Source organism: Chrysemys picta, chromosome 1 (genome assembly GCF_011386835.1).
Source record: "Chrysemys picta bellii isolate R12L10 chromosome 1, ASM1138683v2, whole genome shotgun sequence".
In the NCBI taxonomy this organism is placed as follows: domain Eukaryota; kingdom Metazoa; phylum Chordata; order Testudines; family Emydidae; genus Chrysemys; species Chrysemys picta.
The window spans coordinates 121,615,457-121,870,476 of record NC_088791.1 but is presented as its reverse complement, the minus strand read 5'-3'; the positions used below and the strand labels follow the sequence as shown (position 1 = coordinate 121,870,476).

The window sequence follows — 255,020 nt, the reverse complement described above, 5'->3', positions numbered from 1 at the left end:
CCAGCCGAAGTCCTCACTCCAACCTCCTGTCCTAGCCTGGAGCCTCCTCCTGCAATCTCAACTCCTCATTTCTGGCTCCATACAGAACCTGCACCCCCCGCATCCCAGAGCCCTCACCCCCTCCTGCATCCCAACCCCTTACCCCAGCCCGGAGCCCTCTCCCACACCCCAAAACCCTCATCCCTGGCCCCATCCCAGAGCCCACACCTGCAGACGAAGCTCTCACCCCCACACACCCCCAACCCTCTGCCCCAGCTCAGTGAAAGTGAGTGAGGGGCGGGGCAGGGGTAGCGAGCGACGGAGGCAGGGGGGATGGAGCGAGCAAGGGCGGAGCCTCAGAGAAGGGGTGGGGCAGGGCCTTGGGGCAGGGCAGGGGTGTTTGGTTTTGTGCCATTAGAAAGTTGGCAACCCTATTTACACAAGAGAGAGACAAGGTGAGTGAGGTAATATCTTTTAGTGGCCCAACTCCTGTTGGTGAGAGACCCACGGTTTTGAGCTACACAGAGCTCTTCTTCAGTCCCTGACCTGAGAAGAGCTCTGTGTAGCTCAAAAGCTGGTCTCTCTCACAAACAGAAGTTGGGCCACTAAAAGCTATTACCTCACCCACCTCATCTCTCTGGTATTCTGGGACTGACCTGGCTACAACAACATTGCATACGACAATATCATGGTTTACACTCGGCTGTTTTGTCCCCTGATCAGACCAGAATCCCACTAGCTGTGTGCTCTGGCTTAAAGCTGCCTTTGCCCTGAGCCGTGCCTGTGTTTCTTGCGCCACCTGGAGGCGTGCAAAATATAGCCTCAATCTTTGGCTTTGAGGGGATTTCTCCAGCCTCTGGACTGCCTCCAAAATGTCAGGACTTTTGGCTGTGGATACCCCAATGCTGGCAGGTGCCGGCATGTTGACCATGAATGTGGCATTGACTAGAACAGAAGAGCACTAAAGAGATGGAGCCTGTCCAGGCAGGCCCCAAAGAAGATAATTCTTGAGCTCATTGTTTCAGTTCACTTTAAATTTGGGGCCTGTCCTAATTAAAAGCTGTTTCGTGTCTTTTTTTTCCCCTCTCTCGTGGTTGAGATAGTAGGTGGGAACAGGGGCTGGTGTCAGCCAAGAGGATGCTGTCAGCCAAGCTTTTCAGTAGTGTAGGCAGTTGCGCAGCTCCCACCAGTTCCCATTGCCACATGGAGGAACAAGGGGAAGAAAACCAGCTTCCCTCTGTGCCTGGAAGGGTGAAGAGGAAGAAGAATATGCCTGTGAGCCTGACTGAGGGAAAATGAAGAAGACAAGCAATGAGCTGAGGGGGAAAAAGGAATGATAAAGGGGGAAAGGACAGACAGGGAACAAGGGTGGGGTGGGATGGGGAAGGAGATGGAGAAGAGGTTACCAGAGCAAGTGAGACTGAGAGTGTTGCACCAAAGGACGGTGGGACTGGGAAGTTGCAGGGGATGGTAGTACCATAGTAGGGTAAAGAGAGAAACATGGGGGTGAGCAGGGATTGAGACACATGCAAAAGGATGGGGAGCCCTGGTGAAAGGGGGAATGGAAAGTGATTGGGGATAAACAGAAAAAGAAATGAGGGGAGCCAAAGAGTGGGAAGAAACAGAGATGGTGAAAAATGGAAGAGAAAATTAAAGGGAGAAAAGGAATTAACAGAGAAGATGAAATGTGGAGACCAAAGGCAAAAATAAACTTGGTGGGGGGATGAGGTGGGGGGGGGGGGGCAAGAAAAGCCATATGTGACCTGCAGGTTTGTACATTGTATTTCGTGGCTTCATGTTGACACTTCCATTATATTTCCTTGTCAGAAAGAAGGAACTGAAAGGAGCAGGGGAATCTAGAATCTATGGACCTATTGACTCCCTGCAAGTGGAGGCAGGCGGGGAGAATCTTTGGGGCATTTGTGGGATTGGGCCCTGGGATGGAGACTGGGACGTGGGGCGGGGGTTGTACTAGCCCGTTTTCCTTGCTCTCTCCTCAGTTTCCCTGCCCACCCCTCAGTGAGAATCATTGCCAGTTCATTTGCTTTACATCATTTCACTGGCAACAGTGCACTCTTGTGGCCAAGTAAGGATGTGTCAGAAGTAAGAGCAATATTTAAATGTGTGATGCCGCACTCCAGTTTCAGTGACATCTGTTAGTTCATCTCTTTCATTTTCATAAAGATGTGAAATTTCACGCTGCCAGCTTGCGACTGGGTTTATAATTTGGCAAAGAATTTTTTTTAAATCGTGTCATTACGAAGCATTACCGCCCATACATTAGCACGTTAGTACAAAGCCTCGCTGAGAGCCAACTTTCCAGTGTAATTTTCCTGCATGTCTGCCAAACAGTCCATGGAAAGAACCATCTGTGATGTCTTATGGGGGCATTTCTCGGTCATAGCTTCCAAAGGGTAACTAAAAACTCTGCTGTAAAACATAAGCCATCAGCACACATGGCATGGGTTTTCACATAAGAGTTTCTAGAACAAATGATAACATCCACTCTTTGGTCTTATACTTTTAGATTCCATCTGCATCTTGAGCTAATCAGACCCCCCTGACAAAATTAAGTTCTGATATGAATTATGTCTCTCACGATCCAATTTATACTTCAAGACTATTCTTTGTGAAGGAACTTTGCTGCTTTACAGAACATCGGATAGGAACAATCTATTAAAGTTTGTCTAGTGGATAAGGCAACATCTTGGGTAAACAAGTTCCTGACTACATTATAATTTTTAAAAGTGAGGGTAATTAACCATTGGAATACCCTACCAAGGGACGTGGTGGGTTCTCCATCTTTTCATGTCAACACATCAAACCTGGATGCCCTTCTGGAAGACACGCATTAGCCAAACACAAATTATTGAGCTCAGTACAGGAGTATGCGTATGTCTACACTACGAAATTAGGTTGAATTTATAGAAGCTGGTTTTATAGAAATCAATTTTATACAGTCGATTGTGTGTGTGTCCACATAAAATGCTCTAAGTGCGTTAAGTCGGCGGACCGCGTCCACAGTACCGAGGCTAGCGTCGACTTCCGGAGCGTTGCACTGTGGGTAGCTATCCCACAGTTCCCGCAGTCTCTGCCACCCATTGGAATTCTGGGTTGAGATCCCAATGCCTGATCATGCAAAACAGTGTCGCGGGGGGTTCTGGGTACATGTCGTCAGGCCCCTCCCCCTCCATCAGAGCAATGGCAGACTATCGATTCACACCTTTTTACCTGGGTTACCTGTGCAGACAACATACCACAGCAAGCATGGAGCCCACTCAGCTCAGCTCAGCTCACCATTACCATATGTCATCTGGGTGCCGGCAGACATGGTACTGCATTGCTACACAGCAGCAGCTAATTGCCTTTTGGCAGTGGATGGTGTATTACGATTGGTATCCGTCGTCGTCGTACTCCTCAGTGAGTTCAATCAGAGGCACCCGGGAAAGTTCTTCAGCAGATTCCTCTAAGGAATACTGCACCAAACTTTCCACTCTGGGCATCTGATTCTTGACGATGATGGCTATCAATCGTAGTACATCATTTTCTGCCAAGCACCCAGAAGATGCCGATGGCTATCAGTCATGCTGCACCGTCTGCTGCCAGCTTAAGATGTAAAAAATAGATGGACCAAATTTGTTCTGTATTCATTTGCTTCCCCCTCCCTCCGTGAAATCAACGGCCTGCTAAACCCAGGGTTTTGAGTTCAATCTTTGGGGGGGCCATTCTGTGTGACAGTTGTTTGTGTTTCTCCCTGATGCACAGCCAACTTTTGTTGATTTTAATTCCCTATACCCGAACGCCAAGTCGTCAGTCGCCCCTCCCTCCCTCCATCAGTTTCGCGCCTTTTTTCAGACCAGACACCATAGCACTGGGATCATGGAGCCCGCTCAGATCACTGCGGCAATTATGAACACTATGAACACCACACGCATTGTCCTGGAGTATATGCAGAGCCAGAACATGCCAAAGCAAAACCAGGACCAGCCGAGGAGGTGATTGCAGTGCAGTGACGAGAGTGATGAGGCAATTGACATGGATATAGACCTCTCACAAAGTACAGGCCCCAGCAATGTGGAAATCATGGTGTTACTGGGGCAGGTTCATGGCGTGGAACGCCGATTCTGGACCCGGGAAACAAGCACAGACTGGTGGGACCGCATCGTGTTGCAGGTGTGGGACGATTCCCAGTGGCTGCGAAACTTTCGCATGCGTAAGGGCACTTTCATGGAACTTTGTGACTTGCTTTCCCCTGCCCGGAAGCGCCAGAATACCAGGATGAGAGCAGCCCTCACAGTTGAGAAGCGAGTGACGATAGCCCTGTGGAAGCTTGCAACGCCAGACAGCTACCGGTCAGTCGGGAATCAATTTGGAGTGGGCAAAGCAGTGGGGGCTGCTGTGATCCAAGTTGCCAGGGCAATCAAAGACCTGGTGATATCAAGGGTAGTGACTCTGGGAAACGTGCAGGTCATAGTGGATGGCTTTGCTGCAATGGGATTCCCAAACTGTGGTGGGGCGATAGACGGAACCCATATCCCTATCTTGGCACCGGAGCACCAAGCCACCGAGTACATAAACTGCAAGGGGTACTTTTCAATGCTGCTGCAAGTCCTGGTGGATCACAAGGGACATTTCACCAACATCAACGTGGGATGGCCGGGAAAGGTACATGATGCTCGCGTCTTCAGGCACTCTGGTCTGTTTCGAAAGCTGGAGGAAGGGACTTTCTTCCCGGACCAGAAAATAACCGTTGGGGATGTTGAAATGCCTATCGTTATCCTTGGGGACCCAGCCTACCCCTTAATGCCATGGCTCATGAAACCGTACACAGGCAGCCTGGACAGTAGTCAGGACCTGTTCAACTATAGGCTGAGCAAGTGCCGAATGGTGGTGGAATGTGCATTTGGACGTTTAAAAGCGCGCTGGCGCAGCTTACTGACTCGGATAGACCTCAGTGAAACCAATATCCCCATTGTTATTGCTGCTTGCTGTGCGCTCCACAATATCTGTGAGAGTAAGGGGGAGACATTTATGGCGGGGTGGGAGGTTGAGGCAAATCGCGTGGCCGCTGATTACGCGCAGCCAGACACCAGGGCGGTTAGAAGAGTACAGCAGGGCGTGGTGCGCATCAGAGAAGCTTTGAAAACCAGTTTTGTGACTGGCCAGGCTACGGTGTGAAACTTCTGTTTGTTTCTCCTTGATGAACCCTCCGCCCCTCCTCACCCGGTTCACTCTACTTCCCTGTAAACCACCCACCCACCCTCCCCTCCCCACTTCGAGCACCGCTTGCAGAGGCAATAAAGTCATTGTTACTTCACATTCATGCATTCTTTATTAATTCATCACACAACTAGGGGGATAATTGCCAAGGTAGCCCGAGAGGGGTGGGAGGAGGAGGAAAGGAAAAGGACACACTGCAGTTTAAAACTTTAAAACTTTAACACTTATTGAAGGCCAGCCTTCCGATGCTCGGGCAATCATCTGGGGCGGAGTGACTGGGTGGCCGGAGGCCCCCCCACCATGTTCTTGGGCATCTGGGTGAGGAGGCAATGGGACTTGGGGAGGAGGGCTGTTGGTTACACAGGGGCTGTAGCGGCAGTCTCTGCTCCTGCTGCCTTTCCTGCAGCTCAACCATACGCTGGAGCATATCAATTTGATGCTCCAGCAGCCGGAGCATCAACTCTTGTCTTCTGTCTGCAAGCTGATGCCCACCTATCATTTTCAGCCCGCCACTTGCTCTGTTCATCCCGCGATTCAGCCCGCCACCTCTCCTCTGATTCATATTGTGCTTTTTTGTAGTCTGACATTGACTGCCTCCATGCATTCTGCTGTGCTCTTTCAGCATGGGAGGACATCTGGAGTTCCGTGAACATATCATCCCGAGTCTGCCATTTTCTCCTTCTAATCTTTGCTAGCCTCTGTGAAGGAGAAACATTTGCAGCTGGTGGAGGACAAGGGAGAGGAGGTTAAAAAAGACACATTTTAGAGAACAATGGGTACACTCTTTCATGTTAAATTTTGCTGTTCACATTACACAGCACATGTGCTTTCGTTACAAGGTTGCATTTTTCCTCTTATATTGAGGGCCTGCCAGTTTGGTGTGAGAGATCACTCACGCGGTGCCAGGCAACAGAATTCGGCTTGCAGGCAGCCATGGTAAGCCACAGTGTTTTGGCTTTTTTAACCTTCATAACGTGTGGGAATGGTTTCAAACAGCAGTGCCCTCATTTCCCATACCAAGGACCCATTGGGTTGGCCATTTAAAATGGGTTTGCAATGTAAAAGGAGGGGCTGGGGTTTCCGGGTTAACATGCAGCACAAACCCAACTACCCCCCCGCACACACACACACCCAATTCTGTGGGATGATCACTTCAACCCCTCCCCCGCACACCGTGTGGCTAATAGCAGGGAACATTTCTGTTCAGCCGAGCAGGAACGAGCACCTCTGAATGTCCCCTTAATAAAATCACCCCATTTCAACCAGGTGACCGTGAATGATATCACTCTCCTGAGGATAACAAAGAGAGATAAGGAATGGATGTTGTCTGCATGCCAGCAAACACCGGGACCATACGCTGCCATGCTTTGTTATGCAATGATTCCAGACTACGTGCTACTGGCCTGGCGTGGTAAAGTGTCCTACCATGGTGGACGGGATAAGGCAGCCCTCCCCAGAAACCTTTTGCAAAGGCTTTGGGAGTACATGAAGGAGAGCTTTCTGGAGATGTCCCTGGGGGATTTCCGCTACATCCCCATACACGTTAACAGACTTTTCCAGTAGCTGTACTGGCCGTGATTGCCTGGGCAAATTAATCATTAATCATTAAACACGCTTGCTTTTAAACCATGTGTAATATTTACAAAGGTACACTCACCAGAGGTCCCTTGTGTGCCCTCCGAGTCTGGGAGCACGCCTTGGGTGAGTTCGGGGGTTACTGGTTCCAGGTCCAGGGTGATAAACATATCCTGGCTGTTGGGGAAACCGGTTTCTCCGCTTCCTTGCTGTGAGCTATCTTCACTGTCTTCATCATCATCATCTTCCGTGTACCCCGAACCCGCTTCCCTGTTGTGTGTTTCTCCATTGACAGAGTCAAAGCACACGGTTGGGGTAGTGGTGGCTGCACCCCCTAGAATGGCATGGAGCTCCATGTAGAAGCGGCATGTTTGCGGCTCTGCCCCAGACCTTCCGTTTGCCTCTCTGGCTTTGTGGTAGGCTTGCCTTAGCTCCTTAATTTTCACGCGGCACTGCTGTGCATCCCTGTTATGGCCTCTGTCCTTCATGGCCTTTGAGACTTTTTCTAATATTTTGCCATTTCGTTTACTGCTACGGAGTTCAGCTAGCACTGATTCGTCTCCCCATATGGCGAGCAGATCCCGTACCTCCCGTTCTGTCCATGCTGGAGCTCTTTTGCGATCCTGGGACTCCATCCTGGTTACCTGTGCTGATGAGCTCTGCGTGGTCACCTGTGCTCTCCACGCTGGGCAAACAGGAAATGAAATTCAAACGTTCGCGGGGCTTTTCTTGTCTACCTGGTCAGTGCATCTGAGTTGAGAATGCTGTCCAGAGCGGTCACAATGAAGCACTGTGGGATAGCTCCCGGAGGCCAATAACATCGAATTCTGTCCACACTACCCCAAATCTGACCCGCAAAAGCCGATTTTAGCACTAATCCCCTCGTCGGAGGTGGAGTAAAGAAACCGGTTTAAAGGGCCCTTTAAGTCGAAAAAAAGGGCTTCGTCATGTGGACGTGTCCAGGCTTAATTCGATTTAACGCTGCTAAAGTCGATCTAAACTCATAGTGTAGACCAGGCCTAAGTGGCTGAAAGTCTATGGCCTGTGTCAGACAACAGGTCAGACTAGATCATCTAATGGTCCCTTCTGGCCTCAAAAATCTATGAAAAATTCCCCCAAGTGCAGGAGTATTATGGGAAAATTCCAAGTAGGTCCATTATCCTTTGATTACTTAAACTCCCCCTACGGCTATAAGCAGATGTGATATTCCTCACTTTCTGTCCTAAATTCATGTGCAGAGTTTCTTGAATAGCTGCATTTTATTTTCTTGGGGCCTTTCTAAAAAAGAGATCCTCTAGCTATTGGGCTTGATGCAGGAAGCACTAAGAGAAATGCTCTATTCTGCGTTATGTCATGGTCCCTTCCAGCCTTTAAATCTGTGAATCTATGATTCCAGTGGTCTTCTCAATGTGTGCGCAATGTGCCTCAGGTAGCACGTGACCAGGATACATCACCAAATTTGATCCAGTGGCTGGATCATTAGCTTGCTCAGGCCAGGTACTGACGGGGAGCACAACATCAATGCAAAGCCATGCCCCCGATTCCAGTGGTGAGCAAGGTAATCCCATGGCCCAGATTCTGCCACTCTTATGCATGTTGGATAATCTCTTACTCGGTGAATCACATGGGCCTATTGAAATCAATGGGGCTATTTGCAGAGCAAGGTCTTACTTAATGTAAGCAGGGGTACCAGAATTTGGCCCTATCTATTTTTTATTTCCCACTAGTAACAAAATCTATAGTTCCAGTTGGGTTACACTGCCAATTTTAACCTCACATTTTTGGGGGTTCTAACTTTCTGACTCATGTTCTGTTTTGGATTGAGATTTGCCTGCTTGGGCTCAGCACAAAAGTTCATTTTGGGTAGAAGGAAATTTAAGAAAATTCAGTTCAGGTGGTTTGGGTTTTTTTTTCTTGAACCCTTGTGGTGAAGCAGAGAAATCATCCACCAGTACTGAAGGGGTTAAAGAGAGCCTTTGGGCCCAGCTAGCCCCACCCTGTAATACTTGCAGTCAGTGCCAGGACTGGAGGGGAGAGAAAAGGTCTGGCTAGATGAGCATGGGAGCTGTGGCGGAAGCCCTCTTTAGCTGGTCAAAGGTGGATTGAGTCTCAGGAGACCAGACAAATCGGACTTCCAGAGGAGCACCATCATAGGGGCTACCAGGTGGGAAAACCCCTTGATAAAATGCTAGTAAAAGTTGGCAAAATCAAGTAATCATTCTACTCGTCACACATCCCTCAGGAGTGCCCACTTGGCGATGGCAGGTAACTTATGTGGCGTCACTGTCAGCCCTTCAGGGAAAATGATGTACCTCAGGAACTCAGTTGTGCTCTGGTCAAATTTACACTTCTCCAATGTAGCATAAAGGTGGTTCTAGGAGCCTCTCCAAGACACGGCACACATGCTGGTTGTGGAGGACCTGGTCCTCAGAGAAGATGAGGATATTGTCGAGGTAGATCAGGATGAACTGATCCAACATGTCTCTAAAAGTATCACTGATGAAATGTTGCAACATCACAGGGGCATTATACAATCTGAAGAGCATTATCAAATACTCAGAGTGCCCTATCAGGTATGGATAGCAGTCTTCCACTCATCACATTCCTGAATATGGACCACATTATAAGCACCATGGAGGCCCAGCTTGATAAAGATCTTATCAGCATGAAGTCTCTCAAAGAGCTCAGTGATGAGTGGCGGAGGGTATTGATTCAAGATGTTTACCTTATTCGAGGCTCGATAGTCTATGCAGGGGTACAGGAAACTGTCTTTTTTTTTGGTCACAAAGAAAATTGGAGCTCCTGCCAGAGACATGGATGGGCAGAGGAACATTTCCAGATTCTCTTGGAGGTATTCTTGAACTGCCTGCAGCTCAAGCTCTGGTAGGGATTAGATATGTCCGAAACGAACCTTGGCTCCTGGCTGGCGGTCAATGGGGTATTGTAGCAGTGATGTGGCAGCAATATATCATCCTTCTTATTGACCACATCTGCCAGATCCCTTTACTTCATTGGTACAGCCTGAGCTACTGGGGGAACTGTGGATGCTGACAGAGGTTCGCCTGATCTGATCCCCGCTGTTCCAGAATTCCCCGGGTGCTAGGGTTCCTCGGGTTTAAACTACTGATGGCCTCTGGCATGGAACTGGGTTTGGGGAGACAAGACTGACAGCAAAATGATGAGCAAAACCAGGCTTTGCCCTCCCCCAGTGAACATGCAGATCATGTGTAGCAAGCCAGGAGATGCCAAGAATGACCAGAAAAGGTGGGGAGCGAACCAGGCCTAACTGCAGGGTTTTGCAATGGCTCTGACAGTTGTGACTTCCAAGGGTGCTGTCTCTCATGTCACTGGGCCCGATGAGAGGAGGGACCCGTCAATGGAGTCCACAAAATCAGGAATGGCGCTATGTCGGAATCCCATGTGCCCGGGTAAACTTCAAGTCCATAAAGTTACTAGAGGTGCCAGAATTGATCAGCACTTCTAGACTGACCTTCTGCATGCAGGCTGTGCAGATAAAGCAGAACATGGAGAGGGGCCAGTGGTTGGACTCCACAAGAGGCCCTGTGGAGAGGTGCAGGCTCTGCATGCCAAAATGAAGGGAGGAAAATCCACCCATCCCAGACGTTTCTCTCATGGCTGGAGCATTGCCCAATCGAGGTGTAGGTCGGGCCTTCCACAGCAGGGCAGCCCAGAGGATTCAGGGGGCCTTGGGCACAGCAATTTTGGGGGCCCCTTCCATAAAAAGAGGTTGCAATACTATAGAATACTATATTCTCGTGGAGGCCCCTGCACGGCCCGGGGCCTGGGGCAAATTGCCCCACTTGCCCCCCCTCTGGGCGGCCCTGTTCCACAGGCAGGACAAAGCAAAATGCTCAGGTTGTCCATAATACAGACAGAGACCCCTGCCTGGCGTCGAGCTTTCTCTCCTTTGGCATTCCAGCTCATGTCAACCTGCGGTGTGGGGGCAGGACATTTATTGGTTGGGGCTGTCAAAACTGGCATGGTTTGGCGTGTCACCCTCCTTTCTTGGCAGCATTCAGCTAGGTGGCTGTCAAGTTTAATGTACAGATTGATAAAAGTATCCAGGCTAGCCGGGGGCTTTTCCTGAGCCAGCTAATCCTTAATGTGATCATTAAGTCTGTGCCGAAAATTATGGCACAGAGCAACTTCATTCCAGTCTGTGTCGACTACGAGGTGCTGGAAGTCAGCATCCTTCCCTCAGGGTATGTCTACATGACAATTGAAAACCTGTGGCTGGCCTGGGCCAGCTGACTTGGGCTCATGGGGCTTGGGCTGAGGCTGTTTAATTGTGGTATAGACGTGCAGGCTTGGGCTGGAGCCCAGGTCCTAGGACTTTGTAAGATAGGAGGGTCCCAGTGTTCAGGCTGCAGCCTGAGCTGGAATGTCTATGTCACAATTACACAGCCACACAGCCCAAGCCCCACAAGCCTGAGTCAGCTGGCACAGGCCAGCCACAGGTGTCTATTTGCAGTGTAGACATACACTTAGGGTCTGGAGCACAGCATGTACAGTCTGAGTCACCAATGTAGCTTGGACAAATTATTGAAACCAGATCAAGAGGGGGCTGGACTTTTCAAGAACATCAAAATGGCCATATTGGGTCAGACCAATGGTCCATCTAGCCAAGTGTCCTATCTTTGACAGTGGCCAGTGCCAGGTGCTTCAGAGGGACTGAACAGAACAGGGCAATTATCAAGTTATCCATCCTCTGTCATCCAGCCCAACTTTTGGCAGCTAGCGGTTTAGGGACATCTAGGGCATGAGGTTGTGTCCCTGACCATTTTGGCTAATAGCCATTGATGGACCTAACCTCCATGAACTTATCTAATTCTTTTCTGAACCCAGTTATATTTTTGGCCTTCACAACATTCCCTGGCAACAAGTTCCATGGGTTGACTGTGTGTTGTGTCAAGAAGTACTTACTTATGTTTGTTTTAAACCTGCTGCCTATTAATTTCATTGGGTGACCCCTAGTTCTTGTGTTATGCGAAGAGATAAATAACACTGCCTTATTCACTTTCTCCTCACCAGTCATGATTTTATAGACCTCTATCATACACCCTGTTACTCTTCTCTTTTCTAAGCTGCACAGTCCCGGTCTTTTTAATTTCTCCTCATATGGAAGCTGTTCCACACCTATACTCATTTTTGTTGCCCTTCTCCGTACCTTTTCCACTTCTAATATGCCTTTTTTGAGCTGGGGCAATCAGAACTGCATGCAGTATACAAGGTGTGGATGTACTATGGGTTTATATGGTGACATTATATGTTTTATTAGCTATCCCTTTCCTAATGGTTCCTAACATTCTGTTAGCTTTTTTGACTCCCACTGCACATTGAGCAGATGTTTTCAGAGAATTATCCATGATAATGATGCTAAGATCTCTTTCAGGAATGGAAACGGCTAATTTAGAGCCTGTCATTTTGTATGCATAGTTGGACTTCATAGACGAGCAAAATATTATCAGTTCAGCTGATGGTGTTAACAAAAATACAGAGAGACACAGAGGCACGTAATAGCTTGTAATTATTATCTGAGGGCTGGGTGGAGTGCTTATTGTAGAAGGAGCAGCTGAGAGCACGCATATGTGGATTGGAAAAGCTGACAATATAGAATGCCTTTCTATATTAGAGAAAATGACTTTAGTTTACTCTGATTCACCTTAATTTCCCAGCAGGTGCACAGCTGTACAACCTGCAAACTTCCAGGATTAGCAATCCTAGGTTTGCAATCAAGGACCACAGGGCAACAACAAGAGTAGAGAGAGAGGCAAATGCATTTTAAAGGTACATTTATTGAATTATTAATGTTTATATATTTCCATATTGTTTATCACCACACTAGCTGCAACAAGCACTCCGACTACAAATATTTTAAACCCACAAATTACATTTGCCACACACATAAATGGTGTAAAATTTGAAAATATTGGTACTATAATTGTTGCCAAGAAACATTAATTCGCCACCTGTTAGGTGAGACACAAAGCAACTATAAAAAAGCAACAAATTAACTGAATGCTGGAGAAAAGAAACAAGCCTGGAACCTTTCCCTCAGGCTCGGTCTGTATGGTACATACATACACACCAAAACATGCTCAACTGTAGAATTGACAGTCCAAACACTACACCTTTGATTCACCAAGATACCTTAAGAGGCCAACATGAGAGCAATCTATGGAAGACGCTTGTTGATGCTCAATTTGTGGTATGCAAGCAGCACCTGGCTCTTCACAGCCTTGCTGTGATGGGGCATGCTTGCCCCACACTGATTCTGCAGGGGTTAACTCCACCCTATAGGCCGAAGAGGCCATGCCCCCTCAGCCCTGCTGGGCATGCTCCGGCTGGAAACCAGGTATAAAAGGGAGCAGCTCAGCTCAGTCAGGGCTGACTGCGGAGGAGGGAGGATTCATGTCGCAGGCTCCAGCTAGGGAGCTGCTGAAGCCCCAGACCGCGAAAGCCAGAGGCGCCACATCCCAGGCAGATGCTGAAGGAGGGTTGGAACTGCTGGGAGCTGCACAGGCTGAGGAGCCCAGAGACACCCAGACCACTGCATCAGGGAACAGGATAGGAAGTAGCCCAAGGGGACTAGTCATTGTGCTGGGTGGCATCAGTGTGTTTTGGTTGGATCCCCATTGACTCAGTGTTGAGCATGCTTGCTGCTGCTAGGACCATAGGCTGGGACCCCCTATCCCAGCTCCCACCCATCCCTAGGTGGCAGCTCATTTCCCTGAATATGGCCATTGGGGCCCCCCAGCCCTGCTAAGGAGGGCAGCCATATTTGACTCTGGCCGTTGGGCCACATGGCCCTCAGGGAGAGGGCAGCCATATTGACTTTGTCCTCTAGGCTGCACTATCCCAAGACAAAGGGTGATCATGCAGACTTAGCTGTGGGGCTATAACAACCCTTACCCCACCCAAACAGGGGATGGGGCGCACTTGCCCCATGACACTTGCACATAGCTCCTTCTCGGGTTTGAGAGAGGCCTGGCGCACCATCCTAACTACAGTGCATTGGTGGCCCTTGGGGAAAAATGCCAATACAGAATGTAACCAAAGACATGCAGGCTCCATGGGAGGCAGCGATGTTGACAGAAGCAGCCTTCTCAAAATGTGACAGATGTCAAATGTCCGGTGTTTTACTGAGCCCTAAATAATACTGCTTGGATTGCAGCCTTTACCAAGCTGCTTTGATGGTTGTATTTCCTAATAAATGGTATTTGTATTCCAAAAATGTGATCCTGGTGTGGCTGATTGGAGCTACTACCTTCAACTGACCACTTAGCTCTTGTAACTCATCATGAAGGGCCTGGATTGACAGACAATAAGCAGTCACTTTCTCATCCTCTACTTCCAGATCATCTACAGTAGCAAAATGTTCATACTGGGAGAAATTCACATCAGTGCAGGAGGCCCACGCAAGACCTGTTCTCGGCTTAAATTCCACTTTAAGCTTATTTTGAGGCTTAAATGGTGCATATACTTTGTGCAGGGTACAGGAATGAATTGTACTCTTCCCGTATAGGCAACAGAGGCTAGTAAGGGGTAGACATTTTTGGTTAGTCAAAGGCAGCACACCTCTAGAGAGAGACTTGAAACTGGGATGTACAAAGGGTTTGTTGGGTATGGTACCTGTTGCCAAGCTAGTGTTTGGACAATAAGCTGTTTGGCAGAGGTGTCCCATGGCCAGTATTGGGTCTGTCAGATAGGAATTTGCAATTAAAAAGTTTCTAAAACCTTTTTCTGAAGATGACATTTGTGTTTTCTAGGTGGCTTTGTGAATATGCCATTGGGATGATGCAAAAATCTCCTGAGTATACTAAGCAACCACAAGCATTTTAAAGCTTTTTGCAGACCTGTATTAGTATTTCAGGCAGGTGAAGTTGCAGATGGTTTACCTACTGCAGTCTCTCAGGGCTTGTCTTCACTACCGCACTAAATCCGCGCTGCTGCGATTGATGCATCAGCGCCAATTTAGCAGGTCTGGTGAAGACTCGATAAATCAATGGGAGAGCACTCTCCCCTTGACTTCATTAATGCATCTCAAGAGAGGCAGAAGCTATGTCGATGGGAGAGAGTCTCCTGCTGCCGTAGCGCGGTGTAGACACCGCGTTACCTCGATGTAAGTTACGTCGCTCAGGGGGATGGTGTTTTACATCCCTGAGCAACATAACTTATGTCGATTTAAGCGGTAATGTAGACAAGGCCTCAGTCTCCAGCACATGCTCTGCCTCTATCATCTAGAAATTTGCAGCATTGGAACTTGCCTCCAGAAGTTACTTCAGACACAGTTTTGTTGTCCCCTGCTTCTCCCAAAAAAGGGTTTTGTTGCTTTGGAAGAATGCACTGATGCTAAATGGACGTGTAAGCACCAGGTGTTTGCCAATGTGGAGGTCAAGGTTGCTGCTTTAAAAGAAAACCTCTGAACTGTGAGTGACGCAGGCTGGAGATGACTCGGAAGTGAGAATGACAGTGTCAAACTATCTGCTGCTCCAGTTAAATACAAGACTACCTTGAACAGAAAAATAGAGGATGGGGGTTGAAACTGTTAAGAACAGTATGACTACCAGGAGGTGTAGCTTAAACAGTACGCTACTGTTTCACCATCCAGGTTAAAGCGCATATGTATTAATGTATCCAGGCACTACAAGGTTTTTCTTTTGAACCTTTGAAATGAAGGCAAGTGTGCAATTACAAGGTGGTCCGAAGTGGTGGTGTTTGTATTCATGCTAGTGCACCAGGATGGTTATTGCGATATTATGTCAGTTTAACTTGTACTGGGGGAGTAGGGGGTTTGATACTGTATCATATTTTTATCCTTTGCTCACAGCAGTTAGACAAAGTTTGAGGCCTTGCAGGATTGTTTCCATTTGGATGAGAAGTCAGTCAGTTATATTCTTGGTGCAACCTTATTTATTTGCAAAAAATGAACACAAAGGCCTGTTTCCCTGAACACAGCATAACCAAGTGACAGCATGCAGTTTCTTTGCTTAGAAATGCCCAAGTGTGCTCCTGCAGCAAGCTCTGTGCGCAAGACACTGCTATGACATAGCATCTCTGCTATGGCTAATGCTCAAAACTCCTCCTCCTCCTCCTCCTCCTCCTCCTGGCTTTCTGCTGCCTCCCACCCACACAGCCTACAGCCAATCTCCTAGCCCTCTGTCCGTAACCAAGGAACCCCGCCTCAGCCCACAGGGCTTAGCTCTCACCTGTCATGCAGCCTATTGCCTTGGCAGGCCCCACATTGTCTGCAGTTGTTTTTGCTACATAAGGGGGCTTGATTTCTCCTTCTATGGAGCCTGAAAGAGTACTTGGAACATCCATTGGGTTTTCTGAGGTCTGTGATTGTCTTTAGATCCAAGACTCAGCTGATGCAACCGTTCGCACCTTCCAGCATTGCAATATATTTAAATCAATGTGTTTGTCTTTAGGGTCATTTATTGTTTATTATCTATTTTAATTATGATAAAGCTTATGATAGACACTGGATGAAACTGATTAGTTAATAAATAAATGCATTCAGTGACTGAGGTAGCAGTATGGATGCATGAATTAGGCCTTGTCTCCATTTGGAAATAGCTCCAATTCAGCAGTTGTTGGATGGTAATTGAAGCATCTGCACCAGTGCTGACTCCTTAGAGTAAATAACCGGACACACAGGAACGTATACTAATTAAGATGACATTTAGTCCTTTTTTTCAAGTGGGGTAATCCCTCATTAGCTCCCACAGCGCAAGCCCAGCTTGCAGTTGTCTACACTTAGCTGCATCTGTGGTGATCCTAATGTTCAACTTGGCTCTTCCTGTGTGTGAACCAGGTCTAAGATGGTGTAGGAAGCTGAGGCAATTCAGTCATTCTCTCTTCTTATCTACCCTGCTGCAGCCCTACGATGGAGGACAAATTGGGACCCTAAAAATGTAAGACTAACTACTCAGGGTTAATTTTTTAGTGTGCCAGGTTTTGAGTCAGAGTTGTGTCTGGTTAACACCAGTGAGGGTTCCTCAGTGAGAATGTGACATTCTAAAATGTTCAAAACTGTACGTAAATTAATTGGACTACTTTGGCATACCAGAGAGAGTGGAAAATAGTATAGACGCTCCAGAAGCAATGTGGGGTTTGACAGAACTTGGCTAAGAGCATGGTATAAATATTTAAAGATCATAGACCTGATTCTCCATTGCCCTGCACCCTGGGTAGTCATTTATACCTGTGCAAAGTAAGTATAAAATGCCACCAGTCTGATTTTAGTAGCAGTTGACACCCACTTTATGCGAGAGTGAATGACTGCACAATGGAGAATCAGGCTCGTATAACTTTGCCATTCCATAAGGCTAATCATGATAAAAGGTCTTACCACCTGATTGATTGTATGGCTCACTAAGAGGTTTCAATAATACCTACAGCATTCTTGGAGAAGATGGGAGATCACGTGTAACATCCTTGTATGCAGAGACTAATGAGTTAAACTTAAATCCAGGAATGTTTTAATACAATTGGATTTAGACTAGAATGCATCACGCACATGCAGGAGTGTTTTTCCATGTAAACCCACACTTGTCCTGATAGAAATGCAAAGCAGACTTATAACTTAAACAAATTCAAGGCTGTAGGACAGAATTTTACAATTCCTGTGGCTGGTGGTTATTCTTGGGTAAAATTGGCTGAAGTGTTTTGAATTTTGATGAAATATTTGGGAAGGGAGGGGTGAGAAAGTTGACATTACCTAAAATTAGTTTTTCCCTTTTTGACCAGCTCTTTATTGGGAATTGAGCAAAATACCTTTGACCTCTAGTTTGCTGGGTCAAGTTAAGCGTATGACAGTAAAGATGAAAATTATTACCATTTAATGACCGTTTAGTGGGTGTGTGAATGAGTTTGAGACCCTTGCTCCACTCCTGGGAGACAAGTGTTTGTAAAATAAACTACCAAAAAATGGCACTGATAAGTAACTTTGTTGGCAGCTTCAGCAGAGATGCCAAGAAATGAATGGGCTTGGAGACTGCCTGAGAGACCCTGTAACCCTCTGAGAAAATCCCTCCCAGAAAAGGTTAAAGCACTTCAGGGAGGGGAGTGTGTGGGAAGTTGTCCTGCTGCTGTCCATGCTGTACCGACGGCTTCAGTCTCCAGGGCTGTTAACCCAGTACCTTTCACAAACCCAACGTCCACACACACAACTATAACTTTAAAGCTGTAATAACCTACTACCACCAATCATTAACTTCATGGTATTCCTAGTGTTTGCAACAGGACCTCACTGGCAGGAAGGGAGTGTTTACATTTAGTTAAATGTTCACATCAAAATTAGACACCTCATCCCAAGACATTTTAAAGGAAACAGGCAGCCAGACTTGTATTGTTTTCTAATCGGTCATAATTTTAATGTTTTCAGGGATGAGTAAGAAATCCTCTCACAGGTAGGGGGCACTCTGCCACTAAAATTCAAAGTCCTTTCAAAAGTTGTGAGAGAGCATAATTGTACTAGTTACTAATCAGTCATTCTGAACAATCTGATGCTGATTTTTGGCTTGCACTGTTTTTTGGAGAAGTTATTTAATGCCAAAAATAGGGCAATGTCAGATCTCTAGGCATTTACGAAGTCCAATTTACTGAGATCATTATTTCTGGCTTACCTAGCATATGAGTAGCCTCTGATGAATAGATACTATTTCTTCAGGATATAAAGCCAGAAATAATAATTTGCTGTTGCAGACTGAAAATTTGGGATGTTAAAGTCTGCTCTGGGCTCCTTTTTCCTCACCATTTCCCCATACCAATACTGAAACAAAGATTCAAAAAGAATTCTATGCAAAGGAAGATCTTAACTTTTGGAGTTTATCATAAGAATACAGCCTTATGCTCAATGGTGAGTACAATTTCTTTTTCTGGGCATGCAAATAAAACGGTTCCCCAACACAGAGCCATTAAGCGTCACTTCTGATTAGCATTAAAACCTGTCTGTTTATTTCATTTGCATCTCCCTCACATCCCCTCTGAGAACAAACCATTCGACAGCTTGTCAAGTTGCCGTGGTTGCAGTTAAATTATTGCTTCCAAGCATATAAACTCTAGCAAGATCTCTCCATTACAATCCTAGATAATGTACTGACTTATAGTAATGGCCAACATTTTAATCTCTATATAAGATAACTGGAAAAGAACTATTGAAAATATTCTTCCCCACCCAGGTCTCACGCATTCACTTAGGGTTTTTTCCACTGCTTTTGGCCCGAATGTATAACCATATGTGGGCTTATGATTTGGGTTCACGATTTGTCCTATAGAAAGCTGATCAGCGCAGTTCTGTATGGCCTTATTTTAAAACCCTTTGAAGTTTTGCAAAAATGTATTTAAAACATTCTTGGAAAGAGTTGCAATAGGGTCATTGGATGTATTTTCTGTATTTCCTCACTTCAGTCTTTATTACAAAAAATATTGTACGAAAGCAAATGTAGTGAGACTTTGGCTCTCACTGCTTATTCATCCCCTGAAGTAGTAATTCCCATAAGGAGCTCACAATCAAATTTTTACAAATCTGTTGTAAGGCTTGACCTTGCATTCCCTGTGTATACCAAACTCTCACTTTTGTTAGCTGAGTTTGGGGTACTCTGTAAAAGCAGAGTCAGGCCCATTCTGTAAACAAATGAAAGGATAATTGCTGAGTGTGTGGCCAGATCCAGCCTGAAACAATACATTGACAGCCACTCCCAGCAACAAAAGTGAAGGAAAACAAAAAAGAAGAGATGGTAGCAGCAGCTCTTTCTAACTGAATCTGCTGTGTGCGCACAGATGTGTATTTATATAAACTGGCCGGCTATCTTCCTCACACTTCAGAACAAAAGCAGGACAGCTAATATTTTTAAAATAAGCTGTTTTCAATTAGAGCAGGCTATACAAGTCAAAAGGTGCAAAAATATAGTTTACAGTAGCTTGCATTTTCAGGCCAGATCCTCTGCTGGCATAAATCAGTGTAGCTCCACTGAAGTCCAGTGGGCATTGGACCAGGACCTTTCCCCCATCCTATAGCAGAATATACAAATTTTCTAATGGTTGACATTGCTATTCTATTTGACTGTTCTTTGCCATCATGACCCGACACCAGGGGCGGGCAAACTTTTTGGCCTGAGGGCCACATTGGGTTTCAGAAATTGTATGGAGGGCCGGTTAGGGGAGGCTGTGCCTCCCCAAACAGCCAGGCGTGGCCTGGCCCCACCCCCCCGCTTCTTGTCCCTGATGGCCCCCTCTGGACTCCTGCCCCATCCAACCCCCCTGTTCCCTGTCCCCTGACTGCCTCTCGCCCCCCATTCAACCCCCCTCTCCTTCCTGACTGCCCCCCCGGGACCCCTGCCCCCATTCAACCCCTGTTCCCTGCCCTCTGACCACCCCAACCCACACCCCCACCCCTTGACTACCATCCCGAACTCCCCTGCCCTCTATCCAACCCGCCTGCTCCCTGCCCCCTTACCGCACTGCCTGGAGCACCAGTGGCTGGCGGTGCTACAGCCGCACTGCCCAGCTGGAGCCAGCCACACCACCGTGCAGCACAGAGTACTGGGTCAGGCCCCAGCTCTGCAGCTGCACTGCCCCAGGAGCTCGCAGCCCTATCGCCCAGAGCATTGTGCCGGTGGTGCAATGAGCTGAGGCTGCAGGAAAGGGGGAACAGCAGGGGAGGGCTGGGGCCTAGTCTGCCAGGCTAGGAGCTCAGGGGCCAAGCAGGAGGGTCCCGTGAGCCAGATGTGGCCCACGGGCCGTAGTTTGCCCACCTCTGCCCTACAGTAAGGCAGTACTGCCAACCCCCAGAATTCAGAAATTGTGAGTCAGGCCACAAAAAGTCATGAATGGATTAAAATTAATCTTACTTTGCTTTCTGTGTGTATTAAAGTTCATGTCTTCCAGTATTTCTCAACAGCTATGCAAGCTAGGAATTTATTATTTTTTTTAATTGAAAGCTGAGATTTTCATAATTTCATGATTTTTAGGATTTGGGACTTTATTAAAAACACCAAACAGTGCAAGACTCCTGTGTGTTGGTGACACTCTTGAAGAATTTCATTCCTCGTGTACATCATGTGACGGTTATATGCTTGAGCCTGATTGTCCCTCCAGTCAGCACTGGGAGTAGATGGAAACTGGACAGATTACAGCTGGATCATCTTTTATGTAGCCTTATCCTCTGGAGGTCCTAGGAGAAACTATGGCCAGCGGGAAAATCCTGGCTAGTACAATTCCAAGGGAATTCTAGGGATGTGGAGGGTCCAGAGACGAGAGCAGCTGTAGAAGCCCTAGGCCTCTGAATGAATAGCCGCATCCTTGGGAATCTGTCAGGTGTGGGGGCAGGCCTAGTGGCTTATTCTGCAGGGATAGGGATCATGCACTCCCTTACAACAGGGAAGGAACTCTGCAAGAGGATTCTCTCAGAGATTTCCCCCTCCAGAGCCACACCTGGGGAGAGATGATCCAGGCTGTTGTAAGGAACCAGGATAACAGTGTTACTACTAGAGCTGGTCAATATTGGAATTTCTGCCCCATGGGAAATTCCAAGATTTTAAAATTCAGTCTCACTTCAGGATGAAACAAAATTGAAATTTCAGAATTTTTCATGAATCAAAATATTTTGAAAATACTTCTAGACCTTATTGAAATGGCTCAATAGGGCTGAAATTTTTTGTTTTGATAAGGTTTTGACTCAGACCTGTCCTTTTAATTTGTATTCCATTATATTACAACAAAAGTCAAAATGATAATGTCCAAAGAAAAGATTTTAGTGGGAAATTAGCAAAATCTCTATGTTCACAGGAAATGTTTCAATTTAATCCAATCAGCATTCTGTTGGGAAAGTGTTCAATCAGGTCTAGTAAATGCTCTTACACCAATTTTTGGAGAGATTATTAGACTTGGAAATATTAGATTTTTATCAGTAAATGTCAATTTCATTATTCACACACAACCCAGTGAAAAAAATATTTCCATTGATAAGAATCAAAATTTATAGTTAGGCAAAGTAAGGGAAAATGCTTTCTGAAAACTTCATTAAAGTTTGATTTAAGGCAAAAAATGTTGGCATTTGATGTTGATAGTTTGTATTTCAACAGTCACAAAGCTTTAACGTTTTGAATCACATCTAGTGTTGTTAAATAAGTATCACCTCCCCCCCATTTCCTGCAGCTGTGAAAATGTAAATCAATTTTTAAAAGGGCTTAAAAATAAACTATTTGCCCTCAATTATAAAAAAAAAGATTAAAATTGAATTCTGCCAAGCCTAACTCTAATTAAAGTAGGATGTTTCTTAACCCCTTGCTGTAGTAGCAGGGCTGGTCACAAGGACACTAATTGTTTTAACATTCTCTGAAAGGAACCAAGTAGGGAGTGAGGCGCTCAGAGAATTCACTTTCTTCTCCACTAAACTGTCTGCTTATCATCTGGCATTAAATATGCAGTAGTTTCCAGCTTGGGGATCTATTTCTTGCCTTCAACTCTCAAACTCCCCTGTATCTGTCTGTGGTTTGCATTGTCATTTACTGAACATATTACAACACTCTATTGACGTCCACAGTTTGGAAATCTTTGTTTGTCTTTCCCACCCCACCCCTGAGGAATTCCAAAAATACATCACTGAGCATGTGTGAAGTCAAGTCATTCATTACAGCGATGATGGACCTGACTCTCACGAAGTCTGGTGCTGGAGCTGAGCTCTCCAAAAGTTTTCAGATCTTGCAGATTTGGTTCTGGCCTGCTACAGAGACAAGTGCAGAGCTGCTCTAGTTCCCCCCTTAATGGAGAAATGGGCATTTACCCCAGTCGAGGATCTGGCCCTAAGTTTGGCCCCTAACTTCTCCAGAGAAGGGGGTGGGTGGGTAAAAGGGAGTGTTTGCAACTTGGGTTCAGGTTCAGGCTCCCTTTCTCAGTGGTTTGGGTTTTTAACTCGCTGTCTCCCTCTCCTTCATGCCTTTCACCCCGTGTTTGTGTACTCGTGCACTGCTGAGTGCAGCAGGCAAAGGCGCACACGCATTCTTTTGGCTGAGTCCAGGTCCACCCGAACTTGCAAAACTGGCTGTTGCTGGGACCCAACCGGGGAAAAATGGCTCCCTGTGACTACAGAGTTCCACAGTTCAAACGCGACCCGGCCCCTGCAGCGGAGTCACACGCGCGGCCCCTGCCGCGAACCCGGGCACTGGGCGCTCTACCGGCTGCGGCTGCTACGGCAGCCAGGGCGGCGGCTCCAGCTGTGCGGCTGGGGGAGGGGGAGGAAGGAGGGGGGAAGGTTCCATCGCCGCCCAGTTGTGCGAGGTCTGTATGCAAAGCAGCCGGGAAGTGGCGACCAATCAGGAGCGAGCCTCCGCCGTAGTATTTATAGACCGTATTTAAAGAGCCCTTGGGAGTCTCCGCTTTGCTCAGCTGGGCGGTGGCGGTGGCACAGCCGGAGCTCTCTGACAGGCACACGTGCTGCTGGGCTGGTGCAGCTGGGGGAGGGGTGGTGCGGTTACTGCCTTTGGTCTGAACCCTGGCTCTTCCCACCCACGCCAAAGTGCTGGGAGAAAGAAGCAATTCCAAGGCTGCTCCTGTAACCATTTCCTCGCTGGAAACCACAGCGTGGACAGTAAAAAAAAACAAAAAAAAACCCACCCTTTAAATCTTCCAAAAGAAATGCACGTAAAATCTAACCCTAGACTGCTTCCCCTGGGGTTTTTCCAGCCTCTTTGAAACAGGATTCGGGGTGGGGTGGTAGCACCGGGTGCCACTTATTTACTGACACAACTCTTTTGTCAACATGTTACTTAGCGTCTGTCAGACGCTGCCGATGTGCTCAGTGGTGTACAAAACTCCGAGGATGATGGAGATCCTTCCTACGGAGTTTAAAATCTACGGGTTTAAATTCCCTCTGCACCCATAACGCTTCCCAATTGAAGTAGGATCCAATCATGAAAGGCGTTGTATATTCCAGCCCTTTGCCTACAAATAAAGAAGCGATACAAATTTCCCTGAGTGAGCAGAGGAAGATGATTTTAGAGCAGTGTGCTTTTTTTGTAATGGCCGTAAACCAGCCCTTCTGATTGAGAAGGGTTATATCTGCAGGCTTGGTACAAGAAGTAGGTATTAAGAATATTTGAATGAGGAGGGGTGACGGTCACCATTAGCACAGGGGAGGGACAAGAGATTCAGGCGAAAGGGGAAATCTTTTGAATGAAACTGCTGGATGATTAGATTAAATCCCATCAGTAGAGTTGGCAACGTCATGATGACACATATTTGTGCAGTGAAACTTTAAAAGCACACATTGGCCAGAGGAGTCAGCACAGTGAATAAACCAGACTTGAAGTTGCTAGTGCTGCTGCCAAGAACTAATGTGTCATGCTTTATTACATATTTTAAATAAGAAACTGTTGCACAGTTGTACAATTCCTGATTTGGGGAAGTGCACAAAAAGAAGTCCAGGCTGCAAACTAAGATACATGGGGCCTAACTGTAGGCACCCAGAAGGGAAATATCTTGGCCATAACCCCTCCCTCCTCCCCGCATGTTATTAATTCTTTACCTTTCTCTCTGGAGAATGTACCTTTCTCACAGGAATTAGAAGAGGTAGTGGCTCTGGCACTCACATATTGCTAGAGAAATCACTAATGCAAAATTGTATGACAACAATTTTAATTCACTGTCAGCCCAATCCCGTGAGTTGCTCTGCCACTGGCTTCGGTGAGAACTGGGAGTGATTTGCACCGGTGCGGACGTGCTCTGCACTTTGCAGGATCAGGCCCCAGCATCCTCCTCCTGACGGGCATGACTACTTGCAATTGCCTTTGACATCCATGATCAGGCATTAAAGGCTGATTCTCCATTGCCTTCCCCTTGTGTAGTCACTGACACATGTGCAAAATAGCTGGGAAATGCTACCTTTTCACATGCCTGCTCAAATTGTAAGAGAGTGGAGAATCAGGCCCTAAACCTTCATTTTACGGTAAACTGATGTTCAGTTGGAGGAATGTTAATTTCTCCTGTGAACCTGAGTTTCTTCTCATGGAGTATACTTCTTAAAGTAGTGGAAAATAATTCTAATAGTAACAAAGGGTGCATGATTTCTGAATCCAATAGCAGGCCATTAGGACCACTGCATTTCATACAGTATGTTGTGTTTTGTCAGTAAGGATCAGACCCAGCTCCCATTGAAGTCAATAGCAAAATTCTCTTCGACCTCTTTGGATGCAGTATTGTCCCTGAACACTTCGTAATAAATAAAGTAACCTTTATGGATGGTTGAACTACAATGAATAATCACTAGAAATTTGTTATTTTAATAGACGTTGTAGCAGCATGTACAAGTGATTTTAAAATATTTAATGGATGATGCCATAACCAGTGGTGAGCTGGAGCTGGTTCGCACCGGTTCGCAAGAACCGGTTGTTAAATTTAGAAGCTGGTGTAGAACCGGTTGTAAAGGGGCCGGCGGGTGGGCAAACTCCGGTCCGTGGGCCACAACCGGCCTGCAGGACCAACCTGTCCGGCCCGCCTGAGCTCCCAGCTGGGGAGGCTCCCCCGCTTCCTCCCCCTCTCACAGAGCCTCAGCGCGCCGCACCCAGGGCCGGCTCCAGGCACCAGCTTGGCAAGCTGGTGCTTGGGGCGGCCACTCCGGACAGGGGCAGTAGGTCCAGCTAATCGGCGGCAATTCGGCGGACGGTCCCTCACTCCTGCTAGGAGCGAAGGACCTACCGCCGAATTGCTGCCGCAGATCGTGATTGCTTTTTTTTTTTTGTGTGTGTGGCTGCTTGGGGCAGCCAAAACCCTGGAGCCGGCCCTGGCCGTTGGGCAGCTCTGCAGCTCCTGCCACTTTGAGCAGCGCATGGTAAGAGGGCCGGGCCGGGGCTGGGGGGAGGGGTTGGATAAGGGGCAGGGAGCAGTTGGAGGGGGCGGAGGTTCTGGGGGGCGGTCAGGGGACGGGGAACAGGGGGGTTGGGTAGGTGTGGGAATTCCGGGGGTCTATCGGGGTCGTGGTGGATGGGGTCGGGGCAGTCAGGGGACAGGGAGCAGGGTGAGTTGGGTAGGGGGTGAGGTCCTGGGGAGCAGTTAGGATGGGGGGGTCTCGGGAGGGGGTAGTCAGGGGACAAGGAGTGGGGGAGGTTGATGGGTTGCGGATTCTGAGGGGGGCAGTCAGGGCAGGAAGTGGGTTGGGGTCGGATGGGTGTGGGGGGGAGAGACAGGCACGTGGGGCTTGTACTCAGTGCGTGGTTCCCTACTGGGTCTTCGGCAGCACTTCGGCGGTGGAGGTCTTCACTCGCTCCGGGTGAAGGACCCGCCGCCAAAATGCCGCCGAAAACCCGGAGCCAGTGAAGACCCCACCGCCGAAGTGCCATCGAGGACCCTGCAGGGAACTGGTTATTAGGATTTTGGGAGCTCATCACTGGCCATAACAGCCTGTTGCCATACAAAGCATGGTAAGAACTGTGGTACAGTAGAGTGCAAACCAGGGCTTCTCTCCCTCCCAGGCTTGCTGCGTCAAACAGCTGATTGGAGCTGCAAGCCTGGGAGGCGGGAGAAGTGGAGCAGCAACGGGGTGCTCGGGGAGGAGGCAGAGCAGAGGTGAGCTAGGGTGGGGAGCTGCCGTACGGCTCCCTGGGACGGGGGGGGCACCTCAGGGCGGAGGCCGGGGGAGGGGAGCTGCTTTGGGCGGGGTGGGGAGTGCCTCAGGGCGGAGGGCGGGTGGGGAGTTGCCACAGGGCTTGGGGAGGGGGCGGAGCAGCGGTGAGCTGGGGTGGGGAGCTGCTGCACGGCTCCCCGGGCGGGGGGTGAGGAGGGGAGCTTCTGCGGGGGGGGGGCATCTCAGGGCAGAAGGGGGTGGGGACCTGCCACGGGGGGGCGCCTCAGGGCGGAGGGGGGTGGGGAGCTGCCGCAGGGGGGGCACCTCAGGGCGGGGAACTGCTGCAGGGTTCGGGGAGGGGGGAGGGTGCAAGGTGGAAGTTTCGCCTAGGGCCCGAAACATCCTTGCACCGGCCCTGACTAGGAGGGTGGTGAAGCACTGGAATGGGTTACCTAGGGAGGTGGTGGAATCTCCACCCTTAGAGGTTTTTAAGGCCTGGCTTGACAAAGGCCTGGCTGGGATGTTTTAGCTGGGGATTGGTCCTGCTTTGAGCAGGAGGTTGGACTATAGGACCTCCTGAGGTCTCTTCCAACTCTAATCGTCTATGATTCTATGTGCTCCTTCTGGGAAGTCTCCATTGTAAACAATTCCTGAGATAGTCCCTGGGACTGTGGATTCCCTTTAATGGGGCCATTAGCACTGTCTAGCTTCTTCATTGTTAGACCTGTGGGTGTTTCCAACCAGGGCCGCCCAGAGGGGGGAGCAAGTGGGGCAATTTGCCCCGGGCCCCGCCTCTGCCTTCGCCTTCCTCCATTCCCCGGCACCTCAGCGCGCCGCGTCCAGGAGTGGCCCTGGACAGCGCTGCAGCGGCGTGGCTCGGGCAGGGCCTGAGGTCCTTCCGCTCGGAGCCGTGTGGTAAGGGAGCGGGGCTGCGAGCTCCAGTGGGCTGAGCGGCAGAAGCTCCTGGACGCAGCTCGCTGAGGCTCTGGGGAAGGTGGGGGTAAGCGACATGGTAAGCCCCTCTGAGCCAGGCACCCCCCAATCCCATCTCCCCACAGCCCTGACCCCCACTTCCAAGCCCAACCCCTCTGAGCCGGGCACCTCCTGACCCAGAGCCCAGCTCCCCACCCAGCCCTGGGCAACAGTAGCGCCACCCCAGGCAGCGACAGCCCATTGGCACCAACCATCACCCAGCAACAGCCCATTATGTAATTGCAAATGTATACATACCATTAAAGCATTTAATGTTTTTAAATAATGTATTTTGTGTATTTTCAAATTATTAAAAATTAATTTTTGAATGTATTTCACTAGTTATTTTTTACATTTCCAAATACATGTTACTATAGTATTGCAACTTTTTTTATGGAAGGGGCCCCTGAAATTGCTTTGCCCCAGGCCCCCTGAATCTTCTGGGTGGCCCTGTTTCCAACTTCACAACATATTTCAGTAACCCACACATAGCAAAACTTCATAACTTCACATACAATGACAGCACATACAATCCAACAGGATATTAATGTTCAACAGATCAAGACTTTTACAATGATACCTCACAAGGCACACTTCATACAAAACATATCCTAATTATATGACAGTGGTGACTATGGGGGTGCTTTGGGGCACAGAGTGTCACAGCTAGGTCGATGGAAGAATTAGTTGGAGGCATTGTTCTTCATTCTGCCTAGTAATCTGTGCATTGAGAAATCCTTTTTGCCTGCCACTCAATAAGTGAGTGTTGAAGTCACTGTGAAAAATGTCATACCCTGAATGCAGTAACCAGAGAAATCTAATTTTTAAGTGTAGACCAGGCCTCAGGCTAAGTCTACGCTACAGATCTATATCGGTATAACAACGTTGCTTAGGAGTGTAAAAGATCCATATCCCTGAGCGACGTACTGTAGTTATACCGATCTAACCCCTATGTAGATGGTGTTACTGCCTCTTGGGGAGGTGGATTAACTACACTGATGGGAGATGCTCTCCTGTTAATGTAGGAGCATCTTCACTAAAGAGCTACAGCAGTGCAGCAGCTGCATGGGTGCTGCTGTAGCACTGTACGTGAAGACAAGCCCTCAGTCTTTTCAAACCTGTACAGCTGCTTGAACATTGGCTGAAGGACTGATGTCACATTCATCAGCAGAAAGATGATTTTGGCTGCAGAAACATTGTTCATGAAATCAGAGTTCTACTGTATATAGTTTATTGGTACTTGTAGATCGCGTTTTATCATTCAGTGAAAATGCTCATTTTGAAATGAAAGTGGTGCTGGCTATAATATTACCCCCTATACTGCTTTTTTTTTTTAAGGGTAAGATCAGCTCCTCATCTTGTATAAATCAGCATAGATCCATTGACTTCATTGGAGCAACACTAATATACACCAGCCGGCACAGTTGGATTTGGCCCATTTGTTTCAACATTTTGAGCTATAATATTTTAAAGTTAAAACATATAGCTTGTTAAAGTCTGCTACAATGGAGATAATTAGTGCTGTATGTAAAATGATCCAGTGATAATATTTTTAATCTGCATAGTATTTTTTAAAAATCTTTGTGTGTGTGTGTTTTATATATATATGGCCCTGATCCCACAAAGTGCAGAGCACCTCCTCACTGGTGCAAATCACTGCTCGTTCTCACCAAAGCCAGTGGGAGTTGAAGGACCAACTCACAGGATTGGGCCCACAGTGAATTAAAATGGTTGTAGCACAATTTCACATTAGTGATTTCTTTGGCAACATATGAGAGCCAGAGCCACTACCTCTTCTAATTCCTGTGAAAAAGGTACATTCTCCAGAGAGAAAGGTAAAGAAATATATATATATATTCAAAATAGCAAAGCCACCTTTGGAACTGCTTGCAAATCTAGATTATTTTAAACTGCAAATCTAAGAATGAGAAATGTCACGACAAAAGAAGTTTTGTTTGTTTGAGACAATTAGAAGAGTGACAAAAAATTTTGACTTACTGTTGCCCTGTACATTGTGACCTCACCTGCTGGTTGCCCTTGGGTTAGTTACTTCCTCACTTTGTGCTTCAAGTTCTGCATCTGTAAAATGGGGTAATGATACTATCCCCCTCTGTAAAGTGCTTTCAGATCTATTGATGAAAAGTGCTAACGAGCTAGGTATGATTTATACCAGTGGAAAGTGGCTGTAAAATATTACCAGATTAGAATGACAGTCAGGGGCACCAGAATGGGAGAGCCAGGGGGCCATGGCCCCATCACTTTTAAAAGAGGGCTATGCCATCCCACTTTTTACGGGTCATAAGGGCAAGTGACAGGCACAGAAGGTGGAGAGAAGCAAGCAGGGACAGGGTCTCAGGGTGTGTGGGTGGGTCCTTTGGGAGAGGGACAGGGTGTGTGTGGGCCCTCGGGAAGAAGGGGTGGCACGGGGGGGCGAGGCCACGGTTCGGGCGCCTATGCCCCCCCCGCTTTTAGGGAGCTTCCGTCACCCCAATGACAGCATTGTGCAGTCACTTTGCACCACCAGTATAAATGACTACACAAGGTGCAGGGCTGGGTAATAGTGAATTGAGCCCAATCTTGCAAGTCCTTTCCTACATGATTCATCCTGGCTACAATATAGCTACTCATCTGAGTGAGTGCTGACAGAAATGAGCCCAGAAATAAAGGGGACTAGATCTAGATCTCTATAGTAACAATGCTTTCTGACAGAATATTTGACACAGATCCTGCAGTCCTATTGAAGTCAATGGGAATTTCCCCTGTCTGAAAAATTGGGCTTTAGATTCACAGGTGCTGGAATCAGATTTTACAGTTTGGTTCAATGGCTCTCAGCACCCCCACTATAAATATTGTTCCAGCATCTATGCTTATATTTCTAAAATGTATATATCCTCTCATTTGTACATTCATTCCATTCTCCTGTGTTTTCTCTCTTCTCCCCACCTCCCCATTGTCAAGCACAAACTGCATAGCTATTGAAAATGTCTTTGCTCTTGTTTTGAATAAAACTACCACATCACTCACTTGGCAAGACAGTTTGATTACACTGCTAATGGAAATACAGGGAAGGGGGGCAGAGGCTGGGGGGGCATAATAGACAGTCTGATGTGCTTCCCTCTGTCTTTCATTAGGACATGCCTTAGATAATTGAAAAATCTATTCTGAGTGCTGTCTGGATGACTTCAAACAACACCAAACATCCTCTGTTAGCTCTTGATAAGTAATTTTCTTAGGCTATGGGGTGGTATTGTCAGCACACAGATTCACTTAACTCCTGTTTTACTGGAGCACTATATTAGTTTCCAGTATGAAATAGAAATGGATCAGAAGGGGGTGGGGAATGTTACAAGCAAACCAGTAAATGAAAGGAGTGCAAATTTCTCAGCCTTATTGTGCGTGCAAGCCCATTGCAATCAATGGAAAGACTGACACTGATTTTAATGAGCTTTAGATCAAGCCTTTAAAGAAGTTGTATGCACAGATATTGTGATGGGTCAGTGCATTTTACATGAGCATGTAAAATGGGGGTGCATCCCTGTTTTCTCATTTGTTAAAGGTATCAGCTATGATCATCCCAAGGCAAGGAGGAATAAATCAGAGCTGTATTCTTCTAGATGTGTTGTTTTATTCAGTCCTATTAGCATCTACTTGAATGGGAATAACAATGGCAATTCAGTTTTAGAACTCTGATTTTTATTATTCTTTGCAGTTTCATCATATATGAGTCTCGTGACATTGCACAGAGACCCGCTGTAACATTTAAGTGGATGAAATTGTGCAGATAGGTAATCACGTAGCTTCTTTATACGCTGATTTCTCTTTAAGAAAAACAACATAGAGTGAAATTTCTCTCAAGTGACCACCATAAGCACCAGCAAATATCATGCACCTAGTACTTGTTGTGGTTTTTAATATAATACAAATCAGACCCCCCGCCCCAAAAAATGAACTGCTTTACAAAGTTAAAGTAACAAGAGCCTGGTGATATATGAAAAGATCTCTTTTCTTCAAGAGATTAAATGAGATTATTATTACTTGTATTATCGTAGAGACTAGGAGCCCTAGTCATGGTACAGGACCGCATTGTGCTAGGCACTGTACAAACAGAACAAAAAGATGGTCCCTGCCCCAAGGAGCTTACAGGCTATGTCCACACTAGGATCATTTTACCAATACAAAAATACCAGTACTCTGTACTGGCAAAATGCTCCTAGCTTGGATACAGTTATACCAGCAAAGTTGAGCTTTCTACCACAACCCTGTAGCTGGATGTAGGCTACAGGCTTTTGCCAGCACTGTTATCACGACTCTTTGCATCCCTGACCAACACAGCTATGATGGCTGAAGTCTGTAGTGTTGTAAATGTGGCCAGAGTCAAGGAAGCAGAGAGACTTAGGCTGGCTGTTCCTGATGCAGCTGTTGATAAGAAGGCTTTTGCAGACAAGAGAGAAAGACAAGGAGCCAAATTTACAACTAATGCATGAGGTGGTGTAAGTTAGATTTGCATGTTTAGGCAAAAAAACACACCCCTGAGAGAGATAAGTTTTGCCTGCATAAGTGGTAGTGTGCACTTGTTGGGGATGGTTTAATTATGTCGATGGGAGAGCTCTCTCACATCTGCATAGGGCAGCTACACGAGAGAGCTTACAGCAATGCTGCTGCGCTGTAAGCCCTCTAGTGTAGACATAGCCTTAAAGTTTTGCTGCTAACTGTACCGGTGTAGTTAAAGTGGTACATCCCCTCTAGTGTGGATGCAGTTATACTAGTATAAAAGTGCTTATACTGCTTTGGGAACTAGCATAAGCTATACCAGTATAATTACATCCACACGAGGGCTTATACTGGTATAATCTTATCATTAAAAATCATATGCCTAACTAGCTTAGTTATACCATTATAATTTTCTAATGCAAACTAGGCCTTAGGGCATGTCTATATAATGGAGACTATACCAGCATAGCTATGCTGGCACAGCCCTATAATGTAGACACAGCCTATACCGACAGAAGGGGTTTTTCTGATGGTGTAGGAACACCACCTCTCCGAACGACATTAGCTACTTTGATGGAAATGCTCTTCCATGGACCTAGCTGCATCTGTGCTTGGGGGTTGGGCAACATAACTACCTTGGTCAGGGGTGTGTGGATTTTTCATACCCCTAAGTAACTATGTACTAGGTAACAGTATCCCTGATGAGGCCATAGCACACCTGGTGGCTGAGCTTTGTGACTTTGTCCTCACCCACAACCATTTCAGATTTGGGGACAACTTATACCTTCAAGTCAGTGGCACTGCTATGGGTACCCACATGGTCCCATGCATCTGAAGAAGTGAAGTTTTTTTACCCACGAAAGCTTATGCCCAAATAAATCTGTAAGTCTTTAAGGTGCCACCGGACTCCTTGTTGGTTTTGTGGATACAGACTAACATGGCTACCCCCTGATACATGGCCCCATAGTATGCCAACATTTTTATGGGTGACTTAGAACAACACTTCCTCAGCTCTTGTTCCCTAAAACCCCTCCTCTACTTGTGCTACATTGATGACATCATCATATGGACGCACAGGAAGGAGGCCCTTGAAGAATTCCAGCTGGATTTCAACAATTTCCCCCACCATCAACCTCAGTCTGCACCAGTCCACACAAGAGATCCACTTCCTGGACATTACAGTGCAAATAAGTGATGGTCACATAAACACCACTCTATACAGGAAACCTACCGACCACTATACTTACCTACATGCCTCCAGCTTCCATCCAGGACACATCATATGATCCATTGTCTACAGCCAAGCTCTAAGATACAACCGAATTTGCTCCGATCACTCAGACAGAGACAAACAGCCACAAGATCTTTATCAAGCATTCTTAAAACTACAATACCCACATGGGGAAGTGAGGAAACAGATTAACAGAGCGAGACAGGTACCCAGAAATCACCTACTACAGGACAGCCCCAATAAGGAAAATAACAGAACACCACTGGCCATCATGTACAGCCCCCAGCTAAAACCTATCCAGCACATCATCAGCGATCTACAACCTATCCTGGAAAATGATCCCTCACTCTCACAGACCTTGGGAGGCAGGCCAGTCCTCGCTTACAGACAGCCCCCCAACTTGAAGCAAATACTCACCAGCAACTATATACCACATCACAGAAATACTAACCCAGGAACTAATCCCTGTAACAAACCTCGTTGCCTACTCTGTCCCCATATCTACTCTAGTGATACCATCAGAGGACCCAACCACATGAGCCACACCATCAGGGACTTATTCACCTGCACATCTACTAATGTGATATATGCCATCATGTGCCAGCAATGCCTCTCTGCCATGTATATTGGCCAAACCGGACAGTCTCTACATAAAAGAATAAATGGACACAAATCAGACATCAGGAATGGTAACATACAAAAGCCAGTAGGAGAACATGTCAATCTCTCTGGACATTCTATAACAGATTTAAAAGTAGCCATACTTCAACAAAAAAACTTCAAAAACAGACTTCAAAGAGAAATGTCAGAACTTTTATAATTCATTTGCAAATTTAACACCATTAATTTGGGCTTGAATAGGGACTGGGAGTGTCTGGCTCACTACAAAAGTAACTTCCCCTCTCTTGGTATTGACACCTCCTCATCAATTATTCGGAGTGGACCACATCCACCTTGATTTAATTGGCCCTGTCAACACCAGTTCTCCACTTGTAAGGTAACTCCCTTCTCTTCATGTATTCTAATGTCTGACCTGTAATTTCACTCCATGCATCTGAAGAAGTAGGGTTTTTTACCCACGAAAGCTTATGCCCAAATAAATCTGTTAATCTTTAAGGTGCCACCGGACTCCGCATTGTTTTTATGTAACAGTGTACACTAGGCCTGAGTCTCTACCAATATTTCATGAAGGAAGAAGATAGGGCTTGTCTAAACCCAAAAGTTGTATCTCTTTTAACTATACCAGTATAGTTAAAGCAATGCTACCTGCTTAATCTGGACACAGTTATATTGGTATAAAGGTGCTTTATTACCAATGTAACTATTCCTGTATAGGAAAGGGAACAAGCTGTACTGGTCTAAGGCACCTTTGTAAGGCAACTGCATCTACTCTGGGGATTGTACTGGTATAACCATTGTACTGGTAAAACATCAGACCACCTAACCAAAATAGTTATACTGGAATAAAATCTGTCTAGAGAAGTCCTTGAAGTAGCCCCGGCCACCAACACTACTTTAACTTACATGTTCTTTAATCTTCTGTTACCTCAGCGTGCAAGTTGCACCAATTTACATTCCTTTACACATCATTAGAGTCAATGTAAGTAGGTGAAAGGGCAATGTAAGTAGGTGAGTGTAAAGAAGCCAGAGTGTAAGGAAGTCTACTTTACATCAGTGAATTTGGTGCACGGCCTGTGTAGAGCAAATTTTGGGCAGGATTCTGACAAGGAGAGAGCCAGTGGAGATTCCTAAGAAAGGATGGGGATGGTTGTGCTTCTCGCTAATGGGTGAACAAATTGTAATAGAATCAGGTATACTTAAAGAGGCAATATAAAAATTAGATTTGCCTGTTGGAGATAGTCCTTAGTGTGGTTTTCATGATAGGCTTTCAAAACAATTAAGTTAATTATGAATCCAGTGTGTTGGGTGCTACATTTTTGTCACTGGGAACCATACTCCTCCCATCTGCGTCAATTGGGAGACTTTTCTTAGTCTTTCACTGTAAATCTGTGGACTATAATTATTCCTTTATGAGAGCTTGAATTCTAGAAATAAATTCAGGCTGTGTAGAGGGAAGGTTTGCAGTCTAAGCATTGCATGTAAGGATACAAGACCTCACTAAAGACAATTGCTTAGTGATTAGTAAAGTGACCTCAGGTTAATGTGCACTTTGCTATCTTTTCAATATGTGCGGCTGATTAGAAGAGAAAAATAAATCTAGTATTGGAACTAGTATTTTGCTGGAACTGAATCATGATTTCTGTGCATAATTTCTTAACTATTAATTTTGTGAGTGAATGCTCTTTGCTTAGTTGAAGCAATCAAGATGTGATTTTAAATAGAATGTAAATCTGTGTTTCTGCCACATAAGTTAATTCCAAGATATGGTTTATCTATCTCTTTAGTTTAGTTTTCTTAAAAATAATGATCATATTTTGCATGTATATAGGACCCTTCATCCAATGATCTCACAACACTTTATAAATATAGGATCCTATTGTGCAAACACTTACTCATGTGAGTAGTCCAAAAACGGTCCCCCTTGCATAAGTAAGACTATTCATATAAATAGGGGTTTGCAGGATCAAGCCCATACACTAGTTAATCCTGTCATTGCCATTCTGAACTAAATACATAATAATATTGCACTTGTTTTTCAGATATGAAAACTGGGGAAAATATTGGCCAAAAGTGGCTCCCATCATGGGTGTTTAAGTTTTTGGGTAGCTAACTTGGAAAATGGGTGACTCGAAGTTTGTTGCCCAAAAATTGAGGCACTCAAAATTAGATAGCACTTTTGAAAATGGTCCTATATGATTTCCCCAAAGTCTCCCAGCACCTCAATGGCAGAGAGCCAGGCAGTGGCTAGAATTCAGAAGTACTGATTCTTTGTCCTCCCTCTACATTGGTACTACAACCCTGCCTACACTCCCCCAGTGTGAAATATCGTATTTCAAACACTGGGATGAAATTTGCCAGTAAATTGTGTTCAAGTCCATTATAACAAACTATAAAATCTAGTTTTGCAAATTGTATTTCCCCTCACGTTGTATTTCTTTAAGACTAGGTAGCTCATTCAGTGCGGGATTCTGATAGATACTCAACCTGAGTAAGTAGCTCTGAATAGCCACATTGATTCTACTTGTGGACTAAGATACTACTCAGCAAGGACATGGATGGCAGAATCTGGCCCTCAGTGAACAAATATTAGTATTGGTAGTTAGAAGAGACTTTTCACTGAGAAAATAATAGTACCCAAGTAAAAATAAGTTTTCCATCTGCATTTTTAGTGAAAGTAAACAACAAAAGCTCTCCCAAATAAACAAACTGCAGTGCTGTTGTTTAATGTGTTCTTTAATGTTAGGGCTCATTTATTTTACAGTTAAAGAAAACCTATTAGATAGGTTAGGGTGGATGCTACCACACCGTGAACTATAATCACTTGCACTCCTTTGCTAATGGTCTCAGCATTTCCTGGGTTCTTGTTGCTATCAATAAAAGAAAGCAATAGTTCTGGATTTCTCGAGAATAGGGAATCTCATTGGTTAAAGTATCAAAATGTATTTTGAATTCCTGGATATAGGGTGGTTTTCATGCCAGATCCTTAGTTGATCTAGATTAGCTGGAGTGGCGTTATGCTAATTTACACAAGCTGAGAAACTGGCTCTTTGGGTTGTAGACTTCTCAGACCTATGGAAAGAGTAGGAAGCAGCAAATTCCTTCCATTTGTGAGACTGGTTTTTATTCTGACACCTTAAAACAGAATGACAGTTGCCAAATGAAAAGCTGCCTGAACCTGCTTACTTGAATAGTTCCGTTGACAAACCATGTAAGTAAAAGTTGCAAGAACAGGTCCTTGCTTCCTCATATAAGACTTACTAAACCTCTTTTCTCATTGGTTTTCAGAGCAAGGACTTTCAGTCCTCTACATTCAGGCTAGAACGTATTAGAGGCCTGCGGTGCCTGGATAGTGATAGTCCCAAGACTAAACCACAAAATTGGTTTTGGATATTTAGTGTCAGTGTGTCATACTCGTGATCATTTTCATAGACCATGACTGTTGCTGACAAAAGGTGTTTTTTTGGTTTTGAATTGCTCATTTGTGAAGTAAGTGGAACTGCACCAGGGATGAATTTGGCCCAGGGCTTACAATATACCCTATCAGTGACAGCAAAACAATAATAATCAGAATTACTGTTTAATCTGGAGAGAAGCTGTTAAATCTCAGAGGAAATTAGCTTTTGCAAAGCAGGGAGAACATGTCTATGTGTGGGGTGGAGGAAGGGATGATACACGAAGAAAGAATATCTTGTTTTACTGAAATATTGTTTCTCTAGCACAATGACTGAGCTGTGATTATCAAGGTGTTATTTCTGTTCACTGACTGGATGAAGTGTGTGCAAGCACATTCAATTCTGAAATTCATTTTCTGCAAATACTTGATGTATACAACTGTGAAATTTGCTCAACATCGCAGATATCTGCAGAAAGCAAACACAAAAAGGGTGTGAAAATGGACAAAGAAAATTCATTTAACAACTTGAATGAATAGATTTAAAAAATGCATTATCCGTTCAACTCTAATGGCCACTAGGTACAATATATGTTCCACTCTATATGCATCCGAAGAAGTGGGCAGTAGCCCACGAAAGCTTATGCGTTAATAAATTTGTTAGTCTCTAAGGTGCCACAAGTACTCCTGTTCTTTTTGTAGGTACCCTGGAGCTCTCATATGCGTGAACAGAACATTCTAAGCCCATCAATCCCTGATTTTTATTCAGAGAAATAAAGTGTGGAAACAAAATCACAGACTACATGATATAAGTAAAGGCAGATACTCACTGGTATATTAGATACTTCATTTTAACACTACAAATTTCAAATTGAATTAAGCTGTTTCTGTAATGTAGTCCTCATTGAACAATGAAGTAGTGAGAAAATAATGCAAAGAGCTAACCATTCTTGTCATTATGACACCTCTCTCCAGGGTCTTATTCCTTAGCCTGTTGCTGATTTACTGTGTTGTCTTGGGCAAATGATTCAAAATTTCTGTGCCTCAGTTTCCCCAGCTGCGAAATGGAGACCATTCACCAGACAAGTGTGTTTTTAGCCTTAATTAAGCAATTTTGCAAAATGATTTGAGATCCATCTATGAAAGCTGCAACCTATAAAAGTGCAAATTGTTCTTCTTCTATGGGTTGTTCTCCAGTAGCACTTCTCAGAGTCAGAAGGTAACCCTAATGTCCTAGCCAACGTACACTTCCTCAGAGACATGTACAGCACAGAATGTAAGCTATTGCTGAGAACACATCTGCTGTGATGCTTTCTTGCACAGTCAGACCCACTAGCATCTAGCTCAGTGGTTCCCAAAGTTGGGTTCCCAGACTTCTGGGGGTCCTCTGGATTATGCTGGGGTCCATCCCTTGAGCTGGGGTGGGAATTAACCGGAACATCATTTCGGCATTTTTGCTGCATGGAGGATTCTATTTTGTTATCAAAATCGCATCCTTTGCACACCATGACATTGCACGTACCATATGTGAGAGCTCATGCTGGCAGGGGCATTCCCACGCTGGTGGTACTTCCTCATTCAGGAAGACACCCTCCCTGTGAGGGTTTAGAAGAACTTTTTCTGCCACAGATGTCATGAAATTTATGTATAAAAAATGAAAGCGATCTGGGACATTTAGTCAGATTCTAAAGGGTCCTTGGCAGAAAAAAGTTTGGGAACCACTGATCTAGCTCATTATGATACAACACTCTGGGATATCTAGAGTATGAAAGGCACCATGTACTTCCTGTATGTTATAGTGATGAGTTACAAGTGGATATTGGCTCATATGCCTATATGACAGGAACAGTTCAACTTGGTTTGAAAACAGGAGATGAGCCAAAACTACAACCCCAGGACTCGTGAATGTTTGAATTCCAAACCTGGATTTTGCAGATTGCTTTGGCCAATATTATAAAAATACAGACAAACTTATTCATCTCAACATCCCAAAACCTAGGTGTGTTTGAAATTCAGCTTCAATTCGGATGTGAGCACATCACTTATCACCACCTGCTCATCCTTTATTTTGGAACACTTTTTCAATAACTATATCAGACCTTTATATAGCATCTTTCAGCCCAAAAGGTATCCCAAAGTTTAACTACTTTGGAATTATCCATAGCCTAAGCACACAACCCATACAACTCCCACTGAAGCCAGTGGCACTCTCTGCACAGAGCACTTGTAGAATTGGGCCCCATGTCTATTGTATATCAATGAAAGGGGCTCAGGATTAATTCGTTCTACTTACACAGTAATTATTCCACTGAACATTTTATTGGATTTCTCTTAAAGAAAAGTCCTATTAAGGAAACATTGTTTTTTAATTGACCAAACTATATAGAGTCTGTTGTCTATTGTAGCTTTCGAGAATGGCTATGATGCTTTATGAGCACTCTTTCATCTCTCATATTATCTTGTGGTTTTGTGGAAGGCAGGATCTACATTTTTAATTATGCCAGATTTTTATCTGACGTTTTTTCATGTGTTAGTTTTAAACAGAGACAGCAGCAGAGTACAGAATGTGGTAAGGGAGAGAACATCTAAAAGTTCTCCCACAGGTACTTCAAAGTCTCCCTTGCACTCTGTGGCATCATCTCCAAGCGATTATTCTGGGGGATGGGAGAATGCCTTTGAAAGCTTTATTAGTAATAGTTTAGATGGCTACAAATGGAAGAGAGGTTTGACTCTGGGTTAGAAGTGTTTACTCCATGAGTACTGAAACTACAGACAAAGAGATAGATTCTCTCTCCCCACTCCAGGGTTGGCACCCGTCCGGTGTTCACCTGGACAGTCTGGGTGCCATTTGACAAGCCCTGATGTCTGTTTTTTTGGTCTGGGGGGTGGGGGGAGGAAGAGAAGGGGTGGGGCCTGGGGAAGAGATGGAGAAGGGGCGGGGCCTCGAAGAAAGAGGTGGAACAGGGGCATGGTGGCTTTGGGGGGAAGAGGCGGAGAAGGGGTAGGGCCTCGAGGGAAAAGCCGGAGCAGGGGCGGGGCCTTGGGGAGCAGGAGCAGGGCCCTGGGGGGAAGAGGCAGAACAAGGGAGCAGGGCCTCGGGCCTGGTTACCAGCCATTAGAAAGGTGGCAACAGTACCCCACCCCCTGACTGCCGTGACCACTATATGTCACTGTAGCAGTGTAAAGGGGACATTGAGAGGGAAGAAGGGCTCTCTGGGGAATTCCCCCAGTGCAAGAAAGCAGTGTAAGGCTTATATAGCCACACTGCCTCCTGCACAGACCCTGACAGGAGGGGGTAGATGGGTGGCAGAGGGACATAGTGGGTGTGGCTGTGCTACTTTGCGGGGTAACCCCTTTGGCTGCTCTAATTTATGCTGGGGGCTGTGCCATTCCCTAGCGCAACCAGGAATTAGGGAGGCACAAACATGGCCCAAACTTAGGGAGGTGCTGAGAAACTCAGTACAAAATCTGACCAAAAGTTGCATGGCGCCAGTTGTACATCAGGATAACTCCCCTGAAATCATTACAGAACAATTAGTATTTTGTGTCAAGCGCCCGTGTTCTCAACACTGCACAAAACAAAGAGAGAGGCCTTGCTTACACTAGAAAGGCTTTGCAGGCATACACAACACAAAAGAGTTCTTTTGCCAGTGTAACTTACACCAGTTCCCAGAACAACTTAAGCTACACCAGAAACAACACTTTTTTGCTCACTTAACTGCATCACACTAAGGCTTTTGCTGGCACAGCTATGTCAGATAGAGGTGTGATTTCTCCCCTCCCCTGCACACTCCTAACTGATATATGCTATGCTGGCAAAACTTTTAAGTGTAGACCAGGCCAGAGACACAGCCCTTTACAATGAGCTTGTATTGTAAATCGACAATACAGTGGAAATATATGGGAGCTAATTTTCACTCATGCAAAATACAATTGTACACCTAATTTGCATACACAATTGCCCACTCAGATGGCTGCATAGCTGGCCATTTGTGTGTGTGAAATAGCCAAGCTGCATGCCCAGATTAAGGCTCTGTCTACCCTTAAACCACTACAGTGGCACTGCTGCAGCTGCGCCTCTGTAGCCCTTCAATGTAGCCACTCACTGCAGCGATCAGTTAATCCACCTCCCCGAGAGGCAGTGGCTAGGTTGACGGAAGAATTATTCTGTTTATCTAGCACTGTCTGCACTAGGGTTTTGGTCGGCTTAACTAAATTGCCCAAGGGTGTGGATTTTTCACACTCCTGAGTGATATAGCTGGGGTTGACCTAACTTTTTAGTATAGATCTGGTCTAAGAGTACAACTGGGGTAAATGCGGCAGATGCTCTGGCATGAGAACTGGGGCAGTTTCCCTGCACAAGTGGGTACAGAATGTCAGAAGGCTGTGCAGTGGGCACACACCTCCTGAATGGTATAGGGCAGTTCTACACTACAGAATTACTTCGGTATAACAACGTCGCTCAGGGGTGTGAATAATCCGCACCCCTGGGTGACGTAGTTATTCTGACCTAAGTGCCGGTGTAGACAGCACTATCTCGGCAGGAGAGCTTCTCCCACCAATATAGCTACGACCTCTCGTGGAGGTGGATTAACTAGGCTGACAGGAGAGCTCTCTCCCATCGGTGTAGAGCGTCTTCATTAAAGTGCTACAGTGGCGCAGCTGGATTGGTGCAGCTGCACCGACGCAGCATTTTAAGTGTAGACTTGCCCTTAGAGTCTATCTGTGTGAAGGTTTCCCTTGCAGCCAGATACAATGAGAATGAATTGGCTATTAGGGCCATAGGATCCAACGTTTTGTCTTTTTTCTCCTGTCCCATAAAAGGGACCCATTAGGCTATGGAACAGGGGCGGCCAAACCGTGGCTCCCGAGCTGCATGCAGCTCTTTTACAGTTAAGGTGCAGCTCACAGAGCCCAGCACGCTCCTCCCCACCATTCTCCCCCTACCAGATGGGGGGCAGGGAGCTTGGGGCTTCTGCCCTGCGATGGGGTGGTGGGACTTCAGCCCTGTGGGAGGCACCTGCCGGGGCTCAGGGCTTCAGCAGGAGCAGGGCTTTAGCCCCGAGCCCCAGCAGGCTCCTCCTGTGGGATTGAAGCCCCGAGCCCCAGTAGGCATGCCCTGGGGGGCTAAAGTCCTGGCAGGCGCCTCCTGCGGGTCTGAAGCCCCTATCTCCACCACCCTGCCACAGGGCAGAAGCCCCAAGTCCCCGCAGGCACGCCCCGTGGGGCTGAAGCCCTGATACCTCCCTCCCCGAAGGGCAGAAGAACTGAGCCCCACTACCACACCGCAGGGCAGAAGGGCAGGCGCGCCTGGTTCTTCAACTTCTGAAGATTATCATATGTGGCTCGGAGGGTCAGTAAGTTTGGTACCCCTGCTATAGAGGCTACTTCAGCAGCTAATATTAGAGTAGCCTCCACAGATCTGCTCCCTGTTTTTGAGGCAGATTCCTTCCCACTCCTTCTCCGGAGATTCCCAGCACCCAGCCAAGTTACTTGATATGTTTATTGTATATATGACATTGGCTCCATGAGAGAGGAGGAGGATTGTTGCACGACATGCAAGATGGCAGTACGAAAGGAGGAGAGCAGGATTCTGTAGAGCAGGAAGTCCATGTGGTCTTTGGATACATTCAGCAGCATGGAAACAGAAGCAGAGGCAGTGGGTGTTATGTGAGAGCCCAAGATGGGGGAACCAGTGGGATGCATAGTGCGGTGAGAGTGGGACCAAAGATCTGAAAAATAAAGAAGAGAAAGAAGGAAGGAAATTTTGGTGAGTAGGAATTCTTTAGGATATCATCATTACAGGGCACAGTCAGATCATCCCCTGGTCTGCCAGGAGGGACAATCTTTCGCTCCAGCGCTGCAATTTGTAGCACATGGGGCGACTGCCTCACCACCACCGAGGTCTATTGAAGTCATTACCAGCTTGCCTGCATGCTATAGATTGCAGGATGAGAGCCATAGCTGGCAAAAATTATTTTTGCATTGCCACCCCTGAAACATAACACCTCAGAGTTTGTCAGGCTCTCTGTGTTACTAAGGCCATGTCTACACTACAGGGACTATAATGGCATAGCTATGGCACCCTAGTTAGTGAAGTTATGCTGCTGTAGCGCTATACATGAAGACATGCCCTTAATCAGAACTGTCACTTAATTAGGTTGTCTCCCAGGGAATAGATTAAGCCTAATAATTATAATAATGAGTCTTGCTTAACTGGAAGAGTAACAGTATAAATTCCATTTAATAGAAATACATTTGGTGGATGTTGAAGAGTTAAGTGTTGCTTAACCAGGTGTGGATTAGGTATTAAATTTGCAGATCCCTCTTTTAATAAAGAAATTGCTGTATAAAGTTTAAAGAAAAAGACATAAAGAAGGAATGTGAGACTCTATATTGCTTTTGTGCTTGTATTTTTACCAAGTAGAGTATTCTTTTTCAACTTTTAAAATAATGACAAAACACCATTCAAACTGAATAGATTCTATTGCATATTTTTTATGGGAGGGAGTGTTATCTAGAGGTTACAGCAGAGAATGTGGGAACTGAGAGACCTGGGATATATTTGCAGCTCTGCTACTAACTTGGTATGTGAATTTAGGCAACCTATTTAAATCCTGTGCCTCTGTTTCCCCATCTTTAAAATTGGGATGATAATATTCCCTTCATAAAATACACTTCTTAGCCAAAGATCAAAAGCATTATGAAAATGCAAAATATTATGCCTAAACTTGAATGTGTAGCACTGATTCTCTCTTGTGACAACATATCAGTATGGCTGCATAGCTCTTCTAACTCTCTCCAGTCAGCTGGTCTAGCGTCAGCCAGGTAGGGTCAAACCTCAGCCCAATATTCCAACCAAGCCTGCAGGATAGGAAAACAGACTGGCAGTGGTTAAAATGCAGGAGAACCTTTGCAGCTGCAGTCCAGCTGCCAGTTATATAAAGGAGGGGAGTAGGGATGTTTCAAGACTGAGAGGGGCGGGCTTGATAGCTCAGTTTGTACTCTAGAAATAAGAAAATTCTATGTTTGCACCCTGAAAAAGCCCATTATGGACAGAATGAGTGTCTGGATGTGAACCTATGTTGCTGGCTGTCATGCCCATCCGCCTCTGATACACCTCACAAGCTCTGGCTTCGGAAACTCTGAGCCAAATCATGCAGTCTTTACCCAGACTAAATTTTCATTGCCTCTGGTGGGAGTTTTGCTCAGTGAGGATTGTTGGATTTGTTCCATAAAGCTCTATTTTGGGTATTGGTCCTTGTGGGTGTGTAGCGGGGTAGTCACCCTGCTCATGCCCTGAAACAGCCCTGGGAGAGGGCTGGGGCAGGAAAAGCTAGGCTGATTGGGGGAAAGCAGCCTCAGGTGAGGCCATAGCCCAATCAGGCCACAGCTGGCCCTATAAGAGGGCTGTGGGCCAGCGGCTGTAGAGGACACACTCTCTCTCTCGCCTCTTAGGAGAGAGCAGGACCTGGCTGCCTGGGAAGCTGAGGAGGGTACCTAGGGTGGAGCCGTGCTGGGGAAGGGCAGAGGGAGCTGGGGAGTTCTAGCCTAGAAAAGTCCCAGGCTGCAGGCCTAGTTAAGAGCCCACAAAGGGTACTAGCAGGGTACCTGAAGTGGAGTAGTGCTGGGGAAGGGCAGAGGGAGCTGGGGAGCTCCGGCCTAGCAAAGCCCCAGCTGCAGGCCAAGTTAAGGGCCCACAAGGGTACTAGGGCTGCAGAAGGGCGGCCCAGGACTAGGCAGAGGCAGCTGGTCCAACCCCCCCTTGCCAATGATGAGTGGTTTACAAACTGCCACAGGGAGCGGGGGCTAGATGGTGACAGGCAGTAGCCACTGAGGCAAGGTGGGGATAGAGGGTTCCCTGCGGAGGGGAGACCCAGAGACTGTGGGGGTACTGCAGAGGGCAGAATCCTGAGGGAAAGGGCACCAGGGTCTGGGAAGGATACAGGGCCAGCGGCAGGCAAGACATCAGCTGGCAGAGGGTGCTCCGGAGCGGAGAAAAGAGCTAATTCTCTGGATAACCAGCAGGAGGCGTCGTGCCAGAGAGTCGTTGCCCTGCCATAGGGTGGTAGAGGGAAGCTTAATTGTTTTTTATACAGGGTAGCAGCAGCATAATTTTAAAAAATTGCTACAGAAATTAAATCAGTACCCATTTTACTGTCAAATTTTGTTCCTTAAGAGACCCACAGGGCTGACAGACTTTCTTTAATGTGACATTTGCATTCTTGCATCTCTACCAAAAGATCTGAAGACAGATAGTGTTCACTGTAACTATGAGTCAGCATTAGTGAATAAAGTTTATGACTCTAGCACCTGTTTGATGTCTGGTTTGGTATCAGGTACAGTTGATGGTGGAACATAAAAGAAAGATAAACATGAATCTGTTCCTCCCTCCGAGCTATTTGCTTTTTCTATTAAACTATAATAAATAAAAAAAGCTGTTGTCAAGGGTGCTTACAAAGACAGAGCCAGTGAAGGAATAGCCTTGTGGGGATGTGTCAGGTCTCTTGCTGCTTGTGTAGGATGTTTGCTTTGAGAGGTGTGGTCTAGTGGTCTGAGGATAGGACTGGAAACCAGTTATTCTGACATTGACTTTCTGTGGCCGTGAGGCTTTCCTTTTTCATTTCTGTTAAATGGGAATAATTCTACTTACTTATCTACCTTATGGGGGACTTGTGAAGATGAGTTAATTAGTTAACTAACACTAGTAAAGCACCCTACAGATGAAAAGCACTTTTAAGTCCTAAGTATTTTTGTCATTAAGGTACCAGTGAAAAGATCATCAAAAACTAGACTAATAATCACAGAAGTAAAAAGCAGAGTGAGGAGCTTGCCTTGCATCTGGCATAGGGCAGTTGCCAGACCCAAGGACAGGATAAGTCAAGGCACCACTGGATACCCCAAAATGGGGAGGGTGCCAGGTGTTTAACTATAGATGCATCATATTGTTGCAGATTTACCCTGGCAGATTTTAAGTGTACACCTTAGCGAACAATTTATCTTTCTGCCCCCCCTTCCCCCCCCCCCCATTCTCAGGATATAGAAGCATATCAGAAGTAGTGTGCTTTGCCCTGGAGGGGAATGGAGAAGGTGGAAAGTGCCTCAGGTGGTTAGAGCCCCACCAGTTGAATAACACAGTAACAAGGTCCAGAAGGTGTCTTGGCCACACTTTAGCCCTCTGGGCAAAACCTAGAGAACCCATCCTTTCCAAGAGGATGCATGGCAACCGATTGAGCTACTTCCTGCATACATGGTGAAGTCTCCTTGTAAAATTGCTATAGACGTCACCATTTTTAGAACTAAATGCAAAATTTGTTTCAACTTATTGAGGGAAAGCTAAATTCCTCCACCCCCACACACATAGACAAACAACACTCACCACCCACCAACATGCAAACAAACCTATAAGCTACGCCTAACTATTTCTCCTACAGGCTGCCAAAGAAGAAAGGGAGATTGTTATTTAACTTCTATTTTTAAATACTTGGGAGGTACTTGCCTACTACAGTTCAGGGGACTATATAAGTACTGAGAGAGAATCTGTGATAACTCCTACAGCAGCACTGACACCAGCTTAAACAGATCGATTATGAAATCCTCCACCTAAATGGTGATAATTAGCAGAACAGTAGCTTCTGGTCCATGCTGATGCTCACATAAACATCCTTGCACTTAGTCACCTTGTTAATTACAAGCAGGATGAAATGATCATAGCTACCCTCCCCCCTCTTTGTTTTGCATGAAGTCAAACCCATCAATAATAACCTACAAACTTGCACAGTCATCATCCATGTTAGTCTACTATATTTTGGGCTGCGGTTTAGTGTAATGATGAAGTGGTTTCTTTTAATAGAAACTTTTAAAAGTCTGCCACTCTGAGTGGGAGGTGAAAACATCTGACACTCTTTGCAAAAAGATATATTCTCAGCAGTGTTGATCTGCTGAAATCATTTGTAAGGTGTCTCCACCAAAGTCATTTTATTGTTAGAGGAGCAATTTTCTGTACAACTTTATTTTTGCTTGATGAGCCAACATCAATCCCATCCCAAGAGAGGAAAGAACCCAGGGAAATATAATGCCACTTATACTACCACACTTCATATAACAGAGTTTCACCTCCCCTACCCCCAGGCTAGATGCTGCAAATGCAGGCAGGTGCTATGCAAGCTTCCCCACACAACTCTGTTAATGCCTCTCAGTTCAGGCTTGTGACATACAGGGTTGTTCATAAACTTCTTGTAGATAGACCTGGCCAGCTGACCTCAAGTGTTTGGTGGGTTTTTTTATGTGGACAAATGGGGAATAGGATGAGCCACCAGTTGCCTTTTCGCTTGTGACCTAAATCGAGATTTGAACCAAGTATGACACAGTTTCAAAGCTGGTGCTGGACAGGTGGCTTAGAAACCTAATCATCAGGTGTGAAACATCAAGAGTCAAATTCAGAGGTGAGTGTTAGGGGGTCAAAACTGGTATAACATATACCTTCTTCTGGTCCCTCAGCCACCAACTCAGTCAGCCTTTTAGGGCTAAGTCCCCGGGTTCAGCTGAGCTGCACTCAGCAGAGGACGTGAGGCAAGGGGAAGACGATTCTAAGGCTATGTCTACATTACCATGGTAAGTCGACGTAAGTTACACTACTCCTGCTATGTGAATAATGTACCTGGAGTGGACATAACTTAGGTCGACTTACTGCGGTGTCTACACTGAGCTGGGTCGACGGGAGACGTTTTCCCACCAATTTACCTTACTCCTTTTGTTCCCGGTGGAGTACCAGAGTTGACCGGAGAGTGCTCTGCTGTTGATTTAGCAGGTCTTCACTAGACCCACTAAATTGACCCCCTGGTGCATCGATTGCAGCAGCATCGATCCCACGGTAGCGTAGACATGGCCTAAGCTACCTTTCTGCTCCCTTGATCCTTTGACTGACCAGGGGCCTAAAGGCTGCTCTATAATGTACCAGCTAAAATGGTCCCCTCGGGATTGTTTTGTCAGCTAGGGGTTGCTGGAGCACAGTGAGCAATCAATAGCCAGCCTAAGAACACCCCCTATTTCTGTGGGGGAGCAGGTGGCATAAGACTGTGACTGTGCCAGTTTTACACCAAATGTATATTCCTTTTATGTCAGAGGACTCCCCTGATGCCCTTTTAGGGCAGCTCTTTGTCACCTTTGTGCTGCTGGAACATTAATGATCTGGAGGATGGCGTGGACTGCACTCTCAGCAAGTTTGCAGATGACACTAAACTGGGAGGAGTGGTAGATACGGTGGAGGGTAGGGACAGGATACAGAGGGACCTAGACAAATTAGAGCATTGGGCCAAAAGAAACCTGATGAGGTTCAACAAGGACAAGTGCAGAGTCCTGCACTTAGGACGGAAGAATCCCATGCACTGTTACAGACTAGGGACTGAATGGCTAGGAAGCAGTTCTGCAGAAAAGGACCTAGGGGTTACAGTGGACGAGAAGCTGGATATGAGTCAACAGTGTGCCCTTGTTGCCAAGAAGGCTAACGGCATTTGGGGCTGTATAAGTAGGGGCATTGCCAACAGATCGAGGGACGTGATTGTTCCCCTCTATTCGACATTGGTGAGGCCTCATCTGGAGTACTGTGTCCAGTTTTGGGCCCGACACTACAAGAAAGACGTGGAAAAATTGGAAAGAGTCCAGCGGAGGGCAACAAAACTGATTAGGAGGCTGCAGCACATGACTTATGAGGGGAGGCTGAGGGAACTGGGATTGTTTAGTCTGCAGAAAAGAAGAATGAGGGGGGATTTGATAGCTGCTTTCAACTACCTGAAAGGGGGTTCCAAAGAGGATGGATCTAGACTGTTCTCAGTGGTACCTGATGACAGAACAAGGAGTAATGGTCTCAAGTTGCAGTTGGGGAGGTTTAGGTTGGATATTAGGAAAAACTTTTTCAGTAGGAGGGTGGTGAAGCACTGGAATGGGTTACCTAGGGAGGTGGTGGAATCTCCTTCCTTAGAGGTTTTTAAGGTCAGGCTTGACAAAGCCCTGACTGGGATGATTTAGTTGGGAATTGGTCCTGCTTTGAGCAGGGGATTGGACTAGATGACCTCCTGAGGTCCCTTCCAACCCTGATATTCTATGATTCTGATTCTAAAGCAAAGGGGATGAACCTAAGGTCCAGGGGATGGCATTTGGACTTGCATCTACTTAAGGTGTGTGTATCTTGCATCTTCTTACACATCACTCTTGCATTTGTCACACTGAGTCTAAGGGAGTATAAGCTGGTGTAACTGACCTGAGGATGTGACCATAAAAGGGAGGTACCAGGAAAAGATAACAGGAAGATGTAAGTTAAAGTAAGAGGTGGCCTACTTTAATTTACACCTACTTATACCCTCCTGTATGCTTTTCCTGCTCCGTACATCTTCTGACCTCTCAGAATGTAAATCACACCAGCTAAGATTCAGTTAGATCCACCTCTGAATTTGGCCCCTAGACTCTGTGGAACCACCAATTCAAACCCTAGAAGGATTGACTTGGTCCTTTATATTTCCAAGGTAGGCAAACTGAGTCCATGTAGTTTGCATGGAACTGATTTGGATGAAACCTTAACACTAACATTCTGTGAGAGGTGAAAAATCTCATGGCAATTTTGGTTTGTCTCTGAGTTCTGAGCCAAAATGTCCCCTCTCCATGCTATTATATGGCATGCTGTGTGCTGTTTGGTTGATCGCCTCTCAAAACTAGCTGCATTTCATTGGTTCTGTTTGTGTATGATTGTGTTAACAAATGCTTTAGGTTGGAAGGTGCTATATGCACATATTGGCCAGATCTTCAGCTAATACAAACTGATGTAGTTCCTTTGCTTTCAATGGAGCTATGCCAATTGATATGAGCTGAGGATATGGCCATAAAAGATTAATATTAAAATTCACATTCCCTAGATTTCAATGTTTAAGGATTATTACATAAATCAGTTATTCTTGAATGTGAAAGAGGCCTGTGAACATAGGTGCTGGAACCAGGAGTGCGGGGAGTGCTACTGCACCCCCTGGCTTGAAGTGGTTTCCATTATACACAGAGTTTACAGTTTGGTTCAGTGGCTCATAATGCCCCCACTATAAATATTGTTCCAGCACCCCTGCCTGTGAACAATTTAAAGAGGGAGGGGACTTGCAGATCTCAAATTTCTTTCTCTGTCTGTCAGAATGGAAGCAGATTTCTTTTTTTAAAATATGAATAGAAAAAATTGGCCCAAACCAATCTTTCTCTCTCCTTATTTTCTTTTTAATCCTGAAAACTTAGTTATTAACACTTTTTTTTTCTTTTTAAAAATATTGCTAAAAATATTCTCCTGGTGGTAGGGCTTTGACTGCCAAGTTTCAAGTCTGCAAGCATATTTTACAGCCAAGTTACAAATCCATGAAAAATAGATTTATTGTCTAAGTATAAAATAACTTGGCCCTCTCTGGTGCCAAGATCCACAAGATTCTTCTATGTCTCAGGAGGAAACATATTTTTTCCCCTTAGTGAATGCAGTCTATAAAAACTAGGTATAAATATGCAGATACAAAGGCCTCTTAAGAATGCGTTAGAACTCAGACCATTAAAAGACAAGACACTTTAACAACAACAACAACAACATTAAAAGTAACAATTTTAATTGATTTTGTTTCCAAAAATCTTCCATGCCCTAAATCAATGGTGGGCAACCTGTGGCCCACGGGCTACACGTGGCCCATCAGGGTAATCCGCTTCCCGCAGCTCTCATTGGCTGGGAATGGCAAACCGCAGCCCCTGGGAGCTGCAGGCAGCTGTGCAAATGTAAACAAATGGTCTGGCGGCCCGCCAGTGGATTACCCTGATGGGCTGCATGTGGCCCGTGGGCCACAGGTTGCTCACCACTGCCCTAAATGAAATAATGAAGGCTAATTGATGGCATTGCCAAATCACTCAGTGGACTCATAACGAGTAGTTGCAGCAGGCATCTGGCTGTTGCTCAGTTGTTTCCCTGTAGCTACTTTACTGTGGATGAAATCCTGACCCCATTGAAGTCAATGAGAGTTTTGCTGTTAAAAATCAGTGGGGCTAGGATTTCAGCCTATAGGTTTGTCACTCTCACCTGGCAATGATACATAGATGGTGGAGACCCCCTCGGAGCACCAGAAGCTGGTCCTGGCTGGTATCACCAAAATTGGAGACCTTGTGGACTACAGCCAATAGGGTTGGGCGGACCCCATGGCACTTGCCCAGTGCATGGGGAGCCCCAACCTTTGTGTCTCCCACTGTATGCTCCAAGAGGCAAAGGACACTTTTCCCCCTACCTCTCTTGAATACCTGAGCAAGTCCTGCAGAAGGGTGCTCCCTACCTGCCTCATCCTCTGGAGCTCAACATCAGGGCCCCCGCACATAAGCTCCCCTAGTCATCCCCAGCGCATCATTTGAGTAGGTTGCTCAATCTCCAGATGATCTATCTCTAGACTGTATTCAGAGACCTTATCTAAGCACTTGTGTGTCATACCGTGCATTTTCTTGCCCTTTTGTCCCACTCTGACACCAAGTGACAGGATGTCCTTCCACATAGCAAGGGTGAGGATTCCCAGTGGGCAGGGCTGGCGCTTCCACTAGGCGACCCTAGGCGGTTGCCTAGGGCGGCAGGATTTGGGGTAGGCATTTTGCCGCCCTCGGCGGAAATTCGGTGGTGGGGGTCCTTCCGCTCCACGTCTTCGGGGCATTTCGGCGGCGGGTCCCGGAGAGAGTGAAGGACCCGCCGCCGAATGCTCAGAGGAGGAGCGCTGCCGCCTAGGGCGGCAAAAACCCTGGCGCCGCTCCTGCCAGTCGGTCAGCCTCTAATCCATCTTGGTTTCACATCCCACTGGGGACATATATTGGTGGCTCCTCCATGGGGCTGTGAGCATGGGCATGTGGCTGGTGCAATTCTCAGACACCCTTGACACTTGCCCCTTCAGCAAGAAGGAGATCATTGCTCCAGTGTTCTGGGCAACAGGCCCTGTTCTGGATCCTCCAGAACCTCTAGCACTTTCCCCCACATCTACTCATCTACGCACCCTATCCATGACTCCATAAAATCAAGAGACCTCATTCTCAGTCTCTTCCTGGCATTGACCATAATGGCCACCTACCAATCCAGGAAGAGGAAGCTCTACACAGCGGTTCTCTGTAACTGTGAGGAATATTTCTGCATTCAGATTATCTCACATATCCAGGCAGAGTTCTTCTGGGCAGCATCCGCTGACTCCTCAGGCTCTTTTGTGGAGCAGAGGGCATTGTCTGAGGTTTTGTGCTCAATTGCCCATTCACTGTCCTTGTTTTAAACCCTTGGAATCACATTTCCGTTTCTGGGTTTTGCTTTGTGCTCCATGCCATGCCTTTGTTTTCTGGACTCTTGCCCCTTTCTTGATTGAGGGTGTGGGCTTTTGGCCAAAGTGGGTTTAGGTCCACCCTCCCAGAATTTAAATAGGGTCAGCTAACAAAAAACACAAGGTGTATTAGTTGGTCACCAGCTATTTGGGGGAGGGGGTTGTAAAACTAGCATGCATTCCCCAACATTTTCCTCTGCAAAAGATCCCCCAAATCTTGCATTTTAAAAATAGTTAAAAAATAGTTAATAATTTTAAATATATATATATATATCTGCAAGCATAGTGTAAAGCTTTAAAATAAATTATAAGTCATCAAAGAGACAAGATGGGTGAGGTAATGTCTTTTATTGGATCAACTTCTGTTGGTGAGATAGACAAGCTTTCAAGCCACACAGAGCTCTGTGTGGCTCAAAACCTTGTCTCTCTTGCCAACAGAAGTTGGGCCAATAAAAGACATTACCTCACCCACCTTGTCTCAGTAATATCCTGGGACTGACATGGCTCAAACTACAGGGCATATAAGTCATCACGTCATTTTGTTGTCATCATTCACACCCAATTTGTAAAAGGACAATAGTGACAAAACAATTCACACTAGTATGAAGACAATAATATGAAAGAACAAATGGCCTTAAATAAAGAAGCAAACATATTAATTAATATATTAGTTATATAGCCCGTTTCAAGCCAAAGGATTCCACGGCCACTTATAAACTCTATGTGCTGGGTAATTGCTTCACCCACTACTAAGATATAACCTTTGGAACGGAGTGCATTTATTTAACAGTACACAACACCACTACACAACTGTTTAGGATATGTAGCAATATTTTATCCAGTTGAAAAATGGCAGGGGGACTTTAGGAAGGCAGAATGCAATTATCAGTTGGAGTTTAGCCAGGAGTTTGAGATTAACATCCTTATACATTTGGGGGGATGGAGGGGGAGTGAAGTGTTTTTCTTCAGAAAGGGCAGGAGGATTGCACCCATAGAAAGGGAGTCTACTTTCAACTGTGGGCCCCAAATCCTGTATCTGAGTGCTCAAATCTTCACTTAACCTCTTAACATTGGTACTTGGTCACTCATTGAGGATCCCTCCTATGTGGGATTTGGGCACCTGTTATTATTTATAAATTATCTGTTATTACCATATGGCATAGGAGCCCTAGTCATTAACCACCTATATTTGATGTCCAGATTTGAAAACTGGACATTGTGTACCAGATTTCTAAATGCTGAACTCCATTTTTATGCCCACAATTTGGAGCCAGAGTTTCCCAGATCTCTGGAGTGTTGATTTGGGCCCCTCTTTAATTCCCAAAATAGAGTCTTAATTGATCCAAACGTCCAAATTTTCTTCAGATTTTCTCATCACTACAAATTTACCACTGAAAGGAATATGCTTTGAAAAGACAATAGCTGCCTCTCTTAAGGGGAAGAGGAGGGGGGAAATTCCTGATGTGACTCCATAAAATACTAAACAAAATATTTCAAGTATTCATGAGATCTAGTTCTTGAAGCTCTGTTAAAGAAAAGACACATTCTTACCCAGCTCCCACATAGCTAACACTCTACTTTGCAAAGCAAATCTTTGTAGCTCACACATTCAGTCAAGGGTTTAAGTGCCTCAGCCAAGACCTGGGTCTAAAAGATTGAGCATTTAATATTTAAACTTCCCCTTTTCCTCTTGTAGCAGAGTTTTTGTGAATGAGGAAAAAAAGTATATGCTTGTTGTCCTCTTTAAGTGTCTTATGTCCCTGAACAAATCTATTAGGTTACTACCTTCCTTTTATTTCAGATCTTTCATTAAGACCCACTTCTGCCATGAAATGTAGAAGAAACCAGCAAAAGAATAATGGCTAGACTGAGATGCATTTGAGAAAAGTGGTAGACTGGCAATTAAAGAAAGTCAATATTGGTTTATTTAGGTCATTACCAATGAGTTCCGGGTTCTGCAGTTCAGTGCATCTGGGTGCATTGCTGTGCACATGCATGGTAAATTGCAGGACTGAGGCTTAAACAAATAAAATAGTAAATGTATATGGGCCTGATACAAACCCCATTAAAATCAATGGGAAGACTCACATTGGATTGGGGCCTAAATCTCTCTCTCTCTCTCTCTCTCTCTCTGCTGCGCTTTGTACAGTGCTTATCTTCTTAGATTCTTTGGGGCAGGGACCATATCATCTGTGTTTGTACAGTAGAGTGGTTCTCAACCTGCGGCACATGGGCTGCTTGCATCCCAATCACACACAGCTGTGGCCCATGTGCGATCCTCAGGGCCATACAGGTAGTATATATATTGTGTGAATGCGGCCCACATAACACACAGAGAGCTGTATATGCAGCCCACTATGGTAAATAGGTTGATAACCACCGGTACAGTGTCTACCACAATTGGCCTCTGGGCACTGGAGTAATATGAATATTAAATAACATTTTACTATCTGGTTATCACTTATTATCTGAAGCTAATAAAGTGGCTACTAAACCAGCCAGCCTATATCCAGTTTCTCCTTAAAACAAAGAAACTAAAAACAGAATCTGTTCACTTGACTGAAAAGTCCCTTTAAACTGTGTTGATATCATTAGCTGAATAGGATTTTTTCTGATAACATTTTTAATATAACTTAATTATACCCCTTGACCATGTTTATACCTTTATTTACAATAAATTATTTTCATTTTCAATTTTCTTAATTCCATATACTCTTCAAAACTGAATTTGATGCCACAAGTTAGATTTTTCCCCCCAATGATCTTTGAGACCTTAATTCAATTGGATTGAAGTTTTAAAGAAGAGAGAGACCGTAGCCACAAAGTTCAGATGCCAATGTGGAGCTGAACTTTCCCAAAGTTCAGTTCACCTAATATCACTCCCCAGTGTTCTTCTAAGTCTTCCTTTTAACAGAAAAATGAACCTTAGACAAAACCCCAGATCCAAACATCTCTGACCTTTCCCAAAGCTCCCACATATCCCAAAGTTCAGAGGTGTTTGGATCTGGGGTTTTGTCTAAAGCTGAGTCATATCACTGTTAAAACAAAGGCGTTGAAGAACTCCTGGAAGTGATATAAAATGATATTGGGTCCTTGAGGTAGGAGAACAAAAAAAATCAGGAAAAAAATCTGGAGACAAAAGAAAAAAAATCTGCCAAAGCAAGACAGCAGTTTTTAAATTTTCTTTAAGACTCTGTGGCAGCAAGAAATTTACATCTCAAGGAAAACTATTAAGAAAAACAGCAAGCTAAGTTCATTCCCTGTTGCCTTCTTGCCATTGACTGTAAACTCTCATAACCTGTGTGAAATCATGAGGTCTTCTAACTACCAGTGAGAATAGTGAAGGTGATATTGAAAGAAAGTAATGGCAGACTTGAACCCTATAAAAGAACAACCCTGGTATTAGTATATTTTTACCAGGAAGCAAATGTTAGGTAAGTGAATTTAATAGCAATGTTTTTATTTCTTTTATAGGAAAGTTGAGAGAAAAGGCAAGAGAGAAGGCAAGAGCAAATTGCTTTGCCCATTTCCCACCCAGAAAGAACTTTTAGTTCTTAATTTCACAACCACAAGGCCTAAATAAACATTAGTAGTCTCTACTAATTATGTATGTGAGGGTGCTCAAAGTACATCCTGGAGGCTAAATATGTCCCATGGTGTCCTAAACTCTGCATTCCGTGATCATTCTCTCCCTGTAATTGTAGTATGAGGACAGGGGAATCAAGGGCAGGTTTTTATTTTTGAAGAACAACCACCATTTCTATATCCACCCTTTACTATCACCCATTCATGGATCTCAAAGAGCTCTATCAACAGTGATGTGCTGTTAGAATTTCATGAGGGGTTCCCTCACTTCTTTTCCCTTGACAGCAGTACATGTGATATTCCCCAGATAAGGTACTCTTCTTCACCAAAAGCAATCATGTATCCAATATTTTCTTCTTTCCTGTTTCCCCCGCCCATCCATCAATCCAATAGTTTCCCCTCCCACCAAAATCCATCAACTCCATGCTCTTCCCCAACCAAATCTATCACCATCTGCCTTCCATATATTAAAAATTTTTCTGCTTTACATCTGCCCCCTCCCTAGCTGCTTTATGAAGTATCTGTCTAGTTGGCTCCCCCCCAACAGCTGTTCTTCACAGCACCAGTATTGGAAGCAGACACATGTCCTGTGGTCTCTGCTGGTGGCAGTGGCAAACTCATTGAAAAAGTGGCTCTTACAGCACTTGGTCTCTCCTTTAACGTCTTAGACCCTTACACAATCAGGAATGAGACCAAGCCATGTCATAGAGATGGATTTACTAGCATTAAAGGGTGAGCTTCTTTTGGGAATATAATCTCAACCAGAAGCTATGGGCTTGACACTGAAATGACTAATGAGGTTCTTTGGCCTGCGTTATGTAAGAGATCGGACTAAACGATCACAAATCTATTAATGTTGTTTGAGCTCTCTCCAATGTTCAGACTGCTCATGCCTGTCAGTAGCTTTCAGCATTATTGATCACAGAGTGCTGCTAACCCCACATACAAGACCGAATGGGAATGCATGGCATAACACTCAGTGGGCCTCCTTTCAAACAGATCCTGCAGAATGGAGGTGAGCAGCAGCTCCTCGTCCTCAAACTCTCTCATGTGTCCCACAAGAGTCAATCCTGTCCATTCTCCTTTCTAGCATATATATGAAAGCCCCGAGAGAGGCTGTGCAATGCCACAGACTAAATTGCAACCCATATTCTGACAATAAACATTTTCACAATCCCTTTTCAGTTGGCATGAGCAATGCCTTCATACACATGACACAATGCTTTCAAACGATAACAACCTGATGCAAAAAACAATTCATCCCAGTAAAGAGGGAAGTGATTCTCACAGGAAGAGCGGAACACTTAAGGACCTAGCCAAGACCCTGACCATATCCTTTTCAAAAGTGCACATCCTACTGGAATCCTCTCTGCTCCATGAAAACCAAATGCCAGAAGCCATAGACATCCTCTTCCAGATGGAGAAAGTGAAGGACAGATAATTTAAAGGACTTGCCTAAAGTCAAATGATAAAGTCTATGGCAGAACTAAAAATAGAACCCAGATTTCCTGACTCTTAGGCTTGCATCTTAATTACAAGGCCATACAGCTCATCATCTTTCTATTTACCTATTAAGGACAGATGCACATACAAGTAAATGCTATGGGAATGTGCATCATTTCTGATGCAAAGGATACACGAATTAGAGGGGCCCCGTATGCTATCAACCAATTGTCATTGCAGCCCATGGTTTTCCAGGGTTCAGATGCCTTTGAAGATATAGAATGTTATGGGAAGATCAACACAAATTATAATAATAATAATGATGATCAGCAATCCAATGAACAGATTTGGAGGCCACCAAAGCTATGTAATTGGAGATGGACATTTATGTGGGAAAAAAATGTAAGGACCTATGAAATTAACATTTCTTTGGCTAAAAATGAATTAGCTGGATTTTTATTTTACTAAGGTTTTTGGCTGACCAAATGTTTGTGAACTGATTCCTAATTCTAATTATTCAAGAACTGTACGTGCATCTGTATATCCCAACAAAGTTGTTCATCTCTTGGTAAACTGTTCATCTCTGCATTTACAGCATTTCCTCGAAAATATCTGTCCCTGTAAATAGCAGGTTTTACAGGAGTAGCTGTACAAAATATGATGGGTAAGAAAAGTAACTGCAAAAGAAATTTAATTTTTCCCTCTCATTCAGCTCCGGATGCTATAGACAAGAAGTAATAGAGAATAACTATCAGGGCCAGGATCTGCTCCCATTTAATCTGGTGTCAATCCAGAGTAGCTCCATTGACTTTAATGCCGTCATTCCAGTTTACATAAATGTAACTGAAAGTAGCCCTCAGACTCTGAAATAACATACTGCATGAAAGTGATAGGAAATCATAGGGATTGCTTAGTATGCTATCTTATATCTATGGAGGTTCTTGACTGCATTGATACAGGTGCACAAATGTCATTAGCAAAATGTAGTTTATTGAGATGTATAATGTTACTGATCACAATGCCTTTTCAAATATAGTTTTCTGTTTGTATACCTTGTCCCTCCATCATCCCCTGTATCTACAGATGTTGGAAGAGGCACTTCTTTACAGCCTAGTCAAGAGGATAAATATGGCGAGGTCCTCTTACGTGCTAATTATTTCAGTTGAATACTATCTAAGAATAAATGTTCCATGTGCCAAGTGAAATTAAAGAAATACAGTCAAGATCTTTGTATGATAGATATTAGAGATGGGAAAAATTTATTAGATTATCTCATTAATTCTCCTTCCCTGATGGCAGGATTGTCCTTTCAATACAGTATCCTGTCTAGTTTCAAATGAGTCATACAATAAGACCTGAGTATCAGATAAAGGAATAAACATATTTAGAGGGATAAGTATGCAGAAATAGACTAAACCTTTTCAACAGATAAAAGGAGGAATCTGTTAAATTAATACAACGTTGGGGCCAAATCCTTCTTGCTTTGCTCATATGAACAGTTCCACTGGACTTGATTTCCCCCTTTCATTTCCATTGGTATAAATAAGGAGTAACTCCACTGAAGTCATTGGCGTTTCCTGAGTGCAAAATTGGCGTAGATGAGAGAAGACTCAAGGCCAGTGGAACTACATGGGCAGCATTTGGCCCCATGTGTATTCAACTAAAATATATTTGCCTTTTTGCACGTGGTAGCAGACTTTGATGTTGTGTAGGACAGTTTCCTACTGATGCTGAGTCGGATATTTTCTTCATATAATTTGTTTCCTTGAACAGGAATAGTAACAGACTGCACACAGTCAGTCCACAATCTTTTGCTGAAACTTCAGATAAGACACCACTGCCTTATACCAAGAAACAGGTGACTTGGGCTTCTGTCTCTCTTCAGGACTTTTACAAACTCAAACAAATCATGCTGTTTAAACACATTTTGTGCCTCTTTCTGTCCCTCAGTACCTGGCATTTTACACATAGGAAATCCCTAGTCCAAGCCTTCTGTCTGACCAAATGGTCTGGAAAAGCAGCCTAGCCAATTAACCCTTCTTTTTGTGCCACAGATCAGTGATACAATGGAAATTCAGAAGCGGTAAGAACCCAGACAGAGAACAGAGCTTTAACCCATACAGTGCCTGTAACAATTTTCTGAGTGTAGTTACTGCATGGCATCTTTAACTCTTTCTATGGAAAATTTCATCCTAGGTGCTTATATATCAATGCCTCATAGGGTACTTAGCCATTAGTTCCTTTCACTATACCTGTATATTTTCTAAAACCCTTTAAAAAGGCTTTAAAAAAATTAAAGTGTTACAAAATATTATCCACTCCTGTTCTGTTGCATATTATGTCAGCAGCTATCTGACAATCCATATTGCATGCCAGTGACTTATATGTGTAATTCCTAGAGAGCGATGAAACCCTCATGAAGGGTCTTGGTGCTTCGTACTAAACAATATGTAATGAAATATTTAACAAATGAATAATGCAATCCATAAAAAACATATTGAGGAGGTTGGGGAAAAATGAAGCTACTGAATGTTGAGAATTAAGGAAAAGAGAATCTGATTCATCACTGTATGACCAGTTTTATACTAGTGCAATAAATCAGCAAAAAACCAACCAAACAAAAACAACAGTAATGCCATGATGAATGAAAGTATGCAATGTTGTTATAGCCATGCTGGTCCCAGGATATTAGAGAGAGAAGGTGGGTGAGATAATATCTTTTATTGGACCAACTTCTGTTGGTGAGAGAGACAAGCTTTTGAGCTTACACAGAGCTCAGCTCAAGAGCTTGTCTCTCTCTCGTCAACAAAAGTCGGTCCATTAAAAAATATTAGCTCACCCACCTTGTCTTTATGATGGATCAAAGTGAAAGAAGCAGATCCCCATATGGTGTAAATCAGCATAGCTCCATTAGCTTGAATGGATATATAACATGAATTTGTTCCATTGTTTTCAATGGAGGTATGCAATTTTACATCAGCTGAAAATCTGGCTCAGTTTCTAAAATGAGGGCAGTTCTTTGACTTTTCCCTCTTCCCTTTAGAAATAAATCACTGTTGCATGTTTTCAATTTTCCTGTAAGTTTTCTATCCAATGGCATAAACTCTCCAAAATAAGCAAATGTGTTTCCTTGCTTGGAACTGTATATCAGGATCTATTAACTACCACTGCAATTGCAAATGATCCAAAAAATCACTCAGTTGAGAGCAAACAAAAGTTTTTTTATTTTTAAACCCTCGCAGTCGAAACTTGTTATAACTAAACTATGCTTTTGCCTTGACTCTTTCACATTCTTGCAAAAATTCTAGGTTAAAATCTCTTTTCAGTTATACTAGTGCAAATACAGAGGGACTCTACTGAAGTCAATGGGACAGATTCTGCTCTCAAGTATACTAATGCAAATCTGGAGTATATGAAGCTATTGCATATTACTATACATGAAGCTATTACATACATATTACTGTATATGAAGCTATTCTCCACAAATTCTGTCCTCAGAATTTTACTCGTATACCTTGATAACTGTGAATTGCATCAGAACAATGTAGCAATTGCAGTCTTGATTACTAGTGACTCTCTCTGCAGCATAAAGTGAAATGCTAGTGTAGGGAAAACAATGGCTTAGTTAAGAATTGCATTCCAACAAACAATTGTGAATTATGCCTTCTTAATAATTTATTTTTTATTATTTTATTTTTTGCATTGTAGTAGCATCTAAATGCCTCAACCAACGCTCCCTTCTGCTGATTGCCATAAAAACATGTATTAAGACATAGATACTCAGACGCTGTACATCAGCATAGCTCCCCTGAAGTAAATGGAACTATTTGATTTACACCTGCTAGAGATCTGGCCCACAGTCCTTCCTTTAAGGAACTTTCAATCTAACCAAAGGCAAGATGAAACACTTACACTTGACAGATGTGAGTGTAACAAACACCTCAAATGTTCTGAACAGCATTTTAGTTTACACTATTTTGAATACGGATGGCTCCAATTCTAAATTCTCCAGAATTTTGGGGTGGGGTGGGGTGGGTGTTTGGAATTTGGATGCATAACTGTACTTCCCATCTGTGTAAAATGCTGCTATTCTGATTTGGTAGTGTAGTAAACTCACATTGCATTTCCATATAATGGTGTAAGTGAATACACAGGGCACAGGGCAACAGAGAATATGGCCCAGTGTACTTTGCAACATTCCAGTGGAACAATTTAGCGGGCCAAATTTTGTCCTTTGTTGCAGCTGTGCAAACACATGGAAATCACTGAGGTGTCATGAATGTAACTGAGAGCAGAATTTACATTCGTCTTTAGAGCAGTGACAGCGCAGCACTTTTACTAGAAAAGGCTGTATAAAACAAAACCAGACCAGTCCTTTTTTCCCATTTGCCTTGAAAAGCCTGCTTGGGGTTAATGCAGCTTAATGCTGAACAAGCATCATGCACTATGTAGCTATGTCTGTACAAAGGGCTTGCTCTTGAAAGTAGAGCTGGTCGGAAATGATCTGACAGAACATTTTCCATTGGTAATGCAGATTTGTTGAAACTGAAACATTCTGCGGGAACATGGTTAAAACTTTCGATAAAACTTTCAATGGAAACCGGGCAGGTTGCTGGGGAGCCTCTTCAGCACCTCACCTAGCAGGGAGCTTAGGTGCTGGGCCCCTCAAAGCCAAATCAACATGGGTCCTCAGCAGCCTGCCAGATGGGCTGCTGTGGAGTCTGGTCTTCTCAGCTCCATGGCACCTGCCAGGTGGGCTGCCACACTCCCAACCTTCCTGGGATCTCCTGTTAGCTAAGTTCCCAAGCTCCCCAGCTTCTTGGGTGGCTCGTTCCCTGGCCTGGCCCACACCCCAGCTGGCCAGCTTCCAGCCTTCTCAGCGGCTTGCTAGGTGGGTTGCTATGGAGCATGGGCTCCCAGAATTCCAGGCTCCTAGGGAGCATATTTCATTCTGGAAGCACCAAAACATTCCTGCTGTGGGAACAATTTGGTGTCTCTGAAACAAAGTATTGTGGAATTTCAGTTCTGCAAAAAATTTTGAGGTTTTGGCATTTTGTCCCAAGTTGGGCTGAAAACTTTTCCAAAACCTCAAAATGCTTTTGTTGAGCTGAAATTCAGTTTCCTAGCCATCTCTGCTTGATAGATCCTCAGCAGAAGCAACATATTTAATTTGCGGGGTGAATAGTGGGCGCACAGCACCTCTCAGGATCAGGCTATAAATGTTTTCCGAAGTACTTAGAGTATTTTGATATTTTTTTAAGTAAAAAAGCCTGCAGTAAAGAAAAAGCAAGAGAGTAACCATTTTGAAAAGAGAAAATTTCCTTCTTTTCTCTGTATGCAGTATTTTAATCATTTTCTTTCCTTACATGTGTTTCTTATTGTGTCAGAATGATGTACAGTTTTACCAAACTCCAGTGAACTGAAACTCCTGGTTATAACAGATTGGTTATGTCCCCAGGAGTTGTTCTGATATGCAGGCATCTGAGTGGAGGTCTGTAACATCTGAAAGAGAGCAGGCAATACTAACATGTAAACTAAGGGCCTAATCCTAATCACATTGACTTTATGTGGAGCAGGAGCAGGACCCAGTTTACCTCAGGGGCTAAAGATCATGTTTTTGATTCAGAACAAGAGGCAAAACCCACTTTGCTTACTCTAAAGACACATCTTCACTGCAGAATTAATTTGGGCTCTTACTCGGGAGTTGCCCCTAATCTGACTCCCATCCACACACAAAACTCTCTCATGTGAGCGTGGCGGTGATTTCAACCTGGACCAACTGGCTTGTCTGTAGTTGCATGCTAAAGACCAACTGAAGCTTTCACTTGGGCTAGTAACCTATTAATTTTGCTGTGAGGACACAGGCTAAACCACTCAAGTGCTGATAGTCCTCCAGTGCCTTCCCACAATTCCTCCCCCCTAGGCCCAGAAGGATAGACAAAGTCTTCTACAATTTACTGGGAAAGAATCATAGGGCAATTTAATTTATTGCAGCATAAAGAACCATGGGGATACGCCCCAGAAATTGAAACAACGCTCAGGGATGAGCGTAGTACCAGTGAGAACACAGTAACACCTCTATGGCTGTGCAGTGTGGCTGATCACACCGAGGCTAGGCTAATCCATGTGCCCATCACCCAAGTTAACTCTGCAGTGAAGACATACCCTGTCCTGCCTCCACTCCAGTGTCTCTGGGAAGGTGACCGCCTCACACTTTTTGAGCATCCTCTTCAGCACATTCCAGGGCTGGAAAATTAGAGCCTTATCTGGGGAAGTACTAAACATATGCAGTTCTTCTGGTACTCCCTGGAGTTGCAGGTGCTCAGCACCTCTCAAAATCAGACTTTGGAGTGCAGCCTTGCTGTAGTTGAACCCGGAGCACAGCTAGTCAGTGCAACAGAGTCTGCTGTCTTTTCTTCTCTGTTTTCTGGGGTAGGAGAGAGAGACTGCAATTGGATGGTCCATTTCTAGCTCATCAAAGGGCCATTTTTTCCGAAGGTTTCAGAAATCCTTCACTAGTTTCAAATAAATGCCTATACTTACAGATTTGTGTCTGCATTACTGAACGTAATTGATTATGGGTGCCATATTGTGGATATAAATGACAGAATTTAGGCATCCAACGAAACGATTTGCAGAGATAAATTAGATAGTTAAACAATGGATTTTCCAAAGGTTTCGGGCCTGATCCAAAAGACTCCCATTAATTTCAATGGGCTTTGGATCTTTCCCTATGCACACAAACAATGTATACTGTACAACTTGAAACATATGCTTTTTTAGAAGTTAAATTGGGTTTTTCTTTCAACTGTTTTAATTTTAATTTAGGTATATGTGCTGACAATATAATTAGAGGGATGCCATATTAATTAATGCTGGGCTGGCAAATTGGGATAGCAAAGTCACCCAACCTTCTAAAGAGTACTTTGCAGCCAAAGCATATGTCCCTCCCTGCCTGCCCCATCCGTTAGATCCCATTTCTAGGTAGAGAAACCGACTATTAAAGAGAGAGAGAGAGAAAGAGAACGCCAGTGGTTGACTAAAAATCAAACCATTTAGAAGCACTAGCAAAATTCAGAATTGTAAAATGTTGCCTTCAAATTAAGTCTGATGTTTTTGCAGAAAATGTTAACGGTGTTTCACTGGAACCTATGTACAGTGAAGATTTTTGAAATAAAATTTAAACAGAACTTCACTATGGGCTAAAGTCTGTTCTTGATACATGTTAGCATGAAGCTGATAGAAGCTGCGTGTACACACCCATGAGCAGAATTTGGCCTTCTCATTGGAGGTTCACTGTAAGCAGAATTGAAATTTGCACATTACAATATATTGAAAAAATTTGGAATTTTCTATTTCAATATAAGATTTTTGCTATATCTGATTTCACTGTATTCTGCTGTATGAAGTTTGTTACCATACTTGTCATTTAGGACCTGTCTAGACTAGAGTTTTTGATTGTATTGTATCAAGAGTTAATTGATTCCCCATGATGTGTTAAGTAGAAATTGCCAGTTAACCTATGTTTACATTAGCATTTATAATCAACACAATAGTACGGTCTAGACAACGCCTTAGTTTTTTAAAGGAGCTCTTGTGTAAATGGCCTTATCCACATTCTGCATCTTGGAGGTGTCTGTAGGAACTTCTTTAAAATGTTTAAAATGTACCTAGAAGGGGAGATGGGTAGGGAATGCATGCAGATAACCTCCTAAAACCCTTCACAAGGGTTTGCTGTGAGTTGTGCGTGTATATGTGTATGTCATTTTCCTCACCAGTATTTTTTTAAATGACGGTGTTCAGTCTTTGGGCTGCATGAATCCACTCCCTTTTCTTGGGCTAAGTCTTCATGGTCTCACACTGGCATTTATTCTGCATTCTCTTTGCAGAGGAGTGAGTGCCGGTACAAGGCGATGGAGAAGCACACTCCTGTCTCAGCCCCAAAACAGATGTCAGCCAGGGAAAGACTATTGTACATTTTTGGGCTGTAGCTGCTTTAAAACTCTTCCCCAGCTGGTTGACATTCAGCTGGTGAAAAACTCTGCTCTTCAGTTTTGAATGTCATGAGTTTTACTGCCCAATACTTAGGACTAGATGAGTCTGGGAAGGGGGCAATCCTGAGTGACAGTGCAATGCCTGCATGAGGGTCCAGTGGTTCTGACCATCATGGAAATACCCTGTCAGAAAAAGATACCATAGCCATGGTGTTGATTCTCAGAAGATTTTAATGTTTCTGCATGTGACCCTTCAAAGTTCAGTAGTTGTGGAGGCAATTCTAGGCTGTATGCAAGTCATTAAAAAAATCCTTTGAATCAGGACTGAAATTATGATTAGGACAAATATAGAGTTGCATTTGAATTGGTAAAAATATTGTAATTAGATGTCTATTTGGTTCCAGGAGAACTGAATTGTTTCTGATTGTTTTGTAAAGTTGAAAGTGCATCTCACTTGCCTGTGTTCAAAACTTCCTCTACAAATTATAGTCAAACACCATCAATCAAAATGTAGTTTGGTAACTCTTGTAAACTCTGGCAAAATCCAGCTTTTTTTGTTGCTTTTGCACTGCAAAAGCTTACTTCTAATCAATCCAATTAATGAGTAGGTGCATAACACATCTCAATTCATGTATTTATTTTGATTTCAATATTTAAAAAAAAAACTACTCAGAATTATAGATGCTTGTGATATTTTTAAGAAGGGATGTAAAATAAAAAAATAACCACCCAGCAATATATTTAAACCGACATACAACAAAAATCAGGAAAACATATTTCCCACCTTCTCCAGAATCCATCCCTCACAAAACAAAACAAATTATCCTTCCACAAATGCCTGAGCAAATAGATGGGCTTTGAATTTAACTAACACAACAAACCCTGAAGGCCAGCAAACTCAGGCCATTTGGTGTCTGTCAAGGTAGGGAAATAATTCCAAAGTCAAGAAGTCCACTTTTGCTTCTCCCTGAGGATTCTTTTCTGATCTCAGCTATGGATATGTGGCATAGGTAGAGAAGGAGACTTTCGAGCAGCTTAGCCCCAAACCACCTATGGCTTAATACCGGTAGGTCAAAACAGTCAGTGTAGCTCATTGAGCATCAGAATCATGTGCTCACAGTGGCTGATGTCCCATAGTACACTGCCATATACATATTATTTTGTGCAATTTTTTATTAAGGCTGCTGAGATATAGTGTAATAAGAATGCCTAAAGCAAAGATCTCGGAAAAGGCCCATAAATAAGACATTGAATAGTCAGATCAACAAGTTGTATATATTCACTGCTAGAAAGGGATCAGGTTACTAACTTCTAAACCACTAGTAGAGGAGTGACAGAAATGATCTATAAGAGCACCCCAACTACATTCCCCTCACAGTTTTGAGTGATACACGCCCCACCACTTTACACTGGCCCCTAGAGTGGAATCCTTACACAAAGGTCCTGAGTTTGCTCCCATAGAAGTCCAGAGTACTTTTGCCATTGACTTCAATGAGAACAGATCAGGCCACAAGAATATGAACAAAGCAACTGGTCTGGACTTTCCTATGCAATGGAGGATGGCATTTTCACACTATAGTTCAGAAACATGCACTCTTCTGCTTTCTGCCAGAGCCTTAACATCAGGGAATAGCATTCAACAGCTAGCTACATGAGCAATTTGGCAGCAAAACCAACTTGCATCAGTTGACCATGGGAACACAGCTTCTAAATTAGATGGCACAGTCCCAAAGTGTCAATGTCTTAGAGGACCAAATGGGTGCAGCTCAGCAGAATCCTTCTTGGATGAACATTACTGTGAAAGAAGCTTGAACATCTTACAGTACTTCTGTCATCTATGATTAGGGAGAGCAAAGCTCTAATCTGTTAAAAGTCTTGAATACTAGGTTTGTAGATACAATATTTGCCTTCTTGGCCTGCCAGCTCAGAAAGTGGGCTGGGCGACCGCTTCCCGCAGCTCCCATTGGCCGGGAGAGGCGAACCGCAGCCACTGGGAGTTGCAAGTGGCTGTACCTGCGGACGCTCAGGTACACAAAGCGTCTCATGGCCCGCCAGGGGCTTACCCTGAACAAGCCGCGAACCAAGTTTGGGAACCCCTCATATAGATTTAAAAGTTGACATCATTCACTATATAGTAAAGGTCTATACATTCACCTGGTACAATAGACATCTACAGTTCTAGGATATTAAGTTTTTGGCCTTTTTGTTAGAGAAATAGACTTCATCCTGTAATTGTTAACTTGACTCAAAAATTTGATTCGTGTTTATTAACTTTTGCAATGAACATCCTGTGTAACTAGAAGAGGTGTTTCACTTAGTTTTTAAATGAATGAAACCAACAAACTTTAAGTGGCATCAATTATTTTAAGTTTGACAGTAATACTTTGGAGGGGGTGTGTTTTTGTCTCCCCTTCTATTTTCTGCCAGTATCTCTGCTTTCCTTCCCCCAAACAGCCTTTTTCAAATTTAACTAGAAAGCTTCCCAAATATACTTGACTAACAACCAAATGTGTGTTTTTTTTTTAAAGAAATAAAACCCAAACAAACCATAGAACTGATTAAACCACTTTCCTCAAAGACATTACTTTTTGGAGATATCTTTTGCCATGGGGTACTGTGTGGTTTATTAATATGTAGATAGTATGGACTAGCTCATACATTTGTGTATTGCCCGGCAGGAATGGGATCTGTGTATGGTGAACTATGCATATAGTGGGCCCAATATGTATATGTGTGAAATACTCAGTGTGGATTTGTAATTCTGTAGGTCTGAGTGTCTTGGGCTCTGTGTATAGGTGTCTGGCTCTGTGTGATTTTCTATTTCAAGTGATGGGTTTGGAAATTTCGATGAACTTTTTTTGCTTTTCATTCTCTTTCTGTTCTGGTTTGTGTTCTGGCTGGCCAAGCTTGAGTGGAGCAGCCAAAACTTTTGAAAATTTTAAATATTGACAGAAAGTCTTCATAGCAAGCCAGCCCTCCCCCAGTGCAGCCTTCCCGGCTCGGGGTGGGGCTGTTGTGGATCTACAGGGCTGGGTTGCTCTGTGTGTCCCTGTAGGGCTGGGGCTGTAGCTCTGTCTGTGGCGCCTTCTGCCTCAGGCTGGTGGCAGGATTGTGGGACACTGCGGATCTGTCTCTGTCTGTCTGTCAGTCTGTGGGTGGGGCGCTCCTTCCTCCCCCTCCCGGCGGCGGAGCGCGGAGCGCGTCGAGCGGATCCATTCGCTCGGCGCTCGGCTCGGCAGCCCCAGCAGCCCCAGCCCCGTCCCCCGCCATTTCAGCCCGGCGCGGAGAGGCAGAGGGACGCGAGCGGCCGCCGCGGGGACGAGCAGCCGCCCCGCAGCCCGGACAGCGCCAGGCAAGTGTGGGGACCCGGGGGGAGCGGCCGGGCAGAGGCCGTGTGGAGCCGGGACCCCGGATCCTCCAGCGGGACCCGGCGGCGGAGAGACCCGCCAGCGCCGCCGCCCTGCCCGGCCAGCGCCCCCGCCGCCGCCTGGGGGGGAGCGGGGCACCCAGACCCGAGGGGCCCGGCCGGAGCCTCCGCCCGCGGCGAGACGCCGCAGCCGCCTGCCCCCCTCGTGCCTCCAGCGCCCTGCTTACCTGTGCCCCCGACAGCCCCATCCCCCCGTGTGCCCCCTGTATCCCCACCTGCCCCCAGCGCCCTGCTTACCTGTGCCCCCGACAGCCCCATCCCCCCCCGAGTGCCCCCTGTATCCCCACCTGCCCCCCGGGCCGCCTGCACCCTGCTTACCTGTGCTCCTGTCTGCCCCCTGTGCCCCCGTCTGCCCCCTGTATCCTCACCTGCCCCCCGGGCCCCCTGCTTACCTGTGCCCCCGACAGCCCCATCCCCCCGTGTGCCCCCTGTATCCCCACCTGCCCCCAGCGCCCTGCTTACCTGTGCCCCCGACAGCCCCATCCCCCCCCGAGTGCCCCCTGTATCCCCACCTGCCCCCCGGGCCGCCTGCACCCTGCTTACCTGTGCTCCTGTCTGCCCCCTGTGCCCCCGTCTGCCCCCTGTATCCTCACCTGCCCCCCGGGCCCCCTGCTTACCTGTGCCCCCGACAGCCCCGTCCCCCGAGTGCCCCTGTATCTCCACCTGCCCCCTGCGCCCCGCTTACCTGTGCCCCCGACAGCCCCATCCCCCCGAGTGCCCCCTGTATCCCCACCTGCCCCCAGCGCCCTGCTTACCTGTGCCCCCGACAGCCCCATCCCCCCCCGAGTGCCCCCTGTATCTCCACCTGCCCCCTGCGCCCCGCTTACCTGTGCCCCCGACAGCCCCGTCCCCCCGAGTGCCCCCTGTATCTCCACCTGCCCCCTGCGCCCCGCTTACCTGTGCCCCGACAGCCCCATCCCCCCGAGTGCCCCCTGTATCTCCACCTGCCCCCTGCGCCCCGCTTACCTGTGCCTTCGACAGCCCCGTCCCCCCGAGTGCCCCCTGTATCTCCACCTGCCCCCTGCGCCCCGCTTACCTGTGCCTTCGACAGCCCCGTCCCCCCGAGTGCCCCCTGTATCCCCACCTGCCCCCAGCGCCTTGCTTACCTGTGCCCTGACAGCCCCGTCCCCCCAAGTGCCCCCTGTATCCCCACCTGCCCTGCTTACCTGTGCCCCCGACAGCCCCGTCCCTCCGAGTGCCCCCTGTATCCCCACCTGCCCCCAGCGCCCTGCTTACCTGTGCCCCCGACAGCCCCATCCCCCCGTGTGCCCCCTGTATCCCCACCTGTCCCTGTGTGTCGCCAGCTTACCTGTGCCCCCGACAGCCCCGTCCCCCCGAGTGCCCCCTGTATCCCCACCTGCTCCCAGCACCCTGCTTACCTGTGCCCTCGACAGCCCCCTGTATCCCCACCTGCCCCTGTGTGCCCCCAGCGCCCTGCTTACCTGTGCCCCCGACAGCCCCGTGAGCCCCCTGCCCATCTGTATTCCCCCCCATGTGCCCCATGCCCCCTCTGTGCTGCCAGCTTACCTGTGCCCCCGACTGCTCCTCCCCACCTGTATCCGCACCTGTCCTCTGTGTGCCAGCAGGTTACCTGTGCTCCTGACAGCCCCTCCCCACCTATATCACCACCTACCCCCTGTCCGCCTGTATCCCCACCTACCCCCAGCGCCCTGCTTACCTGTGCCCCCACAGGCTCTGCCCCCTGTGTGCTCCCTGCTGCCCCCGTCTGTCCTCTGCCCACCTGTATCTGCACCAACCTCTCGTGTGCCCCTAGTGCCCTGCTTACCTGTGCCCCTGACAGCTCCCTGCCCACCTGTATCCCCACCTGCCCCTCGTGTTGCCCTTGCCCACCTGTATCCCCACCTTCCCCCAGTGGCCTGCTTACCTGTGCCCATGACAGGCTCCACCCCTCCCACGTTCTCCCTGCTCACTTGTATCCCCTGCTGCCCCTGTGTGTCCTCTGCCTCCTGTGTGCCCCTAATGCCCTGCTTACCTGTGCCCCTGACAGCCCCTGCCCACCTGGCTCCCTTGTGTGCCCTCTGCTCTCCGTATGCCCCTAGTGCCTGGCTTACCTGCACCCCCCCCCATGTACTCCCTGCCCCCCGTGTGCCTCCTGTTTCCTGACAGCTCCTGCCCTTATGTACGCACTGCCCACCCTTGTGCCCCCAACACCCTGCTTACCTATGCCAATGTCAGTCCCTGCCCCCTGTATCCCTTTCCCCCTCATGTGCTGCTAGCTTATCTGTGCCCCTGACATCCCCCCATGAGCCTCCTGCACACTTGTACCTTCTGCCCCCTGTGAACCCCCAACAGCTCCTGTCTCTGTGTACCCCCTGCCCACCTGTACCCCCCTGTGCTTCCTGCCCGCAGGTTGCCCCTAGCTGCCTGCATACCTGTGCCCCTGTCAACCCCTACCCCGTGTATCTCCAGCCCTCATGCACACCTGTGCCCCCCATAGACCCACAGCACACCTATACCCCCAATAGCTTCCATGTGCCCGACAGCTTGTGCCCCCAGCCCACCTATATTCCCTACAAGTAGGGTTGCCAAGCCTCCAGTATTGTCCTGGAGTCTCCAGGAATTCTTTAATTAAAGATTGTCTTGTGATGAAACCTCCAGGAATACATCCAACCAGGCAACGGTACCTAAAGTCCTTGCTTCCTCCACCCTTCTACACCCCCATGTGACCCCAGCTGCCTCTGCCCACTACACCCCCAACAGTCCCTGCTCCCCATGTGTCCCCAAGGCCCATAACCCCGTATCCCCCGCCTTCCACTGCCCCCACACCACTATAACCTCCAAGAGTTTCTACTCTGTATGCCCCTAGCCTCATCTGCCTCCTACACCTCCATACCATTCCCAAGAGCCCCATCACTCTCTATATCCCAGCCTCCCCTGTTTCCTACACCCTCTAGACTAGGGGTAGGCAACCTATGGCATGCATGCCAAAGGCGGCACGCGAGCTGATTTTCAGTGGCACTCACACTGCCCGGGTCTGGGGGGCTCTGCATTTTAATTTAATTTTAAATGAAGCTTATTAAACATTTTAAAAACCTTATTTACTTTACATCCAACAATAGTTTAGTTATATATTATAGACTTCCAGAAAGAGACCTTCTAAAAACATTAAAATGTATTACTGGCACGCGAAACCTTAAATTAGAGTGAATAAATGAAGACCCGGCACATCACTTCTGAAAGGTTGCCAACCTCTGCTCTAGACCACAATGCTCTCTATACCCCCTGGGTACGCCAGCCTCCTCTGCATCCTATACTACATGGGAATCCCTACCCCCTGTGTACCCCAACTTCTCCTGACCCCTATACCCGATACCCTCTGAGAGCCTCTACCCCATCTATACCCTTATCCTCCTCTGACTCTACATCCCCATGCCTTCCTGAGAGCCCCAGCCAGGGGCGGCGAGTTATATGGGACTGTGGTGCCCATGCTCCAGGAATATTCAGAGCCCTGGGGGCCTGGCTTCACCAATGTTTGGTGCTGGGTCTTTTCCCCCAGCCCTGTGTGCCTCCCCCAGAGCATCTCCCGGTCCCACCTGCCGCCCCTGAGTGATTTAAAAGGGCTGGGGACCCCTGGCTGCCCCCCACCTAGGAGCCACTGCCAGAGGGTGTGCAGGTCTCTTTTGGGAGCCGCCTGAGGTAAGCGCTGCACCCCTGCCCCAGCCCAGAGCCTGCACCCAAACTCCTTCCCAGAGTCCGACCCCCATCCCTCCTGCACCCAAACTCCCTTCCAAATCTCGAACCCCCTCCTATACCCAAACGCCCTCCGAGCCCGCACTTCTCCTGCACCCCAATCCACTGCCCCAGCCCAGAGCCCGCACCCTTCCCGCACCCAAACTCTCTCCCAGAGAACTCCCTCCCAGAGCTTTAGGTAGGTGTGTGTGGGGGTGGGGTGGGGGGGCGGGGGCAGGACTTGGACCGGTTCTGGGCACCACAAAAAATTGTACAAACCTACCTCCCCTGGCCCCAGCACCTCTGTATATCCCCTGAGAGCTCCTACACCCATCCATATCTTTAGCTTCCTGCTCCCCTACAGCCCTCTATTCTGCTCTAGGGCTTCTAGACCGGGGTGGGCAAACTTTTTGGCCCGAGGGTCCATCTGGGTATGGAAATTGTATGGCGGGCCATGGATGCTCATGGTTCCCGGCCAATGGTAGCTGTGGGGGCGGCGCTTGGGGCAGGGGTAGCATGTGGAGCCCTCTGGCTGCCACTACACATAGGAGCCAAGGGGGGACATGCTGCTGCTTCTGGGAGCCACACGGAGCCCCGGCACGTGCAGAGCAGGGCAAGCCCCCGACCCTACTCCCCGGCTGGAGCTCAAGAGCCGGATTAAAACATCTGAAGGGCCGAATGCAGCCTCTGGGCTGTAGTTTGCCCACCCCTGTTCTAGACCCTTGATCCACACTCCTCTACACACCCAAGAGCCAATACACCCTGCCCCTTCTCTACTCCTGGCCCCCCACTCTATACCATACTGAGCTTCCCCTATACCCCAGCACCTCTTTATACCTCCCTCTCCAGCTTCCAACACCTCTTTACCCTGAACCTCCTTGCCTCCCCCACTCTCCCCAGCTTCTTTCTATAGCCCCCTCTGTGCTTTCGTTGCCTTCCCCAAAACGCCCTCTTCTTTGTCCCCCTCCTTTCTCTGCCTCCTCCCTGTCTCTCTCTGCCCCATGGTTGTGTCTCCTGACTTTCCTCTGTCCCACCCCCTCTTCAGGCAGATAATGATTTTGCTGCCACTGAGAGGAGGAGGAGGAGGTGCTGCTAGAAGGACAGGTGGCCAACGCCTTCCACCTCTTGAGCGTGAGCCTAACACCAGCCCACACGACTGGATCCCAACAATATTATGCTGTCAAATTCCACCCCTCCCCCACAAAATAATCACCGTACGCACAAATAAATAGTGGGATTCCCAGCCCTGAGTGTAAGGAACGTAAAGAGCCAGAGGAGCAAAGATGTTACAGAAAGTTTTGGCTGTCGTGCTTTTCTGTCCTGTTCTGTCACGTTCCTCGTGACAGGCTTTGCATCTCATTCAAGAATTTACTTGCTACTATATCATTATTTATATAACAGAATTGGCTATAATGGGCAAAGACTGTATTCTGGTAATTTATGACAACCATACAATAGTATATCATTGGATGTCCCATATATAATAATAGTATACTACTCTTGCCTGGAAAAAAAACCCTGAAGGTGAATCTGAAGGGTGAACCCTGGTGTTCAGTTTTTTTTATAGTAAAATGTTTTAAAGGGTTGTGTTCATATTTTAATATTAAAACTTTATATAGTTTGCTGCTCTCTTGGTAGCATTTAGCCACTTTGTAACTTCCCAGTGAATCAGTTGTGACCCTCCATTTTTAATAATCAATTTCATTCTGAGGCTTTGGCCTTTTGAATGGTTCATGGATTATTTTATATTATTTCAGTCATAACTCCTGATATCCAACAACTTGCTATGTCACTGCTCAAAATTGAGAGGTCTTGATGATAGCAGCTTTGCTCTGCAGTTTTTTTTAAATGCATGTTTCTGATCTAACAATGTTTACACCAATTTAGTCTTTAAGATTTGGGGGAACAGTGTCCTAAATCTCTGAAATTTTCTGAAAAGAACTGATCAGAATATCAAATAAAATATTGCATATTATAACCTATAAAAATGATTTTTTCCAACTTTCCCGAGTAATGGTTTTCACAATTAAAGTTCTTAGTTTCAGTTTGTGTTCAGTAACTTGTGGCACAATATCTGCACCAAATCTTTTACAACTTTTGACACTCAAAAATAGCATCGCCTTTCCAAAAGCTTTTTTGTTTGTGCGCACTAGTAAGAGAATGGTTTTCCCTTTCTTTAAACACCTCAGTAAAGGAACTGGGGGATGACTTAACATGTAATTGAAACCTGACTCTCTCATGCTTAATCTTGACTTCTTTGTTACCAGGTCTGCTGAAAATGACGGAATATAAACTTGTTGTTGTCGGAGCTGGTGGTGTAGGCAAGAGTGCCTTGACAATACAGCTAATTCAGAATCATTTTGTGGATGAATATGATCCTACAATAGAGGTAAACAATTTAATTTTAATAATGTGACAAGTTCTTTTGACATGAGAGAGGCAGATTGCTTTCTCTTAAATGCTGATGTTGATTTTGTGCCGTATATTGCTATATTTTTCTATGAATGTCTTTTCTATAACCTTTTGATTTGTATTTTGTTTAAATGATGCTATAATAGTGACCAATATTTATAGCTTGATTTAAAGAAATTTTAGATATCCAGCAGATATTCAAAGTTCTATTCTAAGCTCAATGGACTGTCATTCCACAGCGGTGTTACAAAATCACCTGAAGATTGGTTCTGGGTACTAGATCTCATTTAGGAGAGACCAGTAAACTAGGGGGTGTGTGGGGGTGGGGGTGTGAAATTGAGTGAGAGAAGTGCACAAAATTAGCATAGCATTTGAGACTTTTCTCATCTTTCTTATGAAAGAAACTTACCTCTGAAGTTGCAAGTCTCATTACTTGAATTGATAATTAAATCGTCACATGCTTCTACAAAATCAGAGGATTGTTTAGATGCCCAGGACTTAAAATAACAGGGAAGTTCTACATTAAAAGTTGTGGTGTGTGGCCAGAACTGCATGGGGAAGTTTACAATGCCTACCACTACTATCCATCAAAAATAGTGTTAGTACTTCTAGGAACACCATTCCTACTGTTAACGTGTAACGTTCACCAGAAAAGATGTAAACTTCCTAGAAGATTTGACTAATGGAATTTCTTTGTATTATAGGAAGCTTGCAAACTAGTTGCACAGAGTTACCTCAACATTATGTTGTAGTCCACGTTTGTGGAAATCATTGGTGTAATGTTTTGAAGAAAACAACTGCAGTTTTTACCTCCATAAACATCTTTTCACTTATCACAATAGCATTCCTCTAAAGATTACTTTGATAAGTACTTGTCTGAATGGATGTCCTCGGTACTGTTTTTGTCTGTTAGTTTGTAAGACTTTTAGGACAGAGACCTGACAAACAGATTACATGGTCACAGCACCATAAAATAAAAATAAATCATATAGCTGAGGTTGTAGGCAGAGAATCATTTAGAATGGCAAGTGGCACCCCAAGGAAAGTTCTTACAATTGGATCTTACACTTCTACTTTCCTGCAACTGGATCTGCAAGGGCAGAGCCCCATTCTAATGAATAGGGCTGCTTAAATGTGCTGTTTGCACAGATCCATTTGTGGGTTCAGGGCCTAAGTCAAAGAGCTATAGCCATAAAGATATTAGGTGTTTGTAAACACACAGTGAGAAAGAACATAGGTTATAAATTTGCCTTGCTTTAGTACAGGGGTGGGCAAACTTTTTGGCCTGAGGGCCACATCTGGGTATGGAAATTGTATGGCGGGCCATGAATGCTCATGAAATTGGGGGTTGTGGCGTGGGAGGGGGTGAGGGCTCTGGGGTTGGGGTGTGGGCTCTGGGGTGGGGCCAGAAATGAGGATTTCAAGGAGTGGGAGGGGGCTCTGGGCCAATGGGAGCTGCGGGGGCAGCGTGCGGAGCCCCCTGGCTGCCCCTATGTGTAGGAGCTGAAGAAGGGACATGCCGCTGTTTCCAGGAGCCGCACAGAATGGGGCAAGCCCCCGACCCCTCTCCCCGGCTGGAGGTCGAAGGTCAGATTAAAACGTCTGGAGGGCCGGATGCGGCCCCTGGGCCGTAGATTGCCCATCCTTGCTTTAGTATATGATACTCGCACAGTGACAATAGCATTATTTTTTACTGTTATGGTATCATTGTCGTCTCATTGCCACTTTGTATTAATGTTGTTGCTGTAACGTTCATTGATTACTCTTCCAAGGAGAAGCAAATATTATATTTGTAAAAAAGTTAAATGTTTGTTTCCATAAGTACTCAGACGTTTGAAATTATTAGTGTGGCTAAAGGAGGTATCCACAATACCTGTAGCATTTCTGTATTGTGAAAGATGATGGGGGGGGAGGGGGAAGGGGAAAATATTTATTGCCTGTCAGCAGCAACATTATAAATAAGTATCTCTGTAAAGTTTCAGAGTAGCAGCTGTGTTAGTCTGTATCCACAAAAAGAACAGGAGTACTTGTGGCACCTTAGAGACTTCTCAATTGTTTGGCCTCTTACAGTTGGTATGGCTACTTCCACCTTTTCATGTTCTCTGTATGTATAAATGTCTTCTTTCTGTGTGTTCCATTATATGCATCTGATGAAGTGGGCTGTAGCCCACGAAAGCTTATGCTCAAATAAATTTGTTAGTCTCTAAGGTACCACAAGTTCTCCTGTTCTTTTATCTCTGTAAAATTACTTTTCAATAGCATATGTAAGTATTTTTGTTCTTAGAATGTATGATCTATGTGGAAGTCCTCAGGCCCACATAAAATCCACTTCAGGCTGGTCTACTTTCACACTTGTACCTAAACAACTAAAACTGTTTTAGGGAACAGATTTCGTTAAATCAGTGTAAGTGTGTATGTAGACCAATACTTCTAAATATGGGCTAATATATTGAAGCCGTTTGGTTAGTGCCCTCTACTGGTCAAATATTTTATCTTGTATCCAGAATGTATTGTGGCTCATTCATTTTCTGACATTTTAATAAAATGTTTGTTTTTTCAAATGTTTTTTAGAAAAAGACCAGCCATCCAAGTAGGCTATCCCCGAAATACCCAACTAAAGCTTGAAAGTTGTTCAGGGTGGGATTTCCAAAATCATCTATGTGACTTAGGAACTCAAGAAGTCTGAACTGCTTTCAAACATTTTACCCTGTGTTTCTAAATCACTTAGGCATTCTTGAAAATTCCATCCTAATTAAATAACATTTTAGAACGGCTCAGATTAACTTGTGTAGAGGGCCCTTTCATAAACGTATAAATAGAGAATTTTTTAGCAAGTGTCTAACATAGACAACGATCAGTTAAGTGATTTCCCCCCCCCCCCCTTAAATTACATATAGTACACAAATGTGGACAATCTCAGCATTATCGCTGAGAACGGTGGAAGTGTTTGCCATTAGCACAATTCAGATTGACTTTAGGGCTTGTGAAAAACCAGTGATAACAAATTAGTGTAATGGAAATAAAGCTTTTTGATGTAAATTACAGAATCTAGTTTTCAGGAAAGAATTACAAACTGACTTCTGGAGTGATTCCTAGCATAGCAGTAACTAGTGGGGTTTTTTTTGTTTTGTAAGTTATGACTGCTACTCCCTTTCTTACTTGAGTGATGTATTTTTGTGCTGGGTCCTGGAGCATCACTGTTGTCTATTTCCCCTTCATTTGTGTGTTTTCTCTAATCCAGAGTGGCACTATTTGGCCTTCTCTAAATTCCACTCTGTCTCTCCCTGAGAGAGCGAGCACGTAACTCAGCTTTCATTACAGGTTGGAGTGTGCACAGTAAAAGGGCACTTTCTGATTTTGCTATGGTGTTTTGGGGCAATGGTACTAGTACAACAGACTAGGAGTGGAATTTTCTTTTAGAACACATAGAAGCAGTCATTTGAACTGCTACATACAAGAGAATATCTTAACTTGCATATGAACCTGTTGTGCCTTTCCTATGATGCATTTCAAAAATTTTTTTAAGAACTTTGTAATTTTTTCAGAAATGGTAATACTTACAATACAATACTTATCTATGCTGGATACATATAGACTGCTAGTGCACACAATGTCTAGGCACTCACAAAACGTAATGATCTAAGATTTTTTTTCATAAAAGTAAAATTAATATGTTGCTATAAATAAGATTTCATATTTATAATTTGACATTTTATCTATGGGCAGTTCTTCTTCCCTTCCTCAAATATTTACAGATGGGGGAGAGAGAGATTCCAAACTTTAAACTATCCTCTAGAATCATCTCTGTCCTTGTTCCCTCTACCACCTCAAATCCTGTTTCTTGTCATGGTAGATGGGTTTTCCTTTCATTTTTGGGACTTGGGGAGCAAGGACTTTTGCATTTAGTTTTCTTGTCTGTTGCTGAAGGGCTTAGCTCCTTCAAGCACTTCTTGTTTCTATGGTAAACAAGATGCTGTGCTACACTATAGTGTAGTATCCTGCTGGAGAGGGAGAGAATTAATTTCCCATAAGGCCCAAGTCTATAGTAGACTGCTCAATGGGAGGAGTGGAGAGTGTGCCTTTTAGATGTGAGAGTGGTTTTCAGAGTTGTCCCTGAAGAGTTGATCAGGACAGGAGCTTAGGGTACCCATTCACCAGACTGGACTCCTTTTCCCCATGCCTTCTTCACATGGAGTATATACGTAGGTGTGCTGTACATTGGGGAGAGAAGGCAGTCTTATGCTACTCACTTGCCACCGATCTCCAAGGGGCTAGGCATGGACTGGAAAGTTAAAAGTTCCCTTTGGGCTCCGAGTGAAATAGTTGTTTGGCCCTACAGGTGTCTTCTGTTTTGAAGGAGGATAAGGGTTTGATCCTAAGCCTATTGAAGTTGATTGGTGGGGGAGGGAACTCACATTGACTTTAATGGTCTGCGGATGAGGCCCTGAGAGCGGTGGGTTTCCTATGCTTGTACATGAAATTGGAAACTGATCAGATTTGAATAAACTTTTTTTCAAACTTTCTACAGAAATCTAGTCAATATTGAAAGAGTTCTTATAGGAAGAATACTATTGGTGTAAAAGTTTTATGATGCAGGTGTATGGAATTCGGAAATCTTAATGTAACAGTAGAAAACTCTAGCTGAACTATATGTCAGTATAACTTACGTTTCTAGCTGTCAGTGCCTTCATTAGAAACCCCCTATTTCAGGGTCTATAAAGTTTACATTAAAATAATAGTGGGGTTTTTTTAAACTGGAAAAAAAATGGCTGAGCTATTTTCCTTGACATTCATTACTTAAATTAAGAGTGGTGGTGTAGCTATGTTGGTCCCAGAATATAAGAAACACCAGCTTTGCAAGGGAGTATCTTTTTTTGTTTTTTGTGGTTTTGTTTTTAGTTGAACCAACTTCTGTTGGTGCAAGGTACAAGCTTTTGAACTACAGAGTTCTTCAGGTCTGGAAAGTTTCTTTCCCTTGACCTGAAGAAGAATTCTCTGTAGTTCAGAATCTTGTACTTTCCACCAGAAGTTGGTCCAATAAAAGATGTTACCTTATCTACCTTCTCTTTAAAATAAGAGTGTGTTTTTTCTTTTTGTATAGCTCAGCTATGCAGTTTTGCCTCCTTTGGAGAGGTAGGGAGATATGAAGGACTGACACATGCACATTTGCTCATCACGAATGATGTTTTCTCATGGTTTCTCAAGTAAAAGTCCAAATGAATACAGAAAGAACTAAGGATTTTTTTTCTTTCGATATGATCAGTAAAGTGCCAAAGGTGGGGCTGGTGCTTTTTCATTAGCTTGGTGATAAAACTAACGGCAAAACATGACAGCTCTGCCTTTCAGTTTAATGGGAACTGAACATTGGATTCTGGATGTCTTTTTAACATTCCACAATAGGAAAAAAGTGTTAACCTTAACTTTAAATTTCTTGGGACTTGTAGGTTTGTTGCAACTTTATCAATATTTAAACAATATTTATGTATTTTTTTAAAGTACATGTACTACTACTTACTTTGGCACTTAACGTTGCACTTAAGCAAAATAAATATTTCCAAAGTGATGAGAGGTGAACTTTATCTTAAAGGGACACACAGTTAACTTAAAATAATGCAAGCACAAATGTGACTTTATGTGGTATTGTTACAAATATCTTCTAGGATCAAGATAAGTAAGAGATGAGACTTTTTTCCCCCAGTTTGTTTACTTTGTGTATTTGGCACTTTGTGACTGTGTAGAATATTTACCTTACCTTATACAAACAGTCATTTCCCTCTTGTTTGTGTTGGTTGTTCACACAGCAACAGGGAAGAGGAAAAAAACACTTTAAAATGGGAAAACATACGTAAGACTGTAAAAGTTGGTGGGGGCACCAGGAGCAGGTGTAATACCTGAAACTAATTTAAATTATTAGAAATTAAATTATTTGTTAAAAGTTGGCTAGATTTCAAGCTGTCTGTATCCCTTGTAACTAGAACTGAGGCTCTCTGTTACTTTCCCCCCCTCATTCACAACAAGAGCTCAATACAGCACAATAGCTTAAGCTTTCAATTTTGGCTAGTATTAACAAGAACAGAGTGATATTTTATTAACTGGAAAATAAAAGGATCTGAAAGGTGATGTGGGTATTTCTTCCTGAATCATTGTACCCATGACACATTTAGATTTCTGAGAAAAGTATTGTTTTCACTTTCCATGGATATATCATGCCTCCGTTTTAGTATTCTCTAGTGCTAGATAATGCTGTATGCATATAATACTGTATTTACAGAAACATAGCAGTTTGTATACAAAAGTAATGTGCTCACTTATACGATCACTGAACCTTTAATAAACTCAGAAGGTAAGGTCCCCTGGGAAGGAAATCTAAGTTCAGGAGAGCTGGCAGTTTCTCAAGGAGACTAGTAAAGGCACAGCAGCAAACTATCCCATTGCAATGGAAAAATAGGAAGAGTAAGAAACCAATATGGCTCCATTAGGAGCTCTTTAATGGTCTGAAAATCAAAAAGAAATCCTACAAAAAGTGGAAACATGGATAAATTGCTAAGAGAGTACAAAAGTATAGCACAAGCATGCAGGGACAAAATAAAAAAGGCTAAGAACAAAATGAATGACACCTAGCAAGTGTCATAAAAGGTAACAAGAAGAGGTTCTATATATACATTTAAGAGAGAGACAAAGGAAAGCGTAAGTCCTCTACTTAGTGGGGAAGGAGAGCTAATAACTGATGATGTCAAGAAGGTGGAGGTGTTTAATGCCTATGTTGCTTCAGTCTTCACTAAAAGGGTTAATGGTGACCAGATACTCAAGACAATTAATATTAACAACAAGGGGGAAGGAACACAGGCCAAAATAGGGAAAGAAGATGTTAAATTATATTTACATAAGTTAGATGTATTCAGGTTAGCAGGGTCTGATGAAATTCATGGTAGGGTACTTCAGGAACTAGCTGAAGCAATCTCAGAACCCTTAGCAATTATCTTCAAGAACTCATGGAGGGGGTGAGGTCCAGGAGGACTGGAGAAGGGCAAACATGGCACCTATCTTTTAAAAGGGGACCAAAGAGGATCTGGGGAATTCTAGACCTGTCAGCCTAACTTGAATAACTGGAAAGATACTAGAGCAAATTATTAAACGCTCAATTTGTAAGCACCTACAGGATAATAGAGATATAAGGAATAGCCAGCATGGATTTGTCAGAACAAATCATGCCAAACCAATCAAATTTCACAGGGTTATTGGCCTAGCCTGAGGATGGGGCGGAAACAGACATAGTATATCTTGATTTTTTTTTTTTTTTTTGGTAAGGCTTTTGACAGTTACGCATGCCAGTTTCACATGCAAACTACAGAAATGTGGTCTAGATGAAGTTACTCCAAGATGGGAGCACAATTGGTTGAGACAGTATTCAGAGTAGTTATCAATGGTTCTCTGTCAAACTGAAAGGGGGTATCTATTTGGGTGAGCCCTGGGTCCAGTACTAGTCAATATTTTCATTAATGACTTGAATAATGCAATGGGAAGTATGCTTATAAAATTTGCATATGATACCAAATTGATAGCGGTTGCAAACACTTTGGAAGATAGGATTAAATTCAAAATCAGAGTATTGGTCTGAAATCAACAAAGTGAAATTCAAGAAAAACAAGTGCAAAGTACTACACATAGGAAGGAAAAATCAATTATGTAACTACAATATGGGAATAACTATCTAGGTGATGGCACTGCTGACAAGAATCTAGGGATTATAGTGAATAACAAATTGAATATGAATCAGTGTGATGCAGGTGTGAACAAGGCTAATATTCTGAGGTATATTAACAGGAATATCATATGCAAGACACAGGAGGTAATTGTCCCATTCTACTCAGCACTGGTGAGGTCTCAGCTGGAGTAGTGTGTCCAGTTCTGGGCACCACACTTTAGGAAAGATGTGGATAAATTGGAGAGAGTCTAGAGGAGAGCTACAAAAATGATAAAATGTTTAGAAAACGTGACTTTTGTGGAAGGGTTTAAAAAAACCTGAGCATCTTTAGCCTTGACAAAAGAAAACTGATGGAGGACCTGATGATAATCTTCAGGTATGTTAAGCTCTGTTATAAAGAGGATGGTGCTCAGCTGTTCTTCATGTCCACTGAAGGTAAGACAAGAAGTGATGGGCATAATCTACAGCAAAGGATAGTATCCCTGCTATAAGGGTAGTTAAATTCTGGAATAGGTTTCCAAGGGAGGCCGTGGAACCCCCTATCACTGAAGGTTTTTAAGAACAAGTTGGACAAACACCTGTAATGGATAGCCTAGGTTTACTTGGTCCTGACTTAGCACAGGGGGCTGGACTTGATGAACTCTCAAGGTACCTTCCAGCCCTACTTTACTATGATTCTATGAAACTGTATGAGACCTAGCATCAAAAACAAATAGCTGTTAGTATATTCCAGCATTTAGCTGTTACTTTCCAATCCCTGAATTCTGCTTGAGTCTTGTGTGCAGACATCAGGTACTGTAAGTCCAGATTCTGGAAACTTTGAGGCAACCATGCTGAAGTAGTTCTTTCTTACACGTCATAGTAATTGTCAGAGTTTATATCCGAGTCACATTTTGTAACTGTTTCTTTGTATTGCAGAAATGTAAAATTATGCAGTGATGCTAAGGCTATGGCTACACTACAGTTTAAGTCAACACAAGTTATGTCACTCGAGGGTGTGAATTAGCCATCCCCCGAGCAACATAACTTATGCCAACTTAAGTGCTGTTGTGGAGAGCGCCACGTCAGTGGAAGAGCTTCTCCTACCGACATAGCTACCGCTGCTTGCAGTGGCTGGAGTAATTAAGTCAATGGGAGAGCTCTCTCCTGTCGGCTTAGAGCAGCTCCACTAGAGAGTTTACAGTGGCTCAGCTATACTGATGCATCTGCGCTGCTGTAAGCTCCCTAGTGTAGCCATAGTTTAAGTTTTTCAAAGTTTAGTATCAAAATGTCTTCAAATTACTGGTTATTCTAATTTTCATGTTTCAGGCTGCTTAGTGGTAGAAAATAAACTTATTGCCCGCAACACTAAATGTTAGGCTCTTGCATTCATTCTTAAATCTATTCTTCCTCTTTCATTGGTGTAAATTTAGGAATTGCAAATGTGTTTGTAAACTGTTTATTTACATCTGGCTAGTTTGTGTACTGTTTTCAGTGTTGGACATGGTTCATGGATGTTTCCTGAAAATATCCATGGTGTGAAGATGAAACGCCTGATTTAATTGTTCATGAAGTGACTAGACTTAAGGTAAATTAGACCCAGAAAAACCATGGGTTGCATATTGATGAAAATGCAACCACTGAACTTCTGATCTGGGACTGTATCCAAATTACAGTTTTCTATAGGGCAAAGAAAAGAGGACTGCCACTTGCATCTGATGTTCTTTAGAAAACATTATACTTTATATGTTTAAGATTATGGAGGCAGAGTCTAGCAGCTGGAGCAGGGGAATTAAAATCTACATTTCTGGGTCTATTCTTCACTTTGCTGTTGGCTTGCTGTATAACCTTGATCATGTAATTTATCTTCTCTGTGCCTCAGTTTGCCCATCTGTAAAAAAGGGTGGCTAATACCTGACTCGGGGATGTGGAGTCTTGCTTAATTTTGAAAAGAATTTTAAGGTCATTTGTTAAGTGGAGTTATAAGTCAAAGTCTGCCATGTTTAAATTAAAGATTTTTTTTTTTCTCTTCTCAGGATTCCTACAGGAAACAAGTAGTAATTGATGGAGAAACCTGTCTCTTGGATATTCTTGATACAGCAGGTCAAGAAGAGTACAGTGCAATGAGGGACCAATACATGAGAACAGGGGAGGGCTTCCTATGTGTATTTGCCATAAATAATACAAAATCATTTGAAGATATTCACCATTATAGGTAAGCTTTTTTTTTTTTTTTTTTTTTTTTAAGTTAAATTATAATCTTGGTGACTCTCAAAAGAGAGAGAGAAGCTTGCTTGCATTCCCTCATACCAAAAGATGGGTTTGTTTCCTACAGTTTAGTTAGTTGTGGAATAATAATATATTACTCCTGGGGAATTCTGCACCAAAACATTAAAAATTCTGTATATTTTATTTGTCAAAATAACATAATATAATCATGCCAGTTTCAGTTATTTTGGTCATTTACTTCAAAATACCTGTCATCAAGTATGTCTGTAACAATACAGACAAAAAAAAGATTCTGGTATTATTATTATTTATTATTATTATTATTTTTTGACAAATAGATTCCTGACTAGGCATATTGAAACAGAACTTTGAGTAATTCATTTAAACTATAATACAGAAACGTATTTCCCACACCCTTCAGAAGCAGTGCAAAGTCTTGGGGGAGTCAAGGGTAACGGAGTAACTGAGGGAGAGGGAAGGAGCCTGGAGTGAACGTGGAGGGTTGTTGGGTGCGGGTGGGAGAAGTATAGAACAAGTTGGTTTTTTTAGGGGAGGGATTGTTAGGGAGTTGGGGAGCCTCCCCCATGCAGACCCTGGCTGATCCAAAGTCTTTCCCATTCAATCAGGCACATCTGTCCCTGCACCTGCCCACCCCCAGGTCTCTGCAGCCCCCTCCCCATCCCCATGTGGTCTTGCACCCCCACTCCCATTCAACCCCCTCAGTGCTGTCACTCCACTAGCTTCTGAGCTTGTGCCCCAGCAGCCTCATGTGTTCCACTCTCTGTCCTAACCGCTCCGTGGGCAGGATGCTGTGATAAACTTCTACTCCGGGGGGAATTCTGAAATTTTTTCCCCACAGAAATATTTTCTGCCTGAGAAGTGCTGCAGTTCTATCTTTTTCCCACCAGAGGTCGCTGTGGTGCCAGAACAGCCAGTTGTGTTCATGCTCCTGGCTCTTCTGGCTCCACAGTGGCCTCTGGTGGGCAAAAGGCAGAACTGCAGCACTTCTGGGGCAGAATGTATTTTCTGTATGGTTAAAAAAAAATTCTGCGCCATACATGAGTTCTGAACATGTACAGTGGTTAGGGTGACCAGATGAGAAACGTGAAATATCGGGATGCGGGGTGCCGGCAGAGCAAAAAAACAAAAAACAAAAACGAGCCAGCAGCGGAGGGAAAAAAATAAACAAAAGCAAAAGAACCCAGAGCCACCGGAGCATAGGAAAAATTGGTGGGGGCTGAGCACCCACCGGCAGCTCCACGACCCTCTCCCCCCACACCAGTTCGCCTCCGCTCCACCTCCTGCTTCTTCCCCCTCCCTCCAGCACTTGCACTGCCATACAGCTGATTAGCGCAGGTCTGGGACGGTGGGAGGGAGGAGAGGAATGCGGCGTGCTTGGGGAAGAGGCGGGGCCAGGGCAGGGATTTGGGGAGGGATCCAATGGGGCAGTGAGGGGGCGGGGCAAGGGTGGGAATTTGGGGAGGGATCCAATGGGGGAGGGAAGGGGCGGAGTCGGGGGGCGGGAGCGTGAGCCCTTCCGCCTGTGCGCCTGAGAGCAAAATATCGGGACAATTTGCGTCCCGACTGAACATCGGTCGGGATGCGGGACAAACAAGTAAATATCGGGACGTCTGGTCACCCTAACAGTGGTGCAGAATTCCCCCCGGAGTAAATATGATAAGCAGGGTTTCAAAGCTGCTATTGCAGTTAATAGGCCATTAAATGTATACTAATCAATCCTTTAGTTACTTAGCCAGAATATTTCCAATTTGCCACTTACGCTTGGAGCATTACACAGGGTTTTGAGTAGGTAGAAGGGAGATGGCTGAAGCCTCCTGGAAGGTCAAGAAGTTGGGCAATTTTGAAAGGTAAATAAAATGTAAAATAAATATGGAAATGAGGAGATTTTAACGTTAACATCCCATTGAGGTGAATGGAGGTGATTTGTATCTCTCGGGCAAATCCTGCCCATTCTGAGGCTATAGCAGGCATTCTTGGAATTAAAGTAGAGTGGTTGTGCTCTGTGTGTGAAGTATGAAAAGATATGGCGATCCATGGTGTGAACCAAAAAACCCATCTCCGTGGGGCCCTTATCTGTCACTATATAGCACAGGAGCGGGCAAACTTTTTGGCCTGAGGGCCACATTGGGTTTTGGAAATTGTATGGAGGGCCGGTTAGGGGAGGGAGTCGTGGCCTGGCCCCCACCTCCTATCTCTTTTTCCCCCCCCCCCCCCCCCCCATTCCCTGACGGCTCTCCCGGTACCCCTGCCCCATCCACACACACCCCGCTCCCTGTCCCCTGACTGCTCCCGGACCCCTGCTGCCCCATCCAACCCCTCCTCTCATTCCTGACAGCCCCCCCCCCCCCCCCCCCCCCCCCCCCCCAGAACCCTTGCCCCATCCAACCGCGCCTTCTCCCTGTCCCCTGATTGCCCCCTGCCGCCCCATCCAACCCTCCCCGTTCCTGACTGCCTGCCCCCCTCCCCCCCCGGGATCCCTGTCCCCATTCAACCGCCTGTTCCCCCCCAACCCTATCCACACCCCTGCCCCCTGACCACCCTCCTGAACTCCCCTTCCCTCTATCCAACCCACCCTGTTCCGTGCCCCCTTCCCGTGCTGCCTGGAGCACCGGTGGCTGGTGGCGCTACAGCTGCGCCGCCCGGCTGGAGCTGGGCCGCGCCGCCGCCACGCAGCACAGAGACTGGTCAGGCCCGGCTCTGCAGCTGCGCTGCCCCCGGAGCTCACAGTCCCGCTGCCAAGAGCATTGTGCGGGCGGCAGAGTGAGCGAGCTGAGGCTGTGAGGGAGGGGGGACAGCGGGGGGGGGACCGGGGGCTAGCTTCCTGGGCCAGGAGCTCTGGGGCTGGGCAGGACGGTCCTGCGGGCTGGATGTGGCCTGTGGGCCATAGTTTGCCCACACCTGGTATAGCAGGATGTATGGATGGAGCCTGGGGGTCTGTTTAGGTTTTTCAAATCAGACACCAAATTTTATGTATACTTTGAAAACCTTGGCCCTAGTTATCTATTATGACTTAATATGATATGTATTATGACTTTCCTGATTATAGTGGCTATTTATGTATTAAAAACCTTTAAAAAGTTGCCCATGTCATAAATATATTACAAAATATAAAGAACAACTTTTCCAATAGTGACACAAACAAAGATCCATACCGCTAATATAAGGATAATTAAAATAAACACAAATTAGGGTAACTATTGGTCTGTACCCTGAAGAAAAAGATTAACAGATTTGGACTTTGGACCAAGGGAAGGGGAGCGGAGCACACTTCCAAATTCAGGACCACTTCCAGAGAATACCCGGTGAGGCGCTCCCTCCCATTTATAGTGAGGATCTTCAGCTCTCTTGCCTCCATCTTCCATTGATCTTAACTTTGGGAATTTGGCATCAGAGAGTGGCAGTGTCAACCAGTGTTCCCTTTAATTTTTCCTCCATATTGGTGCATATAACAAAATTCATGTGGTGGGGGTGGGACCGAGAGGTTTGGAGTGTGTGTGGGGGGAGGGCTCAGGGCTGGGGCAGAGGATTGGGGTGCAGGGGGAAAGGAGGTGAGGGCTCCGAGGTGGGGCCGAGGATGAGGGGCTCAGGGCTGGGGCAGAGGGTTGCGGTGTGTGTGTGTGGGGGGGGGGGGGGAGGGGGGGGAGGGCTCCAGCTGGGGGTTCAGGCTCTGGGGTGGGACCAGAGAGGAGAGGTTTGGGGTGCAGGCTGCCCAGGGGTTACAGTGGGGGAGAGGACTCCCCCCAGTCTCTCTCCCCCTGCAGCAGCACCTGGGCTGGGGGAGAGGGGCGCTTTTCCCCTGGGAATGGCAGATCCGTGCCAGGGCTGAGTTGGAGCCAGGGGAGGGGCACCTTTCCCTCTGCAAGTCCAGGGCAGGTCTGTGTTGGGGTTGGGGCGCCTCTCCCCGCCATGGCCCGGAGCCCCTGTGTGGAGCTTAATAGGCAGCTGCGCGGCCACGCAGCTTAGAGGAAACTTAAGTCTCAAACCTTTTGTGACTTAATAAATTATCATCACCTGGAATTCAACCTAGGAACATATTGGAAGCCAATGCAGATCCCAGAGCGCTAGAGTAATGTGCTCCCAATGTGAAACACGGCCATGACATTCTAAGTTCACCTCTTGTACTAGATTCATTTTAAGAATTGTCTCTGTTTAGTCCCACATACAGTGCATTAAGCAACCTAATCTTGTGGTTTGTATAACTAGCAAGCCCACATTGGGGGAGAGGGGAGGCAAGGCACATGAGAAAAATATAGGGCTGTCAAATGATTAATTTTTTTAATCATGATTAATCGCGCTGTTAACAATAAAATACCATTTATTTTAAATATTTTTGGATGTTTACTACACTTTCAAATATAGTAATTTCTGTTACAACAGAGAATACAAAGTGTACAGTGCTTACTTTATATTTATTTTTGATTACAAATATTTGCACTGTAAAAAACAAAAAAAATTTTAAATTCATCTCATACAAATACTGTAGTGCAATCTCTTTATCATGAAAGTTGAACTTACAAATGTAGAATTATTTTAAAAAAAAGTGCATTCAAAAATGAAACAATGTAAAACTTTAGAGCCTACAAATCCACTCAATCCTATTTTTTGTTCAGCCAATCACTCAGACAAACAAGGCTGGTTACAATTTGCAGGAGATAATGCTGCCTGCTTCTCACTTTCAGGTGACATTGTGAACAAGAACAGGCATTCACATGGCACTGTTGTAGCTGTTGTTGTAACGTATTTACCTGCTAGATGCGCTAAAGATTCATGTATCCCTTCATGCTTCAACCACCAGTCCAGAGGACTTCCTGTGTGGTTATAGCAAACTTATTTTTATTCTTGCTTTAACAGTAAAAGGAACATAGCTTTCCGTATTTTGAGTTATATGGTATGGCTTTTAAACCCTTCTTACAGAGATAATGCAGAGAGCACAACTGTAATTATGTAAGAAGGCTTCTTGTTATACAACCTCTCCCCACAGAACATTAAGGGTTGAATTCTTATGTTCACACATCAGTGAATGAGCTTGTGATCTGAGATTGAAGGTTCACAGAACTAAATACCTGGAAAGATAAGAAACCATAGCTATGTTAATTAAGGAGTAAACTTCCAGACTGTCTGGGTGGGAAACAAATTAAATTAGTGATTGGCATTATCTGTGGAGATTCTTTCAGCAACATCATTGTCTTGCCAAATAGTTTTAATCCAGTATTTGAAAGATGCATTCTAACTAGTATTTGAAGAGGGATCCCCTTACTAAAGAAAGTCTCAGAGAAAAGTAAATCAGTGATTTAAAGAGACAGATCTTAAAATCGCCCCCCTAGCATAGATGTCAGCAGTATTGATTTTAATACATGCCAGCTATTGTGGGTTTTTAATAGTATTTTATTGGTTAAAAAAGCTGAGATAGTATGTGCAAAAGGATGTCAGGCAGTATAATCAATCAGCAAAAATGCTGTACAATAAAACATTGATCATAAACAATTCTTGAGAACCTTGCATGTTTTCTAAATGTGGGAAGACAGTAAATTGAGACACTAATGTTGTGTCTACACTTATGGCGGTATATAGAGTACAGACTGCATGCACAGCTAGTACAGGTATAAATAGCAGTATAGATGGTGGGGCATTGCTTAGACGAGTGGAGTACACACATGCCAGAACATTAGGATCTGTACCCTGTACGGTTCTCTACGTGCCCAAGCAGTGCATCCCATGTCTGCACTGCTATTGTTAGTGTAGTGTCCTGCTGCTGGAGCCTTTTCCTGCCACAGTGAAAGGCTTAGGCAGCGGGGAAAGATTCTGGTGGTGGTGAATGCTGCGCTGCGCCGGGGCGTCAGGAAAGTCTCAGCGAGGGGGTGACACTGTAGAGAGAGGCTCTGGTAGGGTTACCATATTTTAATTTTAAAAAAGGAGGACACTCCACGGGGCCCTGGCCCCGCCCCAACTCTGCCCCTTCCCCAGTCCTGCCCCTGCCCCTTCCCCAAAGTCCCTGCCCCAAATCTGCCCCCTCCCCTGAACGCTCCACCCCCTGCTCCTCCCCCTCCCCTGCTTCCCGCGAATCAAATGTTCATGGGAAGCCTGAAACAGGGAGGCAGCAGGTAAGCTGGGGCAGGGCGCGGCGTGGCCCAGTCCGGCCCCCCGGGCCAAGCGGCTCCCTCCGGGAAAATCCGGACGTATGGTAACCCTAGCTCTGGTGGGTGTGGTGTGGTGCGAGGCAGCACGGAAAGTTTTGGCAGGGGAGTGGGTGGGTGTCACTTGCAGGGTGGAGGGAAAAGGCTCTGCCTGGGAAATGGGGAAAGGCTCTGGCAGGGAGGGTGGGGTGGACGCTTTGCCCAGGGCTGTAGGGAAGGGCTCCCCGTGCCTCTCCCCACCAGACCCTTTAACTGCCACATGTATCTAAACGTCAGCATGGACGCAGCCTGCTTTTCACTGCAGTGTGTAGTTACGTGTACCCTACATGCCACCGCAAGTGTAGGCGAGCTCTTAGAAGAGGAGCAAATCAACTGTGCCTCTGATGCTAGCCTTGGAAACAAATTACTTGCTCATGTTGCCTGGCCAAGAAGAGGAGTGGGAAGGAGGGGACAGTTTCCTCATAAACTTTGCCATTGCTCACAAAAGCCATCACACCTCATTTACAGTTAAGAACCCTAGTAAATAAGATCTTGCAGCATATTTGGAGATCTTTTCCTACCAAATAATCGAGTTTTGATTCTGCTGTTTTGTTAATCTCTTCAGGTAGAGAGCTCAAATATTGTAAAATTAAGATAGACTTTTATGACTTTGCTATTGCACTACTCCACCAGACAGGAGTAGGAGTTTTGGCTAAATGGGACAAAGTCCCTGGGGAATAAAACAAGAACACTATCTGAGCCTGATTCTCATCCACACAGAGGCCCTTTATGTTGCTCTGGCAATGTGAAAGGACTCTAAAGTGGGGATAAAAGTAAAGCAGGTGTAGTGTAAATGGAATCAGGACTCATGTAATTTTAGCTCTTGGAGTCCCACCGCTATCAATAACCATGTGACCAATATTTATGCTTTTTTTTTTTTAGTTGAAATGCTAAATCTGGGGGGAAAGGCAGTAGTATCTCCTAGTTTAACCGTTATTGAAAAGTTTCAAATAATGTACACATCAAATAAAAGGAAACTATGATGTAGTGTTGACCCATTTGGAAATAATAGAAATGTCTAACTGCATTTTGTTTCCTCCCCTAAAATTCTACTGTATTAACACTACTAAAAGTATTGAAATGAAATCTTTCCATTTTATTTTAGGGAACAAATAAAAAGAGTTAAAGATTCTGAAGATGTCCCCATGGTGCTAGTAGGAAACAAATGTGACTTACCTTCCAGAACAGTAGATACAAAACAAGCTCAGGACTTAGCACGAAGTTATGGAATTCCTTTCATTGAAACATCAGCAAAAACAAGACAGGTAAAGTTCAAAACAAAGACACACAAGCAGAATTTCAAGAACTGAATCGTGAAAGTACCAGAGCATTCAAAACTCCAGCAACTGCCAAATTTTGGTGTTAATGCATATTTCTCTAGAGGAAAATTTGTGGTGTTTTGTCATTCTGTGGACCCCCAGACAACTGGTACTCGTTCACTGATCAATGATGCATTTCAATAGTTCAGACTTAAGGAATGAGACCCGGGCCTCTGTTGCATTCAGCTACTAAGCAATAGCATATTTCTTCAAGTTTTACTTGATTTTAATAGTTTGAGAGTGTGTTTCACTTAAAAAAAAAAAAAAAAAAAAAAGACGGTGTGAAGGACATGAATCACGTGTTGAGCAGTCAGACAATTAACCAGAGTTCTGGAGTTCTGAGCTCTTGTTCTTGGCTAGCAAAAAAGTGTAATTTATGCTTAGAATCAGAATAGGGCTATTGAAGGAAAGAAGCTGTCTCAAAGGGGAATGTTGTTGCACACTGCCCAGGTGGTGGATTCATCCCTACACCAGTGGGTAGAACTCCTTAGAAATCCATGTATAAATTATGTATTTTACACATCCACAGAATGTCCGGATTAATCAAATTATGCTATTTTGCCACTACTACCCAGTTTTCTGACCATCTTTAACCTAATGGACTAACTCATGCAACTTCTAAATAGAGAGTAAAATTCATTGAGAAGAAAATTCAGGAGTTCTAAATTTGGATGTGCAGTAATATTTGGAGCATAAACCTATGTCAAGGAAGATTCCAAAGTCATAAAACTTTAGGACTAGAGGGTAAACTAGAAGAAGTGTCTTAAGTAAGCCAAGTGGCATACAAACTGGCTGAATAAATATAGAAGTTACAATATTCCTGTCTGGGAGGTCCTGCGTGTGTCTCATTAACAAGACACTAGGTAGGACAAAAATGAAAAAAATTAGGAAATAAACAGCAAACAAATACTGCTGTGGACTATTAATTCTGTACTATCATTTAGTGTTGTAATTTTTTGTTTTACTTTCTTAAACAATGATCTTTGTTACAGAAATCTACCTCCCCTTTCCTATTCCAAGATAGCTTTTATAGAACCCATTGCTAACAAGTTTGAAATTACTTCTTAGGAATACATTTCAAAACAGAAACATAATTAACGTATCTAGCCTTTGATTTCTTTTTGTGCTTACCCGCTTTTCTTTTCATGCTTGCCTGATACAAAATTGCTTGTTCGATCACCATTCAAAAATCTGTGCAGTTTTATCTTTGCTTACAATTCAGTTTAAGAATTGTCACAAATCTATTTGATATTTGATTTTTTTACCTCTTAATAGGAGACTTTTAAAGAGCTTATGCCCAACATTCATGTAGATTTTAAAAGACAGTATACTAGCCTGATTAAATACAGATGAAATTATGCTCTAATAAATTTGTTAGTCTCTAAGGTGCCACAAGTACTCCTGTTCTTTTTGCTTTTCCATTGTCACATTTGAAAATCTTGGTCAGATACTACTAATTTTTGGGTGCTTAAATTTTGAGTATCCATGTGAGATGTTTTAAAGAGGCCCTGAGCATACATCCTTGGGGAAATAAAGCCTCTTTAAAGGTGTCTTAAATTTGAAACACAGAAATTTAGGATCCAAAATAACTAGTCACTCTTGAAAATCTTGCCTTCTAGGAATTGAATCATTAGATCTTTATTTTTATTTTTGGTAAATCAACAATATCATTATAGATTAAGTACCTTCTTATGGAACCACAATGATGTAGTCTCAAACACAGAAAATGTTGTCAAAAGGGAATTGGATGAAGAACATTGTCTTTAATTTTACCAAGATGCTACCTTTAATGTTTTAATGAGTGTGTGTGTGTGTGTGTGTGTGTGTGTGTGTGTGTGTAATGGATTTTTTACCCTTCAGTCCTTTTGGTATGATGTCCATCTGTTTGCATTTCGAGAGGAAGATGATGTCTGTCTGTATCTGTGCAAGTTTTTTGTTGAGGTTGATGGATTTCCACTCCATCCGTGTGTGTGTGTGTGTGAGAGAGAGAGAAAAATTCTCTCTCAAAATAACTCTTTTTAAATGAGGGGTGTCAAACATATATAGCCTGTGGGCCACATCTAGCCCACATGAAATATTCAGACTGTGTAGAAGTTAAGCTTTCATTTAAGAGAGATTTTTAGTCCTCGTGGTTGCAAAGACTGCCTTTCAAACATGAACAGACTAAGTGATGCAGTGATGTGTTTTGGAGGCTGCAGAAAGCCTGAAACAATTAGGTAGAAATTTCCCACCCCTCTCTTAATCTCATTGGTGCATTTGCTCTAAAAGTCAATGATGACACTTCAACATTAACTATTTAATTGCTGACTATTTTAGCAGATAGAATGAGGGAAGAGGCTGAATGTGAAGCCCCAGGGGAGCTGGGAGTTTCTGAAGGGAAAAAATATAGAGTGGAGCAGAGAGGGGAGAGACAAAGGGCTTGTCCATACACAGTTTTTGTTGCAGCTGCAGGTATAAACCTTTATGGTGATATAACATTGTCCATACTAGGGGGTTGCATTAATTCTCCACTTCAGTTTTTGGTGCTAGTTTAGTTTAAATCAGCACATAGACTATATAGAGAAGGCCAGAGAGATTTTTGAAAGGAGGGTAAGGATGAGCAGGAATAAGAATGGTCATAAAGGTGTGTATATTTTTTCAAAGTGATATTGAATGTGACAACAAGGTACTTAACAAAAAACTGAAGATTTAGTTACTCCAGAAAGGTCACATTCTCCATTTTTGTGCCAACTTCACATTAAAATCAGCAGGAGTTTTGCAGTGGGATTGACGCCATAATTTATATCCCTGTTCATGGACCATAATTAAAAAAAAAATAAATAAAAAAATAAAAATTGGCCTTCTGCATCAAATAAGTCTGACATCCATAAATAACATAACATCTTGCCCTCTGTATTTCGTTTTCTATGTGTTTGACTTAACTCGTAGAATCAATTCAGCCTTGGCATATGAGGAAGCAGCTCCTAGTGAAATCAAAAGGAGTTGCACCTCTTTAAACTAGGGATGATTTTTGTTTTTAAGGCTAGATTTTGCAACCATTGCAAGTACTTTTTTACCTTTTATAGGAGATGCACAAAGAGTAACTTCAGGACTGAGCCCAAAATGTGTTTGAACCTAGGGTTGTACGTTTTCCTTCTGTGTTACTTAATTTCTCTTCCAACTCCCATCATAGTATTTGATTAAAAGGAGAGTGTGGGTGAGGGTGTATCTGTGGGTGAGAATTCCTTGAATTGTAACACTAGCCACAAAAGGCTTGATTTATTGTGGAGAATGCATATTTAGACAGATTTTGAAAACATTTTATTTAAGAGTTGATATAAATGACTAATTACTCTTTTTTTTTTTTTATTTTAACTGTCTGTTGTATGAACACATAAGTCCCACATAGGTGAACCCCAGCTCATACTGGGAGTTCTAGTGAAGTAAGTGGTGTTCCATTTACAGGACTCCACTTGTGCACTTCTCACTGTCAGGTTAGGGCTGTAGAAATAAAAAAACTTAAATATAAAAAATTGTTACTTGAACCAGCCTGCCATTTGCAGGTATCATGCCAAAGATCTATGTAAAATAATGGTACCTTATCTATGTATAGTATGCAGCTATTATATTTTATTATGAGGGACTGGTAGCATGACATATTAAGGTTGCCCCACACTTCCCTTAAGGCCCTGTTTTCAGTTGCTTGTAATTTTTTCCAACTTCAACTATTCAGTTAAAATTTTCCATGCCTGGTGTCTGTCTCAGGTTGGTGTTTTTTGGGGGGAAATTTCAGCCAAAGTAGTTCAGACATTTCTGAGAATAAAGCTAGGGCAAAATACATTGTTTTGCTCATGTTTAAAAAAAAAAAATCTAGTGAGCATATATTTGTAACCCCCGTGCTTTGGAGCAGGGACTTGAAATTTGGGAGTTGGTGGCCTTTGTGTCAGTAAAAAGTAACAGAGGGTCCTGTGGCACCTTTGAGACTAACAGAAGTATTGGGAGCATAAGCTTTTGTGGGTAAGAACCTCACTTCTTCAGGCATCTGAAGAAGTGAGGTTCTTACCCACAAAAGCTTATGCTCCCAATACTTCTGTTAGTCTCAAAGGTGCCACAGGACCCTCTGTTGCTTTTTACAGATTCAGACTAACACGGCTACCCCTCTGATACTTTGTGTCAGTGATATTCCTGGAATGGCACCTGAGTCGTGCCATTCCTTTGCTGTCAGCACATATCTGTGAAATCCCCTGGCAAAAGGGGTATCTCATTCCCCTCTAGTGCTGGTCCACAAAGATGATATTGTACTACTGCTAAGTGGCAGAGGTCTGTGTGATGGATCTAAAGGTTCCAACTCTGCCTATGACCCATATAGGTGCCAGGGTATACATGCCATATTTTTTTTTTTCAGTTTGCTTTTTTAAAATAACCTTGGAAATCACACAAAACAAAACATCCAAACACTATTAAAAGAACATGATTAAGGTTGCAAAGGCAAACACTCATACGTTAGGAACCTTAATTTGTCCCCCTTGTGTATATGGATTTTGAGATAATCTTTAATTACATGATCATGTATTATATTTTTCCCAAAGGCCCCATGCCTTACTCAGTGCACAGGATGGATGGTGGTCACTTAATGAGTAGCTGTTTAATATTTTGTTTTATCTTCATTGTTAAATTTGTGGCCCTGGGCCTTATTTGCTGTACACGTCTGAAGACAGAATTATTCATTTTCTCATGGGCTTCTTATGGCACTCATCACTATACCATTTGAGTGCTTCACAAATATTTATGAATTTTACAATACACCTGTAAGATGAGGGTGCATTATTTATTACCATATTACAGATGAGCAGCTGTGGCATAGAGAGATTAAGATAAAAAATACTCACTAATTCTGAGTGTTCAGTTTGCAGGGTGAGTGATTTAAATTAGTGATTCAAATCACCAATTTTAACCATGATTTAAATCCACAAACAGGAAACCAATTAAATAGTTTCTTTTAATCTTGATTTGCATTTGTTCTCTCTGGTTATTTTTCTAAAGAAAGGTTCATGGTCATCTATTGGTAACCATTAAAACATGTTGATATACAACTACATAGAGCCTTTACACTAATTTTTTTCTTTTTGTTATCCAGGAGGATACACTGTATCAATATGTATTTATTTAAGCATTTATATAGCTTAACTGACACTCAAATTCTCAATTTTTACATTTTTTATTATGTTGGAAAATGGTGAATGATTAATTTTTTTACTTGTGTTTTGTGTCAAGATCTACTTGGATGGACATTTAAAAAAATAATTAAATAAAACTACCTTAAATGTGCTGGATACATAAACTTTTTCTTATTAAAGTATTTTGCATTTAAAATTGATTTATTAAACAAAGGAGGTATTATATGTAGTTAATGAATTGAACTGATTGTTTTCAGACATGTCCTTCAAGATTTTAGAATTAGTAGTGCTCACATCTTATCATACGTTGTTTTATTCATACATTGGAAGAGGGAAAACAAGCTTTGTTGCTCTTTCAACTCCCAGTTGATGTTTTTAACTTTGAATGAACTAGTAATTGAACTGAATAACTCACATGAGGAAAATAGTCTCTCTGCACCTACAGAAGAGGCTACTGCTGTCAGAAGCTAACTTAGACTTAAGCAAACTCTGATTCCAAGTGCTTAGCCAGTGACTTCCATCAATCCATTGGTTTTACTTTCTTTACAACTTGACAGCAAACGTGTACTGTCTTGATATTTTTTGTTTAGTTAAATGATTTTATTAAGTGAAGGCCTTAACCTAGGTTGTCAATTTCAAATTTAATTTTAAATCTATTTTTTAAAAATAAACTTGTATTTATTTTAAATTAAAAATATCCAGTTTAAATAAAAATCCAATTTTTAGGTTTTTTTTAAACTGATTTTTATTCACCCTGCACTAGATGTTCTTTTAAAGTATTATTTGCAAAAGGACAATATATGAATATACTGTAGGCATTCTGGCCTATGTTCAAATAGCCTTTTATTTTTGTAAATAGTCACATTTTAAATTAGCCATCTGGCTATGTACGAGGAGTCTTCAACAGCATCTCAAATACACTGTGCTGCAAGGTCTTGTGTGTCATGGGCCTTTAATGTGTTTAAAGTAGACCAGTACTCTACAGACATATGAACTTCTCCATTAAAGAGTATGTGATATATTTAATTTTGTAATTGCTTAAAGAAAAGTGTTGACATACTGAAAAGGGCTATTTTTTTTACTTTCTGGTGGTGCCACTATGACCTTGAATTACCATCAATTTATTAACTTTATGAAGTGAGCCTAAAAGAGAAACAGTAATGCAAAAGTTTTTTTAAAAAAGTATTACAGTTGCTTTTTTAAACATATCACTGTGGTGACTGACTCTTTTTAAAAATTGTCCCTTGTGTAGATTGTCACACTAGTTAAATATCTCTTGTTAAAAGATGTTCTTTCTAGTATGACTCCTGTTAACTAGAGTCCTAATGTTACGTTCTTGGTGGTGGTCGTAGCAACTTCTTTTCTCTCTGTGTGTTTCTCTGCATCGCTAATGCAAAATCACACCTCCTGTTATTGGTGATGGGGACATTGGCATTATGAAGTCAAATGAAGGCGCATTGTCTTTTTTCTGATATCACAGCTACAGAATCAAATTTCATATTTCTTCTGCAAAACAGTAAACCCTAATTATCTTGATTTCTGCACAGCATGTGCTCTGGCACGCTGCAGCTGATCACTATTTATTCTCTCTGTGTGAATAAGATCCCCCCACACCTCCCAGGAAAACATGAAAATATGAGCTTTACTTGGCTTACATTTTTTGTAAATGTTCTTCTACAAACTACTAGATTTTTAAATATAAGAATCATCAGGCCATCAGTATTTTGTGGATATGAATTTAAGCTCCCCGTCTTCTGAAGAGGGTAGATTTTATTTCTTGAGCTTAATTTTATTTTATTTATCCATAAACAAACAAACAAAAGTACAGTGTGTTTCATCTTCAGAAATGGCTGCTGTTCAGGGAAACCTTCAGATAGCAAACTCTGACTTTTGAATGATTAATTTTAAATATGATCTCCTGTGGCATCGTATATAGCAAAGTAGAGTTAATAGCAATATCAGTAAATATTAGATGATTTATTTTTGTTTCCTAGGATTCTCTGCTGATCTCAGTTGCACAGTGCATAGATATGCTTTTAGACAATTTAATAATTCTTAATAAAGGTTTAAAACTTTAATTATAAAAATTATTGGGGCAGACTGTGTGCATTAGCCAAGGTAGATTGAAGTTGAGGTAAACCGGTATAATGTGTTCTTCTCAACTAAAGTTAAATCTGTTTACGGAAAGCAGAGGCCCCAATCCTTGGAGCTGGAAGAGCTGTGCTCAGCGCAGGACCTGAGAGGTAGGTAGAGCTGCAGCTGATTGGCTCTGCCAAATTTAAAGGCTCACCCAAAAAGGTTGGCTCCAGGAGAGGGTAAACAAAAAGGTGGCTTACCTGTTTGTTTACCCAGTCCTGGGGCCAGACATTTTGGGCTCCAATGCAACTTAAAACAGTCCCGTAGATTTCAGTGGGCCTTTAAGTTTGGCAGAGCCAATCACCTGCAGTTCTCTGAAATAGCCATTTGCCAATTTTCGGTTGATGATACACCTTTCTGTCTTTCAACTGATTAGTTATCTCAGGTTTTCTCCCAGTTTTTCTTTTATTGCTGAAGAGATGGCATATTCTCACAATGTCCTAAACACAGAGCTGAGAGAGAGAGAGTGGGTGCTATAGAGTTGTCTATTGTGGCTGTGCTACTCAGATTGCCCTCATGATAGGGGATTCCTTTTCTGGCTGATGTGGCCAGCTTTACAGTCTCTGCACCACCATGTTGCAAAGGTACCATAGCAATTGCCTGGATCTGGCTCAGACAGTGTAGACTAAAGCCACTTTTTGTGGTAACTTATGAACTTTTCATCCTACAATCTGTAACAGAACTTACTATTTCTCTACTTTGGAGAAATAACTTACGAGCGATAATATGCATGTTATTTCTGGTGTGGTGTAAATTGTTGACTCATTATTTCAGAACATTTAATTCAAGGCACATTATTTTAAAGGGAGACTCTATGTATTTCATCCAAATATATTCTTCTGATAAAATTAGGGCTAACAGTACTTGTACCTTGGCTGGCAAATGAGTTCCATTTTTAAAAAACAAACAAAAAACGCACCAAACCCCTCCCCATAACAACCAACCTGTGGTCACTTTAAAAATTGAACAATACAGCATTGAGTTAAATACTGCCCATATGAGTAGATGCTTCTTTATATCTGTTCTTGAAATATGTAGCATAACCTTCCCTGATGTAAAACGCTCATGTAGAGATCTACATGAGGGCAAATCTTGTTGCTTTAAAGAAGAGTAGACAGTAGCTTACGCACCCACTTGACCAAAGATAACTGTTATCAAGCCAAACTTACCTCTCTCTAAAGATGTTTTTAAAAATGCATAAATGACAAATGTTTTCCCTAGCAAAATTGGGTTCAGAAATAAGTCTTAAAACTAACCTTTAAAACAAGACAGGAATAACTCCAGTAGAGAGCATCAATTAAAGAACATGGAGCCACGGAATCTATCTGTGACAGTATAGACATGGTGCTCCTCCTTTTCTCTGATAGGCAGGCTCTTGCTTTCTGTCTGCAGACTCAATATGAACACAGCCCTTAGAATTACTTGTACTCCATATACCTACATTTCTCAAGTAAAGCTCATACTTTCAGTGTTTTTTCTGTGATGGGTGTCCCAGTACATCATCTCTGTCAATAAAGCAGATTTTAAGGAGTTGTGTTTTACAATGCAGAGAGTGGAGGATGCTTTTTATACATTGGTGCGAGAGATTCGACAGTACAGAGTGAAAAAAATCAGCAAAGAAGAAAAGACTCCAGGGTGCGTGAAAATTAAAAAATGTCTTGTAATGTAACAGGGTAAGTTTTGTAATAGGGTAAGTTTTGCAAATTAATTTTGGGCAGAAAAACTGATAATCAGTTTCACGTAAATCAGATATCTTATGGCTTCTCAGTAGTAATTATATAATTTCAAAATATTAAGTACAAAATTAATCAAACTTCTATTTTCCTTTATTAACATTTAGTTTTGAGCTTTGGTTTCCTAGCAATAGAGTATTTTTTAAACAATAACTTAGCAGCTATTAGTCTGTCCTGTTTTGTGATTTTTGACAAATGGATAGGAGGAGATCCATACTCTGAGTGACCTTGGGCAAGCTACTTAATCTCTGTGCTTCAGTTGTCTGTAAAATGGGTATCATGATATGTGCCAACTTCATGGGGAGTGTTCTGAGGAAAAATTTGTACATTCCACAGTAGTGAAGGCCAGGGATAGATCTTCAAATTGCTGATTCTCTGGGTAGGTCTATACTTACCTCCGGGTCCAGAGGTAAGCAATCGATCTTCTGGGATCGATTTATCGCGTCTTGTCTAGATGCGATAAATCGATTCTGGATCGATCCTGGAAGTGCTCTCCTGCTCCGCGAGTGAAAGCTGTGAAAGCTAAGGAAAAAGAGAAACTCCACCTCAACTGTGGCTCTTGGCAGTTGTGCTTTGCCATTGGGATCATGAGCATTTTATCTTATCCGAGGAGGGAAAAAATTCCACAATCTCATTGGAGTGAGTTAGTGGTTGAAGTGATTTCTATGAAAGAAAAACCAAGCTGCATAGAGGTTCTCTCCAAAATATTGGCATAATGAGATAGTGGCTGAGGGTAGTTCCTCTGGCCGTGACTGACAAAGCCAGCCCATCCAGTTCATATACAGGGGAAAGAAGTCCTCCCTTGAATAGCCGCGGACTTAGGTGGAAGTAGTACTTGAAGACTTCATGAGGAAGGGGATGTCACTGAGTTCCCCAGTTCCTTTTCCTCTGGCCTGTAAAGTGTTTGAATTTAAATCTTACTGGGGGACTTTGAACTCCTCCCAGGAGTTCCTATAAAGGCTTTGAGAAAGGTTCCCAAAGGGTCAGTACTGGTCTCTTAGTAAAAGTCTCTTCATTGCTTGGCACTGTCCTTTCCCAAACTTCTATAAATTCTTTGGTGAGTCACTGTTCAGAGAAGGGAGAAGTATCTTATGACTTAGTGTCTGAGTTGACCCCCAGCACTTGTTAAGGAATAAAGTCTTTAAAGAGGATTGAAAATAACATGGTTGTGTGGTTTTATTCATTTTGTTCAGGATTCCCTTCTAGTCCATCCATCAGTCTAGCAGATCATGCAGAGCACCTTCATCACTCCTCACACCCAGATTTTTGCTAAATCTGCACAGGCCATATATGCTCCCAGAAGATTTGAGGGATAAATGACTCTCCTCACCTAGACTGGATTCTGCAGTTATGCCTTGCTCAAAAAAGATATGTCATTTATGGAGTATATTGGCTTAAAGGTTTTCTTTGTATTGAATTTGGAGTTTACTGCTAGAAAGTTCCACACAGACTTGTTTCCAGATGAGTTATTTGCTGGCTGTTGGCATTACAATATAAGGTTTTCTATTCTTCCCTTCTCAGGAAAGTTTTAGAAATATTGATAAAGATGTACCACTGCAGCGCGTCTGATGAAGACGCGCTCTGCCAATGGGAGAGCACTCTCCCATCAGCATAAAAAACTTGCGTCCACAAGTGGCAGAAGCTATGTCGGCGGGAGAAGTTCTTATATCAGTGTAACTTATGCCATTCGGGAGGGGGTGGAATAGTCACACCTTTGAGCGACATAAATTTTGCTGACATAGGCTTAGTCCCTTTAGCTGAGAATAGCCTGAATGCTGTTCCTCAGGAGTCCCTTAGATATTCCACTAATGTCATCTTCTCCTCCCTAGTGGCTCACTGGGCATTATGGATTTGGCCATGATGTGGGACAATAGCTTATCTGAGCTCTGTACGATAGCTGTTCACTTCAAACTGGATAGACTTTTCCCCCCCTTTTTAAGAGAAACGCATTCAGTTGTATTTCCCTAAGCCTTTTCTTCAAGGAAAAGTAGTCACGCCTTTGCACTTAGGATACAGGAGAGAGAGAGAGACGCTGGAGATTACTTCCTAAGTATAAGCTTAGTTCTGGTATTTTGGAAAGGGGCAGCTTTCTTTTGTGCATGTACCTGGAAGTAGACCCAAGCCTTCCTTCTCACCCCTAAGCAAAGATTTTGGGCTGTGTTGACCTTTTCTCTCTGTGGACTTGCTTGGGAAAGAGAGGCTGGAATCTCATTTTCTTTGTGTCCTTCCCACTGAGAATCTCCTCAGACTCTTGGATCCATTTCTATGCGTCTTGAGGGTATCCTTTCTCTCTTCACTTGCTTCCCAGAATAGTAGTCTTCCCCCCAGATCAGGAGAAACCTTTTGACAAATTTCTGGACACCTGGTTCCATCCTCCCTGATGCTTAGTCAGAATATAAATTGCCTGAGAGGCAAGCCTGTTTGGTTTGAGGAGCTCCAGGGAAACATGATCATTAAGTGAAAATAAGTTCCACCTATATGCCCTTGAGGTGTGATCAGTCATGTTAGCAATCTTAGCATTTAGAAGGCTAATCTGGAGAAAACGTGCTCATAAAGTCTGATGGCACATCACTAGCTGAATACCTGAATCATCAGGGTGGCACAAATAACCCACCCTGCTAAGGAGTCTGCCCTTTCTTAGGGTATGTCTACACGTCAAAAAAGCTCCCTCCCTCCCCCCAGCAGAGAGTCTCAGAGCCTGGCTCTACAGACTCTTGCTATGGCACTAGAAATAGCTATGTTGACATTTGGGCTCAGGCTTTCAAAGGGTGGTGGGTTTCAGCCTGCACAGCTGTTTTTAGTGCTGTAGCCAAAGCCCTGAGAGCCCAGAACTGTAGACCCAGACTGAGACTTGCTGCGGAGTGTGGGGGTTATGTTTTGTTTTTTGCTGTATAGACATACCTTTATTCTCCTCTCAGTAAGACTCCACTTGTTCTGGGACAGCTTAATTGTACAGCAGACCGGCTAAGCAGATCCAAGGAGAATGGTCCCCAAAGACTGAAGCCTTTCAGCAGATATCCAGAACCTTGGGAAAACTCACAATAGAACTGTTTGCAACTAAATGCAGTGTCAAGTGCTTTCTTTCTTGTCAGCCAACCAAGCCCAGCAATGTTGGTCCAGAATACATTTGTTATTTCATTATACTTGTCCTGGTGTATGTACTTCCCTCTCTTGGTCATCATGGGACACTTTTTTTTTTTTTTTTTTTTTAAAGATTTTAAAAAAATCATGATGGTTCTGGATTAGCTAGCTTGTGGAAGCTTGGTATGCCTACCTGCTGATACTCTCCTGAAGGATAAAATTCCTTTGGTGTTATGCCATAAAGCAGGAGACACCTACGTGCATTTGGCTGACTTTGCCTGTGACAGATGAACAAAATGTTTTAACTAATGTAAAAACTACAAAAGATACCTTACTTGAAAATGTTAGTCAGTAGCATTATTTTACAGTTGATTGCCTATCTGAGCATAAAGTTAACTGTAAATTAGGCAGTGAGATGACACAGTGATGGTCTTATTAAAAATGCAAATATAGAAGCTATGTTTCAACTTAATCTTTTAAGGGGTTCATTAATTGTTTTCAGACTGTAAACAAAGTTATTTTATGGCCTTCCCACCCAACTCCAAAGGTGTGCAAATTTGCAAGCCAAAAATGATGATTGTGTGGTAATTGTGTCCCCCTCCCATGTTGGAAGTACACTACAATTAGACCCTTCTTTCTGTACTACAAGCTGATTTATGTCCTCTGATTTAAAAAAAAAAAAAGCTTGTGGTAGAATCCAGTTGATAGGAAAAAGGAGCATTTTGACATAGAGCTACTTAACAGTTCAACTACTTTAAGTCTTAAACAATGTCTAAATATTGTCATTTTCTTAGTATGAATGCAGGATAGAAGCTGACTTATGATCCTACGCTGGGCTTCTCTGATTGTGAATTAAGCTGTCTCCCTTCTGGAGCATGGCCAGTAGGAAGCCTGCCAGACACTGACTGTTTTTAATTTTAAAATATGACTTAAGCTGAATAGAGCACTAAATGAATTTTCTCACGGCTGAACTGAATAAGGTGACTGCTGCTTAGTTGTATATCTATCAAAAACACTTCTAGACTATCATCTTGTTGTTTTAACCATACACTGTTGTATTTGGCATATATACTTTTTAGACCAGGGTCCTGGATGATGCTGTGTGGCAGAATTCTAACAGATTGCTGAATTTCTGTACAAATCCTTTCCAGTGTTGAAATCTTTAGAGATTATTTTTTGTAATACTTCTTTAAAGTCAATGTTTCATTAAAACACTAAGCTAAATAAAGTAAAACTATATACTGAAGGTGACTGAAGAAAAGGCAGCAATATCTAATGCCACCTCTAAGACACAGGTTAGGGAGAGAATTCCAAAACCCAGTACACAGAGAGATTTCAGTAGGAGGCCATAGAGACTGTGTGATTTGTGGAAATAGTTGCACACTCCCATATGCAATATTCTGTTAGCCAAACTTAGTACTATCAAATGATTTGGGGCTCCTCCTTAGCTGTTCTTGTGACATTGTCAAGTGTATCCATGTTGCATATGTAGAACCTGAAATTTCTCACATATTAAAGGGTAGACGTATGTGCAAATTTTAATTCATAAGTTTTGCCAGCACATTTGAGGAGGTCTGCTTAGAAAGTGGCTTAGTGTCACTGACTCTTTATTCGAGGAGTATTGAGTAAAGCAGGACATTGGATAACTTTCCCATTCAACTCTAGGACAGTGTGCTGCAACCCACATTTTGAAATAATGTTCCTTATCTACAGGTAACCCAAGTAAGTGTCTGGGGTTAAATGAAAGGTAAAATAAGGCCTCAAGTTAATTTTGAATTTAAGGTTCTTTATTTTATTTTCACCTTTAAAAGATTCTTGAACTGAGTCTTGATACAATGTACCTAATTATCAGCCAGTAGGTGCATTAAAGAGCATTTACAGCAGAACCAAAACCAGTAGAATGCAAATATTCTCTGAACCGTTTAAGATTTGATCTGCAAAACAAAGGATTCAATACTGTAAGCTGAAATGCCATACTTAAGTCTCCCCCTAGTGTACAGGTTTTGTAATACACACTATGTAAAATTATCCTGTTTTGTAATACCTGCAGTAGGCACGGTAGAATGAATGTCAGCCTTAACTGTGAATCTCCTTACTTTCTTTGAGGTTAAGGTCCTTAATATTGTTTGAATATCGCTTTTTATGGGTTAATTTCTGTGAATTTGTTTTAACAATAGCTTAAAAGAAAGTGGGTGGAATCTTTTTGTGGAAGTTTCAGTGTTCTGTTACACCTTGCATTTAGCACTTTTCATCTGAGACTCTTAGACCATTCTACAAATGTTAATGACTTCCTCTGTGAGGAAGATGGTATTCCTTACGTTTTACTGATGGGGAAACTGAGGTACTGAGTGGTCATCTTGCTTAGGCTCATGGGTGCAGTTTGTGGGAAAACGGCATGTAGCGCTCTTGATGCCAATCTTGTACTCTAACCATGAGACTTTGGCCCTTTGCAGCGAACTGTAATACACTTTTTTGCTCTGTTGGATAATGGAGACTTAATACTGCAGTATGTATGTTTTAAAATTGCATATCCAGTTACAGCACCACTGTATCTTATCTAGATACAGGTTATTTCCCTAGATATAGGTTATTATGGATTCATATTGTGCCATTATTCTGACTATCTTTCAGAGTTGTAAGTCAGATATTAACATTTGACCGAGTTTTACAGCAGAACAGTACTAATTCTCACTAATTAATTGTTTGATTTCTAATTTTTAAAAAAGTGAACAAACATTTAAAAAAACAGGGTACTGCACGACACAATATACACTTTATTTTGACCATTACAGTTTATTTTGTATTTCGAATAGTTCATGGTGTACTAGTAAATGTACTTAAGTATGCTGAAACATTATTAGAGCACTCTGCTGTGAAAACCCTGAGAGGTAGGGAGAAATGGCCAATGTTTGTGTGAACTGGTAAAGTACAGACTGGCTAGGATTTTATTCTAGTTAACGATCCTCTCATAGAAGTATGCAGGGACTGAAGCTGTTTTGATGTATTGTAAATGCACATTTGTTTGAAGGAACTATTTGCTTTTAGATATAGATCTCTTTAAATGGCGTATCCTTCAAACTTTCTCTATAGCTAAATCTACTCAAACATATACACTACTATATTTGAATAAAACTGTGTAATTAAGCACAGTTACTATTTTTAAGGGGCCCAGTCTACTCCTATTGGTATCAATGAGAGGGCTTTTAGCTGTTGCCCTTTTTAGCTGTTGTGGGTGGAGGAACTTACAGTGTGTATGTTGCCCTTTATTTGCGGCTTGCACTTTAGGATGTAAGGGTCTGTAGCTGATGATAAAGAACTTCTTTCAGCTCCAGTGGTAGTAGTCTGTTTTTACCTGTAGGGCTCAATTTCGGGACCTACTTCTGCAGGTGTGTGGCTTATTACTCTGGTATAGCAGTATTTTATGTCCACTTTGTACATGTGAAATTCATAAAGAACAATGCAGTGGAGAACTGGGCCTCACTTTCTTGTGTAGCAAATGAAAATGTGTATATTAAAAAAACCACACTAACCTGGCAACTTCCAAAAATGAAAAGGTTTCCAAAATCAATGAAGATTGTTGAATGACAACGTATGTGCTTGTTGTTATATTTATAGAACCCAAACACTAAAAGCACAGAAATTAATAATTAAATAAATCGACACTGTTTATTTAAAAAAAAAGCATACTTCATTACAACACCAATATACATGTTCTTACTAAACTGCAACATTAATGAGAACCTGCAGTGTTCAGATGAAAACAAACACTATCCAAATGAGTACATAAATCATGTTAATTTGGTCTTATAGCCACATATGTTTCTTTTCAGGGTGTCGATGATGCCTTCTACACGTTAGTTCGAGAAATCCGAAAACATAAAGAGAAGATGAGTAAAGATGGTAAAAAGAAGAAAAAGAAGACAAAGACAAAGTGTATAATTATGTAAATACAATTTATCCTTTATTCTTAAGGCATACTTAAGAAAGTGATTTTTTGTACATTACACTAAATTATTAGCATTTGATTTAGCATTACTTAATTTTCTTTCTGCTTCATGAACCTGAATGCTTGTTTTAAATGACAGTGGAAGCTTTATTCCTCTTAAGTGCCAGTATTCCTTGAGTGTTGGTTCTTGAACTAGCAATGCCCGTGGAAGAAGAAAAAAAAAAAAAAAAACCCTGAGAATTTTCTTAGGATTTTTTGGTGCATGCAAAGCTGCTAACTTCCTATTTTTCTTACCAATTGTGAACTTTAGTTCTGTGTGCAAACAAAATAATGAAAGTGCTCCACAGGCTCTAATATCGTTACTGTGGTTTTTTATCTGGTTGAATAAAAGGACTCGTTAGCATAAGAAATTTTTATTTCCGACTTGTTTTCTTTTATTCTAGACTGACTGCAATATTGAGAGACCAGAAGCCTTTATAGTCTTCCTATAGATTCTGCTTCTAGGCATCTAGTCTTGTAGCATTTCAGATCAACTTCAATGAATGTAAAGATATAACTTTCACAAAGTTTTTCACTGCAATTTGTCATGGTCACTCCTTAAATACTATATTTTTTCTATAAAAAAAGAAAAATTAAAAAAAGACAATAGTGCACATCTGGCAATGGAAAAAGTAAAAGTTCTAATTAAATTGATTTGCTATTGTAATGCTTTGCTTAAGACTTTCACTAACTTTTTGTGTCAGGAGACCCAGGGTTAAATCCTGGTTCCACTGAAGTAACTGACAAATTTCAAAGTAGTTTCAGTAGGGTCAGGATTTCACCCTCAGTGTCACTTCTAAGAAATACTGGAAAGCCTTAACAAATGAGTAATTCAGACACTTACAAAAGTTAATTCATATGTTGATTCAGAGTTTAATCCTAAAAATTAGGTCAGGACCTCTACCTTTATAGATGTCAGAACCATTTTTTCAAGAGTGGCATTAAATATTTCCAAATGCCCATTTTCTGTATAATAGGGGAGGCATTTTAAAGTCCAGTAACCTCTTTAGATTCAGTAATGGCACTTGAATTCAGCTGCTTCATACAGATTAGTTGGAAATCCACTATGCCATAAATATGGGGATGATGGAGAATTTGCACAAACATTCAGTAGGCATAGCTGATATTATGGTTTCCAGAGCTAATGTTGTTTTGTGTTCTGCTGTGATTCTTGTGAAATACTAATTTTGTTTCACAGATTATATGGTTGTTTAGTGGAATAAAATGTCAAGATTGTTACACATCGAAACCAGGTTTTCAGTGTTGTTGTTCCCAGAGTGATTTTTTCTTGTGATTTTTTTCTGATTGGAGTTAATCCATTATTTTGAAGAAGCTTTCATTTACAGTATACAATAGTTTGGTTAATCTGCATCGAACTGAGAGCCAGCTATCTCATGTTGCCAACTCTTGTGATTTTCATCGTGAGTTTAGTAAATTTGATGTTTTTTTTTTTTTAAGGCCCCACTCCTGGAGTTGAGTTGAGTTTACATGAGAATCTCAGCTTGCTTTTCTAATGCTTCTAGCCCTCATAGTTGCAGGGAAGAGCTTGAAAATGTGACTCAACTGTATGCTAAATGATTGAACAGCAGAAGGCAAATAATACACAACGTGTATTGGTCTTTAAAACCTTGTGATTTGTTGGGGCATGATTCATGAATTTTCAGTGGTCATGATAGGCAAAACTGCTATTCCCAAGTTATCCTGAAACTTTTAAACAGAGTTTGCACACTTAGTTTTTCACAGAATAGGATTTTCATGGAGCAGCGTAACTTAAAACGCATGTACAATATCAAAGGTACAACTACATGTGCAAAATGACCTCTTATTTCTACATGGGGAGCAGTAGTAGCCATATTTGAAGGAGAGCTGCAATGGTGGCTAGGGGTGTAGTAAACATACTACCTGTATTTCTGCATGACCCTTACATTTTGTGTGGCTGGGAAAGCATTTCTGAATTTTTTAAAAAATTCTTTCCCAAGCTGCAGGGTATACTTCATACATATGGCCAAAAAGGGGGAAAAAAAAAAATACTGAAAGATGGTGGTGAGAGAACATAATGTTACATCCTAATTTAGGACCAATAGGAAGCGGGAACAAATCCCGGTACATGGTGTAAACATCTAATGTTTTATTTGCAACTTCTAAGTTTAAAACATCTTGAGGTTGAGATTTTGTTGGTTAATTGCATATTTTTAGACACTACTATCAACATATTGGAAGAACGTAGCAGAAGTGGATAGTGTAACTTGAACAAACAAGAAATAGAATCTTAAGACTTATGACTTTTTGTAACTGTGTCACACTGCATGCAAATTTAGGGCTCATTTAGACAGTTTTTATCAATTTAACTAAATTGGTAGAAAAACTGATTTAGCTAAAATTGGTGCAGCTTTCAAATGTGGATGCAATTATCAGTATAAAAGTATCTATACCAAGATAGCTTATTTTAATAAATTTAATCTGTAAACTACCAATTCATTTGAATAGATATTAAAACAGTTTAGACCAGCCTTTATGATCTAACTTTCACAAAATACGCTCATCCTTGCCACTGTTGTGCAGTTTTGTCTTAATATTTGTAGAGACTTGGTGAGGCATGTTGAATTGCAGCTTGCACAAGTTGATCTAATAATTATTCTGCCTTTCCCTATTTGAAATGCTTTCCAAGAACATATCCAGATTGCTATCTTTTTCTGATAGTAACTATTAAATGAACATGTGAAGTCACTTACTACATTAATACATTAGATTTCCAATGCCTGATAGTAGCTTTATGTAACTTTTGGTAAACACCTTTTAAAAAAAAAAAAGGTCATCAGTTAACTTAAAACTGAAATTTTATTCTTTCGATTCTTTTAACCTATACAGTTGTCCTAAAATCTTGTTTGGCTGAGATTATGTAAAAAAAAATTCACCATTTAAAATGCTATTACTGTAATAGTTCCTACATAAACTTCCATTCTTTTGTCAGTACTATCAAGCAATACAACTATTTCCTTCTAAGGCCATCAAGCTGTGGCTCTTTTTGTAAAGTCTGCATAAAGCTACATAGGCAGTAATCTTTCCTAACATTTCCTAATAATTCCACTGTCTTGTGTTTTCATGTTGAAAATACTTCTGCTTTTTCCTCTTGAGTGCCAACTTCTTACTAGAACAATTTCTTAATGTAATATGTTTACCTGGAATGTATTTTAACTATTTTTGTATAGTGTAAACTGAAACATGCACATTTTGTACATTGTGCTTTTTTTTGATGTGGAATATATGCAGTGTGATCCAGTTTTCCCATCATTTGGTTGCGTGACCTATGAATATTGGTCATACCAGACATTAAATTAAAAGAATGACCACTGTTTAAACTTTTTAATGTTTTATAGGAGCATGTGCTGTGAGGTGATCTGAAATTTGTCATTTTTTGTCAAATTGTACTGCTCCTATTTATTGTAATGTAATAAAAATAGTTATTGTGAACTTTTGTTGATATTTAATTTGTTGCTCCTTCCAATAAATGTAATGCTAATCTTTATAATTAGTTAAGTACCCCATGAACTTCATTTATTTGGCAGCCCCTCTTAATTTCTCTTGCTGTTTTGATTACCAACCACACTGCAGTCATCTCTGCCCATCAACTTTTGTGCAAACCACCTACCCCCCTATTTACGGTCATATACTCCCTCTTTTTACAGGAGGATTCTTTCCTTTGTGAAAGCTGTCATGAATAAATTTGGGCAAAACGTTCTAGGACACTGGTCCAGGTCTTTATTGTTCATGTATTACTATAACACCCTATTTTCAGTTGCTTGTAACTTTGCCAAACTTGAATAGTTTGGGCTGAAATTTTCCATGCTGGGTGTCTGCTGCTGCTGCTTATGAACTTTAGCCAAAATGGTTCAGCTGTTTGAGAATGAAGCTAGGGAAAAATACATTGTTTTGCCCAAGTTTAAAAATTTCTGGCAACCTTTTCTCTGAACGGTATCAGTAATCCTGTGCTTTGGAGCAGGGACTAGAAATTTGGCTGAGGTGGTCTCTGCCTGAGGTCCTCGTTTTGCTACTATCCCTATGAAAATCTGCCCAAATGTGGCCAGATTCTAACTAAGCCTTTGGAAAAAAATTACAATTCACACATACAGACTTACTAGAGCTTTGTAGCTATATTACCTGAAGATTCTGTCCACACTTGGTGTGCTCCAACCTGTGGCTGGGCAGAACTTTTCCTGCAATTGGCTTTCTGGGCTGTTGCTAGCTTGGCACCAGAACTGAGAGCATGAAGCCCCTTTTCTGTGCTCTCAATGTTGCCTGGTCACTGAGGAGGGAGTTGCCTGATTCAAATGCAGAGGAGACCAGAGTCAGATCTGGGAGGGGCAGAGTACCTTTGGACAGGGAGACTGGGAGTGCAGGAGAGAAGATGAGACAGGGAATTGGAGGGGATGTTGAGGGGGAAAGACTGGGCCTGGTTGGACAAGGAGAATGGTGTTGGGGAGTGAAATGAGGAATAGGAGGCCTGGAAATGAAATTTCACTCCCCAGAGATGTTCCAAGAAGATGTTCTTCTTTCGCAGACTGGACTCCTTCCTAGCCTGCATCCAGCAATCACTCACACCCCCATAGTTACTATCCTTTGTTCCAGTTTCTTTCAGTGCAAATATTTGTAATAAAAATATACACTTTGATTTCAATTACAACAGAATACAATATATATGAAAATGTAGAAAAACATCCAAAATAATAAATCTCAATTGGTATTCTATTTTCACAGTTTGATTAAAAATGTGATTTTTTTTTAATTGTGATTTTTTTTGAGTTAATCACGAGTTAACTGCAATTAATCAACAGCTTTTTTCATATATGAGCTACCTGATCTGCATTCAGTTTTAAATTCATCTGTTCAGTGAAGAAAACAAAGTGAAGAACCAAATTAGGTTAACTTTCTATCAGAGCATTTTTGCGCATCAAGCTTCAGTTCAAGATAGATCAGAATGGCGGACAAAACCTCTAAGCTAGGAGTATAAGATCATATCTGCATGCCACAGAACTTTATATTCAAATAATTAAAATAGCCACTTGAAATGTAGTAATGTAGCCACTGACATGGTGATCAAATATGTCCTTTGGTTTGGAAATATTTAAGTCTCATTGCCTTTAACATAACCATTCTTCTTTATTCATTCATCCTAGCCACTAACTTGCATTGTTACAAGCGCAGGGTCAACAATATTGCACATCACTTATTCTTATTGTCATCCTCATAGTAGCGCTGTTTCATAGCCCTGTACTTTCTGAGATAATACAAGGCCTCTAGCTCTTTTATTACAAATTCTCCACGACTAATTAGTTGCTTAATTTTTTCTGGATCTTTCACATCCTTATTTTTTAGGAAAGCTGCCTTCAAACGGCTTCTAAAGTAGTCTGCTCCTTTGGGATATTCCCTTCCAAGGTACAGCAGCTTTAAAAACAAAAACATATTTTAGAACTTAGCAATATGTGGCAAAAATGTTTTTATCTAGTTAAGCAAAAGTGCTAATTGCATTCAAGACACTTACATTTTTGTAAAGATTCAGCACTTCACCTCTTAAAGGATTGGCCATTTTTCATATTTCACTGAACATAGCCACTTAATTCTTGTGTGATTATTTACCTGAAGAATAATCAGTTTGATATTAGCCACATACTAAACTAACAAGTGACTGCACTTTAACCATTTATGGTATGATATTACTTACACTAATGCCCCAAATACCTGTTGAATTAGTTTTCCTTAACTTTTGCTTTCCTGAATTAGCAGAAGTGCACTTACAATTTAATGACGACAGATCTTAAGCAAAGTTGCAATCAATTCTGAAAATAAATAATAATTCAATGTATATTCCCTAGTTCCAGAATGTGAGCTTGCTAGCTTCCAACATTAGCATTTTTTATAATTCCCTGTGTTAATATCTAGTTTATATTGCAAGTAGGCAATGTACCCTCGGCCTCAATTAGATTGTTAATCTTTCAAGTACCTTGGCCCTGACAATTCTGAGATGAAGCAAAACTGGCTTGTTTTGCATCTGGAAGTAAGGTATTGTTACGATAAAAACCAAGCAATTGAGATTCAAAAGTGGAAACAACTGAAATAGAAGTCAGTATGGAAAAGTTCTTCTAAGTTCTTTTATACTCTGCTTTTCCTTAGTTTCTAGTCACAGCTGATCTGGTATTTGTGATTAGAAAATAGCTGAACATGAGGTCAGCAAGCTTTACGTTCTGAGTTTAACTCTTGTAACAAGACCGCACTTGAATCCTGGAAAGATTTGTATGAGGAGTAGAGACCCAAGGAAAGGACAGATTTCAAGCAGTCATTTAGCAGCACTCATTACTAACTGTTTTCAGCAACTACTGAGCTGTATGGGGGCAGATCCAACACAGCCGCCTTATGAGTATTCATTTAGATTGCAGGATTCATTTTCCTATGCTTGACTTTATCCTCACACACAGACTGTCTCATCAAATATTATCACTCCATGTATTAGTTATAAGCCTATTTTATTATGAAGTGGAAGCTGGAGGATTTACCTTGTTGGGCTCAAAGTCTGTACAATTACTTTCAACCCAAAGATTCTGGAAAGTTCAGTAAAATGCCTGGGGCTCCTAGGTGCTACAATACTACTAATGAAGGAATTATTTTCAAAGATAAATTTCAGAAGTTTCAAGTAATGCTTCTTTTAAAAAGTTAGTCCTCTGAGCATAAGTGCCTTTCACATATTTAAGAATAAAAGATATTTGAAAAATATCATACTGTGTACAGTTCATTTTCTCATTCTGTTTTTTTTCCTCTGAGATGTGGATGTTGAGCTACATGCTGAAACCCAAGCTCCATATTTGGCTTGAAAGAATATTCAGACTCAACATCCCTTCCCACCAAGCAGGGCTTGAGAGAACTGCAGTGTGGGGTTCAGACTTAATTCAGATCCCATAACAATGTTGCTAAAGCATTAAAAAAAAAAAAAAAGTCGGATCATTCAGAATATTTCTAATGTAATAAACAGGGGGAAAAAATGTGAGAATTGAATCAGTGTACATCCTAAAAGCACTAATTTGCCTAAACTACTACTTTTATATCATCTTTAAATTCCAAATCCTAGCACTATAAAGTTATTTATTAAATGTTGCTTCTAAACCTCTGGCTGTAACCTGACTGACAAGGCCATCGCAACTAAAGAGAAGCATCAGTGTTGACTCCTTCAGGTATTATCAGTGTTAAAACATGTGGCAGCAGAATGACATTACTATAAAGGAAGTGTTTTCACTGCTTAACACAGGGGTGAACAAGCTTTTTGGCCCGAAGGCCACATCTGGGTGGGAAAATTGTATGCAGAACCATGAATGCAGGGCTGGGGTAGGGGTTGAGGTGCAGGAGGGGGTGTGGGAGGAGGTGCATTGTGCAGGAAGGGGCTCAGGGCAAGGGATTGGGGTGCAAGAGGGGTGCGTCGGGTTTGCGGTGCAGGAGGCAGTGCGGAGTGCAGGCGGGGGCTCAGGGCAGGGGGTTGGGTTGCAGAAGGGGTGTGGCACGGGGGTTCATAGTATTCTTTCAAAGTCAATGATTCATTGTAAACTTTTGAAAGAACCACCATAAAATATTGTTCAGAATTACAAACATTTCAGAGTTACAAACAAGGTGTTCGTAACTGGGGTTCTACTGTACCCTTAGTAAATTGGCACTATGTGAATGTAGACAGTGTTGCGACCATGAGTAGGCCTCACTGATGTTAAGGACTGAACTGATTAGATGGGGCAATTAATGTAGTAGGTCTACCTTGAACTCCTGAATTTCTTTAAAAAGATAGTGAAGAGAAGGAGGTACCATTTTAATAGCATCACTGCTTTAATGCAGAAAGTCAAGGTGGGAAGCCTTCCCCTAGATAAACTATTTCACATGACACAGAAAAAAAATCCTAACTAGCACTATTTGGTCCCTGTGATGACAGTCTCTACAGAGGGGCTAACTGACAGGGAGAATAAATTGCCCTCTTCTCAACTGAGCTACTGCCTCCATGATGAAGTTGAAGCCCATTGGTGGGGTGTTTGCACTGCTGCTGCCTCTACCTTTTCTGTGGAGAGAGGACTTCAGTCTCCTCAGCTGTCAGGCACCTTTCACAAGCAATCTAATCACCATAAAAAAACAAATATTAACACTGGAAAGTGGGGAGGGGATATGTTGACAATTTTTATACTTAAAAGTATGATATAACAAGTGGTGTGTGTGTGAAATATAAACCCACATACTTCAAGGAACCCCAGCAGTTCCACCAATACAAGGGATGAGGATACCCCAGTGAGCCCATTCTGAGTCTCAGCTCAATCCTTTGTTTTTACTGAGGAGGTAGATAAGCAGAGTATACGTGACTTACTCTGAGGGCCACTTTTGTTTGAAAAGGGAGTCTCTGCCTATTCCCATTGCCCTGCTGGCTCATAAGAAAAACATGCATAGGCAGAATTGATAAACACACATTAAAAAAATATTTTGAGCCTTTAGCAGATCACATTTTCCAGCTTTTCTTCACAAACAAGGGCTAGATAGAAATGTCTCTTCTCCCCCCCACCCAAACAAAACTGAGATTCTCACATAATCACATGGTTTCAGGAGCTGGAGCTTTAAGGCATCCCTAAAAGTGTTTGAGACTGAAAATAAAATCACAAGAGTTGACAACACCATGGATATCTGTGATGAGAACCTTGGGGCTGGCTATAAACTCTTGGATTGGATTATCAGCATGGGGGTGGGGGCAGCACAGGGCTGTGTGTGGGTTTGGATTGCTACCCCAATATCAGCAGCAATACAGTCATTTAAAGGTATGTCTACACGGCACACTGAACCCAGGATTCACTCAGGTTTGAGCCTACGCCCTGCTTCTTTCAATGTGCAAGTCAGTCTGATTTGGGTCAGCAAGTACTCAGGACCAAGCCCGAAGAACCCATTCAGGGGGAGTGGACTCAAAGCCTAAGTCCTACGCAGCCTCCGGTCCAAGCCCTGTAAATTTGCAGTGTGGACTCAGGTCAAACTGCAGATCCAAGTCAAAAGGTCTGTGCAGGGCAGTATGGACGTGTTAGCTGGGGTAGGGGACCCAGGTCGAGCAACTGTAAGGCCAAGTTTACAGTGCAGTGGGGACGCCCAAGCGCTGGCTCGGAACCAGCCCAGACCCCACAGAAAGAGCCGGGTTCACAGTGCAGTGCAGCCATTGCCCGAGAGCCCCCCCCCCCACTCCCTTGCCTGGCCTAGGGGGCCCCTGGGGATGACGGGGCGCTGCTCTCAGTGCAGCATCCACAAGCCCCCTCCCAAGCGTGGGGCAGGGCGCTGCTCCCCTGGCTGCCCTCCCCGGGGTGGTGCGGGGTTAAGGCCCCTGGGGGCTGGGACTCAGCCTTGGCGTCAGGGCAGCGCCCATCCCCGCCGCACGGGCTGCACCCGGGTCTCGGAGAGAGGAAGGGGGAGGGGAAGGGGGGATCTGTACCTCACCACTTGCCCTGCCACAAAACCATTCGCACACGCTTTACGGCACCTTCTGCCGGCTGTAAAGCGCCACCGATCCCGCCCTAGCTTAGCCACCCCTCCCGCAGAGTGATAAAGTCACGAGCGAGCCACCTCCCCGGGGCGGCCGCGTCAGCTAAGCGTGTGGAAGTCTATTGCGGCTGCGCGAGGGTGGGGAGGAGGGGAGAGGGTTGTCAGGGCGTCCGGCGCGGCTGCGCGAGAGCTCCACGTGGGTGGGACTAGTCGTCTAGGTAACAAGGGGAGGGAGCGGTAAACAGCGCCTCGCGCCGGGCTGGGGGGGACGCGTCGAGATGGTGAGAGCGGGGCGGGGGGGCGACCCCAGGAAGGGCCCGGCCCTGGGGTTGTTTGGGGGGACGGGGGTTCGGCGTCCCCCGGCTCAGCTCCCCGTTCCCATCCGCTCCGAGCCCCGGGGTGCGCGGGGGTTTCAGCCCCTCCCCGCCCGGCGCCCGCCCGCCTCTGAGCCTTTAGCATCGCGGCTTCCGCCTCTCACCCAGCCCGGCGGGGCCCCGGCGCCTGCCCCTGCCAGTTGCACACAGGAGATGAACCGTGACAAGGGAGGCGAGCTGGTTTGCTTTAGTCTCTTCCAGGGGCGCTGGAACAATTTGTGTCGTGGGGGTGCTGAGAGCCATTGAACCAAACTGTAACCCCCTGTATATAATGGAAACCCCTTCAAGCCACCCACAGCACCCCTAGTTCCAGCACCTACTATCCCTTTCCATTACATTGGGGGTAAGGGTTACTGGGACAGTCGGAGGGTTAAACAAAAACAATCAGGTAAACAGGAGGGAGCTGAGTGCCAGTAATCACGGAACAGGTAGAAGGCACTAGGCAGAGGGGCCGTTCAAATGTCTCCCACAAGAGGGCATTTCAGCCTTCTGCAGCCAGTTCTGCTGGGACTGCCAACAAAAGTGCCCATCTAGTACTGATTATGGTGGTGGGTTTTTGCAATGTGGACCTTTATCCCCTAGGAACTGGACGGAGACCACCAAAGCATTTCACACAGGCCACTAAATTGGAAATCCTATTCAGTTATTGCCAATCTGGGCTTGATTTAAAAAGGTAATCTGGAGGAGACAGGCACTTTGGGCCAGATCCTCAAAAGTATTTAGGCTCCCCAAATCAATGAAAGTTAGGAGCTTAAGTATCATTGAGGATCTGAGCCTTTATTCCTCCCTAATGAATCCATTTTTTTTATGTTGTAGGAAATCCCTGGGATATTTTAGCATGAAACTCATCTTTCATTCCCCTAAACTTCACCTTCACACCTTACCAAAACCATTCCACCACAATAGACAGCTTCTTCCACTCCCCTAGAGGAACCCTTTATTCCTTCCCCAGGTATCCATTTCTGCCCATCTTTACCTCCGTGTTCTCTTGCTTCTCCACTCCACTGGCTGCCTCTACATTCCACTTCAATATTCTCAGTAAATTTTCAAAATAATGCATTAAAAATTTAGCCAATCAATGTCCATACATATTAACTAGCTATCTCCTACATATTGCACTGAAAAAGTAACCATTTGGTACACGATACAGTGTCCTGTAGGGATTGAATGTTGGGATACTTTAGTTTCTATTCTTTGCTCTGACTTCTTAGCGTATGTGCAATGTGCTTCAGGTGGCATGTGACCAGGATTCATCACCGAATTTGATCTGCTGGTTGGATCATTAGTTTCCCTGGCCTGGGCAGGGTACTGATGTGGAATGCAACATGAACGCTGATCCATATAACTCCTTGTGTTACTTTTGGAAAAGTCCCTTAGTGTCTTTGTGCTTCAGTTTCTCCATATAAAAAAAGGGATCAATGATACCCATTTCTGTATAGTAATTGATAATAATTGTAAGATTATATGTACTACAAACCGGTGAAAGCAGGAAGCAAGGAGTTCAGACATTTTTACCTAAAACGTACTAGTATCTGATGATGTCAATTGACTTTTAATGGAGAAATTAGAATGGATGTGCTCCCCCAACCTTAACTACAGTATATTGCTATGAAATGTGGTGGTGGTCTGTTAATACCAATAAAAGCAATGAAATTGTGTAATACTGGTGGTTCTCCCTTTCCCCAGTATTAAAGCTCATTGGCTATTCCCCTTCCCTCATATTAAAGTTTTTTCATATTATCTGTTATCAATGGCTAAACTTTGAATTGAAATATACTTACCTATCTGATTTTAATTTACTTAGTAGCTGCATTTCTTAATTATTCCTTATAATTTGTTTAGGTACTATAATCTCTGACTCTCTCTCTCCTTTTTCTCTGAACTTTTAGGGTCCAAAAAAGAAAAAAAAGGTAGGTAGGTAGATATATAGATATATCAGATAGATGTAGATATAACTGCAAAGATACAATCTAGCTCAGACACAGTTTGTTGGACTCAGTAGTGTTCATTTATATAGTTGGAAATAACATTCTCCTCACTTAGGAAATTACAGGGTGAAATTCTATGGATTGTGTTACAAAATCATAGAACTGTAGACCTTGAGAGACCATCAAGTTTAGGCCCCTGCACAGAGGCAAGACCAATTAAATCTAAACAAGTGTTTGTCCAACTTGTTCTTAAAAATCTCCAATGCTGGGGATTCCACAGTCTCCCTTAGAAGCCTATTTGAGAGCTTAACTACCCTTATAATTAAAAAGTTTTTCCTAATATCTAACGTAAATCTCCCTTGCTGTAGTTTAAGGCCATTACTTCTTGTCCTATGTACAGTGGACATGGAGATCAATTGAGCACCATCCTCTTTATCACCCCTCAACATGTTTGAAGACTGTTATCAGGTCTCCCCCCCCTCCTGTCTTTCTTTTCTCCTTAGAAGTCAGGATTTTAAAACCTTTTATCATTTTTGTAGCTCTCCTCTGGACTCTCTCCAATTTTTTTCATCTTTCTTACAGTGTAGTGCCCAAAACTGGACACTGTACTCCAGCTAAGGTCTCAGCAGAGCTGAGTAGAGAGGAACAGTTACCTCCCTTGTGTGACATACACCACTTCTGTTAATACACCCCAAAACAGTAGCCTTTTTTTTGCATCTGCACCACATTGTTGACTCATATTCAATTTGTGAACCACTATAACCCCCAGATCCTTTTCAGCAGTACTAGCCAACTTCTCTCTCTTTTGTAGTTATGCATTTGATTTTTCCTTCCTCAGAGAAGGACTTTGCACATGTCTTTATTGAATTTCACCTTGTTGATTTCAACCTCTAATTTTATCAAGATCGTTTTGTTTTCTAATCCTGTCTTCTGAAGTGCTTGCAATGATTCCCAGCTTGGTGTCATCTGCAGATTTCATATGCATACTTTCCACTCCATTATCCAAATCATTAATGAAAATATTGACTAGTACCAGACCCAGAACTGAACTCTTATGCAGAAGGTCAGACTAGATAACTCACAGTCCCTTCTGGAGTTAATCTGCAAAATAGTATTACGGTTTTGCAGGTTTTGGCTGGGACGGGGGGAGGGAGGAGGAGGTTAAAACATACTGTTGGGTCAAATTTGGTGCAAAAGTTAGATTTTGGAAGAACGAGACAAAAAATTCCATTTTTAAAAATTCCAGTATAGTTTTTAAAATTTACAAAAAACAAACATGTTCTCCTGTAGCATTTTGGTAGGTCACACATTGCAACACTGGACTAAGGCAGGAGAATCTGAAAAGAAAATCGATTAGAATATGATTGTAAACAAGTGAAACTGACTAGTCTTGCATCTTCCATGCTGAGAGAGAGAGAGAAAAGTCAACAAATGACATATGGTAAAAAGTAAGTTGGATATCTAAAAAGTTTTCAGCTTTACTATCCTAAGGCCTCATCCTGGAGTCAAACTCAGGAGCATACCTTTCATGTCTGTATCTACAGATCTCATTGTGGCAGAACTTTGCAGATGAATGCGTGAGTAACACGTGATGGGATTCACTCTTGCCTTAGTAGGTCATAACTAAGGCTACAGTTTAGTCACGGGTATTTTTAGTAAAAGTCATGGACAGGTCATGGGCAATAAACAAAAATTCACGGCCTGTGACCTGTCCATAACTTATACTAAAAATACCTGTGATTAAATCTTGGGTGGGGGCAGGGGGGGTGCTGCTGGGAGGGGGACATCTGTGAGGGCCCACTGCTGGGGTTGGGGCGCCCGGGGCCAGCGGCACCAGCTGCTCGGGGGGCCGCAGACCATGGCTGCTTCAGCCAGCCAGGGAATGCTGCCGGGGGCCACAGACTGTTGCTGCTGCCGGGGGCCACAGACTGTGGCTGCTCCTGCCGGCCACCCAGGGACCGCTACTGGGAGACGCCAGAGCAGCGGCTGGTGTGGCTGTCCCCGGGGCTGCTCCAGCAGCAGCTGATGTGGCTGTTCCCCGGGCAACCGGAGTCCCTGGCTCTGGAGCCAGCTTCTTGGGCAGTCCTGGGGTCAGCCACACTGGCTGCTGCACAAGTCACAGAGGTTGCAGAAAGTCACGGAATCCGTGACTTCCGCGACCTCTGTGGCAGACACGGAGCCCTAGTCATAACTACATTGTCTTCAGTAGAGTTACCATCTCTTTTCATCAGTAAATTTGTCCTAATGTTTTGTTCAAGTTTCATAACAAGTCTTTTAACTAAGTTTCAGTTTATACATTTGATTTAAGTTTTCATTTGTTTTTTGCCATACAAGGTTCAAAACATTTTGTCATTTTGGCTGGCAATACAGAACAGAATAGCTTCCCTGATATTTCTGTTAGCTGACAGTATGCTAATCACCTTGGAAATAACAGAATTCAGAACACATTTTTTAATATTGAATGAAAAGGGTCCTCCTGGATAATCTGAAAGCTCTTCATAAAAATGGTTTGTTTAAGATAATATTTACCAAAAATATCACTACTACCAAAATGGGACAAAAGTACATAACGAGAAGGCTTCCATTATATCACACTATTTATTTAAAAGAGTTTAGCCTTCTGCTCTTTTCTCCCCATCTTCCTTTTGGTTATCCTGCACCTGATTCTTTATTGCCTTGCATTTCGTGGAGTCATTTACATCTTTGCAAAATAGCTGTAAAATTTTACTATTCTGGACTGATAGCACGTTACATGCACTCCCCACTCAGTCTATATCGGTGCAAGTGGCAAGATAGTGGAGAATCAGGTTCCCAATCTCTACCTTTACATCCTAGCTCTCACTTTTATGCTGGTGTTATTCAACTCTGCATGTCACCATGTCTCCTCTGTTTCAAACAAATGAACGTATGGTTTCATCTTATCTGCCTTTCGCTAAGTGTCTCAGAGACAAAGATGCATCTTTTGGTCAGTCAGGAGGTACATCATCAAATGCAACTCAGACACCTTCCTTGACTTGGATGTTTCTTTTTGTCTGTTGTCCATACGTTTGGATTCAAGCTTAACTCTGAACTCTTCTCCCATATCTTCTGCATCTGCAAATCCATCACCATCTGCACAATGCTGTCTTATTCTACCTCTGCTGAAATCCTTGTCCATAATAAAATCATCTTTTTCTTTAGCTACTGTAACTCTCTTCTCTTTGGTTTCTCCAAGTCCCATTACTGCTGATTACAGCATTTGTGGAATACCACTGCTTATCTTCTAAGACAAAGAAAAATGTATGTGTCACAACAAACAACTCTGCTGGCTCTGTGCTGATTGTGCAATTCAGTACAAAATTATCTTCCTTGGATTTTTTTTTTAATCTCATGGTTCATTCTCCTTCTCTTCATCTCCCCTCTTAGTCTAAGCCAGGGGTGGCCAACCTGTGGCTCTGGAGCCACATGTGGCTCTTCAGAAGTTAATATACAGCTCCTTGTATAGGCACCGATTCCAGGGCTGGAACTACAGGCGCCAACTTTCCAATGGCCCAGGGGGTGCTCACTGCTCAACCCCTGGCTCTGCCACATGCCCTGCCCCCACTCCACCCCTTCCTGCCCCCTCCCCTGAGCCTGCTGTGCCCTCACTCCTCCCCCTCCCCCAAAGCCTCCTGCACACCACAAAACAGCTGATCAGGAGGTATGGGGAGGGGAGGAGGGGGCGGGGCTGCCGGTGGGCAGGAGGCGCTGGCAGCGGGGGAGCTGATGTGGGGGCTGCTCTTTGGCGATGTACATTGGTAAATTCTGTCTCCTTCGCAGGCTCAGGTTGGCCACCCCGGTCTAATACTAGCCCTCTCTATTCTATCGTGTTTTGGCCATTACTACTGCAAGAGCCACCTTCTTCTTTTCAACTTTTGCCATCTAAAATAGCCTTCCTTTATACTGCTAACTCATCAGCTCTATCTATGTTATATATCAGATATCTTCATATATGTTTGTTCAGCACCTAGCACAGCATGCCCTTGATCCTGAGTGAGGACTCTGCTTGTAGCTTGTTTATACAATATAAATAATCAATTATAATCTTTTATGAAAATCTCTCTTCTCCCTTGTAATCTCTCCCTCCTCTACTCTTATTTGTCTGTTAGCTTTGTAATTATTATTTGGATTCCGTAAAACATTTTTAGATACATGTATGAAAAATGTTATACAGAACCAAGTTGTATTGTATTGTGCACAGGGCTGTCATATGATTGCAGTCAATGAGAACCTTGTCTGAAAAAACATTGAGTAAAAACTCATGTATTAACTAAATTATTAATTAACTAATACATTAACAAATGTATTTATTTATTTATTTATTCATTAACTAATGGATTAACCAAAATAGCCTGTGCTCTTGATCCTCCTCATATGTATAGTCACTAGATCAGATTCTATCCTTTAGAATTCTATTCTACCTATTCTATTCTAAAGGATAGAATTTGATCTAGTAACTATACATATGAAGAGGATCAAAAGCACAGGCTATTTTAGTTAATACATTAATAATAGTTTAATATTTTTCCTTTTAAATCTATTTATTTTAGATGGTAATGTGTGGTGATTTTGCTTATTCCTCACAGTATGGGTTAAATGATCCCCTTTGTGGACTCTACCAGAAAAAAAAAGGAAAACAGGACTCTGGGGAACCTATCTTTTGGAGGGCAGGAGAATACCAGTGGATTCTCAATTAAGTCTTCAGGCTGCTCTCAGGGCCTTAAAACATATATATGTTGCAGACATCTTATATGCTGAGCCACCAGTAGCATCTGGTCCTTAGTATGTAGTTAACTTCCCAATTAATTATTACAATACATAGATTTTTTTCTAATATAGTGTATATAATGGGTCACATTTTCCCATGTTATGTTGGTTCAAGTTGATTAAGGAGAATTTGGCCCAATATGTGTAGCTCTACTTTTCTTACTTATATGAATATTCTTATGTCAGTGAGGAAACTGGTGAAAGTTACAACAAAATATATAAATTCCCTGCTTTAATCATCTCTTAATTGTGCTGTTATGTTAAAGGGCTGTTCCTGTGACTTTGTCTTGTCTGTGTATTCTTTAAATCAACATTCTTTATGCTTATTTTCAAAAGTGAAAAAAATCTTTTGTTCTGTCATATGAATGATATTTTAGTACAACACAAAAATCCAACTTTTAAATGCGCTCACTTCATTAGTCTTGCTAACCACATTTCCCTGAGGATAGGGTTGGTTTAAACACTCAGCTATTTTTGTGGGTTACAAGAAAAATTTGTTTCCTTTACTGACATAATAGCCTGTTCTTCTGTTATCTTTTGAACACAGATGTTGCTACATAAAAGACCGAAAATATACTTTGAAATGCTACATTAGAGAAATAAAATGTGTAAAATTAATGTTGACATTTAGTCTCCTTTAATTTATTGCCCATGTTAAGTCTGGTGGAAGTGGAGGTAAAAAGAAACTTAGCAAAGCTGAACGACTGAGATTACAGAAAGAAGAAGAAGATAGAAGATTGATAGAGGAAGGTACAGTGTGTTTCACTTACAGGAAATGTGATTACACCAAATAACTAATTAAATAGGTAGAGTGCAAATTATGATCATTAAGGATATCTAAATTCTGTTTCATCTCAATAGGATGATTTACTTGTATTTCTCTGTTCTCAAGGCTGGCTTTAAAGTTTTGGAAGGCCCTAAACAAAGTTATTTTTTGAGACCCCCACATATCCCCCTCACTATGTTCAAAATCCTTTTCTACACACTCTTTCCACTAGTTATTCCTCCCTCTGCTCCCCACAAATGTTTGGAAAGTGTATGAGGGTGGGGGAGAGCATTACAATTTTTCCTTATTTTCCCTTCTGGTACTCTCCCAGCCAAGTCAAGAACAAGTGTCTATCAGGGATGGTCTAGACAGTATTTGGTCCTGCCATGCGGGCAGGGGACTGGACTCGATGACCTCTCGAGGTCCCTTCCAGTCCTAGAATCTATGAATCTATGAATCTAAGTGGGTAGAGAGATAGGGGAACAGATATTTCCTCTTCTCCACGTTTAGTAATCAGGGGGAATGAGAAGTTCAATGACCAGGACTTTTCTCAAAGTAGATCAACAGAGTACGCCGACTTTGAGCTTAACAGAGTACTGATCAATGCATTCAGACAGCAACAGACGCTCCATATTAATGTTAGGACAGTCTTGCAAAGAGGGATGGATTAAAGCATAGAGGCATAGGCCTATGCCTAGGGCTGCATCTCCTGTAGTCATGTAATCAGAATCTCAGCTATCATAAAAAAACCCTGTTTTTTAGCCCTAATGGCTGAGAAGAAAATATTGAAATGTGATTCTAGTTTAGCTTATGTGATGACACCTGTCTGAACCTACAGAGACCTTGATAAAATAACTTTGAACTATCCCATGCATCTCAATGGGGTTACTAACTCCAAGAGCTTGGGGAACCTGTCAACATCACCTTAGCAGAGGATGATGTATATGGCAAGAGGAGATGAGCAAAGCAGGACCAGACCACCAAATCAGATCCATTATAGCTATTGTAATGAGTACTGGGGGACTGCCGGCTGCCACCTCTGCCTCTTAATATGTAGGTGCGGGAGGAGAGGACTCCTGCTACTTCCCATTGAGGGGAAAAAAGACTCTGTCTCTGCTTCTGTGGAATTGTAGGAATGGCACATCTGCCCCCACAACTCCAAGGGGGGGTAAGGCCATGGGGAGATCTGTGTGCATAGAGATGTGGATTTACTTTATCTGGCACTGCTTCCAAACGTTATGGATTGAACCCATAGTGGACAATGTAGATTGAACTCTTGCTATCACCAGTTATTAGTTATTTTGAAATAAAAATATTGATCTGCTAGCTAGTTTTTAAAATAATGTATTTGTTTTTATTAATCAGGATGTACTTGTATTGCTGATAATAGATTTCTCATTCTTCAGAGGAAGCCCGTTTACGAGCTGAACAAGAAGAAGCAGAAAGACTTGAAAAGGAGAGAATTGTGCGAGAGGAGAGGGAAAGACTTGAAGCAAAAGTTAGTTAACAGCCATCATAATAAACAGCTATTGCAAACTGCAATAGTCAGTTAAACTTTATGCCAAATCATTGTGGATTTGTTATGAAAATGTGGGAATTTCTTTCCATTTCCTCGGGGGGGGCGGCTTTCCAGTATTCTTGGATCAAAACTAATAATGAAAACTCTAGCCATACCACTGCAAAATGTAAGAGCCACAAGTTAAGTACAGTTGGGCAATGAACTGGGTCAGTAGCTAAATGAGTGACCTCCAAGGAAAGCCAAAGGTGCTTAAGAAAATGATGCTAAAGACTTGGTATGTGCCACTGTGTCCTCTAAGCCAGTAGTCACACGGTATGATATAAAGAAGTGCTTATGAGGTAAAAGAAGATGTTAAAGCTCAGTCTTGCCTACTTCTGATAATTAAAATCCTCATGGTACTCTTTGTATGAGTAGAGATGTAACCTCTGTCCTGTCCAAATTCCAATCTGAGTGAACGGTTCTTGTTTTTCTACAATTCCACATGTATATTCTATTAGACATATTCCTTTTTGTTCCTAAACTGTATGTAGTATTGCGTTGGGCTGTTACGAATTGTGATATTTCATTCTAGAAATGGCTGCATTTTAGTGCAGGTGTAAAATTGTTGTATTGATGTGTATGCATGTATGTGATGTTGTAGTGTAAAGTTTTACTGGCAGGAATTCGGGATGACTTGCTCTGATTTGTGAAACTGTAGGTGAATTAAGTAAGCCAACCCAAACTGGTGCCAATAAAAACACACTACTATGTATTCTGTGTATAGCACATTTATCAGAATTTTTTTAAGAAATGTTTTAGCAAGTTTAACAATTTTAATTGGTCTTTTTTTTCATACCCCATCATCTGTAAAGCTAGATTGCCTTCATTGTTGTGAACCCAATTAGCTAGGGCTCTGAGGGGAAAAAAAGCGACGAACCAGTACATTTTAAAAACTTCTAAAAATTGCCCCAAACAAATTTCCATACACTAAAATGTCACAGTTTTAAGGTTTGATATCTTGGAACCTACCAGAGGCAACTGCAGTGTGTTCCATTGGAAAGCAGGAGTGGAGGGGTGCTCTTGGATCCAGTGATAATCAAATATCTCTTTAAAGCTGATGGATATGCCACACACTCTTCTACTAGGGTTGCCAACATTGTATTTAAAAATTAAGGGACTATTTTCTTAGCACCCCACCCCATGTCTCCTCCTGATATTAATAATAATAATAATAATTAATAATCAGTATTCACCTACATTCACCAGGGGTATTTCTTGCAACTGGGGATGTTGGCAGAGACTCTGTGAATGGGGAGGCTACACCCCAGGAGTACGGATCCCTTGCTAGACAGAGCCTCTTCAGCAAAGCCTGTGCAGACAGACAGAGCCTGTGCAGGGAAACCAGATGGGGCTGTGCTCAAGGGTTGGAGTAATTTATTATGTGGCTCAGCAATTTATTACATCACCAGCACATAGAGATTCTCTATGATAAAACATTGCTAATTTACTGCAATCTCCTGGATGTAATGTGCCATAAAAATTCAAGATATTATTGTGATGGGTTGGGTCGTAGAGACCCCCTTGGGACTGCCACCTGATGTTCTAAGACTACCTCTGAGCCTGTTTTCCCTGCCAGCTTGGAACTCCAGTACCCTGTCTTGTTGAGCCAGACACGCTAGCCTGCTGCAAACACAGACCCAGGTCTGAACCACGGCCCTGAAAAGCTGCAGACTTAACTGAAAACAGCTTAAGAAGTGCCCCTGTCTCTAGCACCCAGTCACCCAGTTCCCAATGGGATCTAAACCCCAAATAAATCCATTTTACTCTGTATAAAGCTTATACATGGTAAACTCATAAATTGTCCTCCCTCTATAACACTGATAGAGAGATATGCACAGCTGTTTGCTCTGCCAGGAATTAGTCACTAACTCTGGGTTCAATAATAAGAAAAAGTGATTTTATTAAATATAAAAAGTAGGATTTAAGTAATTCCAAGTAATAACAGACAGAACAACGTAAATTACCAAGCAAAATAAAACAAAAACACGCAAGTCTAAGCCTAATACAGTAAGAAACTGATTACAGATGAAACCTCACTCTCAGAGATGTTCCAATAAGCTTCTTTCACAGACTAACTCCTTTCTAGTCTGGGCCCAATCCTTTCTCCTGGTACAGTCCTTGTTCCAGCTCAGGTGGTAGCTAGGGGATTTCTCATGACTGCAGCCCCCTTTGTTCTCTTCCACCTCCTTATATACCTTTGGCACAAGGCAGGAATATTTTGTCTCTTTGGGTCCCCACCCCGCCTTCTGAATGGAAAAGCACCAGGTTTAAGATGGATTCCAGTACCAGGTGACATGGTCACATGTCCTGTGAGACCCCAAGCCTTCATTCTTCCCGGCCTGACTCACAGGGAGGCTTACAAGTAAACAGAGCCATCTAAGTCAATTGTCCTAGTTGATGGGAGCCATCAAGATTCTAAACCACCATTAATGGCCCATACTTTGCATAACCACAATAGGACCTCAGAGTTATATTTTATAGTCAATGAACACACTCAGTAGATTATAAGATTTATAATGATACCTTACAAAAGACCTTTTGTATGAAGCATATTCCAGTTACATTATATTCACACTCATTAGCTTATTTTCATAACATCATATGGAGTGCAATGTCACAATTATATTATCAATATTTGGGTTATTTTTAATATTAATAAGCTGTCCATTAAAATACCTAAATAAATTGGGTTTTCTTTGCTATAAAATAATTTATAAAAACTAAAATTAAACTGAGTAGTAAATTCATGTACCTGATCTTATACTGACAGGATCAAGAGCGGAGAGGGACTGAACTTGCAGAACTCCATTCATTAGAAGAGAACTTTTTGTCAGCAAGGCAATGGAAAGCAGATTATAGAGCACATGCTAAGGTAAGCTTGCTTTCCAAAATATCCACATAGTATTATAGAGGTTTGACAAAGAAGAGACTTTTAAATGATCTTGTGCTTCTCTCTTCTATTACAAGATCATTCCTTTATTTTTTAGTGCTTTGTTCATTCTATTTTAAACGAAAAACAGTACATTAATCAAAAAAACTTCTAAGGAGTTTGAACAGTGGGTAATATCTGCTCAGGCGAGTCAGGGATGACGGAAGTCAGGATTTTGAGGTATATTGGCAAAATTATAGGTGGAAAACAGCATAGCACCTGAGTTATATACTACTGTCAGATAAAAACTACATTAAATGCAGTTTAGGCTGAGAGTATATATCAATAATTTAGGGTAAATTACATTACAAAGATGTTGGAAATATCCCTCAGATAAGCATTCTATAACCAGGAAATTCAGTTAATGTTTCTATTTAAGTCTAATGTGTTAAGGGATGGAAATACAAAGTTAAAGAATCCACAGTTCCATCCTATATGACATCATGCAATGCCCAGATGATTATTGTTAAGTTGTTTGCATATTTATGTTTCCAAATTAGGTTAAACTGAATTTTAAAGATGCATTAGATTTTTCCTTCCACCTCCCATCCCCTTTCTGACGCCACTATAGGATAGAGTTAAGGTTGTTTGTGTGTGCTAACTGTGCATTTCTGTGTCTTGCCATCTTTGGTGGTGGTGTTTTTTCTTTAACAAAATAGCTTTTTTACTGAAGGAAACCCGTTGCTTTAGTACGCCTGAGAACAATAGGAGTTACCAGTCATTTTGAAAGAGGGCAATTCTTTATGGAATTCTCCTAAGATTATTCTTCAGCCTGTGCTGAAGGAGTAACTTTCAATTATGAAAAATGATGATAAAATGTGACCATTAATCTTTAAAAACCTATTCAAATGTCACCTATGCCCACAGTTTCAGTGAGTTTTAACTTTATAGGAAGTGTGAAGAGTTTGCTTTATTCTGTTATGAAGAATATTCAGACCAAAGAAAAATCTAATGCTAAGTGCTAAATTTCTGAAAGGTCCCATTTTCAATTAATTTTAACTTGTAAACAAATTAATGGATTTACTTATACATTCTCAGAAAATTCATTCAATACACAAAGAAAAAGTGTTTTAATTTTGGAGAGCATATACTCTCTTTGTTATAATAAAAAGTTTGAATCTCTGCTGTAAGAGCAAAGCTCAAGCATATCTATGGAGCCAGAACTGGCTCCTCTGTAATACCCGGCTCTATTTAGTGGTCTCAATCCTCACGCTTTATGATCAAGCACATTTATTCAAAATTGTAAAAATAGTGGAATTATTTTGTGATTGGATGCTGTTGTTAATATTTAACACTTATTAAATTTACAGATGGGATTTTCAAAAGTGCTCCGCATTGACTTATTTTTGCTCCCTCTAAAGTCAGCGGGAATTTGACCATTGACTTCAGTGGGAGTATAGCCATGCTTAGTGCTTTTAAAAACTCCATTATAAGTCTTTAAAGTACTTAACAAATACTGTGTGTTGTGAGGGTTAATTAGATAATGAGACAGGTTTTATTATGATCCTTATTTTACAGATGGGGAAACTGAGATAGAGATGTTGAGGTCACAGAGTGAACCAAGACTGAAAGCCACACAGTGAGTGATGGATGAAACCAGGTTTAGGACTCAGGCTCTGTCTACACTTGGGATTGGGGGTGTCATTTCCAGCTCAAGGAGACATACTTGCACTAGCTGTTGTTGAGGTAGTGTGCTGAAAATAGTAGTGTAGCTGCAGTAGCATGTCCAGAATATTGGGCTAGCTGCCCAAGTGTGTAACCATGTGGTCAGGATGGGTTTGTATTCAGGGTGATTAGCTTTTCTTGCTGCTACTGCAGATATGCTACAACTTTTGTGCACTAGCTCTATGAGAACGAGCACAAGTATCCCTCTTTCAGCTACAAGTGTAGACATATCCTTAGTTGTGTGTTTTTCACTAGACCGCACACACGTCTCTCTCAAAACCCTCCTACTCTTATATTGTAATGATGAAGTTTTTAGGTGTTTGTACCTAAAACTTTTGGATTTACTTTTCTTTTAAAAAAATCTCTTTAGTGGGAGCATTACATGCAATGTGATGGGAGTCCTGACCCAGCTGTGCCCCAAGAAATTAACACTTTCATGAGCTTGTGGCAAGAAAATAAAAATGAGGATATTGAGTTTGTGATCAAGAAAGGAAACCAAGTGCTAAATGTAAGTGTTAAAATGATATTTTTACGGTTCTTGGTTACTAGTAGCTTACAAACCTCAAAATGGTCCTGTATGCTCCTTTGTTTGGTTGTTTGCCTATAATTGGTCATCACCTGAATCATCAGCAATTTTTGTGTGTTGGTCTTCCTCTGATATGCTGTCTTTACTTTCCATCATTATAATTTTTTTATTAGGAAACAAGGAACATAAGACCATTGGTCCAAAAACTCTAGCATCCTGCCTTTCAGGAGTTCATATATGTAATGCTTGTAGAGATGGATCCAATCAAAATTCTGGATCCAAACACCCTCCCAAATTGACAAAAGTGTCATCAAGCTCCAGATCTGAACATTGCTGCTCATGCCATCTGTAGAAGCTTCAATGTAAAGGAGCCTCCATTCCTACCATTCATCTAGTCAATCTAGCATTGTTTTACATGGTATGAGCAATTCAAATTCCTTCTTAACCTTTGGAACAAACTGCTTATACTCAGAAGCATGTGATCATCTAGATCAAGTATGGGCAAACTACGGCCCACGGGCTGGATCCGGCCTGTCAGGGCTTTGGATCTGGCCCACGGGATTGGCACCCCCATGGCTCCGTACCCCCTCCTACACCCCAACCCCCTGCCCTGAGCCCTCTGCCGTACTCCGCACCCCCTCCTGCACCCCAACCCCTTGCCCTGAGCCCCCTCCCACACTGTGCACCCCTGCCTGCACCACTGCCCTGAGCCCGTTCCCGCACTCCGCACCCCCTCCTGCACCCTAACCCATGCCCCGAGCCCCCTCATACACTCCGCACACCTCCTCCGGCCCAACCCCTTGCCCTGAGCCTCTTCCTGCACACCACACCCTCTCCCACACCCCACACTCCATCCCACACCCCAACCCCCTGTCCGAACCCTACATTCATGGCCCTGCATGCAATTTCCCCACCCAGATGTGGCCCTCGGGCCAAAAAGTTTGCCCATCCCTGATCTAGACCTTCATTATATCCACTCACAGTATTTGACTTGTAGTGTGGTCAGATTCACCGCCCTGCACTTTAAGCAAGGGGGGGCGGGTTTGTCTGGCTGGCCAGGAGAAGAGGGCAATGCTTTCTGGCTTGGGGGAGGACGGGAGACGTAAAACTGCTGGAAGAGCAGTCAGCGTGGTGGGATGACTCACCACCTAGGAATGAGGGGTTTAAAAAGGTCAGCCTGGGCCTGGCCCCTCCCCTCATTCACTCTGGAATTGGTAAGGGCCGGCAAGGGAATTGCTGGAGGGACCTGGATGAAAAGCGGGGGAGCTGGTGGAAGCCCCCCTGCAAAAAAAAAAAAAAAATGGCTGAAATTGGAGGAGCCCGGCCGTGGATCTGCTGGAGGGACATACATTTTTCACCTGCACCTCACATTTTATCCACTGAGTTAGTCCTAGACATCTATCTAATAATAAAGTTGCGGCCTGATTAAATCCATATCTAATGCCTCCTGTCATTCTTTTGGTATAGCCAGACAATGAGCTGGTATAGGACTATATGCCATACCAAAAGTTCTACAATGGCCCCTTCATTTTCTAGAGAGTTTAAGCTTTCATTTAAAAAATTACAAATTTTCTAGCTCTGTGGTAGCAAAGAAAACCTTCCAGAAAGTGGAGCCAATATGGTGTTATCATACTGCATATACAGATAGACTTCCTGAAACGATTGTTCTAAAAGAAGCAAGAACTTCTGTATTTATATCAATGACCAGTTCACACTGAAGACATGGTGGTACTCTGAATGCTAACATTTCACCATTTACTGCTGATCATTTTAGCAGGATCATTCAGCTACTTTGGCATTATGAATGTAGTTTGAAATGGGTGGATTTGAGCTCACCACTTTTTTACTTCTATTTTGATTCCTGGCCTCCAACTTCCTTCAGCAATGCATCTTTTAGGTAGCCTGTTGCATTTCAGGATTGCTTTCTGAGGCACTGATACTAGAAGTTTGAATATACAACAATAGTAAGTGTGGTCTGTTGCCTCTACTGCAGTTAATGACATCTTCTGGTAATCTTAAATTACTGTGGTTAAATAGATTTCTGTTGAATGAATGAATAACTGATTGATGTAGATGATCATAATAGTACAAACAAAGGGATCTAAATGCTTCTCTCCCTGTGTGCATGTAATTTCTGTTGACACTAATGAGTGTAATTTACAGAGAAGGAGAGAAGAATATGAAATATCATATCAAATAGATTTAAATTAGTTTACAGTAAACATCACACTAACAAATACAATGTTAATGGATGACTTTGCTAATACGGCAATATCTAATAAACATTTGACATTTAATCTCAGGCAAGCATTGTAGACATCAGGATGGATTAGTGTTAGTTTGTTAGATGTGCTAAATATCATCATCTTATTGCAAGCAACTGTGTCATTGGAGCATTTATCCAAACCTCCAATTTTGGTTTATCCTGTAGATTAAAATTTTGTTGACATATTTGTTCCTATTACATTTTTGAAATTCAAATTTGAGATTATTATTAGCGGAAGAGAACTTTCTCCAGAATTTAGGCTATAAGCATAGCTTTCCATTAAAATCCTGATTTTGACCAACCCCCTCCCTACCCACAGACTTTGTCAAAACACGGTATGCTTGAAATTTCTCATGTGTGTTCTTCTGTGAGAGGAGAATTTTCTTTTGAATAGTCTAGAGGGGAAATGGATAAATCATTCTTGAGATATGACAGTTTAAATTAGGGGAGAATTCAGATTATAATGGACATCTGTAGGTGCTCATTATAGTTCAGGTGACAAAATAGATTTGATTATAAGCAAATGGCAATCAATAAAGCACATTCAGTCTACAAGAATAAGGAAAATTCATGTGAAGAAGCCTTATAACTGTCAATGTTCTTCTGATGGCTGGAGTTGCATGGCATCATACTCACACAAATTCAAAATTTTCATTTACAAAAATAGCATAATTTACAAAATCAGCACTGACATCACCAATATAAACATCTGTTTTTGTTATGATGGGACCTCTGATGTGAAAACAGGGAAGGAGTATATCCCAGTATTCTATTTCCAGGAAACTAAGCAAATATATTTTACTTTGAATCTCCTCTGGTCTGAGGTGTAAGAGTCTTGGTTCGGGTTCAAAACATAGATCTCCAAAATAGAATTATAGAACTTCTAGAGAAAGATATTGCTTATATTCATGACTAGTCACTCCAGTAGACTTAATCAGTTAGTGGAGTTGTCCTGCCAGCATCCACACATATAAAATGATGTCTGGAATTGCTGAGACTCAGGTCAGGAACTTTGTTGTCTGTAGACAGCACTACGTTATGAGCCAACAGGAAATCTCTTATTAGCTGTGTAGCACTTGTTTCAGATCCTACTGGTTGTCCCTGTCATAGCTGTGATGAGTTTAGAAAATAATAAATATTTTTTTACAAAAACCTGGAACAAACAGGTCAAAGAAACAGAAATATAACTCTGTCTCAAGCAGAGTTTCTGTGCCCTGCAATTTTTCTTGCTCAATAAGTCAGTCCTGCACTGAATGTGGGAGGGATCCTGTGAAAATACTAGTATGTGATGACATAATTAAAGACTGTATCATAATATGTGTGTATAAAGGGGCTAAATTAAGGTTGCACAAGCAAATGCCTTAATTCTGGCATTTCCTAATTTTGAAACCTTAATAATGTCCTTTTTAGATGTATAATAGAGAGAGAATTCCTGTAACCAGTATTTGTGTATATGCAAAAGAAGCAAGTTCAGCTCATATTTTAACAGAGCACAGGATACCTTATATATGATATCTGAAATCAAAAGAACAGAAATCATTCTCCTACCCTACTCCCCGAAAAAAGGAAATTAAACTGCTATGATTTGATTGTAAAACTAATTTGGAAAGTTTAATGTCTTTTAGTTAATCGAGAAGTTGAATTTTCTGTTATTGGACACACCGCCAAATGAGCTAATGGAAAAGGTCATCATTCAGTACCAGGAGTCAATTCTGGAATTGCAGAGTCTTCTTCATCAGAAATACAATGATGCAACAGAGCACCTACTTAAAGTAAGCAAACTTTGTATTTTAGTTGTTAGTCTTCAAATGTTATTCATGAAATATCAAGGGCAATAGGAAAGTAACAGTTTTGTACATTAGGTTAATTTGCAAAAGTGACTTTTTTTACACTGTGATACAGACTATTGTGTAAACTTCCCCACCTCAAACATAATCATGTACTGGATTGATGTTTCTGAGTACCTCTCCTTCACAGTGTCTGAAGTTAGAATTTTTAAATTAACCTAAGGAAGTTCAATTCAGTGGGAACTGGGTATTTCAGTGTGATTTGACACTAAGGGAATTAAGAGGTCTTTGAAAATCCTGGCCTTAACTGTCACCATGATTTAAATTAGCAGTAACCATTGATTACACAAAAATTTAGTGATTAAATGCAAAATATTAAGTCGTTAAAAGAATCTTTGACAGATAAACTTTTAAACAAGTTTATATGACAGACTTTTTTAATTGAGATTTTATCTGAATTGAAGAATATATATAACAAGATAATTAATATACATATAGGAAAAACACTCTATATATTAAATGGTGATCTACTTTGCCTGCTAATTTAAACAGTTGATTCTATAGTGGATTATGTATGTTTAGCAAGAGGATGGTGGTAGGAAAACAAATGTAGAGAGGAGAAGAAATAAGAAAAAGTGGAAGGAAGTGGTTGTATGTTTGTAAGAAATTGTTAAGTAAATATGAAATTATGACTATTTAATAGGCTATGATCTGGAATCAAGCCTCATGAGTTCAGTCTTAGATATCAAATGTGTTGATATTTGAACCAGTTTATGTAATTCTCTTTCTCTGGCTGTGACTCGAAGTTCTTTTAACCATTCTGAGTAACTTAGACATATGCAACCTGATCCAAAGCCCTATGTAAAGTAAGTAAATGTAAATCTTTTTGGCCCTTCAGGTAGACAATGTCAACAAGTTTTGTATTCTTTTTAATATTGTCTATTGATAAAATGTGTCCAGGACTGTGAAATGGGAACATATTATCCAACAATATCTTCATTCTGCTCACGTTGAATAGTGTTTTACTTCATGAGTAGTTCTGTGGAGGTCACCGAGTAAGGGGCTATTCTGCTTAAGTAAGGGTGGGACTGTCGGGCCCTACATTTGGTAGTACCTCATTGGCTGAATTTATGCTGATGTGGGAACTTAGTTAAAATTGAAAACTTACAAGAGTACAAAATGCAAAGCTACATTGGCCCTTTTGCAAATATATAATATTTTGTGTTATTGAATCTATGATGTTAACTTTTATGTCTTAAAAATAAGTGCAATGTGACCCAGCTGTAATTGCTGTAGTGTAGTCTTTTTCCTGTTATGTGTTTTTTGCTTTATTAAATTTTATGGAGTTAAAAGTAACATGAAAGTTTTTATTAAACTTTTGAAAGATTTTTCAGAAGGCCAATTCTCCTGAAGTAAAGATGCCATTAATTAATCATTTGCGCAAATAATTTAAGACACAGGACTTTGGACTCTGTTATATGGCAAACTAGATTCTACTTTTATTACTTTCAATCAGATAGCAAGAAATCAAATGAGTAAATCAGTAATTCAGCACAGTATGTAAAATCCAAATTAATACATTGCATTGGAGAAAATCAACCCGACTACATTTACTGGGGGCATCGTGCATTACATTCACGAAGCAACATTAACAAGTTAGCTGTGACTCAGTGATTGTCTGGTTTAACTATTCAAATACTGAAATAAACAGATTTATCCTAGTAAAGGTTTTATTTTGAGCAAGGAGAAAACACTACTTAAAATTACTGACTATTAGAATGAGTGAATAATTCACAACGAATACTTTTATTTGACTAATTTTGCCTTTTTTATTTTTTTGTTTTGTGCATTGTCCACAAACATCATGAAATTCTCTAATTTATTCATCGTTCAATATTATTCATTAATTATTTTAGCAAATAGTTTGTGGCCTGCAGATTGTTTGAGTGGTGAGTACTAGAATCAAATATATACTGTGCACTATAAAGAACATATCTAACAGATACAGAGCAGACTTCTCATTGTATCTTCAACTGTAATATTTGCAGTTCACAGTAAATGGTGTTTTGCGCCCCAATGCTGAGCTAAGGTCCACACATGTGGTCTCTTGCGCCTGTGCAGACATCCATTGACTCTAATGTGATGCTTTATAGTCATGTGGGTCTGCCTGTGCATATCTGATTGTATGATTGGGACCGTGATTAATTACAGAAGTCAGCCAGTTAGGGAGCAGAAAAAAAATCACTTGATTTATGTAACTAATCAACACAGGGTGAACTGTAATTTTTATAATCAGCTATGCAATTAGAAATTCCCTTTTGGTCAATATGAAGTATTCAATCTAAAATTTCGTTTTCAATGGTATCGTCACTAGTAACATTCATTTCAGCACTGAAATGCTTCAGGAAAGAGACCACAAAAATGTTGCAGACTTGCTCAAATCAAAATTCACTTTCAGATTCAAAGAAATATTTTTTTCCATTATTGCTCAGCTCTGCTAACAAATTAGATTAATGATAAGCAATCGCTTATTCATAGTAGTTAGTTTTACATTAAATATGAAACCTCTACCAATCTGGCATAGGAACTGCAGATTGTTTAGAGTCAGCTATTAGTTTCAGTGTCAGGGTTCAGCAGCTCAAGCTCAGCTATGGAACCTAGGTATTCTTCTTTGAGTGATTGCTCAGATTAATTCCAATTAGATGTGTGCGCGCCGCATGCACAGTCGTCGGAAAGTTTTTCCCTAGCAGCACCCCTTGGGTCTGCTGTGGAGCTGTGGATTGGCACCTCCATGACGCTCTATATATGGCCCTGCCAACCCAGCACCTCTTCAGTTCCTTCTTACCGCCAGTGACAGTCGTTGGAACTGCGGTAACTTGCTTAGCAAGCTCTCCTTGTTTTCCCTAGCCTTTCAGTTTAGTTTAGTTTAGAGTTATTCCTAGTCTAGTTAAGTTTAGTTTAAGTGGTTTTCTGTTGTTACAGCAGATAGCTGTTGGGAGTGGAGGGTTTCCCATCCACCCTGACCGCGTTCCCCCTTGCGGACTTGAGGTATGCCTAAGTCCCAAGGGTTCAAACCCTTCAAGTCCTGCAAAAAGCCCATGCCAACGGGCGACCCCCACGACACTTGCTTAAAGTGTGTGGGGGAAGCACACCAAGCAGACAAGTGCAGGATTTGTAAAGGGTTTTGCCACAGAACAAAAAAGGAGCAGGACTTTTGCCTCAAGCAGCTCCTTATGGAGGTGGCACTTAGACCACAACCCACATTGGTGCGGCAAGACGCGGCACTGAGCTTATCGGTGCACAGTGCCCCAGTAGCAGTGGTAGAAACGGCACCACGGAAGGACTCTGGAAGAGACTTGTGGCACTACCGCTCCCTGGCACTGAAACCAGTGAGATCGACCCAGCACTGGTCCCATTCCCTGGTGCAGAAGTGTCACTGGAAGCAGGGGAGGAGTGGATCTTCGACTCTGAGACCCACCCCTTCGGAGCCGGCCAATGGGGCATGTCCCAGGGAGGAGCACCCAGTTCCAAAAACTTTGGAGCTGGCACCGTTGATTTCAGCCTTGCAAGGGGGACCATCGAATCAGGTGCCATTGGACTCCCTGAGCCAGGTCATTGAGGATGTGGAACTACCATCCACCCCGGACACCTTTGAGGCCGCGAGGGACCTCATCGCCATGATGGCGCCGTGGTCCCCGGTCCTTCGCACCAAGCCTCCGGTGCCACAACATGCGGCATAGTCTCGAGGCAAACTGGCGATGCTTCGTCCCTCAAGGTCTGCAGGGACGGGACAGAGATAATTCTGGTGGCACCAGCGTGGCCTCAACAACACTGGTACACCACAGTACTGGAACTATCGGTGGACGCGCCGATCACGTTGCCTCTCCTCCCCGATCATGTTGACGCCCCAATCACTCAGGACCACAGTCGTCTTCATCATCCTGACCTGTACTTCCTCCACCTCATAGCCTGGAATCTTCAAGGCTAAACCCCATGGAGCTTCTGTGCTAGGAACAGGTAAGGGAGGTTCTACTCGGCAGCGGGAAGCCCTCCACTAGAGCCATGTATCTGGCAAAGTGGAAAAGGTTTACTTGTTGGTGTTACCAGCATCATACACTCCCTCTTCCAGCACCTGTACCTCTCATCTTAGAGTACCTTCTGCACCTGAAACAGTAAGGCCTGGCAGCGTCATCCATAAAGGTACATCTCACTGCTATCTCGGCTTTCCACCCAGGAGTGTCTGTACGCTGTCTTTGCCATAGACAAAGACATGGTTGGCTGGTTCCTCAAGGGTCTGGAATGGCTTCATCCCCAGATTAGACAGCCTGTTCCCTCATGGGACCTTAACCTAGTTCTTTCCAGGCTAATGAGGGCTCCCATTTGAACCACTGGCAACTTGCTCTCTTCTCTATCTGTCATGGAAGGTAGCCTTTCTGGTCACCATTACATCAGCAAGGAGAGTTTCTGTGTTAATGGCCCTTACTCCTGACCCACCCTATTTGTTTTTTCACAGGGATATAAGGTGCAACTCCGGCCCCACCTGGCCTTTCTTCCTAAAGTTGTGTCACACTTCCACAGTAGTCAAGACATTTTCCTGCCAGTTTTTTATCCTAAGCCTCATGCCCGTTGCCATGAGCAGAGACTGCACTCCCTGGATATTCGGCGAGCACTAGCCTTCTACATCGAGTGCAGGAAGTCGAACCAGTTGTTCATAGTGGTGACAGACTGGATAAAAGGGCTCCCGATCTCATCTCAAAAGATATCTTCCTTGATCACGTCATGCATCCGCACGTGCTATGAGCTGGCCAAAATACCAGCTCCGGCTCTTACAGCACACTCCACAAGGGCTCAGGCCAAATCAACGGCATTCCTAGCCCAAGTCCCAATACAAGAAATCTGCAGGGCAGCAACTTGGTCCTCGGTGCACACGTTCACCTCTCATTACGCCATCATCTAGCATGCCAGAGATGATGTGGCTTTCGGCAGAACGGTGCTCCAATTAGCAATTCCATAACTCCAACCCCACTGCCTAGTTAAGGCTTGGGAGTCACCTAATTGGAATCAATATGAGCAAGCACTCAAAGAAGAAAAAATGGTTACTCCCCTTCTTGTAACTGTTGTTCTTCGAGTTATGTTGCTCATATCCATTCGAAACCCTCCCGCCTTCCCCTCTGTCGGAGTAACCGGCAAGAAGGAACTGAGGAGACGCCGTGTTGACAGGGTCATGTATTGAGTGCCATGAAGGCACCACTCCAGGGGGCTCCACAGCTGACCCGACGGTTGCTGCTAGGGGAAAAACTTTCTGATGACTGTGCATGTGGCGTGCACACACCTCCAACAAAATAAACTGTTGTTTGTTTTACTGATCTAAGTAGTTCCATTGACTTCAATGTGACTACTCATCTGAGAAAAAGATTTCGCTTTCAAGATTTTGTTACTTGGTATCATCAAGGTCCAGTTCAGCTTCCCCTCTGGTCCGGTCACTTGTACTGGCAGGGATTGGTAGGCATCAGCCAAAGGTGTCTGGATTCTCTAGTTCAAATAGCTTTTTCTGATGCTGCAGGGTATTTCTGTCTCACACTGAACTATTGGGAAAGGAATTTTTAGTGAACACAGTTGAAGTTACATTAAGCCTTGCCTTTTTAAGTTTGCTTAACACGTATGCCAAACTATTTTCCACATTCAGCTATCATTTGTGTAAGGTGATCTCTCACCACAATTCTCCAAAATCAATTAAACACATTAAAATCTGTCAAATACATATGAGGCTAATATTAATAATTATTCATTACATTAATAAGTAGGCATGAAACTCAATGTTGAATTCATGGTCTTCAGTTCCCACATCTTCTCTGGGACTCATCTTTATAGCCTCTCTGGTAGTTCATTTAATGATGTCAGGGGAAAAAATATATTCTCATAGCTATTTTTCTGCTTTAATTCCTGTCCCTGTCCATTGCACTGGAATAAGGGTGAAGACTGTGGCTGTTCTCCCCACTCCATTTTCAGTTTGACAAGTACATCAATGGTCTCTGCAACAGAAGTATAGTATGCAACTGCCCGGTCTTCGTTACTTTTTGAGTATGGCTTAGTAGACCAGAATCCATTCGCTATGTGTGTTAGCCAAAAGCATGGTATCTCGATAAACAAATAATACTTAATATCATCCCTTAAATTGTCAAGTAAACTCAAAAAGCTCCTCTTAAAATCTTTCATCATCAGGATTATGTCTGTTCTGAGCAAAACGCATTTGTCTCAGCTGCTCATAGAAGGTTTTGCTTCTGACACGATCTCATTTTTTTCTCTATAATATTTAGTATCAGAGGGGTAGCCGTGTTAGTCTGGATCTGTAAAAAGCAACAGAGGGTCCTGTGGCACCTTTAAAATTAACAGAAGTATTGGAGCATAAGCTTTCATGGGTGAATGCCCACTTCGTCAGATGCATGTGTCTGACGATGTGGGCATTCACCCACGAAAGCTTATGCTCCAATACATCTGTTAGTCTTAAAGGTGCCACAGGACCCTCTGTTGCTTTCTATAATATTTGTTGCCCTGTTAAGCTCCTCTTCCAGCTCCATTACCTTTCACTTATATATTTTGCTAATGGTTAACTGAAGATGAAGCTGTTTTTGAACTGATATTAATTAATAACCTGAAGAAGAGCTCTGTGTAAGCTCGAAAGCTTGTCTCTGTTGTCAACAGAAGTTTGTCTTTGTCTCTCTACTATCCTGAGACCGACACAGCTACAACAACACTGCAAACAACAAGGGAAGATATGAATTTTTGCACGACAACATTATGTATATTTTGAGCTTGGTTTCCTTTCACAGTGGTTCTGAGCATCTGTAGTGGTCTTATTTGCTCATTGGCCATGTCTCTCTATGTAATGAGATGTGTATTCTTAATCTGCAACACCTCTAGCTGCTTGACTTAACTTTCTACAGTTTCTGTTTGCTTATTTCAGTCAATAATTTACTTCTGCCATTTTAATACGTGATTTTCCTACTTGACTTTGAGTATTTGTTTACTTTGAACTGGCTATAATGCTTGTCCTTATCTCTGGAAATTCTGTTCTTTCATACCTTACTAATTCCTCTCACTGCTCTTTCTTCCTGGACACATGCAGGGAACTTCTAAATATGGATGATCTAGTTTTAGAAAACACTCCCCAAACTTAACCAAGTATTACTACATCCTTGGCACAGTCTTCCTACAAATGAACAAGCTGTTCAGACAAACAGGCACATTTGGGGCTAAAAGTAAGTCACACCTAGATTTACTGTTGTATAGAATCTTGTAGCTTAACTTGAATTCTAAAAGGTCACCACTTTATACTATGCCACAATGAGATACACAGAATCTTGTAGGAGCTAGGGGTTACTTGAAAGTTGAGTTATGCAAAGTCTTAAACTTTTAGTAACATATCAGAAGGCTGATTCTCCTTCAGTAAACCCCCCATTAATTAGTATTGTTTAGCCAAAATAATTCAAGGCCAAGGAGTAAGAGCACTGCATATGGTCAACTAGATTCTGGACATTATTACTGCAAGTGAAACAGCAAGAAATCAGAGGAGCAAACGTAAAATACAATTTAGTGCATAAAAACACTGAGAAAATCTATACAACCAGATATCATTTACTGGAATTGTCACACTGTGTATTCAATTAAAAAGTCAGTTGTGACTAGTAGTAATTTGGCTTAATAATTTGAAGTTAACAGACTTAAAAGTTAAAAGTTTGTGTTGAACTAACTAAAAAGAACTTAAATGGTAAAAAAAAATACTTAAAATGAATCAAATTTGTTAACCAGTGTCATCTTTATAGTTATTATATGAAATTTAATGAATGTCAGTTACTTTGCAATAAGAACAACAGAGGGTGTAGTGTCAGGTTTCATCACCAGTGACTGTGTTCAGAAGTTGTCTAAGTTTCTCATTTGGAGATTAGATGTGGAAGCTATGTATTTTAATACAGGTAAGTATACTACTTAAAATGAGTGTGAAGATGCAAATATTTAGTCTGTCTTAAGATTCAGCATTTGATGGATGTTGGTTGTCAGGATTCAATGGTGAAAGATGTAGATGATTTGTGTATAGACAGGAAGCTGTCAACTTGTTTTCTCCTTTGAACCTCAGTTTGGTTCTCTGCCAGGGTCTGGTTCCTGCTGCCATTTGGTCCAATGGTACCAACAGGAATAAATGAACTTCCAAAACTGTTTGTATAATCTTCTCTACATTCAGATATGGTTTTCTCTAACACTGTAGTAGGGTGTCCAGACAGACACTGGACTGCTGAACTAGCAATTCCCAGCCTTATGTGAGTTGCTCTTATGAAAGAACTTCTCAGTTTCCCATCTTGGCATCTCTCATGTTACTTTCTCTCTAGATGTTGCTCCTTTTGTATCTGAACACAGAATGTCTAAAGACAGAACACTTCTTTGATAGTATAGTGGTCATCTTTCAGGTTACAAGAACAAAAAGTACTTGTGGCACCTTAGAGACTAACAAATTTATTTGGGCATAAGCTTTTGTAGGCTAAAACCCACCTCATCAGATGCATTCAGTGGAAATACAGTAGGAAGATGTATATATACAGAGAAAAAATGGGGGTTGCCATACCAACTCTAACGAGACTAATCAATTAAGGTGGGATATTATCAGCAGGAGAAAAAAAAACTTGTAGTGATAATCAGGATGGCCCATTTCAAACAGTTGACAAGAAGGTGTGAGTAACAGTAGAGGAAAAATTAGCATGCGGAAATAGTTTTTAGTTTGTGTAATGACCCATCCACTCCCAGTCTTTATTCGAGCCTAATTTAATGGTGTCCAGTTTGTAAATTAATTCCAGTTCTGCAGTTTCTTGTTGGAGTCTGTTTTTGAAGTTTTTTTGTTGAAGAATTGTGATGTTTAGGTCTGTAATTGCGTGTCCAGGGAGGTTGAAGTGTTCTCCGACCCCCATTTTTTCATGTTCTCTGTATATCTGATATATATCTTCCTACTGCATGCATCTGATGAAGGGGGTTTTAGCCCACAAAAGCTTATGCCCAAATAAATTTGTTAGTCTCTAAGGTGCCACAAGTACTCCTCGTTCTTTTTGCTGATACAGACTAACATGGCTACCACTCTGAAACCTTTCAGGTTACAGTTATCTCTTCCTTTGATCTTCGGTTTACAATCTTGATGGCCACAGTTCAGCTTTCACCTTATCCTTGCACGGTCTGAATATACGTATCAAAATGTGCTGCTTCCTTCTGTTTCTCGCTGATATTTTAATGTTAATACCTTATTTGTATATTCTGTGATGAACTGTATCTTTAAAAATTGTAGATTATTATGTGTTTGTTTCTGTGGGAGACAGAATGGACAATGGCTCTTCAACAAACAGCCTTGTTATCCTGTTACTGGTTGTCAGGGTGTAATAGAATTTTGCCTTGCTCTGAGATAACTTTATGGGGTTTTCAAAAAAAATAGCTGCCGCTGACATTCCTGAGTGTACAACTGCCTTACTCCCAGCTCTTGTCCTTGGTGGAGAAAGCAGATTTGTAAGCTAACACAGCTGAAGTCAAATTAACCTATCGCTTACCAGTTTGTCCCAGGGTCCCTTTACATTTTATAATTTTGGAGAATCTTCAATAAATATAAAATGCTAGCTCTAAGGTTAGCATAGAAAAATATGTGACGATATCTATGCGAGAAGCTGCCAAAAAGGAGGACAAATTGGCATCAAAATATACGCTCCCCAATTTTGAGAAGTTGTTATCGGTACTCATATGAAGTGCAGCCAGATACCACAATAATGGGTGCCTTATAGATACTGGATTACTATTATTTGATTTATGTAATTCTGGTAGTTGTGCACAAGACTTTATCACAGCTCAAGTGTACCAGATAAAAGAGAGAATCCCTGACTACCTGGATTTACAGACTAAAGGCATTGAGTGGCTGTAATACAATGCTATGCACCTAAACAAAGGATAATGTGTGGCCATTGTAACTAGAGTGTATCACTGAACAAGTGGGTTTTCTGGGCCTTTGTACAGAAGTGCAAGGACTGACCATTATAGGGGTAAGTCCCCACGTAGAGAGAACAAGGGGAAGACTCTGTCTTTCTAGGGCAGATAAGAAATATGTCATAAATGTGATCAGTTAATTCACTGAATTAAATTATACAGTAATCAATGACTGTTTTTAACATTTTAGCTAGTGATCACAGTGAAGAAAGTTTTAAATCTCGTATAGGCCGTTACAAATTATCACATGTAGATTTTACTTAAGTCAGATGTTATCCTAAGAATTTATGATTTGCTCAGTTTTTTAATCGTTCTTAGTGCAAAGACAATAGCAGTTCTTTCATCAGTGTCAGGTACATCAACTCCATCCTAGTTTAATTTAGAGTAATATGCTGATTTGTTTTTTGCAGAAGGCTAGTACTTTCGCAGATTCTGACAGTGGAAATATGGATGTGGTCATAAAAGATAAAAATATCACTTTCTGTATTTGGGGAAACCTCAAGAAGAATCCAAGGTACAGTACAAAAGTGAACTTATTTCAAATTAGCTCTATCTTTGTACATCTCTATGTAATAAAGACTCAGGGCCAGTTTCTGACACCCTTATTCATATTGAGTAGCACTTTACTCCACAAGTGGCCCTCATCTGCCTGGAGGGAGGGGGGAGTGTGCCAAACACTGGAATTGTGGAAGACAGCTGTAAGACTGCCTGCTGAGGAATCCCTCCCAAGCCCTAGTGTAGGGGGTCTGCTCAGGGTAGGATGGCTATGTTGGGGCAGGGCTACAGCACTCTGGAGTGTTAGGACAGCACTGCAGCCTATAGGGCAGCCTAGGGAGGCTTCTGTAACTTGTGCCCCCCAGAACTGTTTAAATTATTCTATGTGCAGCAAAGGAGCCTTGAATCATGAGAGTGTAAAAGTGGCTTGATGTTACGTTAGCATCCTTCGATTGGGCACAGCATATGCTGCACCTTTTAAAGACAGCACAGAATCTCACCCAATGTTCCTAAGCAAAATATGGAGGTTTATGTGTGGAAGATTTTATAATTCTAGCCAATATCTTCTTGTATTAAAATGGGCAGAAGGAGAGTTCTCATTTGAACAGGTCTCTGTCTGCTTGGTCACAAATGGGACCTCTAGTCCTACTATGGCAGGCCAATGATCCATGGGGGGAAAAGGCCCAAGTTCTTGGGTATCTGATTTGACACAGAATTGATCTCCTTCTGTATGCCTTCTAGCCCATTTCCTACGGTGGCATAGAGGCAGGTGATGTGCTTGTTCTCCTAGCTTGACTCTCTTTATCTTAAGTGCCTCCTCAGCTTGTTTGTGGAAACTGTGGAGAGGGACTTAATACAGACAGCAGCTGCATTAACCTATGCAGAAATGTGCCTAATAAATGAGTCCAATTTACCTATGAGGATGCTATATAGAACAGCTGACTCTTCCCCTTCTCTGCCTGGCCATGATCCTTAACTGCATGCAGAGCTTAATTCTTTTAATTCTGTTTTAGCTATCTTGGAGGGGCTGGTGGCAGCTCTTGGTGCTGGGTGAGCATGTGATGACCATCTAACCTATTTTTTTGTTCCCCAAACTGTGACATATGGTAAAAGGCAACATAGGTGCCTGTATTACTGTGATAAATGTACTGGAATATTGAAGTGTGATGTACAAATAATTATACTGACTTTACTAGAGAATTCTTTTGCTTTAATTCTCTGTTTACAGATTTAAAAATCATATGTTTTGTGATGCAGAAAATGGATTTGATCTTCCAAAGACAGTGGCCACAAGTGATGTTGCTGTCCGCATCTTGCACACTCATTATGATCATATTTCCCCACTACAACTCATTCCCAAACTGCATTTAAAGGTGCAAGCCCCAGAAAGCAAACCAGAATTAACTGTGCTTTATGATATGAAAGAAGAAAAAGAAGAGGAACAAAAGAGTGGGGAAGACAGCAACCTGGTAATTGAAAAGGAATCTGATGGAAGAAAGGTAAGAAAGATGTAAAAGGTACAGCATGGACAGTGCTGTCAGTTAATACCTAACTGCATAGTGTTAGCATCTTAACAGATCTTTACATGTCTCCCTTGTGCCTTAGAAAACAAAAAATAGTCCTTAAAATGTTCATTCTCTTTATAAAAGAATTCCTCCTTTTTGGAGAAGGTCTTGCAGTTGAGTTCCTTATAACTAAAAATGGGCCTACCTCAAAAGTACTAGCGGTTCAGTACCCTGAAAAGGTAAGGGAGCAGATCCTGAGATCTTAACTCAAGTTTTATCCAAGTGAAGTTCTTCTTGACGTCAACGGGAGTTTTCCTCGAGGAGGACAAAGTAAGAGCTAAATATCTCAAGATTTGTCCTATAGTGAATTTTTAAAACACTTTTAAACTGTAGTCTCTAAGCACTTAGATACAAAAACTAAAACCAGATAGAGCCAAATTCTGTTGTTATTTGCACCATATAGAATTTAGCTCCATAGGTGACAAAGCTATCCATAAGCACTGTTGCCACCACCAACTAAACAAAAAAACAAGACTAAACTAAATCAGCTACATGCCACATCACATAAAAAATACATCGTACCCTGAAGATCACCAAACCCAAGCTCAGGCTGACCACCAAGACTAGAACATGACAAAGCCAGTGATTCTCAACTGGAGAAGGCTCTGCGGCAGTCCTGCAGAATTCAAATCAAGGACCTGACAGCAAGAGCATCTCAGTCAGTCTTAACTGCTGTGGCAGGATGTAGGGTGAGATACCAAAAACACTGAACCTTTTGAGTCAATTCCACAAAGACTTTTGTATAACCAATCTTCTTCTGCCCACTCCAGGAGGCCATGGCTTGTTCCTTGAAACTATCCAAAGTATCCTAAGCCTTCTCCCTTCCTTGCAGTCACACCCTTCCCTATAGTCCCTCTCATTTCTGGTTATCTTCTCAACCACCTACCTTTTGAGATCTGCTGGGTTTACCAAGACTGGCAAGCTCTGAAGCCACACAAGGTCCGAGATGAACAAATTGCAATCTTACAAATTTGGGGGCTATCTAGCTGCACCATCCATTGTAGACCACAAGTGAGGGAAAGTCCAAATTCTTAGGAATTTGAAGTAACCATCCTCAGCTTAGGGCACAGCACACATATTGCCACACCTGCTGGACTGCCATGGATCTTGAGAAATAGGGGAAGGGGAAAAGAAAGACCAGCAATCGGAGAGTAGAAATGACTGTTTTGATGGAAAGTTGTAGTAGGAATGAAGATTTGTGATTGTTGTGGATGGGAGTGGGATCAGGACATGGATAATACCAGATACAATTGTAAGACATCACTGTAAGAGGGTCATTCAAAAATGTTAATAAGTATATTAGAATGAACTGATTCTGTTTACAGAAAATTCAGTTTTCAGAGTGGTAGCCATATTAGTCTGTATCAGCAAAAACAACGAGGAGTCCTTGTGGCACCTTAGAGACTAACAAATTTATTTGGACATAAGCTTTTGTGGGCTAAACCCACTTCATCAGATGCATGGAGTGAAAAATACAGTAAGCAGTATATATATTGCAGCACATGAAAATTCAGTGTCCCACAAACCACACACAGGAGTCCAACACTGTCAGGACAGTCTGAAGGGGTGCGAAGTAGGTTTTAGAATGGAATGGGTCTTTACTCTGGTGTTGTGGTTTTTTAGTCTCTGTATGTTGATGGTTTTTGCACTAGAGGGCTGGCAAAATACCATCTCTAGCAATCTGAATCTCTTCCAAGTGATATCCCATAGTTGTACAATGGCTTTTTTTTACTCTTATTAGCTTCTATGGCTTGTAGGTTAACAGGAAGTTCTAAATTACTCTGATTCTGCTGCCAAACTTTCTAGGTAAATAACTGTAAACTACCATTTTTACATCTTATTAACATATATTTACAGCAGTGGTTCCTGGCCTTGTTGTGTCTCCCTCTACCACATTTGCTGCAGAGCAATGCCTGAGGCAGGTCATCCCCACTCCCTGTTTCCTTTACATAGGGTTGCCAATTTTGGTTGGTAGTATTCCTGGAGGTTTAATCACATGACATAATCTTTAATTCAAGATTAATCTTTAATTCCTGGAGAGTCCAGGACAATCCTGGAGGGTTGGCAACCCTACTTTTATACCATGACACATCTCACTTGTCTTATTGTCTTTCTCCTGTATTTTTCTGGCTTTTGCTTTTCATTCCTGGTTAAGCTCCTTACCTTGTTCTTTTTCCCACTCTTCTCCTCTCTCTTCCAAGTCTAGTTCCCTCTCCACCAATCCTCACTCTTTTCCTGTTCCCACCTCAGGGATCCGCTTCTCTGAACGCCAGTTGCTCACCTGGGATATCTTTTATAGTTCTGTTTGCCCTTAGTTTTTTTCTTCCCCCATTTTTTTCTCTAGTTCTGTCCCTCTTTCTGCTGCTGCATGGTCTCTCTCTGTTCCCCTGCAGGGCAGGCATTCCATACAAGTCTGCAGGCTGCCTCTTGCCACAATTCCCTCACACAGTGTATACGGAGAAGCACTTTAGCTCTGTCTAGCAGAGGGGGAACAAACATGCAATAAGTGCCCGGCTACTTTCCCCATTACTATGCCTCTCAGAAGTCTGGCACAACAGGGGTGAGGGCACATCTAGGATGAAAATCCAAAACTTACAATAACTTTGTGAAAAGGGAAAACAATGAGAGGTATGAAAAGTCTCATAGGGTAGGTACAAACGAAAGAGTCAGGATATCTGAATTCTATGTTTGTTTCTATTACAGTTCCTGTCTTTCGCCCTGCATTAGCTTTCTCATCAGAAAAATGAGGCTAGTGATATTTACTTCACATAGTGCTGTGAGGCTGAATTCATTAATATTTGAAAAGTGCTTTGGGATTTTTGGAGGGAAGCTGCTATAGAAATGCAAACGTGTTCTCGCTATTTATATATTAATATGTAAAGCTGATTACCTTACTTTGACAAAATCCAGACTGCCTGAGACAATGTTTTTGTACCAAAACCTGGTTTTGTCAGCTAGCAAAAAAAAGAAGAGTGCCATAATGATGCATTCTGGATATTCCTACACTATGGCCCCATTCCTCCAGTGAGCTTCATGCACATCTCATTGCATAATGAGGACCTTACTCATTCTCCCGAGGTTTTCATTTTCACAAAGAAGCTACACTATTTTTAATTGCGCCTGTCTCACTGTCTCAAAAACACTATATTTTGTTTTTATATGTTTGTTTTTTAAATAGAGTGCCATCTCTTTCAAAGACAGCACTAAAATCGATCCTGGTGAAAATGAGAAGCTAGAAGAGGAATCTGATAAGAAATTAGAAAATGTTAGCACCATTTCAGGAGGTACTCAAATTTTACATACAGTATTGCATAATTATATACATTTTTAAACTTCTGATTTTACTCTAGGCAAACATTGGAGCATACAAAACCAGTGTATATAATGTAGCACCGACACCTACATGGACAGAACAAAGATGTTGTAGATATTGCTCTCATTTTATATATTTATAAAATATAATACATACAAGTGTCTTGAGATTCTAGCTAGGTATCTGTCGTGAGTGAATAAGGTTCTTCCCTTGTTTCTGAGTTAGGCTGAGATTGTCAGTTATTGAAGCTTATGCATAACTGGGAGCCCAGGAATGCTTCCTTACTTAAGCATGTACTTAAGTAAGATGCTTAAGTGCTTAGCTGAATCAGGGCCATAATCCCAGGAAAGAGATCATTGCTAGTTGTAGTCTTCTTTCTCATATAAATCAGCCATCAATTTCTCCAACACTTTTAGATCCTTCAGTTTAGTAAAAACATTGATTTATTTCTTACACTTTCTTCTAAAACAAGATGACTGTAGCATTGATTATCTGAGTAATAGAGCCTTTTACCTGTTTAAAAGAACTTTCCTGTAGGTGCTGCCCCAGCAACCAAACTTTCAGGTTCACATCTAGGGATGACCCAGGTACGTATTTCCCCTGGGATTTTTCCAAGGAGTGGATTTTAGGCATTTATCTCTCTTAAGTGCCTTTAAAAATCCCAGGCTTAATATTAACTAAGACCTGTGCCGAGAAATGGTATAATTATCTGTATTTGTTTAAGGTCTTTTTTCTTCATTGTTTTAGTGTGAAAAAGTATGTAAAGAGCAAAGTGTCTTCTCTATTTGAATATATTTTTACAAGAGTTAAAAAAGATCTTAATGATTTAGCTTGGGAGAACAAGTATTTAGCTTTGTTTAGAAGAAGTTTGGTTTTTTTTTTAATTAAAAAAAAGGAAAGCCAAAGTTGTAGTAAATAGTACAGTGGATTTACTACATAGATTAGTATATTATACTATTAAATATAGTAGTATGCGCACAGTATACTATAAAAACTACATACAATATGTGAGCATATATAATATTCATATGAAACTAGCAACCCTTTCCCATCTCACTCTAAAAAAGACCTGGAAACACATCACACTTGATATTTTTAATTTGTTGAGATTATCTCATTTTAAAAAAATATAGTCTTTTATTTAGTAAGTTTTATAGTAGTTACTTTATCTTGTGTTATTGAACAGAGTTTAAGTGGATCCTCATAATAAATTGTTTTCCTTATATTATGATACCTAATAACCTATTTTTCATGCATTTTGAACATTGCTAGTGACCATCCAGCCACCTACATATTGTTAGAGGGTGAAAATCCTATATTATTTTCTTTAAGTGCTTAGAACTTTTAAAAAACATTCACCACTGGAAAGTCTCTTAAGAATTTTGGTAAGGAATTTCCTCTACTCTGCCATTTCGGATTCTCTAAAGAATTTTGAACCACAAATTCATCACCCTCCATCCCCTACTGTGTTAAGCATCTTCCTTTTCTAACTTCAGTTTGTGGCCCCATGTTTGCCCTACATGCACTTTCCATAACCCCTATAGCATGCACTTTCCATAACTCCTGTAGGATTTTATATAACATGGGGGCCAAGTTCTCCCTGTTAGTTATAACCAGTGCAACCTCACTGACTCCAGACCAGATTCTACTGTCATTTACTGTTGTGAAACTCCACTGCGTTTATTGAGGTTGCACAGATTATACCCAAGACCCTGATTCTGTAGGTGAATCTGCTTGAGCAGACCTGTGAAGTCACTTACAGAATCAGGGCCTAGTAGTAGGAGAAATGCACCCTTCTCTTCAAAATCTCAGTACTAAAAACCTAAGAAGATGGTGTAATCATTAGGTATGGACTAGTAAATCCATTGGTGGTCATAGTCTAAGCAGCTACAGAATGCCTTGGTTACAAAGGAACTCCAAGTGCCCATAGGTAGCACATCAGCCATATGCCTAATTATAATTGGGGGCCCTACAGTTCTTAATTTAAGGCCCCACAAAACCTAAGTCCAGCCCCGAATAAGCCTTCTATTCATTTTTGTTGCCTGTCTAGTTTTATCCATTCCAGTGAATCCTTTAAAAAATCCATAGACCACCAGAAGGTGGCGCTGAGATATTGCAGCGTAGAAAGCCATTTAAGTACATATTTAGATGCTGTATGTGCAAAAAGCATTTGGGATTTGAAATCTTGGTACTTTATTCAGACATTGAATTAATACATGGTTTGGTTGTTATTTAGTTCAGGTTGCACCACTGCAGGTGGCCACTGATGAAAAAGAAGAAGAGATAATTGGCGAAAATGTAGTTGATTTGCACCAGTTCACACCAGTGGGTGGAGTGTACCTTATTGATGCACTGAAGCTCCCACCTCAAGCCAAACAAATCAAAGGCTGGACCATGGTGGAAGTAGGTCAAGATCTGAAGCAAAATTGCACCCAATGAATCTCTTTTAGTTCTGATTACCCTGGAAAGAGTTGCCACAGTTCTGGAGATTTGTCAATATAGAGTTCACACAGTATAAACAAACAGTTCTATCCTAGGGTGACCAGATCACACAGGTGAAATATCGGGACGCGGGGGGAGGGGGGGGGAGGAGGGGGGGAAGGGGAGGGTGTGTGGAGGGGCGGAGCAAAAAAAAAATTTGCGTCCCGACCAAAGGTAGGTCGGGACGTGGGACAAATAAGCAAATATCGGGACAGTCCCGATAAAATTAGGACATCTGGTCACCCTATTCTATCCTTTGAGTTTCTGTGCACTGAGATTAAAAGCTGAGTTTTCAAATCATGCTCCTCAGTTGCACCTGCAAACTTTCTTATATAACTGTGGCATCCATATAATGGATGTGTATGCATTCAGACAGGTATTCACACAGCCAGTTCTGTTAAATGGAGGTAGCACAGACACCTGAAATCACTGCATTTGAAAATGCTCCTAAAGATGGTGGTTAAAGGAAAAGGAAGTCCTTGCTTCATTTTATAAACAGAAGGATGTGTTAAAGCCTATGATTGTGATAACAGAGCTTTGAGTTTAATTCCAGGCTCTGCTGAAGACTTTATGGTCCTTGGGCAACATGCCTAAGTTTCCCAATTGTAAAATTTGAGATCACATTTACCTGCATCACAGGATTTTTGTGATACTCATCTCATTAATAGACATAGTTTACATAAACTGCATCTAGCTCAAGTAAATATGTTCACTGGGGGACTGAGACATATAACTCCCCATCCCTAACCCAGCACCTTCATGTAGAGCTGCAATACAGCCCCCAGTGCAGGCAGTACTTGAATGTCATACATATGGGCTGGAGTAATAGCTGTTGCCCCTCTCTGTGGCTGTACAGTGTTTGTAGAAAGCCCTTTGAGATCCTCAGATGGAAGATGCAGAAGAAGCAAAGTGTAATTTTCAAAGTTACACAGATGTGTAGAATTATCAAATGTTATATAAAGTTTTTAGCTCTTTAAATTGTATTTTATTGAACTCTACAGAGGACCAAAGTGGCTTACAAAATTTAGTAGTCTATTGCTGTTGACATTTTCTCTTTTCTTCACCTCCCCATCAAAGTTACTCGACGTAGGATTGGAGACATATCCGTATCCTCCAGAATCAGAAGAAACTGAAGATGCCACATATCCACGTATAGGGGTGATTCTTAGACTTCTTGACAGTGTGATATTTTTTGAGGAACCTATGGTTGCCAGATGGGATTCTGCAGGTACAGTAAGTCTTCAGCCAGCTGTTACACACACATGCTAAATCCAAAAACCTTTCTTAAGTTCAAGTCCCAGAATTCAGATCTGGATTTTAATTTTTCCAAAGTTCATGGAGTATTTGGAACTCAGACTTTGGCAAGTCCCATTATAAAGATGAGATCCAGTTCAGATCCAGAGTTTGGTATGGGCCCTTCGCTGTTCATTATCCTTTGATTTTTGAAAGCTTAACATTCAATTGGTGCAGAATTTCTAATAGACTCAAGATTTTGTTGCTCCCTTATTCAAACAGTCTTTATTCTGTAAATTATTTAGAAGTAAGGAAAATGTTGTATAGTGTTTCAGTCCTCATTCAATGATATCTCTTGGCAATTGGCTCCATTAAAAAAATCTTTCTAAAATGATGATAGGCTATTATCTCTGTTTTACTGTTTGGGTTTACATGTTTTAGCTCCCATATAGTGTAAATATTAGAGCAAGACAGAGAAAGGTATTTCATTTTGTGAAAGATTTCAATTTTTCAGTATTTAATTTCATTCTGATTAGGAATAAAAGCCCAAAATTCTCTGTGAAAGGGGATTGAATCCTAGATCTGAGTCAGTCTGCCTGGAATGCTGTCCTGGCACTGCAGATCCTGGCGTCCCTGGGTGCCAGACCGTGGAAGTCCTGGTTTCAGAATTTGCCTTGTTTCTGGAGATAACTTAATCAAAATTGAACGGCGTCTGCAGAACGTTTTGATTTCAATAAATTGGTAAATCCCTGTGAAAAAATGTTTTGTCCAAAGGTTTTTGGTCAGTTGTAGTAAATATGTTGTTCTTCCAGTGCTTGCTCATGTCCATTCCATGTTAGGTGTGTGTGCTCACCACATGCACCGGTGCTAGAAGTTTTCCCCGCAGTGGTAGCCGTAGGGCTGGCTCTGGCACCCTCTGGAGTGACGCGCAATAAGAGGCACCGGCAGCCCTCCCCCCACCTTCAGTTCCTTCTTACCACCAGTGATGGTGCTGGAACATCCTTTTGCTTTGGCAAGCAATTGTACCAGTGGTTCTTCTCTACTCTGCCGCCGATAGTAACAGCTCATTCAACAAGAGCACAGGCATCGTCAGCAGCTTCCTGGCTCATGTTCTGATCCAGGACATCTGCAGGGCTGCAACGTAGTCATCTGTCCATACCTTCACGACCCATTATACGATCACCCAGCAGGTCTGAGACGACGCTGGCTCCGGTAGAGCGGTGTTGTAATCAACGCATCCATGAGCTCCTGACCCACCTCCAGAGGTACTGTTTGTGAGTTACCTAACATGGAATGGACATGAGCAATCACTCGAAGAAAAAAAAAAAAGGTTCTTCTTCGAGTGATTGCTCCTGTCTATTCCACAGTAGGTGTGCGTGCTCGCCACGTGCACCGGTGCCAGAAGTTTTTCCCTTAGCAGCATCCATAGTGGGGAAGCACCGCTGCGGCCCCTGGAGTGGCGCCGACATATCGCGCCATAAAGGGGGCTGCGTGCTCCCCCCACCCTCAGTTCCTTCTTGCCGCCAGTGAAGGTAGTCGGAACTTTGTGCTCCAGCTTTGCTGCAGCATTTCTAGCCTTAGTGGTATCCAGCTTTCACTGAAGTTACTTGTTGATCTTTTCTCTGTTAGTGCCGGGCTCGGGGCATGCCCCGTGGCCCAGGCTTCAAGTCGTGCAACTCTTGTCACAATTCTGTGCCCAGAAGCGATCCACACACTCAGTGTCTTCGCTGTCTGGGCGAGGCTCACATTAATGAGAAGTGTAAAATTTGCTGCTCCTTCAAGCCGCGAACAAAGAAGGAGCGTGAGATCCAACTCCGAGCTCTCCTAATGGAGTTGGCGTTGGCCCCAGCACTGGCGTGTTGAGCCGACCCCGCGCCGGGCACCGCCTCGTCATGGCGCAGCGAAGAGCCCCCGGAGCGCCATCCTGATTCCGCGGCCGGTACTGCGTCGTTGGCGCGCAGCGAGGCCCCATCGACGAGCCGGCACCGTTCCCCTTCTAAGAAGCAAGGGAAGACTCAGCGGCGCCGGGAGAAAGAATGGGGTGAGGCTAGACCCGCGCCGGACAGCCCACGATCCCCATCGGGACTGAGACCTCCGACTCGGGTGGAGCGGAATAGTCCGGTGCCGTCCATGCGCACCTTGCCAGAGGTGAGAATGCCTTCAACGCCGGAGGCAACTGAAGCCGTGTGCGACGTCATGACGCTTCCGGTACCGGGAGCGCCGCTCCAGGCGGGCCCCCGATCCCGTGGGAAGCCTTCGCTCAGTGCCCATCAACCTTCTCCGGACATCTCTGAGGTCGAGGCACCATCCCGAGTTGGAGGGCCGAGCCGCGGACCACGGTGCGCCTCCATGCCGTGAGCAGGGTCGTCTGCGAGCGAGCTTTCCTCCTCCACTCCGGGAGACCGTAGGGGAGGCACTAAGAGGCAGCTGCTTCTCTTTGAGCCTTGCCCGCAGGGACAGGTCTCGTCATCGTCGGCACCGCCGTTCATGCACCGGCACCCGCCGTGGAAGGAGCTATGCCTGGAGCTCGTCACGGGAGTCCCAGGCACCGAGGCGTCGTAGTCTTGGGCGCCGGAGGGATTACAGGGACAGCACTCCCGACTCCTACCTGTCCTCCTCCAGGGGCTGGAGACGTCATGTTCGGGACCGATCCAGCCGTTCCTACGGCACTGTTCGCTCGTCCCGGACCTCCGCCTCGGCACGTAGCCACCCCTCATCGAGCCGCTCGGTGCCGCAGGACCAGCTGGCCCTACCGGGCCCCCTCGCATCCCAGGGGGTTCCCTGGCAGGGACAGTGGTGCCAGTGGGCACCGTGGCCCCAGGCACCGGCACCGCCGGGACCCCGCTCCGTGGCGGGAGCATCCCAGGCCCAGCCGATGTCGCTGCCTCGGCACCGTGATGAGGCAATGGGACCCTCCAGCACCGACTCGGGCCCCGGGTCAGGACGTCGAGCTACCGATACAGCCGGGTGCAGATGACACCGCGGCACCGACCTCTTCGGCACCGGATGACTCCGTGGCTCCACTTCCTCCGGTCTCTCAGGAGGATTTCAAGGCCCACCAGGAGCTACTCAGGAGGGTGGCATCGAACCTCCAGCTCCAGGCCGAGGAGATGGAGGAACCATCGGACACGTTGTTCAATGTTCTTACCTCCTCAACCCCGGGACATGTGGCCCTCCCGCTCCATCAGGGGGTGGCTAATATCACTACTGGCCTCTGGCAAACCCCAGCATCCCTGGGTCCTATCTCCAAAAAGGCCGAACGGAAGTACTTTGTGCCCACAAAGGGGCACGAGTACCTCTACTCCCACCCAACTCCGAACTCTCTAGTGATGGAGTCTGTGAACCACCGGGAGAGACACGGCCAACCCGCTCCCACCCCCAAGGACAAAGACGCTCGCAGGCTGGATTCCTTTGGAAGAAAGGTTTATTCATCTGCGAGCTTTCAGCTCAGAGTGGCCAACCATCAGGCAGTCTTGAGCAGATGTGATTTTAACCTTTGGGGATCCCTGCCCAAATTTGAGCCTTCTCTTCACGAGCAGGACAGGAAGGAGTTCCGGGCTCTAGTTGAGGAAGGTGCGGCGGCGGCTAAAGCAGCGCTCCAGGCGGCCTCCGATGCGGCAGACTCGGCCGCTCGTTCGATGGCTGCAGCGATCTCCATGAGAAGGGCGTCCTGGCTTTCGCTCTCTGGACTATCGGCTGAGTCCCAGTCAATCATGCAGGACCTGCCATTCGATGGTCGGCCCCTGTTTGCAGATCAAACAAACACGCATCTGCACGGGATGAAAGACTCCCGTACCACCCTGCAGACGCTGGGCCTGTACGTCCCGCTGGCCAAGGACAAGCCCAGGCCTCACACCTCTGCTCCACAGGCTCCAGGCAGATATGAGCCCCCACCTAAGAAGCAATGGGAGCAGAGGCGCCAATCACAACGCCAATCCCGTTTGGCTCCTCGTCTAGGGCCCTCTAAGGCCAGGAGGCCAGGGAAGCGGCGTTTTTGACTGCTTGCGGGGGGTTACGGGGCCTGTTGCCAGGTTAAACCCCCCCCCAGTTAATAAAGTTCAGGTTTGCCAATCATTTACCTGCCTTCAGTCTGCAATGGTTCCATATTACCACAGACCGCTGGGTCCTCAACACTATATCCCTGGGGTACAGGTTGCAGTTTGTTTCACCCCCTCCCAGTTGCCCTCCGGCCACGGGGTCGGCAGAGGACCCGGAACATGTGGTCCTCCTAGATCAGGAGGTACAGTGCCTCCTCTCCCTGGGAGCCGTGGAGAGGGTACCTTGGGAATTCCGGGGCGAGGGGTTTTACTCCAGGTATTTCCTTATCCCGAAGGCGAAGGGCGGGCTTCGGCCCATCCTCGATTTGCGGAAGCTCAACCAGTTCTTGGTTCGTTGCAAATTCCGCATGGTGTCCCTAGCCTCTATTATTCCCTCCCTAGACCTGGGGGATTGGTTTGCAGCGCTGGACCTCCAGGATGCGTACTTCCACATCCATATTTTCAAGGGTCACAGGCGCTTCCTCCATTTCCTGATGGGCCAGGACCACTACCAGTTTACGGTCCTCCCCTTTGGCCTCTCGACGGCCCCCAGGGTCTTCACGAGGTGGAGCGGTGGTAGCGGCCCACCTCAGGAGGAGAGGGTTGCAGATCTTTCCCTACCTGGATGATTGGCTGCTCAAGGGCGAGTCCCGGTCCCAGGTGCAGCAGCAAATAACTGCTACGCACCTGCTCAAATCTAGGCCTAGTGGTAAACGAGGAGAAATCCACGTTAGTTCCGGTCCAGTGCATAGAATTCATAGGAGTGCTGCTGGATTCCCAGGTGGCCACGGCCTCCCTTCCAACGGACAGGTTCGAGGCACTCAAAGGCCTCATCGACTCGGTCACGGCCTTCCTGGTAACCACGGCTCGGATGTGCCTTCAAATCCTCGGCCACATGGCAACATGCACCTCAGTGGTGCGACATGCCAGGCTCCGGATGAGGCCCCTCCAACTCTGGTTAGCCTCCCACTATTCCCAGGCCAGGGACAGCCTGGACAAGGTTGTCACGGTGCCGCCAACGGTGGTTGCAGACCTCCAACGATGGGCCCTCCTGAGCAACATGCTCCGGGGTATCCCCTTCCGAGAGCCCTCTCTGTCGCTAGATCTAGTGTCGGATGCCTCGGACCTGAGCTGGGGAGCCCACGTGGGGGACTTCAGGACCCAGGGTATGTGGTCACCCGAGGAACTGTCCCTGCACATAAATGTCAGTGCGTATAAGGGAAGGTGGTCAGAGTCCTCACGGACAATACCACCGCAATGTATTACATCAACAGGCAAGGGGGCACGCGCTCCAAGGCCTTATGCCAGGAAGCCCAGCTCCTGTGGGAGTTCTGTATAGCCCACAACATCCTCCTCCGAGCGTTCCACCTACCCGGCGAGAGCAACACGCTCGCGGATCGCCTGAGCAGGGTGTTCTCACAACAACACAAGTAGTCCTGCACAGGGAGGTGGCAGAATGAATCTTCCTTCAGTGGGGTACTCCCCAGGTAGACCTATTCGCCACTGCCCAGAACCGCTTGTGTCCCAGGTTCTGCTCCAGCGTGATAGAAGGCGATGGGGCCATGACGGACGCGGTCCTGCTTAATTGATTGGGGCCCCTGATGTATGCCTTCCCGCCCTTCCCCCTCTTAGGCAGGGTCCTACAGAAGGTGAAGTCAGACGGGGCGAGAATTATCCTGATAGCCCCGGATTGGGCCTGTCAACATTGGTACGGGACCTTACTGCAGCTCTTGGTGGCCCCCCCCTCACAGGCTGCCGCTCCGCCCAGACCTCCTCTCCCAGGAGAGAGGTCGTCTCCTCCATCCCAACCTGGCCCCACTCCACCTGACAGCATAGCTGCTCTGTGGCTAGATGCGGAGGAGGGGAGGTGTACCGAGGCTGTTAGATGGGTCCTGCTTGAAAGCAGGAAGCCGTCCACACGGAGGGCCTACCTGGCTAAGTGGTAACGGTTCTCCTCATGGGCGAGGGAGAGAGGTTCCTCCCCCGCGTCCGCTCTGCTCCAGCTGGTCCTGGACTACCTCCTGTCCCTTAGGACCCAAGGGCTGGCTCCCTCCTCGATCAGGGTGCACCTGGCGGCCATTTCGGCCTTCCACCCTCCGGTGGCGGGACAGTCAGTGTTCTCCCACCACATGACTTCCAGATTTTTAAAGGGTTTGGACAGAGCGTTCCCTTATGCTAGACCCCCGGTTCCTCCTTGGGACCTGAACCTGGTGCTGTCACGCTTCATGGGACCTCCCTTTGAGCCCTTGGCCACTTGCTCCTGGTCCCACTTATCTGAGAAAGTGGCGTTTTTGGTGGCTAACCCTCAGCCTGCAGGGTTTCGGAGCTTACCTCGGATCCCCCGTACACTGTCTTCCATAAGGGGGAAGGTCCAGTTTCGCCCCGCACCCGGCCTTCCCACCGAAAGTGGTCTCAGCATTTCATATGGATCAGGACATTTTTCCTGCCAGTCCTGTATCCTAAGCCCCATTCCTCCAATGAGGAACAATGCCTACACATGCTAGATGTGCGTAGAGTGCTGGCCTTTTACTTAGATTGAACAAGGCCATTCCGAAAATCCCCTCAGCTTTTCATTGCTACGGCCGAGTGCGAGTGGGCAATCGGTTTCCACCCAGCGGATCTCCCGCTGGATCATCTTGTGCATTTGCACCTGTTACGACCTGGCAGGGGTTTCCCCGCCTCCTATTGTTAAGGCGCATTCAACGAGAGTCCAGGCCTCGTCAGCGGCCTATGTGGCTCATGTCCCTATTCAGGACATCTGCAGGGCTGCTACATGATCTTCTGTCCATACTTTTGCATCGCACTATGTGATCATCTCCCAAGCATGGGACGACGCCGGGTTTGGTAGGGCGATGCTCCGCCTGGGTAACCCTTAACCGTTATCATTTAGAACTCCTACCCACCTCCGTCAGGTACAGCTTGGAGTCACCTGTGACAGTGTACCCCATAAGGCTTTATGGGGGGAGGTACTTATAAATGTATGTATGACATAACTGGAATATGTTTTGTGCTGCCTGTGCCATGTAACATATCTCCATAAAGGTTATGGTCTACTATATCTATTCATCCTATTTGTACACATATATCATTTTCTACTTGAGGTTAAGAATATGGGCTGTATACTTGCTTGGTTTCTAAGTAAGCTTTGTGAGGCATTTGGTCAGTTTCTTTAGGAAGGAATTGCAAGGTTAAGTACCTGATCAGGAAGCACTTGGGGAACAATGCATCTTGTAATGCTCCAATCCACATAAGAAGTCTTCCTGGAGACATACAAGATACCATGTGGACAATGGCTTCAGCCTGTAAAGACTGAGTCATGCAGGGACATGTGAATTGCCCAGGTGACTCCAGAACTCCATCTTGGAGCTGGACTTTGCATAGGAGGGAGGAGGGGGGGTCTACACCCACAAGAGAGAGTCTACTTAAACCCATGGGAGACCCCTCCATTTTGTCTTCAGCTGGCTAAGGAAGGAGCCTCTCCACCACCACCACCACCGCCCCCCCACCACCCCCCCCTCAGAGTATACTTGAAGGAAACTGGAAGAAAGGACAAAGGGTGTGAGTGATTGCTGGACCCAGGTTAAAAGGAGCTTAGCCTGTAAAAGGGAGCATTCTGAAACTGGTGAGGAACTTATCTGTATTTAGTTTGATTAGACATAGATTTGCGCATTTTATTTTATTTTGCTTGGTGACTTACTTTGTTCTGTCTGTTACTACTTGGAACCACTTACATCCTATTCTCTGTATTTAATAAAATCACTTTTTTCCTCATTAATTAACTCAGAGTATGTATTAATACCTGGGGGAGCAAACAACTGTGCATATCTCTCTATCAGTGTTATAGAGGACGAACAATATATGAGTTGATAAAACGGATTCATTTGGGTTTAGACCCCATTGGGAGTTGGGCATCTGAGTGCTAAAGACGAGCACGCTTCTGTGAGCTGTTTTCAGGTAAACTTGCAGCTTTGTGGCAAGTTATTCAGACCCTGGGTCTGTGTTGGAGCAGACGGGAGTGTCTGGCTCAGCAAGACAGGGTGCTGAAGTCCTGAGCTGGCAGGGAAAACAGGAGCAGAGGTAGTCTTGGTACATTAAGTGGCAGCTCCCAAGGGGGTTTCTGTGATCCAACCCGTCACATCACCTACTGTGGAATACACAGGAGCAATCACTAGAAGAAGAAAGGACAGTTACCTGTTCCGTAACTGGCGTTCTTCGAGATGTGTTGCTCCTGTCTATTCCACATCCCATCCTCCTTCCCCTCTGTCGGAGTTGTCTGGCGAGAAGGAACTGAGGGTGGGGGGAGCACGCAGCCCCCTTTATGGCACGATATGTCGGCGCCACTCCAGGGGTCGCAGCTGTGCTCCCCCACTACAGATGCTGCTAAGGGAAAAACTTCCGGCACCGGTGCACGTGGAATAGACAGGAGCAACACATCTCGAAGAACGCCAGTCACGGAACAGGTAACTGTCCTTTACTTACCTTTCGTAACTGTTGTTCTTTGAGATGTGTTGCTCACATCCATTCCATGACCCACCCTCCTACCCCTCTGTCGGAGTTCCAGCAAGAAGGAACTGAAGGAGGGGCAATGGCACCTCTTACACCAGCGTATACCCATGCCACTCCAGAGGGTGCCAGAGCCGGCCCTATGAATACCACTGGGGAAAAACTTCTGGCATCCGTGCATGTGGCGAGCACACACACCTAACATGGAATGGACATGAGCACCACATCTCAAAGAACAACGGTTATGAGAGGTAACTAACCGTTTTTTCCCCTCAATGTGCAAACAACCAAATTACAATAGCCTGCTTGAATAGAACTAATTTACCATTAATAGCGCTGCAGTTCCTCTGTGCCATTTATTTTAGTTGCAACAGTGTAACAGTACTCATTGATGGTTATGAGAAAAATTACAGCTAGAAAATTTAGATTATAGTATATAAATCTATCTTGAGCCAAATTCTACTTTCCAATCATATATATTTAAAAGGCCAAACACTGTTCTCACACCAGTGTTAATCCAAAGTAACCCCACTGGACTTCAGTAAAGTTATTCCTGGTTTACATTAATGTAATAAAGTGGAATTTGACTCTGTTAATGTTCGAGAGTTGTATTTATTATAAATGAGCTCCCAGACTGTTAGCTGCACCATCATCCATGTTTTCATTTTAAGTTATCATTTTTAGGCTAGGGAGAAATTTTGATACCAATTGTAAGACTATCTTTCTCTTAACAGTTATTATCTGTATTATATGCCTAATATTCTCCAGAGCTCAGCATACCACTTGACCCCAGGTAAATGTGATGTATTGTACTACCACTACCAAAAGCAGCAGCGCTAACAATTTTTTCCTCTCTTTTTTTTTAATATACAATATAGGCAAACAATGGAGAACTGATGGTATCAGTGACATAAAGTACAAAATGAAAGAGAAACAAATCTCTTTTGAGATGGATGCTTTTTATACAATCACACTGATTCAGGATGCTCACCTCAATATGCCATACCAGTCATGGGAACTGAGACCTAATGGCACAGATGAATTACTTTTCACGGTTGTTACAGCCTTTGCAGACGTTCAAATGCAAATTAAGGTACAGTACATGTCTTGATACATGCAACTCCAATAACATGCAATGGTTATTTAGGCCATTATCAGAGCTAATGATTGAGTTCAGGCTGCCCTAGTAAGGATGAAAGCGTGAGGATATTTGTGTATTGACCCCCCCCCCTTCCTGGAATTGGGAAGGTGCAGGGTAGGGAATAGAACTGGTGCTTTAGCCTAGGTTTTTGCCCAGCAGGCAGCATACTGCTAACAGAGTTCTAATGAATGTATTTTGAAAGCTGCAGCTCCCACCATCCCATGTTAAATTTAGGGCCATCTTACAAAGCACAACTCTCCACAAATTACCCCTCTTTCCCCCTTTATTTTAGGAGTCTTAAAAGGCAGCTCTTCAACTAATCTGCTATTTTAATGCTACTTGCTCAGTGTAAAATCTCCTCCTCTGACTTACACATACAAATCTACCTTCTAGTTACCCTCAAAATCTGACAGGTATCTGCCAGCTGAATTAAGATCCACTATGGGGGCAATGTGCTGACGCACTGCTTAAGCTCTCGAGGCGAGGAACATTCTAGAGGCAGGGGTGAACAGAGCAGATTAAGTGCTAGGCAATAGCAAACATGCCTCCTTCCCAGTCTGCACACACCCCCACTTGAAGTTTTGGTCCTGGCTGCTATTGGTTGGTAGTGCTGGGGATATGGGGTGCAGGTGAATGTCTATGCATCAGAGGTATTTATAAAGTAGTCACTATGGGACTTAGGATCTGGAGAAAAAACGTGTTTTTATTGCATTGTGCAACAGGGTAATCAGTGTATGCTGTCTTCAGTCATGGTGGATGGGAGTGAACAACTTTCCCACTTGACGGGAAAATGGACATCTCTAATTGACCTGATCATTGCTTTGAAAAAGGCTGGTGTGAACATTTTCCCATCAGACTACTCTTACAAGTACGTCTGCGTGAACAAGAAGGTGAGACAGCTATGAACTATTTTTTTTTTAAATCCAATTTTCTACTTGTAGACAACATTTTTTGACACAAAGGTGGATCTACACCACCCAGAACCCACGGGTACCTGGGTAAGACAGCTTGCAGAGCCACCCAAAGGACCAGGAACCAGAATCTGGCCCACTGTCTTTTGAGCGCAACTTGCTTTTCAGTATGGTAGTCTAGTATAAAGTGGGGTGATTTGTTGGATCCGTGGTTTCTGATTTGTACCCTTTATGTTACAGACTCCACTAGCAGAATTCACAACTTATCAACAGATGGCGCTGGTTGCATCTGCTTTTGCTTTCAGTTGGAGCAAGTGGAATCTGGCATCTGGTCAAGATCAAGTAGTTTTTAAGGTTGCTCTTTTAGACTTAGTCCACAGAAACAATCCAGAATAATGTAACGTAAGACTAGATAAGCAACATTGAACTACAGGTAGCTCATGACCTTTCTCAGAGCAGGGCTCTGGCCTGGCAGTTTTAATAGCTTTAGAATTAGCTGCTTTTGGAAGTTTTACAAAACTTAGTGTCCTACACTGATTCTCTAAGGGCTGGCCCCTGGTGTACTCACCCATGCCTTTCCTAAGTAACAGTCATTTGGCTATTGAGATTGCATCTCTTTGGTCTTCCATTACTCTGCTTTACAGGTCACCTGGCATATATAACTGTTAGCTTGGTTATGAAAGTTTAGAGCAGTCCAGGGCTACCTGGTTTCTCTAGCTCTATAGGTGGGTACAAAAAGGATTTTCATTCAAAAGGTAGGCTGAGTCAGAGTCCTCTATTATCCATTAGATATGGACGGTTTTATTAGTTGGCCAACTAACCTGAGCTCACCTTCCCCTCAGAGCAGCCCCCAGTGTTCTCCTCTTGCAGGCAGACCTCAGGTGTCAGATCTTTAACATCCCCTTCTTTCAAGGCATAGAGAAGGGAGATCCTGCCTCACTTATTTTCTGTTCCCTGCTAGGAGAGAGAGGAGCTCTTTTGGCTGGTATGTAGGGCAGATTCAGTTGCAGCCTCTGGCTGCAGATAAGATAATAAACCCCTTGCTATTTTAGTTCATACATTTGCCCCTACCCCCATGAGAGGCAGGAAACTAGCAGACACACACACACGCTCTCTCCTGCCCCCCTCCCCCCACAGGCTAATATACACAGTATCCTTTTGTCAAGGTTGAGTAATTCTGTTCTGTAAGATGCGTGGCAGTGCAAAACAACAGCTGGTAACTCCCACTTGCTAGATACTAAGTGCCATTAGTAAATTTGGAGCTCTAAGGCAAATAATTTTAACAGTATTATCAATTAAATGAGTCTGTACAATATTCCCACCCTTTCCTTGCCTTTGATGAAGGATAAATAAATGCTCAGTTCACAAGGGACAACTTTAACACCACCACCTTTCAAAGAATCCGCAAGAGGAATTAGTGAATTGCTATGAATTGCTATGGTATCTTCTGTCCAATCACAGGGAGACTACAATGTTCATAGTAATTATCACATATGAGATGCTAATCCTGGAATCTGAGTTGCTTGACTCAGTGTGTTTAGAGCTGTTAGATGTGTAGGGACAAATAGTTACATATGCAAGATTCCTATTGGCCTTCCTGGGGGAGCCCTGGGTACCTAGAACAGGACCCACAAAAGCCAACAAGCTGAGTGGGGAACCATCTAAACTTATTCAATACAAAATGCTGAGGACAGGGGTATGTGCCTTAGGCAGAGTGGAAGGGACTTTTCAGTCACCACTTAGAATTTACAGCCTCTCTTCTGGAATTAGGTGCCTAAACCTAGTTAGCCAGCTCTGACAAAGAATTGTGGTGGCCCCTGACATCCAAAAAACAGTGATTAGCACATTCACTCAGGATGCAAAAGACCCAGGTTTCACATCCATGCTCCTCTTTCTGGGCGTGAGGGGGCAGAGGGGAGAAAGGGGCTTGAATCTAGGTTTCCCACCTCCTACTGGAAGTGCTGTAACCCATGCAGGATTGGAGAAAACACCACGTTCTGCTGTTTTGTGCAGGGCTGGATCCCATAAGCATTGTATAGAGACACATCTGAGGCCATCTAGTCTATTAGGCCCCCCGACAGACAAATGCAAGAGCTCAGACTAGACATTTCACTAAGTCTCATACTCAGCAGCAGGATTGAAGCAGTGGTGCACATGCCCACTGACATTTGGCGCTATGGGGATTTTAATCAGTAGAAACTGAGTGTGGGTTGTGAGGATCTAAATTTTGGACTCAGGCACTAGTTTACCTCTTCTGATCGAGACACCTCGGGCTAGATCCAAAGTTACACAAGGCGTCTCAGCTGGAGCCTGGGTCTGAGCATCCCAACCTATCAACCTTCCTCCCTATATTCACTTTATATCTATATAGAAAGTGTGGTAGTATGTTACAGTATTTATTCTTCCATTCTGCTGTAGGTGAGCGAACACCTTAAAACAGATGCTGTTAAAGATGAAGACTGGTCCCTTTACATGTTTAATGGTCAGCGAGCACAAAGGCTCAGAATCAGTGAAACTAGTGAAGCCTTCTCAGAAGATCTAGCGGAAAATACTGAATTTCATTCTACTCTCTACCATCTGATCAAAGATTTTGCCAGTGAAGAAGCAATTGAAAAAGTAAAGAAAGCCAGTTGCCTATTTATTGATGCTATATCTCAGCTACTCATCGCTACTAGAGTGTTAACATACTCTTAAGCCAGTATTTTAAATTAACTTTATTGAGCATCAAGAACTCTGTCAATAAAATTACATTTGATGTCTGTCATTTCACATGCAAATCAAAACAGCTTTTTAAATGCCTAAAAATGCATAAAAGTTGTTTTTGTGAATAAAATTCTTTACTTTCTAGTAACTACACATTTAGACCCATTTATTACAAACTTCAAAAAGAGAGATGGCTATTTTTTTAAGTTGTTGTAATCTTAAACAGGATTCAGACAGTTGGGAAGATAGTCTTCTGTTGTCAGAGGGGGAAGTTGTATTTCCAAATCGTGCTTCAAAATGTTACACCATTGAAAGTTAAGTATAGTCTAAAAAGCTTCAAAACAAATGATTTTAAATATGCTATCTCAAATCGTATTAGAAAGTTAAAGTAATTCTAGACCTGAGAGCTATGTTTACACTAGTTTATATAACACAAATTGAGTCACACAGGAAGTCCAGAAAAAAAGAGTTTACAAATTAAAATACAGATTGTGTGTTATACTGGTGGTGGTCCATTGTGTTGAAGTTCAGTATATGGCCACAGCAGTTGTTGTAGTGATGTCCAGGAACTTCCAGTTCCCACATGGGCAGCATCTGCAGGTCTTTGGAGAGACAGACCTGTGAGGAAGCTTGTGAGTGCAGCAAGGAGTACAATGATGGTAAGAGAAATCCAGAGAGTTTTGTTAGCCTTGGAGAAGGAAGTCTTCAGATGAGATGCCCACGATGACATTATTTTGCAACTGTGGAGAAGCCATAAATATAGGACAGACATGCTTTTCTTTAAGGTTTAAATATCATATTGTCTGACTACTACTAATCTGACTACAGAATATAAATTGTATGTAATGAAGGCACTGTACTAATAGCCAGCTACAGTGGCATGTTATATTCTGGGTTTAGAATGCAGGCTCTGGTCAGCAGTAGATGCTAAAGATGTTTTATATAAAACTCTGAAGAGGCACAAAAACTCTGCATTTTCCAAGCCAAAATATGGGATTTCTTCACACATTCCATTCATGTTAATGGAAATTGTGTGGCTAAATCTCCTAGTAGGCATTGCAAATATCAGCCATTTTTTCTGCAACAAGAGGGTTTAATGTAAATGTATAGTTCAATGACTTCCTCTGTCGATTTAGAATGACAGGGCTATCCGGACTAGTTAAGCCCTTAGGCTTTGATCTCCAACGGCAGTGTTGAGACAGAGCACCACACTGCAAGGGATCACATCTCAAGATGAATTTGTGAGCTTGTAAGAGTAGAAGTTGTTCTGTTCTTGACTAGTACCAAAAGTAGAGCTTTAACCTGCTAATTAGATTGCTTAATGTCCGCCTTTCAAAGTAGGCAGCATCAATAAAAAGTCAAGATTACCACTCTGCTTCCTCTTCCAGTGTCCTCCACCTGACCACCACTTCCCCTTACAGAAATTCATGTTTGCAACTGAGAAACTTACGCTGATCCTAGACTCCATTTTGATGGATTTTTCCCCCTTTGGGTAACACTTAACTTCCTTGCTTTGTCTTCTTGTATTTCTTCAACTGGTGGTACTGACTGTTTGGTTCTGCAAGTAAGTGTTAGAATTAACTTTCCTGGTAAGCACTCATCAATACACATAAATAGGCACATTTTTATAAATAGAGTAAGTATTCCAGTTTAGAGCAGCTTGGACGTGCAACATGGTGTCAGGGGCAAGAAGCAAACCCACCTTAAAGCCTTAGAGATTAAGTAATCTAGACCTACTTTGTTTCAGACTGTTCTTCCTCAGACTCTGTCCAGGAATACGTGCTAATGAATCGTCGCAGTGAAGGACGCTTCTCATTTTGTTTTGATCCCAGTCGGCCCCTGCCAAATGTACATACTTGAAAATAAGTACTTCAGCTAAAGCTTTCAGATCACAGTAAAGAAAATAACTTCAGTGCAAGATAGAGATAAATGAGCATGCTCATTTATGTTGGAGTAGGCTACGAAGATTTTGGCCAATATTTTTCAAGTTTGACTCCCAGGTTTCATATTTAAGCACAAATTATAAGGTGCCAGATATTCAAATTTTCTCATGTCCTTGCAGTTGAAGTCCATGGGCGGTCTGAACCTCTTAAATTTGCAGATCAGGCCACTTGATGTGAACACTCAGGTGTGGCTGTAAAAGCTGAACTTTAAGGTTTACATTGCGTAGACATTTACAGCATTACTTCCAAAAGATGCTTAATAAGCTACTCCAGTGGAATGGTTTACTACAGCCATAATGAAGTTGAAAAAATTAAGGCCCATTTAAAAACAAAAAACTCAAGTAGCCTTACCAACTGCTTGATCGTCTGTGGAATTTGTCACTTCTTTCATTTCCATCAGTTCCATATAATTGGGCCTGTAAAGGAAGGTAAAATGCAAATGTAGTAGACCTGACTAATTTGAGAATGAAAACAGTCACCCTTTGACAACCCTTACTTACCAGCGGCAAACCAATACCAGCATTTCCAATATTCCTGGGCAATGCTGCAATACTGACTCTTCGTAGGGATGATGTTGGCTACACAAAGAAGAGCTATTAACAACTATTATGCATTGGTTAGATTAACCACTAGTTTTAGGCATGTTAATTCAAGGCATAGATTTATAAAAGTTGATGTTTAGTTCATATAAACACTAAAAAAGTTACATCTGGGGTTATTACTGGGTAATACTTTAAGTATACCTTCAACAAAATAAAAATTAAAAAGGGGAATTTTACATATTAATATGCGGGTTATTTTCTAGATTAGAAACAACATGCATGTATATCTGCTACTGCAAATTCTGAAATTTAAAGATGTCTTAAGTTAACCTACTGGAGCCCAAAATACGGATATTATTGCCAACTTGCCACACTGCTTTTAGATATCTCTTGGCTCAGTATGTAAAAGACCCCTATTTTGAAGCCTTCATTATTGAGGACCCCAAGAGAGCAATAGTTTTTGAACTCAAGAGAGACAGGCCTCAAAACCATGGGAGATTATGGACCCACTTAGAGCAGCACATTGAAATGTTACGTTTTTCCATTGAAATGTTAGCGTGTCTGATCAAGTCGATTTGCTTTTGTGAGTTTAGGGAGTTACAAAGAGCCCAATAGATACAGATTTCATGTGGATGTCAAGCCCCAGTGGAGTACATGTACATGGCAGCTCTGAAGAGCACACAGCATTCCATTTATTTTTTATAATTTCAGGGGTATTGGTACCTTGAAGTTGAGAGAACTTGGAAGCTTTTTATTTGTAGATTCATCTGTAAAGAGGAAATGGTATTGTAAGCAGATTTTTAAAGATTGCCATTGTGGAATAGAGCCAGATGGTCTAACCACCTGCAGGTCCTATTTAAGTTTATAGCAGCTAAGCACCTCTGGGGAAAAAACCCAAGCAGCAAGTGTCAAAAACAAATCAGTGTTGTTGTGTCTCTAATATCCTGGGCCAAACATGGCTACAAGGTGGGTGAAAAGCAACAGAGGGTCCTGTGGCACCTTTGAGACTAACAGAAGTATTGGGAGCATAAGCTTTCGTGGGTAAGAACCTCACTTCTTCAGATGCAAGTTGCAAGGTGGGTGAGTTGATCTCACCCACTGGTCTCTCTAAAAAGAAATTTAAAAATTGCCAATACATACATACATACTGGAAATAGCTAGAGACTTGTAACCATTAGCTCAAACTAGCTAAGCTAGTTAACGTTGCACATTACTGCATGTCCTATGCAGGAGGGGTCACTTCTGCTGGGCTCATTAACAATGTCTGGTTAAGTTCTACTTTATCTTTACCAAGTTAGATCTGTTTTTACAAGATGGAGTACTCCTCCGTGCCAATTTTTACTCCTTCCTTCTTGGCTAAAGAGCTTCTGCAAGGATTTTTGTATTGTACCCGTAAGACTAGGATCTTTTAAATTTAAAGAAATGTGTTCTGATTTTCAGAGCGCCGAACACCTTCAACTCCCATCGGAGTCTCAAAAGCTTAGAACTTCTGAACTCAGGCCACTGAAGATTGACTAGATGTACATTAAAATGAACATCCAATTTGTAATTTACTGCATACGAGAGAAAAGAGTTCACCAGCCTGTGTTGCACCTTCCAAAGAGGCCTGCTACTCCAGGGATGAAATGGGAGATGCTTTCAGAGATTCAGGAAGTCTGCTTACAAGTCTGAAGTTATAGTTGCCCTTAAATGTTTCCAATAATCATGTAAGTGAGGACTATCAATAAGCTTTTCTTCTGCTATGCATTTACAATTATCATAACTGTACAGGAGATAGGAGGTGCTTTATACATGCTCTATCCGAGGTCGTCAAGCAGCTTTATAAATACAAGCTAAAGGGCTCAACTGATGACAATTACTTAGAAGAGAAATGAAAATATGCTTAGATTTAACAATTACCTTGATCCCCAAAGGAGTGAAAGCATCTTTCATTTTGTAGCAAGACCTGTTTCAACTCCTCAAGTTCTGCATGCTCTTTGGTATACATGCGTTTCAAGTTTTCCACATGTTGAATCATCACTTCTACTGCCTTACTGACACGGCTCTCCTAGCAAAGTAAATGCAATACTGGGTGAAAGACGTTAGCTCTTCAGGACATTGAATTATGCTTGGAGTAAAACCACCCACATAATCATTCTAATTTACGGCCTTTCATATCTATCCACACAACAAACATTCTTGTCTCATCTCACATCTTGGTCACAGCAGCTTCCTTTTCTCAATCTTGCCTCACTCATCCATTCAGAATGTTGCTGCAAAGATCATTTTCCTAGCAGATTTCTTTGACCACATCGCCTCTCTGAATCCCCCCACTGGCTCCCCTCTCTCTATCAAGCACAAGCTGCCTGTCTTAAGTTTCGAGGCCCTTCATGACCTATTATCTCTCATTCACTATTGAGATGTTGACTTCTGCCTCTGATTGCCCATGTTGCCAGTCTCATGTTGACCAAGACACAAGTAACTGGACATGACAGTAACAGATTAGACATCTGTCAGGGATGCTTTAGATCAGGGGTTCTTAAACTGGGGGTCGGGACCCCTCAGGGGGTCACAAGGTTATTACATGGGGGGTTGCGAGCTGTCATCCTACACCCCAGACCCCGCTTTGCCTCCAGCATTTATAATGGTGTTAAAAAATAAATATATATATATATATATATATATATGTAAGTGTTTTTAATTTATAAGGGGGGGTGTCATGCTCAGAGGCTTGCTATGTGAAAGGGGTCACCAGTAAAAAAGTTTGAGAACCACTGATTTAGATAATCATTAGTCCTGCCTTGGTGCAGGGGACTGGACTGGACCTGTTGAGCGCTCTTCCAGTCCTACATTTCTATGATAAGTGACTTGCCTCATTTTTAGTGGGTACGATTGGGAAGTTAAATGGATCAGTAGACTAGAGATGGGATATCTGTACTAGCTGAGATAAGGGGGAACACCCTGATACCATTTACAATGGACAAGATAAGCCTGGAATGGAAGAGCTGGTAAAAAGCAGATCATGCATGCACACAGTATGGACAGGTACAGGGATTGGTTCCTGCAGAGTAACCAAGCCAATCCCAAAGCATGTGATGCAATGTATAGTTAGGAAAGCATGTGTTATAGTGTTGGTAGAAATGTATACAAGGAGAAGTTGTGTGTAACTTTGGATGTGCGTACACCCTATACCCATCCCAGATGCTTTAGCCTGATCAACTCCATATAGCTTTGCTGTATGCCAAATAAAAGGAACCTGAGTGATGAGACTGAAGTTTTGGAAGAGGTCTTGGGGGGTGGGGGAGAACCCACAATATCTCCATCCCCCACTTGTTAAGTTTTCAAGCACCTTCATGCTTTCCCCCATACTGCCCCTCATGCCTGGGAGATGCTTCCTGTAAACATCCGCAAAACTCATTTTTATCTTCCTTAAAACCTCCCCTTTTCCACGATGCCTATAAAAACTTGACAATGGTTAGGCCCCTGGTGTGCTGAGACCATTGCCTATCTGATGGATATTATCTCACCATACTCCCATCTGTCTATCCAGCTGTTGTATCTTGTCTTATACTTAAAGTGTAGGCTTCGGGGGATAGGGACTGCTTTTGTTTTACTTGTACAGCACATACCACAATAGGATCCTTATCCATGAATAGGGCTCTTAGATGTTACAGCGATACAAATGAGTGTGCAGCTAACCAACATAATGCTTTTTAATAATATTGTTCCAGTAAATTGTGTACTGTATAAAATAGAAGTTCAATTACAAATACTGAGTGGAATCTGTTAAAGAGAGCTTTAGACTAAAGAAACCTTCCTTACTTTACATAAAGTAGTAATTGAATCAGATTACCTGATTAATGGCTCCCAACATCTCTGCTCTACTAGCAAGTCTGGCAGCATACTGGCTAAGGAACTGCAAGCTTTTCTGCAGCTTCTTAATGATCTCCTGTGCTTGGTTATCTTCATCACACAAAGGTGCTAGAGACTAAGAAGTTCATGGGCAGAGGGGGAGAAGTGGGGAGGAAAGAAGAGGGAAATGTAACAGTGCTGATGATTAGTAAATAAATGAGATGCTACTCTAGAGGCTTGTGGAGTGAATGTTACTCTGCAAAGGAAGCGATCACACCTAAATGGGATTCTGCTTGGGCGTACCTCTTTGCATGAACAAGTATATTAGGGCCAGATAATCAGTTGGTGTAACTAAATACAGCACCACTGGAAAAAACAAAGGAGTTAGCTGATGTAAATCAGCTAAGAATTGTAACCTTGACATTCACCTTATGGTTTGATCAGCTCACTACAAGAGCACTCTGAACAGGAGAATTTCCCATTTGTTGCTCTAGAAAAACGCTTCAGTGTGTGTAATATACACATTACAAAAATATATATATAAAAAAAACAAAAAACAGAACCTCAGTGCTAAACAGAGTCATATTTTTTTACTTTATTTATATCATCAAATCCAAAAATAAATTCCAGCAAAAACTTTACATAAGTAAGGCTGTGTACACTACCACTTATATCGATATAACTTAGGTCGCTCAGCAGTGAGAATAAGCTACCCCCAAATGACATGTTACACCAACCTAAGTGCCAGTGTGGACAGCACTACATCAGCAGGAGAGCTGCTACCACCACTCATTGGGGGTGTATTAAGCAAGCCGATGGGAGAGCTCTCTCAGCAGCAGTACCGCTGAAAGCTCTCTAGTGTAGCATCAATGAAGTTACTATAAGCTGGGTGTGCAAGGAATTGAAAGACTGTACTTAAAGAGTAGTTATCAGTGGTTTGCGGTCACACTGGGAGGATGTAATAAATATCTTCATTAGTTACTTGGATAATGGAGAGGAGAATGTGCTTATAAGCTTTGTGGCTGACACCAAGCTGGGAGAGGTTGCAAGTACTTTGGAGGACGGGATTAGAATTCAAAATTACCTTGACAAATAGGAGAATTGGTCTAAAATCAACAATATAAAATTCAGTAGAGACAAGTGTAAAGTATTACCCTTGGGAAGGAAAAGTCAAATGGACAAAGCCAAAATGGGGAAATAACTGGCTAAGCAGTAATAATGCTGAAAAGGATCTGGGTGTTATAGTAGATTAGAAATTGAATAGGAGTCAGTGTGACGCAGTTGCAAAAAAGGCTAACATTCTGGGCTGTATTAACTGGGGTGTTTATGTAAGACAAGGGAGGTAATTGTCCCACTCTACTTGGCACTGGTGAGGCCTCAACAGGCATATTGTGTTCAGCGTGTCCACATCTTTCCTAAATTGTGGTGCCTGGAACTGAAGAGTCCATATAGGAGAGCAACAACAGCAACAACAACAAAATGATAAAAAGGTTTAAGAAAAAACTGACCTATTAGGGAACATTCGAAGACTGGCCATAGTTAGTCTTTGGGGGGGGGGGGGGAGAGAAGGGAAAGACTAAGGTGGTGTGGGGGGACGGGAGTGAAGAGAAAGAACCTGATAACATATTTGAAGGCTTAAGGGCTGTTATGAAGATGACTGATCAATTGTTCTGGTCATTCCCTGAGAGGACATGGAGAAGTAATGGGCTTAATCTGCAGCAAGGAAAATTTAGGGTAGCTATTAGGAAAAAAACTTTAACTACAAGGACAGTTAAGTTCTGGAACAGGCTTCCAAGAAAAGTTGTGGAAGCCTCATCACTGGAGGTTTTTAAAAACAGGCTAGACAGACACCGGTCAGGGATGGTCTAGGTATATTTGGTCCTACCTCTGCACAGCCAGTTGGACTTGAAGACCTATTTAGGGTCCTTCCAGCCCCATATTTCTATGGTTAAAATGTACTGTCAGTCCACTTGTACCCTCCCGCCTTCCAATCTCATCCATTGCTAACCTCCAGCAGCTTCAGCCCATTCATGATCTCCTTTTTCAAGTTTTCTTCAGCCAAATCTCGGGACCTTTCTTCAAGCCTCACTCGCTTATCCAAGGTGAACAAGTCACATTTAAAGCCCAGAGACAATCTGAGAAACTCTGCCTTTTGTAGGGGAAGAGAGAGGGGGGAAAAAAAAAAGTCATGACTGATCAGGCAACATAGAAGTATATTCAGGACTAAGAGTTACCTCAGAGACTCAATAGCTATTGCTAATGAATGACAGGAGGAGTTGTAGGAGAGGTCACCAGTTCTGAACCCTCCCCAAACAGGCTTCGAATTTAAATAAAAATAAATAAATAAATAAATAAATAAATAAAATCAAAATTGGCAACTCTACCCATCTCTAGTGATAGATAATTAGTTTACCACCAGAATAGCTTCTCTCTCTCTCTCTCCACATCCCCAACAGTCCATCCTGTTGGGAAAGGCAACATGAAACAATTCTGCCTGGCAATATGAACTGTACTGTTAGCACATTCTGTTAGGCTGAAGCTTGTGTCTAGGCCAGAACTCTCCTTCCCCCTATAAAATGACACCAGTAGAGAAAATTCAAACCCAAAAGTTTATATAGTGACAAGAGTCTTCGTTTTTATAGCCTTCCTCCTCTGCCCCGTTTTCCTGCACTGCTTATGAGCATCTTTTGATAAACAGATTTCAGCTTCATCCTCTGAAAGGATCTCCCTTCACCGCTAGCACACAGGGGGCTTCAATTGGACATGAAAGTCCAACACCACCACTGGCATGAATATTTACCTAAATCAAGGATTACATGAATTTCATTAATTTAAGGAGAGGCAGAAGGTCAATTTCAAAACCACTCAGTACATTGAAAAATGCTTTACCTGAATTTCAGAAAGAAAGGACCATTAGAAAGTTCTACTGGCTGAAATATTTCAGGATACAAGTAGTTAAGACTCACCTCCATCTCCTTCTCGTTAGGAGAAACACTGTAGGAGGAAAAGGAATAACCACATAAGAAGAGCCTAGTGCGAAGTAAATGCAAGTGGGCATCAGATTACATGAGATACATACTTGTCATTTTGTTTGGTTTTGGTCACTTTAAGGCCAGTCATAGTGGGAGAAGAATTCCCTGATAATTAAAGAGACAACACACACAATTTTAGTTGTTAGGTTGAGGAATAAACTCCCCTTAAAAAGAGGAGTTTACAAAAGACTTAAAAGTTCAGTCCCAAGAGGGAAAAACTGGATTAAGACTTGGGTTGAACTATTGTCTGGTAATAGAAGTAGCAACATCAATGTGCATTAGAACTAGGTTAAAAGTCAGCAAGGCAGCTCATTAGTGTTTCCTTTCAATGGCCAAGACCCCAAAGAGTCAGTCCTTGTTTGAGTAGTTTGTGGCCTTAACTACAGAAGTCCAGATCTGAATTTGCAGTAGTTGGATCTTTGGTTTTGGTTTCAGTCCCCACTGCAACCTCCTCTCCACAACCCACTACTTCAAGATAAGCATTAGAGAAGCCTCCCCAAACGCGCTATTAATAGTTCAGTAAGGATCAGCACATGGGTGGGGACAGCCAAGACTAAAGGTGAGGCACTTCTAAAAAGGGAAAGCCAGCCTGGATTCAGTAGAAACTGCCACCCAGCTTTCAGATTCTTACACTGCCCAAAGCTTTGATGGGTTGAAAGAAGTTGCTTTATATCCCTGTTGGAGTAGGGGATGCTAGTATCATAGTTAGCATTAGGATATCATTGGTGTAGTAAAAACTTGGCCTGTTTGGAGACCCCTAAGGAGTTCTCGTTCCTGTCCAAGGGAAAATACAGCTGGATTAGACCAGTGCTGGTAGGAGGTGGACAAAGAGCATGTTTTTGTAGGATAACATTCTGTTTCTCTCCATTTTAATGCCTAATGACAAACACTTTAAAGTTTACACAACTTAAAATGGACAAAGCTGCTTCCCTCTCCAAAGCCAGACTATAATAAGCACATCATACAAGTTAAGAAAAGCTTCTGTAACAGTCAGCTCTTTACATGAACAATGATCCTAGGTCTGTGTTGGCAACTGCTTTTACCCTGGTAGGAACCTGGGACATTCCTGTCACCATGGTATCAGAATTGACCATCATTCCTGTAACAAACATGATCTGCTCAGTGGTTCATCAGCTCTTCACACCCAGTTGAAAACTACAAACAATGTTATTTTCTCATACTGAAAGCAGTGTCCTCATCCTGGTTTCAGAGAGGGTTTTATGTTGCATTATATACACATTTAAGAGTTTTCACCATCATAGTTAAGCATTAAGATAGTCTGTTCCACTTTTACAAACAATAGTTTGGTTGTACAGCAAACAACAAAGAAATTAGGGATAAGAACATTTAAATATTCTGAAGTTTAAGACCAATGTGTTTTACTGGAACACTAACCAAGCATGCGCTGTAATGTGTTAAGTGATGTGAATTTCAGCAAGGACCACTTACCTTTTCTACCAGAAACTGTAGCAGACACTTGTTCACTCTGCTCTTTAATAGCTTCCATTTCCCCATCTGTCTCCTAAAAATGGTTTAGAGAGTAATTATACAAACTTGCCACAAATACTTGACAATAAGATCAGTTATGATGGAGGTACTCTAGTCCTACAGTGGGTTTGTGTGAACTAATCAGGTACTTTATACTGCTGCCACTGCCGTGTATGGAAACTAGTTCTTGAATGGGTTGGAAGGCTTCCCCTCCCTAAAGCAGTTTGGGTCTTCCTTGGAGAACGCTCAAGTTACCTTGCAAACTCCTCATGAAGTGACACTATCTAGAACTTCTTAAGCAGTCAGATTACTATGCTGGAATACGAGATGGAGAGAATTTAAAGTAGCCCAGGATGGGCAGGAAAAAAACCCAAAACCAACCACCACCAAGCCTGTCCCATCTGGCCTGAACCCATGAGGGGAATCACTGGACCAGATCCTCAGCTCGTGTAAATCATCATAGCTCCATTGGCAGCCAACTCACACCAGCCAAGGAATTGGTAGTGCAGTCTCTGGGAGGGGAGTCCAACCCATGGTGGTGCTTACCCCTTTCATCCTTAGTAGGTTTTCCAGTGTGGGACTTTTCAGACATACCAAGCAATCTCTTTCTCAAGCCACCCCATCTGTCACTTCAGCATTGCCTGTCTTCTCTTACAGCTAAAGCCAATGGGTTGCACATGCCAGCATTCCTAGAACTTTAGCAGTCTAGTACAGCTCTTACCAGATCTAGCTGTAATTCTTTTTCAGGTGTAGTTTTGTGATTGTCCATGATGGGGCAAAATTCACTTTTAGTCGTCAGATCCGTATCTGAAGAGAGAGATTCCAGAAAGTGGATGTAAAGATTTCAAAGATGAACAAATGTTACCCATTAACTAGATTTCTAAAGCGGGAACCACCACTGCTCTCTCATACCCCCACCCCGTAGTAATTACCAGAAGAAAATGCAATAAAGAAAGAGGCCTTTAAAAGCCAGCAGCACAGAGTGCTGTAGAAATAAATAATAAATAAATAAATATATGGAGATATACCTATCTCATAGAACTGGAAGGGACCGTGAAATGTCATTGAGTCCAGCCCCCTGCCTTCACTAGCAGGACCAAGTACTGATTTTGCCCTAGGTCCTTAAGTGGCCCCCTCAAGGATTAAACTCACAAGCCTGGGTTTAGCAGGCCAATGCTCAAACCACTGAGCTATTCCTCCCCGCTGCAAAGAAAGTGCAGGCAATGCTGCTATGGCACATTTATTGAATCAAAGCATCACAACACGAAGGGCTACCGCTTTGTACTGATCAGTCATGCTGGTTGCAGCTGCTCTAAGTTTGCAAGACAGTTTCTATATATTCAGCCCAAAGCAATTGTTTCAGAAAATTGAAGTTTTCTATGCTTTGATTATTTGATTTTGGGGGTGACGGAGGGAAGTTAAATTAAAAAAATAAAATAAAAGTCAGTCAGTTTAGAGTTGTAAGAAATATTTCTGATCTCACATGAAGAGGCTAAAGGAGGTTTGGAAGTGGTGCTCTGCTTAGCAATATAGGGTGTGAGGGAGCGAGCACAATAGATGTAATTCAGTTACCATCACCTAGAAGCTTGAATGCACCTGCATGCTCCAGGTCTTTATTCGAAAAGCTAGAATAATGTCGGAAGACACAGGACCCATGTGCAGTAGACACTTTGGTGCCTGAAGTGAACTGTGGTACACAGTACAGATACTTGTTCAGCTGCAAGAATGTAGAAGCTCTACTGCTAGAGTAGATTAAACTCCAAGGGTTGTGAGCTACAGATCAAAGGGCAACAAACTGGTGAGTGCAGCAAACTGCTCAACTCTAGTCTAAGAAGCAGACATCACTAAGTGCCACAACCAATCACCTCTGGTTTTTAGGATGTTATATGCTCCATTGGAGAGGCTGATGAATTTTTAAAACATTCAAAAGAAGTAGTGTACAGGGAGCTAGATCTAATGCAATATTAAGTTTGCACAGTCAAGCACTCAAAAGGTTAGGCAATTCCAAGAGTTCATTTCTCCTGCAATGGCAGCTCTAGCTACAAAGAATCTCTTTTCAAAATTAACAACAAAACGCGAGTCTATATTAGTACCAACCAAAGAAACAGGATGTGCAACATGGTCAATAGTGTGATCGAGAACTGGACTTCTAGAATTTTCTCTTTTACAGACTTTACACTGAATTAACACTAGTAACAAACAAACCAACAAGTCCTACAAAGCCTACCTTATTCTTTCAAAAAGCAATAGACGTTATGGTTGGCACTATTGAAAGCAACAGTAGCAAACCACCAATAACCCTCTGCCTCTATTTGTGTATTAGAAAGACATTCTGCAGAAGTATAGTGATGCCTTAGATATAAGAGGAGTGCTGACAGTTTAGTACAACATGGAAGATACAGGACAACTGGATATTGAGATTTCAACTAGCACTAGTAGGATCCAAGCTATGGGCACAGCTCTGCCATCCTACCCCATTCCGGCTCTATGCTTAAGACTGTGTGCTTCCACCCATCGAGTCATTGATAAGCCAAGTGAAATATCTTCAGCAATGCTACTTTCTGAAGCCAGGCTGGTCTGTTTTTCCAAGAAAAAGTTTATGAAGGTAAATTAGAAAGGAAATTACTAGTGAAGAAACAAATACCTTAAATCTGGCATCTAACATTAGAGACTTTAGAACCCAGCCCAAAGGAAGATGAATGTTTAGAAAAAGAATGACATCTCTGGGGTCCATTACTGACTAAATTAGCATATTCTAGAAGTGCATTCCAAATTACAAATCAATATTTAAAACAAGTGTTCTCTGCTATTCTGTGCAGTGTACTCTAAAGTCAGCTTTTATCAAAAATATACTCTGTATATGTATGATTTTCCTTAACTTAGGCTTGTGTGTGCTCAAGGAGAAAAGTCGGGACATTTGTTTTACTAAGTGAAGGAAACACATTCAGGAACAAAGATGAGAATAGTGTTGCTTGACCTCAGTGAGAACTCTTCCCTCACTCTCTCCCCACCCCAACCTCTCCCCAGTGTTTTGGGCCGCTCAAGTTTGACATAGATTGACTGATGTTTCCCCATTTCCCTTCAACGGATCATGCGGCACAGTGCTTTGGAATCTTTTTCATTTGTTTACATTTTCGGAAGAGCTGCATTAAATTTAATGCTTATGAAAGGTGCCTGGATTGCCAGCCCTGGCAGGAGAGTAATCACCTTTACCAACTCATTCTACGTGCCCCTTTTTGCAGTGTCTTAAGCCCTAATCCTGCAATGGTCCCTGCCCAGGCAAAGCCCTATACTTGTGCAGAACCCCAGTGAAATCTGGAAGCAGTTGCAGGCCAAAAAGTTATTATTCTGAACATAATGTAGACGGAGAGAGAGCTTTGCACAAATTCTTACTCAACTTCCTCACTTCAAAAAGATATGTTGGAAGCAAGCAGTTTCCCCATCACATGATAAATCTTCAGAGCAGCTACAATACCTGATACATCATTATTCAGATCCTTATCTTTATTTTTCTTCATTGCTATACAGGTTGATGTGTCTTCATCTTTTGCCCATGAAGCCTCCGACAATTGTGTCTCCATGGCGAGCAATTCTATAATAGGAGGCAATAGAAGGCAGAACCATTACTGCTAAAAAGCTGCATATACTCAAGGGAATCTTAGTCAGACATCTCAGACAAAATTCATGGATCACTGTGCTTCCACTTTAAGAACTTACCAGTTGATATAGAGCTCTCCAAAGAAGATGTAATATCTTCTTCTTGGGATGGTGTTGAATGTTCACTGCCAAGACAGGAAAACACTTAGACATTCATGATCTGATAGGTCTGGTTAATTTATTTAAGAATTAAATGTATACACAGAGACTGACCTGGACAAGACTGGATTATCCGATGTTAAAGGCAAAGCACTACTCTCCTTAACAAAAGAAATGTTAAAGCGTTTTAGTGTTTATACTTGTAATAGGACATCACTTCTTGTGTAAAGCAAATTTATAATATTTACCAGGTCCCAGTCTTAAACAATTCCTTTAGATGTATCTAGATCTGGTTGAAATATATTCATTTCAGTAGAGAGGGGGTTATTTAAAAAAAAAAGTTTGCACCCTCCCCTGCCCATGTTTTTCAGCCAGTTCTAGATGTATAGTGTATGTTTTAATACTGTTACTACCAGGGGAGTGTAATTATGTTTTTGTAGAAGTAGTAATTTTGGGGGGAAATCTGTTCACATCTATAGTTTTGTTACAAAAAGCTGTACTCCTGACCTTTATGCCAAAGAGCTTCACACTTTGATTTTAAAGTGTGTTGTTTCAAAGAAATGTCACAATGCTAGATTTCTCCCCCCCACACACACACACTTTAAACTGAACTGAGATTGTGATGCAAGTCTTAAAGAGAAACAAAGCCACTTGGCCTTTCCTGCCATTTGTTTCCCCCACCACTTTCAAAGCCATGCTACATTGCTCACCAAGATGATTTGGAGACACAGTCCCTTCCAGAAATTCAGAAAGCAACACTAGAAAAAGCTCTGAAGCTGAATCAGTGTTGCTTCTACGAGACAATGAGCTTTTGCTCGGGTTAAATTACATGTTGTTTAAGAGATGAACATTTACATTCAAGTCTCCATTTTTGATTCCTACTAATAGCAACATTGTACCACATCCACCAGATCTTAGAGCAGAAAGGCACTTGTTTTTTCATACTAGCTTAATGATCATAACAACTTTGTTTCACCATTAAGGGCCAAATTCTTTTCTCAGTTCAATTTGTTGCACCTGAATAACAGACAAGTCTGGCCCCAAATCTGTAGCACATTGCTGATAGATAAACTGCCTTTTAAAAAGCTTGAACTTTGAATCCAGTGTGTATTTTACATTTTATTACCATTGTCAATTCCTTGGACCACCACCACCACAAAGCAAATACACTTGGAGTTACATTAGTATAGTTCTAAGATTTTGGTTTTGAATCCCAGTTATCAGTAGTTAATTTGGAATTGTAGGAGGAGGTTTGCATGGTTTTTGTGGCCACTCCTCTCAGTGTGTCTAGGGAGTGCATTTGCTTTAATGTGCACATGACAAAGACTAGTAATGCTATTGTATTGCATTTCCATGTCACTCTGGTTAACATTATGCTTTCCCCCCAGATTCATTTTATAATAGTACATATACAACAGGCTGTCTTGTACAGAGTGGTTATCACAGTTTGTGGGGGACAGAAGCTCTTCAAATTAAAATGGTAAGAGTGTCTTGGAGACTAGTTATATAATAGCAAGTAAATAGCTTTTGTGTTCCTTGCTATTTACCTGTACCAGCAAGGAGATAGATATGAAGAGGATCTAACATGTACAAAAGATGTTTGGAACATAGGCTTCTGAGGGAAAAATTTAACTCCCCCTGAAGTGAATGGGAGACCAGCCCACTTATTCAAGGGGAGAATTCCACCCCTGTACAATATAGAAAAAATCCTGTTACTGTAGCATAGAAATAATGAAGATGAAGGAGAAATTTAATGAGCCCATCCATGGAGGACATGCTGACTAAGAACCTGAGCAGATATTAAAAAACAAAAGGGAGGGAGCGTAGGAAAGGAAAGTAATCAAAGCACAGAGATAGGAGTTGGCTGGAGTTTCTCAGAGAGATGTGCAGTATTGGTAACCTCCTCAAATTTTACATTTCTGAACCTGTTTAATTTTGTAAGAGTGGGATCTAGAAGTGAAGTGAGAAGAAAATCTTTATTTATGAACTTTCTTTCTACAGAAAAAGCCTCCATACGCTTTTATCATAGAAACATGTCATACAGCCAACAGTGTTCTGAAGGGACAAGTGATTATGGACCCCTTGATGCTTAGGTCCCCAACCTTACGCCTGCATGGGGCCTGATTTTTAAGAGGATGTAAGCTCAGCTGTTTCTGAAAAATGTGAGCCCCCTTTCAAGATGTTTTTAGTTGGGCAAGCAAAAACTGAGCAACTTTAAAAATAAATAAATAAATAAATAATAAAAAGCCCCACTGGACAGCAATGCTGTGTATGTTGTTCAGTTTCCTTTCTCCCCACATTAGTTTAAGGATCAGTGACTAGAGTTCAGCTCAGTCATCTGGATGTTTCCTCATGCAAATCTCTGCTATTTATACTCTTATTTGAATTCTCTCTTGGGCTTAAGGAAGCTACAGTGTTTTATTTTTCTCTAGGGGAGGGAGCAGTGGAAACAAAAAGACTCAAGGGAGCTTATAAATGTAGTGCTACCTCGAAATCAAGAGGGATTGACCAAAGCAAGAGACACCCCCACATATAATGCAGGAATAAATTCAAGCTTTCAGTGACTTTGTTACAAGCCAAAGGAGAACTGAAAGCCGTTCTATACTTTTCATCCACACCTAGTTCTTTTCCAAAGACTTTAAAGTGTTAAGAACTGTTGAAACTTCTGGATTGCAGAGGTAGAATTTTAAAAAAAAAAGCCACACTGTGGCTTTACTATCACACCTATCAGTGTACGCCAGAGATACCTGCCTTTAATAGGTTTAACAAAATCATGATTTTACAGAAATTCAGGGCACAGTTACTACCTGCTATATGCAATATATCAGTCATTCTAGTGAAGCAAGGTAATGATTTGCAATTGAGCCCAAACCAGCTCTGTTTACAAGTGTGAAAAACACATGATCTCCTTATAATATCAATATTTCTCTATCATCTAGGCCTACTTCTTGTAATGGAGAGTGTGTTTGCTGTTTCACTGTCCTCCAGACACTATCTGTGTTGTAGCAGTCTTCTGGTGAAGTACTCCTTGCATAAAAGCTTACAGAATCCCAAAGGAATCAATATACATTTCCTTGGTGATGTGTCAGAAAGCAAGTGGTTAGTTCTAAGCCCCCAGCATAGAAAGATTAGTTTGACTCACACAAGAGCTAGAGATTTAGAGCAGCCTCAAATCCCTACTCTGACCATGTTTTCGCAACACACACACACACACACACACACACACACACACACACACACACACACACACACAGAGAGAGAGAGTAATACAAGTATGGAGTTACTTACATTCTGAAGGACTCACTATAAGCAACACACCTGCAGGTAACCACAGTCTGATAAAATGCTAGAGACACTCTTCCTATTAAACATGGACATTCAAATTTTGTTCTACGTCATAGTTTTTAGACCAGATATGGGAGACTGCCCATTTGCCTTTCCTTCAGTTCAGACCTGGAATCTTGTCCCAGGGAAGAAAGAAGGATTATGAATACTACACAAAAGGGATTCCAACAGAAATGCAGAGGAACCCTACCCAGAGCCAAAAAGTGTAATTTGGGGTATAAACTGGAATTACAGAACTATACAAATATGGAGTGTGTTATGTTGCTTTAAATGTACACAACAGTGCTGGTCACAAGTGCTGTGTAGAACAAGGCCCTCTAGCTAGCCAAAGCAGAAGTACAATATGGGCAATAGCAGTGCAAGAGAAGGCTTCCTCACCTAGCCCCCACACCAGTCAACCAACATCTCTCAACCCCAAGATCACTCTAATGTGGAAAGAGTGATTGAGTAGCTGTCTCATTTTCTCCTTTGCTTCTCCACCAAGGGTGGATAATGACTATTGCAGATGGCTGGGCCACTTCACAGTGGGCAGGTCTGAGGTTACTAACTCATTTGTAGCAGAAAATGATTTCACTATTAGTCTAAATTAGGTTGCACTTTCATTTGATGCAGCAGTACGGAAAAAAGTGCCATTGTATTAGTCTGACAGGCCAGATGCAAATGTCGCTGAAGTCCGGGATTTGAAATCCTGATCCCATTGACAAAGCTCAGGCACATTTCCAATTAACATCACAATTAGAAAGTGTACGGTGCTGACTAGAACAGAAGGTAACGTTGGTGACCAGCAATCAAGGTGAGAACCAAGGATTTACTCTAATGTTCATCTGCCTGTCGTAACTGGTCACTTTGTGGGACTGAGGACCATTTATTTGGTCTTTTTCCTCACCTTAAGCACTGAGTGGACAGACACACTATCCCATTGAAATCTAGATGCAAATCTGAACTACACTATATTGGGTAAAGTATCGATCACCTTGTTTTTCTTAAGCAAAAATGGATTTTTGGAAGAGCATAGTCATAACGTAATAGTTTTCACAGAAGGAAGTATACAGAAAGACAATCAGATGGGATTATTAAAAAGTAAAGATGCCTCCTTGGTTTTTTGTTTCATCTCTTCCCCTCCCTCCCCCAAACATGTTGTTGGGAACGGATATCATTCATGCTTTACCAATAAAGGAGTCCCTTGTTACTAAAAAAGGAACACTCATTTTAAGATTTGTACATTGAATAAAGAGTACTCTGAGTTAGAGTATAGGATTTATATACTCCTAAACTTTGATCTGGATTTGAACATCACAGGTCAAGTACATTTCTGGAATGTTTTATTCCAATCACAGTTATTAAAAGAGATAGTCTCAGTTGGTATGTCTCCCAATAGCCTGCATAAAGAAAGGTAAGTCAGCAGAAGTCCACCGATTTACCAATGGAGCAATGCCGATTTACCCACCTTGAAAGTCTGACCCCTCAATTCTATTTTAAAAAGACAGTGCACTATTGCAAGTAAAGGGCTACCAAATTCAAAGGCAAGACTGCTGAAATTAAAGACAGCACTAACCTCAGTAAATAGAGAGTCCATTGTAGTAGAGAAGGCAACAAAATCTGCATCAGTCTGGTTACCAACAGAGCGTATCTTCCACCTGGCAGCACAAATTTTATTTGCATATTGCAACAAGATCACATTTGGATGTTTTCCTTAAATTAATTTTACACAGAAACAAGAGTTGAAGTTCGCCACCATGTCTTCGTGAAGACTGGGGCTATTCCCCAACCATGACAGATACATCATTAAGCAAAACAAGTCTAATGAAAATGACATTGACAGATAGTAACAGAGGAGTCACGAGAGTTGCTGAGACTTGCAGTCACTTGTTTGCAATGCAAAGTTCTGCTTCCTCAGCAACAGCCACATCACATTTTTTAAAAATCAGTTTCCAAAAAGGGAAAAATCAGATATAGCCTTAAGAGGAAGAAAATTTTATACCACAATGGCTACAAAAGCATCTCTGGTGCTTTGATGACCCTGTAAATTATCAATTTCTAGTCACAGTTAAGAAAGGAGGTCTAGTGGATGGCACATTAGCCTGGAGCTCAAGGACCTGATTTTCAGTTCCAAGTTCAGCCACAGGCTTCCTCTGTGACTTAGTCTATCCTATGCCTCAGGTCCCCCATCTGTAGAATGGGAATACTACCTCCATGGCTCTCAGGGGCATTGTAAGAATAACCCTTATTCATGAACGTGAGGCACTCTGGTTCTTCAGTGATAAGGGACATATAGATACCATTATAACCAGTGATACCATTATTTGCTCACTAATTCAGAATATAGTCTCATTCCCCTGCAGTGATGCTGTAGTATTAAACAAGACCAGATTCTTGAAGGTTAACAACAGAAACTATACTAGAACAGCTAGAGAGTGGCGGTCTTCAGCTCCCCTCAAGAGTCTGTGGTAACACTACTTGTCCAGTCTCCCTTTCCCCGGACCCCAGCCCAAACATTGTTTTGCCCTCTTACTTGTGTCCCTCCAGTGTCACGTCCAAAGTAGACCCATTTTTCAGATCGTCCCTTTCAAACATAGAGCGAGCTCTGGTTGTTACACATGTGAGATCACTGCTTGTGTACACTCTTGGATTCAGCTGTAGGATTTCCAAGGCCAGAGCATCTGTTAACAAAGATGCAGACTTGAAATAATGAGCAGGGTGTCAACATAAAAAGTTACTAGTCAGTCAGCTGGGTAGATTTGGTCCTTTTCTATCAACAGATATATCCACACCTCAGAGACAATAAACCTGATTGTACATTTGCCCTGTTTCATTCGCTTGCTACTTTCATAGGTTATTAGTAAAGGTTCAGGGAGCTGTAGAGAAATATAAGCAGACTACAGGTGGATGGACATAAAACTTGGCAGAATCCATTTTTAAGGGGAGCATGACCAGCAGTCCAGGGTAGGCCAGTGACCATTGACACACTTGCATTTGAGCAGTGGTGTCCATTTGCCACACTGCAACGCTAGCAGCCAGTCTCTACCTCACACAGCTTTCAGATTTGACAATTGTACATGGCATTTTGAACTGAAGCAGTGGTGTCATGGGGAGATGGGAGGATGGTAATGTGTGGGAGGCAAGGCAGCAGCACTTACTGTAGAAAGTAACATTGTACATTGCAGTGGAAATAAAACCTTGGTTAGAGCAACCCTTGGCTCCCAGACAACAGGGACCAGTAGGCAAAGGGAGGAATTGCAGACACTGCATAGAATGACATCTCTGCAGAATCAGCTTACAGTGGCATTATGGGAAGGTGACCGATTGGCTAGATGGAAGCTCACTGACCCACATCTATGCCATGACATGGCCTGGACTCTCAGCTACAAGCTAAAGCTTGGGATAAATGAAGCAGGCCAAATTGGGATGTTAAAAGCTCAGTTTTTGATGCCTGTCATATACAACGTAAGCTAAACCGCCTCCTCATTAGTGCTGGAGATTGATGGTACAGCCATTTGTTTTGCACAAGAAAAGCTCTTCAGTTGCCATTTCCAGTCGTCTGTGAGATGGCTCATGAACACAGCTATTCTTTAGATCCAGCCAGGCAAAGGCATCTCAGGTAATTTGTGGGCATTGTTTATACCAATTAAAGCCAATAGCAAATTTTCACCATAGTGAGTCAGGACAGATTTATGCTGTGGCACAGGCAACAGATACTTATAGCAAAGAATATCTGTGCTTGATAGAATGATTTCCATTATTGTTCATCTTTTAATCCTTTGCTATTTTAGATTTAGCACCATGTTACATTAGACAATAAATTTTAGTTCATCCACCAACTACCTCTGCACTTCAAAAGATCAGGGTACAAAAGAAGGCAAAAACCATAAAAGAGTAGCCAGCAGATCTTACCTAGCAGAGGTGTAGAATACAAGCATGAGTATCTCAAGGAGGGTGTCTTGGGAAGTCCAGTGCCCTGACCTGCTTCTTGGCCCCCAAATCTTTTGAAGGAGCAAAGGTGCTAATTGGAGAAGGGAAAGCATATGGCAGGTTATTGTTCATCATGTTACTTACTGTAGCACCTACTACCAGCCAAGCATGTTCCCATTGTGCTAGGCACTGTACACACAGAATGCTAGACAATCCCTACCCTGAAGAGTTTACAGTCCAATCGACAAGCCCCACATGGGGTGTGGGAAGGGATACAATACACAAGCAGCGTGGACAACATGATGGTGGCAGACATGTTAGTGCCATGTTTTTTGAGTAGTGGGTTTAGTTAGGAAGGAATAAGCTAATTAGAATGTGAAGTAAAAGGAAGGGACACTGTAAGAGGTGGTGAGCAGGACAAGGCAGAAGAGGGCGACAGTGGCAGGTGTGGAATGAAGCTGAGCTGAAGAGAGGGTGAGAGCAAAAAACAACCAGTCAAAGGGCAGAGAAAGTCCAGTGAAGACTGTAGAAAATTGACTGAATGGGTACGCTTTGGCAGCTTCTCCAACGGCTCCTACAGGCTCTCCTCTGCAGTTCCCCTTTCCCTCCCACCAACAGACCCAGTCCCCATGGGGTGGTGGGGGAAGGAGAAGTACCACCTGTGTCCTACTTCGCCCTCAATTGTATATGCTAACCGTTGTTCAAATGAGGCCTTTTACTGCTGAAAACCAATCATAGAATCATAGATTATAGGACTGGAAGGGACCTCGAGAGGTCATAGAGTCCAGTCCCCTGCCCGCATGGCAGGACCAAATACTGTCTAGACCATCCCTGATAGACATTTATCTAACCTACTCTTAAATATCTCCAGAGACGGAGATTCCACAACCTCCCTAGGCAATTTGTTCCAGTGTTTAACCACCCTGACAGTTAGGAACTTTTTCCTAATGTCCAACCTAGACCTCCCTTGCTGCAGTTTAAACCCATTGTTTCTGGTTCTATCCTTAGAGGCTAAGGTGAACAAGTTCTCTCCCTCCTCCTCATGACACCCTTTTAGATACCTGAAAACTGCTATCATGTCCCCTCTCAGTCTTCTCTTCTCCAAACTAAACAAACCCAGTTCTTTCAGCCTTCCTTCATAGGTCATGTTCTCAAGACCTTTAATCATTCTTGTTGCTCTTCTTTGGACCCTTTCCAATTTCTCCACATCTTTTTTAAAATGCGGCGCCCAGAACTGGACACAATACTGCAGCTGAGGCCTAACCAGAGCAGAGTAGAGCGGAAGAATGACTTCTCGTGTCTTGCTCACAACACACCTGCTAATGCATCCCAGAATCATGTTTGCTTTTTTTGCAACAGCATCACACTGTTGACTCATATTTAGCTTGTGGTCCACTATAACCCCTAGATCCCTTTCTGCCGTACTCCTTCCTAGACAGTCTTTTCCCATTCTGTATGTGTGAAATTGATTTTTCCTTCCTAAGTGGAGCACTTTGCATTTGTCTTTGTTAAACTTCATCCTGTTTAACTCAGACCATTTCTCCAATTTGTCCAGATCATTTTGAATTATGACCCTGTCCTCCAAAGTAGTTGCAATCCCTCCCAGTTTGGTATCATCCGCAAACTTAATAAGCGTACTTTCTATGCCAATATCTAAGTCGAAATCAAATAATGTGTATTGGAAAGGATTTATGCAGCAGTAGCCATTCATCGATATGTGGGGGAAAAGGTGTTATTTTAACATGGTTCTCAAACCAAGGAAGTGTCTGTATTTTAATGATGAATTTATGTCTTCTAGCTTCAAGAACTCTAGTTTGAGTTTCAGCTGAGTCTTGCAGAGAGAAGTCTATCAAGAGATCTGGATTTCAATTTCCCAGGTGCACAATGTTTACAGAGTGACAATATAAAGCAAGGCATAAAAAGGATGAGTCAAGAACAGGATAGCATTTATTGACTGTAAATTCTTGAAGGCTATTCCTAAAGCTGTTAACAAAACAAAAAAAAAGTTACCAATTTTGGCACAGTTCTGGTAGAGTCAATGTTTTTCCCTCCCCCGTGTGACAGGGGGGAAAAAAACAAAAACAAAAACAAAAAACCCCACACCTATAGGACTAAAAATAGTGGCCAGAATTTCTCACTATCTTCTTTTTTACTGTTTCTTGGTTTAAACTGGACAGTGGACTGTAGTCACTAGCCTCCTCATCTATGCAACTCTATTGTAATAGGAAGATAGTTAGGGCAACTGGATAGGGAGAGAAAAGTATACACTATTACTGCTTGTAGAAGCCATACTGTTGGATTAATATCCTTCTATTGGAGGGATTCTTACAGTTAAGCAATCACAGTACTACCCAATTTAACCAATTCTGCTTCTGTTTAATCTTTGCAAAAGCTTAATTTTACTCATGCGAACTGTCTCTAACTTGACTCAGTTACCTATGTGCATAAGCTTATGCACATGTGGATGTGTTTGCAGGATTGGGCCTTAAAAAAAGATAAATGCTTTACTCTAAGTCTTTGGCGGGAACACAACTTTGTCAAAATAAAGCCTGATCTTTTAGTACCTGAATAAATAAGGTTATAGTAATAGGGCTGGTTGGGAATTTTCCAATGGAAAATATTTTTCCATTGGAAAATGCCTATTTGTTGAAAGGGTCTCCTGGATGTATTGATTTTGACCAATTTCGGTTTACCAAAAAAGTGAACATGAAGCATTTTCATAATGAAATATTTTGAAATTTTATTAAAATGTTAAGTGAAAGTCAAAATGGAATGTTTCAAATTGACTCAAATTAAGGGATTCTATTTTGCAGGAAAATTAGAAAGGTTTTTTTCAGTTCTAGAACAGATGGAAGGGATTTTGAACTCAGGATTTCCCTACAAAACAGAAAAACTTGTCCTTGCCCAGCTTTGTTACATAAAGTAGTGCATTTACCTTCCCGCAGTGGCAATAGGGAATACTGATGTTCTTTGCTGCCCAGCTGCCACAAACGAAGGCACATTATTAAATTTCCCTCAGACTAAGTTGAATGGAAATTGTAAAGATGAAGTGTTGCTGCTGCAATATAAACCCTTTTCTATTATCCTCTTCCTTTTAACAGCCACACATTCAGTGCTCCCATTTGCCTGCATCCCCTCCTGTTTTTTAAAATGGCCTTCAGAACAGCGAAGATGCACATTGTTTAGTGTGAGGCAATCAAACAAACTCAGATTTTAAACAGGGAAGATATGAAGGTAACATCCTTTTAAGCACACAACCACCACTAGTTGTTGACCAGGAATGCCGAACAACATGCTCCGTACTGAACCATGCAGGGATAATGTCTGACCCAGGGCACCTGAGGAGGGGAATCTGAGGGATACATGCTAATCAGCCTGCACAGTTCGCTTCAGCCAGTATGTTTACACAAATTAAACTCCAGGGGAAAAAAAGTAGCTCAGTTGTTACAAAAATGGCCCTCAGATTGGACTTCAGACAAATTGTAGATGGACATTCACCCTGGTGTCCTCTGTGCCATGGAATGCTCTCCTCCACCACCAGGTGAGATAATGGATTTCATACCTGACACAGCAATCCACAAAGTTGTCCCTTAAACAGTTTCTCTCTCAGTGGGTTAACAGTGGCTATGAAGAGACATTTACATAATCACTGCATGTTAAATGATAAAGAACCATTTTAGATGCTCTTATGGTTCCTTTTAACCTTGTTTTTGCCCATAATGAATGAAGTTAAATTTTCACCGTCAGCTATTTGTACCTGCAATTTTCATGTATTCTTACGATTTTAAAACAGATGCATACGAGAGACCATATTCCACTGCGGGGGAGACCCTGAAAATGTCCTAGGCATTGCTCTAATTTTCTTATCCTTTTTTAAATACAGAAAGGGATGTGTTTTGTATCAGAGCGTCACTGCTTTTAGAATGCAATAGCACTCTGAATAACGGCTCTAAACATGGGGTCACAGGCTGCCAGGTTTGGACCTGTGATTCCAGAGGATATTTGAGATTCCTCCGCCTCCACCCCCCGCCCCCCATGACATAGCATTTTGCTGGTTTTATTTTAGTTTCCAGCATTGCAGACTGAGGCCAGAAAGTGCTCTGAAGAGCAAGGATAGTCCTTTTGTTCACTGTCTGTACAGCGCCTAGTGCAATAGCCCCACCCCCTGCAGCCCTGAACACTAGTGCAATACACATAGAAATTAACTGTATTTTGCTTTGTACATCATTGCAATAATACTTTGGCAATGAAAATTTGGTTAATTGCATCTCCTTCTTCCACAGATTAGAATCCATCTCTCAGTAGCCATATTAGCTCTATCAGCACTAGCAATTAATGTTATGTTAAGGTACCAGAGACTCTAAACATAGGGTCAATTCTGCCATCCTTTCTCAGAGCAAGTAGTACCTTCCTCAGCAAATTCCATTGATTTCAGTACTGTATTGGTAGCATTGCTAGCAGAGGACTACTTGTGGAGTAGTTTACTCCGCAATGTGAGTGGAGGTGTCGAAGTGGCCTTAGGGAAGAAAGCAGCCGCGACTGACCACACAAAGGGAGTACATGTGAAGTGGTACTGTTTTTAATCATCAATTCTATATCCATACCATTGTTAAGAACGGTCTTTAGAGAGTTCCCTGTTCAACAAGAGACTGTCTTAAAATTTGGGAGACTCCTCAAATGGGAAGTGAGTGTAGCTCTACTGGCTTCATTTACATTGGCTGGGGAGATCCCATTTTAAAAACAGGGGTGTTTTTTTGGTGTGTGTTTTGTTCTTAGGAGTTACACTCTTGCCAGAGCCTACCAAGGAAACGAACATACCAATTTCCATTTCTACACCTCTTCCATGCAGCTAACAACATAACTAAAGGATGAATGTGCAAATGCAGTGTGCGCGCACACATGCTTCCTCAGGTAAAACGCTCACTTGAATACGAATGAACATACCTGCAACCTGTAAAGCCATCTTGGGGAAGTTTCTGCAATACCGGGGCGTAATATTCTTAAGGGACCAGTTTCAGCCAAGTGCTTAGGAGCATGCCTCTGCCTCAGCTCAGCATAATCTTCCCAGCATGTGCTCTGGTTTCAAAACTACTAAATAATTTACAATGTTTCCCTGCCTCAAGATTTTTCTTTAGAGTACATTCCCCCCATGGATCATATGTACCTGGAGTCAGAGCCTCAGCTGGTGCAAGTCACCAGCGCTTCATTGAATCTACGGGAATAGACAGACTTGACATATCAAAGCTTTCTGGGTTATTGCCATTAAGAAGCGTGAATACCAGGTAAATGTAGGAAGTCTCATAAGTTTAGGAAAGAGCTTCATTTATATTTTAAAAGGAACGAAAATGTGGCAGCCTCTAGGTGAAACAGTTGTTTCAGACTGCAGAGCTATCCCCTACAGAAAGCAGGATGGGGAGCTTGGACAGAGTCTACAGCATAGGAAGCAGAAGTAGCAGGGCAAGAGGGTTCACTCCCAATATGAAGGTGGTTGCTTAGGCACAAGAACAGCATCTTCAGCTATACTGCTCCTTAACACTTAGTCCTGACTCAGAGGGCTCAAAGCGCCACCTACTGAGTCACCATGTCTTGCAGCACCCTGCAATTTTGGTGGGAAGTTTCTCTTTGAAAGGCCAACAGGTCTGGACCTTGCTGAGCTCAAGTCGTGTCTGGATCATCACACAAGGAGGAATGACTGGAGCATTCTTGAAAGAAACAGAACTTCCACAGAGTAAAGTAACACAAAGGTCACCATCTAGCGTGACCTCATTTGATTCTTCCATTATCTAACGGCAGCAGAACACTTGCCAGTGCTATAAGTGAATACTACATAAGTACTTACTTTTCTGCTCTTTATCTTTTTCCTGAAGTGTCTGGCAAGAGCTCATTAAAGCCGTATTCATAGCCTGAAGGGTTCTCCGCTCAGAAATGGCTTCCTCTAACACACTTCGCAAAGATCTGACTTCTTTCCAGGCAGAATGAAGTGCCCCATCTCGATCCTTAACCTGAGCACAGAAAAGTTCACAGCCCTGACTGACACAAAAAGGTCTTTGCTGTTCATGCAAATGAAACCGAAATGCATCTGTTCTCTCAGGAAGTGATAAGCCCCTACTGAACTTCTGCATTTTTACATTTGGGTGGACTGTGTATGGGAGCTATTTCTGAGTTTTGTTTTTTTTAAGCCACCACAAATATGCAAAGTTGCCTCTTTCATCAGCAAGCTGTTGACGCCACCTCCTCTGCTTTTACTTCCTCTGCAAGTCACAGTTTTGCAGTGTGGCTGTTCATTCCAACAAAGCATAGTTTCCTATTTGCTAGCAGAGGCGTATCAAGCATAGCTTTCTGGTGTGCAGGACACCAAGTCACTGCCCTACCTGTTTGCTGGAGTCCTCCAACCGTTTGGTAGCTTCTTGGAGCTGCAAGCCAAGAACATCTGCCCGACTGACAGCTTCATCTTGCAACTGTTTGGCAGCTTCTAACTCGTGTTGTCTGCAGGGGGCAAGAGTGCAGGACACAAGCAGTCCGACAGTTCAGAAAAATATGCCTGGGAAGTGTGATACCCAGTCACTAAGAGAGAGACCACATGCTATTAAAAAGCTTTAACATTGTGTCTGGGAAGTTAAACTAACAAGGGGTTTAGGGATTAACCCATCCAAGGCTGTTTGATCTGCCAGATGAGTACAGAAGTAGTGTAGGTTTTCAGTAGGTTCCTAGCCACCCAAACCTGTGCAAATGCTATGCAAGTAGTGTCTAGATGAATTCCAATGTGGAAAAGGAGTAGGAGGTTACTGCACCCGTACCAAATAGTTTTAAAAGGCATTTTAAACAACTTATCATAGACAGTCCATTCGGCTATTTTAGGGAAAAGTGGTAAGAGGATCCAAAGTCAAGAGCATTAGTAAAAATATCAGAAGATGACCCTGCAGGCAGGGTTAATGATCACCCCAGTTATGCAGCTTTGATTTGTTAGTCACTTAGTCTCACTGAAGCACCCTTTAAAGCACCAAGCGACAACTACCAATGGAAAGTCAGCACCACAAGTCCCTGCGATAGAAAGTGGCTGTTCAGTGACCCTTAATAGGCTTCTTTTGCATTGCAAAACAGTGGGGCTGTATCCAAACTGACCTTGTTCTGAACGTCTTCCCACTGTTACAGCTCCACTGGTAGCATGACCAGCCACCCCCATTTTTAATCAGAGTGTCCTGAGCTGGGCACTCCACTAGCAGCTGGCCTACACTAGCACTACACCAATGGTGGGAGATTCAGAAAGATGTAGAATTAGGGTTACCATACATCCTCTTTCCTGGACATGTCCGGCTTTTCAGCAGTCAAACCCCCGTCCGGGGGGGAATTGCCAAAAAGCCGAACATGTCCGGGAAAATGGCGGCTCTGCTTCTCCCCGACTCTTCGGCTCTGTTTAAGAGCCGGGCTGCCCCAGCACTACCGGCTTCGGGCAGCCCCGTGCCTCCAGACCCTGCGCCGCGGGAGCCCGGGAGGGGAAGTGCCTGGCTGGGGGCGCAGGGTCTGGAGGCAGGGGGGCTGCCCGAAGCCAGTAGCGCTCGGGCAGCCCGGCTCTTAAACAGAGCCGAAGAGGAGCAGAGCCTCCAGCCGGGGCGGCTCTGCATAACTTACATAGTGTCAGTTACACAGAGCCGAAGAGGAGCAGAGCTGCGCTGGGGAAGCGCCGGCTGGGGGCGCAGGGTCTGGGGGCTACCTGGCAAACCCTGAAGCCGGTAGCACTGGGGCAGCCCTTTCCCCCTGGCTGGGAGTGGAAGGGAGGAGGGGGCGGAGTTAGGGTGGTGAAGGGGCGGAGTTGGGGCGGGGCTAGGGGTGGGAAAATGGGCGGGGCCAGGGCCCGTGGAGGGTCCTCTTTTTTTATTTATGAGATATGGTAACCCTATGTAGAATAGATCAGGCCAGGAGAATACTATGCTTGCTCAAAATGAGGATAGGAATGTTCTTTCCTAGTCTACATTTACCCATTTCTATAAGAAAATCTACTTGGAGTCCAAATTTTCCCTGACCACTAGTAAATCAAGGCAGTGTTCTGCCCTGAGCTAGAAATGGTTTGGTCTGGTATAGCAGACCATTTCCAATAAGTAACGATGTTGGTCTGTCAAACATGGGCATGCCATCAACTTCATACACAGCCAACAGTTCTGCTTATTTAGTGGTTGCACCTGCAGAACATGCAGCTTTTAAACTGTTTGTCTGTGGTCTGCCTGGTGTTTTAGCAGAGTCTCTACAATGATGCATTCTTACTTGGTATGCAGAGGATAATGCCATGTAGGATAAACCCCTTTAAACAGATCTGCTCAGAGGAGCATGCGATTAGTTTTCAATTTCAAGAAGTTTAGTTCCGAGTTCCAGGTGTCATTTACATGGGGCGGGGGGAGCGGAAGAGAATTAGAGGTACCTGGAAGAGAGCTCTTTCCTGACGTGAAGTTGCTCTGTTCTTATTCTCCTCAGATTTCCTGCCATTCTGACATACTCTTTATCCAGGGATTCTCTGTGTTCTTCTAAGAGATGGAGCTTTTTAATCCAGTGATTTATCTTCTCTTCTAGGACTTGCTTGAGGTCCTATTCATTTTTAAAGTTAAAAATGCCACATGGTTATAAGAGTATAGCATAAGGTTTACTGAACATGGCACTTTGAAGTGTACAGGATCTCTGGTCAGCAGAGACAGCCTCTCCCTATCTGCCATCCCTTAGTAGTCTTGTAAATGTCCATATACTAGACTGTCAGCAGTAAGTAAACAAGGATGGACTTCACGCAACATTGAGTTTAACCCCACCCCTCAGTTTTTTGAAGGGGAAAGACAGATAAGGACATGGCATCATAACAGCATAACCAGTACAGCTGTTTGAAAAGTGGCTTTTAATCTATTTTTTTTTCAAAGGAAGTAAATATTTTTGCAGAGAAAAATCTCCTTCAAAATCTTCCATTGAAATTAAACACTTTTGAAATAAAAATTGGCTCCAGACTTAAAAAAAAAAAAAAAAAAAAAAAATTCATCGCAAATGGAAAAAAATGGTAACAAGTGTTTCCTTTAAAAATTGTGGAAGACATTTTCTCTTTTAGACCAGCCCTAATAATCAGCAACACATAGAAGCTTTCCAGAAGGTTCAGAGCATGGCATTATACGCTATTTTACAATTCTTTATTTGTGGCTTCACATTAGGTGAAGTGACAGGCAGAGAGAGTGAAAGACTATGCCTTTTAGTAGCATGGGAGAAAGTAACTTCAGTTACAGCAATTGGAGTGTTTCAGGGTAGAGTTTATACGAATGTGTACCAGATTTAACCATGCTAATGTGCAAGTTAAATGTTGTTTACTTTGTCTGAGGCCTATCTGGTCAACGGAGCAATGTCTTTCAGCAGGTGGCAACACCTTTCAAGAATGAACTCCAGATGGCAGTGAGCATGCACTGTAGAGGGACAGGTATAGTGTCTATCATGTGATTAGCAAGACTGCAGTAGAGCACTACCTGAACACTTTTTTGGGAACTATTTCTTGGCTTACAATTCCACTTCTGCTAAGCTGGGGATGAGGATTCCTATGTTAATGTAACTTTTACAGAGTAGAGTCAGTTCTATACAATGACTAGCCTAACTGCTGAAATTTCTCATGGTACTTGAAAATTATACAAAAATCAGGAAGTTATTGCCCATGCTATTTACTCAAAGAAATGTCTGATCTTTGAGAAAGCAAGCAAGATCCTGACGAGAACTCCTTAAACAATTTAGACACCAGCCCTGGCAATAGACTGTTATAGTCAGGGAGGTGGTACCATTAAAACCAAAACATTCACCTTTTCGTTCTTGGTTCAAGGACAGAGCCTGGCTAACGGAGAGAGATGAGCTTATAAAGAAGAAAAAGAGGGGCATACTTCTTATATGGCAGTAAGCATTGTCCAGTTTCTCTAGTAGGATATCAGACTACTTGGGTCCCATTGCAAGATCTTAAAACCACTAAGAACAACAACTTACTAGATGCAGAAGGACGACCATATTCCTTCCAAAATGACACAGTAGGCACTTAGCTGCTCTTACAAGGTATTGCTGCAAACATCACTTATGAGCAACATTTCCCCTGGGAACATTTTCCCTACCGCATAAGAGCAACATTTGACATGTCACATCCCCCACTTACTTGCATCACTTTTTGGTGGCAAACAAACAAAAAAACCACCCAGAAAAATCCCAAGAAGTCTCTCACTGAAAGAAAAAAAAAATACAGATTATTCCAGACTGTCAAACTCTTGGGACTACTCAAAACCAAGTTGCAGTCAAATGAAAGCGACACCGATCGATTGTATGCAGAATGTAGAAGTAGAAAGATAAGCTTTGGCTAAATACAAAGATTGACAGTCGAATAACTGCTGTAAACATGGGCATGAAGGAAAAGCCCCAGGCTCTCTTTATATGGTTCAAGGAGAAGAAGGTGTAGGGAGCACTGCTTGCTGGACTTGCAATCAAGGGAAAAGCCCTTCGGCTTGTCTCTTCACTTGGATTGAATGATTTTAAGGCAAGTGACAATTGGTTTACCAGATGGAAGAAACACTTCAATGTTGCTTCCAAAAAAAAGGGAACATGGCAAAAGCAGTCGGTGGACTCGCCAGCAGCTGAGCAATGGTACTATGAAAAAATTCCTCACATTCTTGAAAAAGTTTTCCCCAGCTGACATCTGCAATGCTTACTAAACAGGACTTTATTTGAAAGGGCTCTGTGACAGAGGACATGTTAAAAAAAAAAAAAAAAAAAAAAAAAAAGGAAAACTAGAAGGAGGGAAAGCTTCAAAGGACGGTGCTTGTCTGTGCCAACCTGGATCAGAGTGACAAATGACTGCTGTTCATGATTGGGAAGTCAAACCAACCCAGATGCTTTCCACAGAATTTCAGTTAACTTCTCCTCAATTACCTCAGTTCAGTGAATGCCTGGGTGACAGGGGAGTTTTCATCAACTGGCTAAAAAAGTGTGATCGCCGGCTTCGCTTCAAAGCCTTAAGATGGGCCTCGTCTTGGGGTGTGTGTGGAGCAGTTATCCAGTGAGTGGCTCTCACTAACATTCACCTTGAATTCTTACCCCCCAGTGCTACATCTTTGATGCAACCTAAAGGGACATTCCCAATCAAAAATTGCAAACCAGATCCTTGCTGCTCTTGATGCAAACCCCACAGATGTTCAGACAGTCCTGAAAACTCTACATTCACTAGATTGTGTTCATCTTTCTTGTTGCCAAGGCCTGGCAAGATGTAAAGCCAACAATTTCCAATGGTTTCAGGAAAGGCAAATTTGTTGTGATATTGAACAGTTTGACGACCCCCTGAATGATGCTCCACTTCAAGGAAGCATGGAAAAGGAGGACATGGTAGCAGCTGCGGATTTGCTCATATTCAGAGAGCTAACCCATGAGCAATTACTGAGCGCTGCAGCAAGGCCAGAGAAGTGAGCTTGTGTTGATGAAACATTTCATAATCAAGAGGAAAATCGAGAGAGTGAGGATGATTTTGATGAAGCTCCTCTGACAAACTCTGAGCTGTTGAAGGTTTGAACAAACTCAGCACTTTTCACAGCTAGAGGGACTTGGTGACGGGGTCTACAGGTCTCTTTGGGACATTGTGACTGAGAAGAAGCAGAACAAATTAACAGAGTTTTTCATCCACAATGAGTGAGTTTATCCATTTCTAATTAATTTAGAAGTTGATACTCTATAAATAGAATACACTGATGTGGAATACTATTTTAATTTAGGTAATTACATTATTATTTGCTTAGCAGATGCCCTTATCCAGGGCAATTTACAGTGCATACAAAGAATTACCATTAATGGGAGTATAAAAAGGGTTTACAAATAAGAGCAAGAGGTTGTGTTTGTTGTCATGGTTGAAGTTTGATTTTTTTCTTAACATAAAAATAAAAACTAGATACTTTTATAATCACTCAGTACCACTTTCTTGATACAGTATAGTAGTAGGCTACGAACGCAGAACAGAACCCAGGTGTAAAATATGCAGTACCTATACTAATGTAATACTGTAGCAGCAATAATAAACATACTTCAAGTTGTTACAATTCTAGATTGTTAGCACCTACTGTAGCTGTTTGACGTATCAGAAGAAGCAGGCTGCCTTTGGTCAGACGACACTTCCAAAACAGCAATAGCTGCTTAGGAGCAACATAGCAAAAGGGCACGGATATGGTGCTACTAACGAGTGTCTACGGTTGTTCCTTTTAGGCTATCTTCCTGTTTCACCAATTGTTCATTGATAACAATGGATATAGTGGAAATGTTTTAAAAGAGGACGTAACATGTGCTCTGAGATCTGTACAGGCTGCCTGTTAGTTTCTGGGGTGGAATTTATAGCGTGAATTCTAACCTAGACGGTTTGAGATGATTGGTTGAGACCACTGCTCTTCTGAGATGTCAATCAGTGGTGCTGACAAGGTGCACCCTCTTAGCTCCCATTTGAACTGGGGTGAGGGGAGAGATGTGTGTGCCTATTTTCCAAGAAGTTTGAACTAAACTCCCTAGCTTGGTCTGCCAAAGTCCAGTATGCTAACTCCATCTCCCTCCCACCCCTTCTTCTCGGGTAGTTTGGGTAAGTGCAGATAGGATGCACATGATATAGATTTTTTTTTTTTTTTGCATGTTACTACTATAGGTTATAATTTGATGCTATAAGGGCTGTCTTTCATGTTGGCATTCTTGCAACAGTTTTAAAACATACAATACTTAAATAAAGCTAAGAGCAGTGATGGACATTAACAAGTTGAAAACAAACCATGGTCTATTAGTACATAGACAAGGGAGAGATCTGCTAGATTAGAACTCTTTAATATCAAAGGCAATTCAGAACCAATGGCAGAAGCTGAAGTTATTTAAAAATATATTAAAATTTGAAGTAAGATGCAATTTTTTAAACAGCAAGGACAATAAGCCACTGAACAGCTTACTAAGGGATGTGGTAAATTCTCCATCACTTTGGGTCTTTAAGTAGATCAGATGTCTTGCTACTTGATATGATCTAGTTCAACCACAAGTTATTGGACTCTATATTGGTCCCTTTCTGTACAGAGAAAAATGTTGCAGGAATTATTGAATTAAATTCTATGGCTTTTGCTATGCAGAAGGCTAGACTAGATGTTCACAAGTCACTCCTGTTCTTCAAGATCTAGGACATTTTACTTTGAAGTAAACATGGCATCTGTCGCCTTTAGAGTGCAAACTTCTCTGATCAGTTGAGTACTTAGGGAGCTCAAGAGAAGTTTTAGTAGCCTGCATCTGGTATCCTAAACAGAAGTAGCAGCCTATTCCTAATTCACCACTCTGTTCCTTCTTTGATAGAAGGGTTTAGAAGAGGAAGTTTACAGATGTTCTTCAGAGGTACGAGAAGAAAAGATTCCTGAACAGGACCTAGGAAGACAAAATATATAAAGTGGTACCCCTGCTTTCTCTTCCTGAAGAGACAGGCTGATGCAGAATGTCTTCAATAATGAGGTGCTAAAGCAAGGTAAGGAATTAGCTGGAGCACAGTGGAGGCTACAGAAGCATGACAGCAGCATACCTAGTGCCATTTTAAAATCTTCTGTAACAAGTCCCTTGTCCCCAATATCCAGAAAACAGCAATAGTTTTGTTTCAAAGAAACTCAGGCCAGGAAACTACTCCTGTAAATTAATAAGGGGGAACTGTATTGGGAGGAGAACTGTGCATAGTTATCTAGCTCTGGACAGCCCTAAAAGGAATTTAGACAAATACTAGGTGTTTCATAAGTATACTGAAGAGAAGATCACTCATAACTCCATTAGTGTTAATAGGAATTGCAGTTATGAACATGTACTCTAACAAAATGATAAAAAATTAATGCATCAGGCAGAAACATGTATCTAGCAAATAAAGCCTGTCTGAAAAGTGAGCCGATTTTTTCTTTGTTTTTTTAGATTTCAAGAGAAAGGGGCACAGGATTAAAGTAGTTAGTAATACAGCTAACTTAATCCTTGTTCTTTGAATAATGACTTGCAACAGCTATTGTGAAAGAGGTAACCACAATTCAGTATGTTTGTTCCTTTCTGAGGCAGCTCTTGAGTAAAACTCTGTTTCTATATTGCAATAGCTTCAATTTAAGGACCAAACAAAAGAATTAAATGATTGTGTCATATTTCTAGGATGTCTTCTATTCAGAAGAAATAATATGATCTATAAACCTGACCACATGCTGTCTACTTTAGAGTTTGACATGCATCTAAAAATGTACGTAGTCACTTGCGTGGAAAGCATCATTTCACACGCTCTTTGTTAAATGCTTTGTTAAATAAATCATAGCAGAGATCTGACCAGTTCTTAGTTTGGGTAAATCTCCTGTGCAAGTCACAGGAAGTGACCAGCCCTGAACGCCCACATCCCCCCCCCCCTTTTTTTTTTTTAAATATAGATGTCACAGAACAGATGGGCAGCGTTAGTGGGAGTTAAAACAAGAATGGTTTTGAGACAGGTGTGGAACATGCTTAGCTTAGCTAAGAGAAGGAGGATGGCAAGATCATTATTAGAGTTGGTCAAAAAAGAAAAACAAACAAACAATAGTTTTGTTGGAAATTGAAAAAAGTAGTCTCATTTTCATTTAAATTTCCCCCCCCCCCAAAATAGATAAACCAAACCTAAAAACGAACAAAAAAAATGGTTCTCAGTAAGAACAAGGAGCCCTAGCCCACGGACAATGGTTGCATGGGATATGTAATCTGTAGTTTGGGTGAGGCACTGTGGTGACATTTCCAAATCAAAAATTTGGTTTTAAGTCAAAAGGTTTTTGGCTAATGAATAATTTTTCCGCCACAGAAGAACCCTTTCCCCATTTTCCAACCAGCTGTAATTGAGATGTTTAAATTACACCTGAATTGTCAGTATGGTATGTGGAGTAGAAGGAGTTCAGGTTTATACAGCAAGTATGGAGGAAAACAGTGTTTTTCTCATGAAACCACTCAATCTACCCTTCCATTCAGAAAAGTAAATGCATAAGCACAAGCAAATGAGACAAATATACCAAAGAAGAAAGGACAAAATGAGGAGAAATGGGGTATAAAAATGGAGGGGTTCCATTTGTTTAAAAAAAAAAAAAATCTGCCCATCCTTTAATTAGAAAGCCCTTCATCGCCATATTTGGGGTCAGGAAGGAATTTTCCTCCAGGGCAGATTGGCAGAGGCCCTGGGGGGTTTTTTCGCCTCTCTCTGCAGCCTGGGTCACAGGTCACTTGCTGGAGGATTCTCTGTACCTTGAAGTCTTTAAGCCACAATTTGAGGACTTCAATAGCTCAGACATAGGTTAGGGGTTTGATACAGGAGTGGGTGGGTGAGATTCTGTGACCTGCATTGTGCAGGAGGTCAGACTAGACTATCATAATGGTCTCTTCTGACCTTAAAGTCTATGATTCTAGGATTGTTATCAGTTCTGTCCTCAAGCAACATCTGAAGGCTACACCAAACACCCTCCCTTAGCTTTTTAGCTCTTCAACACCACCACTTCAGAAATAATGTGGCTTGAAGAGCAGGGTTACTTACCGCAAGCTTTTTTTTACAAGTCTCCCTCACATTCACCTCAGGATCTGCAACCCATTGCAAAGTGGTCACAACAAGTTCCTCTGCTTCAGAGGCTTCCTCTTGCTGAAAAGATACATATTAATGCTTCAAATACTTAATGCTACACAACAACATCACCTAAGCAGGATATCAGACTAGTAATAGTACTAGAGAGAAATTTCTCCAATAAGTGATGCGTCATAAAAGTAACTGGCAGGAAGCACTGCCTCCAAATAATTGGAGTCAAATATAGTCATCCAAAACTGCCTCATTTCAACTCTCAATTATGAGCCACTTTATGCACCTCAGCATGGGCTATTTATATGTCCAGTTTACTCTCTTCCCTTCACACAGATTCTGCAGAACAATTACACCCCCTCCCATACAGGAGGGGAGGCCGGGACAGAGCCTCAACTGTGCACTCAATTATGCACTGGCCACCACAACTGAGCCAGTGCAGCAGGGATAGGAATAATCCCCAGGAAAAAGGCAGGAACAGGTTACCGTAGTAAGGGGGAAGCAGGGGACAATCACAATTTGGTCCAATTCAGTCCCTCAGTTGCTCCTGGGACAGCACAAGTATGCGCTTCCCTTTACTCCGGTCTTATGATAACTCTAAGGTTCAGTTCTCAAGGCAGAAAGTGAGTGTGACATGGGGAATCTGGCTGATTCATTTGTTTTAAATTAGAGAAGCCTTCCACTACAGGAAAGCAGAAGGATGCTCCTAAGAGACCAGTTCTCTATCCATTGATTAATGTGGAAACATTGACTGTGGGGTGATTTGAAAAGGCTAAAAATCTGAAAGAGCCCAACATTCCTATAAATAGTTACTTATGCAATATCATACCAGTTTTTGGATGGTAGCCTTAAAGTTGTCTCCCAATTGTTCAGGCCCTTGCAGTAACAATAGCACCTCTCGGTCCAATGTTTCGTCCAAAGCCGCCCATTCAATTCCAGCAATCTATTTATTTTTTAAAAAGCCAAACAGGTGTCCCTTGTTATCTTTTGTATTATAAAGACCAGTGCCAGTGACATTTAGAACTTTCGGGAGTACTACTGTGTTGTGTTTACCAGAATGTTAGAGTTACTGGGAATTTTAAGCCCATCAAGGCTGCAAAAATGCATCAGGTCATGGAGATTTAAGAACTAGAAATGTTGTTGGAATGGTCTGAGCGAGGTAGATCTCCTCAACTACACACACACACACACACACACACACACAGATTCTCCTCACCTCCACGCACACAACAATGGATAGGGTATTAGGACTCCTGGGGTGACAAAGAATAGAAAGGAGTCTAGACCTGTTTCGCACTTGTTTTAATAGGGCCTCACCTCATGCTATTATCCTTTGACACAAGATGAAAATCTGAGACAGAATATGGTGGCTACTGTTCAAAACTTCTGCATAGGGAAATATTTTACTTTCCATGTTAGATTACTGCCTGTCCGATTATTCCTCATGCTTTCAGGTCCACAGAAGGGACAGTGAATTTTAACATTACTTCATAGTTCCCTGCAGTCTCTTTCTGCAAATGCCTCCCTCACCCGGTTGGTGCACTCAGAAAATGGTAAAGTGAGCAACAGACTCATCTCCCTGACTAAGCTAGAGGCAGTCAGTGCTGCTAGGAAGGCTTTTAAAAGTGTAGCTGGACAAAGATTTCATTGCACAAGCTATTGGAAATATAGGTTTTATATGCCATGGCAATGATTCCCTTTAACAAGGCTGTGTACCAGTAACAGAAGTACGAGCTGTTCCTGTCTGTAACAAGACAGTACTGTAGGGCAATGGTGTAAGTGAAAGGAGGACAATACTCTAAAGTCAGTCCTTCTAATGCACATGGAGCACAAAGTCATACAGGAATGGAACTAGGAATGCACTACACAGCACAGAAGCTATTTTTCAATAGCTCTTTCAGAGCACTGGAAAGGTCAGGGTGTTGGTAGTCAGGTATCAAATTCTTGCCACTAGGTTGGTTTGACTCCAACCCAAGCTGGCAAGAACCAAAAGTGTCTCCCTTTAGATAGCTGTTCAGTCTAGCGCATTGTGTTCTCAACGGTCATGCATCCCATAGAGTTGAAGAAAAAACTGATTTTTCAATTCTCTGGCAACTGAAAAAACTGGGTCAAATGAAATTAGAAAACTTCAGAAAAAACTTGGTGAATAAAAAAAAAATCCATTTGGGGTCAAATGAAACATGTTCATCCAGAAATATTCTGTTTGGTGCATTTTTATAGGATTAGATTTACAAAACAACTGGAGGAGGAGGAGGAGCAGGAGCTGCCACCTGCCTTACAAAATCTTTTATCCCAGTGATCAGGGTGCTCAGCTGGGATGTGGGTTCTTCTGCAGGATGTAGAAGAGGGATTTGAAGTTGGGTCTCCCATAGTGCAGGAGAGCACCCTAGCCACTGGGCTATGGGATATTCTGGTATAAGTCTCCCTCACTCTCCCCTATTGAAGGTTTTCCACTTTTAATAATCAAATAGTCATTGGAACAGGGACTTTGGTCTCCCCGCTTCTAGGAGAGTGCCTCAGTTACCAGGCTATGGAGTCACTTACTTTCCCTGGCCCAATGACTATTCACGGTCATTCACAAAGACAATTCATAATCATTCAAGCTGACAACAAATAGCCACTGGGCCTCCTTCCCTTCCTCCTGTTTTATGAATGGAATCGAAATCCTGAGAAGAAATTCCTGGCAAAGCTATTTATTGAATTTGTGTCAAGTTTGCAAAACAGTTTTGGGTTGACAAAACTGCATTTTTGGGTAAACAAACTATTTGTGCAAGTGTCCACATTACAAAAACCACCACAACTGACACCCACTGATAAGCTTAGCAGAGGCACCAAGATTTAAGTGAACTTAGATGCTGGACAGACTAACCAACGTCTCTACTTCCTTCCCATTCATTCTCTGCCCATGGGTATGGCCCTGCTGCGTGTAATAAGCTTGTGCTGCCAGTTCAGTACTTGTCTGGTGATTTATGGACTTCAGACTCCAGGCCAGGGCCGACTCTAGGCACCAGCAAAACAAGCTGGTGCTTGGGGCGGCACATTTTTAGGGGCGGCATGGCCGGCGCCAGAATGCCGCCCCTAAAAATGTGCCCCGGCCGCCCTAGCTCACCTCCGCTGCTGCTGCCAGGGCGCGCGAAACAGCTGATTTGCGCGCCGCTACTCGCCCCCCCTCCCAGGCTCTCAAACCTGGGAGGGAGGGGGAGACTCCGAGTGGCTGCGGCGCACACGCCACTTCTCCCCCTCCCTCCCTCCTAGGCTTGAGAGCCTGGGGGGAGGAGGCAGGGCTGGGGATTTGGGGAAGGGGCGGAGTTGAGGCGGAGCTGGGGAGGGGTAATTAAATAAGGGGGGGGGGGGGCGGCCAAAATTGTTTTTGCTTTGGGCGGCAAAAATCCTACAGCCGGCCCTGCTCCAGGCCTATCCGTTCAGAAACAAGAGTCCCTCTGTGCATAACCCACAGTAGTTTTGAGTCATGAGGGTCCTTCCTATGTAGGTAATTAGTGGTGCAAGACATGTACATAATTTGAAGTGTTCAAACTTAAAGTTTCATACCTCTATAGATTGTTGAGCAAGTGCCAATTCACGGTGCAATGAATTTGTCCCTTCAAGGATGCTGCTGTTAAATTTGTATATCAGTGGGAAGTCTATTCCATTTCTAGAAGGAGAAAAGAACAGCAAGAATTTTACATAAAAATCCACCAAGTTTTTTCCCTGAGAAAAAGGAAAGTTACTGGAACTCCCAATTCAGATACTCACGAAATCAGCTCTTGCTGCATTTGTTGCATATCATTCACCAGTTTATTTTTTTCCACCCGTAATGTCTAGAATCACATCCAAAGAGAGTTCATAAATTCACTTGTTATACAGAATAAGAACTTATAAAAATCTATATTTTCTCAAATGTTCCCACAAGAAAAACCCACTACTCTACCTCGATTACAGAGGAGTATTCCACAATGGTAGACTTCAGTTCTTGGATGTCCAAGTCTCTCTGCAAAGGTTGGGTGGAAAGAGAATTAGTGGCACAGAACCTAGTGGCTAGCATGCTGAAATGAAGTAAGTGGCATTACTTCTGTTACACACTGTACATGATACTCCCTTGCTCGACAAGTTAGCAAGTTATGCTGTTAGAATTTGAATTGCAAATCATGATCTTCCAATGCTTTACAAAGAGGTCAGAGCACTGCTAGGATAGAGATAAGGGTAAAGAAAGGAAGGGTTTAATCACATAATAATTTTATACTTTCTATATTTGGAAAGCCAACCAAATGTACATAGTTGCATTTGTGAGGCAATCCTAAATAGAAAGCAAAATTTGGAGGCCTTCCCCACTCCCTTTAGACTGCACCCTCTCTTCCCGTTACTGAGATTCTTCACAGCTTGTGTATTTTGTCTGTTATTGATTTTTTTTAACTGCATTTTACAGATGCAAGTAGTAGGAGGTTAAATAAAAAACACAAGGGATTAGAACTTTCAGGTGGTTTAGTTCTAAAACGTCTGTGCTTATAGCTGTGGGGTATTTTTAGTCTAGAACTTTAACAAAATGTGTCAAAAAGTAACAAACACCCTCCGTCGCACATTTAGCCTATTTCATATACTTTAAGAGCACTGTACAGGAATTCAAAGGGATGGGGCCAAACTGAAGCGAATTACCAGCTGTAATGGATTTCAGAGCAGTAGCTGTGTTAGTCTGCATCAGCAAAAACAACGAGGGGCACTTTTGTAGTCAAACAAACAAACCCACTATTTCCCCAGGCTAATTTTTCCCCTACTGTTACTCACACCTTCTTGTCAACTGTTTGAAATGGGCCATCCTGATTATCACTACAAAAAGTTTTTTTCCTCCTGCTAATAATATCCCACCTTAATTGATTAGTCTTGTTAGCGTTGGTATGTCAACACCCATTTTTTCATGTTCTTGGTGTGTGTGTGTCTTCCTACTGTATTTTCCACTGCATGCATCCAATGAAGTGGGTTTTAGCCCACAAAAGCTTATGCCCAAATAAATTTGTTAGTCTAAGGCTAGGTCTACACTACCCGCCTGAATCGGTGGGTAGAAATCGACCTCTCGGGGATCGATTTATCGCGTCCCATTGGGACATGACAATTGATCCCCGAATCGACGCTCTTACTCCACCAGCAGAGGTGGGAGTAAGCGCTGTCGACGGGAAGCCGCAGAGGTCAATTTTGCCGCCGTCCCTACAGCGGGGTAAGTCGGCTGCGATACGTCGAATTCAGCTACGCTATTTGCGTAGCTGAATTTGCGTATCTTAAATCGACCCCCCCCCCCCCCGTAGTGAAGACCTGCCCTAAGGTGCCACAAGAACTCCTCGTTCTTTCAGCTGTAAGGGAATGCTAAACTGTAATATACTGTTCAGCCACTAGGTGGCACAGTGTGCAAGATACCTTATTTTAAACGAACCTCAGCCATACCTGCCAAAGCATTAAGGCATCTTATGATGAACACATCTGGTGTCTATAATAAGCAAGCTACGTAGCCAGTCTATATCTGGTACATAAGTGCATGACAGCAGTCACCACTACATTAACAACCCTCCTGAAACTTTGGTGGCTTGGATAAACTACCCCAAATTTATACCATGGCTGTTTCAGTCTTAAGGCTCTGTATGGAAGAGACAGGTTGCATAAGGTTTATGAACAAACAAGTTTGTGTCACTTTGTTCAGATCTCTACAGGTATAGACCCAGAAAAGAGGGCTGCACAAATGCAAAATAAAAATCAAATCAACGAAGGGAAGCACTGATGCCAGTGTTTCACATTTCAGGTTTAAAATGTAGAATTAGTTAAAGTGGCAACTTACGGACAGTTTATACGGCTACACATGTTTCAAAGACGTATTACAGTTATATTAACAGTTCACATACTCAGAAGCTCAGCTACAGAGCATTCCTTAAAGCAGCAGCAACATGAAATATTACTTTTGGTATACTGTCCCTTTTTACTATTATTTTAAAACCACAGGAGTACTTGTTAAAAAAGGTGAGGTTACAGGCACTGAGAACCTATGCACCAATGAGCAAAGAAAAGGAAGTTGCTATAAAAAAAAAAGTCTATTCTAAGCCTGTAAGATCACCAAAATAAAACAGAAGCTAGAAATCAGCTAAACTTTCATCCTCGCGTGTTTCCTGTGGCTGCAGCCTGGGAGAATAGTAATACTTAGATGTTGCTGTAGTACATTTAACTGGTCTTACTCCAATCCCTTTTATTTTAGGTTAGTGGCACCATAGCGGTGGTTTACTTTGTGAACAGTAGCTCATCCTGCAAGTGTCAATGTCTCCAAGCAAATCATAATTTTCTCTAATCTATTCCTTATCCAAAACGTACAGTCAGTTTATGCAAGTTCCTCTGTGGCTCAATCACTGTAGGAGTATTCAATCCACTAGACTGCATTCAAAATCCAGTTTCTATTTGGTCAATTGACTGGGTGAACATAACTCCTAAGGAGGACAGATTAAAGAAGGCACAGAGGCTTTGATGCTCTCGAGCTGTAAATCAACAATTGAGGATATTTTAGAATTTTAAGTCTTTTCCATTCTAGGCAACATAAGCTTTGTCTGAGGCACCTTTCCTACGAATTGTCTATTGCAATATTTATTAAGTGACGTTTACGTGGGAATCTCATCACATTTAGAATGCACGTGCAGTCCTTGTTGTAGAAGAGTTGGTGGTCAGAATGTTTTCTGACTCAGTGATGAAATACAGACTGACCAAGATTTTTGAAATGCACATCGGCTTGATTTGAGAATCCAAAAGGAGGCCCAGGCCTTTAAAATGACATTTGCATCCCCTATAACTCAAGCTGGGTTTTAAAAAGGAGATACCTAAGAGAAAATGTGTGCTCATAGGCAGAGATGCAATTTACCACATTTTACCCAGTGAGGAATAGCCCATGGAAAATCATTTAAATTGAAAAGTGATATCAGCATTTTAGGATTTTTTTAAAATCTTTAGAATAGAAGCTAAAGTGTTGGGCATTCATATTCTTCCCATCTACTTCAAAGAATAGCCTATCAAGTTTTTCCTACCTCTTCTGGAGTCTGCTGTTTCTGCTGGATATAAACAGGCCCCTATGTCTTTAGGGCCAGATTCCAATGCCCTTACTTATGTTGAGTAACATCTATTCCAGGGATCGGCAACCTTCAGCACGCGGCTCGCCAGGGTAAGCCCCCTGGCGAGCCGGGCCTAGCCCCCTTGCGGGCCGGGCCTGGCCTGTTTGTTTACCTGCTGCGTCCACAGATTTGGACAATTGTGGCTCCCACTGGTCACGGTTCGCCGCTCCAGGCTAACGGGGGTGGCGGGAAGCGGCAGCCAGCACATCCCTCGGCCCGCGCTGCTTCTCACAGCCCCCATTGGCCTGGAGCAGCGAACCGCGGCCAGTGGAAACCGCGATCGGCCGAACCTACGGACGCTGCAGGTAAATAAACCAGCCTGGCCCGCCAGGGTGCTTACCTTGGTGGGCTGCGTGCCAAAGGTTGCCGATTCCTGATCATAGGCCCAGTGAAGTCATGGAGTAAGGTACTATCGCACAGAAGGGTATTAAAATATTACAGTAAAATGGTTTCATTAGCTTTCCCCATAAGTTAAAGTGCCCCATGTTCAGAAATTTCGATTAATACAGTCATGACATTAAAGCTACTAACCTTCAATAGACTTGCATCTTTATTCACCACAGTGTTCTCATAAATGTGCACTCGCATCTGAAGGGAGGAGGAGATTAGAGAAAGGCCTTTTATTGGCATGCAGATTCAAATGTCCTGTATTACAATTTTAGCCCCACCAACTAGTGGCAAGGGGAAAATGGCATCATAAGCTTATATTGTGACCCAAGAACCTCTTAATGCCAACTAGCAGGGGAGGGGGTTGGGGGGGGTTTAGAGGAGTTACAAGAGTCTCCTGAGTCCAGTGTGTACATACTAGTTGATCACAGAATGTCATGTGAGGTCTCAAATGAAAGCCAGTGTCACACTAGTCATTAATATAGTTGTGAAAAGTATGTGTGAATGCTATGTCAGAAGTTCTGTCTATATACTGAAAATGTGTTTTTAAAATCTGTGTCAAGATATTAGTCACTAGCAAAGGTGAAAAAAAAAAAAATACAGGTTTTTCCCTCCAACCAGGAGGTAAGGAACATATATCTCTCTGTTGGGATGTAAACTATGCATTGTAAACTAACACAATGGATGCCCATTTCCATCCAAAGTCAGATGTTAACTAAGAGATGTGAAGTCAACAGGAGAGATGCATGCAGAAGAACAAGCGGGGGGGGGGGGGGGGAGTTGTCCTGTTCATGAGTAAAGACAGTGAACTTTGTGAGTATTTCTAGAAGGCAAAGACGATAACCCTGTTATCCTGCACCTATGAAAGTGGAGTCTCCTCCAGCCTTGGTTGAAAGTGCTGCAGAGAATTTTGGGTGAGAGAAACTTATTTAGACAGGAGGTTAACCGGTTAGCTAATCTGAGTCTCTAGAAAGCGTATTAAGATTTTGATTTATATAGAACTATTGGTTTCCAATCTTTTGACTCAAGATCTCCTGGATCTCTAGTCTTTGATGATAAACTTATTCTTGTTGCCACCATATATCGGAGTGCTTTGGTGTAAAGCAGAGTTCTGGTCCTAAGCTGAGTCATACAAGCTGGCACCTGCTGTTTCTTTGGGAACAGGACACCTGGTATTTCTGAGAGTGTTCAACAAATAAAGAACTGGACACTACATGGAATGCTTGGAGAGAGCTCAGGGGTTGGTGTGGGTCATTCACTAACTGGTACCGAGGGAGCAAGGCTGGCAGGGGCCTGGAGGTAGCTCTTGCTTTGCCAGAGGCTGGTGGATTCAGGGAACTGGTTCAGAGCAGGCACAGACAAGGCTGCCTCATGCTAAGGGTTGCTTGTGGTGAGATGCCTCACAACCCTGGAGAGTGTCACATTTATGAACTATCAATGGAAGTTTTACTCCTTGTTTACAAGTTGTATGGAATGACACTGCTTGGACTCCTCCTATTGTGCCCTGAGGGATATTTTAGATCACAGTTATGAACAAAAATACAGAATCACAGAAATGCGGGGCTGGAAGGGAGTTTGAGAGGTCATCAGCTCAACGCCCTGTGCTAAGGTAGGACCAAGTAAACCTAGACGACTCCTGACAGGTGTTCGTCCAACTTGTTCTTATAAACCTCCAATGATGGAGGTCCACAGCCTCCCTTGAAAGCCTGTCCAAGAGTTAAGCTATCCATAGAGTTAGAAAGTCCCCTCCTCCCTCAATATCCAACCTAGATCGCCCTTGCTACAGATTAAGCCCATTACTTCTTGTCCTACCTTCAGTGGACATGGAGAACAATTGATCACTGTGTCCTCTTTATAAACAGCTCTAAACTATTTCAACAGTTACCAAGTTCCCCCTCAGTCTTTCACAAGACTAAACATGCCCAGTTTTTTTTAACCTTTCCTCATAAGTCAGGTTTTCTAAACCTTTCGTCATTTGTGTTGCTTTGGCGTCCTCTAGAAAAGATGTGGACAAATTGCAGGGAGTCCAAAGTGTGGTGCCCAGAACTGGACACGGTACTCCAGCCGAAGCCTCAGCAGTGCTGAGTAGAATGGGACAGTTATCTGCTGTGTCTTACATACAACACTCCTGTTAAAACACCCCAGAATGATATTAGCCTTTTACAACTGCATCACATTGTTGACTCATTCAATTTGTGATCCACTATAACCCCCCAGATCCTTTTCAGCAGACCTATCCAGTTATACCCCATTGTATAGTTGCACATTTGACCTTTTCTTCCTAAGCAAAATACTCTGCACAGTTCTTTATTGAATTTCATCATGTTGATTTCAGACCAAGTTCTCCCATTTGTCAAGGTAGTTTTGAATTATAATCCTGTCCTCCAAAGCATTAGCAACCCCTCCCAGTTTGGTGTCATATACAAATTTGTATAATACTAGTCTCCACTCCATTATCTAAGTCATTAATGAAAATATTGAGTAGAAGCAGACCCATGACTGACCCTTGTGGGATCCCACTAGGTACTCCCCTCCAGTTTGACAATGAGACATTGATAACTACTCGGAGTACAGTCTTTCATCCAGTTTTTCACCTACAGTACTTTACTCTCTAGATCACATTTCCCTAGTTTGGTTACAAGAATGTCATACGGGACTGTCAAAAGCCTTTCTAAAAATCAAGTTTATGTGTACAACTTACCCCCATCCACTAGCTCAGTAGCTCTGTCAAAGAAGACTTGTTCTTGACAGACCCAGGCTGGCTATTACTTAAAACCATATCATCATCTAGGTCAGTGGCTCTCAACTTTTCCAGACCACCATACTCCTTTCAGGAGTCTGATTTGTCTTGTGTACCCCCAAGTTTCACCTCACTTAAAAACTACTTGCTTACAAAATCAGACATAAAACACACAGACGTGCCACAGCACACAGTTATTAAAAAATTGCGTACCTTCTCATTTTTACCATATAATCAAATATTGACATTCCAATTGATTTATTGTACTTACATTTCAGTGTATAGTATATAGGGCAATATAAACAAGTCATTGTCTGTATGAAATTTTAGTTTGTACTGACTTCACTGGTGCTTTTTATGTAGCCTGTTGTAAAACTACGTAGATATCTAGATGAGTTGATATCTCATCCCCTGGAAGACCTCAGCATATCCCCTGGGAGTATGCATACTCCTGGTTGAGAACCACTGCTCTAGGTGCTGATCTTGTAGCCAACCTGGAGCATTGAAAGTCTAAGTCATAATCTATGCAACTATTTGGCATGAACCAAGAGTCTGCAGTATTCATGTGTAACTTTAGTTGAGACAAGTGCTCAGGATAAAAAGGTTCATTCCTTTTCCACAATATTTGTTGTGATATATGCTTAAGCTTTAAAAAAGAGCTTTGAAACTCCCACAGACACATTCATTTCCCTTAGCCCATCTACACTGTGCTTTACTTCTTTTTATTATTTCATTTCTAGCACTGGGACCTTAACTAGTCTAGTACAGACAAGAATTCTTCTCAATGAGGTTGCAGTAGGAGAAAGAAGAAATAAAATGGTCCATCAGGAAGACTGCTAGAACCCAGATAGCACCATCCATAATCCAGGCTATTACCAGCACATCACATCTTGTGATGGCAGACAGTGTCAGAGAGCTGTGGAACTCAGAGTAAACAGAGGGCTAGTTTGGTGAACAGTCTCTTATCAGTGATGATGAAGTTTAAATTTTAAAGTGCTTACTTGGAGCTCAGCTGCATCTTTGGATAGCTCCACAATCTTCTTCTGAAGGCCATCTGTATCCAAGGCATTCCTAATATTCTGATCAAAATGCAAACTCTTAGACATAGCAAAGAAGAGTTACCAAATACACCTCTACCTCAGTATAACACTGTCCTCGGGAGCCAAAAAAAATCTTACTGCGTTATATTGAACTTGCTTTGAGTGCGCAGCCCCGCCCCTCCTGGAGCACTGCTTTACCGTGTTATAGCCAAATTCGTGTTATATCGGGTCATGTTATATTGAGGTAGTGGTGTACTATTTTGGATGAGCTGGCGAGAGAGACGGGTAGTAAGATTTCCTCCTCTCAAATCACTCCTTACTGACTGGCCCCTCCAAAATACTCCAACAGGGGATGAGGAAGAGAGAGATGGTCAATATCCCCACACCATGCAAACCCTGCCTCCTTCTCCCCCCCAAACCCCCAACACCCCTGTGGCCTTATAATGTGAACACTTACAGTGTCAACTGCATAGAAACCAAACCGGCTCGCTCTGGCTGCCTGCTGCCCAGCAACACTGATCTTTCCAGCGCTGATGTACTTTTATTGGCACTATCTCTATGCCAACACAATCCTGAGTTTTGCTTTATTCAGGAAATATACCATAAACTCACCCCATTCAAGGCACTTGGATCAGGTTCCCACACAGTACCACCCCCATCACTCCCCAGAAGCTTTAGGCAGCTCTTGAAAAAGACAGTACACTTTGGAGCAATTCCTAGACTGTAACCTGTCTAGGCACACCCAAGCTAGCTTTAATTTACCAACCTATGAATAGCAGGGAAGCCGTGGCAGCATATGCCCACCTGGTACTCTGGGTACATACTCAGGTGACTAACCTGCGCCAAAGTTTGTGCTGCTATGGTTTCGCTATTGTTAGTACTTACAGTAGCTACACTGAAGCTACTGTGGGTCGGTCTACACGTGCTGCAATCACACATACCCCTGCATGCCTCCCTCCCCTGCAGTGTTAGCCATCACACATTATGCATATAATATAGTTTTGGGAAGTTATATTAATGTATTATGCTCTTCCCACAATTCCTGTCACCCACGTCAAGTATCCCACAACACTTTACAAAGTTGACTTTAGCATTAGGCAATAGGAAGCCTGTAAAAGCCAAGACACATGAATGTCCTAGCACAGCTTGGGATGTAACTCTACTCTCAATGAGTTTGGAATGTGGTATCTAGAACAGAGATAAGGAAAGGTACAGAACAACAAAATAAGGAACTGATGAGTTGGATCTTCAGTGCTTTTTAAACTTGAAACAGCCATAATGTAAATGGTTTCGGTTTGCATCTTCTGCATAAGGCGAACATGCTGCAAGAGAAGATTAGCTTCACAGAAGGATGATAAGTACGTCTTCTTTTTAGATCGTCCATTTTTGTTTTTAAGACAATACATTTGGCTGAGTTTGCTTATTTGGTCTCTTGAATATTTCTCATAGTGAGCCACAAGTATAGTCAATCAATTGGCTATACTATTAATTAACATCATGGACATACTCAGAGGTTTGCAACTGACTGGACAAGTGACGTGTTTTGGAAGTTCTATTGATGGGCCTGGTGAAATAGCACAGGACAGAGTTCTCTGGCTCAGAGATATTTCTTCTGTTTGTTGCACTGTCTTCTTGTGGGTCATTAGTCCCTATGGCATGTTCTTCTCTCCCTTGGTGTGTTTTCTAACACACACACACACCATACTTTTCAAGAAATAGAATATTTTATAACAATATACTTTACTTATAATGAAATATTAACTACCTTTGTCTTGATCTTAATATTTCCCTCCAATCAGATACAACAGCAACCATTTTAAAATGAGAGTGTCACAAACACACTCTACTGTTCCCCAAAAGACACCATTAAGCCATGATCAATTATGCAGACTTTTGGGAGGTCTCAACATAAATAGGTCACAGCCAGTGACAGACATATTGATGGACAGAAGATCCAGATCTTAGTTGAGTGGTGAAATAGAAGTGCCTGTTATGGGCAAGAGTTTAGATGGACACTATTTCAGTGTTTGGGCTATCTGGAGTTGACATCTTTGGATCCTCCATAGTAGGGAACCACCACCACTGCTCTCCCCCAACCAAACCTTATTCTCCCTCATCTGCTGGATGAATCTGAAATGTAATGCATCTTGGAGACTCATGACTCACTACGAAGTTTCTGTTGTAGAACATAACCAGTGTTGCTATGTAATAGCTCAGGCTTGAAATAATAGAAAAATTCTATTCCTCACATGCTCAGTTTAACTAGAGGAATACACGTACCTGTAAAGTTTATATATACTGTACCTCTTCCTGAAGAGAAGAAATTTTGATGATGAGAGACTGATTCTCTTTTTCCTGGTTAAAAGAGAATACAGGAAGAGTCAGCTTGCCATGTTTTAAAGGTAGTATTGTTTATAATAGTCATAGGATACTATCAAATTACTTGGGTGACCTTAGTTTCAAAGCTACTCTGCCTTGATCTGGTGAACCACTAAGTTAAGGAGCCACAAAAAAGTGAGATGGCTAGAATGACGCTAGATGATGTTCGCATTGTTGGAATAGTGCAACATAATAATGAACACTGTGACTAATATCATAGTCTACTAAAGGATGTGGCATATGCAACATTTGCTGTAGTTTCCTGTAATAAGGTGAAAAGTGTAGCAGGCATCTTCATATTGTTTTTTCCCCCCATGTCCCCCCACAATTCAAGGAGTGGAGTCCCTTTTTCGGTTGCACAATGAAACTTTAGTAGTTCTAGTCTATATCTACAGGCATCATGCAGCATCAGGAGAACTTAACTGACCAGTGCTCCTCACTCAGCATTATGGGGGAATTCATACCTCTGGAGGTCCAGAAAAAGACCTGAGCACCACTAAAGAAGGACTTAGATCTCATACTAGCTATCTGCAAGAATCTCTCTCTCTCGGGGAACCAGAGAATGCCAATCTAAATTGCAGACTCCACAAGAGCATAGAGCACTAGAATTACTAGAGGAACATCAACCGATTTAAAGACAGGTGTGGCTACAGATTACAACACCAAACATTCTGTAAATTTAGTTGAATGCAAGACCAGAGGATTTTTTAAGTGCAGATAGGGACAGTTGTAAGTATTTCTTAATGATTTACTTCACTATAAGGCTTGAAATTATAAAACCTTCCATCTGAGGATCTCAAAGTGCTTTATGAACATTAATGAATCACACCTCAACATTTTAGAGAGGTATTACTCAGATTATACAGGTGGGCTAGTGAAGTTTCTTCTCACACCAGTTTTATATGGGTATAATTCTACTGACTTCAGTGTATGTTAAAGGAGAATTGGGCCCCAACTGTTTTGCCCAAGGTCCATACAAAAAGTGTCAGCAGAGCCAGGCATTCCCAATACCCACTGCGGTGCCTTAAAAGGTTAGCCTTCCTCAACAATATCCATTCCAGACAGTATTATAGAGTATTACATGGAGCAATAAAGCTGCAAACAAAAGTTTATTTCAGTTGTGCCCCAAATTGAGAGGTTGTAAAAAGGCAGTTAACGTATCAGAGGCAAAGAGAGAGTTTTATTTCCAAAGCTACATGAACTACCAGCCATATTAAGGGAACATAATTTCCTGATTTTATAATGGTAGGCAGCTCATTCCTTCAGTACAGCTTCTTACTTTTATATATTATCAGAAGACCTACTAGCTGTTTATGCTGGGTCACAATATTGCATCTCTTCTCTTCTGAGATGGTCAGGCTAATTTTCATTTCTTCCAGTTCCTCCTTTAATGATTTTGCTCTTATAACAGACTGCTGGGCACTGCAGAAAGAAGAATCCAGCAAAGCCACAGGCATTAGATTTTTAAAGCTTATTATGTACATAGTATTTTTGGACACAATAAGAGCCCCCGGGGACTCATCCTTGTTGGCACGCTTTAAGGCAGACAGCAAGAATCTGCCAGTTGAGTTAGGTTTAAGCTTGCACTTTGGGCTAAGGAATGACCTTCTATGGAATTTTTCATTCCTGTCTATTTCAGCATCCCCCTGCCATGCCACCAGGGCCTCTGCTGCATCTGTTATCTTCATTCAGCCAAGGAATAGTCCATGGACTGCCCCTGAGCACTTACAGGCTTGCTCTTGGATCACATCTAACTTATAATCAAGTGCGTAACTAGTTACAAGCAGAGTCTGTTTTAAGTGTTTGTTAGTTTCCATGATCACTTTCCATGATCACTAACAATGTTTTGTTCCTGCCAGAGGCCTATGGTGAGAGTCATTTTCCTGTAATATTATTTCGCAATGTTGATGGGATCACCTAGCTGGGCATGTGTACGTGGTGTGGCCACAACCCCTTCCTGTTATCTATATGCAAACAGGACGTCCCCAAGTACATTGCTGATATATGGCCATTACCACTTCTTGCAACAAAGCCCGATGCCAAGTCTGTTCACATATCTATTCAAGTGATACCACCATAGGACTTAATCACATCAGCTACGCCATCAGGGACTCATTCACCTGCACATCTACCAATGTGATATATACCATCATGTGCCAGCAATGCCCCTCTGCCATATACATTGGCCAAACCGGGTAGTCTCTACGCAAAAGAATAAATGGACACAAATCTGACATCAGGAATCATAACATTCAAAAACCAGTAAGAGAACATTAAGTCTGTTACTGAGTGACCAGAGGTTGAAGTGGCAATTTTGCAATAGAAAAGCTTCAAAAACAGACTCCAACAAGAAACTACTGAACTAGAATTAATTTGCAAACTAGATACCATTAACTTGGGCTTGAATAGAGACTGGGAGTGGCTGGACATGGACACACCCCCAGAACCCCGACCAGGGGTATTCTATCTGCTACCCAAGATCCATAAACCCGGAAACCCTGTACGCCCCATCATCTCAGGCATTGGCACTCTTACAGCAGGATTATCTGGTTATTTGGACTCTCTCCTCAGATCCTATGCTACCAGCACTCCCAGCTATCTTCGAGACACCACCGACTTCCTGAGGAAACTACAATGCATTGGTGTTCTTCCTGAAAACACCATCCTGGCCACTATGGATATAGAAGCACTTTACACCAATATTCCACATGAGGATGGACTACAAGCTGTCAGGAACAGTATCCCTGATGAGGCCACAGCACGCCTGGTGGCTGAGCTTTGTGACTTTGTCCTCACCCACAACCACTTCAGATTTGGGGACAACTTATACCTTCAAGTCAGTGGCACTGCTATGGGTACCCGCATGGCCCCACAGTATGCCAACATCTATATGGCTGACTTAGAACAACGCTTCCTCAGCTCTCGTCCCCTAGTGCCCCTCCTCTACTTGTGCTACATTGATGACATCTTCATCATATGGACCCATGGAAAGGAGGCCCTTGAAGAATTCCACCTGGACTTCAACAATTTCCACCCCACCATCAACCTCAGCCTGGACCAGTCCACACAAGAGATCCACTTCCTGGACACTACAGTGCAAATAAGTGATGGTCACAAACACCACCCTATACCGGAAACCTACAGACCGCTATATGTACCTACATGCCTCCAGCTTCCATCCAAGACACATCACACGATCCATTGTCTACAGCCAAGCCCTAAGATACAACCGTATTTGCTCCAACCCCTCAGACAGAGACAAACACCTACAAGATCTTTATCAAGCATTTGTGAGACTACAATACCCACCTGGGGAAGTGAGGAAACAGATTGACAGAGCAAGACGGGTACCCAGAAATCACCTACTACAGGACAGGCCCAACAAGGACAATAACAGAACACCACTGGCCATCACATACAGCCCCCAGCTAAAACCTCTCCAATGCATTATCCACAATCTACAACCTATCCTGGAAAATGATCCCTCACTCTCACAGACCTTGGGAGGCAGGCCAGTCCTCGCTTACAGACAACCCCCAACCTGAAGCAAATACTCACCAGCAACTACACACCACACCACAGAAACACCAACCCAGGAACCAATTCCTGTAGCAAACCTCGTTGCCTACTCTGTCCCCATATCTACTCTGGCGACACCATCAGAGGACCCAACCACATCAGCCACACCATCAAGGGCTCATTCACCTGCACATCCACTAATGTTATATATGCCATCATGTGCCAGCAATGCCCCTCTGCCATGTACATTGGCCAAACCGGACAGTCCCTCCGCAAAAGAATAAATGGACACAAATCAGACATCAGGAATGGTAACATACATAAGCCAGTAAGTGAACACTTCAATCTCCCTGGTCATTCTATTACAGATTTAAAAGTCACTATTCTTGAACAAAAAAACTTCAGAAACAGACTTCAAAGAGAAACAGCAGAACTAAAATTCATTTGCAAATTTAACACCATTAATCTGAGCTTGAATAGGGACTGGGAGTGGCTGACTCATTACAAAAGCAGCTTTTCCTCTCCTGGAATTGACACCTCCTCATCTATTATTGGGAGTGGACTACATCCACCCCGATTGAACTGGCCCTGTCAACACTGGTTCTCCACTTGCGAAGTAACTCCCTGCTCTCCATGGGTCAGTATATAATGCCTGCATCTGTAACTTTCACTCTATGCATCTGAAGAAGTGAGGCTTTTACCCATGAAAGCTTATGTCTTTAAAGTGCCACCAGACTCCTTGTTGTTTTTGTAGATACAGACTAACATGGCTACCCCCTGATACTTGGGAGTGGCTGGGTCATTACACAAATTGAATCTATTTCCCCCATGTTAAGTATCCTCACATCTTCTTGTGAACGGTCTGGAATGGGCCATCTTGATTATCACTACAAAAGTTTTTTTTCCTCCTGATAATAGCTCATCTTAATTAATTAGCCTTTTAGAGTTGGTAGGGCAACTTCCACCTTTTCATGTTCTCTGTATGTATATATATCTTCTTACTATATGTTCCATTCTATGCATCTGATGAAGTGGGCTGTAGCCCACAAAAGCTTATGCTCAAATAAATTTGTTAGTCTCTAAGGTGCCAAAAGTACTCCTGTTCTTTTTGCGGATACAGACTAACAGCTGCTACTCTGAAACCTACCACTTTGAAGGTCTTTCAGGCTCTGTCCTCTCTGTGGAAGTACCAGAGAGAGGACTCAGACCTACAAAAATCCTAGAATTCGGCAAAGTCCCAGTCTCCAGAACTAATGAGAGCCACAAAACCCGCTCTTGGTTGACAACTAACCCTAAAAAAATTCCCCGAGCTGCCCAAATTTCTACCTCTGGGCACACACACTGCTGCCTCGCTGTAGGTGTCCGGACACCTAAGCCCCAGCCCAGTACAATCTGCAAACTGAAAAAAATAGGCAGAGGGGTATCTTTTGTGTCGATGGGGTCCAATATATTTGGCATGCGTGGAACATGCTTCACGGTACCCAGAATGGCTGAGAGGGGTGGTACTTTTAGTCCACTAGTTAGGATTCCCACATCTTGGGTGGGAAACCCCAGTTCAGATTCTCCCCACTGATAATCAGAAGGGATTTGTACAGGGGGTTCCTCACCTCTCAGGCCATTGGACTATGGCATATAATGTAGGTCATATTCTGATGTAGGTCATATTGAAGTTATTCTACTTCAAAAATAATTTAAAATATTAATTGGGCCAGAGAGAGTGAGAATCACTCTAGAGTCCAGTGGTTAGGCACTCACTTAAGAGGTGAGATGACCCCTGTTCAAATCCCTTCTTCAGGCAGAGGGGGGGAAACTGAACCAGGATCTTCCACATCTCAGTTAAGTATATGAACCACTGAGCTAAAGTGAGATTCTCTTTTCCCACCTCCCCCTTCTCTTCTCCCGCCTCCCATGCCCATCAGGTCCATTTTGTGTTGTGTTCAACAGGCACCTAATTTTCTTGGGAAAAGAGGGGGGAAGCTTAGGCATCTAAGCTGCCTGAATCCAAGAGAGGGATTCTGGATTGCAGAGATCGGTTCCTAACCCCATGAGAAGGGCAGGGCTTAGAAAACACCACCTTTTGCCAGCTTTTCCCATTAGCTAGCTTAGGCAGCTATGTGCCTCATGTGCTGGCTTTTGTGAATTTCATTCTTTAGGTGCCTACCTCTTCCTCTTCATTGTATAGGGAGCCAAGGCACCTAACTCAGGCTTTGTGGTTCTCACTGTTCCAGTGGTTTCCCAGGCACCTAAGAGTCAGGCGTTGTGACGCTTAGCATCACAACGCTCATCTCCCGTTGCTGATCTGGGCCAAGCTACCTGGATTTCCCCCAAAGGCACTGAGACTGAGACAGCATGGTAGGGTGGGCATAAACTTCTAGGACTAACATTTAATCACGGAGCCTTTAACGACAAAGAGTCAAGCCAAACACTGAACTAAGAAAAACAGGAGGGGATCCCCATTTCTTCCTCCTCCTCAGTGACTTATTAGATAGATTAATGGGAACCACTTTTTCCAATTTTATAGAATAAACATGAGGTCCAGCATGGGGAGTTTTTGCAAAGTTGGTCACCACTTCCAGACAGCAGGAGTTAAAAATTACTGAACTTGTGCTGAAAGCGTTCCACCTTTTTACTTGATTATTTAGATCCTCATTGTCCTCCATTAGCCTATTATTGGTATCCTCCAATGCTTCAACTGCCATCTTTAGTTTGCAGTTCTCCTCTTGAAGTTTCTGATTCTTGAACTGAAGGTCTGCTACACAGGTAATCAAGTCAGATGTCTCCCTGTATTCAATAAAGAACAATCATAATTTCATGTTCTTCTCAGTATGCGTCTTCCAACAAGGTAAAATGTGAATAGAAGAATTGTGTTCAGGCAAGTTTTAAGTTGGTAGGCAATTGCTCTATTCTGATGCTACCACAACATCCCCAAATCAAGGCCTTGAACCTACAAAAAACACTTATGAATAACTTTACAGATGTAATAATCCCATTAATGGGGCCATATTCAATGGGCAAGTGTTCACGGGATAAAAAGGTGCGAGTGTGATAGTCACTTTCTCATAAGAAGTCACTGGCAACTAGTATATAATCTCCCCCACTCCCCCATTGAAAGCCTCTGGTTAGCACAAGCTATATTTCTAAAAATTGATAGAAGTGAAAATTTCAAAGCTAGATATGTGCCTAAACTGGAACCTCAGAGGAGTACACCATTTTGAATGTTTTTTGTATAGTGAATTGAATGCAAAATCATGATTTTTAAGAGCACTATAAATATCAAGATGCTGTTCATCAGTGAAACCCAAACATTAGTTAAAAAACCAACAGAACTAAGGGCTGGGTGGTGGGCACCCTTTGAGCTCAGACCCTAAACACGCTACTTTTTATATGAATTAATATCAGACTTTGAAAGAACTTGAACAAAATTTCCACTGTTAATTCTTATCAGTGAACACTAGCAAACTAAAGCTGAATTAGCAAAATTTCTGTATAGCAAATGGTATAAGAGGAATTAGCATACGTTACAAGCAGGCACATGAACAGCAGTTGATAAGTTAAGCCAAGTTCTGTATAGAACTTTAAACACTGGTTTTATTCTTAACAAGGGCTGTGTAACTGGGTTTTTGCAAGTCCAAAGAGGCTCTATCAACCAGAGGTTCTCAAAGTGGGGGGCACAGAATGTATCCAGGAAGGGGGGCACGTGAGAAGTTTGGGGGGGACCCCCCAAAAAAAACCTTACTGTGCACGTTCAGAGCTGGGTGGCCAGAGAGTAGTGGCTATTGGCTGAGCAGACAAAGAAGGGGGCACGATCAAATAAGTTTGAGAACAACTGCTAGAAACAGTGCAATGAATGCACTTTGATCCCATCATCCATTTTTTTCAGAAGAGAGTTTAGGCCTATTAGAGAAAACAACTGTATTAGGTTTAAGAAAAGCATTGTATGACTAAAACTTACAGGTCTCCTTTGGACACATCTCCACCTAAGGCCTCTAAACTTCCTGATGTAATGTTTATCCTAGCAGGAGTCTTTTTTGCTGAAAGAGATTTTTCCAGTTTTAGTTTAAGGAAAAAAAAAAAAGTCAAGTATTCCTGAGTAAGAATGAAATATTCCACACCTGTTAGAATGCTCTCATGCAATTTAAACACAGAATCTTCTGTATTTGTCGTTGTCTCCTTAGTGGTATCTTCCCTGAAACAAGTATACCATGAGGTTACTCAAAATAGATTCACTCTAGCCTACCTACACAGCCTGTAGTTGACACTCATTCTATTAAAATACATTCAAGTTCCTTGCTATATACATCCCTGATAATCTATTCCTACTCCTTAAGATATAGTGTGACCTTTAATTTCTTACTGACTTTAAAAAAAAAAAAAACCCACACTATGCAGGAAGATGTGTGGTGAAAAGCCACCCTGTGGTCACTATCAGTTGTACGATTCCCGGATGCTAACGTACGCCCTGCATATTAACACTGCAAACCGGACAAGCTATTCTTACTATCTTATCTTTATAAAAAACATTTTGTGAAATTAGAAGACAAATTTCTATTACCATTTTCTTTTACAGTCTTCAATCCACTCTTTCATGATAGCATGGTATGTTTCCAGGTCCATCGAGATGTCCCTTTTATCAGGATCAAGCATGTTGCACAGCTCTTCAAGACCACTGTCTTCTGACCCCCGACTAGTTGTATGTCTCAGATAATCAACTATCTTGGAAACGGCTACTTTTCCTTAAAAATATAATCAGTCTTTGTACTCGATTTTAAAAGTCAAGACAATTTTGTATAGGCAATAAATTGTAATACGGTGATTGGAATACATACATAGCATCCTTGAATCTGTGCTGTAGTATGTCTAAGTGACTTGTGATGCTCTAGACCAGCTACTGGCTAGAAAAATTCTAGTGTGACATGGAGAGGCAGAAGCCAGGAGAAAATTTAGGATTAAGAGTTTCAGAGCTAAAAAAAAAAGGGGGGGAGGAGGGAGATTTCTGAGGTGAAACCGGGCCCCCAAAGCAATATTTCTCTAGACAATAATGAGGTGGGATTTTAAGCCACTAACACCAACACTGCCTCCTTAAAAAGGGAAAGCACATAGAATAAAAGACTAACTTTCATTTATTAGACAATTATATCAAGAGCTAGCAGGAAAATGGCAAGTTACCCCCTCCCCTCATTAAAATAAATACATCAAATTTCAACCAAAATGAAGATTTTCCCACAAACATTGTACAAAAAAGTACAAGTAGCTCTAAATACAATGACAAGAAGGCAAGCTGAGACGTCTAAGAAAAGAATCCTATCACTTCACTGACATGGTTATAGTTTGCATTTCTATGTCACCTTTCAGAGGATCTCAAAGTGTTTTACAAACATTCTTTGCCTCAAGTAGGCAATTGTCCTTGTTTTACAGATAGGAAACAGAGAGAGAGAGACTAGGTGACTAACTGTGCCATCCTAGGTTTTTTGTGGGAAGGTCAGGAGAGTACCAGATCCCCAAATGACCAGTCCTTTGATTTAGCCAGGAGGCCACCCTCTCTCTATACGTACCAGACAGATTATATTTTCTTAAGAAGAGATTCTAGTAAGACCTAACGCTTGAAATTCACTGAGCAAAAAACAGAGTAAATGTGTGTGGGGGGGGGAAAAGTTAAGACACCTCTGCGTTCTGTGTCACATGCACAGAAGATAGTGGTCAACAAGTCTTCTTCGCAGATCAAGCTCACATCATAGGTGTTGTCAGCGTTATTCGCCCATGATAGTCTCCATCCTATGGGGGATAAATACATTATACTACATCTAATTCTCAGTTACCATGGACCTACTTCCAACTACATTTTTGTTTTTAACAACAGCATAAATTTACATGACATTCCCAGGGGTGTTGTAACCTAAACAACAGGCCTTTGATCATACAGCTAACACAAGGCAGACCCCTGCACTTGTGCAGAGATCCATTGAAGTCAACTAGACCTTCCCACGCATTATAATTTGCAGGCTTGGGAACTAAATATGGCTATGCTATAGACTTTATATACAGGGATGGAGTGTATGGAAGTAGAAGATTCTAGACTAGATCTTTATAAAGGGAAAAAAACGGGATTGGTAGGCTTCCTTAGACCAAATGCCCCCCTCAGTGTAGTGTTTCAGGTCTTTTTAAAGAATTAGGTTCAATCATTTGAGACAGCCATCATTAGGCAACCTAATGTTTAGGGTTGGTGAAAAGAAAGCTGAATACTTTTAAGTGTTTATTGGAATTGTTTACCTCTTTCACTCAAAGATAGTCTCTTCACCACTGGAGATTGGAACGCAAAACATTCTGCCTTTTGGACTGCTGTTAAGAAAGGCAAGTTTGGACTTGATGTAAGGTAGTTATCCTTACAAGTCAAGTCTTTACATTCGACATTGGAAGCTGCAGATAGTTGACCCATACGGATGTTAGCCTCTCCACTTTTGAGAAGGGGTGGAGAACTCTCAACTTGGCACATTGGTAGCCATGACTTTCTGGTCTTCTCTTTATTTTTACCAATTGAATAGGTTGCACTGCCAGTGTGGAAGTCAGACGTGCATCGTCTGTGGCCTGCAGCCTGCGGACATGGTGAGAAAATATTGTCACTACTGGGGCTTAGGAAATATGGCCCAGTAGCCTCATGACTTTTAAAGGTCCTTTTCTTCAATATCTCCTCTAAGTTTTTCTTGATATTAGTCTGTGGGCTGTCAAAGTTCCTAGACTGAAACTTTGGGATCTGTAAAGCAGGATTAGAGATTTGGTCCATCATCTGGATAGTCTTGATTTTTCGGCAAATGCTGTCCACTGGGTTATGATGACGTTTGTTAGTTACATTTTCAGAAGACATCATTGATTTCTGTTTGAAAAGTATCTGAACGAGAGAGAGAGTGAACACAAAAGTCAGAAATATTGATTAAACATTCTTTGCAGCAGTCGGTATTTAATAGGCAGTCTATACAAAACAGGAGCTAGTGATTGTCTGAAAACTCTTGGATAACATTTGAGTATTTTCTTGTAAGTCTTAATTCATCTAACTTGAAAATAATTAAAGAACTCAAGCTGGTTAGAGGGGAAAAAGGAAAAGAAATTCATCCCTTTTTTAAAATCAAGATTTAAAGAAGTTTGACTAACTTTATGGTTTTAAAAATAAAGTAGCATTTTTCTAGGTTTTTATTTCCACAAATTGAAGTCTTATTAAAGTTTCGATCTTTCGTTAGAGTTGTTTTATTTACATATTAGGGCACATTTGCACTTTCCATATAAGCACAAGGCCAAGGGACTAAAAGGAAGAACAGTTATCCAGGAATTTACATAAACTGCCTTTTATACTCTCTAGACATTATGAACTTCTGCTTTCGTCCAGTAGCATGTCCAACAATTGCAGGCAAAACAACTGCAGTTGTACTAGTCTTTTGACTTCTTGAACTGGTATTTATAGCAAGTTCTTAATATCAGCCTGCAACACCAAGTTCCATGAATTTTAAATGGGGTGTTTTCACAAAACAACACTTAGTTTTAAGTTTGCCAATGTTCAAAGCCACCTTGTTCTGGTACCACGTGAAATGAAAGAGGGGCCCAGGATTAGCATTTTACTGGGCCAACCAAACAAACTGCCCACTCACAGACACCACCACAATTGCTACATTACTGTGCTCTGAGCTATCTTAAAGCTTTTGAAGAGGTTGGTAAGATGCTTCTTTGAAAGGACTCCACATTTAAAAGGACTCATTTTACATAAAAGTTATGTTTGGGGGAACCAGAGATCTTTCCCTCCTAATCTTCTCCTGCATAAAGGAAACAAACACAGCTATTTTTTTTTAAATTCTAGTGATCAGTTTGTAGATCTTTATATTGATTTGTTTTCAGTGTTATTGTCAAGAGAAATAGATTGTTTACAAACAAAACCACCCCCACCCCAATACACACACTTCTTTGTTGAGAAAGTGAAAGTTAAGACTTGTCCTTTTCATTCCTTGTCTAACCAAATAAGGGGACACTGGGCTTTGCGTGGGCTAAAAAGGTGGCTCCAATTTGAGCATCTGATTGGACTTCTTTGTATCATTCACTAATCTATTTATTGGTATTCTCTCTTCTCCAGACTAAGCAGTCCCAATCTTCCCAGCTTCTCTTTATAGGAAAACTCACCTCTGCCACTATGGTCTTGTCTACCCTAGCATCTCTCCCCACCACCCCCAGCAATTCCCCAGTGGTAGCACCAGTAGAAATAAGAGTGCGGACAAGGCATCAGCCACCAACTGTGTTTTTATCATTAAACTATTTAGACCTGAACAGGGTTAGATGACCAATACCGGCAGTGGCCGGAGCCCTGTTTGTTAGAACTCCAGTCAACGTCAATGAAACTATAGTAGCAACAGCAGGAAACTTGTATTAATGAAGACTAGCGTACACAGCCTAATGTGCCCTCCTTTGGGCAGTTACTATTTCTTCTCTGGCTGTAGGTCCGTACTTCAAGATGGAGGTTTAACTTTCAGCTTGAGGAGACATACCTGTGCTAGCTCTGATCAAGCTAGCATGCTAAAAAAATAGCACCTTGCCATGGTGACAGGTGGGCCCAGCTGTGACAAGCATGTATCCATGAGAGGATACTAGGTGTATACGCCGAGCGACAACCCTCCCCCCCACACACAGTGCCATGGCTATATTCTATTTTTAGCATGCTAACTCAATCCGAGCTAGTGTTAGTATGTTTGCTTGAGCTGGGAATCATATCCTCATCTTGAAGCCTACACATACCCAGACTCCCTTCCAATGCCTTCTCAGACACCATAATGGTATCCTTGCACAACACCAGCAGATTTCTCTTATTGATTGCAAAATTCCATTTGCCTCCAAGAATTAAAGATCATTAGTGTAAGCGATAGGAATTCAGACAAGTTTAAAGTAAATAAGCAGATCCGCTGTTTCATAAATCAACCAGGGTGTTATAATATTGAAGCTGTTTGAAAAGTTCAGGGTAAACCCATTATAAAAGGTTATGTTTAGGGTAAAGTTTTCCAGCATTGAAGAGAGAGGTGCAGGAATAATCTGTATAGTAGGGGTGCTGAGAGCCATTGAACCAAACTGTAAACCCTGGATAGGGTAGAAGTCACTTCAAGCCAGCACCAGCACCTATGATCTAAAGTATCTAGGCTTAAAGGTTCTGGCTTAACAACCTTGCAGACTGAAGCCGTCTGCCCACAGAACAGCTACGGTGTGGAAAGCAGCAGAACAAACTTCCCCTGTGCTGCCCAACCAATCTGCCTCAACCCTTGCCTCAGAGGGACCATCTCAAAATGCAAGATTTTCAAGGGAGCCTGAACAGCTTTGGGGTCAACTCCCATTGAAAGTCATTCTTTACTTGTTAGCCATTTTAAATACTCAAAAATGGAGTGTTGTCTTAAGAGTTACAACAGCTCTATAATGTTGAGCGACTTTATCCAAATACGAGAGGCAGGAATCCTATTAAATGTGTGTCTTGTACAGGGCTGCCACTAGCTAGCTTTACACATTTCAATTTAGTGACAGCCAAAAGCTGCTTTACAGCATATTGAAATAGATCTTATTACCAACAAGTGACACATTCAGAAGACAAACTATTCCATTTCTGCTACAGTAGCAGATATTTTAGTGGGGAAATAATAAGCTACTGAAGCATTATTTTCTGCTACCATTAAATGGTTCAGAATTTACTGCATACATATAAACAATCCTTTAGCCTTAAAAGCAACACCACATTTTAAGCCCAAAATGTTACAGAGTGCTACATAGCCGTGACAACCAAGACATCACTTAAAACATCTTGGGGGCACTTTTACTCCCCTTGACTAAACCAGTTTGAAACACACCCCAAAAAGTTATTTTTCTAAGACTGATTAATATAATTTGTATTTTTTACACTAGCTGATATGCAACCTTTTAGCAGAATATTTCAAAAAGAACCTAAAGCTACCATGGTTTTGATGAAAAGTAATACAAATACAGCTCTTGAATCTATACTTGATTTCAAGAGGTTTACTCAAGAGACAGGATCCTGCATTTTCCTATTGTTTTAACAAGAAGTTTTTAGAAGCTACAAACAAATCTTTCCATCTTCATGCCATGATTGCCCTATGTTGTCAAATATTGGCAATACACTCTTTTGTAAGGAGACAAGATTAAAAACATTAGTTATATCTAAATCACCCATTAAGAATATTGAATTTGCAAGCAGATAAAATCAAACCAGAAGGAAAGGGATCTAACCATCCTAATCTTGACAATGTCCTGTTTAAGTCTCATTTCATAACAGCCCTCATAGAAATCCTTTTGAATAGCTCCTACTTACTATTACATATAAAGGGAAGGAAAAATTCTACTCTGCTTCTTTTAAAACCTGAGCAGGGCAACAGAATCCATTTTAACTATCCCACTAATAAAGGCTAAGTGGGATGATTATGATTGTTTTCTAGCAATACATTTAAATGGCTAAATACAGCAAACCCCTTTGATAAAAATCAGTTTCAAAGACACACCTGCTACTGTCTGCAGTTCACTCTCAGTGGTTAATAAGTTTGATTAGGTTTGTACCATGTATCAATTTCCCACTCTGTGGCCCTTGCTTTACTTCCAAGTGCTTCATTCCCCTACTAAATGAATCCTTTTGACCTTCTCACTCTTTCCTACAGCATTTTACTGCCTTAGGCAGCCCTTAGCTTTGAATCAATGATGAAAAGAACAAAATAAGCCACTGTAGTCTGTGATCCTCTGATAATGGTTCCTGCAGCTGTAAGGAACTTGGGCAGAGTGTATAATTTGAGATCTGCACAACTCACCCCATAGTTTTCACCTTTCAACCAGGTGACTCTTGTTGGCAGTTTGAATGAGCCTGGAGACTGCTCAAGAAATCCTCTTGCATTTTGAGATGGTCCCTCTGAGGCAAAGGTTGAAGGACATTGGTTGGGCAGCAGGGGGGAAGGGGGAAGTTTGCTCTGCTGCTTTCCACACCATAGCTGTTCTGTGGGCAGAAGGTTTCAGTCAGCAGGGTTGTTAAGCCAGTACCTTTTGTGAGCACTAACTGCACAAGCATAACCTAACATGAATGTTATGGCATTTCAGGTGCTTGCACTATGACTAAGCTGAAAAGGAGTGCTTTATTACAGGGGTTCCCAACCCTTTTTTCCCTGAGGCCCTGTGCAGCTGCAATAGGCACTGCAGCCCACTATTAGCATGGAGTTGTCCAGATGGAAACAGAGAAGCACTGCCAAGTCCGGGTCCTGGGGGGGGGGGGGCTGTGTAGCTAATACTCCAGGGGGTCTGACAGCCCTGGATTGTGGGGGATCGTGTGGCGGCTGAGAGCAGGAATGGTTGTGAGCCCTCCAGCCACCCTGGGAGCTGCTGCCTCTCGAGGCTGGCCTCTCCTTGCCCACCACCCAGTGGCTCTGCTTTGCCCTCTACTGCCTGCCAGGGGCACGGGGCTCCTCTGGCCCTGGGCAGGGACCATCGCCAGTAGGGGGAGGAGGCAGAAACTCTGGGTATGTCTACACAACAACTAGACACTTACAGCTGGCCTGTGCTAGTTGACTCCAGCTCATGGGGCTCAGGCTGTGGGGCTGTTTCATTCTGTGTAGACTTCTGGTCTCTGTTTGGGGCCCAGGCTCTAGGACCCTGCAGAGTGGGAGGACCCCAGAGCTCAGGCGACCAGCCCGAGCCTGGAAGTCTACGCATTAGTGAAACAGCCCCACGACCCGAGCCTTCTGAGACCGAGTCAGTTGGCATGGGCCAGCCGCAGGTTTTTCTTTGCTCTCTACACAGACCCTCTATGGTTAGTTCTAGTACTGCAACAATTCTGATTACCTCTTCCAGCCCTTCAGGTTTTTATTTTTGAAGGTTCACAAATGAATCCCTGGCCACATTCAGAGCTAACCAAAATTCAGAATTTCCATCCCGCTGGAAATTCCAACATTCTGACATTTCCAAAATGGGATTAAAAAGTTGAAATGTTTGCAGAATGAAATTTTGAAGTGTTTGGATTTGGAAGCATCAACATTTTTGATCAAAATGACACATTTTTCACATTTCCAAAAGCAAAATATTTCATATTAGTTTATTGTACTAAATTGAGACAATTCATTTCAAGTCTGTTCAATATTAAGCCGCATAGTGGTGCATTGCCTCATGAAATTGGACTTTGGAAGCCTGATCGTCCATTGGGTCAAGCTCCCTGACAGGAGTACATCACCAATGAGCCCCCCCCCCCCCCCCCAAGTCTACTGACTCCGATGATGCATCACGCAACTCAGTCAGAGGGAAATCCACATTATATTATAAGAGATGTATTCCTCCAGGGAACCCAGGCCATAGCAGAGAATGGGGGCCTGAACTACTGCTCCTATACAGCAGTGTGTGCTGGTAGGAAAATGCAGTTTAATATTTTATAGAAATGATTCAAAACAAAAAGTTTCAAGTCAGTTCATCACAACTAAATAGTCTGATTTGGGTTGAACTCACCCAAAATGAATATTTCATTTCAGTTTTCCTGATGGAAAATCAAAATTCTTTGGCAAAATTGAAATTTTCCTGTGTAAAATTTTGATTTTGTAGAAACTGCATCTTCCATCGGAAACTCATTCTGAAGGAAAATGCCTGACCCAGCTCCACCCTCATTCACTCTTCATAATCCAGGAATGTCTTATGGTATGCCTGCAATAAAAGACCCACCGTAGGGCCACGGCTGGCCCAGGTCAGCTGATTCAGGCTCATGGGGTCTACAGGACTATGAAGTAGCCCTGTAGACGTTCAGGCTCAGGCTGGAGACAGGGCTCTGAGATCCCATGAAGGAGTGGGTCTCAAAGCCTGGGCTCCACTGCAAACCCAAATGTCTACACTGCTATTAGGCCCATAGCCCTAGCCCTGTGAGCCCAAGTAATTTGATTTCTGCTCTGAGACTCGGTGCCACAGGTTTTTTATTTCAATCTAGACATGCCCTTAGTGGCCAGGCATTTGAGGGTACACCCAAAATCACTGACAGATTCCTCTTTTTATTGTCTCTGGTTGTTGAAGGCTGCTTAGTTCGACTCAGGGTCTGTGGTTCACGCTAGAGATTGGAGGGCATGCTTGAAAGAGGCATATAACAAGGGATACCACCTGGCTGGTATTTGACTGACCTGGCTGTTTTTTTTTTTTTTTTAATGGATTTGCCAGTTACCAGAAAAATAATTTAATCTGCCTGGTTTTTTTTATATGGGTCTAGAAATTATTATCACAATACACTGGGATAGCTAACGTTATAAGTTTCTGAATCCAGCTAAAGATGCTGCAGTATTCCCACTTCCACAGTTTTAGCGATAACTGATCAAAACTGTTGAAAATACAGCCACTGTCTGCCCACCAACATGCAAGCACACCGTGCCTGTGTGTGAGAGAGGGTTTGAGTCATGTGTGAGTGAGGAGATGTGGTATTATCAATCTTATCTCTATGTGTTATTTCTCTAGATACTATAAGTGGCTGTTGAAGGGGGGGTGTTGTGGAGTTGCCTTGAGGTTGGGGGTTGCGGTTGTGGTGGGCTTGCCTTGGGCGGGGGGTGGTTGCTGGGGTTTTTTGCATTTCAAAAGTGGTAACCCTACATATTGCCCTTGGATGGGTACCATGTGTCAGTCCTTCAAACACTTCCCGGGCCCTGCCATTTATTCCAACATTTATTACAACAGCTCGTTCAAAATGGTTGGTCTGTGGCCGTGGCCACCCCCAGAATAGGCTTAAGGCATGAAGTTAGACCTCTGACAGCACTACCCTGTCTATTTCCCCTCTCAGGGCTCAGTGGAATGCTTTTGTTATCAGAATTGCTTATTTCGACCCACCAAGTAGTCCTCTGGCATCTGCGCCCTAACCTTTCCAGTCAAATTCACCAATTGGGGTGTGACCAGTGTTGTCGTTACAGCTGCTACAATACACCAAACCTCGAAGGTACGAGCAGTGCGTCAAGTGTACTGCAACTTGGAGGCAAGCACGGACGGCCCTTCTGATGTTAGGCCCTATCGGCACGAGGCCTGGTGGGTTCCAATAATGACTGACATGTAGCTAAATGACGGGGTATTTTACTAGGCCTGGCAGAAAGGGGAAGGTACAGCGGCTTAACCAGTTGCAATTTAAGGAATTATAACAGCAGTTCCTAGCTGGGCCCTGGGGGGTAAGCAATCCACTAGAGTTTTAGGGTCCCTCTGGCCTAATACCTGGATACCTCTTTGGTCCAGTCTCTGCTAGAGCCAAATAGCAGCCAGTAGGTGTTGAAGCTGGGATCAGTAGTGGGGTGTCTCACTGAGGTCCCCGTGCAGGGGCTCCCTGCTCGGTCTCTGCTGCTTCTTTACAGGTTCTTCACAGACCTGACCCCGTTACAATATCCACCAGTCACAACCTTATCACACGTGGTTCTCCACCTTCTGCTGCAGCCTGCTCTGTACGCTGTTCCCCAGCAGTTTTCCCACCATTCAGCTTCCCTGCTGCTTCCAGTTTCCACGTGGCCACTGTTTCCCTAGAGTAGGCTTACTTCCTAGGTCAGAGTTTTTCCTCAAAAAATCTGAATCATATGCATCCGAAGAAGTGGGTATTCACCCACGAAAGCTCATGCTCCTATACGTCTGTTAGTCTATAAGGTGCCACAGGACTCTTTGCTCCTCAAAAAATGTCTGCTTTCTACCCCTACTGGCCAGGGAAAGGGGCTGTACCTGCATGTCCCTCTGGAGGATCAAAGCTCAGAGGGAAGGGGATTGATGGGAAACGGTAGTTTCATGCTTAGCCAATATCTCATATTTGTAATGAGGCAAATCCTGGAAAGTGGGTCAAAAAGCCTGAGTAGAAAGGCTGTGCTACGAGGAAACATCACAGAAAGAAGGAATCCCTGAGTGCTTTAATTACATTGCTGTCCCATGGGATGTCTGGCACACCTTCCCTGACCTATCACAGCTTTGGAAATATTTTACTGAAATTCCTCACAGTGCAACACTTGTCTTGCTTATTCACCAAGGGGCAGTTTGGACAGTGACTGTCAATGCAGCAGTCAAAGAAGCACTATTTTACTAATCAGCTCATGATCCCTGCCCACTCTCCTGCAACAGGGCCTGATCCCAAATTCTCTTGCCGTTAAGAGTCTTTCTATCGGTTCCACTGCAAAGACTTCAATGGGTTTTGGGTCAGGTCCTTTATTAGAAGCAGTATTGTTCCATTAAGGCCCGCTGTCTACACTTTAACTAGGTTTAAAACGAATTCAGCTAACCAGTTGGAGCCATTAGGTACACCAGGAACTGATTACAGGAGCACAAGGATCTAATTTATACTGTAGCTCCAATTGATTTAAAAACTGATTAGAATTTGGGGGGATATTTCCTTAATGTACACTGGGAAAGTCTCTGTAGGCTTGTCACTAGTAGAGAGCTAAACTATTTGTACAGGAACAGTTTAAGCAAAATGGCTCAGTATGCCCACCATCACCTTACCTATTTGGTTTGAGTTTTGCCCTGAAGCCACACTATCACTTAGATAACCATATCAGTTGCTGGCTACCTCTCCCACAAATACCAGCTCAGATCCCAGAATTAAGGCACTCTGGAAGATTTTACCAGGCACTGTGGGAGGACTAGTGGAACTGTTTTAGGACTAGTTGAGCTATTTTGTTTGTTTCCTTCTGAAGGAAGAAAGGGAAAACACTTGGGAAACAAAATGACTAGGCATTAAAATGAGTTTTATTTATCTATACATCTGGTTGGCCAGTACATTTCTTAGGGGTAGACTCTCATCAGACTAAACAAGACATATGGCTTCTACCTCAAGAACACAACCAACCTTAACAGCACCCCACTTCTGTTTCAAATAGCAAATTTTTAATACCACAGTTACCACTTGGAAGGTACAAAAAGCTGTTTAAAAAGCTTCTATTTTGGTAGAAGTCCTGTAACCTACATGATGGGAGACAAATACATGTTTTAAAATAGACTATGTTCTTCATTTACTGTAGACAAGAGAAAGTGTTAATAATTTTCAAAACTGTCTAAGTTCCATTTTCAAAAGCAACGTAGGCATTTAAGAGTGTAAGTCTCATTGAAAGTCAATGGAACTTAGGGTACTAAGGCCCAGATCCCCAAAGGTATTTATTTAGCTACCTAGCTACCATATCTGGGCATAAATGCCTGGGTCACTTTTGAAAATGTACTTAGGCTCCTAAATCACTTACCCAACATCCATATTCTTGCCTTCTTTAACAAAAATGAGTCTAAAATGTGTTTATCAGAAAAGCTAAATTGTACCCATGGCTGTATGTTTTGTGGACCTCTCTGAATTGATATTGTTCGACAAGAACTTTGGTTAGCCTTTTCAAGATACAATAACAGTACCCAACTGTCCCATTATCCCTCAGCCCTTCAGTGAAATCGAGACGTCTGTGCCATTTGCCTCAGTCCCAGTTTAATCCACTGTTTGCAATCAAATGTCAGCATCAAGCCATTTGACAGCATTTCTTGTCTGGCTCCATGGGTGAGACTATGTGACAAATGGACTACTCAGCCAAGAAGGGCTGGCTGCGTGAGTAACATTTAGCATGGTCAGTATCCATCCAGGTAGTTTCTTGACAAAGACAAAAATCTTTTCTGCCAGGTTCACGGGGGTGGAAGCAAAGGTCAAATGACTCCTTGGCCTTAGGTGCTTCTGTCATTGCAGAAGCATATCTTCTCTAGTGGGTGTTCTGTGATGTTACGTGCAATCCTTTATCATTCGTGCTTTAAAGAGTTTATTCTGAGCCAACGAATACCACAGAATCACTTATATATTTCTTAGGATTTGGTGGTCAGCTGCCCTTTTCCAACTTGCAACTTCTTGAAACTAACTTTTTGTAGCATTCTACTTCTTGCAGAGAGATTTTCCTGATGTTTGGCTTAAATTTTCCCTTTACTAAAAGGAATTATTGTACCCTAGGCATATCACAATATTCCACACTGGTGCCCTAAACGAAGGGACTATTACCTCCCTGCTCTCGTATGTCAAGCCTTTACATAAGCAATACCAAGTTGCATACTGGCTTTTCTGAAGCTTGCAGTGCTGCTGCTTACGCTGTACTTGTACCTCCAGGATGTACCTCCAGCCCCTTTCAGCAACCCGCTGGACAAAGGGAAGGATTGTCTTGGAGCTAAAGCACTGGACTTGGAATCAGGCACTCATACTTCAAACAGTCAAAAAAATCACAAGTCAGGCCTCCAGAAATATGAGATTTACTCAAAAATCATGAGATTTTTTTTTTAAATGACACATTTTTGGGTGCTTTTCTTAGGCTCTGAGTTTCTGAAACAGGGGGCGCGCTGCAAATTTTCAAGCTTTTCTCTCCAGGCACGAGGGCTAGAAACGAACTTATTTTAAAAGAATGAAAGCTGAGATTCTCCCATTATAACATGACACAAGAGCTGGGGCTTTTAAAAACACTCAAAAATTTCATGAGACTAATGCTAAAATCGTGAGAGTTGGCAACACCGCATGTATACGGAATATATGGTATAGAGTGAAGATTATTATTTATTTGTATAACTCTAGCACCTGGGAGCCCCAGTCATGGACCAGGACTCCATTGTGCTAGTCATTGTATAAACACAGACTAAAAAGATGGCCTCTGAGACTGTTTACAAACAGACCAGGGAGCACAAGGACACAATGGGACAATACTGGTCAGCACGATAGATAGTGATCACAGCAATAGATGACATATGCCCTGAATTTGGCCACATGGCTTAGAAGCCTGTGGCTAACAATCCCTCACAGATGTGTTCCTCCAAGTATCTCAGAACTCAAGCTCAGTCACAGAGTCTTGGGTTTCATCATTTACAATGTCATAGTAGGCAGGTCAATGACCTTTAGAACATATTTCAGAATAAGCATCTGTTATGCTTCTTCTAATGAGGGGGTCTTGCTGCCACAGGGAGCTTCTCTCCACCACTTAGAGTATTGATTACTTGCCAAAGCCACTTACGCATTGATGTGAATCTGCTAAGAAATGGCAGGATTGATGTCAAGCATTTGATGAGGAACTCATCAATCTGGGCTGTCAAAACAAAAAGAAAAGACACGTATCATTTTAAAGTGTTATGATCCATAACCCAATTATAGAATATTTTATTTTTCAAAGCTATGTGCATGTATGTGCACACACACATCTGTATGTGCCTAAGTTATGTATGTAAGCACCCAGAGTGCATGCATATTGTTGTATGTTTCCCATCCTAAAATATTATTTAGTGTTGCTGTGTGCTGTTAAACATATGCCATATATCACTGCAGAGGTGGCTGCATTTCTGTGGCCAGTATAAATATATACTATGTAAAGCATCATGGCATGAAAGATGCTATAAAGAGAGGAAGGATGGTCTTTAGGTTAAAGCACTAAACTAGGATTTAGGAGTCCTGGGGTCAATTCCCAGTTCTGCGCACAGACTTCTTGTATGACCGTAGGCAAGTCATTTGAGATAAAATTTTCAAAAGCCCTAATAACTAGGATTGTACGACCCATTGAAAGCGAATGGTACCTAGGCGCCTACATCACTTAGGCACTTATGAAAATTTTACCCTAAGTCTCACTGTGCCTCACTTCCTCATTTGTAAAGTGAGGATTATAATATTCCTTACATCACAGCGGTTTTGTGAAGTTTAAAGAGTCAGTGTTAGTTAAGTACTTTGAGACTAAAACTGCTAAGTAGTAATATATTTTGATGACGCTACAGCAACAACAACAACAATAAACATTCAGCTTGTCTCCCTTTGTATGCCAGTTTTACACTGGTGTGAGTTACTCCAGATTATACCAGTGTGAATGAGGGGAGAATCAGGCTCAGCTTTTTATACCAACAATCTTCATTGTTCCTACATCTGTTTTAGAAAATCTTCACAGTTTGGCTGTCTGTATCCACAGGTGAAATACTGTAGACATGGGTTTAATTTTCTACTGATCAGTGCAGAATTTTAGTTTTGTCTCTGCAGTATAAAGGGAAGCAAAGACTGCACCGAGCCACTTTTACGCCGCAAAAGTGAATGGCTACTACCTAGCTTTAGCGTTCCTGTGTGTGTGATTGTTAAATGATATGCAACCCAGAAAGCCCCTCTTTAAGGCCAGGGCTTGAACATCCAGAAGAATGTCCCTGTTCTGTCATGGACAAGAAGCTGTTGACAAAGACTGGAAACTTCGACTTGTAGAAGATGCAAGTAGAATCCCTTCTGCCAGGTAAGGGTGCATCGTGACTTATCCTTTTTAAAGGAGGCAGATACATAGACTGCCGATGCAGTTCCACCACTATCACCTTGGTTGTGTGAGGACATAACCTAAGCTGCCCCCTTATTTCTTGCATCCACAACGCAACTAGGACCCCAACTCTGTACCATTGTTACCCAACCTTGCCCAACATCTGTCATAGTACTGTCATAGCTAGCCCTTGAAGAGGGCAACCACAGCCAAAGAAGCCCAAAAGTAAGCAAAGGTATGGACCTTAACAAAACCCAATTGCACATTGCCTACCCATGTCTCCACATGAGCACACATTTATCATAAGCTAGGAAAACTCTTTCTGCTTTGGCTGCAGGCCCGTTCACCTAATAAATATGCACAGGAACAACCCTATCCATGAGAACAGCACTATTTTTACTATTATTCTTGCCTCTTCTATTGCTCACCTGCTCAGCTGGCTCTCTGGCCGTTCCCTTCACAAGACCCCTGTTGGGGAAGTATTGCTCCCATTTTACAGATGAGGAATTGTAGGCCCCAAAGTGAAGACACTTGCCACGCAGGCAGTTGGTGTTGAAGCTGGGATGAGAAAGTACGAATATTTACTCCCTTCCCTAGAGGGACAGGAATTGCCAGACTAGATCAAACCAGTGGTCCATCTAGTTTAGTATCTTGTCACTGAGAGTGACCAGTATCTGATGTAGTCACTCTTTATATAAAGGGTATATTTATACATTGTTTATACAGGGTTGATAAATGATGAATAGATCTTTTGACAAATGTTTACTCAAATATTATAGATTGCTTTAGAATCCAAAAGGCCAATAAGATGCTTATAACCATGCCTTATATCATTCTATTACATCTACTAGTGTCCTTATAGGTTTCAGAGCGGTAGCCGTATTAGTCTGTATTAGTAAAAACAACGAGGAGTCCTTGTGGCACCTTAGAGACTAACAAATTTATTTGGGGATAAGCTTTTGTGGGCTAAAACCCACTAATAGTAACCTGTAACACACACCTGTCATGTATTTAATGTGCTTGTAACATCTATTAATCATTTATAAAAGGACCCTTAATATCAGGGTTTGACACCTAATTCTTCAGATTCCCGTTCTTTCATGGTTGTCTGGGTTGTTTTGTTGCTCTAACTGCTCAAGGAAAGTCTATTCCATGAACTGGGCTTTTACTCCAACCCCTCCATGGAGTTGTGACTGTCAAGACTGCAAAGGTAGTAAGGCTTAATGGTTTAAAAAGTCTATCCTTTTGATTTTGCTTGGCTGTAACAAAACCATAGGCAAGAGTGAGACAGAAAAAAAGAACAAGAGACTTATTCCTATTATGTTAGCCAGTATTAAAACTGGCTCCATTGGACATGCTGCCTTTTTTCAGTCTCTCTTTTCTCACGCCTTGGCAGATTGTGACTCTTGAGAATAATTTGCTAATTTTCGGCAGGGTCACTTTTTAGTCGCCGCAATCAATGCCAACCTGATACAGCATAGATAGGTTACCCAAAGCAAGAGCTCGTTAGCCATATTAATATTTGCTGCTGGCTGCGGTTATTGATTCTTCTTCATGACAGTGAGGTTTTACTGGGAAGCTTGTGGGAGACGTTTTGGCGGTGATATTGATGTATTGAGAAAGTCGCCTGGCTAATGGGGTGAATTTCCATGTCTGTGGGGTCTGCCCTTCAATCATTTCCCTGACTCCCTGCAAGTCCCCCTGCGGAGGCATCAGACCTTCTACTTCTCCATCGCCAGGGCTGACAAGAGGTCCCTTTAGACTCCTCCACTCTGCTGTAAAGGGGGTGGGGATTTTCACTCAGAAGACTTAAAAAGGGAACCCCAACTTGCAACCAGATCAAATCTCTTTTAACACACAATCCTAGCTCATCCTATCCAAGACTACTGATTTACAGGGGAACTAAGTATGAAGGTAAGTCAGAAGCTTTTGATACTTGGAAATATTTTGATAAATAGTAGTTTCTCCTACAGTTTTAGTTGTGTGTATTATTTTAGGAACAACAGGGGGTGGTTTGTAAGGTTTTTTTTTTGTTAAAGTTAGAAAACAAGTACAAATGTTATAATGATTTTCAGTGTACTGTAAACCAAAGAGATTAAACTATTAATAGCACAATGACTTCTAAAACAGACAGGATCAAATAAACATCTGTGAATCATAATAGCTGTGTGCTATCACTTACTTGTCACATGCATCAATGCATGAAAAACAAGGCTTGCTTTGTGTATACAAACTAGAGATTCAGCTTGCTTTACATAGGATTTGTGTTTGGTATATTCATTTGCAAGTGCTGGGTCAGTGTGCAAAACCCAAGATTTTAATATGTGTTTATAATAACATTTGTATGATCAGTCAATATCCTGGTTGATGTAAATCTCACACCAAGTTTAACAACGTTTACTTACCAAGAAAGCAGTGATCTGCCTTACTTTTTTTGAAATGCCAAGTCCCCTATATTGGAATATAGAAATATTTGCCTATCATCTCATTATCATCCAGGGTTTAGTGAAAACTGGTGATATATATTATCTAATCTCTCTCTCTCTCTGGGTTTATAGACCATGTCCATCACCACAGTGTCTGAGGAGCTTGCATATTTGTAAAAGAAAGCACACAAAGTTCTCATGTCAATGGTAATTTACATCCATATGTGAACTTCACATGGTTTGATATTAATTTCCAACATCTCCTTAAATTTGATGTGGCTTGGCTGAGATGATATAATCAGTGGAAGAGAGGGGCTTTAGAAGCCAAAGCGGTCTGGAATAACATCAGAAGATGAAGCTGAGCAGAGAGGATGCCTGAACAGAGAGGATGAAATTTCTCATGTGTTTGTGGTTGCTTGTCCTGTGCAGGGATTGCGTAGATTGACAGCTTCTGCCATGGCCCTGTTCCTTGCAGCTTCTTTCATCTCTTACTCCTGGAGTGCTCCTCAGGTAAAGTGCTTTCTCTGAATGAATGTACATGCATTAATAACTCTCACAGGTGGTTGTTGGCAAAGTGGTGGTGCTTGTTGTTAGTGACAGGGCTGTGGTAACAGGTCACTTTTCTCTCCTTTGGTGTGAAGGGTCACTTCCAAAGAAGAAACTGGACTCCTCAGGCTATGCTCTATTTAAAGGGTGCACGTAAGTCCCACGCTATTTCAGCTTTCAAGAATGTAACTTCTCTACCAATGGATTATCCTTTATATGCTTTGTTCAACACAAGCAGAAAACTGAGCGGTGTTAAATAGCAGGGCAGGGGAGTGGAGATGGAAGCTCAGAGGATCATAGGGATGTGTTGACTGTGCCGTCTTACCTTAAAAACATTGCTATTGTTTTTTGTGAAGAAAAACAATTGTAATTTTGGAACAAAAAATGCTTAAATGTTTCCAAAGGGAATGTAATTACGGGTTGGTTGTTAAATCTGCTGGAAAAAATGACTTTCCCCTCTGAAACTGATTTTTAAAAGACTTAACATACATTTGATATATTTAATTATTCCTTGTTCTCTCCTGTGCTTTATTAAAGCATCTCCACAAACAACAGGGTAGCAGAATTTTCTAATGCAAACCTTTTGGCTTGTGCTGGAAATTCATACCACAAGAGACATCTGCTATGGAGGGTGGAATGGCAGTGTTACCTATTTCTTGGTAGTGCGTTGTGTAAATCTAGTTTTCTTAGTCCAGCGTTAAAGGGATAGTGTTTAATAATCAAATTTGGATCCAAATTGAAATTTCGTGGTTTAAAGAAAAAAACTAAGATCCAATGGAAATTTTACCATTATTTTAAACAATTCAGTGGAAACTTTTTTTTTTTAAACAAAATAAACATTTTGGATTGTGTTTGCCACCCAAACAATACAACGAGAACCTAACAGTAAACCTTCCTACAGACCAAAAAAAAAAAAAAATTGATTTCATAGTCTACAGTACACTCATAGAAATGCAAAAAGCACACAGCATGAATAATTTTAAAAAATAAATTAAGGGCCAAAATATTTGCTCATGCAAATGGGAGAAAATTCACCAAAGTCAAGAAAGCTGCCTCCATTTATGCCAGCAGAGAATTTGGCCCCTGGTATAAAAACAAACTGTTATTTTTAATAATGTGTTGTAATTTTACTAATCTGTTTATTACTATTACTGACACATAATTTGTTTGCAGTATCACATATTTTCTTTTTTAAAAAATGACAATGTTCCTTTAAAAGCAGTTGATTTATAGTGTGTCAGGGATGTAGAGCAGCAAAGGCATGTGAAGGAAGAAGCTGGTAAATTTCACCCGCAACTCCTAATAAATAAGTTAATAAAACAATGGAAAAGGCTGAAAATCATCAGCCCTTTGGAACAGAATGTAGCTCAGATAAAACATTCTGTTCTATGATTTAGATTGCGCTGAAATCAATGGATCTCAGGCAGCTGGAGATATATATCACTAGAATGTTTGTATGGTTGTGTAAACATTATTGTAAAACAGTTTGAAATTACTATTTTAGGGATCTCTAGTTATGGTTCACATGGGTATGGTGTTTTGTTTTCACCCCCTTCCCATTGATTTATTAGAGGGACGTCGATTCATCTCAGATGAGAGCCAGAGGAAGGACCTCTATGACAGATTGCAGCTAGGTAAGCTCATCTGGAAATGTGTTTTTTTAAAAGGGAAACACTATTATATTATTCCATCTCCATAACCCTCACTCACTTCCCAAAAATGATGTGCATCATAACTGATCAGGTGGATGTGAACAGCAGGTGCATAAGAAATGCAGAAAGCGTCAGTTTAACAGTAAACAAAACATTCTCTCCTGGGAGGAAGAGATAATTCAATGGAAAAAATTAAACTGAGAGAAGCTACTTTTTAATGTTTTGTTTTGTTAGAATCAAATTCAAAGGAGCAGTGAATATTAAGAGTTGAATAGTTCAATTATTTCAAAAATCTCATTGGAAAGACTAAAAGCCTGAGTCTCCTCTCACTAATGCCAGTTTAAATGCATCATCTTATATGAAATTATTCCTGATTTACTTTGTATAAGCAAGAGAACAAGCAGTCCCCTTAACTTTCTATCTCTGTTGGCAAAAAATAAAATAAAATAAAGGTATGTTCTTGATTACTGTAACGTGTCAAACTATGACAGTAGAGAAAACATTCATTTAGACTATATTTATGGTGCAAACTGAACCTTACAATTAGATAATGAATGTATGCAAAAAGAGAATGTACCTTTCACTCTGTAAGGGGGCTTTAGGAAGAATTACATTTGTTTCCTTCTCTTTAAGTAGATTATGAGGTTGTTTTCTGCTAGTGATTTAATGGGCTATTTTCGGGCAGAGAATTGTATAGAAAGTGACTGAAATAGCCTACAAAAATATATAAAAGTGTCCCTTTTGTTCTCAAGTTGTAAAGATTAAAAAAAAAGCAAGGGCAGAATGTGAAATGCAGCAACTTTGCAGACACACATTGGCTAACTGTGCTTCATTGGTATAGGTTTAGCTCTGAGAAAGTGTGTTGGCTTTGTCTCTCCAGAAACACGCAGCCAAAATACAAATCCTATAGCTCTGTCGGAGGCTGCAGAACTATTTCTTAACTCCTTACGGAAAGCACAAGAAGGTAAATGCATCATTTATTTTACTCTCTGAGCTTCTAAGAGGTTTATGAATACTCTATTTATTAATGCTTTAAAATAAATCTGAGAAGATCTCATTTGGTTGATTGCAAGCACAAACTATGCCCCTGAGTATATTGTATTAGAAGTTACAGTAAGAGAGATTGGGACATATAGCTGAGAACTGATGGAAGGATAAATGTTGGCTTATCCTGCTTTGCTGTTTGCTTTTCTCATTTCCATTGGTTAATTTAGCCACCATAATTCTGGACTCACTTCTTGTTATCTTGACACTTGTTTGTTTGGGCTCTAGGGACCGTTTATAGTGACTTGACTTTGCAATAGCAAACTCCTCTTTTGGGCTCCTGTTTCTGCAGAATACAGTTCATGGGTGAGATCTGTACCCCCGGCTCTGGCTCCTTTACAGCGGGTAAAAGGGTTGGACTGATGTAAAAAAGCCCTAAAAGCCACACCACAGGCACTGTGGATGACAGTTCTAAGGCTGCCTCCCAAGGACCCACCCTAGCCCTGGCGCAGGGGGTATTTTGAGGGCAAGGCTGGGGCAGGAGGTGGGGCTGCAGCATGCAGAGCTGTGATGATACCAAGCAGCACTATGGTCCATAGGAAGCCCCGGGAGGCTGTGGTAACTTAGACAGGCACCCAGAGCTGTGTAAATTATGCTGGGGGTTTTGCCAGTCCCAGGAACAGCCTGGGATTGGGAAGGCACCAAGGTGGCTTAAAGTCCCCATAGCCTCTCATGGGCAGTGAATTCTATGCTCTGCCTCTGAGGCCTTGTCTTCACTATGAAAAAAAGGTGTGTTCTTAACTCGAGTTAGCTAACCCGAGGGAAAACCTTAGTGAGACAAGGCAGTCTGTAGTTTTTATACGTGTTAGCAAGTCGAGGTAAACTCTATACTCTCCCATAGCCTCTAGCTCAACCTGCTAACTCATTTGAACACTACAAACTGTCTTGTCTTCGCTAGAATTTTGCCTCAGGTTAGCTAACATGAGTTAAGAACACCCCTTCTTTACATAGTACAAACAAGCCCAGCACAGAATCTCAGACTATATGTATTCACTTATACTGGGCCCAGTCCTGTCCTTTTCTGGCAAAACTCCCAATATGCTGTGCTTAATATTAAGAAAAGTGTTCAGTTCTTCCATTCTGCCTCAGGCAAAACTCCCATCAACTTAAAAATTCAACGAGGGTTTTGCCTAAGCAAAAAATGGCAGAACCGAGTGAAAGCTCTTAATATTAAACATAGTACCTTGTACACAGTGTGCAGGCTGAAGGTGGACCTGCTTAACCTAGTGAATTTAGCCTTGTGTGTTAATAATGACAGAGGGAAACCACATAAAGTTCAAGCCCTGTAAAAGAAAGTTAGCTATATTTTTCTAGTTCGTTATTGCTCACAAGGAAAAAGCAACCAGTGTCAGCCTCGTAACCAGAAAATAAGAGATACGACAGACCTGATTAAGCATGTGTGGCTGGAAATGTTAATTGTCACAACTCACCAGTTCCTTATCTTTATTAAGGGCTTGCTCCTCCAAGGTGCTCAGCGCTTTGCTTGTAATCCAGCAAAGTGCTTAAGAATGTCCTTAATTAAACCGCCAAAAGCCTAAACAGGTCAACAGGACTTCCTTAAAGATAAGCGCATACATATGTGTTGTGCTAGTCTAAGGCCAGAGCGCTCTGCCCCCTATAGAATTGAGCCCTAAGCACTTTTCTTCTTTGCAAAGAAATCAGAAAGGAAGGTAAGACTCTTATAGTCCAATTCACTCCTTTGTACAGGGCAAGCACAAAACCTATGAATCATTTAAGCCCTCAAAATAAAAAGTGGGACTTAAGTGGTGTGTAAGTTTTCTGTTGGCCCTTTGCACAAAGGTGAATGTCACCCAACATGGATTTAATTGTGGTGGTCAACATACTTGAACATGGCTCTAGTGTCACAAAAGATTGTTACAGAAATGTAGCTGTCAAGATACAGTGCTTATGTAACCATTTAACCTCTCATCCCCCCAAGCTTCCCCTTCATTTCAAGAGCCAGTTCAAAGTTACTTGATCTTAAATCTTCCATGAGCTTACACTACTCCAGTGTACAGACCCTGGGCCAGATCTTTAGCTCAGTGGGTCTCAAACTTTTTTACTGGTGACCCCTTTCACATCGCAAGCGTCTGAGTGCGACCCCCCCCCCAATAAATTAAACACCCTTTTTAATATATTTAACACCATTATAAATGCTGGAGGCAAAGCAGGGTTTGGGGTGGAGGTTGACAGCTTGCGACCCCCAGTGTAATGACCTCGCAACCCCCTGAGGGGTCCCAACCCCCAGTTTCAGAACCCCTGCTTTAGTTCTGACATTTTACAAGTTGCGGGTCTGGCCCCTGGTTTCTTTCTATTCCTCTTCATGCTCCCCCTTTTCATCTAGCTCATTCTTCTTCTTGTCCTTCATAATCTTGCTATCAGAGCTAAATTTTTCACACATAAAAATCTTCCCACACAAACAACCAATTGACTTTTTCACTATAATTTTTTCATTGCCATTTGTATCATAAACTTTACAGACTTTTGTTTTCATTTAGATAAGCAAAAAAATTTAACAAAACAACTTTGAGGAAAGAATTTCAAGAAAATGAAAAATGGGTCAGATTCTGAAACCTGTGAAATGGAAATACTTAGAAATTTCAGAATTTTATGCAGCTTTTTTATTTTCATTTTTCAGTCTACTATTGGTGTGAGAGCCTTCCCCTCCACTGCTAAATGTCCCAAATCTCAACAGAAAACATGCATTTCCCCCTCCTCTATACCCCCAAACTTACTCTTCTGATTCTTCTGATTTATCATTTAACTCTAGTGTGAAGAGTCTGGTTACAGCTTTTATGAAAACCCCATACAGAAAAACATGCTCTTCTACTGTGCTAGGGGATGACAGAGTCAGAGTCATAGAATAAGGCATACAGTTTCAACCTAGATGATTTTTATTTTTGATTAAAGAGAATGCCCAATGAAAGAACAAATACACTGCTGTCTCCTTCCTAGAAATGTTGTCTCTTTCATTGTCTTTAAGATCCTCCATCCTGACATAATATATAGCCCTGGCTTCTAGCAAGCAGGCAAACTTCATGTATTTAAAAGTCCAGTAACACAGAAAACAATCATCACTACATACATCACAAACCCCCCTGCTTTTCCCAGGTAGTTACATACAATAGGGTTATGTCTCAGCTTTCTCTATCACTTTAGTAGCTGAACTGTCTGTGTTTTAAGACTTTTCTTTTCATGCAGCTCATTACTCCCCTCATATCTTGTCTTTATTGTCTTTCAGCTGAAGAAGAAACCAATGATCACCCTGGATACTTAACAGACAATCTATTAAACTGGTGAAAGATTTCAAGTTGCATCAACATGCCTATTCATCTCCCTTGAACCCATGGTCTATGTAAGCAAAACATTCTGATTCATCTGACTCCACTTGTGTTCTGAAGGAATAAAGCTTGGACTCATTTTTGCATTTTGAATGCAAACTGATTAAAGGTTATTGTTCAGCTATGGAAACTATTTTAAATTTGATTTCCTATCTTAAACCACATTGGATGCCACCCAAAATTTAAAAACCACTGGAACATCTTAGCTTACAGGACCCAAACATCAACATTGAATTGTTTTTGGTAATTTTTCCAAAATCTTCTCATGGAAAAACTTTCACCATATTCCAGCCAACTCTGCATGCAAACACTTTTTAAGCTATGACAGCAGTTGACTCTGTAACCACCACATTGCTGGTCCTGAAATCCACCTGCAGTCTATTGATGTTCCAGTTAAATCAATGAAATATTAGAATGCATTTAGTATATGGGGCAGCAAAGCAGGTGATTTCTGCTGGAGATATTTCATACTGTAGTGAACAATCAACAGGCTACCTATCTAGGCCTTAATCCTGCAAAATTAAAATATATGCTTATCTTCTATGTACTGTGAGTAATTCCATCAAACTACTCACAGTGTATAAAGATATGCACCTGTGTAATTCTTACCAGGATTGGGAGCCTTCCTAAAGGTCATGGGATAAATTCACCACTGTCATCAGTTGAAGTTCATTGTGTTGTGCCAGCAGTGAATCTAGCCACACATGGCAATAAGAAATTTACACATAAATATATGTAATTACACATTTTTTATGCAATTGATTTATGTACTTATTTGCTTTCTGAGCTGCAATATGGGAATTACACTTGAATTGGCTAATTGCTATTCCACACTGATATGGACATGTTTCACATTGCTATGTAGTTATATGGTAATTACCAGAAAGTCTTCTGGAGTTCTGTAATTAAAGAATAGTCACAGGATACGTGTGTCCCTGCAACGATGTTTCTTTTTTTTTTTTTTTTTCTCAAAACCATTTGCCTTGATCTGTCTCATGATGTCAACACTGATTAATGCCACTAATTTGCAATCAATGCAATGTTGTTTCCCACTTGCCCGAAAACAACACAGCTGAAATAATGGAGGAATTAATTTTTTTGATGTGTTGATAGATACTTCTGGTAATTAGTTACATTTTTAATCAGTTTGGGGGGAAATGATTAGATGAACCAGGAACAAATCCTGGTTTTTGAAACAGAGTTAAATCACCCAGGGGCAGGGTGTGCTAGATCACTTCATTCATTCAGCCATTCATTCAGAATCCCACGTATGAGTTCAGCTATAGCCCAAATGAAGTCAATGGGAATCTTTTTATTTACTTCAAAGGACTTTGTATGAAGTCTAATCTGAATGCCTCAGGTGTTTCTAAATTATTGTTTGGCACAAACTGGGGTTGTACTGTACCCTGGAGAAAAGTTAAGGGGTTATGTATCTACTGATCTGTTAGATTATCCTAACCTTCATGTGCCTGAACATTTCAGAGCTACAGCAAAACATTAGCTATATTCAAGATTAATGGACTTTTTTATGTTTTACTGTAGGTCCATGCCCACTAGTGTGGACAATTCCTTACAAATGTCATGAAAATAAATAAAAGGTCTACCTTACTTGGAAATGAGCTGTTCTTGGAGCCTCCGTGTTTTCAGTATGACAGCTAACTACTGCCAAGTTTGTCAGATGCCAATAAATGACCCAATAATGATATGAAATCAGTTGGGGGTTGGCCTTTGGTGAGCTGGTATCTTAGGTGAACACTTATTTTGAGTCCTTGCTACCTTCCCATGATCAAAAGGCAAAAATGTTTGGTAATATTTCAAATACATCATACTCTTGAAAACCAGCTCTAACATTCAGGGCAGAATTAAAATGAGTAAGCCTAGAAGTGTGCGGCATAGATCACTCTGGCTACTGTAGGAAAGGACATAGTATTCATGCTAGTTCCATCTAGAAAGTATGCTGCTGCTCTTGGGGCATCTAGTTATAGAAGGGAGTCAAGAGACCATGTGTGACTTTGACAAACAGAGGACCGTGTCCTAGATAGAGGAATCTCTGCCAGATCATCAAAGGGTTTTTTCCCTTTCTACCAGCATCATCTCACTCTCGTCTGGGTGAAGCTTGAGCCAGCGGCTTTTCATCCAATTGTGTAGGAAGCTGGTTAGTTGACTGCAGTATGTGAGTTTGATGAGATTGAAACAAAGAGCTGGGTGTCATTGGGATATTTTTGGCATTTGAGCATAAGCCAGCCCGCTATTTTCCTCAGTGGTCTTATATACTGGCGACATGGCTGAAAACGGGTATAGGATTTAACCTTGTGGGAATCTGCACATTGGATCATGTATGTTGCTTCTTGCAATTCTGTGGGACATATCCAGAAAGAATGAGTTAAGTTGCTGGTCAGTACATTTTTGACATAACATTTATTTGCTAGAAAATGCCAATTTGTCAAAACCAAAACAGTTTGACAAATTTCCTGTTTAAAAAAGATTTTGGAAAAAAAGTTTCAAAATGTCCCTTTTCAACATTTTCAAAATGAAAGTTCCATTTTCAGGTCACGACGACACTTTTGTTTAGAAATTTAAGTTAATTTATAATAAAAAAATGTAAAATAAAAAGGTCAACATCAAAATGAAATGCTGTAAAATTATCAGTTGATCCAATATGACATCTTTCAATGTTTTGGTTAGAAAATGTTGTCTGGATTTTGACTTTTCATGCTAGGTCAGCGTGAAAAAACTTTTAAAAAATCTTAAAAATTCTCGCAAGATGGGAAACATGTTTCCGGCTCAGCTCTAGAAGGTAGCTCCATTAAGTGAACAGCACATTGCCCATTTGGGACCAGCTGAGAGTGTGACCTATTATATCCTATTGAAGTTGTATGGGCAGTTTAAGTGATTAAAAAGAAATTACTAGAGCAGGGAAGAATATTCATTATGAACAGCTTTGTGATGAAATCCAGCTATTCTCGCCCAACTCCCCCCCCCCCCCATTCAGAAAGTGTTCGGAATAATATGGGTACTTATAATATATTTGGCTTTCATCATTTTGCAACATAAGTTCTCATGAAAAATGTCAACTTATTGGTTGTTTTAGTTATTTTTCTTTTCTTCATCATCATTTCACAGGGCAGTGACTGATTTGATATACACAT

The 255,020-nt window shown here is 42.6% G+C and overlaps 5 protein-coding genes and 1 long non-coding RNA gene across 27 annotated transcripts; 4 read left to right on the top strand and 2 right to left on the bottom strand.

Annotated features, from left to right (window-relative positions):
- Nucleotides 1-6,004: 6,004 nt before the first annotated feature.
- On the top strand, nt 6,005-6,659 carry LOC135983824 (uncharacterized). Its single transcript, XR_010601654.1, has 2 exons — nt 6,005-6,135; nt 6,466-6,659. It is a non-coding gene; the product is annotated as an uncharacterized LOC135983824 (long non-coding RNA).
- A 61,966-nt stretch (nt 6,660-68,625) lies between these two features.
- KRAS (KRAS proto-oncogene, GTPase) lies at nt 68,626-111,948 on the top strand. 4 transcript variants are annotated; one of them, XM_042848613.2, is made up of 7 exons: nt 68,651-68,783; nt 74,816-74,937; nt 84,681-84,859; nt 92,173-92,332; nt 101,228-101,343; nt 102,144; nt 108,323-111,948. In XM_042848613.2, the coding sequence occupies exons 2-7, from the start codon at nt 74,827-74,829 to the stop codon at nt 108,437-108,439; spliced, it is 684 nt and encodes a 227-aa protein (XP_042704547.1). In that variant the 5' UTR covers nt 68,651-68,783; nt 74,816-74,826; the 3' UTR covers nt 108,440-111,948. The 4 variants fall into 4 exon arrangements, with proteins under 4 accessions (XP_042704542.1, XP_005296695.1, XP_042704547.1 ...); XM_042848608.2 differs by lacking the exon at nt 102,144 and having other exon boundaries at nt 68,626-68,783; nt 101,228-101,351; XM_065568941.1 differs by lacking the exon at nt 102,144 and having other exon boundaries at nt 101,228-101,313.
- Nucleotides 109,882-118,115, bottom strand: ETFRF1 (electron transfer flavoprotein regulatory factor 1). 6 transcript variants are annotated; one of them, XM_065568958.1, is made up of 5 exons: nt 117,959-118,113; nt 117,408-117,480; nt 116,556-116,614; nt 114,017-114,111; nt 109,882-113,919 (listed from the first exon to the last, which is right to left on the bottom strand). In XM_065568958.1, the coding sequence occupies exons 4-5, from the start codon at nt 114,059-114,061 to the stop codon at nt 113,698-113,700; spliced, it is 267 nt and encodes an 88-aa protein (XP_065425030.1). In that variant the 5' UTR covers nt 114,062-114,111; nt 116,556-116,614; nt 117,408-117,480; nt 117,959-118,113; the 3' UTR covers nt 109,882-113,697. The 6 variants fall into 6 exon arrangements, with proteins under 6 accessions (XP_065425030.1, XP_005296692.1, XP_005296693.1 ...); XM_005296635.5 differs by lacking the exon at nt 117,408-117,480 and having other exon boundaries at nt 116,477-116,614; nt 117,959-118,115; XM_005296636.4 differs by lacking the exon at nt 117,408-117,480 and having other exon boundaries at nt 117,959-118,114.
- A 51-nt stretch (nt 118,116-118,166) lies between these two features.
- DNAI7 (dynein axonemal intermediate chain 7) lies at nt 118,167-169,130 on the top strand. 11 transcript variants are annotated; one of them, XM_065568898.1, is made up of 17 exons: nt 118,257-118,289; nt 118,965-119,055; nt 120,272-120,292; nt 125,755-125,845; nt 127,268-127,359; nt 130,190-130,291; nt 132,384-132,521; nt 136,431-136,577; nt 147,011-147,114; nt 148,324-148,594; nt 151,839-151,944; nt 154,210-154,376; nt 155,532-155,682; nt 165,106-165,320; nt 166,091-166,258; nt 166,520-166,633; nt 168,698-169,130. In XM_065568898.1, exons 7-17 carry the CDS (start codon nt 132,396-132,398, stop codon nt 168,971-168,973), a joined length of 1,845 nt encoding a protein of 614 aa, XP_065424970.1. In that variant the 5' UTR covers nt 118,257-118,289; nt 118,965-119,055; nt 120,272-120,292; nt 125,755-125,845; nt 127,268-127,359; nt 130,190-130,291; nt 132,384-132,395; the 3' UTR covers nt 168,974-169,130. The 11 variants fall into 11 exon arrangements, with proteins under 11 accessions (XP_065424998.1, XP_005296691.2, XP_023959068.2 ...); XM_065568933.1 differs by having other exon boundaries at nt 127,252-127,359; XM_024103300.3 differs by lacking the exon at nt 118,965-119,055 and having other exon boundaries at nt 118,231-118,289.
- IRAG2 (inositol 1,4,5-triphosphate receptor associated 2) lies at nt 168,976-234,249 on the bottom strand. 4 transcript variants are annotated; one of them, XM_065568861.1, is made up of 39 exons: nt 234,130-234,249; nt 229,874-230,489; nt 229,268-229,378; nt 228,159-228,339; nt 227,719-227,792; nt 227,559-227,637; nt 226,229-226,387; nt 221,392-221,509; nt 220,013-220,063; nt 217,670-217,747; nt 214,073-214,129; nt 210,343-210,402; nt 210,168-210,232; nt 209,964-210,066; nt 207,244-207,357; nt 206,379-206,480; nt 199,242-199,405; nt 197,200-197,314; nt 196,668-196,830; nt 194,391-194,452; nt 190,811-190,919; nt 189,432-189,579; nt 188,475-188,556; nt 183,689-183,735; nt 183,536-183,600; nt 183,294-183,410; nt 180,540-180,625; nt 179,780-179,852; nt 178,378-178,435; nt 178,265-178,292; nt 177,307-177,447; nt 175,300-175,434; nt 173,367-173,514; nt 172,191-172,234; nt 171,426-171,503; nt 171,277-171,341; nt 170,720-170,821; nt 170,433-170,540; nt 168,976-169,722 (listed from the first exon to the last, which is right to left on the bottom strand). In XM_065568861.1, the coding sequence occupies exons 2-39, from the start codon at nt 230,466-230,468 to the stop codon at nt 169,479-169,481; spliced, it is 4,329 nt and encodes a 1,442-aa protein (XP_065424933.1). In that variant the 5' UTR covers nt 230,469-230,489; nt 234,130-234,249; the 3' UTR covers nt 168,976-169,478. The 4 variants fall into 4 exon arrangements, with proteins under 4 accessions (XP_065424933.1, XP_065424925.1, XP_065424923.1 ...); XM_065568853.1 differs by lacking the exon at nt 234,130-234,249 and adding an exon at nt 233,943-234,063; XM_065568851.1 differs by lacking the exon at nt 234,130-234,249 and adding an exon at nt 233,861-233,995.
- Nucleotides 234,250-244,621: 10,372 nt separating this feature from the next.
- Nucleotides 244,622-252,812, top strand: SPX (spexin hormone). Its single transcript, XM_024103638.3, has 6 exons — nt 244,622-244,776; nt 245,718-245,798; nt 245,930-245,987; nt 247,406-247,468; nt 248,367-248,450; nt 251,772-252,812. Exons 1-6 carry the CDS (start codon nt 244,771-244,773, stop codon nt 251,828-251,830), a joined length of 351 nt encoding a protein of 116 aa, XP_023959406.1. The 5' UTR covers nt 244,622-244,770; the 3' UTR covers nt 251,831-252,812.
- Nucleotides 252,813-255,020: the final 2,208 nt, after the last annotated feature.

Bases quoted from the DNA above. Each gene is read 5' to 3' on its own strand.
- KRAS (XM_042848613.2), top strand. From the start codon at position 74,827: ATGACGGAATATAAACTTGTTGTTGTCGGAGCTGGTGGTGTAGGCAAG. The intron at 84,860-92,172 runs GTAAGCTTTTTT...ATTTTATTTTAG, and splicing joins GAAGATATTCACCATTATAG to GGAACAAATAAAAAGAGTTA. The intron at 92,333-101,227 runs GTAAAGTTCAAA...TTTACAATGCAG, and splicing joins CATCAGCAAAAACAAGACAG to AGAGTGGAGGATGCTTTTTA.
- ETFRF1 (XM_005296635.5), bottom strand. From the start codon at position 114,061: ATGGCCAATCCTTTAAGAGGTGAAGTGCTGAATCTTTACAAAAAT. The intron at 113,920-114,016 runs GTAAGTGTCTTG...TTGTTTTTAAAG, and splicing joins TGCTGAATCTTTACAAAAAT to CTGCTGTACCTTGGAAGGGA.
- DNAI7 (XM_024103300.3), top strand. The intron at 132,522-136,430 runs GTAAGTGTTAAA...AATGTCTTTTAG, and splicing joins AAGGAAACCAAGTGCTAAAT to TTAATCGAGAAGTTGAATTT. The intron at 165,321-166,090 runs GTACAGTACATG...ATTGTGCAACAG, and splicing joins ACGTTCAAATGCAAATTAAG to GGTAATCAGTGTATGCTGTC.
- IRAG2 (XM_065568851.1), bottom strand. From the start codon at position 233,896: ATGAGACTTAAACAGGACATTGTCAAGATTAGGATG. The intron at 194,453-196,667 runs GTAAGTACTTAT...GTCTCTTCATAG, and splicing joins AAAAGATAAAGAGCAGAAAA to CCACTGTTAACCCACTGAGA. The intron at 177,448-178,264 runs GTGAGTCTTAAC...CCCCTACAAAAG, and splicing joins CTAACGAGAAGGAGATGGAG to GCAGAGTTTCTCAGATTGTC.
- SPX (XM_024103638.3), top strand. The intron at 245,988-247,405 runs GTAAGTCCCACG...TTGATTTATTAG, and splicing joins GCTCTATTTAAAGGGTGCAC to AGGGACGTCGATTCATCTCA. The intron at 247,469-248,366 runs GTAAGCTCATCT...TTGTCTCTCCAG, and splicing joins CTATGACAGATTGCAGCTAG to AAACACGCAGCCAAAATACA.